This window comes from Gossypium hirsutum, chromosome A12 (assembly GCF_007990345.1).
Source record: "Gossypium hirsutum isolate 1008001.06 chromosome A12, Gossypium_hirsutum_v2.1, whole genome shotgun sequence".
In the NCBI taxonomy this organism is placed as follows: Eukaryota; Viridiplantae; Streptophyta; class Magnoliopsida; order Malvales; family Malvaceae; genus Gossypium; species Gossypium hirsutum.
In genome coordinates this window covers 104,529,605-104,796,818 of record NC_053435.1, presented here as the reverse complement: position 1 = coordinate 104,796,818, position 267,214 = coordinate 104,529,605, and the positions used below count along the sequence as shown (strand labels likewise).

At 32.8% G+C, this 267,214-nt stretch overlaps 29 protein-coding genes, 4 long non-coding RNA genes, 1 other non-coding gene and 3 pseudogenes across 70 annotated transcripts; 21 read left to right on the top strand and 16 right to left on the bottom strand.

Annotated features, from left to right (window-relative positions):
* The first annotated feature begins 12,119 nt into the window (after nt 1–12,119).
* Nucleotides 12,120–20,004, top strand: LOC107894108 (photosystem II CP47 reaction center protein-like; annotated as a pseudogene).
* Nucleotides 20,005–20,839: 835 nt separating this feature from the next.
* Nucleotides 20,840–28,642, top strand: LOC107894105 (kinesin-like protein KIN-14J). 5 transcript variants are annotated; one of them, XM_016819311.2, is made up of 22 exons: nt 20,840–21,132; nt 21,616–21,674; nt 21,877–22,024; nt 22,104–22,261; nt 22,405–22,503; nt 23,006–23,209; nt 23,310–23,393; nt 23,559–23,636; nt 23,733–23,825; nt 23,921–23,950; nt 24,704–25,045; nt 25,121–25,202; nt 25,316–25,411; nt 25,481–25,660; nt 25,790–25,896; nt 25,987–26,165; nt 26,404–26,568; nt 26,658–26,911; nt 27,049–27,212; nt 27,359–27,900; nt 28,059–28,159; nt 28,324–28,642. In XM_016819311.2, the coding sequence occupies exons 3-21, from the start codon at nt 21,937–21,939 to the stop codon at nt 28,120–28,122; spliced, it is 3,009 nt and encodes a 1,002-aa protein (XP_016674800.1). In that variant the 5' UTR covers nt 20,840–21,132; nt 21,616–21,674; nt 21,877–21,936; the 3' UTR covers nt 28,123–28,159; nt 28,324–28,642. The 5 variants fall into 5 exon arrangements, with proteins under 5 accessions (XP_016674800.1, XP_016674801.1, XP_040939495.1 ...); XM_016819312.2 differs by having other exon boundaries at nt 28,059–28,163; XM_016819314.2 differs by having other exon boundaries at nt 20,842–21,132; nt 27,097–27,212.
* Nucleotides 28,643–29,249: 607 nt separating this feature from the next.
* On the top strand, nt 29,250–29,323 carry TRNAV-CAC (transfer RNA valine (anticodon CAC)). The gene has a single exon. It is a non-coding gene; the product is annotated as a tRNA-Val (tRNA).
* A 409-nt stretch (nt 29,324–29,732) lies between these two features.
* Nucleotides 29,733–32,576, top strand: LOC107894109 (PHD finger protein MALE STERILITY 1). Of its 2 annotated transcripts, none has more exons than XM_016819322.2 (3): nt 29,733–30,287; nt 30,717–31,005; nt 31,105–32,576. In XM_016819322.2, exons 1-3 carry the CDS (start codon nt 29,825–29,827, stop codon nt 32,465–32,467), a joined length of 2,115 nt encoding a protein of 704 aa, XP_016674811.1. In that variant the 5' UTR covers nt 29,733–29,824; the 3' UTR covers nt 32,468–32,576. The 2 variants fall into 2 exon arrangements, with proteins under 2 accessions (XP_016674811.1, XP_040939497.1); XM_041083563.1 differs by having other exon boundaries at nt 29,736–30,050.
* A 134-nt stretch (nt 32,577–32,710) lies between these two features.
* Nucleotides 32,711–38,605, bottom strand: LOC107894106 (serine/threonine-protein kinase BSK7). 4 transcript variants are annotated; one of them, XM_016819315.2, is made up of 11 exons: nt 38,139–38,605; nt 37,519–37,715; nt 37,212–37,432; nt 36,693–36,828; nt 36,310–36,443; nt 36,131–36,236; nt 35,594–35,679; nt 34,770–34,958; nt 34,258–34,410; nt 33,829–33,942; nt 32,711–33,500 (listed from the first exon to the last, which is right to left on the bottom strand). In XM_016819315.2, the coding sequence occupies exons 2-11, from the start codon at nt 37,598–37,600 to the stop codon at nt 33,255–33,257; spliced, it is 1,467 nt and encodes a 488-aa protein (XP_016674804.1). In that variant the 5' UTR covers nt 37,601–37,715; nt 38,139–38,605; the 3' UTR covers nt 32,711–33,254. The 4 variants fall into 4 exon arrangements, with proteins under 4 accessions (XP_016674804.1, XP_016674807.1, XP_016674809.1 ...); XM_016819318.2 differs by having other exon boundaries at nt 37,519–37,728; nt 38,139–38,600; XM_016819320.2 differs by having other exon boundaries at nt 32,711–33,520; nt 37,519–37,728; nt 38,139–38,531.
* A 47,120-nt stretch (nt 38,606–85,725) lies between these two features.
* Nucleotides 85,726–89,411, top strand: LOC107894103 (AT-hook motif nuclear-localized protein 5). The gene is made up of 5 exons (XM_016819308.2): nt 85,726–86,920; nt 87,025–87,092; nt 87,916–88,047; nt 88,449–88,607; nt 88,841–89,411. The coding sequence occupies exons 1-5, from the start codon at nt 86,482–86,484 to the stop codon at nt 89,063–89,065; spliced, it is 1,023 nt and encodes a 340-aa protein (XP_016674797.1). The 5' UTR covers nt 85,726–86,481; the 3' UTR covers nt 89,066–89,411.
* Nucleotides 89,412–89,748: 337 nt separating this feature from the next.
* Nucleotides 89,749–92,085, bottom strand: LOC107894104 (probable glutathione peroxidase 8). 2 transcript variants are annotated; one of them, XM_016819309.2, is made up of 6 exons: nt 91,906–92,085; nt 91,178–91,254; nt 90,994–91,055; nt 90,675–90,793; nt 90,249–90,416; nt 89,749–90,124 (listed from the first exon to the last, which is right to left on the bottom strand). In XM_016819309.2, exons 1-6 carry the CDS (start codon nt 91,957–91,959, stop codon nt 90,098–90,100), a joined length of 507 nt encoding a protein of 168 aa, XP_016674798.1. In that variant the 5' UTR covers nt 91,960–92,085; the 3' UTR covers nt 89,749–90,097. The 2 variants fall into 2 exon arrangements, with proteins under 2 accessions (XP_016674798.1, XP_016674799.1); XM_016819310.2 differs by lacking the exon at nt 91,906–92,085 and adding an exon at nt 91,413–91,850.
* Nucleotides 92,086–92,650: 565 nt separating this feature from the next.
* On the bottom strand, nt 92,651–98,655 carry LOC107894671 (cysteine--tRNA ligase 2, cytoplasmic). 11 transcript variants are annotated; one of them, XM_041083539.1, is made up of 11 exons: nt 98,322–98,655; nt 97,877–98,145; nt 97,095–97,396; nt 96,946–97,009; nt 96,366–96,527; nt 95,505–95,675; nt 94,409–94,690; nt 94,173–94,298; nt 93,522–93,740; nt 93,306–93,422; nt 92,651–93,218 (listed from the first exon to the last, which is right to left on the bottom strand). In XM_041083539.1, exons 3-11 carry the CDS (start codon nt 97,322–97,324, stop codon nt 92,949–92,951), a joined length of 1,641 nt encoding a protein of 546 aa, XP_040939473.1. In that variant the 5' UTR covers nt 97,325–97,396; nt 97,877–98,145; nt 98,322–98,655; the 3' UTR covers nt 92,651–92,948. The 11 variants fall into 11 exon arrangements, with proteins under 11 accessions (XP_040939473.1, XP_040939477.1, XP_040939480.1 ...); XM_041083543.1 differs by having other exon boundaries at nt 97,095–97,331; XM_041083546.1 differs by having other exon boundaries at nt 97,877–98,142.
* A 591-nt stretch (nt 98,656–99,246) lies between these two features.
* Nucleotides 99,247–101,310, bottom strand: LOC107894097 (probable phospholipid hydroperoxide glutathione peroxidase). The gene is made up of 6 exons (XM_041083558.1): nt 100,644–101,310; nt 100,446–100,522; nt 100,240–100,301; nt 99,975–100,093; nt 99,554–99,733; nt 99,247–99,454 (listed from the first exon to the last, which is right to left on the bottom strand). Exons 1-6 carry the CDS (start codon nt 100,878–100,880, stop codon nt 99,428–99,430), a joined length of 702 nt encoding a protein of 233 aa, XP_040939492.1. The 5' UTR covers nt 100,881–101,310; the 3' UTR covers nt 99,247–99,427.
* Nucleotides 101,311–101,721: 411 nt separating this feature from the next.
* LOC107894096 (glutathione S-transferase T1) lies at nt 101,722–104,413 on the bottom strand. 4 transcript variants are annotated; one of them, XM_041083554.1, is made up of 8 exons: nt 104,277–104,413; nt 104,107–104,180; nt 103,961–104,021; nt 103,820–103,873; nt 103,358–103,437; nt 102,725–102,930; nt 102,284–102,310; nt 101,722–102,165 (listed from the first exon to the last, which is right to left on the bottom strand). In XM_041083554.1, the coding sequence occupies exons 1-8, from the start codon at nt 104,339–104,341 to the stop codon at nt 101,953–101,955; spliced, it is 780 nt and encodes a 259-aa protein (XP_040939488.1). In that variant the 5' UTR covers nt 104,342–104,413; the 3' UTR covers nt 101,722–101,952. The 4 variants fall into 4 exon arrangements, with proteins under 4 accessions (XP_040939488.1, XP_040939489.1, XP_040939490.1 ...); XM_041083555.1 differs by lacking the exon at nt 102,284–102,310; XM_041083556.1 differs by lacking the exon at nt 103,820–103,873.
* A 361-nt stretch (nt 104,414–104,774) lies between these two features.
* Nucleotides 104,775–106,606, top strand: LOC107894100 (uncharacterized). Of its 3 annotated transcripts, none has more exons than XR_005906512.1 (3): nt 104,775–105,098; nt 105,195–105,805; nt 105,900–106,606. It is a non-coding gene; the product is annotated as an uncharacterized lncRNA (long non-coding RNA). The 3 variants fall into 3 exon arrangements; XR_005906511.1 differs by having other exon boundaries at nt 104,775–105,119; XR_005906510.1 differs by having other exon boundaries at nt 104,775–105,609.
* Nucleotides 106,174–107,409, bottom strand: LOC121211148 (glutathione S-transferase T1). 2 transcript variants are annotated; one of them, XM_041083559.1, is made up of 5 exons: nt 107,273–107,409; nt 107,072–107,172; nt 106,894–106,954; nt 106,753–106,805; nt 106,174–106,383 (listed from the first exon to the last, which is right to left on the bottom strand). In XM_041083559.1, the coding sequence occupies exons 1-5, from the start codon at nt 107,320–107,322 to the stop codon at nt 106,355–106,357; spliced, it is 294 nt and encodes a 97-aa protein (XP_040939493.1). In that variant the 5' UTR covers nt 107,323–107,409; the 3' UTR covers nt 106,174–106,354. The 2 variants fall into 2 exon arrangements, with proteins under 2 accessions (XP_040939493.1, XP_040939494.1); XM_041083560.1 differs by having other exon boundaries at nt 107,099–107,172.
* Nucleotides 107,410–107,463: 54 nt separating this feature from the next.
* Nucleotides 107,464–109,607, top strand: LOC107894099 (serine racemase). Of its 5 annotated transcripts, XM_041083552.1 has the most exons (8): nt 107,563–107,682; nt 107,764–107,830; nt 107,953–108,138; nt 108,212–108,298; nt 108,396–108,626; nt 108,710–108,783; nt 108,881–109,067; nt 109,259–109,607. In XM_041083552.1, the coding sequence occupies exons 3-8, from the start codon at nt 107,975–107,977 to the stop codon at nt 109,503–109,505; spliced, it is 990 nt and encodes a 329-aa protein (XP_040939486.1). In that variant the 5' UTR covers nt 107,563–107,682; nt 107,764–107,830; nt 107,953–107,974; the 3' UTR covers nt 109,506–109,607. The 5 variants fall into 5 exon arrangements, with proteins under 5 accessions (XP_040939487.1, XP_040939482.1, XP_040939486.1 ...); XM_041083553.1 differs by lacking the exon at nt 107,764–107,830 and having other exon boundaries at nt 107,464–107,682; XM_041083548.1 differs by lacking the exon at nt 107,764–107,830 and having other exon boundaries at nt 107,554–107,682; nt 107,891–108,138.
* An 81-nt stretch (nt 109,608–109,688) lies between these two features.
* Nucleotides 109,689–112,917, bottom strand: LOC107894095 (O-glucosyltransferase rumi-like; annotated as a pseudogene).
* A 14,235-nt stretch (nt 112,918–127,152) lies between these two features.
* Nucleotides 127,153–128,046, top strand: LOC121211146 (heavy metal-associated isoprenylated plant protein 39). The gene is made up of 3 exons (XM_041083536.1): nt 127,153–127,331; nt 127,419–127,497; nt 127,579–128,046. Exons 1-3 carry the CDS (start codon nt 127,320–127,322, stop codon nt 127,782–127,784), a joined length of 297 nt encoding a protein of 98 aa, XP_040939470.1. The 5' UTR covers nt 127,153–127,319; the 3' UTR covers nt 127,785–128,046.
* Nucleotides 128,047–130,234: 2,188 nt separating this feature from the next.
* Nucleotides 130,235–136,723, bottom strand: LOC107894094 (cysteine--tRNA ligase 2, cytoplasmic). Of its 2 annotated transcripts, XM_041083534.1 has the most exons (11): nt 136,493–136,723; nt 135,241–135,534; nt 134,776–135,029; nt 134,627–134,690; nt 134,001–134,162; nt 133,140–133,310; nt 132,058–132,339; nt 131,822–131,947; nt 131,192–131,410; nt 130,974–131,090; nt 130,235–130,884 (listed from the first exon to the last, which is right to left on the bottom strand). In XM_041083534.1, exons 3-11 carry the CDS (start codon nt 135,003–135,005, stop codon nt 130,615–130,617), a joined length of 1,641 nt encoding a protein of 546 aa, XP_040939468.1. In that variant the 5' UTR covers nt 135,006–135,029; nt 135,241–135,534; nt 136,493–136,723; the 3' UTR covers nt 130,235–130,614. The 2 variants fall into 2 exon arrangements, with proteins under 2 accessions (XP_040939468.1, XP_016674789.1); XM_016819300.2 differs by lacking the exon at nt 135,241–135,534 and having other exon boundaries at nt 136,493–136,699.
* Nucleotides 136,724–136,923: 200 nt separating this feature from the next.
* Nucleotides 136,924–141,316, top strand: LOC107894098 (heavy metal-associated isoprenylated plant protein 39). Of its 2 annotated transcripts, XM_041083535.1 has the most exons (4): nt 136,924–137,061; nt 137,199–137,268; nt 140,841–140,919; nt 141,001–141,316. In XM_041083535.1, the coding sequence occupies exons 3-4, from the start codon at nt 140,859–140,861 to the stop codon at nt 141,204–141,206; spliced, it is 267 nt and encodes an 88-aa protein (XP_040939469.1). In that variant the 5' UTR covers nt 136,924–137,061; nt 137,199–137,268; nt 140,841–140,858; the 3' UTR covers nt 141,207–141,316. The 2 variants fall into 2 exon arrangements, with proteins under 2 accessions (XP_040939469.1, XP_016674795.2); XM_016819306.2 differs by lacking the exons at nt 136,924–137,061; nt 137,199–137,268 and adding an exon at nt 139,219–140,753.
* A 4,641-nt stretch (nt 141,317–145,957) lies between these two features.
* On the top strand, nt 145,958–146,971 carry LOC107894938 (protein LURP-one-related 4). The gene is made up of 3 exons (XM_016820103.2): nt 145,958–146,235; nt 146,319–146,528; nt 146,619–146,971. The coding sequence occupies exons 1-3, from the start codon at nt 146,008–146,010 to the stop codon at nt 146,751–146,753; spliced, it is 573 nt and encodes a 190-aa protein (XP_016675592.1). The 5' UTR covers nt 145,958–146,007; the 3' UTR covers nt 146,754–146,971.
* A 6,957-nt stretch (nt 146,972–153,928) lies between these two features.
* On the bottom strand, nt 153,929–158,850 carry LOC107894093 (cytadherence high molecular weight protein 2). Its single transcript, XM_016819299.2, has 8 exons — nt 158,355–158,850; nt 157,878–158,078; nt 157,681–157,803; nt 157,493–157,530; nt 157,277–157,385; nt 154,843–157,089; nt 154,492–154,647; nt 153,929–154,332 (listed from the first exon to the last, which is right to left on the bottom strand). The coding sequence occupies exons 1-8, from the start codon at nt 158,430–158,432 to the stop codon at nt 154,135–154,137; spliced, it is 3,150 nt and encodes a 1,049-aa protein (XP_016674788.1). The 5' UTR covers nt 158,433–158,850; the 3' UTR covers nt 153,929–154,134.
* Nucleotides 158,851–175,878: 17,028 nt separating this feature from the next.
* LOC121211145 (remorin 1.4) lies at nt 175,879–177,905 on the top strand. Its single transcript, XM_041083533.1, has 5 exons — nt 175,879–176,445; nt 176,955–177,011; nt 177,087–177,174; nt 177,310–177,391; nt 177,505–177,905. The coding sequence occupies exons 1-5, from the start codon at nt 176,289–176,291 to the stop codon at nt 177,703–177,705; spliced, it is 585 nt and encodes a 194-aa protein (XP_040939467.1). The 5' UTR covers nt 175,879–176,288; the 3' UTR covers nt 177,706–177,905.
* Nucleotides 177,906–178,881: 976 nt separating this feature from the next.
* On the top strand, nt 178,882–180,109 carry LOC107947011 (LIM domain-containing protein WLIM2b-like). Its single transcript, NM_001327526.1, is given in 5 exon segments — nt 178,882–179,077; nt 179,152–179,248; nt 179,332–179,360; nt 179,446–179,535; nt 179,666–180,109. Coding segments are annotated over 5 exon segments (678 nt in total). The 5' UTR covers nt 178,882–178,942; the 3' UTR covers nt 179,993–180,109.
* Nucleotides 180,110–182,099: 1,990 nt separating this feature from the next.
* On the top strand, nt 182,100–186,973 carry LOC107936424 (uncharacterized). Its single transcript, XM_016869153.2, has 14 exons — nt 182,100–182,522; nt 182,682–183,426; nt 183,575–183,668; nt 183,747–183,855; nt 183,955–184,044; nt 184,129–184,428; nt 184,508–184,615; nt 184,868–184,939; nt 185,159–185,245; nt 185,452–185,523; nt 185,630–185,719; nt 185,825–185,932; nt 186,230–186,298; nt 186,565–186,973. Exons 1-14 carry the CDS (start codon nt 182,286–182,288, stop codon nt 186,637–186,639), a joined length of 2,256 nt encoding a protein of 751 aa, XP_016724642.1. The 5' UTR covers nt 182,100–182,285; the 3' UTR covers nt 186,640–186,973.
* Nucleotides 186,974–187,369: 396 nt separating this feature from the next.
* On the top strand, nt 187,370–191,932 carry LOC107936423 (probable DEAD-box ATP-dependent RNA helicase 48). Its single transcript, XM_016869152.2, is given in 11 exon segments — nt 187,370–188,330; nt 188,333–188,546; nt 188,651–188,757; nt 189,365–189,420; nt 189,503–189,727; nt 189,847–190,053; nt 190,146–190,232; nt 190,414–190,509; nt 190,580–190,795; nt 191,060–191,242; nt 191,476–191,932. Coding segments are annotated over 11 exon segments (2,502 nt in total). The 5' UTR covers nt 187,370–187,450; the 3' UTR covers nt 191,707–191,932.
* A 6,150-nt stretch (nt 191,933–198,082) lies between these two features.
* Nucleotides 198,083–198,891, bottom strand: LOC107936391 (protein P21). Its single transcript, XM_016869116.2, has one exon. The coding sequence runs from the start codon at nt 198,849–198,851 to the stop codon at nt 198,123–198,125; it is 729 nt and encodes a 242-aa protein (XP_016724605.1). The 5' UTR covers nt 198,852–198,891; the 3' UTR covers nt 198,083–198,122.
* A 1,935-nt stretch (nt 198,892–200,826) lies between these two features.
* Nucleotides 200,827–201,727, bottom strand: LOC107936393 (thaumatin-like protein 1). Its single transcript, XM_016869118.2, has one exon. The coding sequence runs from the start codon at nt 201,697–201,699 to the stop codon at nt 200,971–200,973; it is 729 nt and encodes a 242-aa protein (XP_016724607.1). The 5' UTR covers nt 201,700–201,727; the 3' UTR covers nt 200,827–200,970.
* Nucleotides 201,728–204,496: 2,769 nt separating this feature from the next.
* On the bottom strand, nt 204,497–205,389 carry LOC107936398 (thaumatin-like protein). The gene has a single exon (XM_016869122.2). The coding sequence runs from the start codon at nt 205,355–205,357 to the stop codon at nt 204,623–204,625; it is 735 nt and encodes a 244-aa protein (XP_016724611.2). The 5' UTR covers nt 205,358–205,389; the 3' UTR covers nt 204,497–204,622.
* A 409-nt stretch (nt 205,390–205,798) lies between these two features.
* LOC107947657 (thaumatin-like protein) lies at nt 205,799–206,630 on the bottom strand. The gene has a single exon (XM_041083531.1). It carries the CDS (start codon nt 206,564–206,566, stop codon nt 205,886–205,888), a length of 681 nt encoding a protein of 226 aa, XP_040939465.1. The 5' UTR covers nt 206,567–206,630; the 3' UTR covers nt 205,799–205,885.
* Nucleotides 206,631–209,718: 3,088 nt separating this feature from the next.
* On the top strand, nt 209,719–212,416 carry LOC107936375 (bifunctional UDP-glucose 4-epimerase and UDP-xylose 4-epimerase 1). The gene is made up of 9 exons (XM_016869093.2): nt 209,719–210,238; nt 210,380–210,429; nt 210,692–210,827; nt 210,929–211,030; nt 211,121–211,348; nt 211,516–211,597; nt 211,704–211,786; nt 211,881–211,972; nt 212,098–212,416. The coding sequence occupies exons 1-9, from the start codon at nt 210,044–210,046 to the stop codon at nt 212,180–212,182; spliced, it is 1,053 nt and encodes a 350-aa protein (XP_016724582.1). The 5' UTR covers nt 209,719–210,043; the 3' UTR covers nt 212,183–212,416.
* Nucleotides 212,417–212,554: 138 nt separating this feature from the next.
* LOC107936376 (CASP-like protein 4A4) lies at nt 212,555–213,700 on the top strand. The gene is made up of 3 exons (XM_016869094.2): nt 212,555–213,071; nt 213,153–213,288; nt 213,386–213,700. The coding sequence occupies exons 1-3, from the start codon at nt 212,755–212,757 to the stop codon at nt 213,569–213,571; spliced, it is 639 nt and encodes a 212-aa protein (XP_016724583.1). The 5' UTR covers nt 212,555–212,754; the 3' UTR covers nt 213,572–213,700.
* A 1,348-nt stretch (nt 213,701–215,048) lies between these two features.
* Nucleotides 215,049–216,139, bottom strand: LOC121211144 (uncharacterized). Its single transcript, XR_005906509.1, has 2 exons — nt 215,989–216,139; nt 215,049–215,864 (listed from the first exon to the last, which is right to left on the bottom strand). It is a non-coding gene; the product is annotated as an uncharacterized lncRNA (long non-coding RNA).
* Nucleotides 215,302–217,387, top strand: LOC107936374 (heat stress transcription factor B-2b-like; annotated as a pseudogene).
* Nucleotides 217,388–219,275: 1,888 nt separating this feature from the next.
* Nucleotides 219,276–222,048, bottom strand: LOC107936426 (E3 ubiquitin-protein ligase At4g11680). The gene is made up of 5 exons (XM_016869155.2): nt 221,130–222,048; nt 220,659–220,781; nt 220,435–220,567; nt 219,904–220,068; nt 219,276–219,735 (listed from the first exon to the last, which is right to left on the bottom strand). Exons 1-5 carry the CDS (start codon nt 221,684–221,686, stop codon nt 219,568–219,570), a joined length of 1,146 nt encoding a protein of 381 aa, XP_016724644.1. The 5' UTR covers nt 221,687–222,048; the 3' UTR covers nt 219,276–219,567.
* Nucleotides 222,049–224,074: 2,026 nt separating this feature from the next.
* LOC107936399 (RHOMBOID-like protein 2) lies at nt 224,075–226,034 on the top strand. The gene is made up of 6 exons (XM_016869123.2): nt 224,075–224,608; nt 224,717–224,880; nt 224,954–225,117; nt 225,210–225,460; nt 225,548–225,673; nt 225,826–226,034. The coding sequence occupies exons 1-5, from the start codon at nt 224,346–224,348 to the stop codon at nt 225,657–225,659; spliced, it is 954 nt and encodes a 317-aa protein (XP_016724612.1). The 5' UTR covers nt 224,075–224,345; the 3' UTR covers nt 225,660–225,673; nt 225,826–226,034.
* Nucleotides 226,035–227,758: 1,724 nt separating this feature from the next.
* On the top strand, nt 227,759–230,153 carry LOC107936396 (uncharacterized). 6 transcript variants are annotated; one of them, XR_005906504.1, is made up of 4 exons: nt 227,762–228,234; nt 228,310–228,964; nt 229,041–229,793; nt 229,885–230,153. It is a non-coding gene; the product is annotated as an uncharacterized lncRNA (long non-coding RNA). The 6 variants fall into 6 exon arrangements; XR_005906506.1 differs by having other exon boundaries at nt 228,310–228,989; nt 229,090–229,793; XR_005906507.1 differs by having other exon boundaries at nt 227,766–228,234; nt 228,310–229,150; nt 229,739–229,793.
* A 14,357-nt stretch (nt 230,154–244,510) lies between these two features.
* Nucleotides 244,511–246,930, bottom strand: LOC107936409 (cytochrome P450 87A3). The gene is made up of 9 exons (XM_016869131.2): nt 246,734–246,930; nt 246,304–246,625; nt 246,063–246,212; nt 245,594–245,845; nt 245,421–245,510; nt 245,249–245,327; nt 245,041–245,147; nt 244,817–244,944; nt 244,511–244,714 (listed from the first exon to the last, which is right to left on the bottom strand). The coding sequence occupies exons 1-9, from the start codon at nt 246,928–246,930 to the stop codon at nt 244,615–244,617; spliced, it is 1,425 nt and encodes a 474-aa protein (XP_016724620.1). The 3' UTR covers nt 244,511–244,614.
* LOC121211143 (uncharacterized) lies at nt 245,835–246,930 on the top strand. Its single transcript, XR_005906508.1, has 3 exons — nt 245,835–246,283; nt 246,358–246,441; nt 246,544–246,930. It is a non-coding gene; the product is annotated as an uncharacterized lncRNA (long non-coding RNA).
* A 13,521-nt stretch (nt 246,931–260,451) lies between these two features.
* On the top strand, nt 260,452–264,686 carry LOC107936419 (plant UBX domain-containing protein 8). Its single transcript, XM_016869146.2, has 11 exons — nt 260,452–260,815; nt 261,608–261,669; nt 261,755–262,271; nt 262,381–262,467; nt 262,546–262,658; nt 262,778–262,988; nt 263,154–263,351; nt 263,455–263,619; nt 263,986–264,129; nt 264,210–264,266; nt 264,337–264,686. Exons 1-11 carry the CDS (start codon nt 260,732–260,734, stop codon nt 264,442–264,444), a joined length of 1,746 nt encoding a protein of 581 aa, XP_016724635.1. The 5' UTR covers nt 260,452–260,731; the 3' UTR covers nt 264,445–264,686.
* The last annotated feature ends 2,528 nt before the right edge of the window (nt 264,687–267,214 follow it).

The window sequence follows — 267,214 nt, the reverse complement described above, 5'->3', positions numbered from 1 at the left end:
AATCATAAGATAAAATTAGTATGCATGTATAAATATTAACTTAATAACTTTTAGTTGCTAATAGACTTACCTCGGATATCAGCAAACACGATCGACTATTCGATTACCTTCGATTTCCCCCGATCCAAATTCGTTTTCTTCGTTCCTTGATCTAAACATAGTCAAATTTAACCCTTTTATTCATCAAATCATTCAATTTTATCCAAAAACACTTAAATGGGCAAATTACCATTTTGCCCCAGACATTTTACACTTTTTGCAATTTAGTCCCTATTGCATAAAACACAAAATACACAAAATCTCACAACACTATAGTTAGGCCGAATCTTCCTTGTATTCATACAAGTCCATACATTTCATTTATTTCACATTTTAGTCCCTCAAAAATTTATTTTCACAATCTAGCCCTAAATACTCAAATTCATCAAAAATCCCAAGACAAAACATGTTAATCTAAGACATATCTTCCATTATTCATCATCAAACATCCCAAAACACAAATATTCATCAATGGCATAATTCAAAATATTCATCAATTCACAAAATTAAGACATGGGTTTTGAAGTATTCAAAGCAACGATCTCAAAAACGTAAAAATCATCAAAAACCGAAACAATTTCATACCTTAATCAAGCTAGTAAAGTGCCGAAACCCTAAATGCCATGATGTTTTCTTTCCTTGCAACATTCGGCCAACAAAAGAGATGATAATGGCTTGTTTATGTTTTGTTTTATTATACTATACATTATTTATTAATTTACTTATTTAACCTTTAATAATTAATAAACAAAACATATATAAGAAGGTCATATTAGTCCTTTGCCACCCACTATCTATGTTTTAGTCTAATTGCATCATTAATCCCCATTTTAAAAGACAACAACAATTAGGTACTTTTAGATTTAACCCCTAAATTTTTATTTTAAGCGATTTAATCCTTTTATTTAATCGGACACTCAAATGACAAAATTAAAACACGAAAATTTCACACAATTAAATTCACACATAATAAACACACAAAATAATATTAAAATATTTTTTTGACTCGGACTTGTGGTCCCGAAACCACTATGTCCGATTAGAGTCAAAACCGGGTTGTTACAACGGTGGTTTGATTCTAAATAGAGTTCGAAATCGTTGTATTACTTATTCTTATTATTTACTATTACTATAAATCTATATTGATTTACTATATTGATTGCAACAAAATCTTTCAAGATTTGGTTTTGAGTTAGCAACTTTTATTTCTTTTTTTTTTCATTCCTTTCTTCTTCGCTTTTGATCGGAAAATAGAAAAGTTGGGTGAATTAAAAACTCAAAGGAGGTTCATGGCCAAGAGTAAAGATGTCCGAGTAACGATTATTTTGGAATGTACCAGTTGTGTTTGAAACGGCGTTAATAAGGAATCAACGGGTATTTCCAGGTATATTACTCAAAAAAATCGACACAATATGCCCAGTCGATTGGAATTGAAGAAATTCTGTCCTTATTGTTACAAACATACAATTCACGGGGAGATAAAGAAATAAATCGAATCAAGTGCTCGTATGTCACCACTTCCCGAGAATATGAAAATATGACATTAGGTATATAATATATTAAGTATATAATTAGTTATATAACGCATATTTTCTTTCTATATTATTAATATTATTTATTTAAATATTATTAATATATTTAAATTTATATATATTTAAATTATATATTGAAATGATAAATAATAATAAAATAAACAATACAATAATAAAATAAACAAACCAAATCCTATTTATTATATTAATTCTATAATTTGAATTTTAAAATAGGATTTTAGAAATAGAGATAGGGATAGGATTCTTTTTAGAAATATTAGAAATAAGGAATAAAGAAATCATGGATAAATCCAAGCGACTCTTTCTTAAATCCAAGCGATCTTTTCGTAGGCGTTTGCCCCCGATCCAATCGGGGGATCGAATTGATTATAGAAACATGAGTTTAATTAGTCGATTTATTAGTGAACAAGGAAAAATATTATCTAGGCGAGTAAATAGATTGACCTTAAAACAACAACGATTAATTACTATTGCTATAAAACAAGCTCGTATTTTATCTTCGTTACCCTTTCTTAATAATGAGAAACAGTTTGAAAGAAGCGAGTCGACCACTAGAACTACTGCTCTTAGAACCAGAAATAAATAGGCTTACCCCTTCAAAAGAATCGAATCCGGTTGGGGAAGAAAAAAATCTTTTTTTTATTGAGCGTCTTTGCTCATCTTGTTTTGATGACCTTATCAGAATCAGAATTTTTTATCATATTAATTTCTACTCTACCTTCCCCGAGTTCATTCTCGAGGGAACCCCATTTCATTTAAAGCATTTCGTTGGATTCCTTCCGATCTCCTTATTTTCTAATCTCGTTGGAAATCATATAAAGACAATTCCTATTTGAGATAGCTATTTGTGCAAGTATTTTACGATTCAGAAGCAACTGTTTCTTGTACAGATTGTGTATTAATCGACTATAACTATAGGATATCCCCACTCCACGAATTACTGCATTTATTCGAGTGATCCACAAACGACGAAAATCCCTTTTTTTCCTATTTCTATCCCGATGAGCCGAAACCAAAGCTCTTATTCTTTGTTGAGTAATAGTTCGAGTAAGTCTTGAATGAGCCCCCCGAAAGCTTGATGCAAATAAACTAATTTTTTTTCGACGTCTACGAGCTATATATCCCCGTTTAATTCTGGTCATTGAATAAAAGAAATTTTGATGAATAACTAATTCTTTCTTTCAGTTATTCTTTTCTAGTCTATTAATAACAAAACGGATTCTTCCAATGTATAAAATAAAAATTCCAATGGCTTTTGCTACTCTAACCGTCCCGACCACGATTTTTCCTTTTTTCTAGGCATTTCATTTCGCCTTGAAATAAGAAATTGTATTGATACTAGGTATCAAAAAAAGCATATTAACTAAAATAAAGGAGTAAATAGAAATGGATAAATAAATAGTGGGTTCCATCGTTTCTATGGTTACTTCTTAAACGGTGAGGTCCTCTATATACACCGGAGCTCATTCCTTCATTTAATTGGTAACTTGTACAGTTCACACTCTTCGGCTCTACTCATAAATTTTCCAGTAATAGATCTTTCACAACGAGATCTATCTTATACAGTAACGGCATGTAAGGATGAGGATTAATTGGGCAGCTGACCCTGTTAGTCCGTTCTTTGCAAGAGTCGAAGCATAATCTTTTTGCTTTTTAAATAGGATTTTCCCCGCTTAATGGATAAGCATTTGCTACCAATGGAGAATTTTTTCTCATCTTAAATTCTAAGATTGGATTTGCGCCAATGGAAACCATAAATTTCATACACAATAGAAGGATATGGTAGATCTAGCTTTTTTAGATAGTGAACGGACGAACCCCATTCTATTCACTGGTACGAATCGTTGATACTGAAAAAGTTGTTTCTTTTTTCTCAGCCCATGATCTGAACAAGTCGCACATACACCCTAGTACATGTTCCTCGGCGCTGAGGACATCCCCCAAGAGCAGGGGATTTCGTGACATTTCTAATTGGCTGTCTTGCATTTCTAATAAGTTGTTTAATAGTTGGCATACTGAATTATATACATAATAGACTGGTTTAGATCGATCCTAACCAGATGATTCTGAATTACTTCTTTTTCTATTTAATAGATTAATAAAATATTAGCCCCTTAGGCTTTAGGCTTAAGTTAAGAAGGAAAGGAAGAAGAGGGATTAAATCAATCTTAATTAAATTGTGGATTGGTGTTAAATCGTTGCTATTGCTATTTGTTATTTAACTTATTTAACCGCTACAAGATCCACAATTCCATGAGCTTGGGCTTCTGTTGCTGACATAAAAACATTTCTTTCCATGTCTTCAGATACAACCCATAGGGGCTTGCCCGTTCTTTGTACATAAACCCTTGTGAGGCTTTCGCGAAGTTTCAGTAGTTCTTCCGCTTCCAGGATAAATTCTCCTGTTTGTGCCTCATAAAATGAACTAGCAGGTTGATGGATCATTACCCTGATGATATAACATAATAAAATGTTCTTCTAACTCACATAATGAGGCGAGAAGAATAGCTAAAAATAGCTAAAGAATAATAAGAAAAAAAGATAGAATTGAACAACCGTACATGCATTTTTTGTGCATTGCATACGGCTTTACAATGGAATTCTCTTTTTTCTTTCATCGAAAAAAGAAAAAGAGAAAATATAGAGAGCGTCTATTAGACCCAGATCACTAAATAATCCAATTACCACCCTTCTCTTTTTTTTCGGAAAAGTTCAAAAATACTATGCTGGCTCCGTTGCTTTATATATTTATTTCGTCTGTGATTCAGCAATCCCAAAGTTTCTTTTTTTTTCAAAAAAAAGAAAGAAAAAAATAGTCTTTTTTTTCGTACTCTTTTATTTTATAACATAAATATTGTTATAAATATTGTTAATAGCCTCTGGTGTGAAAAGAAAAAAAGTTTGTGACGCTGAGATGGGCCCACGAAAGCTAAGATAAAATTGGAAATGCTCTTTCTCTCATACTACTCTTTCGATACATAATCTAATGGTTTGAAAAAAAAAAGAAATCAAAAAAAATATCATATCGAATTCGAAGTGCCATGCTATTATTACTTACTAATTCATATTTCATATCGCGAAGGCATAGTCTTCTTTTTTCTTTCCATCAAATAAAAAAAACTCATTGGCGCCGAGCGTGAGGGAATGCTAGACGTTTGGTAATTTCTCCTCCGGCCAGGAGAAAAGATCCCATTGAAGCAGCCAATCCCATGCATATTGTATGCACATCTGGTTGCACAAATTGCATAGTATCATAAATAGCTACTCCGGGTATTACCCATCCGCCAGGAGAGTTTATAAACAAATACAGATCTTTGGTATCATTCTCTATACTGAGATATACTGTTGGAATATTTTCAAATATTTATAGTATCCCAATAACTATAAATGAATGGGTGTAATTAATCAAAAGATAAAACTTTTGGTCATTGGTCAAAAGTTATATCATTTGATTTTTTTTTAAAAAGAATTATAACTATTCAAAAAATATATTTGAATAGTTACAAAATTAAATGAATAATTATTATTATTTATTTATTCTAAAGACACCTATTGAAAAATGTCTCTATGAAGAGACATGAAAATTCCTATAAATAGGAATGAGATTTCATTTGGAAATCATATCAACAAATTCTAATATTATTTCTTCTCTTCCTTCATTTTCTAATATTATTAGATTATTCTATAAAGTATTGCTGCAGAAATCCTTTGTAGAAATTGAGTTTTTGTTATACATTACTCAGTGCATAGTGGACTATTCTCGTCAGTGCAAAACGCAAATAGTCATTGGCTTCATTGTATCCTCGAGGTTAATTTGCTTGGAACTCGTTTGCACACTGAAGATAAGTGGGGGCGAATATAACCTTAAAGATAGTGGCTTGATACACGCCTTGGAGCCTGTCCTATTTCTTCTTTTTCTTTTCGAGTTCCGATCGTGTGTTCTAGTTTTTTCCTTACCGGAGTTTTGTACTAACAATTTTAAGGTTATATTTCATGATGACTACCACAACACATGAAAGTGGAACACTAAGGGAGTTGGCTTCCAACTTTGTTAAACTTGATCGTTTTGATGGTGGCAATTTTGGACGATGGCAGAAAAAGATGCACTTTTTGTTATCAACTTTGAAGATTGCTTATGTTTTGGATACTCCAAGACCTGAAGAGAATGAAAATAAATCTGTTGCTGCAAACCGAGAAAGACAAAAATGGGACAATGCTGATTACATGTGCATGGGCCACATATTGAATGGTTTATCTGATGGTTTGTTCGACACCTACCAAAACGACATCACTGCTAAAGAATTATGGGACAAATTGGAGGCAAGATACATGACCGAAGATGTTACAAGTAAGAAATTTCTTGTCAGTCGTTTTAATAATTATCAAATGGTTGATGGTCGTTCTGTTATGGAACAATTTCGTGATATTGAAAAGATGCTGAATCAATTTAAGCAATATGATATGAAAATGGATGAAATGATTGTGGTATCCTCCATAATAGACAAACTTCCTCCATCTTGGAAAGACTTTAAAAGAAGTCTAAAACATAAGAAAGAGGAAATATCTCTTGAGGCTTTTGCAAATCATCTTCGTATTGAAGAAGAGTATCGAAAACAAGATCAGAACCTAAATTCTGAAAATGCCAAAGTAGATGTTACGGAGGAAGTACAGACTACTAAACCATTCAAGAGAAAGTTCAATCAGACTGATAGAGCACCTAAGTTCAAAAAGAAACAAAAGGGCTCATGCTATCATTGTGGAAAGCCGGGACATTTCAAGAATGAATGTCGATTTTTAAAGAAGAAATCATCTTCTAAGGCTGATAATAACGAAAAGTTCGTTGCAATGATATCTGAAATTAATATGGCACAAGATGATAATACAAGGTGGATTGATACCGGAGCAACCAAACATGTGTGCAAAGACAAAAGCATGTTCACAAAGTTCACACAATGTGAAAATGACAATGTCTTGTACATGGGAAATTCTTCCACCGCAACAATTAAAGGCAAAGGGTCTGTTGAACTACAATTCACTTCTGGAAAGGTTTTAACCTTAAATGATGTATATTATGTACTAGAAGTTAGGAAAAATTTAGTGTCTGGAAGTCTGTTGAATAAGTTTGGTTTCAAACTTGTTTTTGAGGCAGATAAGTTTATTTTGTCTAAGGGAGGAATTTTTGTGGGAAAAGGGTATATGTATGAAAGCATGTTCAAACTTAATATTATTAATAAGAATAAAAATACTATTTCTGCTTATATGGTTGAATCATTTTGTTTGTGGCATTATAGATTAGGTCATTTGAATTATAGAAAATTGAATGACATGTATAAATTAGATTTAATTCCTGTTTTTAATAATAATATTGAAAAATGCAATACCTGTATGTTGACTAAAATTACAAGAAATCCTTTCCCTAAGGTTAAAAGGAAAACAAAATTGCTTGATTTGATACATAGTGATTTATGTGACTTGCATAATACTCCTACATTAGGTGGAAAGAAATATTTTGTTACTTTTATTGATGATTGTTCTAGATATTGTTATGTATATTTATTGCATTCAAAAGATGAAGTGCTTGATAAATTTAAAGTTTATAAATCTGAAGTTGAACTTCAGTGTGAATCATTTATCAAGTGCTTAAGACCGGATAGAGGTGGAGAATACTATAATCCAAGTTATTTTGAACTCACTGGAATTGTCCATCAAGTTTCAGCCCCTTACACACCACAACAAAATGGTGTAGCTGAAAGGAAAAATAGAGTCTTGATTGAAATGGTAAATTGAATGTTATCATATTCAGGTCTTGGACAGGGTTTTTGGGGAGAAGCTGTTCTAACAGCTTGTCATATATTGAATAGAGTTCCTAATAAGGAAACTAAAATAACCCCCTATGAACAATGGAAGAAAAGGAAACCAAACCTTAATTATTTAAAGGTTTGGGGTTGTAGAGCTATTGTAAAAGTTCCAACACCTAAACGTAAAAAGTTAGGTGAAAGAGGAATTGAATGCATATTTATAGGTTATGCACATAATAGCAAGGATATAGGTTCATAGTAATTGAACCAAATGATTCAATTTCAATTAATACGGTTATTGAATCAAGAGATGCTATTTTGATGAAAATAGATTTAATTCTATATCAAGATAATTACAACCACAACAATTGATTCATTCTTCAAATGAGAATGAGATTCCATTGAAACAAATTGATAATAATGATGAATCTTGTCAAGAATTAAGAAGAAGTAAGAGGATTAAAAAGGTCAAAGATTTTGGACCAGATTTCATTATGTTTCTTGTAGAAGGAAAAAGTGAAAGTATATGCAATAAGATACCTTATTGTTATAATACCGAATCTGATCCTATTACATTTGAAGAAGCAGTGAAATCTCAAGACTCTGCTTTTTGGAAAGAAACAATAAATGATGAAATGGATTCAATAATGGGAAATCAAACTTGGATCTTAGTTGATCTTCCACCAGGTTCCAAACCAATAGGTTGTAAATGGATCTTCAAAAAGAAAATGAAGGTCGATGGAACCATTGATAAATTTAAAGCAAGGTTGGTAGCAAAAGGTTTTACACAAAGACAAGGTATTGATTACTTTGATACCTATGCTCCAGTAGCAAGAATTGCTACAATTAGACTATTAACATCACTTACCTCTATATATAATTTGGTTGTTCACCAAATGAATGTTAAAACTGCATTTTTAAATGGTGAATTGGAAGAGGAAGTGTACATGGAGCAACCGGAAGGATTTGTTGTTCCAGGACAAGAGCATAAGGTATGTAAGCTTGTTAAATCTTTATATGGGCTTAAACAAGCACCAAAACAATGGCACCAAAAGTTTGACAAGGTTGTTTTAGCTAATGGCTATAAAATAAATGAATCCGATAAGTGCATATATAGTAAATTTGATAATGGAAAGGGTGTTATAATTTGCTTAAATGTAGATGACATGCTCATTTTTGGCACGGATTTGGAACAAATAGAAAACACAAAGAAATTCTTGTCAAACAACTTTGCTATGAAGGATATGGGTGTAGCAGATGTTATTCTTGGGATTAAAATAACCCGAGATGAAAGCACTATAGCTTTATCACAATCACATTACATTGAAAATGTGCTTAAAAAGTTTGATCTTTTCAACTGTATACCAGCATCTACACCCATGGATCCTCAATTAAAATTAGTATCTAATGCTGGTAGGAAAATTGATCAATTGAAATATGCAAGTCTAATTGGTTGTCTTATGTACATAATGACTTGTACAAGACCAGATATTGCATATGCTATTGGAAAATTGAGTAGATACACAAGTAATCCAAGTAGTTTGCATTGGCAAGCTTTAAATAGAGTACTTAGGTACTTAAAGAAAACTATTAACTATGGATTGTGTTATAATGGATATCCTCCAGTTTTAGAAGGGTATTCGGATGCTAGTTGGATTACAAGTTTAGAAGATCATGCATCTACTAGTGGGTGGATCTTCATTCTTGGTGGAGGAGTCATTTCTTAGGGTTCCAAGAAACAAACATGTATTACTGATTCCACCATGGCAGCAGAATTTATTGCATTACCCGCTGCATCTAAAGAAGCAGGATGGTTAAGAAATTTGCTTTATGATGTACCTTTATGGCTTAAGCCAATTTCACCTATTTCTATCCGTTGTGATAGTGAGGCTACTCTAGCAAAGGCATATAGCCAAGTATATAATGGAAAGTCTAGACACATTGGATTAAGACATAGTTATGTCCGACAATTAATCTCTGATGGAGTGATCACTATTAATTATGTGAGGTCAAGTGAAAATTTGGCAGATCCTTTGACAAAAAGTCTTGCTAGAGATGCAGTAAAAAGGACCTCAAAAGGGATGGGACTCAAGCCTATTAATTAGAGTCACCCATGATGGAAACTCGACTCAACGCTTGGTATAACGTCAAGTCTTGAGTTCAATGAGACAAAGTACATCATTAGTATGTGACTGTTAGAACTATAAATAAATCCATCCTAAGATTAAAGTGCTAGGTACCCGTAATGATAAGGGAAGGATGAGTAATGTACTCTTAATGGACCCATAACATAAATATGTTAGAGTGTTATAATTACGGGAACACTTTTGATGGGATCTACCTATGTGAGTGGAAGTGTGGCCGCTTCTAGGAGCTTAAGGGCTTGGCTCTGACAGCACTCATGAAAAGAGGACATAGACACATGGCTATAATAGTGTCCCTAGATACTATGCATTGACTGATGTTGAAATCATTGTGTGAGATGTGTTCAGTTAATCAAATGGAATAGTTGGTTCAAAGCTTAGTCTACCATACAATTTCGATTAACTTTAACATGTTTTCACTAAGTGAAGGTTCAATCGTAAGACACCTTTATTTATGCAAATTGATTTCCAAGAATATCAAAATCTAAATATTTTGAAAATGGGGGGAGATTGTTGGAATATTTTCAAATATTTATAGTATCCCAATAACTATAAATGAATTGGTGTAATTAATCAAAAGATAAAACTTTTGGTCATTGGTCAAAAGTTATATCATTTGATTTTTTTTAAAAAAAGAATTATAACTATTCAAAAATATTATTTGAATAGTTACAAAATTAAATGAATAATTATTATTATTTATTTATTCATAAAGACACCTATTGAAAGATGTCTCTATGAAGAGACATGAAAATTCCTATAAATAGGAATGAGATTTCATTTGGAAATCATATCAACAAATTCTAATATTATTTCTTCTCTTCCTTCATTTTCTAATATTATTAGATTATTCTATAAAGTATTGCTGCAGAAATCCTTTGTAGAAATTGAGTTTTTGTTATACATTACTCAGTGCATAGTGGACTATTCTCGTCAGTGCAAAACGCAAATAGTCATTGGCTTCATTGTATCCTCGAGGTTAATTTGCTTGGAACTCGTTTGCACACTGAAGATAAGTGGGGGCGAATATAACCTTAAAGATAGTGGCTTGATACACGCCTTGGAGCCTGTCCTATTTCTTCTTTTTCTTTTCGAGTTCCGATCGTGTGTTCGAGTTTTTTCCTTACCGGAGTTTTGTACTAACATATACCATAAGACCAATAAGTTGATTCGAGATCTCGCTATCAACCTCTTGGCCTAAAAAAAGTAATCTTTCTCGATAAAGTCGGTTGATTAGGATAAAATTGTATCCCTTAGTAGCCGTACAGGCACCTTTTGATGCATACGGTTCAACAAAAATTGCGAAAAAAAAATCAATGTGTAGATTCCAGCCATCTTTCGTTTTTTCTAGTGTGCCTTTTCTAACTTCTAATTTCTAACGAATGGGCTTTTTCTTACATTTTTTAAATAAAATGAAATTAAAGAAAGATAAGTTTTGGCCCGTTTTCCTATAATCTATAATATAGAAAAATTCGCTAAACTTATCGCACAAACTTTTCATTGATCTATTTTTTTTTCATTGGGATTCAATCCAAATCACGATGTCATTTTCTTGTTCCTGAATGGGTTTCATCAATTTTTTATTCAATTTTTTTAGGTTTATGCTCTACTTCGAGTAAAGATCCGCCCGATTTTGATTTGCGCATATAGGACAAATGACCCAATACCACATCTTTTTGCTATGATTTCATTTCCTTTTTTATTTTAATTCCTTTTTCTTTCATGTTTTCCGCCAAATATTCAACGTATTTCTCATATTATTCGATTGATTAATAGTTTGAAATCGTTCTTATTTCTATTTCGAATTTGTAAATAAAAAAGATTTATGATTATGATATAGGTGGTAATCATAAATGTATTACCAATTGGGTTTTTTCTAAACGGAGCCTGGATGCTTCATTTTTTCGGTCCAACCAAGCCAACCATAAATCATTCTAATTGAAAATATTAATCTGGATACCCCCCAAAATGAAATAGATCTCTAATTGCACTTCATTACACTTCACGCTACAAATTTTTGATAATTCAATCAATCTTTTTTGGGCGAAACAAGGATATCTCGATCGGGCGAGAGAACGGGGGAATCCCATATGACCCAATATATTTGACAAGTCGCACTATACGTCAACCCAAACTGCATCTTCCTCTCCCGGATTTCGAAAAGGAACTTTTGGAACACCAATAGGCATTAAAGAAAGAAAAAGAATTAAATACTATATTTCACTTTGATCTGGAAGCGTAATAATGGTCTTAATAATATTGGCCTCATATTTTATACATAGATAGAATAAGGCCATAAAATAAAGAAAGACAGAATGAATGAAAGAGAATTCTTACCAATAGGTCCTTTGAATGATGAACAAATAGGGATACGTTCATTCATAAAAAATAGGATCAACCCCATTGCGTATTGATACTTATCGGGTATAGAATAGATCTGCTTCTCTTTTTTCTTCTGAGCCGAATTCTTCCCTTAATTACTAGTGGAATAGAACAAATATTAATCCTTTCTCCGAAAGAATCCACCCAAAAGGGGAGGTATTCCAATGCAATAAAGTTACATAGTGTCTATTTTTCGTTGATAAAGGGGTATTTCCATGGGTTTGCCTTGGTATCGTGTTCATACTGTCGTATTGAATGATCCCGGTCGCTTGCTTTCTGTTCATATAATGCATACGGCTCTGGTTGCTGGTTGGGCCGGTTCAATGGCTCTATATGAATTAGCCGTTTTTGATCCCTCCGATCTCGTTCTTGATCCAATGTGGAGACAATGTATGTTCGTTATACCCTTCATGACTCGTTTAGGAATAACCAATTCATGGGGCAGTTGGAGTATTACGGGGGGACTATAACAAATCCGGGTATTTGGAGTTACGAAGGTGTGGCCGGAGCACATATTGTGTTTTTGGCTTGTACTTCTTGGCAGCTATCTAGCATTGGGTATATTGGGATCTAGAAATTTTTTGTGATGAGCGCACAGGAAAACCTTCTTTGGATTTGCCCAAGATTTTTGGAATTCATTTATTTCTCTCAGGAGTGGCTTGCTTTGGCTTTGGCGCATTTCATGTAACAGGATTGTATGGTCCTGGAATATGGGTGTCGGACCCTTATGGACTAACTGGCAAGGTCTAACCTGTAAATCCGGCGTGGGGCGTGGAAGGTTTTGATCCTTTTGTTCCGGGAGGAATAGCCTCTCATCATATTGCAGCAGGGACATTGGGCATATTAGCGGGCTTATTCCATCTTAGTGTCCGCCCGCCCCAACGTTTATACAAAGGATTACGTATGGGAAATATTGAAACCATCCTTTCCAGTAGTATAGCTGCTGTCTTTTTTGCAGCTTTTGTTGTTGCCGGAACTATGTGGTATGGTTCAGCAACTACCCCCATCGAATTATTTGGTCCTACTCGTTATCAATGGGATCAAGTATACTTCCAGCAAGAAATATATCGAAGGGTTAGTGCTGGGTTAGCCGAAAATCAAAGTTTATCAGAAGCTTGGTCTAAAATTCCTGAAAAATTAGCTTTTTATGATTACATTGGCAATAATCCGGCAAAAGGAGGATTATTCAGAGCGGGTTCAATGGACAACGGGGATGGAATAGCCGTTGGGTGGTTAGGGCACCCTATCTTTAGAGATAAAGACGGGCGTGAACTTTTTGTACGTCGTATGCCTACTTTTTTTGAAACATTTTCGGTTGTTTTGGTAGACGGAGACGGAATTGTTAGAGCAGATGTCCCTTTTAGAAGGGCAGAATCAAAGTATAGTGTCGAACAAGTAGGTGTAACTGTTGAGTTCTATGGCGGCGAACTCAATGGAGTGAGTTATAGTGATCCTGCTACTGTGAAAAAATATGCTAGACGTGCTCAATTGGGTGAAATTTTTGAATTAGATCGTGCTACTTTGAAATCCGATGGTGTTTTTCGTAGCAGTCCGAGGGGTTGGTTTACTTTTGGGCATGCTTCGTTTGCCTTGCTTTTCTTCTTCGGACACATTTGGCATGGTGCTAGAACCCTGTTCAGAGATGTTTTTGCCGGTATTGATCCAGATTTGGATGCTCAAGTGGAATTTGGAGCATTCCAAAAACTTGGAGATCCAACTACAAGAAGACAAGTAGTCTGATGCAAGATTGCTTTGTTATTTTTTGCTTCTACTTCTATTTGTGATTTGCCATAGGCTGCTGGAAAAATCTTGATTTAAATCGCTGCCTTTTCTTTGATTCTTGTTCTTTCTTTATTCGGGAGATGATTCCAAATAAACAGGTACGTAAGCTATAATTGTAAACCACGATCGAATTTATGGAAGCATTGGTTTATACATTCCTCTTAGTATCTACTCTAGGGATAATTTTTTTCGCTATCTTTTTTCGAGAACCGCCTAAAATTCTAACTAAAAAATGAAATGATTTTTCATTATCTCAATTGAAGTAATGAGCCTCCCAATATTGGGAGGCTCATTACTTCAATTAGTCCCTGTGTTCCTCGAATGGATCTCTTAATTGTTGAGAGGGTTGCCCAAAAGCAGTATATAAGGCATACCCAGTAAAACTTACAAGTAAACCAGATATAGAGATGGCGACTAAGGTTGCTGTTTCCATTATTATATAATTTCAAGATCACAATGGGTTTATGATAAGATTGTTTATTTACAGCGGAATGATATACAAAGTCAACAGATCTCACTGAATACAAAATAAGATTTATGGCTACACAAACCGTTGAGGGTAGTTCTAGATATGGTCCAAGACGAACTGTTGTAGGGGATTTTTTGAAACCATTGAATTCGGAATATGGTAAGGTAGCCCCTGGATGGGGAACGACTCCTTTGATGGGTGTCGCAATGGCTTTATTTGCGATATTCTTATCTATTATTTTAGAGATTTATAATTATTCCATTTTACTGGATGGAATTTCAATGAATTAGATTCACAAGAATCACGAAGCCTCGCGTTTCAATAAAAAATTGAAACTTTTAGTTCTCGGATTTTTTAGCCCCATTCTATTTCGGTGGTTCGACCGCGAAATTTATTTGTTTCTGTATTTCCGGAATATGAGTGTGTGACTTGTTATAATTGATCCTATTGATAGTACAGAAAATGGGTCTGTCATCTTAATCGAGATAGTTTTATCCCGTCGGATAGTCATTCTAGTATCTGGAGCACGGAATATATGAAATGGATCACAAAGTATTTGAACTATGATTCATACTTAATATTCAAACCTCGCGGCCGGACTCAAAAAAAATTCAAAGAAAGAGTTATATTATTTATAAATCGAAAGATTTTTTATTCTTTCAAACTCTCATTTAGTTTATGCTTATTTTGATCAAAGGACAAACCTTTCTTTTCTTTGTATTTTTATTTATTATATCTATTCTATTGATTGAATAAGTGATGATCCAATGGTTCTTACTCAAAGAATCTTTGGACTTAGTTTGAAGGTTTTATTGAATCATCGCGGTTTGGTATGAATCTGAAGTTTCAATTGATTCATAGGGTCTTAACAAGAGAATTCCTATCAAAAAGAAAGAAAACAAGAATAAAGCCACATTTCATACAAAGAACAAATCAAAGCAAAGAAAAAGAAATAAGTAGGTAAATAGAAGATTCAAGAGGCCTGTAACGATCAACATAAAGACGACTGCGCCGACTTGATTTTTTGGCATTATAATTACAACTACAAAAAAAGCTTTCGGATTTTCACTCTTTTGTGTCTTCAGATAAAATTGAATGAAAAGATTAAGAAGTTTCAAACTTTCTATTCCATATCCGTTTCAGCTAATACTTGGGTGTTTTTGTTTGAGCTGTACGAGATGAAATTCTCATATACGGTTCTCGGGGGGGGGTCCTCTTGGTTTACCTATCTCAATAAAGTCTATGATTGGTTCGAAGAGCGCCTCGAAATTCAGGCGATTGTAGATGATATAACTAGTAAATATGTTCCTCCTTATGTTAACATATTTTATTGTCTAGGAGGAATTACGCTTACTTGTTTTGTGGTACAAGTAGCTACAGGATTTGCTATGACTTTTTACTATCGTCCAACCGTTACTGAGGCTTTTCCTTCTGTTCAATACATAATGACTGAAGCTAACTTTGGTTGGTTAATCCGATCAGTTCATCGATGGTCGGCAAGTATGATGGTCTTAATGATGATCCTGCACGTATTTCGTGTCTATCTCACTGGTGGTTTTAAAAAACCTCGCGAATTAACTTGGGTTACAGGCGTGGTTCTGGGTGTGTTGACCGCATCTTTTGGCGTAACAGGTTATTCCTTACCTCGGGACCAAATTGGTTATTGGGCAGTCAAAATCGTAATAGGCGTTCCGGAAGCTATTCCGGTAATAGGATCGCCTTTGGTAGAGTTATTACGTGGAAGTGCTAGTGTGGGACAATCCACTTTGACCCGTTTTTATAGTTTACACACTTTTGTATTACCCCTTCTTACTGCTGTATTTATGTTAATGCATTTCCTAATGATACGTAAGCAAGGCATTTCTGGTCCTTTATAGAGAATATAGACCATAGCTATATTGTAACCAATAATTTATCTTATTACTTGGGGGAGGAACAATAGTATTTCATTGCTACAAATATGGATTATTGAAAAAAAAAAGATATGTATTTGGATATTTCCTTTCAACTACAACAATATTCTAGTATTTATTTGATATGACATGAATAGTTGAAGGGAATTCCCCGAAGAGAAAATGGATTATGGGAGTGTGTGACTTGAACTATTGATTGGGCCGTGCAGAAATATGCCTTTATCTGCTACATTGGAATTCACAACCAAATGTGTCTTTGTTTCAACCACCGTGTAAGCCCCATACAAAGGATAGGCTGGTTCGCTTGAAGAGAATCTTTTCTATGATCAGACCTGACGATGTTGTGTATAAATAGGGCTCCGTAAGATCCAGTAGAATAAGTGATTTGGCATAATCAAAATTAGATTTTAGTTTTTTTTTTACTTTCTTATCTTAATAGTATGAAAATGCATTCATTTCTTCTGCATCGACCCGATTTAATTATACTATCGGAGTGAAACAAGGGATCTAAAGAAGAGCAAAGGCTAGACTATATTAGTAACAAGTAAATCCTCTGTATGTAAAAAATCTCGATATATTTTTGGGATAAAGGTGAATCGCAAGGCCTAAGACGACCCATAAAGCACTTGATCACGATCAATTTTGTACGCCTACTTGGGTATTGAGCATTTACCTGTAAAAATGAAATTCCTTGGAATGTATAATTGCAACTCCGTAAAATGGAATCGGGTAACTTTTTTCTTACATATGGAACCATTCATATATGTGGGGATAACATATAGATTTATTTTAAACATATAGAATATAGATTTATTTTATAGGTATCCATTTGTATCCATTTGATTCGATTGACTTTTGCTTGAGCCGAATGATGAAAAATTATCATGTCCGGTTCCTTTGGGGGATGGATCTAGAAAAATTCACCTATCCTAATAACAAAAAAACCTGACTTGAACGATCCTGTATTAAGAGCTAAATTAGCTAAAGGTATGGGTCATAATTATTATGGGGAACCCGCATGGCCCAATGATCTTTTATATATTTTTCCAGTAGTAATTCTCGGTACTATTGCTTGTAACGTGGGCTTAGCGGTTCTAGAACCTTCAATGATTGGTGAACCCGCGGATCCATTTGCAACTCATTTGGAAATATTACCTGAATGGTATTTCTTTCCTGTATTTCAAATACTTCGTACAGTACCCAACAAGTTATTGGGTGTTCTTTTAATGGTTTCAGTACCCGCGGGATTATTAACAGTACCGTTTTTGGAAAATGTTAATAAATTCCAAAATCCATTTCGTCGTCCAGTAGCGACAACCGTTTTTTTGATTGGTACTGCAGTAGCCCTTTGGTTGGGTATTGGAGCAACATTACCGATTGATAAATCCCTAACTTTAGGTCTTTTTTAAATTGAATCAATTAAAAAAATATCATGATGTGCGTATCTAGGGAGTAGTCACTTCAAAGGCAAAGTGAATTCTCCCTAGATACATTTATTCAATTCTGGTCCGAATCTATGGATTGTGCTGAAGGTTCAAAATCCATTGGATTAAAAATTTTGATAAATCAATTTCGAAATGCTTTTTCTACTTCTTTTCTAGAATGCCCAATATTTGTTTTACATCTTCTATGCGAAAGTGTTCAATTTTCATAAGGTCTTCTCGACTGTTATTCAAAAGGTCCAATAATGTATGTATATTGGACTTTTTGAGACAATTATAGATCCTGGGAGGCAATTCTGATTGGTCAATAAAAATATATTTCAATGCTATTTCTTTTTTCTTTTTTGTTAGTTTAACTAATCTATCATGAAACGGAAAAAAAGGTAAAGTAACATCGTGTTGATTGTTTTCTAAATGTAAGTTTTCTTCTTCCGTATGTAGAAAAGGAATAAATAAATCAATCAAATTGCGAGAAGCTTCATGAAGTGCTTCTTTCGGAGTTAAACTTCCATTTGTCCATATTTCTAGAAAAAGTATCTCCTGTTTTTCATTATCATTCCCATAACAATGAATACTATGATTCGCATTTCGAACAGGCATGAATACAGCATCTATAGGATAACTTCCGTCGTGAAAGTTCTTTGGCGTTTTTATACCGTATCCTCTATTTCTCTCGATTTGTAATCCAATACACAAATCAATCGGTTCGGTTAGGCTGGCTACATGCTGTGTATTATCAACGATTTCCACAGAAGGTGGTAAGATGATGTCTTGAGCAGTTACATATCCGGGACCCTTGGCACAAATAAAGGCGTTACGAGTTCCATACAAATTCCCTCTCAATACAATTTCTTTCAAATTCATTAAAATTTCATGGACTGATTCTTGAATACCTACTATGGTAGAATATTCGTGGGGTATTTTCTCAGATTTTGCACGTGTAATGCATGTTCCTTCTAGTTCTCCAAGCAAAGCTCTTCGCATCGCAATGCCTATTGTGTCGGCTTGGCCTTTCATAAGTGGAGACAGAATAAAGCGTCCATAATAAAGGCGCTTACTATTTGTTCTTGATTCAACACACTTCCACTGTCGTGTTCGAGTCGAAGTAGAGACTTTTACTTTCTCTCGAACCATAGTAATATTATTTTATTTAATCAGATCATTGAATCATTTATTTCTCTTGAAATCTCTTTAGTGTTTATTTCTACACACGCCTTTTTTTAGGAGGTCTACAGCCATTATGTGGCATAGGGGTTACATCCCGTACGAAACTTAATAGTATACCACTTCTACGAATAGCTCGTAATGCTGCATCTCTTCCGAGACTAGGACCCTTTATCATAACTTCCGCTCGTTGCATACCTTGGTCTACTACTGCTCGAATAGCATTTCCCGCTGCGGTTTGAGCAGCAAAAGGGGTCCCCCTTCTTGTACCCTTGAATCCACAAGTGCCGGCGGAGGATCAAGAGATTACCCGACCCCGTACATCTGTAACAGTAACAATGGTATTGTTGAAACTTGCTTGAACATGAATAACTCCTTTTGGTATTCTATGTGCACTTTTCCGTGCACTACTGTGCCCATTCTTACGTGAACCAACTTTTGGTATAGGTTTTGCCATATTTTATCATTTCATAAAGATAAGTCAGAGATATATGGATATATCCATTTCATGTCAAAACAGATCTTCTATTTTTATTTGTTTATCGCTTTCTTTAAGATTAGTTTCTTTTCTTTCAGGAGTTCTTTTTAGAATAGAAAGATTATCCTTGTCTTTGTTTATGTCTCGGGTTAAAACAAATTATGATAATTTGTCCCCTCCTACGGATTAGGCGACATTTTTCACAAATTTTACGAACGGAAGCCCTTATTTTCATAGTTGTTATTCCTTAAATTTTTCCGAATTCGCTTATTGGAAGAAAATAAGTTTCTTGAAATTTGAATTGGATCCCCCCGAAAGAAATCTTGAAGTTGAAAAAACTACCTAATCGTTCGAATCCTTGTTGCGAAGTCTATAAATTATACGCCCCCCTGGTTGAATCATAAGCACTTACTTCACTTTTGTTGACTCTATCCCACGTTGGTAAAACTCTCCCGAAACATAACCTAAAATCAGATTTTCATTATCTAAAGGAATCCAGAGTGGGAGTGATTTACTAATTAAATTAAACCTTCATGAATCCATTTTTTTGTTCTTTTATTCCAGGTAAAACTTCCTTGACGTATCAACTACCGTAGGGCAGGAGGAGTTCTATTAGACAACCCGTGCTTTTTTCTTTTTTTTTTGCACAAATGGAGAGTTTCGGATACAATTCGTATACCGGACAGATTACCATATAGAACACAAAATTTCTCCACCGATTCCTTCTAGTCGAGCCTCCCGGTCTGTCATTATACCCCGAGAAGTAGAAAGAATTACAATCCCCATCCCGCCTAAAATCCTAGGAATTTGTTGATAGTTAGAATAGATTCGTAGACCTGGTCGACTGATCCGTCGTAAATTTAAAATAGTTCTATGTGGTCCTTTTCTATTCCGTCTATGTCGTAGGGTTAAAACCAAAAAATATTTGTTGCGTTCCCGATGTTTCCTTACGTTATCGATAAAACCTAAATCAGGCTTTCTAGGAGCAGACAAACCAATCAAAAAACCACAATTTTAAGTTATTAAATTTTTTTTTCTTTAAATAAAAAATCTTATTATAAAGATAATTATGACATTAAATATTTTTTATAGAATATGTATGAAAAAAATAATATGCATGAAATAACAATCTACTTTGCACATAAAAAATTTATGTAATAAATTTATCTTCCAGTTAATTAAGTTAAAATATGTCATAAGTTCTACTTTTCGTAAATTTTGGAATTTAGTTCGTATATTCTTTTAGGAACTATTTCTTCTATTTTTCAGAAATTAAAATCCAAATCAATTGTTAACATTGATAAAATAATTTTGTTAAATTCACATTTATCACAATGCTATTCTTTTAGTTACATAATTATTAAGTGAGTTTTTTTTTTTATTTCAAAATGCCACGCCAACAAATTTAACAAAAAATATTTTAACAATTTGAAATCTGGAAAATAAAATACTAATTTCTAGAAAATAAAAACACAAGGACTAAATTCTAGACTTGTAAAGTGTTCAAGGACCTATGAAAGATTTTAATCAAATTATTAAGAAAGTCACAAGAGCAGAAACCAAACGTATGAAGGCGGGAACTTTACTCCAAAGTCACTCAATTAAAACAAAAAGACAAATAAATTTAAAAACGTTCGTTATTATTATTAAAAACAAAAACACACAAAATCAAGCCAAAGAGAAAATTTAGAATTACACTCTCGAACACTTAGCCTTCCACTTTCCAACGCAACAAAAAGTTTCCTGCCTTACCATTATTTTCTATTTGTTCCTTTGCCGAGTACAAAAGTAAATACAAAAAGCTTGGGCGGTTCGAGATTTCGAAATCCGCTTTGGTTTTCATTTTAATTCTGTGTTTAATGTTGGAAAACAGTTTTTCTTTTCTTTTTTTTTTTCTTCTGAGCTGTCAAATGCGTAGATCAGTTGGATCTTCAAGACCTTGCTCCAGGCTTATGTTAGAATCCTCAGGTTCGTGCTTTACCTTACTTTCTGTTAATACATGTTATTTTTCTGTAGAATTTTTTTTAATCTGAATGGGTTTCAATTCTTTTCTATATAGTTTTTCTCAGTTTTTTTTTTAAATAATTGGTTAAGAAACTATACTGAGCATCGATAATTCAACATGATGTTTGGAAATTATGTTTGGTTGCTAAGAAAACGGTGAAGAGTTTTTCCTTTTCTTTTTTCCTGAATTTTATTGTTTGTTCGAGAACTATTACTCTTAAGGCTAGTTTAGCTTTTGTTGTTGGAGTTGAAGATTGCTTTGAAAAAATGACGTTGATTTGGCTTCAAAGCACTTTCTAGAAACATTTTGGATAGCAAAAAGAATTGTTAGCATTGCTTTTGGCTGCTTAGTAGAGTGGTTTTATGACGTTCACTTTATTCAGATGAAGTGTGAGAAAAAAAAAGAATCTCTATCCTAATATTTTTTTCTTTTAAAATTTTGAACAGCTTCGTTCCTTCACATTCCGCCAGACCGCCACAAAACAAAGGCTTGATATTGAAAATGAGTAATATTTTTTTCTTTCTCTTAGTTTCCATCTTAATGCGAGCTAAATTTGTTGAAAACTAAAATTTCATTTACAGTTATCATAAAGTTCCAAAGTACTATTACATAATGTGTCTTTGCCTTTTGCATTTAACTGTGAATAAATTAGTAATGCAATATATATCTACCTTTTCACTAAGATAAATGTTATTATTCCCTTTTAGGACTGGTTCCTGTGGTAAGAGATCTTTGAGAAGTCACTGGACTTTAAACTAATAAGCAAGATGAGGGGAAATAGTACAGCTAACGGCTCAAATGGAACTCATGATGTAGATATTGAACAAATGGAAAGTTTTGAAGGCCTAATTAGTGGTAAACAATAAAATGTCATAGCCCTTTCAATATTTTTACTTATCTTCCTATATTAAACTTTGAGTCTTGATTTTGCTAGGTGACTGGCTGTCTTCATTGGTGAACTGGTTAAATGGCATGCTTCCTGATTTAAGGTTGCCTTTGGATGCAACTGAAGAGGAGCTCAGACAGTATTTGATTGATGGAACCATCTTTTGTACTATTTTGAACAAGCTGCGTCCCAGTTCTGCTGAAATGGTTCGATCACTCTTTTTTAATACTTTGTTTTGTGTTTTCTTCAATTTAATTCACTTTTTTCTTTTAGAGTTAATTTTGCTTGTTTGCATCTTTTTCTGGATGTTGTACTTCACTATCTAAGCATGTTTCTTCTCCAATTTCAGGATGGTGGTTCCAAATGTGGCTCTGTAAATGTCAAGAGGTTTCTGATGGCTATGGATGAAATGGGGCTGCCCAGCTTTGAATTATCCGACATAGAGCAGGTACCAATAGAATTGGAGGTAGTCTTTTCTGTAAACGATCATAGAAAACGGGTTGCCTACAAATTGATCTTAGCTTGTGCACTGTAAGGAGTAAGCTAAGGTTGGGTCAGGTCTGGGTGAATTTTGGTACAATTCTGTTTGGTATGTACCTAGTAAAAGTGAATCTTGGTACTCTTCGTTTTGGTGATACATCAATTGCTGTGAAAAGTATGAGTGAGTTAGCATGTAATCTTCCTATTTCAAAGTTCAGACCCTTGATCTCAATTCTGGACTGTTTCTTGGTTGGAGCAAATCTTCTTTTAAAATTTTAGATGGATCTGGTCATTTTATCATGGAACGAAAACCTCTATCTGGTTTAAGGTGTATGATGTACCACTCTTTTTCCCCAGAATGAACTATCCTAGTTGACTGGCCTTGGCTATGAACATAGTCAAAGTTTAAGTTACAGAGTCTGCTGCCATTTTCTTTTTACCTTCCTGTTAATATTTTGGAATATACACAGGGCCATATGATGCCAGTTTTACAGTGCCTTAAGACACTTAGAGTATGTGTCAATTCTAATGGTGAGGCCAATAACATCCAAAATCCTTCAAGGAAGACATGGAATCTTTCCGGTGAATTTGAAAGCATCCAATTGAAGCAAGGATATAATGCTGATCTTTCTGATGCAACAATTTTGGAATTAATGAAACCAAGCAGTTTGGAAGTAAGACCCTGGACTCCTTCCATGCATGTATCTGTATTGAATTAGATTCTTGATATGAACTCTTAGTTTAATGCATGCTCTTGCTTTTACTGTTGCACAGAATGCCTCGACTCAGTCACTATTCAGTATGTTGTACCAGATTATGGATGGAAGTATTGAAAGAAATAAGAGAGATTTGCCTCATGTATGGCATTCAGATTATATGCATATTCTGTATTTCCTTATCATGCATGGATACTTTTCCGCTTGTTTTCGTTTTCTGACACTGCTCTTCATTAACTGTATTTCATTTCTTCCTAGTACCCTTTTTTTCTTTTTTTTTGATTTCCTAATGTTGCTTTTTTCTCAGTATGTGGCATGTCTGTTGAGAAAGATTGTAGAAGAGATAGAGTGGCGAGTTTCAACTCGTGCAGAAAACTTGAAAAATGTAAATTGCGTTGGAACTTTTTCCCTCTTACAGAATGTTTTCTAATATACTGTGCATGAATAATGGATATTTATATTCTTGAAAAACTCCCTACAGCAAAACAACCTCTATAGGGCTCGGGAGGAAAAGTACCAGTCAAGAATAAGAGAATTTGAGACCCTAGTAAAGGGAACTCTGGAGGAAAATAAGGTATTTGACAATTAGTTTAGGTTATGTGTGTTATTTTTTTTCGCCTTTTGTTGTTTCCCATCTAAATAATTCTGGAACTGTTCTGTTTGCCGCAGGTTGCTTTAAACAAGCTACAGCATATAAAGGTGTGATTCTTATGTCTCTTTTACTTAATTTATGGCTTACTGTTATTCTTAATTTCTTCTAGTTATGTGCATTTAATTTTCTAAAGACTCCCATTGACATAATATTCTATCGGTTTCATGTATTTTCATCTTTCATATACCAGAAACTCAAAATTGCACCTAATTCTTCGAATTGCTCAACTTATATTTACTATTGTTTAAATTTCCTAGAAGGACAACATACTTTTTCTTTGCATGTTATTTCCACTTATATCTTGTATGAAATTCAACTAGTGATCAGGAGTGATTCATTGATACTAGGGAACTTGATAGTTAAAACTTTCTTGTGAAGGAATAGCACTTCAGTTTAAAAAGAAAATTTGATGGATGATTTAGTTTGTATTATTTAATTTAGAAAATTTATAATAGGTTTGTTCTAATCTATCTAAAAAGAAATGATTTTGGGTCTTTTGCTTAAGTACTTGCCTTGAGCTGTGATACTTTTATGTTAGCTTAAATGCTTAATAAGGCAGGCTTTTGGAACTCCAGACTACAATTTAGAGAAGCCTAAATTTGTTCCGTTTGGTTGAAGTCAAGCTAAGATTGACATGGCCAAAATTTGACTAAATAGTTTATTTTTAATTTTCATTGACAGCCTGAATACCATACCACTTTGTGGTGCTTTGCAAGGAATTGTTGTTTTTATACCAAAAGACAGATTTTTTCCATAGGCATTTTTATATAATTGCTTTGCATGTTTCTTGAGAATTGCAGATTGAAAAGAGCAAAGTGGAGGAGATGGGTAACGTTGAAAAGCAGAACTTGCTTCAGCTTAAGAAGAACAATATTCAGAATGACCTTGAGATTTCTAGGCTAAGAAAGGAACTAGAAAGCAGCAAAGAGATGCATGAAAGGCATTGTCTACAACTGGAAGCTCAGGCTGAGGGTACCAAAGCGGTGTTAGAAGTGAAGTTAAAAGAACTTGAGAGTCTTCTAACTGATTCAAAGAAAAAAGCAGATGATCTTCAGTCATTTTCTGAATCCACACAAAAGAGATGGAAAAGTAGGGAGTGCAGTTATCAGAGCTTCATTGATCAACAATTCGGGGCTTTAAAAGTTTGTTCTGTTGCCATGTTCCTTCAATCTGATGTTCATGGATGGCCCTCTAACACGAAGTTTTACACTGTTTAGGGATTGAGGGAAATATCTAAGTTCATCAAGCGTGAAGCGCTAAAGACAAAAAAGAGCCACTCAGAGGAACTTAATCACTTAGGTAGTGTTGGTTTTTCTGGCTGTTCTTTTGGCTTGGTATGCCATCTAGATTTCATGTTCTTTTTATGTTGGGTTTGAACCATTTCTCATTGTGTGAACCCTTTCCTCAAGTAGGAAAAAAGCTTAAAGGACTTGTAGATGCTGCCAGGAATTATCATTTGACTCTTGCTGAAAACAGAATATTGTACAATGAGATTCAGGATCTGAAAGGTATATTGTATATCTTAGTTGTTTGGGCTTTGTTGCCAAGCAGCTGAATTAATTTCTTGTTTTGTATAGGAAATATTAGAGTCTATTGTAGGATAAGGCCATTTCTTCCAGGGCAAAGCAAGAAACAAACAACAATAGAATATATTGGCGAGAATGGTGAACTGGTTGTTTCAAATCCCTTAAAGCAAAGAAAGGATGCTCATAGACTCTTCAGGTTTAACAAGGTCTTCAGTCCAGCAACTAATCAAGGTTTTAAATTTTTGTAACTTTCTTCCTTGTCAATAATCAATTTCATTGCTTAATTGCTACATTGTCTTAGCCATGATATTCAATACTGCACCTTATATGTGTACACTCTTCAATTTGGTACGTCTTCAGAGGAGGTATATTTAGACACCCAACCATTGATTCGATCTGTTCTCGACGGGTACAATGTTTGCATATTTGCTTATGGTCAAACTGGCTCAGGAAAAACTTATACAATGGTTAGTTACTTATTAACATCTTTCCATTTGAAATATGTAGTCTATTTTAAACTTATATGCTAAATCTTATACATTTTTTTCTCTTTCCAGAGTGGACCCAATGTGTCTTCTAAAGAAGATTGGGGAGTCAATTATAGAGCACTGAATGATCTTTTCCAAACCTCTCAAAGCAGGAAAAGTTCCATTATATATGAAGTTGGTGTTCAAATGATTGAGATATATAATGAACAAGTTCGTGATCTACTTGTCAATGACAGTTCTCAAAGAAGATATCCTTTAGTTTAATCTTTTGGATCTCATTTGTTCTTTAATTTCTCAGTTCTGGTCTGAAAATTTGGTTTCATAACTTATCTTTTACCAAAATTTATCATTATGTTACCTTCCTGATTTACAAACCAGCCATCCTCATTCTTAATTTTATGTATTTGGTCTCATAGTTACGCGTTATTCTTTTTCACTTTTTTCCTGTTTTAAATATATATTTTTTGTTTCCTTTGACTTGCACACACTTGGGATTTGGAGCACCAGCCAACCAAATGGGTTAGCTGTCCCTGAAGCAAGCATGCATTCTGTAAAATCAACCACTGAAGTTTTGGAATTGATGAATATTGGTTTAAGGAATAGGGCTGTTGGCTCTACAGCACTAAATGAGAGGAGTAGCAGATCCCATAGGTTATAGTTTCACTTACTATTTTGTATCTAATATGTCTTGTTATTTGGAGTTCTGTGCCTAATGGGTTTCAGTAAATTACTATGTGCAGTGTTCTCACAGTTCATGTCTGTGGCACGGAAATAAAGACTAATGCTGTTTTGCATGGTAGTTTACATTTGGTGGATCTTGCTGGCAGTGAGTGGGTAGATCGTTCTGAAGCAACTGGAGATAGGCTTAGGGAGGCACAACATATAAACAAATCTCTTTCTGCTCTTGGAGACGTTATCTTTGCTCTGGCACAAAAGAATGCTCACGTACCATATAGAAATAGCAAACTGACTCAAGTTCTCCAGAGTTCTCTGGGTAATTTCATTTCTCAAATTTTAATTTCGCTAGTGTGGCTTCACAGATCATTCTGCCCAATAATATTTTACATATTTTAAATGATCTTTTATTTTATCTTGCTGACATTGTCCTTGTTTCATAATATCAAACTTTAGGTGGTAAGGCAAAAACACTTACGTTTGTGCACCTTAATCCTGATGCAGATTCGTATTCTGAAACCATAAGTACCTTGAAATTTGCTCAGAGGGTTTCTGGCGTTGAGTTAGGTACTCCACAGACACACAGAGAAGGGAGAGATATCAAAGAACTTATGGAACAAGTAACCGTCTTTTCTCATTGCCCCCTTTTCCCAGAAGTTAATGTAGCATATGTGTTGGAACCAAGTAGCAATTGTTAGTACACAATGGAAATATTCTCTGTTTAATAATCTGCCATTTCATTTCTGAACTACTATTTATCTTGTAGGTTGCATTCCTCAAAGAAACCATCACTAAGAAAGATCAGGAGATTGAGCGTTTGCAGTTACTTAAGGGTAATGGCAATGGTATTAAGCATGGTATGAGCTCACTTAGGGGACACTCTAGGGGGAATCCTCAACAAAGCCAGAGCCTCTCTAGACAGCAAAGCTTGGAAAATTATGAGAAAACAGCCTCTGATGTGGACAAGTGCTCAGTTAACGGTGATAAGCATTCTGAAGCTGGCTCTCATTGGTCGGTAGATGACTCAAAGCTTAATAATGAATCTTCTGCTCAGACAAACCTTGCAGGAACAGATTTGGGTCAAAATACCAATGATGATATTGAACTCTTGGCCTTTAGAGATGGAAATTCGGAGGAGAGATTATGTGATACATCTGATGGTGATCTACCAATGGGTGGTAACCAAACTGATGGCTCAATCTGTAGTGCTGTACAGTTGACTCTTTTCCCAGAACCATCCAAATCTTCTGATAAACAGGAGAAGGTTGGCAAATCAGACAAAGCTGAAAAATCGGATAATACAAGGAAGTGAGTATCCTTCAATTCCTTCAGCTTTTATTGAGTAGGATTTTTGTTCTGGATTGAGTTCTAGGATTTAGTTTGTAATCAACTATTTTCTGGATCCTGGAAACTAAAAGTGCTTATAATTTCCTGAAAGTAGTATCTAATAAGTTGCTTGAAAATAGGTCCACCATCCCACCAAAGCTTCCACAGCTGTCCCAGAAGGTGGTGCAAACACACGCCACTTGATTGTCGATGTTAATAAACTCCTCAAAGGTTTTACCAAGTAGGTAAAATTTAAATGGTATTCTATATTTGAACTGTTTTATTTGCCATTTTCTCATTATGTTAATTATTTGGCCTTGGTGCTTGAGCACCATCGGCACCAGCTAGCCTTGGTCCTCTTCTTTTCATGTTCTTACTGTTTGGCTTTCTTGCAATGCCAATTAGGTGCTAAGGAAATTACTGCTGCAAGCACTGGCAGTTCTTTGACTAAGCCCCTGAAACGACGATAGTGATTCAAATGTATGATTATAACTTAGATGGTAGTAGAAATCTGAGTCAGCCTAATCTATAATTATAGTTACAGCTTTACTATGTTTTTATTGCCTGGAGGTTGTTAGTAGCTTCCATTTACGTTATTGGAAGGTAAATTTAGAGAATTAACAGTTCACTTGTAACACAATACAGATGTAAGGGGTCATCTTCACTTGGATTCGCATCATCTTGTTTGTATATGTGTCTAAATAGGCCAAGAATTCTTAGTTAATATTTTAATTTTAAAATTTTAAGAATTATCTATGCATTTTAGGCTAATACCATATATATTAGTTGAGAAGAAAACGCCAACCATTTATTTCATTTGATATTTTTCTCAACTATTTTCTTCTCAACTCAAATGCAGTGGCTTTTCTGGAAAATTATTTAATACATTATCAGTAAAGTTTTTTAGATTTCATAAACAGATTGAATGTATGACAAATATATTATAAGTGTAGTAAAAAATAAAAAAATTAATTATATAAATAAATGTGACTTGTTACACTCTCAATCCACTTGTGAACCAAAAAATTTCACTAGCAGTATATTAAATAATTATCATTTTATTTTATTGCTTTTCATAGTAGTATGAAAATATATTTTAAACTAGTTTAGGGATTATTACCCATCATATTATTTTTATTAATTAGACTTTTTATATGTTAGCCGATTATTATGTTATTTGCTAATCTCATTTGCAATTTATAATAATTTATTGTTGTATCAAAGAAAGCAAAATGAATAACTATAAAAATATCAGAAAGGATCGGGAACACTAATATGAGAAGATCAAATGAAGTTGAAAAGCTCAACTGCTCGATCACGTCATCAAAGAAGTCTGGATGGTGTAGTTGGTTATCATGCTAGTCTCACACACTAGAGGTCCCCAGTTCGAACCCGGGCTCAGACATTTTTCCCCCGTTCTGTAAAAAAAAAGGACAAATTAATTACAACATGACAAAACCTTCAAAATCCCATTTCCTTTCAGAATTGATATAATATCAACTATATAACAATAAATCATTTGTCTGAAAAGAAACATCTTCCTATCTACTTCCAACAACAAAAAAATGAGATTCTAGAACAAGGGGTATTTCTATTATAATATATACATATATATTTGTCTCTCAAACAACTTTGAATATTATCGATAAATGGAAAGGTGTAGCAATTTCTTAATTACATAAAGTAGTACAAAATTCCAACCTCTATTTCTGTTGAGAAAAAACTCAAAACTGGAAAGGGTAGTTAGCGAAGTAATATGGTGTTTATGTTATGGGAATCCTTAAAAGATAGAATCAACAACTTAACATGTTCCAGCTGAACCATAAAATTTGTCGGAACAAACAGAGCTGCAATTACATGATTCAAGCGTGGCACCATTTTAAAATCCCTTTGGCGATTGATTTGCATGGAGGGTTTTATGTTTTTCAAACAATTCATGCAGATAGTGAATCATCTCCAAATTTATTTCCCCAGCACAACCTGTGTGAACCCAAGCAGCTGTATATCAAAGGATGTAACCCCATACCTTTGCTTTCCCACAAGCTTCAAAAAAATGTCATCATATTTGGATTTGGGTGGTTGTAGGAAGAGAAGAAGAGGAGGAGAAAGGGTTTTCAAGTTCAAAACCTTTGGTGAGAATGGTTGTCCAGTTGAGTTTGATGGGTCATTTAGGGATAATGTCAAAGCAATTGTTGAATATGGGCATTTAGAGATTAATCTCTGCAGCAATGGGGTTTTTAGCTGGTCTTTTCAGCTTGAAGTCCATCGTCATCCTCCTTTGCATGTAGTGTTGTTTATTGTTGAAGAACAAATCCAGGCATCTTCATTATCATCTATCAACCTTCATTGCAAGCATTGTCAATATGTTGGTGAAGTCTAAACTCCCATTTCCATCATGTTTGCCGGGAAAATTACCATAGAGTTAGCTTGCATTTTGCTTCTTTTATTTAAAAGATTGGTAAATTTCCTATGCATTAGATTAAAGAGTAAATTGGTCATTTTTGTTAAAAATTTCATTTATTTGTGTTGTTCGAAACTAGTATAATTGACGAAATAATCCGATAGTGACACATGGCATACCATGTGTACCAATTTTTAATAATAGAGATGAATGATATTTTTAACATAAAGATCAATTTGCTCTTTAATCTAACGTACAATAACTAGTTTATACATTTTTGAGTAAAAAAAAACCTAAAATACAATCTGACTCTTACTACAAAAAATTCTATGATACTTTTACCCATGTTTGCTTTATTTGTTTGTTAGTGATTTTTTTTTTTGTTGATATAGCACAGGCTGGGGGCACCATATGATGTGCAATAAGAAGTATCATTTTCTGCTACCATCTAAAGACACTGTAGCTGCTTGTTTCAACTGTGATGAAACCAGCTTTGATGACCCAAATCCAGAGAAGGGTAAGTTCAATTTAGTGGAATTAAAAGGCCATATAATGCACGGTGTGTTTCATTCTAATGGATTTGGGCATTTACTATGTGTCAATGGCATGGAGATGGGTTCGGATCAATTGGCTGGATATCAGATTATGGAATTCTGGGATCGTTTATGTACTGGTTTGCAAGCCAGGTTAGCTTGTTTCTTGATTTACAAGTTATAATTCAAATCCCCCCCCCATTTGATTAGAGCATATTCCAACATTTTTTTTACCATGCATGATTTTCTTAGGAAAGTGAGTTTAAATGATACCTCAAAGAAACGAGGTATGGAATTGAGGCTGCTTTATGGAGTAGCATATGGTCATCCCTGGTTCGGTCGTTGGGGATACAAATTCGGACGAGGATGTTATGGCGTAAACCAACCGATTTATCAAAAAGCCATTGAAGCAATCCAGGGGATACCTTTGTGCTTGCTAAATCATCATCTCAGCATTTCAAATAATGACATTTCTGTCATTTTCTCTAGGTATCAAGCATTGTCTGACCATTCCATGGTGACCCTCGGTGACCTGTTTCATTTCATGTTGGAGTTGAGGTCAAGACTTCCAAAAGAAAATTCGATTGATTCATGTAACCCTTCAACAGTAGAGACTAACTGCAGATGGTCACCGAAGAGAGTTGAAGCGGCCACTCGGGTGATCGTTGAAGCTCTAAAAAAGGCCGAGTTCAGGTGGGTTTCGAGGCAAGAAGTAAGGGATGCTGCAAGAGCTTATATTGGTGACACAGGGTTGCTAGATTTCGTTCTCAAATCACTTGGGAATCACATAGTGGGGAACTACTTGGTTCGTCGTTGCTTAAATCCAGTAACTAAAGTGCTAGAATATTGCTTGGAAGATATTTCCACTGTGTTTCCCAACTCTGAAGCCCTCATTATAAACAATTCAAAAGCAAAGCCTAGATGTAAGATCACAAAGGTTCAACTAATGAAGGACATTGCATATTTATACAGGCATATCCTGAAAGATCAAAAGGCAACATTGAGTACAGGGGTTTTTTCAGCAATACCGATGGCAACCCGGATAATTCTCGACACTAAATTCCTTGTTAAAGAATATACGGAAGAGCTTTCCATGAAGGGCAACTCGAACTGCTCGAATGGGAAAACATTCAAGCTCTTGTGTACAGTTATATCGAGAAGCGATGAGATAGATGAAGCGTTGATGAAGCCGTTGCCCCCATACGAGTGTGTATGTTTAAAAGAAAACGCTACGTTTGATGAGCTCAAACAAGAGGTGGAGAAGAATTTCAGGGAAGTGTATTGGAGGCTGAGGAATTTCGTTGTGGAAACAATAGTGAATTTGAGTGTGAAGGGATCGGATTTGGTAATGGGGTCAGTCGAAATGGGTCAGAAACTTGTTTTCATTGGCAGCAACGAAGATCAGATAGGGATGGACGACGGTGGTGGGTCAGGGATTGTGGATTGCCTTTGTGGAGCTAAAGAGGATGATGGTGAAAGGTTGATATCGTGTGATATTTGTGAAGTTTGGCAACATACAAGGTGTGTTAGGATTCCAAATAATGAAGAAATCCCACATGTTTTCCTCTGCAAACAATGTGAGGAAAAGATTGTGTTCTTGTCTTCTTTACCCTAAAATCAACCATACGGATACATGTTCCTTAAGAATAGTTTATATAAGCTTTGTTATCATGCTTGGCTAATGCCAATGCCCCTTTAAATAATATAAAAAATGGGTTGTAATAGTGATGAACCATCACATTATTTTCAAACATGTGAACCACAATAAACAAAGCTTGCACACAAATTGCATTAGGTAAGTGAAGATTTCTAATTAAAAATATGAACCTGTTTGGGGGGGGGGACATTGAATAAGTTGTTGGTAGTGACAAAAATTCCTTCCTCTTCCATGTAATGTCATACAAACAATAAGCTAACAACAACATACCAAAAAAGAGCAGCCAATTTCATCTCAAGTGAGCAGCCAGAATCAGAACTATACATAAATTACAAACATGAAATCTTCCTATTCACCCTTTAAAAAATGCAACTTTAAACAACTAAACCCTTCTCTACAAATATATATATTCTGTTCCCTAATTATTCCCCCTCAGGATCATCATTGTGTTGAGATATGTCTGTAAGAGCGAAAACAACAGTAGATATAATGGATTTGTCCCAATACCTGTCAAACTGACAAAATCCAACCCACTTCCAGTGTCATGTAACCATGAACCAAACCAATCTTGCAGTCGAGGAGCAACGTTGTATGTGCTCTTTATGTTCGAGGTTTCTTTTGAAGTTTAAAAGCTGTTCTTTATCTTACCCGAAAACTGAGAGCGAGAGGCTTTTTTTTTTTTTTTTGCCAATGGATGGGTCATCTGGGTTGATTGGAGAGTGACTTATTTTAGCTTAGATCACTGTCAAGAAGTTGCATTCTTTTTATTTTCGAGCTCAGTAGCCTCCCTAAGAGCAGCTTGTGCCTCATCCTCCTTTCCTAGAGCAAGTAGAGCAGACGCTTGCAAGTAGGATGCAATATGCCAAATAGGAGATATTACTTGTGCTTGCACTGCATCATTGAGGGCTTCTTGAGGCATGTTGCTCATGAGGTAAGACAAACTACGCCGAGCATAAACCGTTGGGGAAACCACGGTTCCAACATCAATGAACTGGGACATGAATTTAGTAACTGTCAGCTCAAAAATGTATTATCAGTATCATAATTTACACCCTTTTAGATCCAACCATGACACCAAAAGTACCAAAATTACTGTTCTCTATAATTTTCTAATGGCATTAACTCAACCCTAGTAGGATGATGATAAATATCACAATAGATAATATAAAGCACTGGAAAAAGGAGCATTGATCTAAAAAAATGATATGCAAAAGCAATTCTGGCTATTTCAATCTGCCTCCAATAAGTTCTACTTAGCAAGAAGACATTGATAGGTAAAGCCTTTGACATTGAGAGAAGAATCATAAACTAATTCTAACCTGGGTATAGCATTCAAGAGCAGCTCTAAAATCCTTATGCCTAAAAGCAACATCACCCTTTTTCTTTGATGTCAGTGTTTCCTGCATCTGGTTTGTCCACATCTGGAAGGAAAGCTGCAAACCATAAATATAGCAGTGAGAAAAGCACTCACTATACAGCTGAGAGAAGCAACACAACCAGTAGTCATTATACATGAAAAATTTGAAATCGATACAATATTGACAAAATAGCATGGTACAAGATGTAAATAAGAATTCTGTCATGTCCATGCATTATAATGAACAAGTCCAAGGGTGAAACCGGAATTTGAATCTTGGACCTTATACCTCCCAAGGAGAGGTAAGAACAACTATGTCAAACCTTGATTTGTCAATTTTGAATGTCAATAATCCACAAAAAATGTTCACTTCTAAGACAAGAAAACAAACCTCAGTAGCAGCACCCTCATCATCTTTATATCCAAGCTTTTCTAGGACATCATGAATGGCAGTCAAATCCATTCTTAAGCAGGCTTCCCCAAGTGGTGACAAAGGAACAGCATCAGTTCCATGAAGTATGCCCATTAATTCATGAGAAGGAACCTTCAAAATTAATTGAAAAAGGAAAATTCTCATTAAAGGCAAAGTATTATTCAACTTTATTATAGAAAAGACCTAATAACTTGGCATATAAAATAAACATCTACATCTATTTGGAGTTCAGTAAGATTATATATGTAGGATGACGAGATGCACGCCTGCCCCCCCCCCTTCTCTCTATCTCTCTCTCTCTGACTGAACAAGAAAATCAAAAGAAACTATAATTCCTATTTTCAAATAAATGTAAAGGCTTGAGAACAGAATATGACTTCCGATGGCAGCCATAATGTCCAAATGATTTTAGAAGTGTAAATTTTGGAAATTATAAAATGAATTTACTTGAGAAAGAGAAGACAAACAACCTCAGTGTCCCTCTGAAGAGGAATTAATGCAGTAACCAATGACTTTGGATTTGGACGCTCACGGGGCTCATATTGTAAACATCGTGATGCTAGACGCACTAACTCAGTGCCATCATCATTTGAAAATTGCCCTTCCAAACAAGAATCTGTCAGCATCTGAATGTTCCTGTCACGGATAAGGTCCAGTGCCTAAACAAAGTAATAAAACTAAATGTTAGGGCTACAGCAGTTAGTGTAACTACCGTGTCCTAGAATGGAAATACGAGCAACAAAATTATATTATAACATTCCTGGGCTACAGCAGTTAGTGTAACTACACCGTCCTAGAATGGAAATACAAGCAACAAAATTATATTATAACATTCTTGGCGAGCATAAAGTGGCAGTCCCATACGAACAAACTCTGAATAACCAGAAGAAAAACTACTTAAAAAGTTTCATTCCATCACCAGCATATCTAGAGAAAAAACCAACCTAAGTGGTATCATTCACAGGTTTCAGCCTGAATCTTAACAACAGTCCAGAAATAAACTTATGATTTAGTATTAGTTCAAGAAAATTATCTCCAGAACCATTATTCAAAGTTTAGTTGTCTGTCTCACATTCTAAGGATCTCGAAACAGAAAATCTAAAATATCAATTTAGAATCCTAAGATTGACAAGCACTATCCTAAATCACAAATCATGTTTTGAACAGATAATAAATAAAAAACTTGATACCTCTCTTCATGTTGGACTAATGAAAACGCCATGGAAAGATAATATAAAGAAACATATATTCTGCAGGAAGTCTGTTGCATCAGAGTGGTTCCTAATATACTTACATGACTTGGAGGAATATGTTTTCCACTGAGAAGATCAAGCAGAAGGGTTCCAAAACTATACATTACACTTTCTGGTGTTACTCTTCCTGCATAAAGAACAAAACACAAGAATAATTTGGAATACTGAACTATCCAGAAAAGGTGAACGATAGTACGCAGTACATCAGCTTAAGAACAGATACCTTCTTCAGCATAGTCTACTTCTCATATAAATCAACAGATAACAATATAAAAGAAAAGTACTTGCATGAACAGAGGAAAACGATAGTGATCTATAGGTAGTCCACTAACGTATAACATATTCCATAAGGTAACGTAGAACATCAATAACTAAAAGAATCAAATAAAGGGAAGAGAAAAAAGGTCACAGGGAAAAATCCTATTTTAACAGCCTGATTCATTCTAACTAGGTTTACTTCATGGGCATTCAACAGCTGAGCCCATAAATATAACCATCAAATTTCCAAATATGATGCTAGTCAATAAAGATTGGCATGCATTTAAAGAACCTTATTGCTTGTTTAAGAAGATAAGCACCTGTCCTCAAATACTCAGGAGGAGTAAATGCCAGGTTTGTGCTGTAACTTTTCCCATCTCTACTGTTCTTCATCAGACCAAAGCATGAAAGTCTAGGATTCCCCTCCTGAAATTAATATGCTTAAGTAATGAACTCTACTAATTTCTATGGATAAAAAACAAGTAAATAACATACTTACATCATCAAAAACTATTCTATAAGCATTTAGATCATGATACAAGGCACGTCCCTTGCTGGTGCAGTATTCTAGAGCTTCTGCAAGATGCAAAGCAACCCTTAGTCGCATTACCCACTTCATTGGTTGTGCTTCCCCTGAAAACCCATAAGTGCAACAATAAGGTAAGTATGAACTAACATTTCTTTTTATAATAATCCAGTCCAGGCATAGGGAATGAAAGAATCAAAACTAATTGAAAAAAAGGAAAGAACCATAATTGAACAGATATTAACGAGTTCAAATTTTATTTGACCCATATATGGCAGCTGTTCAAAAGAGAGGGAAAAATGAAAAATATAAACCAAGTGCTGAAGCTGAAGCAAGGGAACCAAGAATGTACATACAATGGAATAGGTGCTTTGCCAATGTCTCATTGAGCATAAATTCTGCAACAAGTAACCTCTCATCACCTTCACAGCAACAACCAAGTAAGTTTGCCAACCTGTGATTTCGGAGCTGACCAACAGCTTTTGCTTCTTCCTAAAGTTATAGAAGCTAAAGTTAGAAGGCACAAGTTCTACAAAGCAAACTTAAATTGCAGCCATTTACACAAAATGAATGACAGTAGGAAGAGAGAGATTCTAGTTAGAACAAGTCTTCTTGAAGGTTACAATTACAATTAAGAGACATTCGATATATGCATGCATATACAACCTATCAGCATCTTAACTGAAAGAGACAAATCCCTCTAAGAAGATAATAACCCTCAAAAAACCTAACTTAATGAGTCCAATGTCTAATGCAAATAGAAATAGAGAGGCTTCTCCTTTTCCTCTGTTATTGTACTTTTCAGAGATGAGCAATTAAGGGATGACTAATAGGAAACCTTGAAATAACTGACTACATGTTCAGCATTTGCTTACCAAGAATTGTCGGGCATCAGGCCATGCAGACCTATTAAAACGTTTAACAGCAATACGCCTTTGATTTTCCAACTTGCCCTTGTAAACTACATTAGGAGCCTTCTCACCATGTTCTGAAACTATATTCTCCATGGCAAATCCAGATGTAGCCATCTGGAGTGTTTCAATTGAGTATTCACGGAATGCAGGCAAATCATCTTCTTCACCCTTGTCTTCGTTTTCTAGAAAACAACATAATTTTAGTATTAAAACCACTCTCTGTTAGAATAACCAATAACCATAATCCATTACTCACAGTCACACTTACCAACATTATCAGCTTCAGGAATTGATCTATTCTGATCCAAACTCCAACAACATGCAGATAGGTTTGAACACCCACACCCCATCCCAATACTTCGACGGGTCTCCTCCAACACTAACAAACCGAATGAGGGTCTAAAGTTTACCAAACTTTTTCTATGGTTTCAATGTGTATGCTCAGCTTCACAAACACTCTTCATCCTAGCAATTTCCACTGAATCAATGTAAATCAAAAATCCTTATTTTTCCAAAATGTTGTTAAAAGCAAACTCCCAATTCACTTGCAACAGTAACAAATTGGATTACAATATTCCATTTCGGCAATCCATTAGAAAGAATAAAGAAACTGAAGATAAGGATTCGAATCTCATATGTCGCATTCAATTCTATTTTTCCACTACGAATCTAAAACCTATAATCAAATAAAAAAAATATTGATTCTAGTTAAAACCATGCCCGTTTCACTCAGCTCAATTTTCCACTTCAATCCACCGAAAAAATAAAACCAAAAAATATATTTATTTGATTTAATTAAAAATTATTTTCAAAACATTTATCTTCAGCTTAACTTTCTCAACAATGAAACAACCAAACGAAATAGGAGAAACAGAATATTAACGTTACCTTTAGCAGCAGCGAGTTCTCCACCGAGTCAACTCACTTTCTCCCCTTCTAGTCAGTGAAAGCTTATCTTCGTAAAGACTTCAACTTCTCTGTAATCTCGACACAATTCCTCTAATCATTCAAAGCTAAGTAATACAAACAAGAAAAAAGAAGGGGCAAAGAAACATTTTTTTAAGAAGAACCTGAATCAGTTAAAGAGAATCTCGATTCTTTCAAAGGGAATTAAGTAAAAAAAAAAGTTTTATTTTCTTTGTTAATTTGTTCCTTTAAGATTCACTTATCTTTGAATCTGGAATCCTTTGAGCCGTTTTATCAGTGTTCAGCTCTCTCTCTCTCCATTTCTCTGAACTTTGCGAATGATTTTTTTTTTTTACAGAGCACCGAGATTTGGATTAGAAAAAAGAAAATATGGATATAAAAACTTATTCAATTTTAAAATTAAATATTTTTTATCGGTTTTTAAAATTAAATTAAAATTAAAGAAATGTTGTTTTTATTTTCATTTTTATTGTTTCCACCGACATGACCTCTTCTCGACCACGCCTATAAAGTCCCCACAATCAATAGCCTACCCATTTTCTCCTTTGAAAATTAAAATAAAAACTCTTTTTTATACTTTTTTTTTCCTATTAAAAGACAAATGATAGCAAAACCTTTTTTCATGAACCATTGAAAATGTATATGATTTAAATTTAAATTTAAATTTTAATCATTTTATTTTTTAACTTTAAAAATATAAATTTAATTATTGATATTAATAAAAAAATTATAGTTCACTATAATATTATTTTCTTTATTTATAATAATTTAATGTTTATTTTTATTTTAAAATGCCATATTAATGAATTTAACAATATTAATAATTAAAATTTTTAATTTTTAAATTAAAAAATAAATAATTTGAAATTTAAAATAAAAATAAAAATCAAATATTAAATATTAAATATTAAATATTAAATATAAAAAATACAAAATACAAAAAATTGAAGCAATTTTAATTTAAAATTTATTGCTCCTAGTTGAAAATTCAGGTAGGCAGCCATGCTGGATTTCAACAATTCACACCCCATTTTAGAAAAGTTTAAAAAGAAAATTGTTTTAAAATTAAATGATGAGATAAAGATTAAGACCAAGATGCTAAAGTCAGATAAAAGTTATTTTTTTTAATATTAATTTTTATCATACTTATTTTTTTATATAATGTTTAAAACTATTCATAATCCCTCCTTAACTTTTAAATAGGAATTTACATCTTCCTACACTGAAAATAATTTCGATACCAACAATATTCATGCCAATTGAGTTAACAATATAATTTTTATTTTTATTTGAAAATTTATATTATTTTACCCTTTTTTCTTTTAATTTTAGATTTTAATGATACGATGAGTATATACATATTAATTTCTTTTAACCATGAAAATAAATCATGTGATTATCAACGTACAGAACCAAACTTGGTGATTAAGGTTGATTCATATCATGACTTTAAGCAGAATGTCTAGATTCCATGTCTTGTGTGGCATTTTTGTGGTTGCTTATTTGTCTTGACTTGCTTGCTATACCCTTTGTGACTTGAATATGGGATCCTTAATCAAATGAAAGTTCATGTGATGATTTTTTATTTTAATGCATTTAATTATTAGTGTTTATTTTATGTTTAAACAACAAATAAATCATATTAAATCTACTTTATTGGAGGTAACTTTGCTGGATTTCATAATACATGTTTCATAAGTGTAAATATTATATTGTTGTTAATTTGTTTTGTGTTATGGTTTTTGATTAGCGCGTCCTTTAACAGTTGAAAAGGAAAAGCACCAATGAACTGAAGTTGATGCGAGTGATGTTCTAATGTTAAAAGAGGTGAAGCTGATAACGAAAGGTGAAAATAAATAGCAATAAATTTCAGCAAATGGATTACACACTTATATTTATTAATAAATTTTGCAATCCTCAAAACACACCGCCAATTATAGCAATGCTAATTGGTCTTACATTCATATTATAAAAGTTGCCTCCACGCATCACGGATGTATTTGTTTTTATTGAAATTATATATTTTTTTTTATGTTTAAATCATTCTATGTTATAGTTTTCTCTAAAACAAATACATTTATATTAAAATTGAAAGTAAAGTTTTTAGAATTGAATTATTAGTTGAATCGGTTGGATCGTCAATTCAATTAAATAAATTATTAAAAATTTTATAAAAAAATAAAAAAATTAAAAAAATCAGTTCAACCGTCCAATTCAATTGGTCCATACTAGTTATCAAGTCAATCAATCTAAGACTCTTCTTCAAATTAGTACCCTGGTTGGTTCCAATCTAACTAGTCCAACTAATCAGCCCGGCTCGATACAAACAACTATTGTTGAAAGAGATCAACGACGTTAAGTAGGATTTTAAAAAAATGTATATTTATAGGATTAGTATTTGGTATGCTAAAAGTGTACTATTTTTATTCCACAAGCAACTTTAGAAAATTACCACATCTCTATTTTTTAAAATATTTAATTTTTAATAATTTACTATATTTGTAATGTCCCCCTACCCGAGACCGTTGCCAGAGTCAAGCAGGAGACATTACAAAACTTATCTTAGCACTTAAACAGTTTTCGTAGTAAACTATCCATCTGCGTCACGGTCGCTAAAAAAATCATATCTCGAGTTACGAAACTCAAAATCCAATTCCGTAAATTTTCCCTGAAACTAGACTCATATATCTACTTACTAATTTTTTTCTAGAATTTTTGGTCAGGCCAATTAGTACAGTTTATTAGAAAAAGTCTCCCCTGTTTCAGGGTTCAGCTACTCTGACCCTTGTGCACTACGAATCAAATTTCTTCCTGTACAGAAATCCAATGACTATTCCATTTGTTTCAATTAAAAATAGACTCAATAAGGAATCCATACATATAAATTTTGAGTTTTAATTCTTAATACACAATTTATGGTGAATTTCTAAAATCAGAATAGGGAATCCAGAAATTGTTCTAACCCTGTTTCACCAAAACGTAAATATCTCATAAAATACAACTCTTTTACCTATTTTGTTTCTTCCATATAAAAATAGATTCATTAAGCTTCAATTACATATTTTATTCATCATCTAATTCACTTTATACTATTTTTGGTATATTTTCAAAGTTGGACTACTGTTACTGTCCAAATTTGTTTTAGTATAAAATGTTGATAACTAAGTTTAAAACATCTTCATTTCTTCTCTCTACAACATTTCCCAACAATTCCTCTTATTACTCTTCACTAACATATCAAAACATACCATACTTAAGGTTTTGGTAACATTTACAAAACATACCAAAATATCACTTAACAACTTAGATACTTTCAAAATGACCAAAAGACATCCTAGGTACAATGCCATTTTCCAAAAAGATAGAAACTTCACCAATTTGAGTTCGGGGATCGGCTTGTATGCTGAGTCCTTATACTTTCGTACCTAGCCTGCGCACGGAAACAAACCGTACGCTGAGAATACTCTCAGTGGTATTTCTATAAACAATAGCTTAATCAACTTTAAAACATGGTAATTCAAACACATTATTGCTATTATTCAATATCAATCAGTACTTTAATAACCTTTACTTTATTTACCCTTATTAACATAACTCGGACACTGACGGATACACGGATCCAACCCACACTCCAGGATAAGCACATAGTGCTTCAACGGAATAAATCCGGAACTTTAACATTATAGTACACAAAGTACTTCATCGGAACAAATCCGGAACTTTAACAGTAGTCGACACATAGTGTCTCATCGACTCAATGTCGGAATATCCCAATACTTCCAATTCCTATGACATGTCAACTATATCCGACTAGCCCGACACTGTTAATAGGGTATTCAAAATCACATTCATTTCAATATGGTAAAATACTTACCTCATTCACATTTTCATACAATATAAATATCAAATATAGCAATAACGATTAAGCTCGGTTTATAGAAATACAAACCACTATTTATCGAATTTAATCGATATCTTCGTTCACTTTCTCTTTTCCCTTCTTTGATGACGTATCCGGTGCTACGTTTGCTACTAACAATCATACAATTAAAAAGCATCAATATACTAATTCATAAAACACATTTTTCACTTTCTATAAAACTTTTACAAAAATTCCAATTTCGTCCTTTTTCCATTACTAATCTTTTTTTCTTTAACTTAAGCTTCATATTCTCTTTTAATCAACTCATTAACAATTTCTAACTCATAAAATTCATTATAAAACATAAATTTTGAGCTCTATTCAACTTAATCCCTATTTAAACCTAACTTAGAATTCTTTTAATAAATCACTCAATTTTCACTTCTAACTTCAATTCCTATCAATTTAACCCATAAAACCTCAATTTATTCAACTAAATCAATATCTAAAAATTTTCTATTTTTCTTCATTTTAACCTCATACATGTAGAACTTTGAATTAGGCATCCATAAACATAAAAATCATAAGAAAATGAGCTAAAACAACTTACCAATTAAACTTTAGGGCCTTAATCCTCAAATTTCCCTTTTCTATTTCTTTCTTTCTTTCTTTCTCACGTTTGCTCTCTGTAACTCTTTCTATGTTTCTTTACTCATTATTCTTTATTCATTATACTATATTATATTATTATTAACCTATAATAAATATAAAATTAACATGTGTAATAGCTATAACATAAAATATCTTATAGCTATTACACATATATACCAACTATTACACATGTTATATCATACATTCACACACATGGCACTTAGGGTCTAATTGCTAGATTAGTCCCTTTTACTAATCTTTAATCTATAATTAAACTTTTATACCGTATGCAATTTAGTCATTATTTTAAATTCAAGCTACTTAACTTAATCAAACATTAAATAACCATTCAACTATAATTCATAAATATTTCTAATAAATATTCATGAATAAATTTCACGGAAACAGTACTCAAGACTCAATTTCCGATACCGTAACTTTCGGTTCATTACAATTCTCTCCCCCTTAATAAATTTCGTCCTCGAAATTTACCTGAAAAGAGATGGGGGTATTGAGATCTTATCGTTTCTTCTGGTTCCCATGTAGCTTCTTCAACACTGTGACTTCGCCATAGCACTTTTACTAAAGGAATACGTTTATTACGTAATTCTTTTACCTCTCGTGCTAGAATCTCAACTGGTTCTTCTTCATACGATAAGTCAGGTCAAATCTCTACATTCTCGGTAGTAATAACATGTGAAGGATCCGATCGATATCTTCTTAGCATAGAAACATGGAAGACATCGTGCATTTTCTGTAGTTCAGGAGGTAAGGCCAATCGATACGCTACTGGTCCAATTCTCTCAATAACTTCGTAAGGCCCAATAAAACGAGGACTTAATTTTCCTTTTTGACCAAATCTTAGAATTTTCTTCCAAGGTGAAACCTTTAAAAATACTTTATCCCCGACTGAGTATTCAATATCCTGTCGTTTCAAATCTGCATACGATTTCTGTCTATCAAAAGCAGTTTTCAATCTTTCCCAAATTTTCTTAACTGTACTTTCTGTTTCTTGAACCAATTCAGGTCCAATCATCTTCTTCTCATTCAGTTATGTCCAACATACGGGTGATCGGCATCTTCGCCCATACAAAGCCTCATACGGTGCCATCTGTATACTTGACTGGAAACTATTATTATACACAAATTCGGCTAATGACAAATAATATTCCCAGTTAGACTCAAAATCAATCATACAGGCTCGAAACGTATCTTCTAAAATTTGTATTACCCATTCAGATTGACCATCAGTCTGTGGATGAAAAACTGTACTAAAATAAAGTCGAGTACCGAAAGATTCATGTAATTGCTTCCAAAACCTTGACGTAAACCTTGGATCTCTGTTAGAAATTATTGATTTTGGAATACCATGTAATCTAATGATTTCCCGAACATAAACCTCAGCAAGTTTCTTTAACGACCAATCGGTTCTCACAGCTAAGAAATGAGCTGACTTCGTAAGTCGATCAACTATTACCCAAATAGCATTCTTTTTACTTGTAGACATCGGTAATCCTGTCACAAAGTCCATTGTTATTCGGTCCCATTTCCATTCAGGAATATTGATGGGTTGAAGTAATCCCGATGGAACTTGATGTTCTGCCTTCACTCGTTGACAAGTTAAACACTTTGCCACATATTCAGTTATATCCTTTTTCATTCCTGACCACCAATACAATTCACGCAAATCACGATACATTTTTATACCTCCAGGATGAAATGCAAATGGACTATTATGAGCTTCTCGAAGAATTAACTCTTTCAACTCAGAATTATTCGGAATGCAAAGTCGATTCTGAAATCTTAGACAGCCATTTCCATCAATGCTAAAATTTTCTGTTGTACCATTCCGAATCATCTTTCTTTTCTTCAACAATTTATCATCTTCTAACTGTGCTGATCTGATTCGATCAAACATTACTGGCTTTATTCTTAATTCAGTCAAAAGGATTCCATCTTCAGTGATACTAAGTTGTGCAAACATTGCTCGTAATTCAATCGCAGCTTTTCTACTCAGTGCGTCGGCTACTACATTAGCCTTCCCTGGATGATAGTCTATGACACAATCATAGTCTTTTAGAAGCTCTATCCAACGCCTTTGTCTCAGATTCAATTCTTTTTGCAAAAGCAGATACTTCAAACTTTTATGATCCGTATAAACATAGCACTTTTCACCATAAAGATAGTGCCTCCAAATCTTTAAGGCAAAAATTACAGCTGCTAATTCTAAATCATGAGTTGGATAGTTGCGTTCATGCGGTTTCAGTTGCCGTGAAGCATAAGCAATGACTTTCCCGTTCTGCATCAGTACACATCCCAGTCCACTCAATGAAGCATCACTGTACACTACAAAATCTCTTTCTGATTCTGGTAAAGTCAATACCGGTGCCTCTGTTAACATTCGTTTCAATACTTCAAAACTTTTCTGACATTGCTCATTCCAAACAAATGGAATATTCTTCTGTAGTAGCTTGGTCATCGGTAAGGCTATCTTTGAAAATCCGTTGACGAATCTTCGATAGTAACCAGCCAATCCAAGAAAACTTCGTACCTCTGATACATTCTTAGGAACTTTCCACTGAATAACTGCTTCAATCTTCTTTGGATCCACTCTAATTCCATCCGCTGATACGATATGACCAAGAAACACAACTTCTGATAACCAGAATTCACACTTGCTCAATTTTCCGTACAATTGCTTTTCTCGTAGTATTTGTAAAATAATCCGGAGATGTTGCTCATGGTCTTTTTCTGACTTGGAATACACCAAAATATCGTCGATAAAAACTATTACAAACTGATCAAAGTATGGCTGAAAAATCTGATTCATAAGATCCATAAAAGCAGCAGGGGCATTTGTCAGTGCAAATGGCATCACTAAAAATTCATAATGCCCATATCTCGTATGGAATGCCGTCTTCAATATGTCGCTCTCTTTTACTTTCAACTGATAGTATCCCGACCTCAGATCAATCTTTGAAAATACGGAAGCTCCTTTCAGTTGATCAAACAAATCATCTATTCGGGGAAGTGGATACTTGTTCTTGACAGTCAATTTGTTGAGTTGTCGATAATCAATGCACAACCGCATCGACCCATCTTTCTTCTTAACAAATAACATTGGAGCTCCCCATGGTGATGTACTAGGTCGTATAAAACCTCTGTCCAATAAGTCTTGCAACTGTACTTTTAATTCCTTTAGCTCAGTAGGTGCCATACGGTACGGAGGTATCGATACCGGATCTGTACCTGGGTAGACTTCAATCACAAATTCTACCTCTCGATCAGGGGGCAATCCAGGTAATTCCTCATGGAATACATCAGAAAATTCACATACAGCCCGAATTTTACTACACTGACTTTCAACTGAATCCGAATTAATCACATATGCTAAGAAAGCATTACAACCTCGATGAAGAAGCTTGCTAGCTTTAATGGCTGAAACAATACGAATTGATCCACTAGTCCGAATACCATTTACTTCAATTCTATCTTCACTTTCATTCTGAACAATAAACTTCTTCTTATAACAGTCTAAAATCACTCCATGTTCTGATAACCAGTCCATTCCTAAAATAACATCAAAGTCGCCAAATGGCATAATCAACAGATCAACAGGGAATATTCTATCTTGAATCATTAACGAACATCTTCGACATATATGGTTCACTAAAGTAGTTTGTCCCAGTGGACTAGACACTTCTATCATAACTTTAGACAATTCAAACTCTAATTTTTTTTGTCTCACCTACTTTCGCATTAACATATGAATGTGATGACCCAGGGTCTATTAAAGCATAAACGGGTGTTGAATTCAATAAGAATATACCTGTCACCACATCGTGAGCATCTTTCTCTTCTCGAGTCCTCACAACATACGCTCGAGCTGGAGCTCTAGCTTCAGATTGTTGTGTAGCACTCTCACTAGTTCTTCTAGCACCACCTCTAGCAAACGAACTGCTTCGGCCTGATCCCCGGCCTCTGGAAGCAAATTCAGATCTTTGCACTACTGTCGGTGTTGTTCCAGATATCTTTGGGCAATCTTTAATAAAATGATCGGTAGCTCCACAACGGAAACAACCTCCAGTCAACTTTCTACACTCCTCTTTGTGTCGGTTTCCACAATGCTCACATATTGGAATTTCAGTATTCTGAACTGGACTTCAGATACTGCCAGTAGACACAGTAGTCTGTCTTTTCCGACCTTGATCACTCCTTTCCGATCGAGAACTAAATCTCCAATTACCTCGTGATTCCTTTGACCGCTTAAGCTGTGGACTTGAACTAACCATTCCGGGACGTTTTTCAGTCGAACGAGCAACTTCAGACTTTTTATCCCTTCCAAGAATTTGTTCAATCATCTTAGCTCTTTCCATTAAATCCGCAAACTCAGTGATTCTAAGAGGCATCAACTGTAGTCTAAATTCATCACGTAATCCTCTTAAAAATCTTTTACATCGGTCGGCTTCAGTCGGTACAAACTTAGTGGCATATCTGCTCAATCTCAGAAATTCTCATTCATAATCCACTATAAGCATCTCACCTTGTTTCAGTGTTAAGAACTCTTGTCTTTTGTCCTCTATGTACATTTCTCCCAAATACTTATTTTGAAACTCTTTTTGAAAGAAGTCCCAACTTATCTGTTCCTCAAGTACATTCCGAATCACTGATTCCCACCATACTAAAGCTTCCTCTTGCAGTAATGAGACAACACACACTAAGCTTTCTTGTGGTGTACATTCAAGTTGCTTCAGAACTCTCTTTGTAGTCTTTAACCAATTTTCAACAGTAGTCGAATCAATTCCCTTTGCACCCAAAAATTCTGTAGCTCTATATTTTCTCAATTCTTTAATTGGAGCTCTTCGGGTAGTAGGGATAGAGGACGTAGCAAGCATAGTCCCTACCGCTTTTTGAAGGGCATCGGCGATTATTCTAAATACTTCAGTATTATCACTTCCAACATTCGGTTGATTTCCTACTGGATTCACACTTGGAGTTGTAGACTCCGATTCATTCACATTATATGGTTCATCATCCTCACTATACATCTCTTGATCAGTATCCTCAATGCTTTTATCAGACATTCTTAATGCTATAAAACGAAAATATTCAATAAACATATCAGCATCCAATCCCAACTCAAATTTGACTCAGTAATGGCATGTACCTCTAGATTCACATTGACATTCGATTTAGTCCTAGAACCGACTAAACCTAATTAGCTCTGATACCATTCAATATTGTAACGTCCCCCTACCCGAGACCGTTGCTGGAGTCAAGCAGGAGACATTACAAAACTTATCTTAGCACTTAAACAGTTTTCGTAGTAAACTATCCATCTCCGTCACGGTCGCTAAAAAAATCATATCTTGAGTTACGAAACTAAAAATTCAATTCCGTAAATTTTCCCTGAAACTAGACTCATATATCTACTTACTAATTTTTTTCTATAATTTTTGGTCAGGCCAATTAGTACAGTTTATTAGAAAAAGTCTCTCCTGTTTTAGGGTTCAGCTACTCTGACCCTTGTGCACTACGAATCAAATTTCTTCCTGTACAGAAATTCAATGACTACTCAATTTATTTCAATTAAAAATAGACTCAATAAGGAATCCATACATATAAATTTTGAGTTCTAATTCTTAATACACAATTTATGGTGAATTTATAAATTCAGAACAGGGAATCCAGAAATTGTTCTAACCCTGTTTCACCAAAACGTAAATATCTCATAAAATACAATTCTTTTACCTATTTTGTTTCTTCCATATAAAAATAGATTCATTAAGCTTCAATTAAATATTTTATTCATCATCTAATTCACTTTATACTATTTTTGGTATATTTTCAAAGTTGGACTACTGTTACTGTCCAAATCTGTTTTAGTATAAAATGTTGATAACTAAGTTTAAAACATCTTCATTTCTTCTCTCTACAACATTTACCAACAATTTCTCTTATTACTCTTCACTAACATATCAAAACATACCATACTTAAGGTTTTGGTAACTGTAACGCCCCTTACCCTAGACCTTTTCCGGAGTCGAGCGCAAGGCACTACTAAACTTATTTGAGCACTTAACCAAATTCAGATAATTTATATCATACTTTTCAGACAAGCTGTCCAACTGCGTCATAGTTGCTAAATAATTCATATCTCGAGTTATAAAACTCGAAGACCCAAATCCGTAAATTTTCCCCGAATTTATACTCATATATCTACTTACCAATTTTTTTATATAATTTTTGGTTCGTCCAATTAGTACAGTTTATTAGTTAAATCCTCCCCTGTTTTAGGGTTTGGCTACTTTGACCCCTGTGCACTACGAACCAAATTTCTCCCTGTACAAAATTCAAATAACCATGACATTTGTTTCTCTTAAAAATAGACCCAATAAGGAATCCATACATATACAGTATGACTCATAATTATTTTTGTGCAATGTTTAATGATTTTCTAAAATTAGAACAGGGGAACTCGAAGTCATTCAGACTCTGTCTCACCACAATTTAAATATCTCATAACATAAAATCCAATTGCATGCGCCGTTTCCTCTATATGAAACTAGACTCATTAGGCTTTGATCTCATTTTTTTTCAGCCCTTAACTCAATTTCCACAATTTATGGTGAATTTTCAAAGTCAAACTACTGCTACTTACCAAAAACTGTTTTAGTACAAATATTGTTAACTAGTTCATAACATCTTTACTTCAATTCATTCAAACTCTATACATGCCATATAAATCTTTAAACATAAAACAAAAACTACCAGAATTGATCTGAATAGTGTGCCCTGTTGTGTTGATCCGATCTACCCACTTCACTTCAAGTCAATCTACATAAAAATATTAAACACACACAAGTAAGCTTATTGAAGCTTAGTAAGCTCATAGGCATATAAACACAAATCATATCAAATATCGTACACAATCATATATCTATTAGTTTAACTATTTCATCCTCCAAATCACAATTTCATTAATAACTCATTGGAATAATTTCCATATGGCTACTCACAAGTTAACTCCCTTAGGCCCATTTCTCATTTACTTCATTGTCAAATTAGGGAACAATAAGGGAATTGAGTGCTTCATTATTACATTGCCATAGTAAACTATGGACTTTCACATTGTTACGCATCACACACCGAAGCCATAGCCTTGCCATGGTCTTACACGGTTCACATATCATACCGAAGCCATATCCCAGACATGGTCTTATACGGAATCACATTATCACATTATACCGATGCCATAGCCCAACTATGGTCTTATACGGAGTCACATTATCACATTGCACCGATGCCATAGCCCAGCTATGGTCTTAAACGGGCACACTTATCACATATTTTTCGTCAATTCATCAGGGTCACAGAATAGAAGCACTCAAATCCATTGTTCCTACTAATTTGTACTTTTAGTTACACATTATTCATTGGTTAATGCAAATTGATAGTATTCATCAACAATAAAATACTTTAACAATCATAAGATTTTCATATCAAAACATTGAATTTTTCCATATGAACTTACCTGGACTAATTTACAAAAGTCGTAGAAATTCAGGGACTATTCTTGAATTTTCTCCTTTCCACGATTCAGTTCATTTTCTTGATCTATAATTATAAAATCATTCCTTCATTAGCATCCATTTCAATTCTATTTCACTTCACAATTTATGCTGTTCAAATTTCGAAATTGCACTTTTACCCCAAAATTTACAATTTTCACAATTTAGTCCCTGCTCAATTCACCCATCAATTGAACTAATTTTTCTCAATTAACACTTTATTTTATCATTATAAACTATTTCAAAACCTTTTATATTCTTAATTTCAACAGAAACCTTCAATTCACAACTTTTTCACAATTAGGTCCTAAATATCATTTCCTATCAAAATCACTTAATAAAACCACCTTAATATGAAATTAGAACTTAAATTTCGTAATAATTCATCATAAAATTTCCCTATCCATCCAGGGTAACTTCCAATTTCACCCATAAAATCAAAAACTAATGAATTCTACAAGTGGACCTAATTGTAAAAGTCATAAAACATAAAAATTATTAAGAAAAGTAAGAATTAAACTCACATGATGTAAAAATATGAAAAAACAGCTTTCTCCAGACCTTCTATGGCGTTTTGGCTGAGAAAATATGAAGAAATGTCTAGATTTTTCAATTACATCATTATTTAACTATTAACTTTTATGCTATTTCCAATTTTGCCCCTTGTTCACATTGTTTTCTTGCTTATTTCATACCCAAACCGTCCAGCCATTAACCTTTGGGTCTAATTGCTCCTTAAATCTATCTTTTTAAATACTTAAGCTATTTACTCACAATTTAACAAATTTTGCGCTATTTTCAATTTAGTCCTTTTTAATTAATTAGCCATCCAAACATTAAAATTTTCTAACGAAACTTTAATACTAACTCAATGACACTCCATAAATATTTATAAAAATATTTATAGCTCGATTTTCAACTTTGAGGCCTTGATACCTCATTTTTGACCCGTTTGACCTAATAAATTCTTTTAATTCACTAATTTCACCATTTCACAAATTCTTCTAAATTCTTACTTGACTCATAAATATTAAATTACTATCTTGTTCAATCTTATTTGTCGAATTTAGTGATCTCAAATCACCATTTCCGACACCACTGAAAATTAGGCCATTACAACTCTCCCCCCCCTTTACAAATTTCGTCCTCGAAATTTGTTACTTGAAAACAGATTTGGATACTGTGATCTCATTGACTCCTCTGTTTCCCAGGTTGCCTCCTCCAATCCATGTCGATGCCATAACACTTTTACTAACGGTACTCATTTATTCCGTAGTTCTTTAACTTCCCGAGCTAGTATTTTCACTGGTTCCTCCGAATAAGTCATATCTGATTGTAGCTCTATCTCAGTATGAGGAATCACATGTGAAGGGTCTGATCTATATCGTCTCAACATAGATACATGAAATACATTATGGATCTTCTCAAGTTCTGGAGGCAAGGCCAATCTATAAGCTACCGGACCGATCCTCTCAATGATTTCGTATGGTTCGATAAATCGTGGACTAAGCTTTCCTTTTCTACCAAACCGTAAAACTTTCTTCCACGGAGAAACTTTCAAGAACACACGATCACCCACATTGAACTCTATATTTCTTCTTTTCAAATCTGCATACGACTTTTGACGATCGGAAGCAGCTTTCAAACTTTCCCGAATAATCTGAACTTTCTCTTCAGTTTCCCGAATTAAATCCACTCCGACTAATTTCGATTCACTTAATTCTGACCAATACAATGGGGTTCTGCACTTCCTTCCATACAGAGCTTCAAACGGTGCCATTTTGATACTAGCTTGATAACTGTTATTATAAGCAAATTCAGCTAAAGGTAAGTACCTTTCCCAGCTGCCACTGAACTCGAGTATACAGCACCTTAACATATCTTCCAAAATCTGAATCACTCGCTCTGATTGTCCATCTGTCTGAGGGTGAAAAGCTGTACTAAATTTTAACTTAGTACCTAAAGCTTCCTGTAGTTTATTCCAAAATCTCGAAGTAAACCTCGGATCTCGATCAGAAATAATTGATGTTGGCACCCCATGTAATCTTACAATTTCTGACACATATAATCCAGCTAACTTATCAAGTGAAAAATCTGTTCTGACCGGAATAAAATGCGCCGATTTAGTGAATCTGTCTACTATCACCCAAATCGAATCTTTTTTCTTCGGAGTCACTGGCAATCCAGATACAAACTCCATCATCACATGTTCCCACTTCCATTCTGGAATCATTACGGGTTGTAACAAACCTGTAGGCACTTGATGTTCAGCTTTTACCTGTTGACAGATTAAACATTTTGCCACAAATTCACAAATTTCTCATTTCATACCAGGCCACCAATACATTTTTTTCAAATCACAATACATCTACGTACTACCCGGATGAATCGAGTACATACTACTATGAGCCTCTGATAAGATATCCTTCTTCAATTCTAGATTATTCGGGACACAAATTCTATTACGATGGTATAACATACCACTATTATCAATAGAGTAATCTAAGTTCAAATTGTCCCGAACCATTTGTCGTTTCAACACCAACTTCGGATCTTCATCTTGCAATTCCCGAATTCGTTGAAAGAATACTGGTTTTGTCTTTAATTCAGCTAATATAGAACCATTTTCATTAACAGACAAATGAGCATTTAACGCCCGAAGAGCAAATAATGATGATTTCCGACTAAGTGCATCTGCCACTACATTTGCCTTACTCGGATGATAATCAATGATAAGATCGTAATCTTTCAACAGCTCTAACCATCGCCTCTGTCTCAAATTCAGCTCTTTCTGCGACATTAAATACTTCAAACTTTTATGGTCTGTATACACATAACATTTCTCTCCATATAGGTAGTGTCTCCAAATTTTTAAAGCAAATACTATGGCAGCTAATTCAAGATCATGTGTAGGGTAGTTCCTCTCATGTGGTTTCAACTGTCGAGAAGCATATGCTACAACTTTTCCTGACTGCATCAATACACAACCTAAACCGTTCAGAGACGCATCACTATATACTACATATGGCACACCTGATTCAGGCTGAGTTAACACCGGAGCCTCTGTCAACATTTTCTTTAATTGATCAAAATTTTGTTGGCACTCATCAGACCATACAAACTCAACATTCTTCTGTAATAATTTAGTTATCGGTGAAGCAATCAGTGAAAAATCTTTCACAAATCGACGATAGTAACCAGCTAATCCAAGGAAACTTCGCACTTTCGTAACATTCTTTGGAGTTTTCCAATTAATCACCGCTGACACCTTACTCGGATCTACCCGTATACCATCAACTAACACAATGTGACCCAAGAATCTCACTTCATGAAGCCAAAATTCACATTTACTAAATTTTGCATATAACTGTTTTTCCCTTAATATCTGTAGTACAATTCTCAAGTGCTGAGCATGCTCGGATTCTGTCTTTGAATAGATCAGTATATCGTCAATAAACACAACCACAAATCTATCCAGGTAAGACTGGAAAATTTGATTCATTAAATCCATAAAAGTAGCAGGAGCATTTGTCAAACCGAATGGCATAACTAAGAACTCATAATGACCATACCGAGTTCTAAAAGCTGTTTTCGGTACATCACATTCCTTTACCTTTAACTGATAATACCCAGATCTGAGATCTATTTTTGAAAACACTGTAGCATCCTTAAGCTGATCGAATAAATCATCAATACGAGGCAAACGATATTTATTTTTAATTGTTACCTTATTCAGCTGCCTGTAATCTATGCACAGCCTCAATGAACCATCATTCTTTTTCACAAATAAGACAAGTGCACCCCATGGTGACATACTCGGTCTGATAAACCCTTTGTCTAACAGTTCTTGCAACTGCACTTTTGACTCTCTTAATTCTGCTGGAGCCATTCTATACGGTGTCACTGATATGGGAGCTGTTCCTGGAAGCACATCTATCACGAACTCAACTTCTCTATCGGGCGGTAAACCTGGTAATTCTTCAGGAAATACATCCATGAATTCATTTACAACAGATAGTTGCTCTAACTTTGATTTAGAACTTCGAGTATCAAGAATATAGGCTAAATAAGTCTCATTTCCTTTACGCAACAATTTCTGAGCAGACATAAAGGAAATCATTCTAACAATGTCATCCAAATTCCCAGACTCAACCAAAACAATATCTCCTGTTTGACATTTCAAGCTAATTCGTTTTTCTCGACAATTCACTACCGCGTCATGTTTCATTAACCAGTCCATGCCCAAGATAATATCAAATTCACGAAAGGGTAGCAGCATCAAATCAGCGGGGAAATCACAGCCCTTAACTTTCAGTGGACAGTTATGACATATTAAATTAACTACCACACTTTGACCTAACGGATTTGTAACTTGTACATCATAATCAGTAGGCTCAACAAATAAATTCTTTTCAGATGCTAACATAGTGCAAATATATGAATGAGTAGACCCAGGGTCTATTAAAGCATACACAGGAACATCATAAAGATAGAAAGTATCAGCAATTACATCTGGAGCTGTTGCTTCTTCTCTCGCTCGAATGGCATAAGTACGAGCAGGAGCCCTAACTTCTGATCGGCTAGCAGTATCTTTCATACCCGAACGAGTAGCCCCTGTAGCACTGCTCTGACCAGGGCGTCTTCCTTTTTGAGGAAGAATTTTCTGTTTCTCCCTCTGTTCCACTTCTTCTACTTGTAATTGGGGACAATCACGAATAAAGTGATCAGTGGCCCCACATTTATAACAAGCCCCTAACTTACTTCTACATTCACCGGGGTGACTTCTTCCACAATGTTGACACTTAGGCCTTTGGGTATTTTGTACACTACCCACACTAACAGCAAGTCTGTCAGATGCTTTGTAATCAGATTGTTTTGGCCTACTTTTTCCTGATCTTTCCGGTACTAAAGTGGCTCGACTGAATTCCTCTTTAGATTTCTTCACTGGTAAAGCCGAAAATGACTTAGATGCACTTCTTTTGAAAGATTCTTTACTTCTTCTATCTCGTTGCATCTTTTTATTATATACTTCTTCAAGCTTCTGAGCACGATCTGATAGAACAACAAATTCTCGTATCTCAATGCCCCTATCATCATTTTAATCTCATCATTAAGCCCTTCTTCAAATCTGATACACATTTCTTCTTCTGTGGGTACTATATCTCGAGCATATTTGCTCAGATAAACAAATTCTCTTTTCTTCTTATCCAGATATCTTCTATCGACATATTTCTTCTTAAATTCATTTTGAAAAAATTCCCAAGTGATCTTCTCAGCCGGTACAACAGCTTCTATTGTTTCCCACCAGTTATAAGCTTCTTCTTTCAATAATGACACGGCACATATTAAGTAATCATCTGGTGAGCACGCCATTTGCTTAAAAACCCTCATTATACTTTGTAACCAATATTCAGCTTTAACGGGGTCATCATCTGTTCTTCCCCGAAATTCTTCAGCCCCATGTTTTCTGAGCTTTTCAAATGGAGAACGTTTGCCAGATTCAGTTGCCGGAGGAGGTGGAGGAGCAACCGGGGGTACTACAGATGTTGAGATAGGGGGAGGAGGTTGCGGAGTCTGATTTCTTTCTTGTACATTCTCATTATACCACTGATTCATGAATCCATAAATCATATTTTTGAGTTCTTGTTCTCGCATCAATGAAATCGGAACTTCACTACTTGTTCCTTGTTCAGAGGTTTGTACTCTGCTATTAACTTTTTCTTGCTCAGTTTGTTCTGGTCTATCTGGCATCTTTTCAAATCGAAGATAATCTATAATAAAAACAAGGATTAGATCGGATCATACACAACACACTATCACAGATTTATATGGCATGTAATTCTAGACACTTTTCACATCATACATATTCCGAGAATCGGCTAAACCGAAGCTCTAATACCAATAAATGTAACGCCCCTTACCCGAGACCGTTTCCGGAGTCGAGCGCAAGGCACTACTAAACTTATTTGAGCACTTAACCAAATTCAGATAATTTATATCATACTTTTCAGACAAGCTGTCCAACTGCGTCATAGTTGCTAAATAATTCATATCTCGAGTTATAAAACTCGAAACCCCAAATCCGTAAATTTTCCCAGAATTTATACTCATATATCTACTTACCAATTTTTTTATATAATTTTTGGTTCGTCCAATTAGTACAGTTTATTAGTTAAATCCTCCCCTGTTTCAGGGTTTAGCTACTTTGACCCCTGTGCACTACGAACCAAATTTCTCTCTGTACAAAATTCAAATAACCATGCCGTTTGTTTCTCTTAAAAATAGACCCAATGAGGAATCCATACATATATAGTATGACTCATAATTATTTTTGTGCAATTTTTAATGATTTTCTAAAATCAGAATAGGGGAACTCGAAGTCATTCAGACTCTATCTCACCACAATTTAAATATCTCATAACATAAAATCCAATTGCATGCGTCGTTTCCTCTATATGAAACTAGACTCATTAGGCTTTGATCTCATTTTTTTTTCAGCCCTTAACTCAATTTCCACAATTTATGGTGAATTTTCAAAGTCAAACTACTGCTACTTACCAAAAACTGTTTTAGTACAAATATTGTTAACTAGTTCATAACATCTTTACTTCAATTCATTCAAACTCTATACATGCCATATAAATCTTTAAACATAAAACAAAAACTACCAGAATTGATCTGAATAGTGTGCCCTGTTGTGTTGATCCGATCTACCCACTTCACTTCAAGTCAATCTACATAAAAATATTAAACACACACAAGTAAGCTTATTGAAGCTTAGTAAGCTCATAGGCATATAAACACAAATCATATCAAATATCGTACACAATCATATATCTATTAGGTTAACTATTTCATCCTCCAAATCACAATTTATTAATAACTCATTGGAATAATTTCCATATGGCTACTCACAATTTAACTCCCTTAGGCCCATTTCTCATTTACTTCATTGTCAAATTAGGGAACAATAAGGGAATTGAGTGCTTCATTATTACATTGCCATAGTAAACTATGGACTTTCACATTGTTACGCATCACACACCGAAGCCATAGCCTTGCCATGGTCTTACACGGTTCACATATCATACCGAAGCCATATCCCAGACATGGTCTTATACGGAATCACATTATCACATTATACCGATGCCATAGCCCAGCTATGGTCTTAAACGGGCACACTTATCACATATTTTTCGTCAATTCATCAGGGTCACAGAATAGAAGCACTCAAATCCATTGTTCCTACTAATTTGTACTTTTAGTTACACATTATTCATTAGTTAATGCAAATTGATAGTATTCATCAACAATAAAATACTTTAACAATCATAAGATTTTCATATCAAAACATTGAACTTTGCCATATGAACTTACCTGGACTAATTTGCAAAAGTCGTAGAAATTCAAGGACTATTCTTGAATTTTCTCATTTCCACGATTCAGTTCGTTTTCTTGATCTATAATTATAAAATCATTCCTTCATTAGCATCCATTTCAATTCTATTTCACTTCACAATTTATGCTGTTCAAATTTCGAAATTGCACTTTTACCCCAAAATTTATAGTTTTCACAATTTAGTCCCTGCTCAATTCACCCATCAGTTGAACTAATTTTTCTCAATTAACACTTTATTTTATCATTATAAACTATTTCAAAACCTTTTATATTCTTAATTTCAACAGAAACCTTCAATTCACAACTTTTTCACAACTAGGTCCTAAATATCATTTCCTATCAAAATCACTTAATAAAACCACCTTAATATGAAATTAGAACTTAAATTTCATAATAATTCATCATAAAATTTCCCTATCCATCCAGGGTAACTTCCAATTTCACCCATAAAATCAAAAACTAATGAATTCTACAAGTGGACCTAATTGTAAAAGTCATAAAAACATAAGAATTATTAAGAAAAGTAAGAATTAAACTCACATGATGTAAAAATATGAAAAAACAGCTTTCTCCAGACCTTCTATGGCGTTTTGGCTGAGAAAATATGAAGAAATGTCTAGATTTTTCAATTACATCATTATTTAACTATTAACTTTTATGCTATTTCCAATTTTGCCCCTTGTTCACATTGTTTTCTTGCTTATTTCATACCCAAACCGTCCAGCCATTAACCTTTGGGTATAATTGCTCCTTAAATCCATCTTTTTAAATACTTAAGCTATTTACTCACAATTTAACAAATTTTGCGCTATTTTCAATTTAGTCCTTTTTAATTAATTAGCCATCCAAACGTTAAAATTTTCTAATGAAACTTTAATACTAACTCAATGACACTCCATAAATATTTATAAAAATATTTATAGCTCGATTTTCAACTGTGAGGTCTCGATACCTCATTTTTGACCCGTTTGACCTAATACATTCTTTTAATTCACTAATTTCACCATTTCACAAATTCTTCTAAATTCTTCCTTGACTCATAAATATTAAATTACTATCTTGTTCAATCTTATTTGTCGAATTTAGTGATCTCAAATTACCATTTCCGACACCACTGAAAATTAGGCCGTTATAGTAACATTTACAAAACATACCAAAATATCACTTAACAACTTTGATACTTTCAAAATGACCAAAAGACATCCTAGGTACAATGCCATTTTCCAAAAAGATAGAAACTTCACCAATTTGAGTTCGGGGATCGGCTTGTATGCTGAGTCCTTATACTTTCGTACCTAGCCTGCGCACGGAAACAAACCGTACGCTGAGAATACTCTCAGTGGTATTTCTATAAACAATAGCTTAATCAACTTTAAAACATGGTAATTCAAACACATTATTGCTATTATTCAATATCAATCAGTACTTTAATAACCTTTACTTTATTTACCCTTATTAACATAACTCGGACACTGACGGATACACGGATCCAACCCACACTCCGGGATAAGCACATAATGCTTCATCGGAATAAATCCGGAACTTTAACATTATAGTACACAAAGTACTTCATTGGGACAAATCCGGAACTTTAACAGTAGTCGACACATAGTGTCTCATCGACTCAATGTCGGAATATCCCAATACTTCCAATTCCTATGGCATGTCAACTATATCCGACTAGCCCGACACTGTTAATAGGGTATTCAAAATCACATTCATTTCAATATGGTAAAAATACTTACCTCATTCACATCTTCATACAATATAAATATCAAATATAGCAATAACGATTAAGCTCGGTTTATAGAAATACAAACCACTATTTATCGAATTTAATCGATATCTTCGTTCACTTTCTCTTTTCCCTTCTTTGATGACTTATCCGGTGCTACGTTTGCTACTAACAATCATACAATTAAAAAGCATCAATATACTAATTCATAAAACACATTTTTCACTTTCTATAAAACTTTTACAAAAATTCCAATTTCGTCCTTTTTCCATTACTAATCTTTTTTTCTTTAACTTAAGCTTCATATTCTCTTTTAATCAACTCATTAACAATTTCTAACTCATAAAATTCATTATAAAACATAAATTTTGAGCTCTATTCAACTTAATCCCTATTTAAACCTAACTTAGAATTCTTTTAATAAATCACTCAATTTTCACTTCTAACTTCAATTCCTATCAATTTAACCCATAAAACCTCAATTTATTCAACTAAATCAATATCTAAAAATTTTCTATTTTTCTTCATTTTAACCTCATACATGTAGAACTTTGAATTAGGCATCCATAAACATAAAAATCATAAGAAAATGAGCTAAAACAACTTACCAATTAAACTTTAGGGCCTTAATCCTCAAATTTTCCTTTTCTATTTCTTTCTTTCTTTCTTTCTCACGTTTGCTCTCTGTAACTCTTTCTATGTTTCTTTACTCATTATTCTTTATTCATTATACTATATTACATTATTATTAACCTATAATAAATATAAAATTAACATGTGTAATAGCTATAACATAAAATATCTTATAGCTATTACACATATATACCAACTATTACACATGTTATATCATACATTCACACACATGGCACTTAGGGTCTAATTGCTAGATTAGTCCCTTTTACTAATCTTTAATCTATAATTAAACTTTTATACCGTATGCAATTTAGTCATTATTCTAAATTCAAGCTACTTAACTTAATCAAACATTAAATAACCATTCAACTATAATTCATAAATATTTCTAATAAATATTCATGAATAGATTTCACGGAAACAGTACTCAAGACTCAATTTCCGATACCGTAACTTTCGGTTCATTACAATATTCTTATAAAATATTTGTTAATCCTTGATCCTGCTTATAGAATCTAAAAACTCTATAAACACTATGCTAACTATTTTGTCATAGATAATAACAATTGAACTTATATTTTTAAATCCAAAAAATAAAATGATTAAATTCCTTAAAATAAAAATAAAGAAACTAAATTTTAAATATATAAAGAGTACAAAAACTTAAAATATTATTGAGAGATTTTCGACTCCTTAAAAGAAAAGACTTTGAAGTATCATTTATTCACTGCTAATGAGTACCTCGACACATTTGTGTTATTATGTTTTAAAGCTAATTCGTTATTTATTAGCATTGTTGAATAACACAACTCAAAAAATAATAATTAGTAGTATTAGCATTGGTATTATTACACACCACATTATTGGAAGAGATAAATAAAGATAAAATGAGGTTTGACAATTACTGATCTGTTATTGCATTGTCTTTGTGGGTAGATAATGACAAATAACCCAATCACGCAAGGGGGGCTTTACAAATTAAACCTCCATGAATCCTTGTCTTCACTCTTCGTCTCTTTTCTCTTTCAATCCCGTTACAATGTTAACGGATGTCTTGTCGGTCTTCGGTCTTTTTTTTGAAGGGTTAAGGTCATAAATAGTATTTATATTTTATCAATTTTTTTAAATATTTATTTTTAGTACAGAATTTGAATAATTTATTTCGATATTTAAAGTATCAATTATTGTAAATAGTCTGAGCCAACGCCAATACTAAACTGCAAGTCAACCGATTAAATTTCAAATTTCGGTATACATTTTTTATCCATCTCGCCAATTTTATGTGACAAAAATAATAACACGTGGCATTTATGATCAATTTTTTAGAAAACGAGTTACTTTTTTTTTTAATGGTATTACAGCCCCCAGCTACCGATAGGGAATGCATATAAGGCGGTTAAATGGACTTTACTGATAAATTCGAGTAACTTAATTTCGGTTTAAATAGTTGTGTAGATTAAATCAAATGTAGGGAGAGTTGGTTAATTTAGTTATGTTGGTTGATTATCAATTATTTAATTTCAAAATTAAAATAATTTGATTTAATTTTTAATTTTTAATTTTTAAATTTATTTTAAATATATTTATATTTACATTATTTTGAATATATGTATTTTGAAAGAACAATAATCAATCTATCAGGCGGGTAGAGCCGTAGAAGCTTTGACCCTTAAATTGTAAAATTGCTTTTAAATCCCTTAAAAATATTGCAAAATTGCTCTTAATAAATTAAAAATATATAAAGTAATATAAGAGTCAAATTACTTTCGACCCCAAAAAGTTATAATTAAAATTTGACCCTAATTTTTTTACAGGCCTTCGTCTGTGCCGGCAAGTCTCGCATTTTGAACCCATTAGATTTGCATTGAATATACTATGGAGGCCATTAAAAGAATTTAGGAAGCCATTAAAGCATAATATTTATATATAAGATGAGGCTTGAGGCTGAGCCTTATAGGATTTGCAAGATTGTTCCCTCTAAAAGTTGAAAATCCTCAATTTGCATTGAATGTGGGTTGCTTTTACTTTTCCTCCAATAACACAACCCATTAATCTGTGTGTTTATGCTGATATGCTCAGCTCCTTGTAATAAAAGGACGATTTAAATGCTTTTTTTATTTATAATTATTTACAATAAAAGGGCATGGAAATTCATTAGATCTATTTGGACCATGAGAGGTATAGAATATGTTCTTTATTGCATCTTGATCGGGAAAGTTTAAATGTATATTAAGAACTCATTGTTTTAGATCAGAACTATCCTTTTAAAAACATATCCATAATGTCTCAAGTTTACTACATAACTGCTAATTTTTTAATGCTTTTGACGGATGTACATTCTCTAAATTTGTGAAACCAAACCAAGAATGGGACCACGATCCGCTTACATTAATTGCTTTAACACAGATTAATCATTTCATTCATTCAATTGGTTTTTGTAGCTTAAGCTATTTTTTTTTTGGCTAAATAATCAATAATGGGCAAAAATTTTAAGCTCATGATGGTTCAACAACTTAGTGTTGTTGTTGGGCAAAAATCTTACAACTTTAATAATTAAAATAAGGTGACAAAGATTAAGACACGAATTAAATTGTTATTTTGAGACGATAGTTCCTTCTCAAATAAGTTTTCTTATACATTTTCTGTAACGCCCCATACCCGAGACCGTCGCCGGAGTCGAACACGAGGTGTTAATAGACTTAATTCATTACTTAAACAGCTCAAACAATTTATTTTTAAAATTTTCAGTCAAGCTAACAATCTGCGTCATAGTCGCTTAAAAATTCATATCTCGAGTTACAAAACTCGAAATCCAATTCCGTAAATTTTCTCTGAAACTAGACTCATATATCTATTTAATAATTTTTTTATAGAATTTTTGGTCGAGCAAATTAGTACAGTTTATTAGTTAAATTATCCCCTGTTTCAGAGTTTGACTGCTCTGACCTCTGTGTATTACGAATCAAATATCTCCCTGTACAGAGTTTCAATGACTATACCGTTTGCTTCTAATAAAACTAGAATCAATAAGGAATCTGTAAATATAAATTATGACTTCTAATTATCTTTGAACAATTTATGGTGAATTTCCAAAATCAGAACAGGAGATCCAGAAATTTCTCTGGCCCTGTTTCACAAAAATTTAAACATCTCATAAAATATAACTCATATACCTGTTTTGTTCCATCCATATGAAAATAGACTCATAATTCTTCAATTCCATATATTATTTATCATCTAATTGTATCTCTACTATTTTTAATGATTTTTCAAACTCACGTCACTGCTGCTGTCTGAATCTATTTTATGGTAAATTTTACCTATTTCATGGTTTCCATGAATTAGCTAGCAATTTAGCATACATAACACCAATATGATCATGATTAGCCATTCTAATGGCTAATCATTACCAAGCATTTCCATACCACTCAATAACCATATCATAAGACCATATATACAAAATGATTATAATGTTATACATGCCATACTCAAAATATACAAGCCATTATGCCAAGATGGTATTCTGATAGTGTGAGCATGCCTCCGATCGTTCCCGATTTCCGAGCTGGCTTGTCAACACTCGTATGCAAAAATGGCTACTTTTACCATTTCGTCCACAACTTGGTATTTTCCCCATTTTAGTCCGAATTTCAGTTTTCCTTGCTAATCAAGCTTGGAAGCTTGAAAAACCCTAGTCATGGTTTCTCCTTGCTATATTCGGCCATCGGGTTGAAGATGAGCAAAATTGGCTTTTAATTTTGTATTTTAATTCATTTTACCCCTAAATGACAAAAATGCCCTTACTACTAAACTTTCTAAAAATTCCATCCATGTCCAATTTTTGTCCATAGACTTAGAAATTGGTAAAATTGCTATTTAAGACCTACTAATTAATATTTCAAAACAATTTCATACTAGAAACTTCTAGAATGCAAGTTTTACAAATTATTCGATTTAGTCCCTAATTTCAATTTAAGCACTTTATGCATAAAATTTCTTCACGAAATTTTCACACAATCATGCAATCATATCATAGACCTCAAAATAATCATAAAATAATTATTTCTATCTCGTATTTTGTGGTCACAAAACCACTATTCCGACTAGGCCCAAAATCAAGATATTACAACTCTCCCCCCCTTTAAAGATTTTCGTCCCCGAAAATCTTACCAGAAAAGTGGTCTTCACTTTTAATCTCATATTCGATGTCGAAGAACTTTCACTTAGGCTGTACCTCTAATACATCTCTTTAATTTCTCATATGATCTGAAAGCTTACAGTCTCAACTCTCAACTGTTCTTAAATTTTCAACCCTTCTCAGTTTCCCATGATATCATGACATAAAACCCGGATCTCAACTTGATTTAATGGAGACCAGAATTCCAAGAAATCCAACAATCAAAGAGACCTAAAATTCCATAAATCTGATGAGTAGAAATTCATTCAATACCTATATGATTTATAGATCTCGCCAAACATTTAACAATAGTATACATCACATTTTCCTCTTTCCGCCATAGAAATAATTCTGATATGGCCTCAAGAATAATCCTTCTCATTTCCATCCCAATATCAACACTGACAAGGATAATTTTGATAGATCCCAATGCTCGGCTTTAACCCCTTTAACAACTCCGATTTTATGTAACATCGGATGCTCTAAACTATCACATTACCTCACTGTCTTGAAATATAGCACAATTCATACAACAGTACATTACTGAAAGTCAGGAAGTCTTTACTCAATGTAGACTAGTCTAGTTCAGACGCTTCGGTTACCAATATTCTCATCTATCCAAACTCTGTCAACATGTAATAAAATTTTCAGCTTTCACAAGACGAAAGCCTTATCATTCGTAGTGACTTTAACTAATATCCAACTCTTTCTAATAAATATACACTTCTCATTCAGACTATTTACTCTTTTATCTGTACAAAATGAAATTATATTATCAGACTCGAAAAAAAATAATCCTGACATAATTGTCACATGAAATCTTTCAAATAAATAATTCACCATACCGACTGAAACTCGGGCTTTTATCACCTATGCCTTTACTGATGTCAAATCCTTATATAGAAATTAGAAAAAATCTCAATACTAAAATCACCACATTACCAAGATCAAATTAGAAGTATAGTCATATTTGACATGATTATCACGAGCTGAAGAACGTACTTCGAACATGAGTCATAATTGACAAATTATGGAACAAAGATAACAAGAAAACCGAATAAAGAAATCCAGAATAAAGAGATCCAGGATAAAGAAACCCAAGATACAATACTATGCCGGAGAATCGAAAACCAAACTCATAGAGAAAGTACAGAATACCCCGATAATTCTTCAAAGAAAGAAAGTCCAAAAGAAAACATCATTTAATCCCACTGGAATCAAATATAACAAGAACAATATATCTTCCCATACATATATATCAGATGAAGCATCAAGTAGAAGAAACAAAAACATAATATCTTACGTATTCTCTCATCAATTCTTATCAGACGAAATGAAATAGAATACCCGATGAAATAGAGCAATATAAATTATAAACTAGTTAGACTACCAATGCTTTCATCCAACACCAGAATTAGAAGACATTCCCATATAACAAGAATTTCTGCAGAAGATCAATAGCCATAGAAATATTTCTGCGAACGGGTAAACACATAGAACATCTCAAAAAAGACTGCTAAATCTATCCAGTCATAACTGTCACACTCAGATAGTTCACATTTCAAATATCATTTCCCCAACTAGTTCTGCCATCACAAATTTCATATTAAACCATTCACTAAAGAAGGCCAGTTCTGAATAAATTTTGATTTACACTTTTCTCGACCTTGCACCTGAGTAATTCGATTTACCAAAGAAAATTCCTTCTCTAATTGGGATAGTCATAACTCCAATAATCTTTACGTCAATCCGATACTTTATTGGCTCTGACTTTACTTGTCAACTCATTTTCAATCTCTGATCATACTTATAATTATTCTATCACTAAACTCTTTGGGTTCTCAACCGGAAACTTATTCAATACAAATCTCATGAAATTCCATTATAAGTACCACTTCGGTAAGGGGGAGGGGTTGTAGGACCTCTGACTCGACTTTCTTATACATACACATATGACATAACTCCCATCATCATAGCAACATCATCAAAATCATGTCATTCATTCAGGCAATGCAACATTCATGTTGGCTTACACAAATTTTCCTATTGTCCATTTAGACAATATACTTATGCATACATTCTATGTTTTCTAGATAGCTTTACTTATCCATTCATTTAATTAAATTAAGTCATGCTCATGACATCATATAAGACCAAACAAACATATATTTGCATCACAATCACAACTTTCATTTCGTGCATCATCATGTACATATCATTACAATCATATAATTCAATCCAACAATTTAATTAACATAGATAAGTTCATTTCATTATAATCCTTTATCTCATAAAAATTATATATCATTAGCATTCATCAACATTAGACGTCTAAATCAAGACAATGACATTTTCATTCGTATCATAATATTATGACTTTTATTCATACCTCTACTACTTTCTATTTATTCCGTTCAACTTATCAAGTAAGCCACATACATTACATCATATGAGCATTAAGCAAATATGAATATTTATCACATATGTATCATAAACTTTTATTCATACTTTTCTGAACCGAGACTTATCATAATCATAATTTTACTCAAATAGCTTCACATAACATTGAACATGGTCGGCTCAGCTCGGTTGGAGAGTACCCTGTCTAAATAAGACGGTACTCATACGCGTCGGAAGACATCACACTATCACAGATCAGTGACATGTATAGCTAAACTTTTACACATGCTAAGTTAGTCCGAGAACCGACTAAACCTGCTCTGACACCACCAAATGTAACGCCCCGTACCCGAGACCGTCGCCGGAGTCGAACACGAGGTGTTAATAGACTTAATTCATTACTTAAACAGCTCAAACAATTTATTTTTAAAATTCAGTCAAGCTAACAATCTGCGTCATAGTCGCTTAAAAATTCATATCTCGAGTTACGAAACTCGAAATCCAATTCCATAAATTTTCCATGAAACTATACTCATATATCTATTTAATAATTTTTTTATAGAATTTTTGGTCGAGCAAATTAGTACAGTTTATTAGTTAAAGTCTCCCCTATTTCAGAGTTTAACTGCTCTGACCTCTGTGTATTACGAATCAAATATCTCCTTGTACAGAGTTTCAATGAATATACCGTTTGCTTATAATAAAACTAGACTCAATAAGGAATCTGTACATATAAATTATGACTTCTAATTATCTTTGAACAATTTATGGTGAATTTCCAAAGTTAGAACAGGGGATCCAGAAATTGCTCTAGCCCTGTTTCACAAAAATTTAAACATCTCATAAAATATAACTCATATACCTGTTTTGTTCCATCCATATGAAAATAGACTCATAATTCTTCAATTCCATATATTATTTATCATCTAATTGTATCTCTACTATTTTTAATGATTTTTCAAACTCACGTCACTGCTGCTGTCTGAATCTATTTTATGGTAAATTTTACCTATTTCATGGTTTCCATGAATTAGCTAGCAATTTAGCATACATAACACCAAATATGATCATGATTAGCCATTCTAATGGCTAATCATTACCAAGCATTTCCATACCACTCAATAACCATATCATAAGACCATATATACAAAATGATTATAATGCTATACATGCCATACTCAAAATATACAAGCCATTATGCCAAGATGGTATACTGATAGTGTGAGCATGCCTCCGATCGTTCCCGATTTTCGAGCTGGCTTGTCAACACTCGTATGCGAAAATGGCTACTTTTACCATTTCGTCCACAACTTGGTATTTTCCCCATTTTAGTCCGAATTTCAGTTCTCCTTGCTAATCAAGCTTGGAAGCTTGAAAAACCCTAGCCATGGTTTCTCCTTGCTATATTCGGCCATCGGGTTGAAGATGAGCAAAATTGGCTTTTAATTTTGTATTTTAATTCATTTTACCCCTAAATGACCAAAATGCCCTTACTACTAAACTTTCCAAAAATTCCATCCATGTCCAATTTTTGTCCATAGACTTAGAAATTGGTAAAATTGCTATTTAAGACCTCCTAATTAATATTTCAAAACAATTTCATACTAGAAACTTCTAGAATGCAAGTTTTACAAATTATTCGATTTAGTCCCTAATTTCAATTTAAGCACTTTATGCATAAAATTTCTTCACGAAATTTTCACACAATCATGCAATCATATCATAGACCTCAAAATAATCATAAAATAAATATTTCTATCTCGAATTTTGTGGTCACGAAACCACTATTCCGACTAGGCCTAAAATCAGGATATTACATTGTCTCTTAAGATATAATAAGTCCAGTCATCCATTAAACACTTTGCGAACTTGCAAAAGTTAAAAGTTAGAAGCTCCACCAAATGGCACCTAATATTCAGTAACCTCTACTATGGAGCTAATAGTGAACTGACTCTTGAGCTAAGGCTACTTTGAGAAATATAGTATTGTGTCACATACATAAGTTTCTAGTACCATACAATGAGCTTTGTAAGCTAGCACATTTGGCCATGTACTTGGCTATAATGAGTGCTCTAGAGAATAGAGAATAGAGAGTGAGCTCACGTTCACACTCATATAAGCAAGGCTACAATGAACTTTGTAAACTAGCACATTTTGGCTATGTACTTTTTTTCCGAAGATCAAAATTAGGATAAGATAAAACATTATATAAAGTTTTAAGATCTTCTTAAACAATAAACACATAATAATCAAGGTCAAAATCTTTTACTGTTGTTTTACCTCTTCTAGGTTCACTTATAAATTCTTTTCTTTTATTGGGTTCAGAAGTAAATTGTTCAAGAGTTTGTTTATTAACTTCAAATTCAAAGATAATTGTCAATCTAGATTCAACTCTCCACTACTTTTAGTTTGAAAGAAAAACGTGTTTTCATGAAATATGATATCTAAGGATTCAACTATAACATTGTTATTTAAGTCTAAAAAACTTGTATATCTTACTTGCCAAAGCATAACCTAAAAATGTACATCTAGACGTTGTAATCTCAAAGTTTAATCTTTTAGGATTTAAAAGTCTAACAAAAAAAAAAGATAACACACTAAAATAATTCACGTTTGGCTTGTAACTTTTCCAATGTTAATAAAATATTTTTAATGAGTGATTTCGTAGTACCTTATTAAAGACATAATTAATATTAAAACTGCTTCTCACATGGCATTAGTCAAATCTAGTGAAGTTTTTTTTTTTTGTATGTTTTGTCACTCGATTTGATGTAGGCGAGTGGGGGAATAATTTCATGAACAATCAAAGGATTGCATGAAAACATTTAATATGAGGTTATCATACTCACCTCTTTTGTCACTCTTGAATATTTTGATTTTCATTCTCAAAAAATTTTCTTTTTTTATAAAAGTGAAAATTTTCTCTAAAGCTTCACTTTAATTTTTCAATAAGTAAACATATATATATAAATTTAAAAAATCATCAATTAAGGTCAAAAATAACTTTTCCCACTCCATGTTAGAATCCATTCAAATTCACAAATATCAGTGTGAATCAATTTTAACAATTCTGGATTTCTTGCCACACTTCTGAAAGGTGTTGTGATTAGTAATTCTACATGATTCACATTTTTCAATTTCATTATTTAGTTTAGGAAGAAAACTAAATTACTCGCATTTTTCACATACTGTTATAGTAATCAACCTCCCAGCCTTTGCAATTGTCTTTTGCGCTTCTTTAGTCTTCAAATCCTGCAACTTGGTTAGTAAACAACACCCCAAAACGCTAGCTTGCACCCAAGCAAGATGATGGTGTTATGATGTCCTTAATCACAAATTAAGAGAATGCAATCAACAACTAATCCTTAATAACTTAGTTATGTTCTGTTGGAAATTTTGGTGTAGAAAGCAATTTTGTCGCACATTGAAAAATTATATATTTTTTTAAAATGGAGTTTTTATGCTATTTATAACAATAAATATTTATCAAATCAATACTTATCTTTTAGGCTAGGCAAACTTAGACATTTTAGGACTTTTTACCAACATTATATTTTATGCTATTCTCGAACTTTTAGTTTGCATAAAGTGTGGACTTTAAATTCATGAACTGATAACATGTAATGCCCCGTACCCGAGACCGTCGCCGGAGTCGAATACGAGGTGTTAATGGACTTAATTCATTACTTATACAGCTCAAACAATTTATTTTTAAAACTTTCAGACAAGCTGGCAATCTGCGTTATAGTCGCTTAAAAATTCATATCTCGAGTTCCAAAACTCGAAATCCAATTCCATAAATTTTTCCTAAAACTAGACTCATATATCTATCTACTAATTTTTTTTCTAGAATTTTTGGTCAGGCCAATTAGTACAATTTATTAGTTAAAGTCTCCCCTGTTTCAGGGTTCGACTTCACTGACCTCTGTGTATTACGAATCAATTTTCTCTCTGTAAAGAATTTCAATGACTATGCCGTTTGTTTCTCTTAAAACTAGACTCAATAAGGAATCTTTACATATAAATAATGACTTCTAATTATTTTTTTACAATTTATGGTGAATTCTTAAAGTCAGAACAGGGGATCCAGAAATCACTCTGGCCCTGTTTCACAAAAATTCAAATATCTCATAAAATATAATTTATATACCTGTTTTGTTCAATCCATATGAAAATAGACTTATTAAGCTTCGATTCCTTAACTTATTCATCATTTAAGTCAATTTCTACTATTTTTAGTGATTTTTCAAATTCACATCATTGCTACAGCAATATTCTGTTTTATAACAAATTTCACTTTACTATAGATTTCCATGGATTAAATAGCATTTTAAACATACATGGCATCAAATATGATTTAGATTGGCCACTCCAATGGCTAATCATTCACAAACCCTTTTCTTACCAAACCATAACCATGTCATAAAATCATTTACACAAAGTGAGTATTTTGTCATACATGCCACATTCAAAATACACAAGCCATTTTACCAATTTAGGCCTTCGGATAGTGTGAACGAGTCTTCGACCTATCCCGATTCTCAAGCCGGCTTGTCAACAACTACAATGAATGAAAAGGAGGGAGTAAACATAAATGCTTAGTAAGTTCACATGCAAATAGCAAGTAACATAATCATGCAATTCCACATAAAACATCATTTGCATAAACAACATCAAGACATTCGTGTTTCGTTTGCATTTAATATCTTTCTACGATTTCATCATACCAAGTTCTCAACCCGAGGATTTAAGCATATACCTGTCAAATTTTCTCATTCACCACACTTACCAATATATCAGCTTCGTTTTAGGCATTCTTCTCATTCACTTAAGATTCACCCGTTGAACACATCAGAATATAATTTGAATACGCGGATTTCATGAACGTAAGTGCCATACCCGCAGCTAGACAAACTCAATAGCCTGCAGAACTTATGTAGCCAAGCTACCATGTAACCCGCCCATAAGTGAACTTGGACTCAACTCAACGTGTAACACCCCCATGCCCGAAACCGTCACCTGAGTCAAGCTTGAGGTGTTACTAAACTTATCTTACCTTTTAAACAACTCTAAACCACTTATTTTAATTTTCGAAATAAACTGTTTTTCTGCGTCATGGTTGCTTAAAAATTCATTTCTCGAGTTTCAAAACTCAAAATTAAGATCCGTAAATTTTTCCTGAAACTAGACTCATATATCTATCTAATAAATTTTTTCTAGAATTTTTGACTTGGCCAATTAGTACAGTTTATTAGTTAAAGTTTCCCCTGTTTCAAAACTCGACTGCACTGACCTCTTCTTACTACGAACCATGTTTCTTCCTATAAAAAAAATTCATATGACTAAGCCGTTTAATTCTATTAAAACTAGATTCAACAAGGATTCTAACCATATAAAGTACACCTTCTAATTAGTTTTTTACAATTTATGGTGAATTTCCAAACTTGAAAAAGGGGATCCAGAAATCGCTCTGACCCTATTTCACTAAAACTCAGATATCTCATAAAATATAATACCTTTACCTGTTTTGCTTATTCCATAAGAAAATATACATAATAAGCTTTAATTTCATATATTATTCATCTTCAAAATATGTTTCTACAATTTTTAGTGATTTTTCAAAGTTACGTCATTTCTATTACTTGAATCTGTTTTTAGGTTACTTTCACATTTTTCATAATTTTCATGTGATAATCACCATTCAATCATACATATTAATAAACATGTATATCATCGGCTATTTTATTAGCTAATCACTAGCAAGTATTAACACATCATTCATTGTTCATATTATACCAAAAGTAGCTAAGTTTCTATACATGCCATACCCAAAACAAAACGTCTAATTATACCGAGTTATTTCTTTGATAGTGTGATCGGCTTCCGACGTTTCCTTCGATCCCCGAGTGACTAGATAAGTACTATAAGAAGAAGAAAATAAAGAGATTAAGCACTAGGCTTAGTAAGCTTACAAGCAAATAAATCACAACATTCAACATAATGGATAATTATGCATAATATCATCTAACATCATAAATTTCTTTACTTCTCAATTTCTATCTTCTTCTTTATTCCCTTACCTTCTTTCTTACCTGACCTTTCCTTTTTCATAAGTATAATCTACTTTTCCTTTGCTGTTAATTCACTGTAATTTAACTCGTATCCTGACCCGTTGAACCACTCGGAATACTAAGGATATTTGGGTCGTTCCTGTCTATCAATATCCTGTGAATGCCATGTCTTTGACATGGACTTACATGAATTATTCATGTCTCCAATGCCATATATAATATGGACTTACATGGCCCAATCCTGCCTCCAAAGCCATATTTCTAATATGGACTTACATGGCTCATTTCTGTTCTGTCCTGTCAACCCTAATATCCTAACATTCCTAGGGTTCAACTGGGGCTTTCTAACACTTTTCCTCTGTCACTTCACCTTAAATTCGAATTTAAATATTTTCATAACATAAATATATAAATTGTAACGCCCCTAACCCGAATCCGTCACCGGAATATAGTTACGGAGCATTACCGGAGTTACCGATTCATTTATCAGATATTTCATTAATCCGATATCTTTTCTTTTCTACGTTCAAGTCTCGTATTCAAGTCATCCGGATCTTTATAAAGAAATTTGATCGTTGTTTTCATTTATTTCATGTTATAATACATTCAACTAATGCTCTAAACAAAATTATCATTTTACCCCTAAACTTTTAATTAATGACGATTTCATCCTTAGGTTAAATTGTAACACCCCCTAACCCCGAACCATCGCCAGAACAAAGTTACGAGGCATTACCAGACGTATCAGACAACTTATGAATAATTCACTAATAAAATAACATTCATAGCATAATTTAAATTACTAAATCCCTATATTGAACTATTCAAATCTAAATCTTACATTTAAGTGAAACGGGACTCGTTGAAGTATTCCAATTTTATTATTATTATTATTTTTTATTTTTTTTATAAATTTCGACAGCATTTCTGCTTATTTTTACATAAACCCCCTGCAATTAAACCATATTCATTTCAAACATAACCAATTCAACCAATTTATTTCACACATTTATTTTCTATTCTAAATACCTTCTAATCAACTTAATTAATATAATATCAATTTAAAATTATCATTGTACTAATTAAATTGAAATGAATAAACTTTTTTCATTATAATTCTTAAACTTGTAATACTAACATTTTAAACCATTTATATTCAAAACATAATAACATTTATACACATCCTATATACATGCCACATTACCAAAAGAAAATATACATCACCAAAAGTTTGCTGAAGTCGGGTCTGGCTTTGGATGCTGGTTCAGAACTTGACTTCTACAACCTGCGCATGGAAACAACCGTACGCTGAGTATGCATATACTCAGTGGTATCACTATAATTCAGTTTATAATTAAATACATTAAATCACACACATACTTTTACAATTACAATCATCATCACCTAATGAACAATTCAATCTTTTTATTTTATCATTCGATTATATATATATCATTCTTATTTCTTTATTTCAATTCTCAACTTTCACATATGCCATATCATTCAAAATTTAGTCTTATCAGTAGATTTATTTCATTTGCCCCTATTAATTTGACTCGGACACGGCGGATACACGGATTCCAACTAACACACCAGTACGGCACATAGTGCCTCATCGGTCGAAGCCGGAACAGTAACAGTAACAGTAACAGTAACAGTACGGTACACAGAGTACCTCATCGGAACAAATTCGAAACAGTAACAGTAACAGTAACGGTAACAGTATTCGACGCACAAAGTGTCGAATCGGTAACAGTAACAGTAACAGTAACAGTAGTCGGCACATAAGTGCCTGATCAGTAAGCCGGCAAAAACCCGTACTCTTCCATATCCTATGGCATGCCAACTATATCCGACTAGCCCGACTAGTTAATAGGGTATTTAATTCATTTTCCAATACAATTTCAATTTCGATTCAATATTAATTATGTATTATTATTTCGATCAATTTTCACGGTAATACAATATTTCGTTTTCATCAGAAATTTTACAGTTCAATACAGTATACGTAATATTATTCAATAATTTTCACAATTTAATTCGATATTCAAAACAATATTCAGTATCCCATAATTCAGTTCAGTATCAATCTCAAATTTTAATACTCAATCACAAATTTATCAGTTCATTAAATACTTACCTTAAGATACTTACCACACATACATATTAAATTACACACGTATTAATTATAAAGCTTGAGTTATAGTGATACAAACCAGAATTCTCTTCGGATTTAATCCTCGACGATCTTTCCTTTTCCTTTTTGGGCCGATGCTTCAGGCTTGATATTAGCTACGAACAATTAAAATAATTTCACAATTATTAGCATAACACAATTTAAATGCTGAAATTTTCATCTAACTTTTACTTTAATTCCAATTTAATCTCAACTAAACCTATATATTTTCCTTTCTCAATTCATACCTTTTTTACTACTCAATTTCTTACCAAACTCACATCTAACTACTTAATTTTTATCATATTTTCATAATTTCGAATTTATTTCAATTTAATCCCTAAAAGTCAAAACTTATAGCTTAGTTTACAATTCAATCCTTTATTCAATTCTAATTAAAATTTCTATCAAATAAACCCCCAATTCCATCATTTGTTCAACATAACTCATGTTTAGAAATCTACTATCTTTCAAAATTTCAATATAAATCATGACATATTTTGTCCTAGAACTCCAAAAACTTAAAAATTACAAGAAAAAGGATTAAATTGACTTACCAATTTAATTTTGAACCTTGAAACCTAAATTTTCCTTCCTTTTTTTTTTCTTCTTTCTCCCCTGTTTCTTCTCTGTTTTCGTTTTCATTTCTGTTTCTTTTAACTTATTTGTTTCTTTTATATATAATATAATATAATATAATATAATATAATATAATATAATATAATATACTTAATTATTAAATATATATATTTTAATCAATAAAATCTTTGATATTTTTTCACGTTAAACCGCCTCAGCTATAGGAAATGGTTTAATTTCCTCTTAAGTCCTTCTAGTTTTTCTTTAATCTATAATTAAACTTTTACCCTTATTCAATTTAATCCCTTTTTACTAATTACTCTAAATTAAGCTAAATTTACTTAATTAAAACCTAATTAAACACTCTACTAGACTCATAAATATTTTTAATAATTATTTTCAAACTTATTTCACTAAGACGGAGGCCCGATAACACACTTTTCCGGTGCCCACGGATTTTGGGTCGTTACAAAAATAAAATAAAATTATTGCAATTTAATCCTTATTTCCAGCCGTTATTCTCACACAAATTGATAACAACCTATGAATTCTATAAAATGTCAGAATTTTCCATAATTTCAACACTTTTCAATTTAATCCTTAAAACATGTTTTTCCCTGATCTTGAGCTAAATTAATAATTTCATTCAATTTTGTAATTTAAATAATAAAATAATCCATTTCATGCAAATTGGTCATTTCTAACTTTTTTTACAAAATTGCCCATAAAATTTTACTTTTATTCAATTTAGTCCATGAGTCTAAAACATACAATTAGCCATGCTAGCTGAATATTCATACATATTTTCCTCCTCCTCCTCTCCATTCCACATCCTTAATTTATATAACATGCAACAAGTAATATTATCAATAATTTCACTATTTACTTATGTATATTCAAAATTGTCCATTTGCGTCATAGTCACTAAATTATTTATATCTTAAGCTACGGAACTCGAAATTAAGATCTGCAAATTTTCCCTGAAACTAGACTTACTTATCTTATTACCATAAAATTTTCAGAATTTTTGGTTTATCCAATAAGTACAGTTTATTCTTTAAATTTTCCCCTGTTCTGCTGTCTGACAGTTCTGACCCTTCTTCACTAAGAATTAATTATCTCATCGTACGAGATTCGGATGATGTTCCCGCTTATTTATATTGAAAATAGACTCTTTAAGGATTTTAAACATATAAATTTAATCCCTTAATTATTTTTATCCAATTTTTTATGATTTTCCAAAGTCAGAACAGGGGAACCCGAAATCATTCTGACATTGTCTCACAAAACTTATTATATCTCATGATTTACAATTCCATTGCTTACACCGTTTCTTCTATAAGAAACTAGACTCAATAAGCTTTAATTTAATATTTTATTCATCCTCTAATTAGATTTATAAAATTTTTGGAGATTTTTCAAAGTTAGACTATTGCTGCTGTCCAAAACTGTTTTAGTGCAAAATGTTGATTTTCATTTTGCCCCAAATTTCACAGTTCATACAATTCAGTCCTTACTTAATTAACCCCTCAATTAAACTAATTTTCTCAATTAATACTTTTCCTAGACATTATAAGTTATTTCATAACTATTAAAATTCAGAATTTCCACATAAAACTCTAACCTCAAACTCTTTTACAATTTAGGTCCCAAACATTCACTTTCTATTCAATTCTAATAAAATCAGCATATAAAAAATTTAAATCTCTAATTCTATGTCAAATCATCATATACTTCCAGCATATATTCATATAAACTTTCAATTTCTTTCATAGAATCAAGAACTAATGAATTCAACAAATGGACCTAGTTGTAAAAGTCACAAAAACACAAAAATTTAAAGAAATAATCAAGAATTGAACTTAATTGCAGTAAAAATATGAAAAACCAGCTTAAGGGAACTCTTCCATGGTGTTTTTGCTGATGAGAATGCAGAAAAATAAAGAGAAATCTAGATAAATCCACTTTAGTCCTAGCTTTATTAAGTAAATTTTGCAATTTTCTAATTTTTCCCTTAATTCCCCTTATTTTCTTGGTGATTTCATGCTCTTGCCGTCCAGCCCAAATAGACCTTGGGTCTATTTTCCTTTTAAACCCTCTTTCTTTTATCATTTAAGCTATTTAATCATTTCCCACAATTTTACATTTGATACAATTTAGTTCTTTTTGTTCAATTAGCTATCAGTACTTTAAAATTTCTTGACGAAACTTTAATACTAACTTATTAACAAGCCATAAATATTTATAAAAATATTTATGGCTCGATTTAAAATTCCCGAGGTCTCGATACCTCGTTTTCAATTTTAATTATTTTAATATATATATTTTAGTATATTTCACTATTTCAAATTTTTTCCTAACTTCACATTTAACTTATACTCACTAAATTAATAATATTTCCTACTCATTTTTCGGATTTAGTGATCTCGAATCACTGTTCCGACACCACTGAAAATTAGGTTGTTACATAAATGCTGGAAATTGACAATAATAATGTAAAATAAAAGATTTTTGCATTTATTTACTGTAACTTACCTTGATACAAAATGTGACTAAACTTTACAATTTAGTCCTTTACTTTTTCTTTTCCCCGATCTACTCCCGAATTTCGTTCTTCTTGATCTATAATAGCAAATTTAACTTATTTAATACTCACATTTATTAAAACAGTCCTTGACCCAAGAATAAGTTGTTTACACTTTTTACCCCTAAACTTTCACATATTTACACTTTTTCCCCAAGGCTCGTAAATTAAACTTCATCCTATTTTCTTATGTTTTATGACATGCTGATCATTTTTCCCTTCTATGGCAATATCAAAATCACACTCTGACATATACTTATGACTATTGGTATTTTTTTCCAATTTAAGCCCTTTTACTCGTTTTCACTTTAAACCGAGTAGCATAAGTTGTTTAACATAATTTAAAACCTCATATTCTATCATAAAACACCAAAATACACAAATTTCAGCCATGGGTATTTTTCCAAATATGAACCCTAGGTTGAATTATTACTAGAATAAGCTTAATCAAGTTACCGGGACTCCAAAAACGTAAAGATCATTAAAAACGGGGCCTGGAATCACTTACTATGAAGCTTGAAAGTTGAAGAAACCCCAGCTATGGAGGAGAGCAAAAATCGGCAGAAACTAATTGAGAAGATGACCAATTCTTGTGTTATTTTTCCCTTTTTAATTCATTAAATATCCAAATGACCAAATTACCCCTCCTTACTAAACTTTAAAAAATTCCTTCCATGTCCTAATTTTTGTCCATGAACTTAAAATTGGTCAAATTGTTATTTAAACCCTCCCAATTAATATTCCAAAGTAATTTCATACTAAAAACTTCTAGAATGCAAGTTTTGCAAATTATTCGATTTAGTCCCTAACCTCAACTTAAGCACTTTATGCATAGAATTTCATCACGAAATTTTCACACAATCATGCAATCATACCATGAACCTCAAAATAATAATAAAATAAATTTTTCTACCCCGGATTTATGGTTTCGCAACCACTATTCCGTTTAGGCCCTATTTCGGGATGTTACACAACGAGCTCGGGCGTTCGCATCCATAAGTGAACTCGGACTCAACTCAACGAGTTCGGATGCCTAGTTACATCTCACGAACTCGGACTCAACTCAACGAGTTCGGAACTCAAATATCCTAGTGACATGTCACTTGTATTCTAATCTATTCCCAAGGTTCAAATGGGCTTTTTCCTCGATTACACATCTTTGTCATCTTCCACGAAATATCGAAATCGATACTTCGATGATAGTTCATACTTATCAAGTAATTCACATAATTACATATTATTCAACAATAACCACAAAACATAACATTTCATGATAATAATAAGCATCATGTCATTTAAATTGCTTAAAATGACAATTATGTTACTACATTTACACATGAACTTTCCTCGATACAAAATATTAGCAATCGAGCCTATTCTTCGTAAACTTTGTTTTTCTCTCGATCGCGACTTGAATCTCGTTTCTCTTGATCTATAATGCCAAATTAATCTTATTTAATACATACATTCACCAAAATAGTCTTTAATGCGAACTTTGGCAAAATTACACTTTTGCCCTTAGGCTCGGGAATTAAACTTCATCACTTATTATTATGTTTTATGACATGCTGATCATTTTTCCCTTCTATAGCAACATCAAATTCACACTCTAACATGCACTTATGACTATTAGGTATTTTTACCGATTAAGCCATTTTACTCGTTTTCACTTAAAACCGAGTAGTACAAGTTGTCAACATAATTTAAAACCTCATATTCTATCATAGAACACCAAAATACACAAATTTCACCTATGGGTATTTTTCCAAATATGAACCCTAGGTATAATTATTGCTAGCATAAGCTTAATCGAGCTACCGGGATTCCAAAAACGTAAAGAACATTAAAAACGGGGCTTGGAATCACTTACTATGGAGCTTGGAAGCTTGAAACAAACCCTAGCTATGGAGAACCTTGAAATTTCGGCCTAATGAAGAAGATGGACAAAAATTGGCTTTTAATTTTGTTTTTAATTCATTTTAATAACTAAATGACCAAAATGCCCTTCCTACTAAACTTTCAAAAAAATTTCATCCATGTCCAATTTTTGTCCATAGACTTAGAAATTTGTCAAATTGCTATTTAAGACCTCCTCATTAATATTCCAAAGCAATTTCATACTAAAAACTCCTAGAATGCAAGTTTTGCAAATTATTCGATTTAGTCCCTAATTTCAATTTAAGCACTTTAGGCATAGGATTTCATTACGAAATTTTCACACAATCATGCAATCATATCATAAACATCAAAATAATTATAAAATAGTCATTTCTATCTCAAATTTGTGGTCACGAAACACTATTCTGTTTAGGCCCTAATTCGAGATATTACATAACACAATAGAAATTTATTGATATTCCAGTGGAGAAAATCAATTACTCATTATAAGTTATAAATCAAAGCTAAACTCTCTCAAAAAATAGATTTTATTAGTAAAATAAATCTCACCATAAAATGACAGAACGATGACGTTTATTGCATTCTACTTTTGACCTAATTCATAGTCTCTATTTATAAATAAAAACATAAAGAGTTCTAGTTGAATAAGAGAACACAAAATAATAATATTTTAATAGAAAATACTAAGTCCTTTTGAGGCTACATAGAGTGGGTGGCGACAAGCCCCTTTGGGACTAAGGTTTGCCGCCCAACACTCCCTAGATGGGCCAATGGGCTTATCTTATGTGTTGGGTATAATTATATATGTTATTTGGATATTTAATCAACCAATATAATTTACCTAACCCAATAAATAATTTTTTGTTCCTAAAGTATTAATTATTTAATTAAAATAAACTCAATTAATTCACTCAATTTTAATTTTTTTTGTAACGACCCGATAGTCACGGGTGTCGAAAAGTGCATTTATGAGACTTCATTACTGTAAATCAGACAATAAATATTTACGAAGTTTGTTGCGTAGGTAATTAGGTTTTGGTATGGTGAATTTGCATGGATTAAGAATAATTGGTATAAGGACTAAATTGCATAAAGAGTGAAAGTTGAATTATAGATTAAAGAAAAATATTAAAATGACTAAAGAAGCAATTGCATAATTGTCCTTTAAATGAGGTGCATAAGGTGTAATATTATTATAAAATTTAAGTTAAAATATATATTATAATATAAAACCTTAAGAATTAAGTATATATATATTGTAAAATTATAATAAAACAAAATAAGAAAAAGAGAAAGAAATAAGTTAAAACGAAATAGAAAGGATAGAAAAGAAAAAGGGAAAGAAAGAAAGGAGAAAGACAAGGTTAGAGTTTCAAAGTTTCAAGTTCAATTGGTTAGTCAATTTAGTCCTTTTTTCTTATAATTTTTATATTTTTGAAATCTGGGTGTTAAGTCCTACTCGACCTATGTCGAAATTTTAGCAATTATTGAGTTTTTAAATTTTTTTAATGTTGAATAATTTTAATATTAGAGATTGAATTGATAGATTTTTAAGCTAGGAGTGAAAAAAGAAATAAATTGTAGAATAAATTGTAAATTTTGAGTAATAGGGACTAAATTGTGAAAAAATTGAAATTTAGGGATTTAAGTGAAAATAGGGAGGTTAATTTATTTTAAATTGGAATTTATATGAAAATATAGGATTAATTGTCAAGAAATAAAATTAGTCTCGGTTTAGAGACTAAATTGAAAATTAGGCAAATATTGAGCCAAAATTTAAATATGCAATATGAAATTGAATTGTGTTGTATTGATAAATTTTAATTGTTTTAATTCCGTAGCTAACATCGTACCGGAATCCTCGACTAAAAAGGGAAAAGATAAAGTCAACTGGAATAGCTTGAAGTTCCTGGTTTGTATTTCTATAATTCAACTTAGTTACTAATTGTTGTATTTTGATTTAATGTTTATGGTAAGTGGTTGAAGTGAGTATTTAGCATTTTGATATTGAATTGAATTAAAGTTGATGGGAATTGATTGAATTGATATATATATTATGATTGTATTGATTATTTGAATTGAATTGAATTCATGTGTATAAGTGATTATGTGAAGAAAAAAATTGATACTGGATATTGGTTGTTTTTTGAAATGTGAAATTAAACCCTAATAATTGTATCGGGTTGAGCCGAATATAGATGACATGCCATAGGAATGGAAAAGTTTAGGGATTTCTTCGACTTCAAGTCGATGAGGCATTGGGTGCCAATTTACTTTGGTTTACTGATGAGACACTTCGAATTATCCTATGAGGCATTGGGTGTCAATTTACTACGTCGAATTATCCTATGAGACACTGGGTGTCAATTTACTATGTCGAATTATCCTATGAGGCATTGGGTGCCAAACTAGTGTGTTGGTTGGATCCGTGTATCCTTCCGAGTCCAAGTCATGTTAATAGAGATAAATAAATAATAAAGTTCTATAATTGATATTGAAATAGGATAGTGTGAGAAATGTAAGTGATATAGTGAATTGAAAATCGAATATGAAATATGTTGGCAATACATGGAATATATGAGTTATATACTCATGAATTGAGTATGGTATGAAATGATGTATTCATGAATTGAGTATTGCATGACTAATGCCATTGTACGAATAAATATGATTTAATATGTGCATAACCATTTATATAGCAATTGTGTAAATTGGGATATTGTTTAACAAATGAAAAATGATAGTTATGATACTAGACATTAATATGTCCTTATAATTCAATTAAACATATTATATTGTTTTGTCTTTAAATATTCAGATTATAGAAATACCACTGAGTTTTATTCAGCGTACGGTTTTGTTTTCCGTGTGCAGGTTAGGTACTTAACTTTTGATCGCCGATTCAGTATCCAACAACGATCCCAAACTCAAATGTGGTGATGTCTATTTTTTGTGTCGGCATGTACCTAGGGTGTCTAAATAATAATTATTTTGTGAATTGTTTGTAAATGAGGTTATAAATATAATGTTAGTTTAGTATATATAGAAACATGTGAAATTAAGTTAATGTCTAAGTGTTCATGAATTAGGCAAAATAAATTGAATTAGGCATGATTTAAAATGATGATTTGAATGATATTTGAATGATATGAAATGATAATATAATTGTGGTACCTATGAGGGTACATTGGTTAGGCACCTAGGATGTTTGTTTGATATGATTAGGATGTGTTTGATTGTGTTTTGAATTGGTTAAACGAATGATTTTTGAGTTGCTTATTGTCCAAGCTTGCAGGGAATGGTAAACTTGTTGTTTAAGCTACATTTTGAGTCCATATGGCTAGACACACATGCGTGCAATGCCATTTCAAAAGGGCACACGGGCGTGTGGTTCGGCCGTGTGACCCAATTTAGAGAGTTGCAAGGGTACAGACACGAACTAGGACACGGCTGTGTGTCCCTACTTCGAATGCCCACATGGTATAAGACAAGGGCGTGTCTCTTGGCTGTGTGAGTCACACGGCCTAGCCACATGGCCGTGTGAACCCTGTAGGTTTGAAAATTTTTAATATTTTTCAAAAAATTCTCTATGTTTTCGAATTAGTCCTGATTTATTTTTAACGCGTATTTTGGGCCTCGAGGGCTTGATTAAGGGATAGTATGTATGAGTTTAATTGGTTTTTGACCTGAATATAATATGATGGGAAATGTTTGTAATTTATGTCTGTTTGATCGATAAGCTTCAGTAATGCTTCGAAATCCTATTCTGGAGACGGATGTGGGTTAAGGGTGTTACATTTTTTAAGTCGTGACAACTTTATCGCAGTAGAATTTGTAAGTAAATATATTTAATTTTCTCATTCAACAAAACTACAATGACTAATTAACTTAATTTCCACTTCAAACTTCAATTATTTAATTACATTCAATTAAATAACAATTCAAATAAATTAATTTAATAATTAAGTCATCTATTGCTTAAAAAAAAAACGCATTCACTATAGATAGTGATACATGCATTCTATTTTTCTAGATCGTCGCTTTCATTTATTGATAATAGCGATTCAAATGCAATCCATGCAGAGTTGTGCCAAGCTAGCGAAAAAACTAATTGAACATATATAATTAGGGCTCAAATAATTGTAATTAAGTTCCAATTCTTCATCTATTAATTACAACATTATTTAATCATTGAATCAATCCACTAAAAGTATTATGATTCAACTCTTCACATTATATACTATTTCTACATAAACTAGAATTTATAATATAAGCCTTTACATGGATTCAATTCCTTTACATGATTTATAATTTTTTTATTTTAGAGATATTGGTTAGCTTTTAATATGAAAAGAGAAGTAAAACTAAAATTTATAAGATAAGCCTTTAAATATTTTATTCTATTTAACATGATTTGGGAGTTTCCAACAAGTCTATGAAAATTGGTTTCTTTATTTTTCATAGTTGTTAATGTTTATAACAATGAAATTTGTTTGATAATGTGAGCTGTTACAGTTTTTTTGTAATTTTTTATAAGGTAAAGAAAAAAAATGAAACTTTTATTTAAAACCATATAAAAAAATTAGTTTCTAAGATTAATCAAACAAATTCAGGTTTATGGCTTAGAGCAACATCAAAATTTATAAAAAAATCATTTTATTATAGTATTCTAGATTCTACAAACAACTTTTTATAAAAAAATAATTATAAATTTTTAACAACCAATTCAATAAATTATAAAGTAGTACTGAGATAATTGATAAATTTATCTTATATTTTAGAATTTATCCAAAACTTTAGATTACTAAGAAAAATGATATCCTATAGTACGGTATTTTCATATTATTCAAGAGTGTAAAAATATGAGATAGTCAAAATGTTATGAATCTAAATATCGTATCTTATTCAAGAAAATAACATTACAAACCGTAATAAATCAAACACTAAAAAAAATTGCAATTCAAGTTAATCTTTGAAAATGAATAGAAAAAAGAAAACAAAAAAAGAAGAAATAGATATAATAAAAGTAAGAAAAGAATAAGTCAAATAATTTGTCAAATCAGTTTAACTTCACACTTTTTAACAGAAATTAACTGCTAAATGACTATAATGTAATAAACCAATAACATTAATTAATATACAATAATATTTTAAAATTCGATAATCAATGTAAATTTATTTCCTTCAAAAAAAAAAGTAAATTTATTGGCACAACCTAAGATAATAGATTGAAAATTGCTAGGGGAAATCAAAGGACTGTTGTCTAGCTTCGGGCATTCCAGAATTAGATGAGGGTGTTCAGAAAGTGGTAATGATGGCCAATGAAACTAGTCAAACATCTAAAACGACATCACTCAGGGAATCTGAAAGAACCAAAACAAAGACCAACGTCATTTTTCCCTGTCGTGATTCGTGAAGCAAAAAATAGTACCTTGGTAACATCACATCACATCAAAATAAATATTTAAAAAATTATTTCCTCCCCTACTCTCTGTTAGAGCCATTGTTTAGATTCCTTGACCATCTCGACTCTATCTTGCTCCTTGACTCTGTTTTTAATCAGTGTAATAAAGACTCAGTTGTACTACAGTGCGGGAAAACCCCGAAAGCAAACAAACTGCAGACAGACACTCATTGAAACAGACTAATATAAAAACAAAATAAAATACAGCTGCTAAATGCTCATTCTTTGATTCAATGGAAAAATAAAAATGAACGAAAAGGAAAATAAAGAGCTTACTGCACTTGGGAAAATGGCAATTTGATACGGACATATACACTGTAAGAGAGGGTCTTTTTATTTTTTGAGGGGTACTTTTTGTGGGTCACTTACTGTCCCTCCCCAATACCATCACTCAACTCTTTTCTAAAAATGGTTTTTAGTCAGAATACTAGTAACACTCTCCCACTTGACTCTTCACTAAACAATAAGGGATCTCTCCAATAATTTTTATTTATTTTACAGAAAAATGATAAAGTTTTCTACTACTTCATGCATTTTGATTCAAGAAGCTCCTCATTTTTTCAAATAAATTTTCCTGTCTTTTATTTACTGTCACTTTTGTTTTCCCTTTTTTCTTCTTCTTGGATTTCTGATTTCTTTTTACAAAACCCTAGGTTTTTCAAGTCTAGGGTTTTGTTTTCCTTGATGAATTCATGGCCCTGTGTGCTACAATTTCCTAAAAGCTTTTACTTTGTTTGGGTTTTTGAGCTTTTCATAGTTCATCTTATTTTCCTGGGTTTCTGTTGAAGCTCCTTGGGGTACTTAAATTTTATTTATTTATCTTTGAACTTCATTATGTTTGCTTTATAACATTTATGGTTAAAAAGGGGATTCCTTTGAAGCAGATATTTCAAATTCTGTAGTTGTTTTTGTTGGTATATTTTTCTCCACTTCTCGAAAAACCATGGTAAAACCCTTTTCTCAAAACGTCTTCTTTGTTTCAAAATTGAATCAGTTTAGTTCTGGGGTTAAAAGGCTTTAATAAATACACAAATTTTTGGTAAAAAAAAAGAGGTTCTTTTTTTCTTTCCTTAAATTGTGTTTAATTCCTCACTAGTAAATGCATGGCTGGGAGAGAAGCTATGGCATTATCAGGCGGGTCATCTCCTTATTATATTCATAGAGGGGTTGGTGGGCCTAGTTCTGGATCTGTGACACCCACTGGCATATCTGCATTTTATTCTCAACAAGGGTTCAGGCCCCCATCTAACCCCCAGGTTCAGCTTCAGTCAAATATTGGATCAACATTTACAGGGGAGCCTAAAAATGTCAGTTTCCCTCATGGCATTGAAATGGGTGTCTCCTCTGGGATGCCACCGGGGGAGCCGGTGAAGAAAAAGAGAGGGAGGCCCCGGAAATATGCTCTTGGTGGGCAGGTTTCATTGGGACTTTTGCCATTGCCTTCTAAGCCTAAGTCTTCATCAGGCTCAGATGCTTCTGGCCAAAAAAGAAAGAAAGGCCGTCCTCCTGGGACTGGGAGGAAGCAGCAATTAGCAACTCTAGGTTAGATTTTTGTTGCATTTTGATGCTTAGATAACTACCTGTATTGCGAATATATGCTGCTTGTTTTCAGGATATGTCTTTAAAAGTTCAGTTGTTTCTGATAGGTGAATGGATGAACAGTTCGGCGGGGCTGGCCTTTGCTCCCCATGTTGTCACTGTTGGAATTGGAGAAGTAAATGACTTCCTTCTAGTTTATCTCACATTTAATACACAATACAAGTGATGTTGAATTTATATCTTTTGTAGTTAAATAGGTGCATGAGAATATCTTTAATATAGCATAGCTTTTGAGCTAGATGATTTGGAAACAGGTCCTTTCCATTGCATTATTGGTGCGTAATGTTTTCTAGGGTTTTGTTGGAGCTTGTAATTCTTGTGACTTTAACGTGGATGGAATTGTGATCTCCTCCATGTAAATTATGAGAATAAGAAGACGTTGATGGATGGGAAGTATTCTTGACTAACCCTATGATCATACGCTCAAATACAGATCAGACTAAACATGCATGGGGATTACAAGCATGCCCATATCCAACAGATGTGTTGTTAAGGTGGTACGAGTTAGAAAAGTATAGGAGGAGACCGTTATACTTACCACATTTGCATGCTAGTTCTCTGCTCCATCTTTGTTTCTTGTGATAAATATTGAATTTCTCTTCTGAACCAGCTTTTAATGATTAATTTGTTTAGTGGAGTTAACCTTAGAGATGACAGTGTTCAACTTGTTCAAAAGGGCACTGATCTATGCATAATGGTAACTTTGGCACAGCCACTTCACTCTTTGAACTGTCTGTGAGTATGAGTTACCGTCCAACTTTAAAGACACATGTGCCTTTATGAATTGGCATACAAGGGACATGGGAAATCATATCTGTTTCAAATAAACTTAATGTGTTTTACCTGTATGATTCAGTTGCAAATAGCATCAGCAATTTCCTAACCATGTAGATTGTATATCTTTAATTTGACAAGGAATATGCAATCTTGTTTTCCAGGACATTGTAGCGAAAATGTTGTCCTTTTCACAACAAAGGCCAAGAGCTGTCTGCATCTTATCAGGCAGTGGTACAGTTTCCTCTGTAACCCTACGTCAACCTGCATCTTCTACTCCTACTGTGACATATGAGGTTGTGGCACTTGCCCTTCTTTTGGCATTTCCTTCTCTTAAAAAAAGAAGTCGTCTTTATGCCATGACTCTTCTAATGCCCAAATGTCTTACTAGCTTCTTTATTTGAGTTCTTAGAATGGCAGTTTGAAATGTAGAACATGAAACCAATGTGCTTCTTTCCTCCGGATGAAAATGCATTTTGTGAAACCATAGTATGGTGGCCTGAATTATGTACTAGTTCGGTCAGGGATTTTTGTTGTCGTCATTGTCTCTGTGCTTTGTCTGTACAGGCTTTCTGCCAATGAAACTGTCATGTAATGTTTAATTTTGTTTATAATCATGTAATATTTGATCCTTCCATTTTACATATTTATCCTTAGCTAGGTGGGAACTTATTTGATCTGTTTTAGCTTTTGTTAGGGCCAGTTTGAGATATTATGCTTGTCCGGTTCTTACTTACTTGCCGAGGATGGTGGACCACGCAGTCGAACAGGGGGCATAAGTGCTTCACTTTCTACTCCCGACGGTCATGTCATAGGTGGTGGCATTGCAACATTGATTGCATCAAGCCTAGTTCAGGTATCCTTTTCATTTCTCCAAATTTAACTTCTTTTGATGCTTATAAAATCAGACGAGTCTGACTAGGGTCTTATTTGCATGCGCATAAGACGTGCTGGTTGGAATGAGTGGGTTTGAATAAGAGTGTGATATGTCATTGAATTGTATGTCTGCAACCCGGATAGTGTTTTCGGTGGGTTAAAAAAATGAGAAGCTTATGCATATGATTTTAAGGTATTATACACTTGCTGCAGCTGGTGGTTTGCAGCTTTGTTTATGGGGGATCTAAAACAAAGAACAAGCAACTGGCAAGCCCAAAAGCAGAGGAGGCTGTGCCCCAGCGCTGCAGTGACTCAACTATGCCAACAACTGCACCTTCAACTCAACATTTCATTCCCCCTTCTATGAGTGCTTGGCCCGGTTCACGGCCAATTGGTCTGAGAAACCCTCACGCAGATATTGACTTGATGCGAGGATGAGCACCGCATTCACGTACATACTTGTTGTACATGTACTGAATCTTCGAGAAGTATGAAAAAATTTAAAACCTTCCCCATCCGCCCAATAGGTGCAACAGGGTTGCTAACTTAGATTGTAACAAAGTCACTGTTTGTCTAGTATGTAGGGCGAAGATATATTGTCTGTGGTAACTGTGAAATCCATCTACTATTATCTGCAACATTTCAAAGTTGGATGAAAAACAAGAAAACCGTCAACAAACAGCAATGAAGCTATTCTACTTGGCTGTCAGGCATGATAAAAGGGTCTAAAATCCGGAATCCATTTGTAACTCTAAGCTTCTGTTAATGGTATTTTTTTCTTTCATTTTAAGTATGAAAGGAGGCAGTGCAGGAATAAGGACTGGAAAAGCAAATTTGTGACGGTCTATTACAAATGGAGGATTAATCAATATAAAACTGCAAGGACAAACCTGAAAATTCATTCAGATTTCCATTAACTTTTCATCAATTTGCTTAAGTAATTTAAATAATAAGTCAACACAATCATTAAGTTCATAACTGGTAAAAAAGAAATGTAAAGGAGAATATGAATTCAGTTCATCCATGTCCTTTGAGCATGAAGCTTCCACTCTTCGTAGTTTCCAATGAATAAAACTTCTACATTATGTTGTTCAAATTCGGTTCAGTGGGTGCATTCAACATAGATGAATTCGGTTTTTTATAAAAAGTTATTTTATCTCATCTGGACACGCATCAAATACAGATTAAGCGGGTTTTGGGACTTGACTATTAAGCTCAAGCTCCTTGAGCTTGATCTTAAACTAAGGCAACTCTTACACCCAACATATAAACATACATACATACATTGTGATAAAGTCCAACATTGTTCTAACACAGTATTTTGCAATACAAATTTTACAAACCTGAACTAAACACCCGTGGATGAGAACAAATATTTTATGCTCACATTCTGATCAGTTGATCAGTCTTAGCCTTTACCTCTCAGCACTAACTGGCCAGGTTTTCATCTTACCTCCTCTTTGTCACTAATTATTCCAGTAACTTCTTTATATCATACTGCAATAACACCATATAAATCCAAAGATCAAATTCACTTCATAATAACACCACCTCAATATAAAATGCCAAAATCAAACTTTTAAGCATAAGAATTGGGAAGGCAGAAGAAAAGGTGGTTCACCTCAAGACTAAGTGGAGAAGTGGTGGGGTAATAACGATGAACAACTTGGCCATCCTTACTGACCAAGAACTTGGCGAAGTTCCATTGGATATCATCTCTGAAAATTCCCCATTTCCCCAACTTTAAGTACTTGTACAGTGGAGAGGCATTATCACCATTTACTTCAATCTAATATCACAACAGCAAGAAGAGATGCTTCAATAAAAATTTACACATTATATTCATACGGTTCATGAGCGGTGTTCTTAATGCAATCATGTTAGCAAAATTGTGCCTAAAGTATGCCCATCGTGGTAGATCCTCAACTATATGAATCCTGGTTAAAAAAACCTGTAAAGTTCAGAACTGCGAACAATGATTGTGGCAAAATTACCCAAGTTTTACTAAGCTTCAACAGTAAAACAAGTACAGCATGGTTCTAGTTACCTTATCAAAGATAGGAAATTCCGATCTAAAGCGGGTGCAAACAAATTCAGAAATCTCAACATTTGATCCTGGTTCCTCCTCCCCAAATTGATTGCACGGAAAAGCCAGAATCTCCAAGCCTTTTACAGAAACAAAAGCAGATTTTAGTTCATGCGAGCAATGTAATGTCAATGTATCTTTCAAAGTGGAAGTCATCCCGATAAAAGTTCAACAAATATATGCACACATAAGGAAACAGTAGAGTCTGTTGTATTACATTGTTCTTCTAAACACATCGATAATGAAGGTTAAGGCAAACTCAAAGGTTCAAAATGCAAACCTTGATCTTTATACTTCTCGTATAATTGGTTCAGTTCTGTGTAGTTGGAATTTGTCATTCCACTGTCATAAAATAACCGAAGAGATAGTCATAAAAATAAATTCATGGCAATAAACAGTCGTCAATTGGCTCAGTTGCAAATATAACACATTAAATATTGATCACAGAAACAGAAAGAAGGTACCATTTGGAAGCAACATTAACAATCAACATCACTTTTCCTCGGTAAATATTGAGATCCACATCGTTTCCCTTAGCATCCTATCAACAGAAGCAGAGGATCATATGCATAAAAGAGAAAATATATACACAAAATGCCCCTTTTAAATCCTTTTCTGTAAAAGAAACCAGGACAATACCATTTACAACCATTTGATTGGTTAGCAATGAAATAGAATATTACAATTTAATTTCACTACCTTCTTCTCCTCCATCTGATGCTCAATAAAATCTCATCAGATTAAAAACCATTAAGAACCCTTGTTAAGCATTAAGAAACTAAGAAAGTTTCTGCATTTGGCGTTATTTTCATACAAAAAAAAGATCATTTCTCCACTGATATCTCAGGTCAGCATCTCTGTATCAAGTTAATTTAGTTTCCTTTCTATTGCCCCATCAAAAGTAATTAACTAAACAACCTTAGCAAAATGAGTAATCTGCAAACAGAAGTCTTACTAGTGATAAGTTTAGAACCCAAAAAATACTGAAAAGGTGTCAAGCAACCATCTTACCAAATTTGCTATTTTATAACAAGATATGATGAGTTTAAAGAACAAAACAACATAGCCTAGCAAGATTTTACTTTAAAAAGGGTAAGTAAGTGAACTTAAAGCTCTTAAGTGGACTTAAAACTTACTGAAGAGCTTAAACAGTGATAAAAAAAAGGATTAGAGAAAAGAACGACAGACCAACCTTAACAGTAAAAGCATAGATGGAGTCTGGGTTATTTGGAGCTAGGGTCGTCATTGAGTAATACTAATCGTTGTCTTGTTTGTCCCAGACTGGAAAACCATTCAGGCTTTTAGATTCCCCTATTCCATCTCCATGGCATGAACCATGCTGTCTCCACATCTGATACTTTAATCTGCTTACACGTGTACAAGTTTTTCACCCTCTGATCGTAGACCGACATTAACAGCTTATCATAAACTCGTGTTCATGGGTCGAATTAAGACGGCCTTAAATACAATAGTAACATATTTCATACTTTCTCAGTTTAATCTGCTTTAGAACCCTCTTATATTTACAAAAATTAATTAAATTTCATTTTAAATCCGTTCATATTATTTTCTATTTTTTTTAAAAATTATATTATATTATTTTAATTTTTAATAATTTTATATATTTTTTATTTATTAAAAATAATTATATATTCATCTTGATATTTTTTTTAACTGCTACATTAAAATAATATTCTATATTTAGTATAAGTTTATTTTTTTCATTTACTCTAAATTATATAAAAATAACATAATATATAATATGATAACTTAAAACAGATCAAACGAGACTCAGCTCAAACCTTAAATGCTTAAACCCAAGTCTGAAGGGCCTAATCTTTTACCCGAATAATTTGGGAGACCTTTGGGTTGGGCATAAGTGGGTAGCGTGACCCATAATCATTGCTAATCTGAACCAAACTTTAAAAAGGACAATATAACCACCATATTCATGCCTGTTATTAAAGTACTGTAATCAGAAGAGAAAAAATCTGGCTGGCTGTCTGTGCAGCTGAAGGCCAAATAGAAGCAAGGCAATCAATCCAATCGTTAGAGAACTTGGTTCATTACACAAGTTTACTAGGTCAGAAAGGGAAAGACATTTTATAAATTATGAATCAAAACCGTCTAGAAATGGTCTTGATCCCACTAAATTGTTTTGACAATAAAAACCACCATACGAAGCAAATTCAATATGTTTTTTTTTTTGGTGAACTTGAATCAAGATCTGCATTCTTATGCACTTTCAGGCTTGGGAGGGACCTTCTGGCCCTCTGATGGCACTATTTCCGAGTCTTGTTGAACAGGAACACAAGGTCTCCAAATTGTTTCCGTGCCTACATCCATGAGTGCAATGCCCTTTGCTTGCAAATGAGCTCTCATCTGATCACTTTTCAAGAAGTCTTTGTTTCTCCTCACTTCAGCTCGCTCGTTAATTAGACGAATCACATCATCCTCCACCAACCCGGCTCTCGTCAATGCTTTCTCCTTTAATTGCAGCAAAACCTGTTTAGTAGAAATTCATCATCTTAAGTGTTAACTTTTACAGAAGGCATGAATCTGTAACATTATTTAATAAATAAATCCAATCACCTCGTTATAAGACCAAGGTGGCTGCAATCCAAGAACATCCAAAACTTTTGTAACTTCGTTCTCAATCTCTTTAAGGGATTTAATTACCAATAATCTTTGTTGCTTTTGCTGCTTCTTCTGTCAAATTACAAGAGAAAATATATTTTTATCTTCCTTGGCATAGACTTATATATATATAAAAGAGAGTTACTAGCATTCGGAAAGATAAACAGATACCTTTAGCATGGTCAACAAATTGTTTACCAACTTCAATGCTTCTAGAAAGGCTCCAGTCAGTATAAGTGAAGTGCTCAAGTCATCTGACATTTTCACCTGGAACTCATTGCGGAGCTTGCTAATGCATTCCTTGGCGTCCGGACTAATCCGAGCTGGTTTGCCATCGTTGGGCATTTCTTCTTGTAGTTGCAATAGAGCATCTTGACAATCTTTCAAAGTCTGTACAACAAAGCAGGTAAGGATACTTTTCCGAAGGACTTGAATCTAAACTAACTCCAGGTACATTTGCCTGGAGTCTGTAATTCAGAAAAAAAAACTTGGGATCTCAGGTTGACTCAACAAATAATCTGGTCAGACTTTTTGAGTAACTTTTAACCTGGAAGAAACTCTACTGGTAGCGCAAATCTAATCAATTATAGAAGAATATTAAGTGGTAAAAGGAGGCCAATATTAAAATATAGCTGAACTCCAAGAAATGGAATGAGGCACGCTCCTGCATCCATGACACCTCAAAAGAATACAAGCCCTAGACAATTCATATAAACAAATTTTAAGCCTAAAAGGCCAGATCACTGTCCGTACTAAGACATCTGAATTCTGACCAACATATGCCTATTGTAAAGTAAAATAGAAGTGAAATAAGCTTTAAACCTGATATATGTAAAAAACAGCGTCTGATGCACCTTCCAACTGAACAACGGAGTAATTGAGAGGAGAACGATAGTGTGCATTTATCAAGAAGTATCGCAAAGCCAGTGGATGATATCTCTCAGTAATCTAGAAGAAAACAAATAATTTAACACAAAAAAGGAAGCTTGTATGAGAATACTTCTGCAACTAGAACCAGGTGGGAGGAAAATCACATAAATAATAAGCCCCAACTTCACCTGGCGAATTGTGAAAAAGTTACCCAAAGATTTTGACATCTTCTCATTGTTATTAGTAACATGCCCATTGTGCATCCAATAACTTACGTCACTCTCTTCGCATGCAGCACAACTTTGAGCAATTTCATTTTCATGGTGAGGAAAAATCAAATCAAGCCCACCACCATGAATGTCAAATTTGAAGCTTAAATAATGTGCACTCATTGCACTACATTCTATGTGCCACCCAGGTCGTCCAGGTCCCCAAGGGCTGTCCCAAGATGGCTCACCTGGCTTTGCAGCCTGAAACAATTATTCAACATCAGAATTTGGAGTTGATGCCAACATTATAAATGGTAGGTAACTGATGCAAATAGAATGGATGAAGAAATTTTGACATTAGAATTTGTGCAACAATAGTTTCAATGAAATGTGTCATTATTATTGAAGGGGGAGGGGTATCTTTTATTGCAAGTCTTAAATTTTGGTTATCTTGTAATTAGGGTTTGTCATCCTTGTACTCTATGTAATCTAGAGTTCAGATGAATGTTGGATAATGAGATGTGTCTTATGCAGATAGCTCACCGTTTTTTAAGTTTCCATATAATTTGAGGATAAGACCTCCACATCTAAATGTGTCGGACATAGATGTCGAACACAAGTACTTTAGAGAAAATAAAAATTTCTGGTAACTTAGCTCGTACTTTAAATATAGTTGCCTATTAGAGTCCCATCCATAGAGTTTACGTGGTAGTTGTTTCAATCAACAGCTAGACATTAGAAAGCAATGGTAATTTGAATAATTTTTTTTATAGCTTGACCAGATTAAGCACAGTACAGCAACTCTAGAAGGGGCAAATTTTAGAATTTAGATGAAAAGTCGCAAGCATGAACACACTATAAATACCTACTCCTTAAATAAATTTAATAATAACTGAACCTAATTGAAGGGAGCTCAAGTAGCTTTATTTTTTTCAAAACAAGCTCAAGCACATAAATTAAAGCTCCCCCATGATCAAGCCTCAAGATTTTAAAAGGAAAGAATCTTGGGCCCCTATAGGCTAGACTCAGCTTGATTACAAACCTAAAATCACTAGTAAGTTAGTAGGTTTTGCACCTTCCATAATGCAAAGTCGGAAGGATTACGCTTCCTTGAGTCAACAGCAACACGTTCACCTGCTCTATTGTTTTCCAGCTTCTGCCCAGATAACTTGCCATAATTTGGGAATTTATCAACAGCAAAAAACACATCGCCATCAACAACATATCCAAAGTCTTTGTTTATAATCTGCAAGATGAAATTATAGAGAAAGTTATGAGAGGAGTTAAAAAACGGCATATGAAGTAATTTCCTTCAGCCCTTCACACGTTATACTAATGCAATATATGTAATAGACTTCATGTTTAGCAGTTCAACAACTCTTAACAATTAAAATTGGCAACTTCAGCTCAATATGAATTGGTGCAAGTTAAAAACTGCTCTTCTACTTCTTCATGATCAATATTAGAAAGAAACATCTTAAACGCCTTCTAAGACCAGAGCTTGGGTCCTTGCTACATCATTGATTATCATTGGGGAGATGTAGATAAATTACAAGTATACAATACATGACAATGACATGCCCAATAATAGCTTTTTATCACAATGATAAGGTAACGATCTGAAAATATAACTACCAGATATAACCCATTTAAATGAATCATACTTTTGTTAATGCAAATACATACATATGCACATTATGCATGCATACATAAAAACATAGTGCTATCATGAGTTTTAAATGTGCATAAACCTAATTATACTAGGAAAATTCCCCTAAAGTAGCAATAGAGATGCAACAGTGAACTCGACCATAAATATGTGCACTACATTTTCCACAAGGGGGGAGAGAGAGATGCACGATTGCTTAAGGGAGAGAGGAATCATGGTATTCATATTTCTACAAAATAAAACTGGCATATTAAATAGGAAGGAAACCTGAGTTATCATATCTTTGATCTGCTCCATGTGATCAGAAACACGTGGCTCATGTGTTGGAGAAAGGCACTGTAGATCACTCATATCTATATTATATTCTTTACAGTACCGGTCACTCAAACTTATTGGATCTTCTCCAGTCTCATTGGCTCGACGAATTATCTGAAAAAGTCCAATCAGTAGCTCTCATAATATGAGAAAGACATAATTGTTATTGAGATATGAGAGATGGACTATCAGTCAGAAAGTAAAAGTGGCAAACCATAAGCAACAAGAGAACGCATTCTGTCTATAACATCTCCAGAAAGAATGCTCATAAACAAGTTCAAAACAGATATACAAATCAAATAGACGACAACTGTTGACATAATTATTCAATAAACTCAAAAGGAGAAAACAACTATTAAGTTGAAGTTTCAACTCCCCACCCCAATATTAGAAATACATAAGTTGAATGCATCAGATTCAAATGATAAGTATCATTTCAACATCATAAAAAAAAAAAAAAAAAAACGGTCATTGCTCTCAACTAAATCACCAAAAACCGAAAGCAAAGAGCTGCTCAGATAGAAATTCAAACCTTATCATCAACATCAGTAAAATTCCTGACATAAGTAACCTCATAACCCAAATGCTTAAGGTACCTGTATAATTCCAATAGTCAGCAACCAATTTTAAAAATAAAGGGGGAAAAAAGTACAAGGGGTTTCTCTAAGACAAATTATGCACCTGTAAAGGACATCAAAGGAAACGGCAGCACGAGCATGGCCAAGGTGACTGAAATCATAGGCAGTGACACCGCAGACATACATGCGAACTTTTCCAGGGATTTTGGGCTTGAAAACCTCTTTTTGCTGAGTCATGGTATTGTAAACAACAAATTGGAATTCTTGGGTTTCCTTCTTAGCCATCGGTTTAGAAGCTTTTTTTTGGTTTGTTTCTTGCTTTGAGGGATCCATTCTGACCCTAAACAATTACCCATTTTTCTAAAAACTTAAATCACATGTAAATTAGTAAGAATCTCCAACACCCTACATCAATGGCAAAAAAAGATTTCATTTTGAGATGCTTTAACAATGAATTCATGCTTTAATAACTGGGAACCTTTAAACAGTGAATTCCAACACCCTACATCAATGGCCAAAAATAAAAAGTTCAAGCTTCAAAAAAAAATGTTAACTCCAGTAAAGTTAAAAGAAATAACTGGAAATTCAAGCTTTTGAGACACTTTAACAGTGAATTCAAAATTTAAAATCCATGTATCTCTCATTCAAAGAATAGACCAAAGAAACAATCTTTAACAACGAATTCAATATAACATTAAACATTAAAGAAACAAAACGATGCATTAAGTGATTGAAGAACGAAAAGAACTCACCGATTAATCAAGAAATTAAAGATGCAAAAACCCAAAAAGAAAATTTGATTTACTGGCAACTTCGAGGACAAGTAGGATTGAATATAAAAGGGATTGAAAAAGAACATAGTTTCTCTTGAAGCCATGGATATACCTGGAATTGGATGAAATTGACCAGCAACACAGCGGGACGGCAACGGCTGAAGGCTGGAGCAGAGAAGGAGAAGACAGTAGTGAAAGCCGGCGACAGAGGAAGCAGCAGCTTCACCTGCTGGTAAGCGGCACAACAACACCTAGGGATTTTTGGTGAAAATAGGAACTGATTTGGGGGATTTGGGAATAATGTTAAAGGCAAAGGTATAGGGCTGCTGTCTTAAATTTGTTCTGTCACGTCCTTTTTATAAGTAAAATTCTTTAAAGCTGCTACAATGAACACAAAAAAAGCTATGTCACTACTAAGTACTTCCCCGTGATTAGGGGAAAAACTAAAAATTTTGTGAAAGGTTTTCAATAAAATTAAAAGAATTTTGGCATAAACCCAATCCTAAACTAATCCCCAACACTGTCCATTTATCAAAAAACAAGGCAACTAATTACACCTTGAAAAACCAAGAACCCAGCAAGAACCTGAAGGTAAAAGGGGTTCCAGCAATGATGAGCGACGACAACGGAGAACCCAGAAGAGTGCAAGCTGCTTGAGCCTTGAAATATTGGACGGTGGTTAGTGAAGTGACCAGAAAGTGAAGGTGCGTCACTGCGTTGGGTTACGGTGGTCGGTGGTGACTGGTGGCTGTCGGCACTCGGTGGTAGGGATATTTTCAGAGGAAGCAAGATATTTGGGGAGATAAGAACATTAGATTACTGATTCGGGTTAGTGGATTGGGGATTTTTGTGTTATTTTTTGTTTTAGATTAGGGATTTTCGGGTTGGGTTAAGGCTACCGGGTTAGTATCAGTGGGTTATGGATTTTTAATATTGGATTGGTTTATTGGGTGGGTCGGTGGTTGGGGGCTTGGGCGGGCAATACATATAATATAATATTAATTTTTAAAAATTCGATTAATTACCCTATTCTAAACAGAATTAAAATTTAAAAAGATGTATAAATTTAAAAAAATCTCAATTCAACAAATTGATTAAAAATTTTCCACACTCAAAAAATGGTAAAAATATACTTTAAAAATTGATAATTGTTTTAAAGGGTAATTTATTTTATTTTATAAAATATTGGAATAATTTTGTTATTTTTTTAAAAATCTTATGATATTTCTAAGATTCCTAATTTAACTGCCATATTTTATTCCAAAGGATTTTATTAAAATTGCGAGGCTAATTGGCCAAACTTTCATGTACAATCAGTGATGCATGGAACGCAGAGATCTGCATGCGTATCATTTTACTGATGAAAGAATTACAATTCTCAAGGACATGAGCTTTGAGCATGAAATTCTTGTAATTTGTCGCTAAGTTCTAAAATTATTTCTATTATTGATAAATTCTAAAATTTGTAAATATTATATAATATATATAATATGTATAAATATATTAAGTTATAGGGTTCAACTTGCAAATTCTGGTACAGTCTAACCCATCTTAACAGATGGAAGGAAAAAAGAAGAAGAGAGAAACACCATCGTAATAGATTTTATTGGTAAAAACATTTAACTTTATTCACTCAAAGCCTGAGGTGACGAAGCCCAAAACATCAGCCAAGCAGTTTCTTTATATCCTTCTGCAAATATCAACTGAAATCGATTAGGAGCTTTGATCATTGAATGGTGTGATGGGTATAAATGAAGCAAAAGAAAAGGCAAAAATGGAGGTGTGTTACCTCGATGCTAATAGGGGAAGTAGTGGGGGCATAACGATCCACAACATGTCCCTCTTTATCCACCAGGAACTTGGCAAAATTCCACTTGATGTCGTCCCCCAGAAGTCCACCCAAAGCTCCACCTTTGCTAGCCTTTAGGAATTTGTATATCGGAGCTGCGTTCTCGCCATTCACATCCACCTGCAATCCATTGAAATGAAGTCAACTCCAACATGCCTAAAACCATGTGGACATGAGGAAAAGAGCTCGTTATCTTAATGTCATTGAAGCCTTTACAAAGGCTTGCACACCATATTATCACGTAGGCAACCGGAATAAGGAGTTTTGCAGACCCAAAAAGACTAGTTATTAAGCTAAGAAACATTAACTATATAAAGTACAATTAGCAACATCAATCATATAAAGTCAAAAGGATATATACCTTATCAAATATGGGGTATTCAGCTTTAAAGCGAGTGCAAGCAAACTCCAAGATTTCTTCATTGTTCCCTGGCTCCTGACCCCCAAACTGGTTACATGGAAATGCCAGAATCTCGAAACCTGACCCGACACACCAGCAAATCAAATAATCAAATGGCAGTTCCATGATACTTCAAGTGCTGTCTACACCTCAACTTCACTGAAAACAACTAAAGGCTTATGAATGGTCCTCAGAAACAAGAAGCTACAAGGATGCTAAAACAAACCTTGATCTTTATATTTCTCGTACAATTTACTCAGCTCAGTGTAGTTGGAGTTGGTCAAGCCACTGCATCAACATTTTAAGCACCAAATTCAAAACAGTCCAGAAATTAAAGCTAAAAATCCAACAAGTAGGCCAAAGAAAAGTATCATCTAAATGTGCAATCAATCCACTATATCCTTGTTACACAAAATTGATATTTAGAGGTACCATTGTGATGCAACATTGACAATCAAGAGGACCTTGCCCTTGTAAATGCTTAAATCGACGTCATTTCCTTTTGCATCCTGAAGAACCAAACCCATATCTTAAGGAGGGGAGGGACATTGAAAATTGAATCAAAGACAAAACTAAATTTGAATCAAATAAACTTCGTTTGTCGGGGTAAAATTTATACCCAAAACCAACCTTAACAGTGAAGTCATGAACTGACCCCTTGGAGGACTGAGCAGCCATAGTATGATCAAATCTCAAACTACCCACGAGAGACCTTGGAGACCCTGTTTTGATCGAGTGAGATACCAGATAAACTCGTGAAATCTGTGGAAAACTCAAAAGGGTTTGGTTGAAACTCGGTGAGGAACGCTTTCCTAAAAGTAGAGAAGCAGACACAGCAAGTGCACTTAGATTTCGTCGAACGAGCATATTTCAAGTAAAACAGGAATCTTTTGGAGCCTTGTGAAAAATCTTGGCCCGGGGGTGGGGGTTAGTAGGATTGTGAAGATGGTGTCTACGTGGACTTTTCATCTCTTAACACGTATGATAAATCAGGGCCATCTGTCGAGTCGTTGAATACGGAGAGGTGAGTAAGGATCAGGATCTCTTGCAGCAGAGAATACGTAATGGAGGCAGCCAATTTAGCAACTTTCTGTGGTTCTCCAGAAGCGATTTTAGATACAAGGAAGCTATGTGTGGATGAAAACACTATTCGATCTTGTTAAGCAATTTAGATTCTTAAATGTGACATTTATGATATAAATGGAAAGTGCTATATGCTCAAATACGTGTAGAACTAGATAAATAGTCGAAAAGATGACATAAAACCCAGTCCTAGAATTCATTCGATTCCATTCACTGATTACATTGTTAAGGAAAATGCGTCTTTGAAACTTTTCAAGCTGGGCATTTGAGCCCCCATAGACCAGAATAGTTAATGGTTTTTCACTATAGAGCATTTTATCAAATAACTGTAAAACATTCGCTTGTAATAAGGTCAATGACATGAACACGACAGCTCTGAATGTTGATACAGTTGAGCTTCAGGAGCCAGCTAGTTCATATATCTGTATAAGTCAAATAGCTAGAATTTGGTTATTTCTAGTTTTTGTTTAAAGTAAAAACTTCTTTATGACAAGCGACCATATGGGATTTTTGTAGCCTTTTTAATGATTAAGGTACAGTTTTTTCAGCAGGCATTTTGGCTGCTTGGTGTACCCTATAGAGATCTGCTAGTGGTAGGGTAGGGGAACCAAAATACGATGCAAAATTGCAAAACCCTTAGAGCAAGGGCAACAAATAATATCCATTAGTGATACTGATCAAGCAACACAGCTTTTGAGAATGAAAATTTGCAACAATAGATACTAGAGTTAGGACAACAGTATAAATCTAACCATAGGACTTGCAGTATAAACCATAGGTAAAACATGTATCGTGTTTATACAAGCTAATAATTGCTTATCATCTGGAAATAAGTACTTGGTAATACGGTTTTCCCTCACATTCTAGAAACCAACGGCCTTTTCATGTTGGATCCGCCTTCATTTTTTGCTGCCTTTAACCGCTGATGTTGTTGTCTTTCTTTGGCCAGCATGATGACTCTATGTACTTCATCAAAGTGAGGACTTGTGGCATTTCTTGTGTTCTCAATCCATTGCTGCACTTTCTTGTGCGGACCCAATAACCTAGTGCGATCCTTCTCATCCAAAACCTACATCCAATAAACTTTTATCAAATTTCAATATCTTTCCAAAGATTCTGAGATTAGCAATCGATCTTGAAGAGGTAATTTATAGAAACAAAAACTTTTGTCACCGAATAACATATACCGGAGTGGTGTAGGTCAGGGGGAAGCACTGCAAGCAATAAAATATATGTAGGTTTTAGCAGAAAGGTAAATCTCAGGACTAGTCTTGAGCTCTGTTTTAAAACAGATGAAACATGACAATCTTTTTTGCTGAAATGTAGGCAGACAAGTCCATAACTAAAACTTGCGCTAGTGCGACCCCATTTTATGATGCTTATAAAGGATGCGGTCCTAAAAAGTACACAACGGGGAGATCCAAGAAACGATCTATGTAGTGGGAAAAAGGCTCAGGTTGTTGTGGAGATGATTATGGTGATGAGTGGTAGCACATGAGTGTCTTGAAGGAAAAAGGTAACCTAAGGAGGACAATCCTGAACCTATATCACAATACATTATGTTCCACCAGAGAAGGGAACAACAAAAGATTGAAATTTGGACAAAAAATCAAGTCACAAAAAGGTACCTCAAGTTGCATTAACTCGCAAACAAGGCTAAGATCTGCTATGGATGGTTGGTTCCTGCCTAGCAAAAAACGCCCATTACCCTTGAGCCAAAAGGACTCTAGCTTTGAAAGAGATGAGGACAGAATTATCTCAGCTTCAGCAGCTACTTGTGGATTCAATGGACGGCCAAGTATAGGTGCTATTGTAGTATTGAAAACATATGGGGCTGAAAAGAGAATCATCGAGTTCAAAAGCCTATCTTACCCAAGGAAGGGAACATTTATATGCATAACAAAATAGCCAAGCATATGTCATAGGAGATGATGAAACCACATAGACGACAAAAAGTGAATTTGAGTTGCACACACAGTCAAGCACAATCATTTATTGATGTGAAGATGCCAAAACTAAAGAATGGAAGGAATTTAGCATCCTGATAGTCTAATATTGTAGTTAAGGGAAAAGAAGTGCACAAATCTGATGCTTGAAATGCCAATCCAGAGAAAATGTTGTTATAGTAATGGGATTGATCCAGAAGGGGTAACAACATTCATAAAGCAAGAATTGTGATAAAAGCAATATTGTCCTACACTATCAATCACCATTCATCAATCATTTAAATAGTTTGAATCTTTTCAGTGTTAATTATACACCTGCACCACGACGTAAGTTGGAGTGATGCCAATCCAACACCGAATGTATCTTACTTCTCTTGAAAACGTCAGCTGGATACCTTAAAACACGGATGAGTAAATTTGTTAAGAATTGAGTTGCAGATCAAACTGAACGTGGAATGTACCAAAAATACATTTGAAAATCATGTGGTTAGAATTAGAAACCACATAAGTTCAAGTAAAACAATAATCCAGAGCACATAGATATCAGCAAGTAAGTCAGATGTCATAAGATCCTTCTAGCATTAACACCGTGCCATTGATATACCACTTATGTTATTCAACTATCCATGTGAAAATAGTGATATAGCACTGTATGTAAGTAATAGTATAAAGAAGCTTAGCAAGGAACTCCAAAAAGTAAGTATGGAAGAAATTGTATCAACAGACACTATCCCTATCCATAGAATGTAAGCTGAAAGAGAAAGCAACCGCACTTACCAATGGTCTGCAACTCCAGGAAATGCGCAAGCAAGATAGATAAGAATGGCATGACTGCAAAAATTTATATATACTGAATATGTAGGAAACCTTTGAAATGAGGGGAAAAAGCAAGGGGTAAACTAAATACTCTTCAAATACCTCTCAAACAACTTAAATCTTCCATCAGCAATGGCAGGCAGCTGTTTCATGGGATTTATTTCTGCAACAAAATCATTGGAATAATTTCATGACACTAATAATTAATTATAACTCGAATGGTGAATTAATTAAGAATGAAACAATACCTGCGAATTCAGGAGTTAAATGCTGACCCTTCGATATGTGTACTTTGATCTCCTCATAGTCTATACCATTTACCCTAAATATACAAAAAAGAAAAAAAGAACAATTTTGAAGAAAGAGAAAAACACCCAGAATCAGATAGTTGAAAATCAGTAAAAGAAATTAAATTTACTTGCAGAAGATGATGACAGCACGACATGGCTGAGACATTCGATCTGCATATACTTTGAGCTTCATTTCCACCCCCCCCCCCTTTTTCTTTTTTTATCTATTTTGGGTTTCTGCCTTTGTTTCTTTACCCTCCTCTCCCCCTCTCACCTGCTGCCTTATTGGGATTGGTTATGGATAAGAGTTGGTCTTTGGGCTTTAGCCATTTCAGTACATTTCCTTCACGAGGACAAAAACATGGTATACGCTTTTGTCCTTTACTAACAAGCTTAGTCCAAAGCGTCGTCGTATGATCCCTACCGAATTACATTATGGTATCTCTAAGCTGATCTAATCTCATTAACATTTCCGTCTCAGGCTTTCGGCATTTGCTTACTCTGTCAAAGTTATATTTTATAAGTCGTTAAAGTTTTAATCTTTATCTTCCTTCTTAAAGTTTATGGCTTCATTCTCCACCTTTTCTTTCATTATACATTAGACCCAGTTTACAGTAGCCAAATTCGAAGTGTTTGCATCAATAATTTTGCATCCTTTTAGTTTGGATAGTTGACAATGGGGCTTCCGTATTTACAGTTATATTTCTTAATTGGATGTTGCTTTAGCCAGATTATAGCTTCTGAAATTGTTTGGTTTGTTCCTGTTTCTCCCAAATTTGGAATTGAAGTGTTGGATTCAGTGGCTTAAAGATGGAAGTAAACAAGGAGAAGTATGCTGCTGATCTCTCTATCCAAGAAGCACGGGCGCGCTCGGTTCTTTCATACACAAAACTCCACTTATGACCTCAAGAGTCTCTGCATGCTATTTCTGGAAGGAGGCTGTTCTTCAAGTATGAATGTTTTCAAAAGGGGTAAAGGGAATCATCTCTTACTTGTTTTCATCTTATTCTCCAAATTAACACACTCTTCTATGTGTTGCTTAACAGGGAAGTATCCATATTCAGAGGTGCTCGCAATGCTATATTTTCACTTGATGATCAACAGGCTGCTGAGGGAGTTGTAACTCATAGCAGGTTTACTTAAAGTTAAAACCCATCTATGATCCATGTATACCCTTCATTATGTTTCCTTCCCCGGCTATTTAATTGGGTTAGACCTGATCACATCCTCCAAAATTAGTGGTAACCATGCTGCAGAATTGGCATTGGCTGCAAAGTTAGGATCGTTGCATATGTAGTTAATACCGAAGACTGCTCCACAGTGCAAAGTTCAGAGTGTGGTACGGTGGTCAGGTTATATAGAGTGAGCCAACATGCAGTCAAGGGAGGAAACTGCAGCCAATGTGTTGCAAGAAACTGGGGCAGCTCTAACACATGCACATGATGATGGGCGCATTATAAGGTAGTACATTGAACACTTCTAAGCTGTGAATGCTGTAATTTAAGGTTATAACGGGGAATTAGTTGATATGGAAATCTTTTTTCAGTGGGCAGGGTACCATATCCTTGGAGCTTTTAGAGCAAGCTCCTCATATAGACACTATAAGAGTTCCCATCAGTGGTTTGCGTTGCAGAGTTTTTTTTCTGTCAATTTTATGGTTATTATTCTTGCATGATTGATCACCTTTTTGTCGTTTTTTTTTTTTTTGAGTTTTTTCTTCTCAAGTACAAATGGTTTCTGAAAATCTGCAGGAGGTGGCTTGAAATCAGGGGTGGCATTGGCTGCCAAGTCTATCAATCCTGCCATTTGAATTTTGGCTGCTGAACCAAAGGGAGCAAATGATGCAACTCAAACAAAAGTGGCGGTAGAATTGTAACCTTACCTGAAACAAATACGGTTGCTGATGGCCTGAGAGCTTTCCTTGGTGAATTCACCTGGTAAATTCATTCCCATGGTGTCTTATTGATGTGTGAAGGATATATTCACTGTATGTAGATGTTCTCTTTTATCAGTTAGTGCACTAGCTATCAGCAAACAGCACTGTGTCTTAGCTTTCAGTAAGTCTCATTCTATGCCTTATGATTAATTAGGCCCATAGAACGTAATAACAGTGGACGATACAGAAAAAATCAAAGCGATGAGACTCTGCTATGAAATCCTTAAAGTTGCAGTTGAACCAAGTGGAGCCATAGGGCTTGCAGGTGTATTATCTGATAGCTTCAGGAACAACCCTGCCTGGAAGGAATGAAACCAAATAGGATTATACTTTCAGGAGGTAATGTAGATCTTGGAAGTGCTGTGGAATTCATTTAGCAAATGAAATTTACCATTGTTATTGCTACTCCTATTTAAAACTTTTTTTTCCCTTTTAAATTTAAGTTTGATCTCTAAATGCTGATATGTAAACCAATTACTTTGGTGGCAACTATTAATCCTAGTATGATGATATGTCATTCAACCATTCGTGCAAATATAGATGTAGCACTGTAAATTAGTATAAAGAAGCTGAGCAAGGAACTCCAACAAATAAGCATGGAAAATATTCAATATCAACAGACGCTATCGCTGTCAATACTCTCCAAAAGAGAAAGAAACTGCACTTACCAATAGTCGCAACTCCAGGAAACGCATAAGCAAGATAGATATGAATGGCATGGCTGCAAAAATTTATATATACTGAATATGTAGGAAACCTTTGAAATGGGGGGAAAAAAGCAAGGGGTATATGAAATACTTTTTAAATACCTCTCAAACAACTTAAATCTTCCATCAGCAATGGCAGGCAGCTTTTGCATGAGATTTATTGCTGCAACAAAATCATAGGAATAAAAACTGAACATGTCCAGTTTCCTACAAATAATTTCATAACAATAATTAATTGATTATAATTTGAAAGGTGAAATAATTAAGAATGAAAGAATACCTTCGTCGAACAAACAAAAAAAAAAACCTTCGAATTCAGGAGTTAGATGCTGACCCTTTGGGATATGGACTTTGATCTCCTCATATTCTATACCATTTACCCTAAATATACAAAAAAGAAAAAAGGAACAATTTTGAAGAAAGGGAAAAAACACCCAGAATGAAATAGTAGTTGAAAATAAGTAAAAGAGTTGAAATTTACTTGCAGAAGAAGATGACAGCACGAGATGGCTGAGACATTCGATCTGGCATATACTTTGAGCTTCAATTTTTTTTTTCCTTTTTGTTCTAACGATTCTGGGTTTCTGCCTTTGTGTTTTTAGTTTGTTTCCGCCCCTCCTATTTTGGATGGACTGTGGATAGGAGTTGGTCTTTAGGCTTTAGCCATTTTACATTTCCCACGAGTACAGAAAAAACATGATTTAATCCTCGTCCAAAGCGTCGTCGTATGATCCCTAGCTAATTACATTGATATCATCTCTAATTTAATCTCTTATTGATATTTCCGTTTCTGGCTTTGGGCATTTGCTTACTCTCTCTCACCAGTTTTATAAAATCCGAACAAATAAGAGAACAGCACTCAAGTTTGTATCTTTCTCCAAGTCATATTCTGTAAGTTGTTAATGTTTTAATCTTTATCCTCCATTCTTAATGTTTATGGATTCATCCTCCTCCTTTCCTTTCATTTTACAGTAGACCCATTATACAGTTGCTAAAATCCAAGTGTTTTCATCAATAAATTTGCATCCTTTTTAGTTTGGTTAGTTGACAATGGGACTTCTGTATTTACAGTTATATTTGTTATTTGAGGTTGCTTTAGCCAGATTGTAGCTTCTGAAATTGTTTGGTTTGTTCCTGTTTCTCCCAAATTTGGAATTGAAGTGTTGGATTCAGTGGCTTAAAGATGGAAGTAAACAAGGAGAAGTATGCTGCTGATCTCTCCTCTATCAAACAAGCACGGGCGCGCATCAGTTCTTTCATACACAAAACTCCACTTATGACCTCAGAATCCCTGGATGCTATTTCTGGAAGGAGGCTGTTCTTCAAGTGTGAATGTTTCCAAAAGGGGTAAAAGGAATCATTATTTACTTGTTTTCATCTTATTCTCCAAATTAAGACTGTTCTATGTGTTGCTTAACAGGGGAGCATTCAAATTCAGAGGTGCTTGTAATGCTATATTTTCACTTGATGATCAGCAGGCTGCTAAGGGAGTTGTAACTCATAGCAGGTTTACTTGAAACCCATCCATGATCTATACCCTTCATTCTGTTTCCTTTCCCTTGCTATTTAATTGGGTTATACCTGATCACATCCTTCAAAATTAGTGGTAACCATGCTGCAGCATTGGCTTTGGCTGCAAAGTTACGCGGGATCACTTCATATATAGTTATACCGAAGAATGCTCCGCAGTGCAAAGTTCAGAATGTTGTGCGTTATGGTGGTCAGGTTATATGGAGTGAGACAACAATCAAGTCGAGGGAGGAAACTGCAACCAAGGTGCAGCAAGAAACTGGGGCTGCTCTTATACATCCATATAATGATGGACGCATTATAAGGTAATCCATGAACATTTCTAAGCCGAGAATACTGTAATTTAATGTTATATCGGTGAATTAATTGATATGGAAATCTGTTTCAGTGGGCAGGGTACCATATCCTTGGAGCTTTTAGAGCAAGCCCCTCATATAGACACTATAGTAGTTCCCATCAGTGGTTTGTGTTGCAGCCTTTTTTCTGTGATCGATCACCTTTTTTTGTTTTTTTGCGAGTTTTTTCTTCTCAAGTACAAATGGTTTTTGAAAATCTGCAGGAGGTGGCTTGATATCAGGGGTGGCATTGGCTGCCAAGTCAATCAATCCTGCCATTCGAGTTTTGGCTGCTGAACCAAAGGGAGCAAATGATGCAGCTCAATCAAAAGCAGCCGGTAGAATTGTAACCTTACCTGAAACAAATACGGTTGCTGATGGCCTGAGAGCTTTCCTTGGTGAATTCACCTGGTAAATTCATTTTCATGGTGCCTTATTGATGTGTGAAGGATATATTCCCTGTTTGTAGATGTTTTCTTTTATCAGTTAGTGCACTAGTTATCTGCACACAGCACTGTGTCTTAGCTTTCAGGAACTACACATATCTACTTGTTAGTTCACAAATTTCAGTAAGTCTCATTCTATGCCTTATGATTAATCAGGCCCATAGTACGTGACCTCGTCGACGACGTAATTACAGTAGACGATACTGAAATAATCAAAGCAATGAGACTCTGCTATGAGATCCTTAAAGTTGCAGTTGAACCAAGTGGAGCCATAGGTCTAGCAGCTGTCTTATCTGATAGCTTCAGGACCAACCCTGCCTGGAAGGACTGCAACCAAATAGGAATTATACTTTCAGGAGGTAATGTAGATCTTGAAGTGCTGTGGAATTCATTTAGCAAATGAAATTTACCATTGTGATTGCTACTCCTATTTAAACCCTTTTTCCCTTTAAACTTCGCTTTGATCTCTAAATGCTAATATGAAATCCAATTACTTTGGTTGCAACTATTATTAATCCTAGTACTCACAATCTTTACATGGACAATCAAATGTGAGATTAGCGTTAACAGAGAAAACTGAGAATTGTGGTCAAGACTGAAATTTGTATGAGAATATTTGTGGAGACAGTAAAGAATCAAGGGAAAATTAACAATAAAGTGATCCAAAACACCAGAGACAGGCCATTTATTGGGAGGTAGAATCAACAGAGTTCCACATACCCAAAAATACCCCTACAGGCTGCAAGAACCCAAGGGTGCAACCGTGCAAGCTTGTTCCATCTATTTTAGGCTTCTTCCTCTTTCTCTTACTCCTCCATCCCCATTTGATAGCATCGCTGAAGGTACTATTATTTAAGGATTCTACAACTGATCCACCTTAATCTGTCTGAATGATTCGGCCGATTCAATGGAAGCCAGAGCTGTCTGAAATCACCACTTTATTTATCTATAGTTCCCTTTATAAATTGATGGATCTTGGTCTTATTCTTGGTTTCAATCGAACCACAGTCGACTCAACAAATTCACTCGATCCAAGTTTATTTGATTGATCGGGAGTATTCTTCCATGTTGCTGTAAAGGGTTCAGTCATGTATTTCTTAAGAGTGGACATAAACCAAAAGTATAGTTGTCTAGATTCATCATGACAAAAAGAAAAAGAGAAAAAACCAGGCATCAACTACTGCTTGTTGAGACTTTCCCAATAACCTTTCTCCCATTTCTTCACTTGCAATATTGAGTTATTTTTTCTTCTGAGAAATGCTGCAAGAGCTCGAGTGTCATAAGGAGGTGGCAAGGTGCACGGATTTGTGATTGAAGGACCTTTCACCAATGATTCCATCATGAACTTCTTTTTTCGCCCTTCGAGCCCTTCTGCTTGACAAGCCATTACCTCTGAGCACAACTCCATGGCTCCTTCAGGTATTCTTGGCTTAAATTTCAACAACTTGGCATACTCATTTAACAAATGATACATGTAATCATAAATGTAGTCCATTTTTAGCTGCTCCTGCATAAAGCTACTGGCTGCTTTTCCTAATTTCATGTGCCTGCCAAATCCATTAATATTCTATCAGGTTTAACAAAGACAATGCCAAAATACAACATCACATAATTCAAATATTAAGGACAATTGGTACCTTCTTTTTGTGATTGTTGCCCCAGTCCACAGCAAACTTGAGGGATCTGCATTTGTCATCATTCCTTATAGGCCAGTAATGCTCCACAGGCTGCATGCTTCTCATGAAGAAGTCATAGAACTGAGGCTGTACAATCAATGTAACAGAATCACAGGCCAGAATGTATTTTTCACTAACAGACCATGCATACCCTTCAATGTAGATCTTGTACCTGCACAAACACCAAGGAAAAAGATTTACAAATTGATAGCTAAAGAGTTTACAAGAATGTTGTTCTCGGTCCAGCATTATACCTATATGTGCATTGATCTGCAACGTTGGATTGTTTAAAACCTTGCTGGCTTTCAAGGATCCAGTCCTGCAAACCAGGCCTGTTAATTTAAAAATTGTTTGAACAGAAGATCAAGGCTTTATGCTGAGAAATATTAACAATGATAGCATTTTGATTTCCACCTGGATAAACAGGCGAGCATTCCACTCCTGTTGATCAGTGACATTACATTTAAGAAGGTCCTGCCTTTTCTCGTCCACAAATGGATTCCCTTTCCAGTAGGCATATGGTTCCCTATCTATCCATTTCCTCTTCTTTCCCTCTTTAATATCTTTCAATATGCTGTCCCATGGTTTTATATTTATCTCAGCCCTGAAGTAAAAAAAAAATACCCTTTAGTTAATTAATACAAAATTGTCTTAAAAACACATGCAGAAAAAAAAAGGTTTATTTTGGTTTAATTTTAAACTGACATGGAAATTTATTGAGTGCGTAACTGACATATTCTTTTCTGTTCTGTATGTACAAATGAATAAAAAATAACTAATGAAGTTGAGGCGAAAGCAGGCTCAGCGAATAGTTAAATTCCAAAGCATTTCAAAACTTTACAGGTGTTGTCAGGTGCCTAAAAATGGCAGACCACTTGTCAATAAAAATGGCAGACCAAAACTACCTTTAATACCATTTGGCATTCGAATTACATGTAGAACTGACGAGTGTGATTTTCTGTATTATACCATGCAAATGGCAACAAAGAGGAAAAACAGGACGGAAAAAAACGACTGGAGATGAGGTTGTAAATTGTAAAAAAAGGGAAGCGTTACCATCCCCAGAAGGACCAATCAGGAAAGACTATATCCAACGTTTCTTTATCTCCACAGTAGCGAAACAATGGTGGTGGGGCTGTTGCATTTGGTCATTTGTAGTCCCTTGATTTAATCACCGGCCTATCTTCAGTGTCGAACATGATTTCAAGGTCCGGTAGCTTTCCGGGGTACTTCCTGAGGAGTTGTAAGATGCCCCAGATGGTGAAAACATCTCTTGTTTGAATGGCTTTTCTGAAGTTTTTAACGTAGGCTTTTCCTCCTTTGATTACGAGGTGAAATGTTGCTGTTCTGTTAGCTCTTTCCACCATGTCCCGGGTGATCCCGGAGGTTTTCCAGGGCCGTAAATCTTCGTGGATCCATCTGAAATAATCAGGGCAAATAGGGTTTAACGAAGGGTCAATGTCTTCCGTTTGGAATGTCTTGGGGTTATAATTCTTTGGACATGTTTGTGTCTGGTTTTTATTTTTGGTGCATTTCAGTGGGATTTCAATCCTCCGTACTGCAACTTTTGGTTTCTCTGATATTACCACGGTCTTGTCCGTTGAATGCTCGAGAAAATCCCCAGACTGCAAAAAACAGAAAAAAAAAAAACTCAACTAAACATGAAGTAAAAACATTTGCAGAACCTAACATGAACTTACAGTGTCAATCCATGAGGAATATGTAACAAAAGCAGCCATGAGAAAAACGGTTAAGACAAGAAGAGCAGTGGTAGTAGGAGTTTTTCTTTTCAATGGAGGAGGCCGCCATGAAGGTTTCTCAAAGAAATGTCTAGCCAGTCCAGATCTCTGCAACATGGATTCCTTACTGAACATTAAAAAGAAAAAACCAAAGAAAATGCTGCTTCTTTCTCCAATTTGTGTGTGATTATTAGTAGAGTAATCTCTTGTTGGTGAAGGCAAAGAGGAAGGGTAATGAACAAGTTCCAAGTGAACTGTGGTAAAGATCAATGTGAGTTAAGCTAATGGACAAAAGAAATGCGCAGGAGATAACTGAGAGCGTGAGATAAGAATGAATTTCCTAGATCCCTCCATAAAAAACCCATGGTATCTTCTAGTGGGGGTTTTGCTTAAACGTTAAAATTGTCATAATGGCATTCCACATTGACAATTGCCCGACGGCTGAAAGTAATTGGAGGGGAGCAGGGGACCATTGGAATTTTTCTATGCACATAATGGCAAATGCTTCCCCATTACTTTTAATTTAAATAATTGGTAAATTTTGGTTTTGGTCTTTTTACCATGCTCAAATATGGAATATAGTCTTGTATTTTAATATGCTCAAATATGTAGTATAGCCTTTGCGTTAAATTCTGCTATTAGTCCCTTACTTTATGAAAGTTGCAGATTTAATCATTATATTTTAATTTGGTTAATGTCAATTTATGTACTTTTTAAATTGATCAATTTTAATCGTTGTACTTTTCAATCTTGATCTAAATAGTAGTCGCTAACATATTTGGTTAAATTCAAGTACTAACCTTGTAGTATGCGAACAATTATAGGTTTTTTAGTCTATATTCTCCAATAAAATCATTCCAAGTCATTACACTTTTCAAATTTTGAAATTTCAGTTTTGATGTAAATAATAGTTGTTAATTCATTAATTAGATTTTTATTGAGTACTAAGTAATGTGTAGACACATATGATAATATGTTTAACGTATAAGATATTCCAGAAATAGTAAAACTTAATGAATTTAATAGTTATTGTTTGGTGATGGTTGAAATTTTAAAATTTGAAAAGTATAAAAGGTAAAAGTGATCAATTTAAAGTATATAGATTAAATTCACAACTTTTGCAAAATATAGGGACTAATAATAAAATTTAACCTAACATTTGTATTTTAATTTGGTATAATTTAGTACTTTATTTTTATAATACCCTTAATTATTCAAGTTAAACTTTGTGATAAACTTTTTTTTTCAGTAAAAGTATTATTTCCAACTATGGTGTGTTTGAAATGTAGATATTTTATAGTGTCATTAGCTCTATTTTCATAATTGAACTAACCGATTGGATTAATAATTGATTTGGGTATCGGTCTGGAACAATGGATCGTACCGATTGATACACCAACCAATTGAACAAGACAATTGGACCAATATTTTTTTTATTTTTTAAATAAATTATTTAATTGAATTGACTAAATCGATTAGACTAAAAATTGATGATCTAACCAATACAATCACCAATCTAATTTTAAAAATCTTGATTACAAATTAAAAATATTTTAATAAAAAATTGACATAAATATTTTATTAAAATAATTAATCATACTAATTATTTATATACAATAGAAGGAGGACAACTATAATTTAACCCAAATAATTTGAGCAACCAATTCAACTGAACTTCCTATTCCGTCTACCTAGTGTCTATGCCTCGAACACTGTGTATACCTAGTGGCAGAGCCATGTTGGAGATTTTAAGACCAATTGACCCCATTATAAAACATTGTTAAAAAAGTTACTTAAAAATTAGTAATTATTGTGAATCTATATTACAATATTGTGGCTAGTCGCATAAAATATATCAGTAGAGCTGATCATGGGCCTGGCGGTCCGGCCCGGCCTAAAGGCCCGCTCGAAAAATGGGAGGGTTTTAGTAAAAATATAGGCCCGAAAAATGAGTTTGGACAAAAAACGAGGCCCGTTTAGAAAACGGGTCGGGCCTCGGGTAAGAGTTTTTTTACTCGGGCCCAGCCCGGCCCGGCCCGACTTATATATTAATATATTTTTTTATTTTTTTAATTATTTTAAATTTTTAATATAACTATTTTTTATTATATTGTTAATTTGTGTATTGTTTTAAGAATTGTTTTAGTATTATTTTTATTTGTTTTAATATTTGTTTTTATGTTTTTAAATATATTTGATTTATTATATTTTTAAATTTTTTTATTTAATTTTTTTATTTAATGAAATAAAAAAATTTAATATGGGTCGGGCCCAGACCTAATAAATAGGCCTAAAATTTTGTCTAAACCCAGCCCGAACCCGACCCGATCCGGCCCATGATCACCTCTAAATATATGCAACTTTCTTTTTATTTTTATTTTTATGTTTTAAAAACTTTTTATTTTTATTTTTATGTTTTAAAAATCAATTGAAATGATTATCAGCAGTGGCAAAATCAGAAAAGTCACCCATTAATCATGCCACTTTGAAATCTACAATACATTTGATATTATTTTGGTAATTGACACCTATACTATTTGGATAAATATTTTTATTTTATTTTATTAATAAAGATTGAATTATTATTTTTTAAATAATATTATGCATTTATTTCTCAATAGAAAAATAATCTTAAATAACACTAGCAGTAAATTATTCTCTTGTGACTCATCAAAATTCAACTACAGTTGTTTGTGGGATTTTTCAAAACCGCCATTATTTCTTGATATCTAAACTAACGTCACCATCCTCTGCCAGTGGTTGCCTCAAAATTTCACCACAAATTGATTTTTTTTTTAAAATTTTAAATAATATCTAATATAAAATTAGAATGGTAAATTAGGATCTATCATATCAAATCATTAATAATAAATAAATAACAGAACTATATGCGGAAGCGTACCTGAATTCATGGATTCTTTGAAACTTTCTGAATCTTGGAGATTTGATTTTTCAAATTACCACACCAAAAATTTAAAAAATATTTGCTCTCTTTTTCATAATGATGAGATATTAGAAAAGATATCTTGTGTGTAATTTGGGGACCATAACCCTAATATTTATAACCTTGGCATATTAGTTCTAATCAAATTCTAATTAGCTCATCATTAATTAGAATTTGATTAGAACTTAATTACTAGAGTATCTACACATATTTGACCCATACTTTATTTAATAATTAAAACTCAATAAAATTTTAACCAAATTAAATCACTTTTAATTTAGGCTAACCTATTATGATAGTAAATAATAATATGTAATTACCCTTATTATATATGTGATGTCTATATTTTCCAACAATCTCCCACTTGAACCACATATATATACTAATTAATGTATAATTACATGTCATTATATAACCTTATGAGCTCAAAATTTTACTATCATATCCAAAAGGTATTTCGAACAATTTCGTCAATTAATTATGTTAACATAGAACCAAGGCGACTTTCATTACATATATCGTAACTAAATCCATCCATGATCACGTATATTAACACAACCAAATGACATAGATCAAGTATGGATGTGTAGCATGGAAATTACATGCAATATGATCTAAACATGTCTAATTCCAACTGGTCCTCATTAGTGAGATCAAACCTTACCAAAATCAGAGTGTGAATAAACCAAATAAATTTTATTTTTGCAGAAAATGAATTTAATATCTTTAAATTGAAAATGTGTCTGTAACATAAAAGCATTTAAAAAATATAAACTCCCCCTAAAACCAAATATCCTTTAAATGACATTACACCCATATGAGCAGTGTGCTCTTATAAAACCTTAGGTGTAGTTTCTTAGTAAGCGGATCCTCAATCATGGAGTTTGTCCTAATATGCTTTATAGGCACCTAACCACTCTGAACTTTTACTTTAACAACAAGGAACTTAAAGTCTACGTGTTTTGACTTTGATGTGCTCTTGTTGCTATTGGAATAAAAGACTGCAATTTGTTTTCACAATTTGCACCTTAGTGACAAAATCTTGTATTCATATTCCATCAAAATCGGAGTCTGTATACCTGATGATCTCTAACTGATTAGACCTCCGATATGTGAGCATATAATCTTTTGTTATCTAAAAATACCTTATAACCTTCTTGGATGTTATCCAATGGGCCAAACCAGGGTTGCTTAAAATATCTGCCTAACATCCCAATAGTGTACACAATATTCCAATGTATACAAACCTGAACATACATTAGACTTTCTACTGCTAAAATGTAAAAAATCTAATGCATTTTTTTTTGTAATCTCAAAATCATTCTTAGGACATTGATTGAGGCTATACTTATTATTGACAAGTAGTATGCCATTAACATATAAAATCAAATATAGAACCTTACTCTTAGTAAACTTATGGTATATACGATTATCAATAAAATTCATCTCAAAACCGAATAAGATAATCATTTGGTAAAACTTGTAATATTATTGACGAGAAATTTGCTTAAGCCCATAGATGAAGTTCTTTGCAAATCATTAACTTTGCATCATTAGACACAAAGCTTTCTAATTGCACCATATAAATGTATGATCAATGTTACCATTGAGAAACCATTAACTTAATATTCATCTGATATAGCTTAATGTCAAAATATTCCACTAAAGCCATTATAAACATTTCTCTAGTGGACCTTTTTAATGACATTCATTCTTCAGGTTGTTTAGTTTGTTCTTCTGGAACAGTTATCTCATCTTGAATAAGGAGTTGTTCAACATTGTCTTATTGAGATTCTAGATTCACTTCTTAATCAATAATAGGTATGAGAACCTAAACATCATCAAAAGTGATAATAGGAACTGAGTTAGAATCCAATTCTTCCTCAAAAGCAATGCCTCTAACCTTATTTCTCCCCCCAAACTCAACATCCTCAAAGAATGTTGCAATTCTCGTCTAAAAATATTCCTAATTGTGGGATCAGAATTTCTTGACCTTTATACTTTATAGACATCAAAGAAGTCAGAAGTGACGTCATTTCAACAATATCGTTTTTAGCAAAACGTTTCTCAATTTCGTCAAGGAAACTTTGGCTGAGTAATCTTTTTAGATTATTTGCCCCTAAAGGCTTTTGAAATGTTGTACTTAATGATCATTAAACTCATGCAATTTGAACGATCCCACCTCAAAATCCTTTTTAACAAAGGAGGTGTTTTCCGCAACGAGAGGTATGAGTAGTTCTTCCCTTAGTGTAAGGTCTATGTTCATACAGCCAAACACTATAAGTAAGTGCCTTTTCTATTCATTGAAATTAGTCTCATTAAGCATGTGTATAGAACTTATATTAGCAGATATTGTGGCAGTTGAAGATGAATTAACTGAATATAGAACAAAACATAAGCTCACATCAATATTCATAAGTAAACAATAAATTCAAGATAATGGCTAATCCCATCTCAATATACCAAACACTACATTAATATCGAGTCTTTGGATAATAATATTAACAGTAAGCAGTACTCTTGTTGTAGCAATCAAACATTGACAATAAACTATGTCAAACAATGAATTAATCTTTGGACTAACTTATTGCTCACAAAAAATCCCTTATAATTGTCACACATTTATCACCACAAATGTCATTATAATTCTGCCAAATATTAACTTACTTTTGGGTCAATTAATAAACGCATGAATCACAAAAACATATAATGATCTTGATATTTTAAATAAACTAATCTACACAAAAGAGGTCACTTTGGTGGCATGTTGTTTCAACTAATTTATTTAAAAATATTAGACATCCTTAATTAAAATCTAAAGCCAAAATCTGAATTCAAAATATTTCTTTTAATTTCATCTTTCAATCAAATTAAAAGATAATAGTATATATATGTATATATATGTATATATATGTATATATATATCCCAAAACAACATACAATGATGCTGGCAAATATAATAATAGTTAAATAAATCTTAAACCATAAACAACCTTACATAAGACTTCAAATTTAAACCAAAATAATTTGAATAAAGGTAAACCTCATCTTAAGATATCAGACACTCCATTAATATTTCATCTTTGGAAAAAAATATTAACTTGTAAGTGATATCTTGGTGTAATAATCAAACATTGACAATAAGAACATGTCGAATAATAAATCTTCCTTTGGGCCAATTTATTACTCACATGTAAAACCGAATAATCGTCACATGTTTATCACCATAGTTGTACGTGTAATATTATTAACCTTCATTCGGGCCGATCAATATCAACATAACTTAAGTTACATGCACACAAACTTTTATATTTTAAAACAAAATAATTTATACAAAGAAATCACTTTGGTGACTTTTTTCTTCAATTAAGTTATTTTAAAATATATATAAACATACCAATATTCAAATTTAAATTTTCCTAATAGTCAAATGTCAAAACTATTTTTTTATTGCTTTATAGACTCTGAAATAAACCAAAATAAGGTTGTCTTAATAATGCAATAAAAAATCGAAAACCTTAATTTTTGACTATTTCTTTTTTTTTTCCAAAATCATATATATCAAAACCAAACAGAAATAATGTAGTGGTTCAAAGCTAAATAATTAACAAGCACATGTATTCATAATTTTGGCATGGATAAAAACACTAAAGCAATTCACGCATATACATATATTTGTAAGCACTAAATTTTTGTCCGACTAGAATTTGTGTTTAATTTTCAAAATTTCAAAAAAAAAATTAAAAAATAAAAATTGCATTTTGACCCCTAAACTTTTCCTAAATTTTATTTTGACCCTTAAACTTTCTTTAAATTTCACTTAGACCCCTAAACTTTCATTAAATTTCATTTTAATCCTAAATTTTCTAAAAATTACATTTAGCCCCAGAAGTTTTGCTGCATTTGTGATTTGGTCCTTCAGACAGGTTACGTGATTTGAGGCACCCACTTCCCAGATTTTCAGGCCACAAACATGGGTGGCTGCTCCTTCTTCACCTACCACCTGCAAAAAGGAAGCAAATATCAACTATAAAATGGGTTTAAAACCCCAAAATCAAACCCCCACATCCACGAAAAAAATCAAAAAAACTTGCAAAAAGAGAGAGAAAAAGCTTCGAAAAAAAGAAAAGAAGAGAGAAAGAAAAGAGGAAGGAGAAGAAGGAGGAGTCGGCGGCGGCACCGTGGCGTCGGCGGCAGCAGTCGACGGCGGAGCAAGCAACGGTGGAGGCTAGACTTTGAAGAAGAAGAAGGAAGAAGAAGGAAGAAGAAAAGAGGAAGAAGAAAGAAAAAAAATCCTTTTTTTAAAATCAGGTTGACCCGACCCGAACCGGTCGACCCGACTGACGCCCGACCCGACCCACCTACGACCCGATCCGACCCAGCAGCCCAAGAAAAAAACAACAAAAACAAAAATAAAAAAAAAAGAAACAAGCCCAAAAGAAAAAAGAAGAGCAGGCCATTTCTTAGCAGACCAGCAGCAGCCCAAGCCCAGGCCCAGCGCAGCCTAGCAGGCCAGCACCAGCAGGCCAGGCCCGCACGCACCAGCCCAGCAGAAGCAGGTCCAACGGGTTGGCCCAGCAGAGAAAAAAAAAAGAAAAGAAAAAGAAGAAAAAGAGAAGGAAAAAAGAAGGAAAAAAAGAAAAAAAAAAGAGGTTCAATTCGTGTAACCCGTTCGACGAAGCTCGTGTTTCGGTAGCTTTTCGGTAATTTCGTTTATTTTATTTTAATGCTCGTATTTTTATGTTATTTCGTTTTAATATTATTAGCATTTTATGCATATTTATATTTATATTTATATTTTTAATTTAATTTGATTTGATTTTTATTTTATTTTATTTTAAATAATTTTAACAAATAAGGCAACGAATCGATTTAACATAAAATCGTTGATTTCATCGCTATGTTGGGTGAATATCACCGGTTTGCGTTAAACTCGATACGCCCTTTTAAAAATAAAAAAATATTCAAAAAAATTGTAATTTCAATAATCCTCGTGCTTTTAAAAATTCTCATGTTTCAAAAATCTTCGTGTTTTCAAAATTCTAGTGTTTCAAAAATTTTCTTGTTTTCAGAAAAAATTTTCGTGTTTTATAAATTTTCGTATTTTCAAAAAAATCATGCCTTTCAAAAATTTTCGTGTTTTCAAAAAAATGACCGTGTTTCAAAAATTTCCGTGTTAAAAAAATCTTCGTATTTTCAAAAAATTTTCGTGTTTCAAAAATCTTCGTGTTTTCAAAAATTTTGGTGTTTCAAAGATTTTCGTGTTTTCAAAAACTCCGGTGATTTAAAAAAAATCGTTTTCTAAAAAATTTCCGTGTTTCAAAAATTTTCGTGTTTTAAAAATTTTCGTGTTTTAAAAATTCTCGTATTTTAAATTTTTTTTAAGAAAAAAATTGTGTTTCAAAAAATGTCTTGTTTTAAAAATTCTCGTGTTTCAAAAAATGTCGTGTTTTAAAAATTTTCGTGTTTCTGAAATTTCCGTGTTTAAAAATTCTCGTGTTTTAAAAAAAAAACTTTCATTTTTTAAAAAAAATTTCGTGCTTCAAAATTCTCGTGTCTTAAAAAAAGTTTTCATATTTCAATCGGATCACGACTAAATATTAAATGGAACTTGTATTTTTGAAAATTAAGACAACATGCGTTTAACAAGATACCAATTTTGGGCGTCGCGAGGGTGCTAATACCTTCCTCGCGCGTAACCGACTCCCGAACTCGAATTTTCTCTGGATTCTTACGTAGACCTAAAATTACCTCTTTTTTAGAAAATTTAAAAATAAAATTTTCTTCTAAAAAGAGAATTTATTAGGTGTCCGATCACACCTAGAAAAAAAAGATCGGTGGCGACTCCCTTTGTTAATAAAATCGAAAGTTGGTTTTCAAATGTTTAATAAATCGCCACAATTAGCGACCAAGCGAAACTAAATTTTTTTTTACGTCGCTACAATATTCATAATCAAATAGAAAAACTTACCCTGAATTTACCATGTAAATCTAAAGTTGTATTTATTATTAAACAAATATTCGCATAAATACTTAAAAAATATTTTCAAGCCAATAAATCTCAAAAAACAAAATCATAATAGTTGGCATATCCCACAATTCATACAATAAATCATATCATCATAATTTAACCAAATATTTGGAACCATAAAATGCCAAAACCTAAGATTATATAACCAAACTTAAAACCAAAATATTTAAATATGTATATAGTTGACATGAATTTGCACCAAAGCACCCATAAAATTGAATATATAACCATAACAAAAAAATAATAATAACTTCAATGATATCTATCAAAACTTAATTTCACCAATTAAACTATAAAAGATATCTTATTGAATAATGGTTATAAACACCTGTTCACACAAACTATAATCATACATTAATCCTCAAAATCATTGATATGCATATAATATATATACACACACAAATATAAAAATAATACTGGCTTACCTTACATATTTCATGTAAACTCAAATTTATATTCATGACTAAACACATTATCATAAAACTTCTTTATACGCATAAATACTTAAAAAAATTCATAACCACAAAATATAAAAAGAATCTCAAATTATATAAAAGTCTCTATATGCGCAACTACATATGAAAATTCATAGCCATCATATTTTAAAAAAAATAATTCCAAATATTTTAATTTTAGTCAGATTCCATAAAGACTAAAACTTACATAAAATAATTATAAAAGAAACCAAAAGTAATTATATGAATTGAATTCAATGGTGAATATAATTCATCATAAATAAAGACAAAGGATGATGATTCCATATATATTCAACTACAAACAGAAAATTTAAAACAAATAGTGCGAAAAAAATAATCTTACCAACATTCATTTATTCGATTATCAAGTGAATTAACTTTCAAAACCAATTATACAACCCAATTGGAATTCTTCAATTGCAAAAAAAGTTGCAAGTCTGTAATTTTAATTTAATAATGACTTTAACCAAAATTTATAAAATAATTGTGTGAAAAGAAGAGAAAGAAATCTCACAAATAAATTTTTATCAATTGATTATAAATAAATAAATAAACATTTATCTTTCGAATAGCATATACAAATATTAAACTAGATTATATTTATAAAACCTTAAAACTTTATTTAAAGAATCAAAACCCAAAAATTTATCAAGAATCTCAAAGATTCAACATAATATATAATTAAAATATAAAATCCATAAAATTAAAAAAGAAAAACGAATCAATCCAAAATTAATAAAGAATCAATTCATTCTCAATGATTCAATATGACAAAGCTCTAATACCACTTGTTAGAATTTTAAATAATATCCAATATAAAATTAGAACTATAAATCAGGATCTATCATGTCAAATCATCAAGAATAAATAAATAACAGAACTATATGCGGAAGCGTACCTGAATCTATGGATTCCTTGAAACTTTCTGGATCTTAGGAATTTCATCTTCCAAATTAGCACACAATAAATTCAAATAATATCTGCTCTCTCTTTCCTAATGATGGGATATTAGAAAAGATATCTTGTGTGTAATTTGGGGACCATAACCCTAATATTTATAACATTGGCATTTTAGTTCTAATCAAATTCTAATTAGCCCATCATTAATTAGAATTTGATTAGAACTTAATTACTAGAGTATCTACACATATTTGACACATACTTTATTTAATAATTAAAGCCCAATAAAATTTTAACCAAATTAGATCACTTTTAATTTGGACGAACCTATCATGATAGTAAATAATAACATGTAATTACCCTTATTGATGTCTATATTTTCCAACAACTTTTCAACTATCCACTCATCTTTTGCTAAATCAAACTCTAAAAACCTAAATCTAAGCCTAAAGTTTGTAATAACCCGAAATTCACGGGCACCGAAAAAGTGAGTTATAGGGCCTCCGTCTTAGTGAAATAAGTTCGAAAATAATTATTAAAAATATTTATGAGCCTAGTGGTGTGTCTAATTAGGATCTAATTAGGTGAATTTAGCTTAATTTAGAGTAAGTAATAAAAAGGATTAAATTGAATAAAGGGTAAAAGTTTAATTATAAAGCAATAGAAAATAAAAAGGATTAAAATGGCAATTAAGCCATTGACTACAAATGAGGCGGCATATTGGTGAAATAAAATCAAAGATTTTTTTTAGGTTTTATATATTATAATGATTATTATTATGGTTTTATATTAAATTATTATAATTATTAATTAACATTATGGTTTTATATTAGATTATTATTATTAGCATTATTATTAAATAAATTAAATAGTAGATAATTGTATGGTAATAAAAATATACATGTGTAAAAATTATATTGGTACATTTGTAATCTAAATACTTAATTACTTATAATTTAAGTAAAAAGATATTTGTTAATTAAATAATTAAATTATTAAATTATGAGATTTTTGTTTGAGAAACAAATTAAATAATGACAAATGTAATAAAATTATTGGTACAAATGTAGAATTAAATATGTGTACAATTGTAAAATATGTAAATGATGTTAAAATAGATATTTAAAATAAATATATTATAATATATGCTAATTAAATAAGTAAAACAAATAAATATAAAAGAGAAATAAAGAAACAAAAGGGAATAGAAACAGAATTGAAAACGGGAAGCAGGGGAGAAAAAGAGAAAGAAAAATGGATAGAAAAATAAAAGAGAAAACTAAGGATTTAAAGCTTGGAGTTAATTTGGTAAGTCAATTAAGTCCTTTTTAGTTAATTTTGATGTTTTAGAAGCTTTAAAACAAGATTTTGATGAAATTAAGTTGATAGTTCAAGAGTTCATATGTTTCCAAATATGGTTCATGTTGGATAAATTATGGAATTAGGGATTTAATTGAATGAATTCTAAGTTGGAATTGATTAAGGGATTAAATTGTAAACTAGGCTATAAGTTTTATGTTGTAAGGACTAAATTGAAGAAATTTTGAAATTAGGGAAATATGCTGGAAATTTTATAGTTAAATATAAGTTTAGACAAAATTTGAATATAAAAAGAAAGTGAATTGGATTAAGAAAATAATTAAGTTTAGTTAGGATTAAATTGGGAATAAGGTAGGAATTGTTTAGAAATTTAATTATTTATTATAATTAATGCTGTAAATAATAATATAAATTACTATTATTTTCGTAGCCAACAAAAAACCTGAAACGTCAGCATCGAAAGGAAAGGAGAAAGTCATCGAGGACTAAAACGGGAGAATTACGGTGTGTATTACTATAATTCAAATTTTAATTATTATTGATTGCTGAAATTTTAATTGTTATGTATGGTACGTAAGACTTGAGGTAAGTATATGATTATTTGAAAAGTGTATTGATTGAAAAATAAATAAATGGTGACAATTGTATGGTGTTGATGGTATACACTTGTGTGAAAATTAATTTGTATATGGATTAAGATAATAGATATTTGAATTGAATGATTATTGAAAATTTTTGTGTAAATGAAATTGAAATTAGAAAAAGTAAAATAATACCCTATTAACTTGTCGGACTAGATTTGATACAAATGGCATGCCATTGGATTTGTGATGTGATGAGGAGATTGTAGTTCGGCCAAGAAGATGTTTCTGTTATTATATACTTCGATTTATCCGAAGATGCTCTTAATGCCTTACTGGTGTGTTATGGAGGATTTAAAATATTCTGGGTGTGTTTGGGTTGGACATTCTGGTGTGTTTGGGTGGAAATCCGCGTATCTGTCATAGTCCGAGCTTTGTTAATAGGGTAAATAATTGAAATGAAATTTTGAAAAAGAGATTATTTGTTTTAGCACTATTGAAAAGTACGAGAAAGAATGTATGAACTAAATTATGAATTGAGTTAGTATGAGAAAAATGAATTATGAATTTAAGATTTATGAAGTAAAATAATTATATATAAAAGTAGTTTAAATAATTATAAAATTTATGGTTGATGTTTGTAATTTATTAATGTTAAATAGTCTTGATTTATAGTAATACCACTGAGTATATCCATACTCAGCGTACGGTTGTTTCCGTGCGCAGGTTAGTAGAAGTCAAGTGTCCAGGCTCAGCATCCAGAACAATCCCGACTCCAACACAAACTTGGTGATGTATATTTTTCTTTTGGGTAAAGGTGGCATGTACATAGGTGTTGTTTAATCACTTGAATATGTATATTACTTTGAGTAGTGAAGGATGAATTATAAGATTTAGATGGTTAAATGAAATGGTAAGGAAAGTACATGATATTTTGATACATGAACATTAAGTTGTTAAATGAATGAAGTTTATAATCAATTTTGAATGATGCTATGATAGTTATTAAGTTAAAATTATGTTAATGATATAAATATTAGTTATATGAATGTGAAACATTGGTGTTGGTGATTTTGGTTTGAATTTGCAGGAGGTTTAGGTAAAAATAAGCAGAAATGCTGCCGAAATTTTTTTATAAAAAAAAAATTTAAAATACTCGAAGATGTCCCGTTCTACTTTTAATACGTGTTTGAACTTCGAGAGTCCAAGATAGGGACTTAATTATTATATTATACTATGAAAGTTATATTAATTGTAAATTATTCGTAAGTTGTCTGATATGTCCGGTAATGCCTCATAATCTCGTCCCGGCGACGGTTTGGGGTTAGGGGGTGTTACAAAGTTTGCTACCAAAAATCCCAAAAAAGCTCTCCTTGTATCTTTTGGTTGCTATTGGTTTTTGGGTGGTATTCTTTGTGTTGCCACCTTTTGTCATCTTTGCCATTGTTCACTATTTCGATGACGATGACTGGAACTCTTCGTGGCAACAAGGTAAGCAATGGTCATTCAAGAGTATTTTGGAGAAATAGTTTTTTTTATTCATTATCTATTCCTTATGAGTAGGAAACAACCGTTTTAGGGAATGCTCAAATTTATTATCACGTACATTTAACCGAATAGATTGTTCTTTTAATCGAACTAAAAAATCACCGTCGAAAAGTCCAACCAACCATATTGTATCACGAATCTAACATAATCTAAAGGGCCTAATTATTAATCTTTGCAAATAAAGTTGCCCCAAAATAGAAAAATTGTTATATGGTTAAGCTCTTTAGAAAATTTATAATTTAAATTCGCAGGAGCAAAAATTTACTCGGCCCCTACTTACAAAAGAGTACGTTTGGTTACCATAAGTTTGGGGGGTCCTGCGGAACGGAGAAGAGCCCAAGTTGGCTAAAAATATTAGTAAGGTAACAACAACTTGAAGACATAAGGTGGCCCTGATTTTTTTAAATAATAAGAGAGAGAAAATTAAAATTTCAGGTGGGTCCATACCATCTGTAATGCAAGTCTGATAAGTCAAGCACCTACATTGTTTTCTAGATTAAAATTAATTCATTTCCAATAACAATCTCATTACTTCATCTTCACGGTTCAGTGTGAATACTTCGACTCATTCGACCTGTGGCTACAAAGAGTCAGCAAATGACTGCAGCATATTTGTTGTCATGTTCGGTGCAATCTTGTTTCTATGATTCATTTTGTCAAAGCGCTGTGTTTTTAGAGGCTAAGCTTACTAAGCTTCCAATAACGGTTCAATGGATGTCGGTTTGGACTACAGCTAGCAACACAGAACCTAAGCCAAAATAAAAATAATATAAAACAGTTCTAATTATTAGTATGATGGCAGCTATGGCTTGAACAGCAACAAATACTATAGAGAAAATAAGTGGGATGTTTTAAATTCACGCATCACTTGATGAATAGGATCAATATTTGTAAGAAAAGGGCGAAAAAGTCCAGTCATTGTTCATAATGGCTGATGTAAGCCATTGTTCATAACTTAGTTTTGTCTTGCAAATCCTTGAATTCCTGGTTCAGTATTCTCACATGGCGGCGCAGGTACTTTGGTTTCCCTTTAGAATTAGTTTTCTCATCAGAAATGTATTTCTTTTTTTGGTTAAATGCTTTTAGTCATTGAATTTGCAGAAGGCGATATTGAAAATCATGACCATGAACGATGAAAAGACAAAAAAGAAAGCAATAGAGGCTGTTGCCGACATATATGGTAATAATAATCAAGAAAACACCCCCTTTTTTTGGGTCTAAATTGATTTGATGAAACATCATGTGTTTGGGCGATGAAGAGGGGTTGATTCAATCGCGGCAGATGTGAAGGAGCAAAAGTTGACAGTCATAGGGGAGATGGACACGGTTGCCATTGCCAAAAAACTCACGAAAATAGGGAAAGTAGACATTGTTACAGTGGGACCTGCAAAAGAAGAGAAGAAAGATGACAAAAAAGACAAGAAAGATGAAAAGAAAGACAAAAAGAAGGGTGAAAAAAAGAAATGATTATAAAGTTTGAAGCTTGTATTGTTGCCTTTTTTTATAAAAATAACTTTAAAAGTTTCATTATTTATAAAAATGTCTCACCTTCAAAATAAAATACGAGAATAATTTGTTTTAAGCAGTAAATGGGCGGTGGTGCTAATGAGATTAGCACCAATCCATTGCATCATGCCGATGATTAGCATTTTGAATTAAAATATATATTTTTAGGTGGTGTCAATAAAATTAGTCGCCCGTATTGATACATGTATTTACTCGTGTAAAATTTTTGTATTTTTAAAGAAAAAGATTAAAAAATTATTATTTTATTAGATCACGCCAATCCAATATTTTTTGTCCCCTCCTCCAACTTTTTTTCTAAACCCAAAATATTTGATTTTTTTTGCAGTATCTATTTTCTCCATTTTTGTTGGTGCCACCAGTATTTTTTTCCCTAATATCATTATCTCTCCCTAATCTTTATTTTTTTACCCACTCACCCCAATTATTTCTTTCTCAAAATAATTTATTTTTTAAAAAAGTAATTAAAAAAATTTTAAACCCAAAATAAATCTTTATGTTTAAAAAAATAAATTTTAAACCCAAAATATTTGAATTTTTGGAAAATAATTTTAAAAATAATTTTTAAACCCAATTTTTTCTTTCTCAAAATAATTTATTTTTTATGAAAATAATTCAAAGTTTTTTATTTGAAGTTAATCTTTTTATTGAAAAATATTTAAACCCAAAATAATTATTTTAATGATGTTAATTAAATGTTTAATTACACATAAGAAAATCGAGATTCTAAATAGAATAGATAGTATAAAAAAATTGAGAAAGTTTTTTTTTTTTAAATCTCACCCTAATTTTTATTTTTCCAGCCACTCACCCCAATTCTTTCTGACATTAGGGGCCAAAATCTACTGGTGGCGCCAATCATAGTGATACCACCAGAAAAAATCAATCCTTGTGGGTTTAAAATAAAAAAAGCTGACACTAGGAGGGGAAATATTGATTGGCACTAAAAAAATCAGATATTTTGGGTTAAAAAAAAAGCTGGAGGAGGGGGCAAACCTAATAAAATAATAAATTTTCAAAAAAAAATTATTGGGAAAAATATGAGTATTTTAAACGAATGGATATGAGTATCAATACGGATGACATCAATTTCTTTGGCATCATCCAAAAATATATATTTTTTAATTCAAAATGTCAATCATTGGCATGATGTGATGGACTGACGTCAATTTCATTGGTATTATCTCATTTATAATTCAAAACAAACTATTCTTGTATTTTATTTTGAAGATGGGTTATTTTAATAAATAATGAAATTTTTAGAGTTATTTTTATATAAGAAAACATGTATTGTTTTTGAATACTTTACCTTCCGAATAAACATGCCAATAATATTACCCGCTTTCATTTTGCTTGAATTTACTGTAGCTTTTTTTGGTAATTGATTGATTGTTGATTGTTGATTACAATAACTAGTTTGATTAATTGATTCTATTAACTGATTTACCAACTGGTTCTATTAACTGTTTATTTAAAAGTGTTTAGTAGACCTTAGTTAATAGTTGAAAATTGATGCGTAAAATGACAAATAAAAGCATGGTACCTATTTGTTTATTATACTTGGTCTTTATTGGGTAAAATTATTCAAAAGTTTTTATTTAAGTAATTGTATTGTTAAAATTGCTACTAAATGGGGCTTTTTTTTGTGCCGTTTGTATCAATTGAAAGTTTTATTTCCTTTAATATTCTCTAATTCAATTTTTTATATAAAATAATTTTAGATGTCACAAATATGCAAATCAAAATTCAAATAACTTTCTTCTCCAATATATTAATCGTCAAATTAACTTGGATCTAAGGTATTGCTCTCTATTTGTTGATGAGTATTGATCAACTGCATCAGTTGTTGGATCATCGCTTAAAACTCACTAGACAGACTTAAAAAAGAACACTCAACAATCCAATAACTTAAATAAAAACTATCGAACAGTTCATTGACTTAAATAAAATTTTTTAAATAATTTAATGACTATTTTGTATTCGATCTAAAAAAAAGACAAATTTTAACATTTCATTTAATAATAATACGAACAGTTTGGGCAAGAGAAGCGAGAAGAATTCTGAAAGATAAATTGCTTAAGCGTAGTAATATAACCACTACATTTCTGCAAGAATTTGTCTGAGTTGAGGGTCTCCACATCCTGGGGTAATTCCATCTGTACCAAATTTTTAAAACGACAACATAGCCCACCATATTCGCGCCTGTTATGCACCAATATACAACACTATTAAAAGTACTGTTTTCAGAAAAGAAAAAAAAATCTGGCTCACTGTCTGTGCAGCTAAAGTCCAACTAGAAACAAGGCAACCAATCCAATCGTGAGGGAAGAAACAGAAGAAGATAATTGAGAAGAAAATAAAGAAGCAGAGAAACAGAAGAGAGAAGGGAGAAATGAGACGAAACAGATTCAATTCACCAAATATTCAAAGGAATGCAATGTATACACTGCCTTCTTTACGTATCTCAAAAGAAAACTATCAGCTAATTAGTTGTTACAGCTGTTAGTATACAGCTGTCAAAACTGATCCTAGAGCACCGTTTCACCTTGCTGCTAACTCTCTTTGCTAACCTACTTCGCTGTTAACCACCTTCAGTAGCAAAAAATTTCTCCCGTAACAATTAGGTCAGAAACGGAAAGACATTTTATAACTTATGAATCAAAACTGTCTAGAAATGGCCTTGATCCGACCAACTTGTTTTGACAACAAAAACCACCTTACGAAGCAACTTCAATATGTTTTTTTTGGTGAACATGAATCAAGATCTGCATTCTTATGCAGTTTCAGGCTTGGGAGGGACCTTCTGGCCCTCTGATGGCACTATTCCCGATTCTTGTTGAACAGGAACACAAGGTCTCCAAATTGTTTCCGTGCCTACATCCATGAGTGCAATGCCCTTAGCTTGCAAATGAGCTCTCATCTGATCACTTTTCAAGAAGTCTTTGTTTCTCCTCACTTCAGCTCGTTGGTTAATTAGACGAATCACATCATCTTCCACCAACCCCGCTCTCGTTAATGCTTTCTCCTTTAATTGCAGCAAAACCTGTTTAGTAGAAATTCATCATCTCTAGTGTTCAAACTTTTACAGAAGGCACGAATCTGTAACATCATATAATAAGTGAATCCCGTCACCTCGTTATAAGAGCAAGGTGGCTGCAATCCAAGAACATCCAAAATTTTCGTAACTTCTTTCTCAATCTCTTTAAGGGATTGAATTACCAATAATCTTTGTTGCTTTTGCTGCTTCTTCTGTCAAATTACAAGAGAAAATATATTTCCATCTTCCTTGGCATAGACTTGTATATATATATAAAAGAGAGTTACTAGCATTCAGAAAGATAAACAAATACCTTTAGCATGGTCAACAAATTGTTTACCAACTTCAACGCTTCTAGAAAGGCACCAGTCAGTATAAGTGAAGTGCTCAAGTCATCTGACATTTTCACCTGGAACTCATTGCGGAGCTTGCTAATGCATTCCTTGGCATCCGGACTAATCCGAGCTGGTTTTCCATCATTGGGCATTTCTTCTTGTAGTTGCAATAGAGCATCTTGACAATCTTTCAAAGTCTGTACAACAAAGCAGGTAAGGATACTTTCCCGAATGACTTGAATCTAAACTAACTCCAGGTACATTTGCCTAGAGTCTGTAATTTAGGAAAAAAACTTGGGATCACAGGTCAACTCAGCAAATAATTCGGCACACTTTTGAGGAATTTTTAACCTGGAGGCAAATCTACCGGTAGCGCAAATCTAATCAATTATAGAAGAATATTAAGTGGTAAAAGGAGGCCAATATTAAAATATAGCTGAACTCCAAGAAATGGAATGAGGACACCTCGCAAAGTATACAAGCCCTAGACAGTTCATACAAACAAATTTTAAGCCTAAAAGGCCAGATCACTGTCCGTACTAAGACATCTGATTCTGGCCTGTATATGCCTATTGCAAAGTAAAATAGCAGTGAAATAAGCTTTAAACCTGATATATGTAAAAAACAGCATCTGATGCACCTTCCAACTGAACAATGGAGTAATTGAGAGGAGAACGATAGTGTGCATTTATCAAGAAGTATCGCAAAGCCAGTGGATGATATCTCTCAGTAATCTAGAAGAAAACAAATAATTTAACACAAAAAAGGAAGCTCGTATGAGAATACTTCTGCAACTAAAATCAGAGGGGAGGAAAATCAAATAAATAATAAGCCCCAACTTTACCTGGCGAATTGTGAAAAAGTTACCCAAAGATTTTGACATCTTCTCATTGTTATTAGTAACATGCCCATTGTGCATCCAATAACTTACATCACTCTCTTCGCATGCGGCACAACTTTGAGCAATTTCATTTTCATGGTGAGGAAAAATCAAATCAAGCCCACCACCATGAATGTCAAATTTGAAGCTTAAATAATGCGCACTCATTGCACTACATTCTATGTGCCACCCAGGTCGTCCAGGTCCCCATGAGCTGTCCCAAGATGGCTCACCTGGCTTTGCAGCCTGAAAAAATTATTAAACATCAGAATTTGGAAATTATGCCAACATTATAAATGGCAGGTAACTGATGCAAATAGAATGGATGAAGAAATTTTGACATTAGAATTTGTGCAACAATAGTTTCAATGAAATGTTTCTTTATTATTGAAGGGGGAAGGGTATCTAAATTACAAGTCTTAAATTTTGGTTATCTGGTAATTAGGGTTTGTCATCCTTGTACTCTATGTAACCTAGAGTTCAGATGAATGTTGGACAATGAGACGCATCTCATGCAGATATGCCCACTGTTTTTTTTAAGCTTCCATATAATTTGAGGATAAGACCTCCTTATCTAAATGTGTTGGACATAGGTGTCGAACACAAGTACTTTAGAGAAAATGAAAAGTTCAGGTAACTTAGCTTGTCCTTTATATATAGTTTCCTATTTAAAGTCCCATCCATAGAGTTTATGCAGTAGTTTTTTCAGTCAACAGCTAGACATTAGAAAGCAATGGTAATTTGAGTAATTTTTTTTATAGCTTGACCAGATTACGCACAGTACAGCAACTCTGGGAGGGGCAAATTTTAGAACTTAGATGAAAAGTCACAAGCATGAACACACTAAAAATACCTACTCCTTAAATAAATTTAATAATAACTGAGCCTAATTGAACGGAGCTCAAGCACATAAACTAAAGCTCCACCATGATCAAGCCTCAAGCTTCAAGCCTCAAGATTTCAATAGGAAAGAATCTTGAGCCTATAGGCTAGACTCAGCTTGATTACATCCCTAAAGTTTACTAGTAAGTTAGTAGGTTTTGCACCTTCCATAATGCAAAGTCGGAAGGATTACGCTTCCTTGAGTCAACAGCAACACGTTCACCCGCTCTATTGTTTTCCAGCTTCTGCCCAGATAACTTGCCATAATTTGGGAATTTATCAACAGCGAAAAACACATCGCCGTCAACAACATATCCAAAGTCTTTGTTTATAATCTGCAAGGTGAAATTATAGAGAAAGTTATGAGAGGAGTTAAAAAACAGCATATGAGGTATTTGGCTTCAGCCCTTCACACGTTATAATAATGCAATATATGTAATAAACTTCATGTTCAGCAGTTCAACAACTCTTAACGATTAAATTGGGCAACTTCAGTTCAATATGAATTGGTGCAAGTTAAAAACTGCTCTTCTACTTCTTCATGATCAATATTAAAGGGAAGCATCTTAAATGCCTTCTAAGGCCAGAGCATGGGTCCCTGCTACATCATTGATTATCATTGGGCAGATGTAGATAAATTACAAGTATACAGTACATGACAATGACATGCCCAATAATAGCTTTTTATCACAATGATAAGGTAACGATCTGAAAATATAACTACCAGATATAACCCATTTAAATGAATCATACTTTTGTTAATGCAAATACATACATATGCACATTATGCATGCATACATAAAAACATAGTGCTATCATGGATTTTAAATGTGCATAAACCTAATTATACAAGGAAAATTCCCCTAAAGTAGCAATAGAGATGCAACAGTGAACTCGACCATAAATATGTGCACTACATTTTCCACAAGGGGGGAGAGAGATATTCAAGATTGCTAAAGGCAGAGAGGAATCATGGTATTCATATTTCTACAAAATAAAACTAGCATATTCAGTAGGAAGGAAACCTGAGTTATCATATCTTTGATCTGCTCCATGTGATCAGAAACACGTGGCTCATGTGTTGGAGAAAGGCACTGTAGATCACTCATATCTATATTATATTCTTTACAGTACCGGTCACTCAAACTTATTGGATCTTCTCCAGTCTCATTGGCTCGACGGATTATCTGCAAAAGTCCAATCAGTAGCTCTAATAATATGAGAAAGACATAATTGTTGTTGAGATAAGAGAGATGGACTATTAGTCAGAAAGTAAAAGTGGTAAACCATTAGCAACAAGAGAACGCATTAAAGTGGTAAACCATTAGCAACAAGAGAACGCATTCTGTCTATAACATCTCCAGAAAGAATACTCTTAAACAAGTTCAAAACAGATTAACATATCAAATAGAAGTCTTTAAGCTCTTGTAACATCAACTGTTGACATAATTATTCAATAAGCTCAAAAGGAGAAAACAACTATTAAGTTGAGGTTTCAACTCCCCACCTCCATATTAGAAATACATAAGTTGAATGCATCAGATTCAAATGATAAGTATCATTTCAACATCAAAAAAACAAAATACGCCATTGCTCTCAACTAAAACACCAAAAAGCAAAAGCAAAGAGCCGCTCAAATAGAAATTCAAACCTTATCATCAACATCAGTAAAATTCCTGACATAAGTAACCTCATAACCCAAATGCTTAAGGTACCTGTATAATTCCAATAGTCAGCAACTAATTTTTAAAATAAAGGGGGGAAAAAGCATAAGAGGTGTCTCCAAGATAAATTATACACCTGTAAAGGACATCAAAGGAAACGGCAGCACGAGCATGGCCAAGGTGACTGAAATCATAGGCAGTGACACCGCAGACATACATGCAAACTTTTCCAGGGGTTTTGGGCTTGAAAACCTCTTTTTGCTGAGTCATGGTATTGTAAACAACAAATTGGAATTCTTGGGTTTCCTTCTTAGCCATTGTTTTAGAAGCTTTTTTTTGGTTTGTTTCTTGCTTTGAGGGATCCATGGCTTGATGCAAAAAGACCTAACCCTAAACAGAATTTGCACAAGCGTTATGTCAGATTTAAACTCCGTCCGACACCCCAAATAACAGTGTAACATAAATTAGCAGCAATAACAGTTCGCCATTTCCGCTAAACCGAAGCCTTTTAAAATATTAGGATAAGAGAGAGTAAGATAAGATACAGAAAATCAAATATAGCAGAGTGATGCAGAAGCAGACAACACAAACTGAGCCATACCTCAAAATCTCATGACTCATTAAGTTAGGGTTGAGGTGATCATGGGCCGGGCCAGGCCTTGATAGAATTTTGGGCCCGCATGTTAGGCATGGGTCTGGCCCGGCCCAAAAAAGGGCCTAATTTTCTGCCTAAACCCACCCCAGAATATACATGCCAAGCCCGGGCCCAACCCGGCCCGTATTAAGTTTTTTCTTCACTTTGTTGGGACGGGAATGCTGTATTGGCTCTATGTTGTAACTCAGTCAGGTGATTGCAGCTACTAGTGGCCTTGTATTGCTGGTACGGTAAATGAGCCTGACAATGGCAGTTAGATTTAATGTGTGGGATTTGTATGTTGTAATGTTAAAAGACTTGCATAATGAGGTAAAAGAAATTGTTTTGGAGGGGAATTTTTGGTTAAATTTGCTTTGCCATGATGTTTGGTTTCATGTTTAAAAAGGAAATAATCAGACAAAGATTAAAATGAACATAAATAACAAATTTCTTCCCTTTCAATTTTCATTTCTGTTGCCATTCATAAAACAAACGAAAACAAATTGAAACGGTGAAACAAACAAAAGATCACCAAAAGATAGTAAAATGTAATCAACCAACCAAAAGATCACCAAAAGATAGTTGAACAAAGCATAAAATATTTAAGCATTCCCTAAATCCATGATTGATTCAGCATTTCCATATGGGAGGCATTTCCATGATTGATTCAGCATTCCCTAAATCCATTTAGCCCCAATCAACAATTTTTTAGCTTAAAATACAACATAGATATGTCTTTTCTGAGCATATGGGAGGCATTTCACAGAATAAATAACAAACTACTAAATAAATAGAGACACATTTTCCCCTAACAACTATGAATATTCCTCTTAGCTATCCCACTGGGGTACCCGTATCTTTGAAATTTCATACTAATTTTATTTATCCAATTAAACTTCATTTTCATCTCAATTACATCTGCTCCATTTTCTTCTCAATTAAACAATTTCGAAAACTTGGGAATGCATACAGAAAAGAAGGGTCGATGAAGGAACATGGGGCTTTTGAGTTTTTCAAATTGGAAACTGTGCTATTTTGCCTATTTACTATTTCTAATCACTTTTACAGGGATTTTCTCTCTTTTCCTTTTACTATTTCAGTTAGTGGTCTAAGATTGTAATTATGAAAAGCTAAAGCTTAAATAAAGAGTTTCTGCAGATCTGAAATGCATGTGGGTTACATGAAAAAAGACGATTAGAGGGAAAGGGAGATTTCTTACCTGCTGCAACAGTGGAAGAAAATGGCAGAGGAAACAGGCGACTGGGATTAGGGCTGATGAAATTTGGGGGAGACGAAGTGGCCGCCGGAGTGGAGACGGCTGTCAACGGCAGCGGCGCTGGACAGGTGGAGGTGGTGAGCGGCAGGCACTTAGGGTTAGGGATTTTCTGTGGGAATAAGGGGGAAGGGAGTATAGTACCTAAACTTTCTTTTTGGGCTTACCTTCTGGTTTTGGTTGAGTTGGGTGCCTTAAGTAAAGGGGCTTTATTTATGTAAGGTTTTAAGGCTAAAATATCCCAAGTTAAAATTTTTGCTTTGACCGAACATCCTTGAGTTGGCTCAAACTTAAATTTACCGCTTCATTTTATAGGGTTCCCACCGAGCGGAAGAAACAAGAAGCAGGAGAGACGTAAAGGAAAAGAGGAGATTCCATCGCCGCCGTCCGAAGAGGAGGACGATCTCCGTCACGACCATGAGCAGGGTCAGAGTCAGAATAAGGACACATCGTCGGTGATTGTCGCGCTAGCTGACGATCTTAAAGACCAGTTCATCAAGCAGATAAGAGCACAAGTTTTTCTCTTTTGCTTTGAAATCTGAACCCTAGATTGCTGCTTTCTGCCCATTTTGTTATCGTATTTTTTTCATTGTTTTTATGTTCTTTTAGATTACCGTTCTTTGTATCTTTAATTCTTTATTTGTATGTTCAGGTTCTTGTAGCTGGAATATTACTGTGGCGATGAAAACGTGCGTAAGTATATCAACAAAAAAGGTTTTAGGGTAAGTAATTACAGTTCTCGCTTGATTTGAGGTTTTCTCTTATTTATTTGTTTGTTAGCATTAAGAATGTAGTCAGTGGGGGAGCTTGGGGTGAAAGGGCTGCACTCAAAAATAGAAAATTTTACATTTTGGTTGTTAAAATTTTTTGAAATTTTAAATTAATAAAATCCTTGATGTTTTCTTGGTGCAGCCAGTTTGTGCTGTGCCGAACATCTGAGAGGTTGTTTGACTGAATGAATAGGCAATCTACTACTTTCTTATTCATTCTCCATTCTTATAACTCCAACATAACATCAACAAATGATTGTCGAAAATTTCATCAACTAGACCTAGTATTTTGAGCTTATACTTTGTCTTTTGTTCTCTTTCCCAATGTTATCAAGGGACAGGAAATCCATGTCCCTAGCACCAGCATAATGTGGCTTTCTTTCAGATGAAGATTTTAAGCACCTATGTCAAAACTTATTTAGTTAGAACTTACCTTTCTATAATCAATAGTATTGAAAGAAACGTTTTCCTTTTCTTTCTTGGTGAATTAGAACGGCATAGCTAGTACAGTTGAGCATGACATTCATCATATTTTATAATGTTTGATAGTTCTTTGAATACTTTGAAAGCTGCAGTCGGTGCTGTTTTTGGCCGTCAATAACAGCATCCGCCTTGATATTCGAATTTCTGAAACTTGTAGCTATACTTTATTGTCGTCTGAATATATTTATATGATTTAAAATAATTTCCCTTTACTTTCTTTTCTCTTGTAGCTATTGTCCGGATTTATTTTGAAAAGAAAATCAAATTTTAATCATTAAATTTTTATCATTATTATCAAATGTATTTATTAATTTAGTATAAATATCTTTCCTCTTTATCATGAACTATAATTAAGGCATATTCTTTTATCTATTCTTTTTTCAAATTAAAAATATAGTTTACTTTTCTATTCCGATCACAAATTGTATATTATTTAAAAAATAATAGAAATTATTATTAGATAACAATAATTAAAAATACATAATTTAGCATCTGTGACATTAAAAATTAGTATATATAAAAGTATGAGTTTAGAAAAATGTTTGAATCGACAAGAATACTCTTTATTTTTTTATCATATTACTAAATTAATATTTATGAACATTAACAAAATAAAAAAAATTGAATAGTAAAAGGTGAAGAGTACGTTGGAAATGGTACAAATATTTTAATTATGATTTAAAATTTATAAATATTTTTAAAAAATTATTGATCTACAATATATCAATCTTTTAATAAGATATTCAAAAAATTCTTTTTATTATATTTGAGTTATTAAATAAATTAATATATTTTAGTTACATTTAATAATTTGAATAACAAATTAAAAATTAATTATAATAATTAAAAATATATTATTTAAAAAATTAAAGTATAAAGTCGCATGCAACACATGTAACACTAGAAATTAGTATTTACAAAAAAAAACTCAACACATTACTCTAAAAGACCTCCTTTGCTAAAAATTTAACTTGTATAATATTTAAAAATAAACTTTAGTATTGTTTTAATAACTTCGATAAAAATAACTCTATTTACTGATCTTAGTATTTTTAAAACAATAATAAAGACAAGGATATAAGCTACATAATTTAAACTCGTATTAAACAATTACTTCTTTCGAGATTGAAATTCAATTATTTGTCATTTTTTAAAACTACAATCATTTCTTAGGGTTAGTTTAGCATTGTTTTTGAAAATTACTTTTAAAATGTATTTTAGAAATGTGATTTTGAGAAGTACTTTTGAAAAGTTTAGTTTAAAATTTAAGTGTTTAGTAAGAAATTAAATATCCATTTTAAACATGGTGTTATTATAAAGTAACAAGTAAGTATTTAAATAATGTTCAAATTAATTAATATTATGATATTTTAATAAGAATATAGAAAATAATTTATTAAAATTTGTTGTTAATATTTTAATATATAAAAAATGAATTTTTAAATGTTTTTTAAGCAATTAATCAAAGAATGGAAACTATCATGTGTTGGAGAGATGAAAACGTAATTAAATTATCAAAAGTGCTTTTAGGAGAGAAAAACTAAAAATTTTAACTTCTTCTTTTAGAGAAAATATTTTTCATATAAAACTACTTTTGAAAAACACTACTAAATACAACCTTAATATCTAACATTAACCTCAATAGCTACATCTACCAAAAATCCCAAAAAAGCTCTCCTTTTGTCATAAATTTAAGCCACGTACTTTTTAAGTAGTTGTTGCTTTCCTTTGTTGTATCTTTTGGTTGCTAATTGCTATTGGTTTTTGGGTGTTATTCTTTGTGTTGCCACCTTTTGACATATTTGCCATTGTTCACCATTCGATGATGGTGAATGGAACTATTCGTGGCAACAAGATGAGCAATGGCCATCCTAGAGTATTTTGGAGAAATAGTATTCTTTATGGGTAGAAAATAACCATTTTAGGGAATACTCAAAATTATTACCACATGTATTTAAGGAATAGAGGTCGAATTGATAGTTGAACTTGTTGTCTCACAAATCTAACAGAATCTAAAAGGCCCTAATTATCAATATTTGCAAATAAGGTTGCCCCAAAATAGTAAAATTGCTATGTAGTTTAAGTCTTTAGAAAAATTATAATTTAAATTCGCAGGAGCAAAAATTTACTCGAACCCTATTTACAAAAGAGTACGTTTGGTTACTGTAAGTTTGTGGGTCCTCAGGGCTGAGGGCTGAGGGACGAGGAAGAGCCCAAGTTGGGTAAAAATATTAATAAGGTGACAACTTGAAGACATAAGGTGTCCAGATTATTTTTTCATATTATAAGAGAGAGAAAATTGAAATTTCAGGTGGGTCCATACCATATGTAATGCAAGTCTGATAAGTCAAGCACCTACATTGTTTTCTAAATTAAAATTAATTCATTTCCAAATCACATTAATCCAATCTAATAACAATCCCATTACTTCATCTTCCCTATTTAGTGTGAATACTTCGACTCATTCGGCCCGTGGCTACAAAGAGTCAGCAAATGACAGCAACATATTTGTTGTCTTGTTCGCGGCAATGTTGTTTCCATGATTCATTTTGTCAAAGCGTTGTGTGTTTTTAGAGAGCTTACTAAGCTTCCAATAATTGCTTCAATGGATGTCGGTTTGGACAGCTAGCAACACAGAACCCAAGCCAAAATAAAATTAATATAAAACAGTACTGATTATTAGTACGATGGCAGCTATGGCTTGAACAACAACAAATACTATAGAGAAAATAAGTGGGATGTTTTAAATTCATACATCATTGGATGAATAGGATCAACATTTGTAATAAAAGGACGAAAAAGTCCAGTCATTGTTCATAATGGCTGATGTAAGCCATTGTTACAGCAGTCCTACATATAAACATGCAACGGGCTTAGTTTCATTAAAACCGTAACTTAGTTTTGTCTTGCATATCCTTGAATTCCTGGTTCAATATTCTCACATGGCGGCGCAGGTACTTTGGTTTCCCTTTAGAATTAGTTTTCTCATCAGAAATGTATTTCTTTTATTGGTTAAATGCTTTTAGTCATTGAATTTGCAGAAGGTGGTAGTGAAAATCATGACCATGAATGATGAAAAGACAAAAAAGAAAGCTATAGAGGCTGTTGCCGACATATATGGTAATAGTAATCAAGAAAACACCCCCTTTTTCTGGGTCTAAATTGATTTGATGAAACATTACGTGTTTGGGTGATGAACAGGGGTTGATTCAATCGCGGCAGATGTGAAGGAGCAAAAGTTGACAGTCATAGGGGAGATGGACACGGTTGCCATTGCCAAAAAACTCAAGAAAATAGGGAAAGTAGACATTGTTACAGTGGGACCTGCTAAAGAAGAGAAGAAAGATGACAAAAAAGACGATAAGAAAGGTGAAAAGAAAGACGAAAAGAAGGATGAAAAGAAATGATTATCAAAATTTGAAGTTTGTATAGCTATACCAATAAACATGCCAAAAATACGCTACTCAAATTATACCACCTTTCATTTTGCTTGAATCTACTATGTTTTTTTGGGGTTTTTCACCTGCTGTTTTTTTTTTTTTCTTATAGTACAGATGTTGATGAAATGCAGAAATCTATGCTTTGAGTTTATGAAATCATGTAGAGGTTTAATGTTTAAACTCAGTTAATATCAGGTTCAAATCTGTCTTAAAAATTACTTCCCTGTTTGATTTCAATAATAATAATAAGCAAAGACAATGTTGAGCAATAAAATAATTGTAAAGCCCATGCTCGATAATGCTTCATTACATCTGCAATATTCCAGCATTACCTAAGCTAAGAACACAATGACAATAAACAGCAGCCTTATTCTGGCCATTATAAGAGGAAACTTTTTGTTTAAGGAAGAACCAATCATGTATCATGATTTACATTAAAAAATAATTATGTGAAAGCTAACAAGTTGATGGTAGCCGATACAAAACAATTAAATAATTAGGATGACGATAAAGATGAAGATGATTATGAACCTAACTTAGTTCCATGGTCAGCCATAGCTGCAAAACTTCAGTTGCAGACAAATTTTCTGGCATCAGCTTATACAAAGCTTTCGAATTAGGAGAATTTTAAAATGGTAGTATATGCCTGGGATCCATTTTACATATTGCTCTGCATTCCACTCATTTTTTGTTTGAATCTCAACCTTCAAACTTGTCTGTTTCGGAGGTAAGCATTAAATTCATTGTAACTTTTTCTAGGTTTCCGCAACAATTTTATAATTAAAAATAATTATCTATTATTTAATTAATGGGCCTATAATCTATATGTACTAATTAAAATATATTTTATTTATTAATTAATATAATTACAAAATTTTGTAATCATTCAAAATATTATCATTAAAAAATAAAAATAAAAATAAAAATAATATAATAATATAATGTTTAACTTTTAATATCTTGGTAGTTAATCCTATCAATTTGTATCAATTTTAATTTAATTAAAAAATTTTAGGATGAAAATAAAAAATATAAATGTATTTGCAAATCCTATGTAAGTTCACTATTTATAGATGGAAGGATATGAAGTTATTTAAATTTTCTTAAATTATTAATTTTTTAATACAAAAATCAAAAGAATGATATTCAAAGAGATTTATTTTTTTTATAATTATTATATATAATAGTCAAATATTCTAACATATAATTTTTTTTCTATTTTTACATTAAACCATTACATTTAATGAGACATATAAAAAATATTACTACATTAAATGTTTATGTGCTATGGTACGTACCTAAGTTTATTTCCATTTTATCTCTAAAACAGTATATATATCAGATAGCCAAATGTACCTTAAAAATAATGGTACAAAACACAAAAGAAAGTGAAAAAGAAACTTTGACTAGTCAGAACTCAGGAGGGGCGTAGCGGGTGAATATGGAAAAATTTTTATTAAGGTTTTTTAAAATTTTAAAATTTTAAATTAATAAAAATAAAATTATATTTTAATCCCCTTACAAATGATAAAAATTTAATTTAATATTTTAAAAAGTATCAAAATATAAACTACTAAAATAGTGAAATTACCATTTTTATTGTCATAAAAATTACAATTTAATTTCAATCTCTTAATTTTTTTTTTAAATTTTGCCCCTACCAATCAGGTTAGCTAAAATGTAGTGTGCAATTTGTGATTAACAGACAAAGCATAAAACACGGTCCATAAATATCGAATTAAAAGTTAGGGATGAATTTCAAGACTTTAAATCAACAACATTAAACATTTTGAGAAATAGGCAAAAACAAGTGCATTTTATTACTTCTCGAATTATGTGTTTAATAATGAATAAAAATGTTATTATTAGGCAAAAACATTTTATAAAAAAGTATTATATGCTTTTTAATTTCCATCAATAACCGAGCTGCTTAATTGACACCACCGAATGAAGGATTAGTTTAGGTTGCTATTTGCGTTAAAAAAAAATAACAACCTCATTTCCCTTTTGTGGCATTCTTGTTGGAATTCATATGTCTCACATAACAATGCTTCGCATCATTGTCATCAACATAAAATCCTCTCTTTTTTTTCTTTTTTTTTTTTTAAGAAAAGGGGAAAATATTGAAATTTATAGTGAAGATCCAATCTCTGAACCATCTTTCTCTTTAATAAAATAAAAAATAATAATTAAAGCCCAGAAAAGTTTGGCCCGTTTGTAAATGTATTGGACTGTCATGGGCTTTTTATACTGGGGCATTTTCTATATCTGTCATCATTACTCCATTAGCTTCTTTTTATACATGTATACTCTATTAGCAATTAAACAAACAAATGTTTGGTTTTAGGTATATTAGGAGGTTGTATTTTATCTTTTGGGTAAATTAGATATTGTATGATTGAAAGAAAAAAAAAGTGTAAATTGATTATCCCTTAAAGTTTTTATTCATATGCGCTGATTTGGATTTTTCAAATTTTCTTTTACATAAACAGATGTGGAATTAAAATATGGGTAAGATTAAATAAAAGTACTATAAAAACTTCTGTACTAAGAGTTGGGGTATACTTTACTCTCTACTAAAATTTATCAATTTCTACATTTAGGTGATGACAAGATTGACAAAACGACTAGATAATGACACGTAATGTGTTACATGTATCTCATGATGACGTGGCAAAATATATCACATAAGCAAATATTTAAATTTTAAAAAAACTCAAAAATAAATAAAGTTTTTAATAACTATATAAAAACTCACTTTCAAGATGAACTTACACAAATGTTGTCCATTTCAAATGAACTTGGACAAACAGTTATTTAAATTCATTTTGGACATGATTCTTCAAATAATTCTAAAAGTTATAAAATTTTATTTAAAATTTATAAGAAATTATTTAAAAATTATTAAAAATAATATCCATTACGAACTTGGACATATGATTGTCAATGTTTAAATAAACTTAAACAACCATTTATCTAAGTTGATTTTAGAGTTATTTTTTGTTTTCTACATGACTTTTAAGACAAGTTTGAGCAAACACTTTAAACCAAATATATACACATATACATGTGGAGTCTCTTGAGCATACACTAGAGATATTAAAAAATATATAATTTATTTATCTTTAATTATTTAAGAAAGAAGTCGATTGAGTCTAAACTCAATTGGTATGAATATTACTGTCAGTGTAGGAGTATACAAGTTTAAATGTGCTAAAGTGCATTATTCTCATATTTGAAAGTCGAAAAAAGAATAACAATAACAATATGATAAAAAAAAAGGAATTATTCAAAAAAGCTATTCATATTCCTTCTCATTTAATTTGAAAGGTACCTTTGCCACGTTGGATATGATTTAGGTATACGTATATGGAACAAACATGTATTAAAAAAATTATTATTAAATTAATCAGAATATATTGATTATCACGTTTTTTTATCTTCTTCTCGAATTAAGTTAACTATACCTCCATTAGCCCAACCCCTATGTATTAATTAATACACCTAATTAATTAAAAATATCCCTAGATTCTTAATTAAAGTATAAAGGTCAATTCTCTGATTATTAAAATCCTAAATATATTCTTCAAAAAGAAAAAGAAAATCCTATATATACATAACAAATTAACATTGTAATTCATGGATAATTAAACTCAATTTCAATGAAAAATAAAATAAAATTTAAAAAATAGCATAGTTGAATGGAATTGAATGGATAAGAATATGGCTGAAGATAAAAATTTGAAACAAAAATATAATGTAAAGTCTCATTAATTTTATTTTTTTAAAAAAATTCATGACATCAACCAGTATATTAATCAAATAATAGAGTTTGAAGAAACTTGAAATTATAAATAAAGATATGGTCAAAACAGCTGAGATCTTTCCCCTGTAAACAAACCCTATTTTTTATTCAAACACCCATGCTTTAAACGTGCTTTCACTCGCATACATACATATTCCCTACATCCGTAGCTCTTCCTTGAACCTTCAACTGCTCATATAGTTTCATAAATACCTTTTTTAAGAACCATTTAAAGTACCTTTTCCTTGAGAAGCTTATATCTTTTTTTTTTCCTTACAATTATTTTATGTGAACCCATGGCTGTCACATTGCATTGATTTTTTAAATACGGATTATATAAATTTTTACTACTTAAATTTGATAAATAAATTCATTTTGATACATAAACTTAATACGTAGATCTATTTTACTTTTTTAAATTTGGATTCTATCAAGGTTTGATGATATGACTAATGTTTTTGGAACATGATTGGATTAGTCAGTTGAACCGAATGAATCAAGAATCGATTGGTATATTAATTCAAACAAAATTGATTAAAAAAATTGGACAAAAATCAATAGTTGAACTGGTTTAATAAAATTATTAATTTTTAAAAAAAATTATGAATTTTATTTATTTGTTGTTGGTCTAGTAGTTGAATCGAGAACCAATGGCCTGACATGTTTAACTACTGGTCAGATTATTAGAACATTATATTTAATACTTTAAACTTGTACCACATCATTAACTAAAATTATATCTATATATTTTTAAATTTTCAAGTGATGACATTATAAAAGTATCACATTATCAAATTTTTATAATTTTAAAGTTCAGAGTTAAAAATAAATTTAAATGGGGCAAAAATTGATATTATCCCAAACTTACAAGTTGGATGGAGTATATATATAACCTCTGGCTGGTGTTTCTCTCAATATATCATCTTTAAAGTTTTACATCAAATTTAAGTTTCTTCTCCATTGATGGCTAATAAGGTTCATCCTCGAGCATCCGTTTCAGATCCATCTCCAGCTGGAAGACAAACATTCACCGTTTGGATGAAATCACTGGTATGCCACACCAATGGTTGCACCGTTTTCGATTCCAAAGGTGACATCGTATATCGTGTCGAAAACTACGACAGCAAAGGTGGCTGTGAGGTTCAACTCATGGACCTGCAAGGCAATATCCTATTTTCTATACTAAGCAAGGTACTACTGCATATAAAGAAACTTGAGATTTCAATTTACTGTATTGCTCTTGTTTTTATTAAATGAAAATAATAATATTGCAGAAGCTTCAAATCTTTGGATGTTGGAACGGGTATAGAGCGGGCACAAACAAGGAACAGCCATGCTTTACAGTTAAGAAGTGCTACAGTATTGTCCGGAGAGAAATAGCCTGTCAGGTTACTGTGGGGTTAAACACGTACTGGGTAGTGAGGTTGGGTCGCAAGAACCAAGGGTTTAAGATACTCAACATAACTGGAGATATTGTAGCAGAGGTAAGCACCAACAACGAAAGCTATTTATTTTCACAGAAAAAATATTCAATAAAAACGATTTAAGGATTGTGAATGGTAAATGAAATGCAGGTGATGCAAAAGCAGGTATCAAGTGGGGTGGTGTTAGGAGAGGATGTATTAGCTTTGGAGGTGGAACCCTATATGGATCATTCCCTGATCGTTGCTCTTGTCACCGTTTATGGATTGATCAGTCGGAGATTGTAGATAAACCCAACCATGATTAAATCAAACAGTGCAGTATAGGGAAATATTTCAACAAGTGAAGATAATCCCTTCTTTTTTTCTGTATTTCAGATTTGTATTGATTTTCTTTTTTTGGGAAAACCAATCTTATTAGAATTTTCTTTTGCAATATGTATATTGTTTATTACTTTAATTTGTAAAACATTTTGGAAATTATGGAAAAAGTTTTTTTTTGTCTGAATTTCTTATTAGTTTAAATTTTGGATTTAATTTTTGAAAAATTTTAACCATTACTCAAATGGTAGTAATTAAATCAGTTGGGTTAAATTTTACTATTAATTTTGTATTATGTGTGAAGTTGTAAATTCCAATTTGATAATTTTTAGTACCTATAAGTCTTTCTTAAAAAAACAAATACCCTACCAATAAGCTACTAACTCGGAGTTATTTCTTTTCTCTTAACTTTTCACTCAAACAATAATGAAAATTTAAAAGTATAATTAATATAAATTTAATTTTAATACTTATTTTTCTGTAAATATATCAATAAAGTTTTGATTTAATGATAAAAAAATCCAAATTTACTCTAAGTAAATTTAATCTGAATTAAATTAATTGTTGATAATAATTAAATTTAATTATAACAATCAATATAGTTATAAATGATAATTCAAAAGAATACTCTTCTCTCTCAAGTGAATAAAAAAGAAATTTGGAAGTCTTTCACTAAAAAAAAAAAAAGAAATTTGGAAGTCAAACAAATATTAGGTGTCATAATTGGAGAAATTTAATTGTGCAAAATTATATCCTCGTTGAAAGTGACAAAGCAATTTGAATTGTTTTATTTATCAATTAAATGAAAATACGAAGAAAAAAATATAGAATGCAATAGCTCATATATTTATGAAAAAATTTTTAATCAAATAAAAGAAAATAATTTGTAATTGGCTATAAATTTAGGTGTAGTAGGAGTGTGGTGAGACAAGCTCACCAAGGTGGATTGTGGTGTGGGACGCCGTCGTTTCCCTTCACACTTTGACATCACACATTAAGAACTCCAAAAATATTTAACATGCATTTCTTATTTTAATAATTTCAAATTTTCCACCTTTGTTTTTTTTCTTTATTATTAATTTCAACAATGGTTTAATATATATACTAGTTTTTTTTCCATTATATGCATTAATTATATTTAAATTTTTTAAAAATTCATAAATTTTGTACGATATTTTTAATAATATGATTACAAAATTAAAACATAACGATATAAAAAACATAATAATTGATATTAAATTGAATTTAAATAAAAAACATTTTAAAAATATAAATATTAAAACAGTAGATTGTATGAAATTCTATTTTTATATATAGCTTCTAACTTAATTTTAATTTTTAATTATTCAACGTAAATTTTTAATTAAATTTAAATATTATGATCACTAAATAATTTGTATAATTTGTTGCAACATTGTATCTATTTTTATTTTAATAATGTATTTAATTTGTAAAAAAGTGTGATAAGCTTAAAAAGATTTTAAAAATTTATAGTGGTTTATTATATAAAATTATAAGTTGAATTATTGAATATAAGTAAATTGAAAGGACTTATTATGAAAATATAATTTGCAATAACTAAAAATTATTTAAAAAAGGTGAAGGGGTTTATATTGCAATGCCCCCTCTACAAATGATTACTTTTTTTTGCTACATATCAAATTTTTATAATAACCAACAAACGTTGGATGCAATATTAAGACACATTGTACTCTCAACATAGAACACATGTTTGAACCTTAGAAATGTTAATAAGATATGTTGTTATCTTTGTTTCTAGGCATGTAGTTGTTGCACATCAGGAATTTAGTGGTTGCAGATCATGGGTTTATTTGGTTTATATTTTTCCTTAGTTGTTAAAGGTCCTATTATGAGTCTTATTCTGTTAGTGCCTAATTTTTTTTCTTTTTTTGTTAAGTAATTGCCTATATAATAGGTCTTGAGGTTATGAGTAAATTATGTGATCATCTTATTTTCCCTTTCCTTTATTGTTTTCATCTTACTGTTATCTTTTTTAGTAAGTTAATAGCGGCATCATAACCAGGCAAAAGAAGAGTATTTTAGGTGAGAGAAAAAAGTTTGTGGTCCTTTTATGGCTTTTGAAAATTTTTTACAGCCGGCTATTCCATATTTTGATGGCCACTATGATCATTAGAGCATGCTGATAGAGAACTTCTTGCGGTCCAACGAATATTGGGAGGTCATTGAGCACGGTGTAACAACACCAACAAATGGAGAAAGGCTTACAAAAGCACATCAAAAGGACATAAAGGGTTGAAGCTGAAAGATTTGAAAACAAATAATTACTTACTTCAAGTTATTGATCGTTCGATACTGGAAATCATTCTTTGCAAAGAAACTTCCAAGGATATTTAGGACTCCATGAAGACAAAATATCAAGGTTCTTCCAGAGTGAAATGTGCATAACTCCAAGCTTTGTGGAGGGACTTTGAGGTTCTTCAGATGAAGGCTAGTGAGTCTGTTACAAACTATTGTGCATGAACCTTGGGAATCGTGAATAATATGCAATTTCATGGTGAGAAAATGGATGACATAGCCATTATTGAGAAGATATTGCGATCATTGACACCAAAATATGATTAGGTTGTTTGCTCAATTGAAAAATCCAATGACATTGATGCACTCACCCTTGATGAACTCTAGAGTTCCTTATTGGTCCATGAATAGAATATGAACAGAACTTTTGCCCCAACAGAGTAGGCTTTGAAGGCTTCAACTCATTCTTCTAGAGGAAGAGGTAGAAGTTGAGGAAGGGGAAGAGGTAGAGGAGACAGTTGGAATAAATATGGTGGTAAGCATGCCAGACCAGATGATAAAGGCAAAAAACGGGATTAACAATTTGACAAGTCAAAGGTAGAAAGTTTCAGATGTAATAAGTTTTGTCACTATCGTTCTAAATGTCGTACTAATCTGTCTAATGGCAAGGAAAAGGGAGAAAAGTTAAATTTTACAGAAAAAGAAGAACTTGAAACCTTGTTGATAAATTCATAACAAGTAGGAAGAGCCGCAGAACTCATGTTTATGGTATGTGGATACAAGATGTAGTAACCACATGTACAGTAATAAGTCTTCTTTCTTTTATCTAAATGAAGACTTTCACACTAATATGTCTTTTGGAGATAAAATTATTGTAGATGTAGTGGGAAAGGGTGATATTAGTATAAGAACCAAGAATGGTTTTGTAGAAACAATTTCCAATGTTTTCTTTATAAATGCTTTGAAAAGTAACTTGTTAAGTGCTAGTCAATTGCAAGAAAAAGAATATGTGATTATGATATCAAAAGGTGCTTATGAAATTTATGATTTTTCTAGAGGTGCTATTGCAGTGGTTCCAATGAGTTCTAACAGGTTGTTTCCATTGGTTATTGATTGTGTTCAACCTTGCTTGACGGCTAAAGTGAAGGATGAGCCATGGCTTTGTCATTTTTGTTATAGTCATTTTCATTTTAGGGGTTTAAAGACTCTTAGACAGAAAAAGATGGTTAGCGGCCTTCCTCAAATTGTCATTCCATCCTAGGTGCTTAAAGATTGTGTTGTTGGCAAACAACATCGTGAATAATTTCCCAAATGAAAGTCTTGGAGAGCAAAAAGTGTGTTGGAATTAGTTCATTCGGATATATGTGGACCAATAAAACCATTATCTAATGGAGGTAAAAATTATTTCTCATCTTTCATTGATGATTATTCTCGAAAAACATAAGTTTACTTTTTATAGCAGAAATCAAAAGCATTTAGTGCATTTACTAGCTTCAAGGCACTTGTTGAGAATGAAATCGAGAAAACCACTCAAGCTCTTCGCACTAACCGTGGTGGAGAATATTGCTCTAAGGAATTTGGAGCATTTTGTGATAGTCATGGCATCTCCAAGGAATTTGGACCATTTTGTGATAGTCATGGCATTTGGAAAGAGCTTACCACTGCACATACCCTTAACAAAATGACGTATTAGAGAGGAAAAATAGAACCATACTTAATATGGTGAGGAGCATGCTTGTTGGTGGAAGGGTCTCAAAATAATTTTGGCCAAAAAGAATAAATTAGAGCATCTATGTCTTGAACAGAAACCCAACTTTTTATGTTCAAAACATGTCACCTGAAGAAGCTTGGAGTGGAAGAAGACCAGTTGTAGATCACTTCAGAATTTTTGGTTGCATTGCTTATGCACATGTTCTAGATGCAAAAAGAAGCTTAATGACAATGGAGATAAGTGTGCCTTTTTATGTGTAAGTGAAACATCTAAAGCATATAAACTGTTTAATCCTTTAATGGAGAAAATTGTGATTAGCAAGGATGTAATTTTTTATGAGGAGAACACTTGGAATTGGAATGACCAGTAACCTTCTTAAACCTTTGTTGACACTAAAATTGAAGATAAAAGGCAACAACCTTTAGATTAGCAGATCCAAGCAACACTTGAGCTTGAGAGTTCACCAAAATGAAGCTCCAACAGCCACCGACGTGAAACAATTGAACCTAGTCCTAGCTGTTTTTGATGAAGACCAGCTTGGATGGGAGATTTTGAGGTAATCAACATTGGTTAGATTGAAGATCCAATCATCCACTTTTTTCTTATTTGTAAAGTGTGATCCAACAACTTTTGAAAGCGTTGTAAAGGAGTCGAAATGGCGAAAGGCAATGAATGAAGAAATTAAAACTATAGAGATGAATGATACATGAGAGTTGACTGAGCTTCCAGAAGGGCACAAGACAATTGGTGTCAAATGGGTGTATAAGAAAAAGTTAAAGGAGAATGGAGAAGTTGATAAGTATAATGCGCTCTTGGTGGCCAAAGGTTATAATAAGTTTAGGGTAGATTACAAAAAAGTCTTTGCTCTTGTTGCAAGGCATGATATAATTAGATTGGCGATTTTGCTTGCAGCCCAACACTCTTGGTCTATCTTCTAGTTAGATGTGAAGTCAGCATTTTTACATGATGAGCTCCAAGAACATGTATTTATTGAACAACCAGCTGGTTATGTTAAACATGTAAGTGGAAATAAGGTTTATAAATTAAAAAAAAGGTTTTATATGGGTTGAAACAAACCCCACTTGCTTGGTATAGTCAAATTAAAGCTTATTTCTTGAAAGTTGGTTTTACCAAGTGTCATTATGAGTCTACTCTTCTCATTAAAACTGGTGATGAAGGGAAAATGCTTATTGTGAGTTTATATGTTGATGATCTTATTTTCAGTGGAAATTGTAGTTCTATGTTTAATGAATCCAATAAGTTTATGATGGTTGAGTTTGAAATGCCAGATCTTGGTATGATGCATTATTTTCTAGGCATAAAAGTAGTACAATTAGCTGATGGAATATTTATTTCTCAAAGGAAATATGTTCAAGATATTCTGAGCAAGTTTGATATGAAAGATTGCAATCTAGCAAACACCCTCATTGAGTTTGGTTTGAAGTTGAATAGAGAAGGAAAGAAAGTGGACAACACTTTTTATAAGCAGATTGTTGGCAACTTAATGTACTTGACTAGTACAAGACCTGACATAATGTATTCTGTGAGTTTGATCAGTAGGTTTATGGTGAATCCTTTAGAGATTCATTTATTGGTTGCCAAAAGAATCTTTCATTACTTGCAATGAACCAATGATATTTGGCTATTTTACACAAAGGAAGAATTTTTCAAATTTATTGATAGTGACTTTGCAGGAGATCCATATGATAGAAAAAACACTTCAGGTTATGTTTTCATGATGGGAATCGGAGTTGTTTCATGGTCATTCAATAAGTAATCCATTATTACTTTCTTAACAACTGAAGTTGAATTTGTTGTTGCAACAACCTATGCTTGCCAAACTATTTGGTTGAGAAAAATCTTGGAAAAGCTGAAGTTCAAGAGAATGGGAGCTACAGCAATTTTATGTGACAACAACTCAGCTATAAGACTCTCAAAAAATCCAGTATTACATGGTAGAAGCAAACATATTGATTGAAGTACTATTTTTTTTGAGATCCAACAATGATAGGGTAATTGATCTGAAGTACTGCAAGAGTAAAGATCAGCTGGTTGACATATTCATCAGACCTCTCAAATTGTTTCCCTTCCAAAATTTGGGGAGGTTAATTGGAGTTTGCACTTTGGAGGATCCTGTTTAAAGAATGGCACCAGTAAACTAAAGTTTAATGAGTTTTCAGTTTAAGGGAGGGATTGTTAACAAAATATGTTTGTTATCCTTATTTCTAGGCATGTAGTTGCTGCACATCAGGGATTTGGTGGTTGCAGATCGTGCGTTTATTTGGTTTAGATTTTTCCCTAGTTATTAAGAGTCCTATTATGAGTCTTATTCTGTTAGTGTCCAAGTTCTTATTTTTTTTCTGTTATGTAATTGCCTATATAATAAGCTCTTGAGGTTATGAATAAATTATTTGATCATTTTATTTTTGCTTTCCTTTATTGTTTTCATGTTACTGTTATCACTTTTAATAAGTTAAGCTCTTGAGGTTATGAATAAATTATTTGATCATTTTATTTTTGCTTTCCTTTATTGTTTTCATGTTACTGTTATCACTTTTAATAAGTTAACAGGAAATGACATTGGAAGGAAAATAACCATGAACCCTAATCGTGAATTGTAAAAATGGCATAAATAATATATATATATATATATATGGTGGATGATTTTCTGACATACAATGTATTTGATATTATTTTATCTATTTGTCGCTATATAATCTAATATTAATATTCATTCAAATTACAAATATGGGCAACTTCATGTTTATCATTTTTATTTTGTTTATTTTTTTGGCATTTATAAATCGGGAAAACGAACTATCAATTTTGAGGATTTACCCATCGTCCTAAAAAAAGACCCCGTGCTTTGCAAAATTCACGTGCCCACGGAATCCAACCAGGATCTTATTCGAAAATTCAGAATTTCCACAAATTAAAAAGAAATTAAGTGTCGGTGTTATTTTTTATTATAATTATATTTAAACAAATCTTACTAAAATATATCTGAAAAAAAAAAATCAAATACCTATTCAAGCATGGAAATTGAAACCTTGCTAATAAAGAGTAAAAGAAGAGCTAGTTTATGCTTTGTCAATATATATATATTTGTGGAAATGTTCATGACAATCTTTAATATAAGAACAAGAATCAAACATGCAAAGTAATTTTTTTTATAAAAAATAAACTATATATGGAAACTACTAGGTGAGGTGAATGCGTTTTTGATTTTTTTGTACAACTTAATTTCTTTTTCATTCTAAAGAGGAAACTGTCTCACCTGCAATTTCCGTGTGGGTACAAATCCAGCTGCTACTTCAACTATACATTGTAGTAACTTGTATACGAAGAAATGAATACCTTTCAGCTCTTCTTGGCATTCTTTATTTTACGTACCGTCATCAGAAGCCGTTGTCGTTCACCTTCCACCTCTGCGAATTTGAGGCTTATCTCGGAATACCGATCTTGCATATACTTCAATTCATCTTCGATGGACTTGTTTCTTTCTTTCAATGCTGCTAGTTCAGCTATCAATTCATCCTGGTTATCGTCTTTAGCTACCTGCATTTGTTTTACCATTTTGGAAACAAAGTATAAGCCCAAGCAAGCAATACACTTAAAAATGTTGTTCATTGATATAATAGAATTTCATTTAAAATTATTCCCTTTTTTTTTTTTTGGTTTCCTTTTTCTTCTAAATCATAGTATAATGTTTCTGACCTTTTGAAGTTGGTACCCGTAGAAGCTGGCGCTGTGCTTGTTGAATTCTTCTACTCTGCTTTCTAATTCATCGATTTTCTTCTGAAGATCCTTTTCCTTTTCCAGGAAAACATTTGTGGATGTTTCTAAAGCTGTTTCCTTTAACTTTATATGTCCCTGCCATGAGAAAAAATGTTCACTGAGAATACAAATTTTCCTTTTCATAACTGTACCATTAAGGAAGAAACAAACTATAAAGTAAAATTTTGGATAATTGTTGTTTGATCATGAATTCCCATATTGCTGTTAAACCATTTGCATCAAAGTTTAGAGGAACTTTTGTTTATATAGAACATGGAAGTGTAAATTTACCTCAAGCAACTTTACTTTTTCCCTCAGGCTCGCAACATCTTTAGAATTGCCAGGAACCAAGGCAGATTTATTGCTTCTTAATGGTGTTCTTGTTCCATGAGAAACTGCTCCTCTTCCATTGCTCTCTTTCAGCTTCTTTTCCATGCCAGTAAATGCATCTTCCTTCTTCTTAAGGTCACCCTTTAGTTGAACTACTTGCTTTTTGAGTTTTTCTTTCTCCAATTCATCCTCGGACAGAGAATGCTTCAATTTATTGTACTGATTTTTGAGGATATTAAGCTCTGATTGTAGAGATTCAACTGCCGCTTGTTTCTCGTCCTTCAGATGCTTCATTCTTTGCAATTCTTCCAGTGCCTTAGCCGCTTCCTCTTTCATCAAAGCAACTGTACTCTCCAGTTCATTTCTTTCTAGATATGCTCTTTGCATCTGCATTTCGTATTCTTTAGCTAATGCTTTTGTGTGTTCCAACTCAAGTCTCAAGTCTTCGGCCTTCTGAGCTTGTTCAAGGAGGCAATTCTTTTCTATAGTCAGCTTTTCAATCTCAGCTTTTAGGCTGAAGATATCCTGGGAAAAAGCCCCACTTACTTCTTCCTCAAGCTTCTTTTGTTGTTCAAGCTTCTTAGATTTATCATCAATTTCCTCCAACATCAGTTCTATTTGATTTGATTTAGAACTTACTTGATTGGAAAGGTTAGAGAGTTTAGCCTCATAATCCTTTCTAACTGATTGGAGCTCTTCTTTAGCTTTCTCGAGCTGTTCTTCCAGCTGATTTTTCTGCGAGCGTAATTCACTAGCTTCAGTCAGAGCTTTTGCAGCCAACTTCTCATTTGCATCAAATGTAGAGGCCATCTGGATAGAGAGCCTTTTAAATTCCTCCTGCAGCCTTTCAGCTGTATTTGCATTCTTCCATCTTGTCATTCGCAGGGCTTGCTCAGCTCGTATAGCTCTTTGCTCCTGCTCAACTTTGGCTCGTGTGATGGATTCTATATCCATTTCAGATTGTTGTGCCAGTTTCTCTAACTCTTCCTCCAAGCTTTTGACATTGGCTTCTAGTTCATTTATAGTGGCTACAGAGTCGGAGAATTCTTTTGACTGCTTGTCAAGTTCACTTTCCAAGAATTCAATTTGGGTCTCAAGTTCATTTATGTTGGCAATGGAGGACGAGCACTCATACTGCATCTTCAGTTGTTCTTGAAGCTGGCTTTGCTCTAATTTGTATGAGATGTCGTGATTTTCCTGTTTCAGTATCTCATAGTCAAGTGCTAGCTGCTCCATCTGTGCTTCAAGCTCATCTTTATCTCTCTTGTAGATCTCTATCTCACTGTAGAGGTCCATGATCTTTTGCTCTAGTAGAGAGGTTTCCTTGGGGCCCCTGTGTTCTTTAACAAGCTGTTCCAGTGCCCTCTGCTCTTCATCCTCATCTGAGTCATTTCTTGAGATGATGGCTCTCACTTCTTCAGCATTTCCATTGGATTCAGATTTGTTGGGAGGATTGGAAATCTCCATAGTCTTTGCCTCCAAAATTTCTTCTAGTTCTTGCACAGCAAGTATTAACTCAGCATTTGATTCCTGTGTCTTCTGCAGTTGTAACCGAAGATTGTAATTCATGTCTTTCTCATAATTCAGCTCTTGTCTCATTTCTTCAACGAGAACCCAAGGGTCCCCACCCTCAAACTGCAGCCTGCTTTTAACTTTTGCATCATCAGTTCGCTTCTGAAAGGACTTAAGTTTCTCACAGTCTAACTTGAGTGCATCTCTCTCTTCTTTCAGAGTAACAACTTCCCGTGATAGATCCTGCCCCCTTTTACACTCCTTTACAATTTGCTTTCGGAGAGTCTGCAATTCCAAATCCGACACATCCACTTGCCTGGACAAGGCAATGACCTCATTCTTGAGCTTTTCCATCTCATTATCTGAACCATGTTGGGAACTTTCTCTCGGAAACGTATCCTGAGAACTGTTGGAGTCATCAGTACTCATTCCATGATCAGAACCTGCCGACCAAGCCTCGTAGATCGTTGTTGAGGCAACTGATGTTGGTTTTGGAGTAGATGAGGTGTTACTCATAGGTGGCAGATAAGGAGGGTCCTGATGGATGCTGTCATTCTTTATTCTATTTCCAAGTTCCCGTGGAGTATCAAGTCCAGAGCTACTATCAGAACTTGAAATGGTAGTATCAGATCCATTAGATCCTCTATGGTTCTCATGCATTTCATCATTGTGGGGGGTTTTGCTGAAAGGCACATCCTATCAGATAGATAACAAACAAACAAATAAGTAAAACTTGCATATCCATTCTCAATCACCAATTATATTAAGCACATATTAGGATACAAAAAATGTTAAGAGAAGAAGAAAATGGTCTGAATATTGAACAAAATAGCAAGAAGCAAACCCAAAATGAACACTTTCACTAAATGGAATAGGAACATACTTCAATTGAAGCGTTCTTAATGCTTTCATCTGCTTCACCATTACTCAAGTGGGCCTTCAAGCTTCTACCTTGTGATTTAATACTTGCATCTTCAATATCTTCCACTTCTCTGAAAAAACAATCCCAATAAAATCAAAGTCACAAGCAAACACTACAGCATTCCAGAAACAAACTCCAATTACAAGAAGAATTCAATAAAAAGTGACCATTCTTTACCTTTGATCAGCATTTTCCTGCACCCTCTGTATTGAAACCTGTTCAAAACCAACACAGCTTGAATTCATATTTTAAAAAATGAATCACCATATTTATGAGGAAAGATTTAAAGAAAAAGCCTACCAGAGGAAGTATACGTGACACATATAAATATGAGAGAGAAACAGAGAGACTGAAACTATACTAACATGTAAAATTGCTTTTGAATTTGAATTCTTCAGTGGAAGAGAAACGATTGAAGTTTTAATTGCCTCTGCATAAGCAGAAAAATCAATTGAAGCTTCCCCAATCAAACCTCCTTTTCCCAATCCCTACAACAAACATATAAAATATTAATTATATAACAATTAAAGAAAAAAAAACACATCCATCAAAAATATCTTACTGATGATAAAATAAAATGATAGATTCTTTCGTTGATCTTCCCAGTTTTTGGCTCTCGAACAAATTTAACGGACTCGTACACTGGTTTTTCCCATCGACAGATATCGTCCAGAATCGTCGCCTTTTCTAATTTTGTTGTCGGTTTTCCTCCGTCGCCGGGAACCACCGATATCATCAGTGTTTGTACACTTAACTCCGTGACCTAAATTATACAGAACATAATTAATATTTCAACATTTTCTCAAATTATGCAATCACATTACGAAACAAAGTAATTATTAATTGTTTTAAAAGAAACTTTTAAAAGATGATCATTTTTAGCCAATCAAACTAGCTAAAGCAGTTTCAGAAACAATCCAATCAAACTCTGTTCGCCGTTTGAGCTGCATTTGCTGAGCGATGGAGCTAATAAATAAACAAAAGTAAATAGAACTTGCAGAAATTATTCAATTAATTGAATTTGAAAGAATGAGATTACTTGAGTTGCATGGAACTGCAACTTGAAGACCGCTTTTATCTTGTTCCTGTCGCTCCTCCATCTCGCCGACTTAAACATCTCTTTCACAAAAACCTCCGAAAACCGCGAACTCTCACCGGAGCTCCGGAATAATTCGCCGGAAACACACCATTTATTCGATCACTAGACCAAATGCATAAAAAAACAGGTCAAAATGTGCTGACACGCGCGGGAAAACAAGCCTATTGTACCAGTCTAGACGTTGAGTTCAACTAATGGAAAGGAGCTGGTAATGCGGCAAGGACTGAGTCAGAGACCGAGTCAAGAACTCAGAAACAAGGAAGCATTGTAAGCGAGTGGATCTGAAGTAGAAGAGTTCTTTCACTTTTTTTTATTTTTATTTTTTCACGTTCTATATGTAAGTTGTAACAGTGTTTGGTGGAAAGAGATTTCACATTTTATTTTAAAGAAAAATGAACAATAAATAATTCAAAAAAAATGTAAGGACGAGCTCTTTTAAATTTAATTCATGCTTAATTTAAATAATCAATGCATTAGCGAGAACAAATGTGTTTGTTTTGACTTCCAGTCAAGAGAACAGTAAATAAAAAATCATTGTTATGACATAAATACCCCTTTCCAATTTTAGTTTTGGCGAAAATTCTAGCTTCTAGCGTGGGTCAAACTGCCAGAATTCAAAATATAAGATTATTTTCAAAAAAAAATTAATTAATGGCTGAGGGCTTATAGGCCAAAAAGTTAGAATACGGTTAAAAGAACAAAAAAAATTGTAACATGCATTTTTATTTTACATTCATAAATCCACAAATTCATTGGGTCAAAAAACATTAATTGTAATAAAATTTTCAAAAAAAAATAAAAAAGAAAAGGAAATAACGAAAACATAATGCTGGTTTGAGTTTGAAATGAAAAATGCATTTCAACATTTTTGAGTTATTGGATATTAGGTGTTACGTTGTGTCATTTTCATTTTGATGGCTTATATTATTATTTTCTTTTTCTCGATAATATCTTTTTTTACCCAATTATTTCTTAACTTTCCAATTATAACATATATTCGACATCCTTTTTCTTTGAAGTCTATTTGAAGAAATGTTGAAATCAATGTGAAATATATGCCTCTCAAAAAATATTAAATTTGGTATGATCCTTTACTTTCTTTTTTTTGGTAAACTATTAAAATAGTCATTTTTATTTTCCTCGAGTTACATTTTAATAACTTATATTTGAAATGTTATGTTTTAGTTACTTACGTTATCGTGTTGTAATATTTTAGTCACTAAGTACTAATTGTCATTAACGGTATAATGTTAAGCTGATGTGACAGTTAAATCATCATTTCAAATGAAAATTTTAGGTTAAATTATATATAATTAGTCCTTATATTTTTTTCTTTTTTAGAATTTTTGTTTCTTTAATGTTAAAAGAGATGGAGAAGGGAAGTAAATAGAGGGAGAAACAAAAGAGAATAAAACATATATAAATTGTTCAAAATAAAAAAAAATATGAGGATCAATTGTATAATTTAATAAAAAAATTTGTTTGAAATGATGATTTAACGTGCCACGTCTACTTACCGTTACACCGTTAATAGCAATTAATGGCTCAATAACTAAAATGTTACAACACATTAACATAAGTGACTAAAACATAACATTTCAAATATAAATGACTAAAATATAACTTGAAGGAAACAAAAGTGATTATTTTGATAATTTACTTTTTTTTTTTTAACTGCATAAAACAAAGTTACCGAAAACAATTAATTTTAGGTATTACATTTTCATCAAAGTTTGTTGGCATTTATGCCATTATTGTAAATATTATCACTTAATATTTGGGGCAGCCATAAAGTTTCGGAGTATAGGGGTACGATCGGTAAATTATAAAAACTGAAAGGTATAACGGTCATTTCTTCTCATAGTGGATAGTGCCCGTTGCTGCCGACGCAAAACTAAGAAGTCCGAATCCAATGATAAAAAGAGAAGCAAACGCCAATGCTTATGCCAACGGTCAGCTCCCACTAATTACAATTATAATTAATTTTATTAATTGTTAATCTTTTTTCTAAATTATATGTTAATCGCTAGAAAATGACATTTTAACCAAAAAGAAATTCTGCTTTATATGGTGAAATTTTCTACCCATTTACGTAAGCTAAAATGAATGGCTTTTGCAGTCTACGTCAATCTATCACTTCTCTTTTATTATCAAATATTAACAAAATTATACAAGACTTTATATTTATATAAATTTTAAGAAATTCATATATTTGCATCAAACTCATTTTATTTTTGGAACATCGTATGATTTTTATTTTATAAAATTAATAAATTAGTCCTTTCAATTTGTCAAAATTTTGGTTCTTGTATTCAATAAAAATTGACAAATTGATCTAATTGTTTAATTCTGTTAAACCTTGTTAAATTGTTTACTGAAATGAAAAGTTGGACAATTTATACGCAAGAAATTAACAAAAAATCAATTGTTAATATGATTATCAAGAATTGGACTAACTTGTAATTTTTCATAAAACATTAACAGGTTTACTCTGATTACATATACCAATATACTCTTGTTCTCTTGGTTGCCAAGCTAGATTCAAATAAAGGAGTTTTGGTATATTTGATAGTGCTGTTAATGGCAATTTTTTTATATGGAAATTAATTTTGCTTTGTAATTAAGATTAGATTTTTTTTCCCTCAATTTATATGTTAAATGTTGAATCATTTTATTTTGGATTGATTTGACTTAGTAATTACTAGACTTTGAATTTTAGATAAAAATAGTCCCTCCCTTTTTTAATACGTAACATAAAGTAGATTAAACTTTATACACTAAAACTTGATATGCAACCCCTAATCTTTGCTAAATTACACGAGACATTAACATAGTTATAACAATTGAATAGAGTATTTTTTAGCTGAAATTGCATTAAGATCTTTTTTAAATAATTTATTATAGGTTTTGAATTATTTATACTCCTTCATCAACTCATAAATGAGAGAATAATGCACTCCAACGCATTCGAATTCACGTCTCCCTGCATTAATAATAATACTTATATATAAGATTTAAAAACGAGAATGATAGTTATTTAACAATAGAATTTATTTTAACCAAAATCTATAAACACTCATTAAATTATTAAAAAAATATTAATACATTACTTTAATTGGCGTTACTAAACATTGATTAATATTTTTCCTTTAATAGTAAACTTCTTTTAATGCTACATACAAATTAAAATAAGAATAAAAAGGCAAAAAGGGTTTTAGGTGGAGAATTAAAGGAGATGTATTGTGTAAGATGCTACGTGGAGAGAGACAAAAATGAAGTTTATCAACAGACAAAATAAATGAAAAGAAAACCCCCAAATATATGAAAAAAAAAATAAGCTTCAATTGCTTTGCATAAATATCTTTTTCTTTTCTTTTTATTACTTTGCTTTAAAGCTGGCCATGTCATGTGTTGGACGTGAGATATATTAAATGTATAAGCGCTTAACCACAGACCAGAAAAAAAAAACCCAAGGCCAAAGCTAAGGCTATAGCACCTTAAATTAATGAGTCCCACATGGGATAAAAACGGAAAGTATGTTCAGTACCATATTCTACTGATTCCTATGTTTATTTACATTTACTTAAGTTATTTGTATTTATACCATATAAATATTTATATTAAGCTTATTTCAACTATGAATAACATAAATATCTATGGACTACAAATACATAGAAATTTGTTGAGATTAGATGTCTTTGAAGAGTCACAAGAGTTCATAATGTAGGGCCTGGCTGGAAATGCCACGGCAACCTCTTCTAAAATTACTCTATTTGCATATATTGATGTAAATCTTTGATCAACATATATATGACTGAAGTAAATCTTTGATCAACATATATATGACTGAAAATAGTTATTCCTTACGAGATTATTTTATTTGTCTTTGATTTCGTGAGTTATGTATATTCATTTTTTAAATATGACAATGTAGACATTAACTATTTTCACCTACAACTAACTTGCAAGCAGTTTAATAATTTATGCTGAAAAAAGTTAATAAATCAACTAACTTGCAAGCAGTTTAGAACCAATTTGAGGACATACGATACTTAGGGAACTATTAGAAAAAAACCCCTCCTTAAAAACTTTCAAACCCCATGCAAATAGATCAAGACACCTTCTCTCCTAATTAGATCTTCAACCCCTTTTTTACGCTTGTTCTCTCTCTAATCTTCTCTTGACACCAACATTCCAATTCTTTAATTCACCTACAACTCTTTGCCCTATGAATAAACTGTCACAAACTGCTACAACCAATATCAATATATATATTAATATATCCTTGCCTTGTTTCTTATATTTTGCTTGGGTGCAATTGAATGAGCTAAGGCAAATGCTAGGACCACGAGTGTACTGTATGTTTACACAAGCAAAATTAGTACTCTTTGAGTGTTATATATAGCCTATAGGATTAGTGGCCAACTTGATAAGCTGCAGCAGAAAAGCTGGAAGCTCTCAAAATTAGCCACCAACACTGATTCCTAGGGTCCATGCATGCCTTTCACTGCAAAGGACCACTGAACTGAACTTGCACTATCACTACGCAATTCCTTTTTATCATTGTAATGTATTAAATATACAATCTATATACATACACTTTGCTTGTTCTTACATTATGCTTGTTGGACTTGTTATGTTTTCTTTCTTTTTTTCTTATATTGTATATATTAAACATGTCATGTTCATATCGATTATTTTCCCTTTTGTTTTGGATGCATGCAATAATATCCAACATTGCCCAACATTTGCCACCCATAAATAAAAAGCAAATCACATGCATGCAACCTTTACATTTGCAATTGTACGGGGGGGGGGGGAAGAAAAAAGAAAAAAGCTAAGTTGGTGATAAGATAATTAATTTTTATTATTATTACTAAATTTGCAATAGAAGAGATCATGAGATGGGATCATTATCAGCATAATAAATAAAGACAGTGTCGTCTCACCTTTTAAACTAGGTTTGGAGAGAGACACATAAGCCACTTAACTTGGTTTGCTTTGGTTTCATTATTACTTAGCTTTACAGTGAATTAATTTACACATATATATAATTAAGTTGCAATGTCGTCCGTGAAATAAAAAAGGGTCAAACATTTTTGGGGCTTATTATTAAGCTATCATCAATGGTATATATCACAAGAAAGTTAAGGGACATTGCAACCTTTTTTATTTCAATAAGCTATTTGCACTTATGGAAGTTGAGAAAACATGTCAATCATATCATAGATGACCAAAAAAAAAATCATAAAAATCTAAAGCCATTGATACTAGTTTTGGAGTAATCAAAAAGTGAATGATGAAACTTCTAAATTAAGCTAAAACCTTTGGGACACATGATTTGCCAAATGAAATCAAAGTACATTTATTAATAAGTTTCTATTAGTTTTTTTGGGTTAATTTATAAATTTATTTAAGGTCAAATTTTGCTATTAGACCCTATACTTTGTGTAAGTTGTATATTTAGTACATGTACTTTAATTTGATCAATTTTAGTCCTAACCCAATGGTAACTGTTAAATTTGTTTGGTTAAATTATGTCATTAGTCTTGTATTATGTGTGAAGTTATATATTTAATTAGTTCATGTTCACCAATTGGATCATTTTAGTGGCTATATTTTTTAAATTTCAAAATTTCAGTCTTAATACAAATTATAGTCGTTAAATCTATTAACTGATTTTCTTGTCAAGAATATGTGAAAATAACAATACAAACATAGCATTACATATGCGAAAATATCTTTGACACATCAAATTTTAAAAATAACAAAACTCAACTTAATAAATTTAATAACTATCATTTGATTAAGATTAAAATATTCTAATTCTAAAAGTACAAGAATTGAAAATGACCAAATTAAAATACATATATTAAATCTACAATTTACAATTTACGCAAAGTACAAGTGTAATAGCAGAACTTGACCTTTATTTAATATTTAGGAGAGTCTAAATACTACCTTTAAATTTAGAAATGAATTTAGATAAAGAAAGTTATATTTTTATTAATTTTTAATTACCGTAAGTAGGGGTGTTCAATCTGTTAATAGACCCAAACTACCATTAATCGAATTAACCAGCCCTTTTGAACCTTTAATCGTTAACCAAACCGAACTTTTTCGGGTTGATTTGGTCGGTTAATCGAATTAACTGAAATTTAAAGTTTTTTAGTTAAAACAAGTATAAAACATATAAAAAAGTAACTGAATTAACCAAACTAACTAAATTAGCTTAATTTAATATATGTAAAATGAATATAAAATTTTTTTATAAAAAAGTATATAAAAAATATAAATTTTCCGTTAATTCGATTAATTAATCGGTTTCGAATCAAATTAACTGTTAACTGAACTTCCAAAAAATTATTAACTGACCCCTGACCAAATTAATTTTGGTTAATCAACCGATTAACCAAATTCGGTCAGTTAATCGAATTAATTCGGTTTTACTCAAAATTTACACACCCCTAACTGTAAATATTTTTATCGATTGTGAGAGTATCATTATTTAATATATAAAGTATTAAAATTAAACATGTTTGTAGAAATTTTATTAAATTTAGTATGAGTTTTGTATTTGTAAAAACTTAGAAATGATTTTTTTTAATAATCTCATTATAGGTTCTGATCATATCCACTTTATTCGACAAAATGTCTAAAACTACCCATAATCCCTCTCTAACTCATAAATAGGAGGATAATGTGCTTGAGCGCATTCGAACTCACATCCTCCTACATAGGCAACAATATCCATGCCAATGGAATTAAGACTCAATCAAGAAACCTAAAAAATATTTTGATGGGCTAATAATTGAAGTGGTAACTTAATTATCTAGTCTCGTGGTTTTTAAGTCAAAATGCAAGTTTTTTTTACAAGGTTCTCAATTTTAGCCTACACGAGTTTTCTTATCCCTTTGCTCAATCGAGCATGTATTTGACCTTACTTTAATAATTTATCTGTTTTGCCAAAAATTATGTCAATTTTTGTTCATCAAGGTCAATCCATTGGATTTCTTTTATCACCGACCAATCAACTCATATCTACTAGTTTAAAGTGATAAGGATCATACCTGACTATCTTGATAGTAGTTTGAGGGGTCTTGCCTAATTGATATCAAACCACAACTTTGTAACTCATAATACTATGTTACAATCCAATAATCTTCAAAATTACAATATTCTTGATTCATTTCTTCACTCTTGTAATTCAAAATGAGAGCATGCTATTACATTGCTCTAAGTGACAAAATCCACATTTTTTCCCATGAATTGTTTGCATTTTTTTGTTATCATCAATTCGTCGTTTCCCATTAGTTGTTCGCAATTTTTTGTCATCATCAATCCAAGATTACTACTCTAACCACCAATCTTGCAAGAAACTAAAAATATAGTCTTAAGATTTGAAATATTCAAATAAATTTGTTATTATCATTATCCTAGTTTTGAATTATTGTTTTATCTTATTTTTAAATTATCTATTTGAATTCCTATTTTAAATGTAGCTATCTTCTTTCTTTTTCTTTTTTTGTTGGAAAGGGAACATGATTTATTAATAAAACACTAGCAGAAGGTTCGATACATAACTACCCCTGAGCATCACCTGAAAGGAGGTGAAGTAAACAATCAGGGATAAGAACAAACATAAAACAAACCAAAAGGAGAGAGTTCATCTATAGACAAAGAAGATTGAAAATTACTAGCCAAACGGGCTAAAGCATCCACACACTTGTTCCCTTCCAAAAAGATATGTCTCCAATGGCTAGAAATCATAGAACGGAGGAGCGCCCTGCATTCATCAACCAAAGGAGATGACACAAAATTTCAATTAATAGAGTTCTACATAAAATAAAGCACAAAAGTTGCATCTACTTCAATCTCAATGTTTAAAATATTATGGTCACGAGCAAGAGTCGGTCCATCACGCAAGGCCTAAAGCTCTTCTTCAATGTTGGTAGTTCTTGGAATATGTCAATAGACACCAATCACTCAATTACCTAAATGATCCTGAATAAGAACACCGACACCAACTTTCCCTAGATTGCCCATAGAAGAGCCATCCGTGTTAAGTTTAAACCATTCTACATGAGGGGGCCTCCAGGATAAAAGGATGAAATCAGAGAGTCCTTGTTGTTTTTTAGGAGAGGAGGGTAGAGAACTCGCAGGCATAAGGAACCCCTGAACAAACCTAGCAACATGCCTATATTAATTAAAGATTAAGGCATTCTAACATAACCATAGCTCCCATGGGGAGAAACAAAACACAACAAACCAAGGAATTTGAGGAGATCAAGCCCACGTTTTAGTTGAAATGTTATCCTCAAGCCAATCTTCCCAACAGTTAAGATGTGGAGGGGTGTATTGGACCTAGTGACAGATAGACTCCTATAATGCAACTGTGAAAGGGCAATCTTGGAGTAAGTGATGGTTATTTTCTTGATCCGAAGAGTAAAAGGAATACCGATCGATGATAGCCCAACCTCTTCGGGCTAAGAAATGATTTGTAGGAAGAGCTTTATGACCACACTTCCAGAGAGAATTTTAATTTATGAGGTAGTTTAACTTTCTAGATCGAACTCCAAAGGTTACTACTTGAGCAAGGGGTTACCCGAGTATTTACTGGCAAGCGCAAAGAAACCTGTTCCCATCCTATAAAGTTTAGAGCCATTCTAGACGACAAATACTTCGATAAATAGAAGTTTTTATCAATAAATTTATAAAATCATTTCATAAACCTCCTATTACTTCAATTCTTTTCTCATGTGATGGGATAAAATAAAAAAAATAAAAAAAAATCAATAACATTTCAATTAGATTAAAATAAGTAGTCTACTACACATTATTGAAATCTTGGGTTAATAGTTGTGGGATACATATTTCTAAAATCCCATCAATCTATAGTTTTACTATAAAATATTTCTCATAGTTTTTTTTTTCTCGTCTTTTTATTCACGTGAATACACTTTATCTTTTTTTCTTTCTCGTAGGAGATTTTCGCTTTTGCTTTTTTTTTCTTCTTCTTTAGCATATGAGAGCATAGCGAAATTAAAAGCAGAAAGCGTGATAAAATTGGAGACGAAAACTAAAAAAGATGAAGAAAATAATAATAATAAATGAGTAACAAGTTAGAAAAGGGGTGAAATCATAATGAGCCTAATAAGTGCACACATGAGAGACCATAGTTGTAGAAGGGTGCTCACTCACGTGAAGGTGGTCGATATTTCTCTAGAGCTTAACCGGTCCCATACATCTTTTTAATACAATATTTCCATAGGGCTTGTTTTGCTCCATTTGTATCCTCATTTAATTTCGTTTCATACATTTTATGTATATATGTTCTCAAAATAAGAATTATTTTTATTTTTAAAAAAATAAGCTGGATAATTTTGATAAATACTTAATAATTATTGTGATCTTTGAAGACATATGCATTGTTGAACACATGGTACATTTACGATTTATCTTGTTATAAACAGGTGTTGAGTAACTCTTTTATATAAAGTATACATAAAGCCCATGTGAGGTCTCACCAGCTTCACTTCAATCACATCTTGACCTATCTAGAAGCGCTATCATGTTCCTTAAGAGACCAACCATGACGAGACCAATGTGAACATGTGCTAAGTGTAATGCTAAGGAGTGACAATTCTTAACTATATACGCCTCCTTAGCCTTGATGGAAATTGTTGTCTTTTTTTCCTTCATGTTATATACTTCTCTATCTTTTCATCTAGTATCTTTGAACACCTCATCACTGTGTGAACAGCCATATCTCTCCACCTTGTTCTTTGATCATAAATTTTTTTTAATACATATACACTTATTAGTATGTACATTTACATCTGGATTGTGTTTAGGACTCCATTACTACACCTATTTGAAATTTCTAAAAAGGTGAATCCTCTTAAAAGTCGATCCATTTAAATTGGACTTTGTTCAGCGGTGATATCACTATTGAGCCCATTTGACTCTTTTATTCAACCCAAATCCCTATAAATTACAAATTCAACCAATAGGCCCAACTCATATCAATGAAAAGAAAACTGATTCTCCACTTGTATTCTATTAATATAAGATTTAATATTGCTATGAAATATTACATCGAAAAAGAAAGAAAGAAAAAAGGTCATTAATTCTAATTAAAACACGTTACAAACAACTTAACCATACGTTTTACTTTTACCTCAAAATTGGACATCAAATTAGGCTGACAAGCAACTGCGAACTACGGTTTCTCTAATCCCATCAGCGACCAACAACTCATTGTTGTCTTGTCGAAATGGCGGCGGGCCGGTGGCAGCCATAACTTTCTTACCGCTTTTTCCGTTTTCTTGATTTCCTCCGCCACCATATATGGAGTCATGTTCCCACCAATGCCGGTTGCTTTCTTTTTTTTTTTCCGGTTCTTCTTCCTATTACATACTCATCTGGAATAATAAACATATCATTTTATAACTAATATACCCGAAATCGTATGGATTGCCTAAAATTATGGTTTGAAGAAACTTTGGTGAATTCAAAGTGCAGTGATTTTTTTTGAATACTATATTTATGGGAGAAGGGAATCCAGTCCACCAACATATGTTTTTTTTTTCATTTTAATTTTTTAATAAATTTATTAGAGTGAGTTCAATGATTAAATTTTTTTTTATTTTATGTAAGTTTATTAAGAGAATAAACGTTGATAACGAGTTTTAAAGTTATTCCACACTTAAGATAAAGATTAAATTCTCAACCACTAGTTAAGATAAGAAAAATTTTTATCATTTCTCTTAATCCCTGTGATTGAAGGCCATATTTTTTACAGTAGTTAACGCTTGAAAAGAAAGAGCAAGTGACAATGGCATGCGTTTGGACAATTATTAAGTGAACTGAAATTTTGATGGAGCCTATATTGGCTTTTGTCACAAACTTTTTCAACTCCCCTCCCCCCCCCCCCCCGTTTGTATTTCCCTGTTTCAGTTTCTGTTTGTTTTAAAGAGATAAGTGGTTCTCCAGGGAGTGATTGTTTTACATGAATGCAGGCTTCCATGCTCAAATTTTGTTATTAATCCATTATTTAGTAATAGATTTACTCTTTATATTTTAATTTGGTCAAATTTAATTCATGTACTTATTGAATTTTAAAATTTTAATCCTAATCCAAATGATAACAACAGTTAAATTTATTTGGTTAAATTTTATTATTAATTCTATATTATGTGTAAAGTTGTAAATTTAATTCATGTTTTCTAATTTGATTATTTTTAGTCCCTATACTTTTTGAAATTTGAATTTTAGTCTTGACATAAATGTCATATGTTTAATCCATTTATTGGCTTTTTTTATAAGCAATGTGTGGAAATAAAAAGCTAACATGATATTATACATGTGATAATATATTTGTCGCATATGATTTTAAAAATAACAAAACTTAATGAATTAACAATTAGCTTTTGGTAAGGACTAAAATTTCAAATTTTAAAAAGTATAGGGACTAAAAATGACCAAATTAAAATATAGAGATTAAAATTTCATAACTTACACATAGTGCAGGAACTAATAATAGAATTTAACTTTGTTGAGGGAGGTCGACACTTTTCAGAGAAGTCTTCAATGTGTCATCTGTTTAAAGTTGACAAACGCCTTAATGAATCAGTCTTACCCTCGGGATGACTGAGGTTTTATCCCTCGACCCTGTAGAAAATTCGAGCTGGACGCAGAATTCATAGAGCGAAAATGCCTAGTTCAATCAACTGTAACTAAGTCACACGTAACGTACAATCATCTACCAAAAGAAAGTGAATGTCAAGCACTTGATAAGGTTTGAGCGATTTGCCTTTATAGAATCTTAGGGCATATACACTACCACTTGCTTGTGAATTATGATGCAGCGTTTCCTCTTCTAACCTCGCACAAACAGGTCTTGCTTGCGAATCTAAGGGCATATACACTCCAATCATAGTGTGAAGTGTATTTTACACTAAATGTGAAGAGTAAGTAGTTTTTACCCTTATATATATTATCTTGAAGAAAGAGGAAGATTTTAATTATTTTTTAAGTGAATTAGATTCGAGTCTTGAATATTGAAATATAAGTGTAGTTCATGTTCTAAATGGATTTATTTTTTTTTTGCCCAAACTCAAATATCAAATCAATATTTTTACTTAAACTATCTTAAATATTGAGCTAGCCTTCAAGCTCAGACTAAAAACCCGACTTTTAAACAAATCTAAAATACACAAATTATACTTTATTAAAAATATGCTAAAAATTATATTTTAACCTTCCAAAAAATTGTAATTTAAATTTCATCATAACATAATTTTTTTTTCCTTTTCACCCAAGGACATAGCTAGGGGGTTAGCAGGAGTCTCGGCTCCTCCTAAAATGGAAAATTTTAATTTAAACTCTTTACAATTTTTAAAATTTTAAACTAATAAAAATAAAATTATACTTTACCCCATAAAAATAATAAAAATTTAATTTAATTCATTAAATGTATAAAAATATAAACTATTAAAATAAAAAAATTATATTTTTACTATTATAAAAATTACAATTTAATTTTTATCTTCCTCGAAAAGTATCTGATTTTCGCGTACACTATATAAATGCATTGTTTTCTTCACACACGATGCACGTTCATGAATTTTCGTAGTTGTTCAAATACATTTGCCGATTCTGTTTTAACGGTAAGAAGCAACTGTTAAAATCTTTGGACGTGTGGATTTAATCCCATATATCTTAATTTATGTTTTATTTAATTGTTTGATTGAGATTCGGTTTGACCAATGAGAGATAAAGGTGCGAAATGGCGGTGTGCCTAGGCCCTGCTTGTTTTATCTATTAATTTTTCTTGTTTCCACTAATATTATATTTGACGAATATGTTTTTTAATATTTATTTTATTTTAACCACAATTATTTAGTTATGTGAGATATGATCCTACTACATTTGTATCAAATCTATAAGTCAGATGCATTCCGTGGTCGGTTTCTTTGATTTCTTTAGGATAATTAATAAAATAATAACAGCTGTTTTAGTAGATAATAATAACATTTACAATCATCCAAAACCATAAAGTCCTACACTTATCCCAAAAACAACCGTAATAATAATATTTTAGTCGATTGTATTTTAATTCAATTGATATGAATATTATTATCATTACAGGAAGGCGCGAGTTTGAGTACGCTGAACTATATTATTTTTTTATTTATCAGTTGAAGAGGGTCTATAGGTAGTTCTTAACATTATGTCAAATAGAACAAATATAATCAGAATTTATAATAAAATTGTTTAAAAAAAATTTAATTGTATATTATTTTAAAAATATTTATATTTTTTATTTTTATAAATTTTAAAATTTATATATACACAATTTAAATCCGACGATTTCTTTTATTTCAATTTTACTATTTTAATTAAAATCATATTTAATTTTTATAAATTAATTTTTTATAAGTTCGAAACCTTGGTGAGAAGTTGTAAATTTGGTGTTTGGTTTTTCTAAAAATTATAAAATTTTAATTTAATATATTCTTCATTTTCATCATTTTGTAAATTTATTTAAATTAATACAAAAATAAAATTATATTCTAACCTTTTAAAAATTTATAATATAATTTTAGCCCAAATTTTTTTTGGCTTTGTTATTGTAATTATTAAGGATGTGTTTTCAAAATTTTCATTTCATTGAAAGTGAAAATTTTCAACATTTAATATTTTAAATGTGTTTGGTAGTCATTTTATTTTTTTTACTTAATATAAAATTTTTTAACAAAAAAGTGTTGAATAAGATAAATGGATAGATAACTACTTATCACTTAACTTAAAAAATATTATGTTGATTTTATTTTATTAAAAAATTAAAAAAATTTAAAAAAAAATAAAATTAACATATTTATCTTTCATCCAAAATTACTCAAAAAATATACAATATTATATAAATAAGATTAAAATTAAAAAGTAAATAATATTTTAAAAATCAATATTTATTTTTATCAAACAACCTAAATTATATTCAGTACCTATACTTACTAATTTATCAAAAAAATTATATAAATTCTGCATTTATAAGTTGTATTTAATTTTTAAAATAAATAAATAAAACATGTTAAACTCGAATAATTACATATATAACAGAGGTTAGTAGTTTTGTGAGAGTCTAAAAAGACAAAAGGTGTTCCAATATTTAAGTTAACAAGGAGAAGGGAAATAAAAAAGGAGTGAAAATTTTTGAGACGTATTTCAATGGTAAGTGAATTAAAGAAAATAGGAAATAATTAGTAATATAATATTATTATTGCCATAACTATTTCCCCAATTGCTAGTGATATCAAGGTCCATCTACTTCTAATTTGCAGTGAAGTAGGGGCATTGATAATAATGTCACAACTCACAGGTAATACTGTTCAAACTCTCTATCACACCATAAAATTTGAAGCTACGTTTTAATGAAATTAAAAGATTTTAGGCGAACTTGGATTATTTTTTGCCACAATTAATCTATTAGACCAAACATGGAGACCTGTACAAATGGAGACAGACAAGAAGTTTGGCAAGTCGGCTGTCAAAAGATTTATATAAAGAAGCAAATCTACCTCCATGAAATGTTCATCAATTAATAATTTAAATAGGGTTTAACCAGCTTGATTGGGAGATTCTTTATCAAAGATATAATTGTTGTATTTTGGGTTTAACCAATTGGTGGACATTTGTTCAATTTTAAATGTTGAAATATAGGACATATTTAAAGGCTTGGTGATTGTTATAGAAAAAGGATTTAACAGAATATTTATCTTTTTAAACAGCCATACATATTTTATAAAGAGTGCTATTAAGGTGTCGAACTCCACTTTAGTTAAAAGAATTAATTCACAATTAACTAAATTGTTATAATGATTGATTCAATATGTTTCCAGATATCATAATAAAGAGGTAGATAGTCGAGCTAAAATATCTATTAATAATAATGATAGTACTCAACTTTTTGAAATGTTCCCATGAGAACTTAAGATGTATCTCTAAATAATTTCTTTTGTAACATGTTTCATTAAAAAAAACATATAACATTTTGCTAAATTTGTTAATGAAATTTTTGACACAAACACCTTTACAGTGCAAAGTTAAGTCTGTTTTTGTTGATGAAGGTTCAAGGAAATTTACTTAACAGAAGCCACAAAAGGGGAGAAGAGAGATTCAGGCAGCATAAGCCATTGTTGTACATTTGCTCCTATGTGTTGGAGCATGGTCACATTTGGATCCCACAACCTCATAATGAATACTGGACTTTAAGTTTTATTATACATTTTTGATGTCTTAATCAATAATGTTGGAAAAGGTTTCTCTTAAAAGAGAAACGAGAATGGTTTTTTTTTGGACGAAAAATTAATTTTTCTAAACATGTAACAATATATTTATAATATGGAAAATAACATTACAAAATTGAACCTACAATTTTTTTTTGTGACACGTAATTTTGTGTTAATTCTTTTTGTCAATAGTCAAAGTCATATATACATAAAAAAATCTTTTATCAATTTTAAAAAATATAATTATTTATATGATTTTTGTATCATTTCATATTTTGATTATTTTTCATATTGAATTTGTGTTATATAATTATAATGCGTTGGAAATTGTAAAGTCGAATAAATCATATTTAAATAGCTGTAAATTTGGTTTCATATATTATATAACAAATAAATTTATATTAAACATCCAAATTACCTCATTTTTAAATTTATTATATGATAGTATAGTGGTAGGGAAAAGCGGACATTTTATTTAATAGAAACGTAAAATAGTGGACACTAGTTATTTATACAGAAAAATTAAGGCAATAACGCTACTTGTCCCCAAAACTGTGTTTGGATAGTTGGCATAAATAAAATTATATAAACATATTATTCAATGTAGCGTCCATTTTCAGCAGCTGTATATTTGTTACACATATCGTGATCGTGAAGGACCATAAGAACTAATAACAACTTTTAAAGATCCTTACATTTTTCAGAATTTCGTACCATTAATTAATAAGTTTAATAGTAAATTTCAGTTTTGAGGAATTAATTCGTTTGTTTTAATTTATTAAAATTTGATATTTACACTTTACGAAAATGAAAAAAAAATAAATTATGCCCTATTAAATTAGGAGGACGGGGTTTATAATTAAATAATAAAAAAGTTAATAATTAAAAAATTATTTTATGAATTATTCTCACCACATTATTTATGGTCATTTTTTAATTATTTAATAATATTTCTGTAATTTTTTCATGCCATTAACTCATAGTTTTGGTGATTTTTTTACCTTGAACTTTGAATTTTGACTTTGAAGCTAAATCCAATCGCGGAGTCTGGAATATTTTTTGGGGAGAGGGTGGAATTAAATTGTATATTTTTATGATAGTAAAAATGTAATTTCACAATTTTAGTAGTTTATATATTTATTATTTTTAAAAGATTAAATCAAATTTTTATTATTTTAGGGGGCAAAGTGTAATTTTATCATTACTAATTTAAAATTTTGTAAATTATAAAAGGCTCCACTTTAGGGAGTCGAGGCCCCTGCCAGCTAGACCTGTCCATGGGTGGCCCGGTCCAAAAGTGGGAAGGTTTGAGTGAAAATATAAACCCAAAAAATAGGTTTGAGTACAAAATAAAACCCATTTAGAAAACGGGTCAAGCCTTGAGTAAGACTTTTTTTGCTCAAGCCTAATCCGAATATGCAAAAAAGAAACTGTCTTTTTTTTACTGTTTTTTTTTTCTTGCTATTTTTTTATTGTTTTTTCACTTTTTTATTACCATTTCACAATTATGTTGTTATTATTTGGATATTGTATAACTCTTGTTATATTGTTAATTTTGTTACTATTTTATAGGCATTTGCTTATTAAATTACATATATCTTAAGTATACATATTTTTTAATTTATTTTTAATTTGTTGGGAAATATTTATTTTAATATTTTTAGTATTTTTAATGTATTATATATATTTTAAAAAATATATAAAAAAATTAACATGGAAGGGCTGCTCTCGAGTTTTAATATTTTTATCTAGGCCAGGTTCGAGGCCTAACAAACATGTCTTAAATTTTTGTTGGGCCTAACTCAGCCCATAAACACCTCTGCTATCAGCTTTCTTGGCTCCATCATTGCACAAATCCCGAACTTGAATCCAAACTCGAACTTGACCCGAAACCCTTCAAGGGGTTTTGATTTAAGTTTAGGGTTTGAAGTTTTGAGTTTAGGGTTTAGGATTAAAAAAAATTATTAAAATTATATGTTAATTGTATGAAAAAATTATTGAAATATTATTAAATAATTGAGAAAAGACCATGAATGAAATGTTATTAAATAATTAGAAAACAACAGGTGGGATAGATTTTATGTAGGATGTTTGTTTTCAGAATCCAGATTGAAAAATTCACTTCCGAAAGCAACGAAATAGGGATAACATACATACAGTTTTGACAAGGTTTGTTCACTTATATTTTGCTTGCTTCTTGTTTCCGCAAGTGATGACATAAAAAGCTATACAGAATATCTTTTATTTCCTAAACTGTCGTGAGAACCATATCTTTATTTTAAGAAAGCTACTTTCATATAATACATATTTTATGTATAAACTTTATAATAAAAAAATAAAAGATGCAAAATTAAGCACCTTTCTCTTTAAATTTTCTATTTGTACCTACCACAACCACCCTTTGTAGTTTCCACCTGACACTTCCAAACACCTTCTTTCTCTCTTTCTTTCTGCTTTATCTGTTGTTTCTCTGTTAGTTTTTGTTTTTTTGGGTGTTTGTTAAAATCTGTATACAATTTTACCTTAGAAATTTGAGAGGGAAAGTGATATTGTATCAGTGGCTAAGTTAAAGGAATACGTGATGGGAGAGGAGGAAGCCAATAAAATGGAAGCCTCTGAACCCAAGGAGGACATGCAGCAGCAGCAGCAACAGCCACAGCCTGTTAAGGAAGAAGAGATGGAGAATGAAGATGAAGCAGGTGCAGAGAAGAAGAGTGTGATCATCCCTCTTCCTCAAAGTATGAATTTTTTCCCTTCCTTATTTCTCACAAACTTCTAATTTGGTCATGGCAATCATTAAAAAAAAAAAGAGTGTGTTTTTTTTTTCTGAAGATGTTGTTTGCACATATTTTGGAAGATAATATTGATTGCATGCGGTGTTGAAAAGAAAAAAAAGAAGAGGATTAAGCCCTCAACCTAGTTAAAATAATGGGTCGATAGATGTGGAACCAGTTTTGTTTAATCAAAGTGTTACTCTGTTGTTTCCCCTGCTTTCTGTGCCAAGATACTGCATCTGCTAGACGAATTTGGTCATAAACATGCTATGGATTGCATGTCCTACCAAATTACTTGTAATTACTTTTATGTGATTTATTTCCAGAAACACAACCCATCATGTTTGTTTGTTGAACTTAATAAGTCTGTTTTGGGATGGGAAAAATTTTCAGCCATTTTTTAGTTCCGAATCATAAAGTCTATCCCATGATTTTACATTATCTGACATGTTTTACATGGTTGAAAATGGCAGAAGTTGCAGCAGCAGAAACACCACCATCAGTTACAGAGAAAAGTCCAAACAACAGAGGTATATATGTATGTTGATTTAATTTCAATTTATTTGCAAAAATAATTGACTTTTATCATATCAATTATTTTTCAGATTCCGTGCTTGCTCAAGTTGAGACAGAAAAAAGACTAGCTTTAGTTAAAGCATGGGAGGAAAATGAGAAGGCAAAAATAGACAACAAGTAAGAGCCAGCCATACCCATCTCTAAAACTTTGTTCAAATCCTTGTTTTTCAGGTTTAAAAAAGTAGGCAAAGGGACTAAATCAAAAGGTTACTTAAATCATCTGATAAAATGCCATACTTGATGCTAAATCAGGGCATATAAGAAGATATCTGCTATTGGATCATGGGAGAATACCAAGAAATCTGCTGTAGAAGCGCAGCTAAAGAGCATTGAGGTAAAAAAAAACATTACCCACATTGTTAACCCCAATGCACAAACAAGCTTGGATTACAAGTTCTATAGATTGTTGGTACTTTTATTTAACCAAAGGGCTTTGTTATTTGATAGGAAAAACTGGAAAAGAAGAAGGAAGAATATGCAGAGAAAATGAAAAACAAAGTGGCTCAACTCCATAAACAAGCTGAAGAAAGAAGAGCGATGATCGAAGCCAAGAAAGGTGAAGATTTTCTTAAGATAGAGGAAACAGCAGCCAAGTTTCGTTCAACTGGATATACACCAAAGAAATTTCTTGGCTGTTTCGGTAGTTAACATCCTCAACTAATGTTTCATATATAGGACACATTTTTCTTCCTCGAATTTAGTTTGATTCTTTGCCTATGTTTTCTTATTACTTTTCCTCTTGTTGGTTTGTAATTGTCAAAGACATTCTAATATTGGTTTTTAATCATTATCTATGTGTGTATATATACAAATATATATTGTGAAATACATTAATTCCTATTTGAATATCACATCGCCATACACTTCAGTGTTAGAGTTATGATCCTGTTATAAAGGCAGTTCCAACTTGAGCTATAGCTCTAGTTTGATAACCATAACATGCTTGATTTCGTGTTGGCAATCTTTGATGTTGATCTATTGAAAAAAAATAAAAAACTCAAAAATCCGTGGGAAAACTCTTAGATATGACAGGCTTGACTTATGTAGTTCATGCAAGGGTGAGCTCTCATATTTTTGTTTAGTAAGAAACTATTTGAGAGCACATTTTTTTTAAATGAGTCACCTGATTTTATAGTTAAGGGTATAACTTAGTAGAGAGTGATGTAGATTTTAGTATGAATATGAAGTTGCTACATGAGGAGTTGTACGACTTAAATTTTCTCTTGTATGAGTTTATAAGATAGTGAATTAGCTCAAGGTTGGATTGAGAACTAACTGGTACATTAGTCTTGGAGTAAGGAAAAAATTGATGGACCCACGAAACATTATGAATTGGTTGAATTGGACTAACGTTCTAAATAAACTCACAAATATAAATAAAAACTGAATTGTCTAACCAATTTATTTATATTAGTTCTGTTTGATGTTCCTCACCAATTACTTGTCACAATTGCAACTGAATCAATATCAGCAAACGTGACAAGTCATGTATACATATACATATATTATATCATGCTGGCACGTACAAAGGAGTGGATTATGTTAGATAACGTTGTGAACTTAAAATTAATATCTGGATCCATCAATGAAAAACTTGGTCAGGAAATGGTTGCATCTCTGTCACTCAACATGAAACGTGGGCCTATTCTTAGAGCAATAGAAGTCTATATATTGCCAAAGGAGTTAGGGAAGGACCATTGATTGCGTATCCTTAATAAGCGTTGGGTCATGTATATTATTATATCCTCCACCATTTTTAAGGAGGAAAACAGTAGACAATTCTTTCTGAGTTCCTTCCCTATCTCACCTTTCTTCTGAGATAGCGACTGGAACTCGGTGTTTGTCTTCCCTTGAATCTTCTCATCCTTTCTTTTCTAAAAGGAAGATGGCATTTAGTGGGACGACAGATAAATGCACGATTTGTGATAAGACTGTTCATTTCATTGATTTATTAACTGCTGATGGGATTCCTTATCATAAGACCTGCTTCAAATGCACCCATTGCAATGGCTTACTCGTGGTATGTTTTGTAGTAGTTTTTACATTGTCATAGGATTGCTGAATATGTCAGTGATGAACTTTTTGTTCTTACAGATGAGCAACTATTGTTCAATGGAAGGAGTGCTCTATTGCAAGCCTCACTTTGAACAGCTCTTCAAAGAAACTGGCACTTATACCAAGAATTTCCAATGTGAGATAGCTCCTTTTCCTTATAAACTATTTCTCTCTTGATCTTGACTAACAATTATTATTCTTGTTTGTTTGTTTTTTCAGCCAAAAAATCCGACAGGCCAAATGGGCAGGTACTCGAATTGTCTCCCACCATTGCCTAAAAAACTTTTGTCATTTGCCATGTCAAGACTGATGTTCATTTTATTTTACTTGCAGACAAAGACTCCGAACAGACTTGCAGCCTTCTTCTCAGGCACACAAGATAAATGCGGAGTCTGTAACAAAACCGCGTACCCCTTAGAGAAGGTTTGCTTTTAGATTCTTGATCTGCCACCTTGAACAAAATTTTCATGTACAAGGATGATAACTACAATATTATAGATTGTGTATTGAAGATGAAAACAAGTGAAGAATATTTGTGTTAAAACAATAACAGGTGACAGTGGAGGGAGAAAACTACCACAAATCCTGCTTCAGGTGTTCACCAGGGGGTTGCTTGCTTACACCATCAACATATGCTGCAATGGATGGTATCCTTTACTGCAAACATCACTTTGCTCAGCTGTTCATGGAGAAGGGATGCTACAGTCACCTTGCCAAGCAAGCCTGCATGAAGAAAAACTTGGCAGGATCTTCACCGGAGCAAAAGCCCGAAGATGCAGTCGAATCGGAAGATGATGCGAAACCAGAAGCAGAAGCAGAAACAGAAGCAGAAGCAGAAGAAACAGAAGAAAAATCTGAAGAAGCTGGTGCAGAAACCTAATAGTGGAATGCTCACTGAACGTTGAGGGGATTTATCCGAATTGCGGTGCTTGACCTTGTTCTATTGAAGTTCTTCCTATGGCTCCAAGGGTCTCCCCAGTTCTCCACCTTGCAAGCAAATTCAAGGTGTTGGTCCAAATTTATTATGTCATTTGTCATTGGAAATGAGACGGGAAAAGGGAATCAAATTTGATTATTTGTTGTCCTTTCATCATTGGAAAAACTGTAATGGGACTAAGGGCAGGGGGGTTGTGTTCAGACTTTCACCATTGCTTTGCTTTTGAAATCAGATTCCTATAGTTTTCCATTGCTTGAAATGTTTGTCTCAAATCTTTTGTAACACCTTTTTTGTTTTTGGTTTTTCTAAAAGAAAAACACTAAATAAAACTTTTTGCTTCAAAATTTTAAAAATGTTTTTTATATGAAAATTAAAATATAAAATTATTTTCCTTGTTTTTGTTAAACACTATTTGTAGATGAAACTTATATAAATACAAAAAATTCATTCTTTTAAAAACATATAAAATCTATTATCCTTATTCAAATCCATTTAAACTTTTTATTTTATTTCTCATATTTAGTAATATAAGCACAGAACTTGTTTTCATATTTGACATATATTTATTTTATTTGCCTTTTTTTTATTTTTAAAAGATATAAATATTTTTTTAATAAAAAATAAAAACAAAAATATTTTAAAAAACTCAACTGAGCTTAAATGATTTTATTTTTGCCATTATAAGTAAAATATCAGTTTTGATCATTTTATTATAATAACATTTGATATTTAATTTTTATATTTTAATTTGACATAATTTGATTCTCAAATTTTAGTTAGTTCAAATAATTAACATCTTTATTTATTTTAATTAAAAGTTGAGTTGATTTTTTTAAATATTATTTTAATAAAAATTAATTTAACATATAAGTTTTTTTTTTAAATTCACATGGGCTACCAAAATATTAAGGATGATAATACTAACTAATGGCTCAACTTGTTTTTTTAGTCATTATAATATGATGGTAAGATTGCAATTTTGATCACTCTGCTATGTTTACATTTGGGATTTAGTAATTATATTTTAATTTGACATAATTTAGTTATCTACTTTTGCAATGACATTAGTTAATCCAAATAGTTAGAATCTTTACCTATATCGGTTAAAATGATAACATGAATTTCTCTTAAAAATATTTTTTTAACACGGTATGTGTGTGCACGCGCATAAAGTTGGAATGGATATTTTTAAAAAAAAAATTGAACTCAAATTTTTTACCAGAATAATTAATGACATCATGCAGAGAAACTAAATTATATCAAATTAAAGAATAAATACTAAACTCTAAATTTAATTATAATAGAGAGACCATAACCATTATTTGATTTAAAATCTAGCACAATCATTTGTTATTTGCTTTAATAAAAAATGATAATTTTTTATAAAAAAAAATTGTTAATTTAATTGTAATAAATGATTATATGCTTATTAGATATAAATTGAGGATAGAAAATTACTAAATATATATATATTACAAATGATAAAAAATATGTTTAAATGAAATTTATTAATATTTTATGATTGATATTAATTACTTTTGGTACATTTATTGTCTATAAAATTTTAAGAAAAAATAAAAAAAAATCATACAATGTTTAAAATTATTTATAATTTTTTTCTAAATTTTGAATAAAAAAATAAAAACGTCTCTTGATATGATTCAACCAACTAAAAAAACTTATATTTAAACCTTCAGTTAACATTCGTTTTGTTTTGATCTATTGATAACATCTAATTATACTTTTTATGTAAAATAAAAAATAAAAAATTATGGAAGCAGATCCCAAATTGAATTTGAGACCCTGCTAAAAAGTCTTTCAGGCTTATTTGTTAGCATCCATGGCAGCCCCTGAATCTGGGTTGGGTTGCTCTTGCTCCATTGAGTTCAGGCCTCAAAATTAAATGGAGTTTCATTCTAAAAATTTACATGGCCTCTAAACATGCCACGTGTTAGTGCCATTTCTCTTACGAACCTCCAGCAGAGTTGATCACACGTGGCGAAATACTAGGGGATGTCAAATTGAACTGCCATGTGGGCATTATTACCTTAGTGATAGATAATGTTGCTCATATCATATCTTCTGCTTGCTTCATCCCACAGTTCAAAGTGCTTTTTTTTTTAAAATTATCCCTTCCACCAAGCCTCAAATTTCAATTCCAGGCTTCAAGGTTCAACAATTTTGGCAATGCTAGACGACGCCGTTTGATGAGCTTGCTTTCACTTTGGCCCAACAAATGGACTCTTTATCTTGCGTCGCCGCAACCACCGCCGTCGGTGCTTCCTTCTCTGTCTACAAGTTTTCGTTGTTCCCTTCTGTATCATTGTCAAGAGTACGAGTGAAAAGAAGCTCGAAAAGGGTTTCTTTTACGGTTTTTGCGCAGAAAGAAGAGCCAAAGCTTGACAAATGGGACCAAATGGAGCTCAAGTTTGGTCGCTTGCTTGGGGAAGACCCCAAACTCACCCTTGCGAAAGTACCCTTTTTCTCTTTCTCTTTTATTTTTATGTTTTTATGCTTAATTTAGAGAAAATTTACTTTTTTCTTTCTTTTTTGAAACACCCATATTTCTTATTGTTTGAATTTTCCTTTTTTATGACTTTTTTCAATGTTATTGCATTTTGGTTTTTTTCAGATAATGGGTAGAAAAGCAAATCCTGAAGCATCTTATATTGAAATTGAGAAATCATTTTATAAAAACAAGGGTCAAATGGTGGAAGTAGAAGAGGTCCCTTTTGATGTTGAAAAGAAATCAACTTCCACATCTTCTGATGGTTTAAATTTAGTTCGTCCTGTTCCAAAGAAGGGAATCAAGTTTGAAACTGATGTTAAGCCACCTGCATCTGAAATAAAGAGGCCAACTGTATCAGGTGAGAAGGCTATGGATAGTGCGAGAAAGAGTAAGCTTCCAAATGTTATACTGAGAAAACCAACTGTGGTTAATGAAGATGATGTAGAAGATAGGCCATCCAGGTTTAGGATGAAATCAAATTTGTCATTAAGAATGAGGAATGAAAAGGCAAAGGAACAATTTACTGATATGACTTTGTTGAGAAAGCCGGAACCGATGAGCGTTGATACAAGCATTGATGAGAAACAAGATTCTGATGATATTGTTGGGGTGGAGAAAGAGAAAGAAGTGGAGGACGGAATTGGTGATTTTACATTATTGAAAAAGCCTGAACAGTTAAGTGTCACTACAAAGATAGGTGAAGAAGTAGAGCAATTTGAGGATTTAGAAGTTGAGGCGGAAAGGTTTGAGGCAGAGATAGAAGCTCACATGCTGGCTAGTGCAAGAAAGAGTAGTGTTGAAGAAGCATTAGAAGCGGGGCATGGTTCGATCCCCAAGAAACCAGAGATAGAGGATCGCTCCTTAATTGGTAATGCACCATGTTATTTCATGAAGTTCCTTTTTTTTTTTTCAGTGTCAAGTTTTACTTTGGTGGATTCTTAACTACCCCTTATCTAGGAGATTAGAAACCCTTTAATGTGAAGTATTGAAGATTGTGTTTTTCTGCGTTTTTCAAGGAATGCAGTCAGCTGAGCGAAGTAATAGGGTGTCTACTGAGGAATCTGGCATCGGTCTCTCTATGGAAGCTGCACTACAGGGGAAGCCAAAAAGGTGCCAAATTTATTCTTAATGTTGGGACATTTCTTCTTTAGCTGGTGAAGTTGTGATTAACAAATACCTTTCTTATAGATTAGATCAAACTGTGAAAGAAACATCAGACTCTGGTAAAGTAGAAACTGCTCCTGTTCCCACCAATCTTGAAGATTATGGTCATCTCCCTTCTGTATCACCTCAGGAGGTCAGCTTACCGTAGTGTTTTCTCCCCAAGTTTTTACTCCACATTTTTGTAGCATCACTTTAGATGTCTGATCATTCCTGACATCTCGTACAATTGTAGGATGGTGATTGGAACAGGGTGGAAGATTTGCTTAAGACCGGACGAAAGGCAGAAGTGGAGTTAATAAGCTCTAGTACGAGAGGTTTTGCTGTAAGTGAAACTCTTCCTTCTATCATGTCTATTTGCAAAACATGCACTTTGTTTGTGGCTTGTGATTTTATTGCATCATTATAGGTATCTTTTGGTTCTTTAATTGGATTTTTGCCTTACCGAAACCTGGCTGCTAAATGGAAGTTCTTAGCTTTCGAATCATGGTTGAGACAGAGGGGTTTAGACCCATCTGCTTATAAGCAGAACTTAGGAGTCATTGGAAGTTCTGATGTAATGAGCAAGAACTCTTCTCTAGATTCAACCTCAGATTCAGAAAACAAGCAACAGTTTGAGGGAAAATTTTCACCGGATATGAAATTGGAAGATCTTTTGAGGATTTATGATCAAGAGAAGCTTAAATTCTTGACCTCATTTGTCGGTCAGGTTCGAAGATATTGATATATATTTTTTAAATTGTTGTCTTTATTTCCATTTTGTATACTGATATGCTTAACATTTACAGAGAGTCAAAGTAAATGTTCTAATGGCTGACAGAAAGTTCAGAAAACTTATAGTTTCTCTGAGGCCAAAAGAAAAGGAAGAGTTAATAGAGAAAAAGAGAAATGTTATGGTGAGTAGGTATATTGTTTTAAAATATTTCCTTAAATACTTTACTTATATTGCTCATCTTCTATGTCTTGTAATAAATTTCTGCGAGTGTTGTCACTTTCTGCAGTAATAAGTTCCAGAAAATTATATTTAAATCTTTTGTCTTTTCATATAGATGAGAACTTGAACAAATGTTGGCAAACTAAAATCTTGACTGTGCTTAACTTGACAAAACAAGAAACTCTTCAAGCTCTTATGCCATTTTTTGTTGCAGGCCAAGCTTCGTGTTGGGGATGTTGTAAAATGCTGCATCAAGAAAATAACTTATTTTGGTATATTTGTGGAGGTAAACAATTTCTCAGCATTGTTACAATATGTTAACAATTAGTATACTAAATGCTCTTTCAGAAGAGAAGTGGCGGTTATTTGCTCCTTTCTGTTGGTTTTTCCTTTGAACATACACTTCCTTAGCATGAAGCCACAACATCCATGCCAGTTAGACTAGAAATCATTAAATGTATTCTTTTTTCCCCCCCTCAAATTGTGATTTAGTTGTACTGTATAGGTTGAAGGTGTGCCTGCTTTGATTCACCAGACGGAAGTATCATGGGATGCCACCTTGGATCCTTTGTCACATTTCAAAATTGGTCAGGTATTTGAGTTTACTGGCATATTAGTCCTATTTTTTTAGGGAATGAATGATAAATAAGCAGGACCTGGAAGGGTTAAAAACCTTATGATCTTTCATGTCTTGCTTTTTCTTGTGTTTCACCATGATGCTTTGTTTATCTGAAACTCCATGAAGCTCTTTATTTGTAGGCCATGAATATAACTTTCAAGTGATCTTCATGATTTCAGATTGTCGAGGCAAAAGTCCACCAATTGGATTTCACACTTGACCGTATATTTTTATCATTGAAGGAGATAACGGTAATCAACAAGCAACTGGGTACTTGAATTTTAAAATTTTCTCAGTTGTTTTAGGCCACGATTTTCAATATGTTGTGATCCTCTTTTTTCTCTTTTCACACGACAGCCAGATCCACTGGTTGAGGCCTTGGAGTCTGTGGTTGGTGATCATGATAACTTAGATGGAAGATTACAAGCAGCACAAGCAGACACTGAGGTTTTTGTTTAGACCCTGTGACAAATGTTTCTTATCTTCTATGTTGTCCTTTTTGTACTCGCATTTGGCATGGTATCCTCACACACTGATGTTAAATGTTGACAGTGGCCTGATGTGGAATCACTTATCAAAGAATTGGAACAGATTGAAGGAATTCAGTCAGTTTCAAAGGGCCGATTTTTCTTGAGCCCTGGTTTGGCACCAACATTCCAGGTATGATAGCTTCAACATGTCAACTACATGCAGTAGGCTAAAGTTGGTGAAAATTGAATAGAACTGTTAGAAAAAATCTCATACATGACTGTGCCATCTTTTAGGTGCCAAAAGTTTTGCTATATTTCAATTCTAGGCGTATGCACTTCATAATATAATCCTCAATTGGTTAGGTTATGGAAATGAAACTATTTACTTGAAACTTTTCTTACAAGTATTTAAGAAATTGGTCAGTTTCTTTCTTTATTCGGATTTGATTCGAGAATTATCTGCTTTCCGATCTATCTTCTGGTGCAGGTTTATATGGCATCCATGTTTGAGAATCAATACAAGTTACTTGCTCGATCTGGAAACAAAGTACAGGAGGTAAGGTTGATATTACAGTTCTGTCACACGCTCAACCCTCATTTTTTACGACGCACTTACACTTACACTGGGTAAGGAAAAAAAAAAGAAAATTTCCAAAAGGGAAATATGAATGTAAAAAGGCTTTTGAGGATCTTCTGTGAAATTTTTCCTCCCATTCCATTAGATGTCTATTATCTTAAGACAACCTATATACAACCTTATTATCATGTCTGAAATGCAGTAAACAAGGCAGACATGGATGACAAATCTTGTATTTTTGGCAGGTGATTGTTGAAACGACATTGGATAAGGAAGAGATTAAATCCACAATACAATCATGCACAAATAGAGTGGTGTAGGGTTCTTTTTCGTCTTATCAGGATATTCTTGACCTAATTTGGAACTCCTTTGATCCCGAAAGTCGCTTTCAAAGGGTGATAAAGAGAGCGAAGTGAAAGTCTGAAACCATGGGGAGACTTAGTGTTGGGGGGATTGGATTCTCTTCTCTTGTGCACCCCACTTACAGTGGCAACTATTATAATCATGCTGCATCAACAAATGTATAAGCAATGTATCTTCCTTTCAAAAGAATTTTATATGTTTCATATACCAACTTTCATAAACATTGGATTAATGATAGAATTTATCACTGTAAACTGCCACTTCTAATGTTTATATAGTTTTTTTTTTAAAGACTTCGCAAGTTAAATTTTAGTTTATTGCGATAAACATTTTCTTTTATGTAGGATCCGTTAGTGGGGCTAGGCTGACAGCCAGCCACAAATAAGCCTACAAATCACGTAAGATACAACTTGACAATGAATGACTAATTCTATTATACAAAGAAAAGATTATTTATTTTTTGTTTGTACTCTTTTCTTGTAATGAATGACGGATTTCATTAGTGAGTTAGAATATACTGAATCATAATATCTTTTTATTTATGAATTGTGGGAGGTAGGAGTATGCCTAACTCATTTAAAATTTTCAGAAACAAATGTTATTTAAATGATCGATGAGATTACTACATGGTCCACAAATTCTTTGGAGCAATTTCCATTCGGGTTTACGTTAATCAGCAAACGCCGTCGTTTCCTCATGCAAGATATTGAAATGAACCAATATTTAAACCCAAAATTCCCATTTCTGTCTTAAACCCTAAACCCAGCCATGTTCTCAGCGGTGCTCCTCCTACGCTCCAAAACCCATTCGATTCTCCGAACCCAAATTTTCACCCGAGCCATGGGAGGCGGTCCTCGGACCTTCCCCGGCGGCTTGAACAAGTGGCAATGGAAGCGCCTCCACGAGAAAAAAGCCAAGGAGAAAGAGAAAAGACTCCTCGACCAAGAGAAGCAACTTTACCAAGCCAGAATCCGATCCCAAATCCGCGCCAAACTAGCCGGGAGACCCGACCCGAGTTGCGATCCAACACAATATAGCCCCATGAGCCCCAACGACCACATCAAAGCCCTGGCTGATCGGTTCATGAAAGAAGGGGCGGAGGACTTGTGGAACGAAAAGGACGGTCCGTTGAACTCAGAGGAACAGGAACGGCCACGATCCGTTGAAACGGCTAGAAATCCACGGTCAGGATTAATTCATTCGCCGCTTAATATAAAGAAACTGCTATCTGATAGTCGAAGAGAAAATGAGAAACCAAGCGGTGTAAGTAATAGTCAATTTATTAAGAGTAGGAGCTATTCAGTTCAGGCTAACGGGAAATTCAAGGTAAACGAGAGTTCTTTTGCTGGGATTCAGTCATACTTCGGTTCAAAGGATGAGTCTTTGAAGCGTTCAGGGCGTAATAATATATCTCAGGTGAGGCTTGGGAAGAATGAGACTTCTTCTAATCAACATGAATCTGATTCCGTGTCGGATAATAATTCATTGAAGCGTTTTGGGCCTGGTGGTAAAGGCGAGAAGGTGAGTTTTCAGAATAATGTGAAGTTTATAAAGAGTAGGAACCGTATGGAGAGGAGGAGGTTTAGGAGGAACGAGAGCTCATCGAGTGATGATGAATCGGATTTGGAATTGGAAGATGAAGTGGAAGGTGTTGGGGTTGGAGGGATGTTAAGAAGTCAGGGAGTAGTGCATCGTTGGGAAAGTATGATGTGAAGATAAAACGGAGAGTGCCGTTGAAGGAACTAGAGAAGGAGATGGATTTTTCGGAGCAAGTGCAGTTGCTTAGGCAGGAGTTGGAAAAGAAGAAGTTGGCTGAAATTGAAAAGAAAATGGGGGAGGGAGAACCAATTTATAGTAAAAAAAGGTAAGCTAAGATGTTGGACTGCTTTAGCTATAGCTGTATTTATGGTTTGTTTTGGTGATTAGAAAATTGGTAAATCTTTGTTTTTTTTTTTTTTGGTTTTACAGATTTGATGAATGTGGTATATCCCCATGGATAGTCAAGGCACTTTCTGCAGCGGGATATTTTCAGATGACTCGAGTACAGGAGGCAACACTTTCTGTTTGTCTTGAGGGTGTGTTATTGCATTTTGGCTTTTCTGTGATTTTGTATCATTTTCATTGGACTTATTGTGTTATTCCATGAATCCTTTACAAGCTTGCTCTGCTTTTCAGTTTTACGTTTGTTATAGAGTTATAGTAAGTTGTTCATTCTCTGTGCCTTGGTAGCCTTTAATGCAGCTAGTTACATCTGCTGTGTTAGTAAAATTGATGTAGAAGTTTCTAAATTGTCAAGAACATATCACATTTTGGAAGCTCAACTTATGACATGATATATTAGAGTCACTAGATGTGTAGAAGATGTGAAATTAGGTATTATATAAATGTCATTTGCTGAAGGCAGACAAACCATAGGAATTTGAAGATAAGGGAAACAAAAATTTAACATTACAAGTTATCACCGTTGCTTATATGCCTCGGTAGACTGTTCTATTCTTGCATGAGATGTCACTCTCCTTTGCATATAAAAATTCTCTGTGTGGGTAGGGCTCTCCCTATAGTTCCAGTGAATTGTTTTCTTTAAATCTGTTGCTAGTCATATTGTATTGCTTTAAACATGTTCTGACTTGTTTGAGATTAGTCAAACATTCTAAATACAATTCTCATTCTAATGTGAAGCAGGCAAAGATGCTTTGGTCAAAGCTAAAACTGGCACAGGAAAAACTGCAGCTTTTCTGGTACACTACCAGTCCTTAGTTGTAATTCGTGAACTTGTAGATTATTGTTGCTCCTTCAAATTCTTCTGTTAAAGACAAACAGCTTCCTGCAATTGAAACAGTTTTGAAGGCCGCTAGTACTAGTACCGTTCAGCGGGTGCCTCCGGTTTTTGTTCTCATTCTTTGCCCCACAAGAGAACTTGCAAGTCAGCTAGCTGCAGAAGCAAATGCTCTGCTGAAGTATCATAATGGCATAGGAGTCCAGACTCTAGTTGGAGGTACGCGTTTCAAAGTTGATCAGAAACGTCTCGAATCGGAACCATGCCAGGTTAGCCTATGTTTTAGGTTTGGCAATTCTTTGAGCATTGTAAATGTTTCTAGAATCTTCTGCATCCTAATATTAGAAGATAAGCCTTTTCCAATTATCCGGGTTAAAACTTTCCTCAGATAATTGTTGCAACACCTGGGAGATTGCTGGATCATGTTGAGAACAAGTCTACCTTGTCTGTGCGATTGATGGGATTGAAAATGCTTATACTTGATGAAGCTGACCACTTATTAGACTTGGGATTTCGGAAAGATGTTGAGAAAATTGTTGATTGTTTGCCCCGTCAAAGGCAGTCATTGTTGTTTTCTGCAACAATTCCAAAAGAGGTTGGATTGCTCATCAACCTTATTTTTGTTGTAGACAAGGTTGATTTCGTTGTATGAATCAACTCAGATCTAAACTGTGCTGGATTATGCAGGTTCGTCGTATATCTCAGCTTGTTTTGAAGAGGGAACATGCTTTCATTGATACAGTGGGTCTAGGCTGTGTAGAAACTCATGACAAGGTATGAATGGGAATAATTGCACACATTTGCTTTAAGGAAATATAATCAGCTTAATGCTTCTTTCTAAACAACGAATTTAGAATTTAAGTTCTTCAAACAATTTCATTTATTAAATGAAAATTTGTATTAAATGTATAGGCAACAGTGACCTTATCTGCAGAATTTTCCTTAATGACTGCAGGTTAAGCAATCTATTCTTGTTGCACCACATGAATTGCATTTTCAGATAGTTCATCAGCTTTTAAAGAAGCATATATCTGTAGCACCCGAGTACAAGGTAAAATGTTTTACATCTGGATTTTGGTACTTGCAGAAATTTCTTGAGAGCTAACTATTCTAGCACTCAGGTCATTGTTTTCTGTACAACTGGGATGGTAACATCACTGATGTATTTGCATCTTCGAGAAATGAAAATGAATGTCAGGGAGATCCATTCCAGAAAACCTCAAATTTACCGAACTCGTATCTCTGATGAATTCAGGGACTCTAAGAGGCTAATTCTTGTTACATCTGATGTTTCGGCTCAAGGAATGGATTATCCTGATGTCACTTTGGTTATTCAGGTACCTTTGAACCTAAAACTCAAGCATGTCATTGGCTTATTAAGCAGTTCAGCACATATGCCTGCATTAATAGTTTAATACATTGAACCATGATGAAAAACCCTGTAAACGATAAGATCTCTTGCAGCTGTTGAGCTACCTATACGGTTTATGATAACTGCTGAGAGTTGAGAAACTTGCTGGTTGTCAAATACATATCTTGTTTTGTATCCCTCTATTTTTTTTTTTAATAGTGATATGTATAAATTTTTTTATTACTACCAGATGGGAATTCCTTCCGACCGAGAGCAATATATACACCGACTAGGAAGGACAGGACGGGAAGGCAAGGATGGAGAAGGTATCTTATTGATAGCTCCATGGGAAGAGTATTTCTTGGATGAAATTAAGGACTTGCCTCTTGAGAAAATCTCTTTACCAGATATGGATCCAGATGTCAAACAGAAGGTCTGCATCTAAACTCATAAAGTATTACTCTTCATGCTTCTATCAGAAGGATTTTCTTTATAGGTTGATGCCATGGTTTTTGAAAATATATTGGTTTTTTAATCTACCAGTTTCGGTGAATATTGCATTGATATCTCAATTTCATTTAAAAAAATGGGATGTGTGTGTGTCTAATGATTCTTTCATTAGTGTCTGTTACAAAAAGTTTGTAATGCATTGGAATATTGTTGCAGTTGGAGTTTTCAATGGCAAAGATTGATGGGAATGTCAAAGAAGCAGCATATCATGCTTGGCTTGGTTATTATAACTCGATCAGAGAAATTGGGCGGGATAAAACTACACTTGTTGAGCTGGCCAACCAGTTTTCCCAATCAATTGGCTTGCAAAGACCTCCATCTCTCTTCAGGAAGACCGCTTTAAAAATGGGTTTGAAAGATATACCTGGAATTCGAATCAGAAAATAGCAGTAATCAAACTAGATTTATGCAAATGGTTAAGGGTGAAGATTGCAGACCAAGAACACGGACAACAGTTACTGTCTGGATACTGGTACAGGGAACATACGAGACTAGCTCTTGCCTCTTTTCCCTCTTGGTACGACTTTCTTCTCACATTTGTACTTGCACTGAACACTCATTCCATTGGATTCTTTATTTTGTGCATCAAAAAGTTCATTTCTGCTTATAACTAGTCATAGTGAGTCTTTAAAATTTAATAAGTCATTAGCCTTGGGAGATAATAGTATTTGATAATATAATTGATAACCCTAATCTGAAGCTTAAACAAGGATTTAAACTGTACAGTTGTAGATTCTTCAAAATGTAATTTCTAAAACAAGAGTTGCTACGTTGTTCCTCTTAAGATCATCATCAACCTTAATAGGTACTCACAGGATCATTTGGGAAGTCAATGTCTTACTGAGAGTCAAAATTTGATAGTAGCCAAATATTAACTTACCGGCAATGTTTATATAAACTTTGTGGTTGCTGTAATATACCATTTAAGAGCTCAAATTCAGCAGCACGTAATAAGTAGACATTGTGTGTAAAAGATTCAAAATGATTAAATATATATATAACTAGAAAATAATACAAATACATTCAAAATTTATGTAACATGGAACTTATAAAAAAATTATATTGAGTTTATAATATCTTCATCAGTTCATTATTACGCGTTGTATGTTGGATCCATGACAAATTTTTGGCATGAATTTCGTGAAGGGGAATGGGAATGGGAATGGGAATGGGAAAGTAGAATTTCCGACCAATTATTTTTATGGAAAGACTTAAGACTTCCCTTTACCTCTCGATTTAAAATATATATATTCGTTAGCTGTCTTTAAACGCAACCTATCAATGTTGTTTGTAATCCCACATGAGATTGGCATAATCCAAGTGGATCTGATCTAATAATGGGTCTGTTGTTGGTGTTGACATTTTCATAAGCCATGTGCTTTACACTCAAGAGGTTCCGCTTTTAATTTTCTGCCGCTACCCGCCGCCTATATCTCTTTATTAATATCTATTTGGTTCAAAAGTCAAAGTTACATCTGACTTTATTAAAAACAAAAAAATATAGCAATATAATTATATAAGTAATTTATTTAAAAATATATATATCTGACTTCTTTTGTGTTGTTACTTAAACATTTATATATATTCTCTAAGGTAAATTATACTTAAAGTTATTAAATTATCAGTGGTCACTTAAATTTAAAAAGTTATAAAATAATTATTAAATTATTCAAAAAAATTTATTTAAGTAATTGTATTTTTAAAAATGTTGTTGAATAGTTTTTTTTCTCACATTGATGCATCAATTAAAGTTTTTTTTCCTCTCCTCTTTTATGGTTCAATTTTTTTTATGAAATAATTTTGAATGTTGCAAATATGTAAATCAAAATTAAAATAACTTTCTTCTCTAATCTTTGACATTAATCATCAGATCAACGTAGATCTTGATGCTTTGTGAAACTAACTAAAAATTTAACGAGGGTAAATTCACCCATCAATTAATAGTATAGCTATGATGAGTAAAGATATAGCTTTCACGAAAACTAAAAGTACTGATAATTATTGTCTTTTTATTATTTAACCTAATAATTCTAGTGATTGATTAAAAACTTTAAGTAACTAAATTAATTAACTAATAAACACGACAAAGAATAAATCACGAAAGTAATTGAGTAACAACCAACAAGCGAAACAATATCAATGAAAGATTTTACTTAGATTTCATCTGTCACTATCAATATAAACTATGCTAATATTTCTTTCGAGTAGAGCAATTGATTTTAGGTTATTAATTGAATTTTTTAATTAAAATCTCTATTATCGCATTAATTTGTGCTATTGATTCCCTATTAGATTTAACTCTAATCTAGTAGATTTATATTGTATTTCTAGAATTGTATACAATTCTATTCAATTATACAAGATCTACTCTTAAATAGAGTCTATTCAACTACCGATTTAAGTACATCAAATATGAATTAATAATCTAGAAATATCATACCAAGAATTAAGCACACTTAGTTGAGAACAAGAAACTAAATATTTATTGCTTAAAATAAAAATCAAACGACAGAATCTATCCTAGTATTCATTTCCCTAGTTAATTAGAAAATTAGTTCACACTTGAAAATAAAAACATCGAAAGACACTATAACTGAAAAAAAATAAAGAAATTCATGATAACTTCCTACGAAATCAACCAAGAATATTCAATCTTAACAAAAATCTGCTTCAAAGTAGGCTTCAATGGTGCTTTTTAAGTTGTTTTCTTGAATATCTTCTTATTTTTTGTCATATATACGTCTTAGGATGTTCGAAAAACTTAAAAATCATGATTTTCTGTTGTTCGGTGCGTAATCCCATGAAATTGACATGGCCTATCACACGCCCGTATGGCATCAGCCTGTATGGCTCTTGCAACTTCTCTCTTTTTGCTCTTAAGTGCTTTATTAAGTATTAAAACATGAATTTAAAGGATTAAAAGTATAAAATTCATAATTAACATCGAACAATCACCTAAAAACTTGTTAAGAATGAGGTTAAAACATGTTAGTTTTAGCATTTATCAGATCTAAGATATGTTCTACTTGTTGATGGGTATTGATCAACTATATCGATTGTCGAATCATAGCTTGGAGCTCGCTAGACATATTTTAAAAAAAAATTTAACAATTTAGTAACTTAAATAAAATTTTGGGTAATCTACAAAAATAGTCACTTTTGTTTGTCTCAGATTACATTTTAGTCACTTATGTTTGAAATGTTACGTTTTAGTCACTTATGTTATTATTTTGTTACGAAGTGATCACTCTACCGTTAAGTTTCGTTATCTCTCTAACGATAATCCTACGTGGCAGTCCAACTAGATTTTAAGTGCCAATTTAGATTTTTAAATGGGATTAAAATAGATTTTTAATTAAAAATTTTAATTAATTAAAATTTTTAAACCTAAACCTTAACTAAAAAAACTGTTCATCTCCTCTTTTTAATTTTTCTTCCACCTCTTCTTTTTTTCAATGGTTTTTTTTCTCATTTGACTGGAAAAACTATTATTAAGATCAAAATAGTTGAAATCAAATTGACTGCTTCATAAAGATGGATTCAATGAAGGGTTCAGGTATGTCTTCTTTGCATTCCTCTATCTCTTTTATTCAATGCTGAAAAACAAAAGATTAGATTTTTTATTGTTTAATGAAAACCCTAAATTAAAATTCTTGATATTTTCTTCTACTTTTTGAAATTATTTGTAAACATGTATTTTATTTTGCGTCAGTAGACATCTCATAAAATACAACCAGAAACATGTTTCATTCAAGCTAATTTTAAAATTTTCAGAAAAAGGCTATTACTTTCACTGTTATTGTTCTTAATTATTATATTTTCTAGTTCTTTCATAGTTCTTGAATAATTGGTTGCTCAATTAATTTTTTTCTAATCTGAATCAATTTGTATGTTCACAATCTCTTTGTAGGTATTTCAGGTTATTCTTTCTTATTGTTGATTTTAACTATTTTGATCTTAATAATAATTTTTTCAGTCAAACGAAAAAAAAAATCCATTGAAAAAAAAAAGAGATAGAAGGAAAATTAAAAAGAGGAGATGAACTGTTTTTTTAGTTAAGGTTTCGGTTTAAAAATTTTAATTAATTAAATTTTTAATTAAAAATCTATTTTTATCCCATTTAGAAATCCAAGTTGGCACTTAAAATATAGTTGAACTGCCACGTAGGATTACTTTTAGAGAGATAACGGAACTTAACGGTAGAGTGATCACTTCGTAACAAAATAATAATATAAGTGACTAAAACGTAACATTTTAAACATCAGTGACTAAAATGTAACCTGAGGCAAACAAAAGTGACTTTTTTTATAGATTACCTTAAATTTTTTTGAAAAGTTTTTAATCATCATTTTGTAATTTTTCAAAGTTAAATGATTAAAATATTAATTAACTAATAAATTAATAAATATATATATATTTTTGGGAGGCGGTGTTAAGGTAACGTCAAAATTGATAAGTAAGATGGTACATTTGACAAGGTTTTCGTAAAGGCAGTAAGCTGTTATTTTCTTGATAATGCATCAGAAATGATTGAAATATAAATGGTAGGTAGCTCGCAAAGATGCGTGGAAAAGTCCGAATACGTACATTTGGAAATTGAAGTCGTGATTATCGTTTTAGGACGAGTTGATTCTTACAAGTATTTTTGAGATAAAAATATTTTAAAATAAATTATTTATTGAGAAAAAAATAATTCTTTCAAATTAAAAATTGATTCAAAAGTTTTTCTTTTAAGAAATTAAAAATTTTAAATTTTTTTTTTAAAAATATTTTTTCTCGAAATTATTTTTGAGAAGCATTTCTAAAGTAGGTTTTAATTCACCAGTTTTAAATTATTCTAAATATATGACAAATTAAGGGCTTGTTTGGTAATGCTTAAAAAAATGTTTTTGGCTCAAAAAATTTTTTGAAAGAAAAGTTGTGCTAAACAAATTATTTTTGGCTGAATTTTTTGACTATTTAAAAGTGCTTTTAAAAAGCACTTAAAATGAGAAGCTAAAATTTTTAACTTTTCCTCCCTCAATAGCACTTGGTGCTTAATTGCTTTTTCACCCCTCCAATAATATAATATTTTCTCTTTGTTTTTCTTAGTGCTTAATTACAAATGTGTTAAAATTATTAATTAAAAATAAAAAAAATCTTTTTTTAAAATACTAATTTCAAATATTTAATTGTTATATCTAAATATTTAAAATATATTTTATATATTCTAATTAAATTTTATAAATAATTAATATTTATTGCTTAAAATTATTTAAAATTTATATTTCATATATTAAAATATTAACAAGAAGTTATAAAAAAAAATTTATATTCTTATTAAAATATAATAATAGTAACTAATTTAAATATTATTTAAATGCATATCTGTTACTTGATAATAACATGTTTGAAATAGACATTTTATTTCTCATAAATATTTTTTTGACAGTAATACTAAACACTTAAATTTTTTCAAAAATAATTTTTTACAATACTTTTCAAAAATATTTTTTAAAAGCATTGTTAAACTAATTTTAAGTAATATTTATAATACTGCTGCCAGTAGATTGTACGATACCACACAAGTACTGTTCCAAAGAAGTACTGTTGAGAAGCAATTTCTTTTTGAGTAACGAAACAAGATGAAGACTTGCGTGATAAAAGTCTAAAAACTTCATAGCACGTGATTAAAGGTTAGGTTTGATTATTCTATAAGAAAAAAGAAAAAGTTTGTTTTGATTAGGACAGGTCTCTTATCACGAAAGACGACCAAAGCCAAGACTATATGCGCAACTTTGGCTTTGCTGTCATAAATTTGCATCTAATCATAAATTTTACTTTGAAGTAACAACTAATCCATCATTTTCTTACAAAATAATCCAAAAAAACTATATAAACAAGATATATCCAGTTTAATTAGTTCCATCGTTTAATTTAATTGATTTACGAATCAATTAATCTGATCTTTTATTTTGAATAAATATCTCGATCGAATTTTAAATTAATCATCCAATTTAATTCTAAATATTGTAATTATTAAATTGAATAATTAAGTTAAGAATTAATTAAACCCTAATTGTAACCATGATATGTTTGAAAGAAAAAAACCGTACATATTTATATAGGGTGAGACAAAAACATGAAATCTCAATTTTCTTGGACCTCAACTTACTATTTACCTAAGGTCTCATTGGCAATTAGTGTAAAATTGAAGCAGACATTTCCATAACCTACATTAATGGATCTTTTATATATATATATAATATTTTTATAATGATTAATATTTTAATAATCTGATCGTCATATTTAATGTTTTAATCACATGGACTATGTATAGATTTGGAATAAAATAAAAAATGTATAACTATTTATTTTATGTAAAAAACTTTTAAATTAGTAAATATATATTAATAAAGATAATATTTTAAATTAATATAATAAAAATATTAAATTGAAAATTTAATTACGGTACATGAATAAATACATTTATATTGATAAATTCAATAATAATTTATCTAATTAAAGAAATAATATAAGTTCATATAACTTTTTATATGGGTATTTATGAGTTGGAAAATTTGATGAAAGGTGATAGCAACTTGTGACGTTTTATGCTGTTGAAAGTGCACAATATTATTAATACAGTAGCGCTATCTGAGTAATATAAAGACAACTGTTATTTGTTTTTGCTCTTCTATTAAACAAAACATAAGTAAGATAAACCAAATAGAACCACATGTTTGATATCATTTGGGAAGACCAAATGACATTTTATTTTTTGGTTCCAAGGCGCAGATTAACTATACCAAGAGATGATCCCTTTATTTTTCTTGGCTCTTACTTCCGACCATCTCTATATGAGGTGAGCCTCTAGGGCAAAACACGACCCTGTAATTGGAACCAGCAGGGCAAGTAAAGGTGCTCGAAGGATCATCTTGAGGATAACTGTATGAATCACCGCACCGGTTCTTGAAAAACCTTGAATAACGGGTCGGACCACAGGTTCCGTACCCTTGAGTGCAACAATATTCATTGGTCTTAAACACTGTGCATGGGTTATTGCACCCACCAGGAGCTCTTAACTCATTCGGGCATTGTCCGTTGATGTCTGCAGTGCACCGAATGTTGTGACACCCGCCATTAGTTGGACCAAACACCATGGGGATATTAAACCCATCAACTAAGGAAATGTCGTAGAAATCCATGTTTCCAAATTGGTTAAGTGCATATTCAGCCAGGGTGTTTGGAGGTACACCCCAACCTTTGCATTGAAGGAGTCCACCACAATCACCGGTTTGGCAATGACCCCTACCACTGGCATCGAAATTGCAATTGGTTCGACCCCAAATACGAGCCATAGCAGTGCCAGCAGGCACATCGATGGTCCAACTTTGCTGAGGGTCTAGGCGACGGCCACCACCAGGAGAGGCTGCTGCCCAGACGGTGTAGGAGCACTCATTGCGGATTTCAAAGCGCGCTGCATGAGCGGAAATGAAAAGGACGCTAAAGAAGAGGAGGGAGGAGATTTGGGAAATGGTTAAGTAGCTCATGGTTAGCTCTTGCTTTGAAGGTTTATATACAAGTAAGGCGGCTTTTTGGTACCATAGATATCATGGGCAAGTGCCATAATATTGTTTTAATAAAGGTAGAGGCGGCTAATCGAACACTTTCAAATCATAATGAAGATAAGGCCAAGCGTATTTGGATTTTGGGAGAACCATAAGATATTCCTTATTTTAATATCTACCATTTGACTTTCTTTCCACTTAGCTAGTCACTCTACGTTGCAGAATACTATATATCTTTTTAACATAACCGATTTTACGTATTTATCCTATCCGTTTTATAATTCGTTAATAAAATTTGTAATTATCTAAAATTACCATTTTTAAAATTCAAATTTATATTTCTCTTTAAAAATATAACCTAATATTTGTTAGTAACATAACTGTTTTAATACCATATATTAAACTATTCACATATTATTGTTTGAATAAATTATCTAAGTAGTAACTAAATTTTTAATGTTTCTTTTATCCTCATCATTAAATTTTAAGAAATTGTTTTAATAGCAACCATGAGATTAAGTATCAAACGGCACAGTGACATGAGATTAATTTTCGTTAGTAGATCCCACCATATTATTATCTTTTCTGTCTGTTTGTCCTTTTCTTTCATTCTTTTTTTTTTCTTTCTTTTCCTTAATTGGTGTGCCGATGATCTGGCAAAACCAAGTAAACCTACCTACTAAAAACCAATACCATGACACCATTAATCACCCTCAGGATCACCACCGTCCCACTAGTAATCTCATCACTCCGGGCTCGCTCTTTCGATTGAAATCAAGCCTCCAACTACACTCTAGCACAACTCTCTCTGTTCTCAATCCCCACGCATCATCTTCACCATCCTTGCCAAAAACCACCATCTTCAACCCGAAACCAAGCATATTCATTTTCATCATCCGAGTTAGAATTGCAGAACGGACAATATCCAAAATATGATGATAAAAAAATTCACTACACGACCCTTCCCCACCGTCAAAATCCTCGACTAGGAATTGTTAAACTATCAGGCGGATAACTTTTCAACCCTCGACTTTAACTGCAATGCACATTGCAGCCCGTCCCGTTGACTGCCTTATGGCCCTTCGCCGCTACCTCTCGTTGAACGATCTCGAGCCCGACACCCTTAGTGACGACTCTGACGTACCCACCGTCGATTCATGCGACCATTTTCGTATGTATGAGTTCAAGGTGAAGAGGTGTGCGCGTGGAAGGTCACATGACTGACAGACTGCCCGTACGCCCACCCGAGCGAGAAGGCTAAATGGAGGGATTCGAGGAAGTTCCGTTACTCTCAATCCGCTTGCCCGGACTTCCGCAAGGGGAACTGTAGAAAAGACGATTCGTGTGCGTTCGCTCATGGTGTTTTTGAGTGCTGGCTCCACCCGAATCGTTTCAGGTTGGAGATGGTGGTTTTTGGCAAGGATGGTGAAGATGATGTGTGTGGCTTGAAAACCGAGAGAGTTGTGATAGAGTGTAGTTGGAGGCTTGGTTTCGATCGAGGGAGCCAGCCGAGAGTGATGAGATAACTGGGGGGACGGTGGTGGTCTTGAAGATGGTCAATGATGTTATGGTATTGGTTTTCATCAGGTAGGTTTACCTGGTTTTGCCAGATCATCGACGCACCAATGAAGGGCATGAACAACTTTTTGATAATTGCATGGATAAGATTTTTTTTTTCGGGTTTTATAATAAGTTCATCAGGAATTCAAGTTGACGAGGAAAGGCTAAAAGCATTAAAAAATGAAATTACCTTAAATTCGTTATTTTTGAGGTAATGTTATTGAGTTTAGTTGGTTTCTACCACAGAATGTTTCATTCTACTTACAACCAGTTGAAACCATGTGATGGCATGATTAGGCTGTTCATCATCCAAAATGTGATCTAAATTAGAATCAGGAAAATAGTTTATTATTCAAATATTTTTTTTGTTATTATAATTCACTAAGAAAAAATAGTATTTACTTGTTTTTGCTCTTCCATTAAACAAAACATATGCAAAATAAAACAAATACATCCATAGGTTCAGTATCATTTGGAAAGACCAAATGATCTTTATTTTTTATTCCCAAATGCAAAGCAACTACTCCAAGAGATCATCCCTTTACTTTTCTTGGTTCTTGCTTCCGACCATCTCTATACGGGGTGAGCCTCTTGGGCAAAACACGACCCTGTAATTGGAACCAGCAGGGCAAGTAAAGGTGCTTGAAGGATCATCTTGAGGATAACTGTATGAATCACCGCAGCGGTCCTTGAAAAACCTTGAATAACTGGTCGGACCACAGGTTCCGTACCCTTGAGTGCAACAATATTCATTGGTCTTAAACACTGCGCATGGGTTATTGCACCCACCAGGAGCTCTTAACTCATTCGGGCATTGTCCGTTGATGTCTGCAGTGCACCGAATGTTGTGACAACCGCCATTAGTTGGACCAAACACCATGGGGATGTTAAACCCATCAACTAAGGAAATGTCGTAGAAATCCATGTTTCCAAATTGGTTAAGTGCATATTCAGCCAGGGTGTTTGGAGGTACACCCCAACCTTGACATTGAAGGAGTCCACCACAATCGCCGGTCTGGCAATGACCCCTACCACTGGCATCGAAATTGCAATTGGTTCGACCCCAAATACGAGCCATAGCAGTGCCAGCAGGCACATCGATGGTCCAACTTTGCCAAGGGTCTAGGCGACGACCACCACCAGGAGAGGCTGCCGCCCAAACAGTGTAGGGGCACTCATTGCGGATTTCAAAGCGCGCTGCATGGGCGGAAATGAAAAGAACGCTGAAGAAGAGAATGGAAGAGATCTGGGAAATGGTTAAGTAGCTCATGGTTGGTTTTTACTTGGTGATTTGTTCATAGGAGTGGAGGGTTTATATACAAGCAAGGCGGCTTTTGGGAAATCCGAGGCATGTGCCATAATATTGTTTTAATAAACGCTGAGGCGGCTACTTCGTTTCTCCGAAATCATAATGAAGATAAAGTCAGAATTTTTAATGTGTACAATTGTAAATTTATTTTATTTTGAACTTGTTAAACCTACATCAACCGGCAACGATCTATTATATAATCTAATGATAAATAGAGTTTTTATTTGTTTTCTAAATTAGATATTCATGATTTTAATATAAATTATTTTACTAATAGTTAAAGTTATTATAAGTTATGATTATATCTGTTTTTATATAATATTTAAAATTATTCATAATCTCTCCTCAACTTATAAATAAGAGAATAATGTGTTTCAGTGCAATCAGACCCACATTTTTCTGTATTGATAACAATATTCATATTAATTGAACTAATACTTAACAAAATAAATACATTTTTAAAAATAATTGTAGACGTAGATCCATCTCTAAACCTCTAATAATGAGCAAAGAAATGGATTTTTTTTTGTGTGTTAAACCTTGATTGGATTGTAATTTTAAAATCCCCATAATCTGTCATTTATTTAATAATTTTCCTTAATAAATATTTCATTAATTTAGCTAATAGGACACCATCCATCACATAATCATGTATGTCCATGGCATTCTCGAAACCAAAAGAAGATCCCACCGGTTCACTAAGCAGCTCGGAGTATGCGCTACTCTGTTACCTTAACCCACTACATATTGAAAACCAACCTTATAAATAACTAAACAAGTTGTGGTAAATCAATGCAAAGTATTAAAATAAATTAGTAATCTTATATTTGAGATTAAAAGAAAAAATCAAGCCAAACCCCATTTATTGTTATAATAATTAAGGTATTCATCGTCTCAAGTGTGGTCTGATAATATGTTAATATCATAAATTGATTTTAAATATGAACACATTTATATATGAAGAAACTAGCATACTGTTTATTATGATCAATATTGATTTTTCCTTTTTTTTAATTCATGAACAATATTGAATTATTAATAAGGATTATATTTGATGTATTATCAATGCATGAGCTTGATGTATTATCAATGTATGAGCTTCATGAATTACACTATCAATGCACCAGGGGCGTATGCCAGCCCCGGCCCTTTTAAAATGTAAAATTATATTTTAGACCCTTAAATTTTTTTAAAAATTTTAAATTGATAAAGGTAAAATTTCATTTTGGCCCCCCTAAAATTATAAAAATTTAATTTAATCTTTTATAAATTATAAAGATATAAACTATAAAAAATTAAAATTTCATTCGGCCCCTCCTAAAAGAAATTTCTGGCTTCGCCCCTGCAATGCACCACAAATTCATGACATCATTATGAACAAAATAAAAAAAATTAGAAAACTTTCTAATAAATATTTAAAATTTTATTTAAATCTCAATAAAATTAATTATAATTTCTCATATTTTATCTCCTAATAAAATTGAACTTTTTTAATTAATTATTTAGATTTAAATAAATTTTTAAATATTTATTAGAAAGTCTTTGAACCTTTTCTTATTTTGTTCATTAATGATGTGACAAATTATAGTCATAAAATTCATGCAGCATCAAATATGATCTTATTAATAAGCTAACTAAAGAAATTAAAATGTTAATTATAATACTGCATATACATTAACTTCTCCATATCTCAAGTAATAGCTTGAAATCATTTTCATTTTTTTATTAAAAATTCTGTAAAATTCATATATTGAAAATTTGTAACATTTTATAACAAAATTATTTTAAAAAGATTTTATAGTAAAATTCATATTCAACTTTTAAAAATATGTTTTTTTTAACAATTTAATTATAAGTTCTGATTATATATATATATTTACACAATGTCTAGAATACCCATAAATAAGAGAATACACTTCAATGCATTTGAACTCACATCCTCTTACATTAGTAATAATATCTTTACTAATTGAGCTAAGACTCAATCAACCGAAAAATGCGACTTTTTCTAGGAAAAAATTGTAGGTACGACTTTTTTCTTACATTTGTATTTGCACTGAAGATTCATTTTATTAGATTCTTTATTTCATACATTAAAATGTTAATTTCTGTGAACTGTCAAAAAGTATTTTAGTTTTTAAAAATTTTATGTCATTACATTTGGAGATATTAGGTTATCCATTATAACCTAAACTAAATTGAAACTAGTAGGGCCCCAAAATTTCATTTATTTTTATTTTGTTTTTTATTAAACATAAAAAATAAGAAGGAAAAGGATGAGGAGGTTTAAATATAAAATTATATTAAATAAAAATAAAATTATCGAATATCAAATAATAATGAAAATCATACTTTTTTGTGTCTGAAAACAGAATCTAAAATATGATTTTTTTCCATAATTATTTAGATATCATTTGAATAAAATTACCAATAAATGTAACAAATTGAGCATTTAACTTATTTTATTTTTCCTAAATTTGATGATTAAAATTATTTTGCTTTTAATTAATACCAATAAATACCAGTTGAAGCTTTGTGTTGTGAAACCCAAATTCATGGTACAATTGCTTTATTTGACTAATAGCTGAAAGGATACTCTTTATATGTTTTTGCTGGTGCATCAAGCAAAACACGTCAAGTATAAAACAAGTACGTACAAACACAACAACTCCAACTTCAATATTTGATCTATTGATTATGGATGTTCATTTCACATATCAAGTTATGAGTTTAAGTCGTAGGAATTATTTACTTGTGATTTATGCATAGCAATGATTTGATTCTCTTGATATCACACGATGATTATCATTTGAAAAGGCTAAAAAATAACTTTTTATTTTTATAATTCCCAGGCGCAGATCAACTATTCCAAGAGATCATCCCTTTACTCTTCTTGGCTCATGCTTGCAACCATCTCTAGATGAGGAGAGCCTATGGGGCAGAACACAACCTTGTAATTGGTTCCACCAGGGCAAGTGACTGTGCTTGAAGGATCATCTCGTGGATAAGTATAAGCACTGGGGCATCTTGCCTTGAAGAACTTGGAAAAATCCGTTGGGCCACACTTCCCGTAATAGCAACAATATTTTTGAGTCTTGAAAACGGTGCAAGGATCATTGCACCCACCTGGGGCTTCCAATTCCTTAGGGCACTGCCTTACTATATCAGCTGTGCATTGAATGCCCTTCTTGCACAACCCAGAGGTTGGGCTAAACTCCATAGGAACATTAAATCCATCAACCAGAGAGATATGGAAGAAATCCAAGTTTTTGTACTGGTTTAGTGCGAATTCAGCCAAGGTGTTTGGGGGATTACCATAGGCTTTGCACTTAAGTCGCCCCCCACAATCACCGGTTTTGCATCTGCCTTGTCCGGCTTCATCGAATTGGCAATTGGTTCGAGCCCAGATACGTGCTCCTCTAGTGCCGGGCTTCACATTTAGATTCCAAGTTGCACCGCTCTCTAGCCTCTTACCACCACCACCACCGGAGGCGGCCACGGCTGCTGCCCAGACCGTGTAGGAGCAGTTGTTTCGAATGGTAAAAGTGGCAGCAGTGGCCACCGTGAAGCAAAGAGCAACGAAAGGGAAGAAAAACGGAGAGAGGCTTTCCAACTTCATTTTTGCTAGCTTTGTATTACATGGAGTTTATGAGGGAGAAGGTGGATTTATGTTAGATGTTATTGACAGACCAAGTAAAGAGTGGCTCTTGATTGTAATCAAATGTTTGTTGAAAATTGGTTTGGATGACCAGTCAAGATCGTATCATGGAAATTAATATGGTTATCTTCCAATTTGTTGTTTTTATTTATTTAACATGAATTAATCATTGATGCTAAAAATAAGTTAACCATTCAGATCTGTTTCATGCTTCAACTTTCTTTTGTTTTAACAAACCAACATAATTTGTACATTTTTTACTCAATTGAATCTCGAAATTTTTTTTAAAACACCACATTTAGGATGGACGTCGACAATTATAAAAAATTATAAAAAGTAAAATATATATATATATATTTATATATTATGAAATAAATGATAAAGAATGTAAAAAAAGAACTATGACAGCAAAAGAAAATCAAATAATCTATTAATATTGAAGGTCATAGCTCTCTTATGAGTACATATATATATTGATATGAAACATTTTCAAGGACAAAAAACTACCTTATAATTAGTAGCAGTAGGACAAGTAAATGTACTTGTTTCATCGTCTTTAGGGTAACTGTAAGCATCGGGACATCTTTCTTTAAAAAAACTTGAGAAATTTGTCGGACCACATTTCCCAGAATTGCAACAATATTCATCAGTTTTGAACACAGTACAAGGATTGTTACACCCACCAGGGGCTTGAAGTTCACTAGGGCACTGCCCTACAATCTGTGAAGTGCATTTTATGCCTCTGTTGCACCCACCAGAAGTTGGGCTAAATTCCATGGGAACGTTGAACCCATCAACAAGAGATATATCAAAGAAATCCATACCATCGAACTGGTTCAATGTGTATTCAGCCAAGGTATTTGGGGGTAAACCATGGCCTTGGCATTGAAGGAGCCCCCCACAGTCACCTGTCTGGCATTTACCTTGTCCACTTTCATTGAATTCGCAACCCGTTCGAGCCCAGATACGGGCACCTCCTACTCCAGAGCTCACGTTGAGGTCCCACACTTGGCCGTGGTCAAGTTGCCTGCCGCCACCAGGCGCTGCGGCGGCCCAAACTGTGTAGGGGCAATTGTTTTGGATGCTGAAAGTGGCTGCATTGGCTAATGTAATACCGTGAACCGCAACACAAACGAAGTAATACATTGAAATGTTTCTGAAGCTCATCATCTTCGCAATGCAAGGGAAATTATTATAAGGCTTAAGTTTGATTTTATGATCGAAGGTATATGATATTTATGACCAAAAATAGAACAAATTTATAATGTTCTGCATAAATGTAATTCACTTAACTTACCAATAAAGAGAAAAGGGAACTTTCGGTTTTTGATTTTTATGGAACAGTGAGGTCTCAGTTTTGAAGTAACGTAACATAAAAGAGATGTCCCAAACTTAATTAAAAAGAGGGCTTGTTTCATAAATTTCATGTCAATTCTCATGAACTAGGCTAAGGAACATGGGTTATCATAGATTGGTCCGTCATATATTTGTATTACATCCATTAAATCATTTCCAATCCTTCATGCATAAGTGAGAGCTAATTTTACGTCATGTTAAATTTGAGCTTAATTAATTAAATAAAATTTTATTTATTTGATTTTTACAGTTTTCTTATATAGGTAACACTGTCCATATTAATTGAAAGTAAATTAAAAATAAAACAACCTTAAATAATATAAATTGAACCGAAAACTTAATAATAAAATGTAAAAAAAATAGCATAAATAAAACTTTACATGGATATAAAACAAACATGACACATAAAATAAATGAGAAAAATAATAAACACAACAAAATAATATGATGCATTCTCAAAATGGAAAACTCGAATTTAAATATTGTTGGAAAGATAATCATATATTTTTAAAAATATTTTTATATATTATAAAATAACATAAATGAAGTCAACTTAAAAAATAATAAATTAAAAACATAATTTTATATTTATATTATATATTAATATAACTAAATTCTAAACAAAATATATTTTTAAGATTATTTAATTTAAATTTAATTGGTCCGAAATTAGAAATCTTTATCCATAATCGGACCAGCCTATCAGGCTAGACAAGCCTTCAATTCGTGGACAGATTTATTCATATTATAAAATTATACAAATTGTTGGGGGTACATAATTGATTTGGACATGATCGAAATAGGAAAACTATAGTAGGCCAGCAATAAAGACTACTTAAAGCAGTAGAAACTGACCCAAGTCACCGATAGGCCCAGACCCGAGTTAAGTGGGCTTTTATAGAAGCCATAATTTCTTTTCTATCATCAATTGTCGTTAAAAGCCTTTCGAGTGAGATTATATTTTGTCTCATTTATTTAAAAAATATTTTTTATGTTCTAGATTAAGGAGTAAATTAATTTTTCTTATTAAAATTTTTACTCATTTTTACGGTTAAAAATTGGTGTGATTAATAAAATAATTGACAGTTACACGTGACATGTCAAGTATATCTTGTGTTGACAAGAAAATGATCAATTTACTTTTTTATCTAATCATATAGAAAATAATTTATCTATTTTTTAAGTAGAAAAAATAAAATAAAATTCCACTTTTTAATATAAGAATATCAATGTATGCTTAGAAATTTCATACTGATTGTTGGACCCCAGCATGAATTGCTATATGTAGAGAAGAAGCTTGTAGCTTTTAGTGGAGATCAAATCTCTGTTTTTTGGCTTTGTGACGAGAATGGGATACATAATGTAATCTCTCTTTATTCTTTGCTTTTTGCTTTTGAGACATTAGAGTAATCAACGGATGGGATGATTTGTAAGTGATTTGATATGCATGATGATGTCTTGGAGTGACTAAACAGCACAAGGAGAATGAAAAATGGTAGCCAACTTCCCAAAGAAGCTCAACCCTTTTTTCAGATCTCAGCTTTTACTTTTGGGACTCATTCCATATGCTCAGCTTCATGAAACCAAAATTTCTTAATTCAAACTATATATTCAGCATCTTTGCTTTTTGCTTGTAATAAAAGGCCTTCCATAAATGAACAGCTTCAATCCATGCCACTGTTAAACGTTTGTGAATTTGTTCTTCAAAGCCACTTGCATATTAAAAGCATAAATTTTTTGAGGTTTTAGTTTCAAATGTGTGGGTTTAATTTATGGAAAATTATTTCATACATGTTAGAATTATTTTTGGATTATACAAGTAAATTGAGGGTTTGATAAGTATTTTATAAGGTATAGTAAAAAAAATAAAAAGAATTAATTGTATAAATAAATGCGACAGATATCTCACTCTCAATTTGTTTGTGACTCTAAAAAACTAGAGTTAGTAGTTTGAATAAAGTTTATTATTATTATTTTTAATATCAATCGAGTTAAAACTCCGTCGGCTGAATAAAATTAATTATTCAATTAACTATTTGCAATAATTAATTTTAATAGTATCGGGTAATATTGTTATAAATCATATATATGGATAGGGTTAAACAATTATACTTATTTTTAACTCTAAAAATATAATTCAAAAATTATAACACTGACTCTTTTTATATAATTTTTTTTGTTTTAATTATATTTTGTGTTATTTTAATAATTTTACTTGTAAAATTTAAAGATATTCTTAATAATGTGATAGGGATTTAATCTCTACTCATACAAGTGGAACACATTTTGTGGTCAATTTTTTTACTTTTTTGAAAAGTATCAACAAGGAGATTACAATTAGCGATAGTGAATATCTTGATTTATATTTTTATTAATAATTAAATATTTAATTAAAGGGTGAGTATTTAGTTACATTAACAGTGTATTTTTTTTTCATTTCACAAGTTATGTTAAAAAATTATTATATGTCCTTTTTTTATATGTTTATTTTTTGATATTTTATTATATCTATATAAAATATTTATTACGATTTTGATCTTATTTGTAAAGTCTAAAAATTTTACTGATAATATACGAAATATTTTCTCTTAAAATTTATTAACTCCTCCTTGGGACTTAATTCGTCAGCTAAGCAATTACGCCATGTGATGCTAATCCCGTAGATGAGAGAAATTCTTGGATTTAGATTTGTTAATCAAAGAAACAGGAAGATCTACAGACATCCCTTTATATTTGCTAAAATCTATAAAATATTAGAGATAAGGGATCTTTAAGAAAAATCCATAACTACATTGGAATCATAAATACGGCATGGTTGGATTATTTGATGTTGAAATTGATCGATTCAATCAATCATCATCCATTAAATAATAATTCATAATGATGCCAACTTTTTTTTTTGCACCGAAACTACGAAAAGCGCGCCAAAATAGTAAAGACAGATAACTACCGAGTGAAATTGAGTTATGGCTGTCTCAGCCATCTCTTTTTCTGATAAGGACTGCCTCTGTGATGCTTATAACACTTTCCACTATTTCAAAGCTTTCACAACTATTTTTGGGATTATTACACAATCATTGCCATTACATATTCTAGGCATTCTCATCCCATTGATTTGGCTAAAAGATAGTTTCCTTGATTTTCTCAAACTCCTCCTCTTCCATACTTCCAAAACTGTCTTCTTCTTCCCACTATCTTGTCATAAAAAAAACAAAAGGTTTCTTTATAAACCCAATCTCCCTCTCTCTCTGAATTCAATATAGAAATATTCTCTTTATAATCTTTTCAAAAATGGGTTCTTCAGAAAAAACTATTCTTGTTACTGGTGGAGCTGGGTTCATTGGCACCCACACTGTCGTGCAGCTTCTCAATGATGGATACAGAGTGTCAATTATTGACAATCTTGATAATTCTGTTATTGAAGCTGTTCATAGGGTTAAGGACTTGGTGGGTCCTGAGCTTTCCCAGAAACTTGACTTCAATTTGGTAAGAAATTCACAAAAAAAAACATCTTTTCTCTGTTTCTTTGTTATTTTTCTGATAAACCATATATTGGGTTTTCTGGTTTTAATACCTAACGATAAAGGTTTTATTTATAGCTTTGATTTTGGCTTTGTTTGGTTGCAGGGTGATCTGAGGAATAGGGATGACTTGGAGAAGCTTTTCTCTAAGACTAAGTATGTTTACCAGGATCTGGTAACTTCATTGGTTTTCATTATTTGTGGTTTGTTATGAGTTTTCGTGATTTACATTTGAGTTGAACTTATGTTATTCTACTGTTTGCATTTTTGTCTAAATTATTTTTTATCTAAGTACACGGGTTAATTGAAAGGTGAATATTGTAATTTGATTTTTGTTTTGCTTTAGGATTATGCTGAAATGGCTTGAAATGAATGTTATGAGAAATTGATTTCTACTCGTAATTACTAAACTCCATAGGTTTGACGCTGTCATCCACTTCGCTGGCCTTAAGGCCGTTGCTGAAAGTGTCGGTAACCCTCGTCGTTATTTCGATAACAATTTGATTGGAACTATCAATCTGTATGAGGTCATGGCCAAATATAATTGTAAAAAGGTATGACAATATTTTAAATTCTTCACCATGCTTCAGCCACTGCTAATAGAAGATAATGCTTCTTTATTTATTTATTTATTTATTTTGGTGGGGGGGAACAGATGGTATTCTCTTCCTCTGCAACAGTCTATGGCCAACCTGAAAAAATACCATGTGTTGAGGATTTTGAGCTGAAGGCCATGAATCCTTATGGAAGGACCAAGGTAAATAGTTGTACATTACTTGGATTTAAACCGGATAAATTCTCATGAATTGTTATCGCTAAACTTTGTTTTAACTGAAAACTTTACCAGCTTTTCCTAGAAGAAATTGCACGAGACATACAGAAGGCAGAACCAGATTGGAGTATTATTTTACTGCGGTACTTCAATCCTGTGGGTGCTCATGAGAGTGGTAAAATCGGCGAAGATCCAAAGGGTATCCCCAACAATCTCATGCCTTACATACAGCAAGTAGCTGTCGGCAGATTGCCTGAACTTAATGTATATGGTCATGATTATCCAACAAAGGACGGCAGTGCGGTATGTGTTTTAAAAGCTAAAGTTGCTTCTTGAAGAAAGAACAATTTTTTGTAGGATAAGAAGTTTTTGTTTGTTGATTGCAGTCAACATTATCAACTGTATCTGTTTCATGTGTGCATATAAATTAACTGTCTTTCTCCTAAAAGAGATTGCTCATTTATTGACAGGTTCGAGATTACATCCATGTTATGGACTTAGCTGATGGTCATATTGCTGCAGTTAGGAAGCTTTTTTCCTCTGAGAATATAGGTGATCAATTTGTTTCATTCAAGTTTTTTCATATCATTAATTTAAGTTCATTTATTGTACCGTTCGGCAAATATACTGTTTGTATTAAACTCGTATGCTGTTCTAGGCTGTATTGCCTATAACCTCGGAACCGGCAGTGGTACATCTGTGCTTGAAATGGTTGCTGCTTTTGAGGAAGCTTCTGGAAAGGTAAATGCTATTTGTCAATTCCCATTCAACATTCTCTCTCAGCCTCGCTCTCATATATGCTAATATAAAACTGTTGCTGCTGAAAATATTGCAGAAAATCCCCATTAAACTATGCCCCAGAAGGCCAGGAGATGCTACAGCTGTTTATGCTTCCACTAAAAAAGCTCAAAAAGAACTTGGTTGGAAGTATGTTTACAATCCCATCTTTTTCCTAATAGCTTATTCAGCTAACATGGATAATCTTTTAAAAAGAATTTCCAATTACAATACAAGATAGGTCCTTTTAATCTTAAGAGTTTGCTATATTGCAGAGCAAAATATGGTATAGCAGAGATGTGCAGAGATCAATGGAAGTGGGCAAGCAACAATCCATGGGGATACCAGTCAAAGCCTTAGGCTTCAACTAAATACTAATTTTCTTCCCCAGTCTTTTAAGAATGTCTCATAGGGAGAATTAAATGTACAAATACTTGTTTAATTTAAACAAAACTGATCCTTGATGATCAAAAGTTAGGATTTATCAAATGTTCGAAGATCTTATAAAATTCCTTTGTGTTACATTTATAAATCTTTGTAAGAGTGATATTTTTATCATTTATGGAGTTTAAAAAACAAATGGTTTTAAATTGACCATGAGGAGTTGACCTAAACAAAATCCCTTTCAGCTTTGATCTTCAATCTTATCCATTGATTGTCTCACCAACCATGCTCAGCTCACTGATAGGAGGACTTCAAAGCTCATTCGAAAGAACAAACGTCAGCTCTGAAATTTTCTAGTAATTCAGTATTGTCCAATTGCCAACCATGACTAAGAGGAAATTTCCCTTGAAAGTCCCATGAATTATCAACTATTTTTTTTTATTTGAAGGATCTCTATATTCACAAAAGTCCCAACTTAAAGAAATAAGTCGAATTTCAGTTTAATTGAAACAAGCAGAGGCTTCAGAGGAAGAAGTTTGAACTAAAGAATGGAGCAGGTAGATGAAGCAGTGAAAGATGAAAGAGAACATGTCTTGGCTATTGGTTTTAGGATCATGCCTGGTGTTTCCCCTGTGGCATCTATTTCTCAGTCTCAGCACCAGCCATTTCCAACCCCTTCACCGTTCTCTTTCTCGGTGGCTTCGACAAGGTGGAGCTCAAGACCTTTGATACATCGTCACTCGAATCTCTTCCTTCGGTTCTTGGTGCTTCTCTTCTCCTTTATCTCAGCTCTCACACTGGTTACCCCATCCACAAACAATAGACACCATCCATCTCCTAGCTTCACCGATTACCCAGAATTGATGTAAGCACAACTGTAATTTTGCATTTACTAGTTGCCTTAATCTGAGAGAAAACCTCAGAGATTTGTATTGTCTTGGTGTAGATACTGCTTCATTGTAGCCATTATAGCTTTGGTGTACACAGCTTTCCAATTGTTTAAAGGCATTAGTGACATTGCTCATAGAGGCATTCTGATCTCGGATTTAACCTCAGACTACCTAAGCTTTGTCCTTGACCAGGCAAGTCCACTCGCCGTTGTAAACACACTATTTGTATCGCTGCTATTTATAATTCTTGTGTGTAAAAGCTAATTCATGGGGTTGCTCTGAAAAACAGTTGTTGGTTTATCTTCTCGTCTCATCTGCTTCGGCAGCAGTGCCAACCATTGGACAGGTTGAGCGAGGCACAGCACTTAGGAAGGGAACCATCGCATCAACCAGCATGGCCTTTGCAACATTTCTAGTTATGACAATTTGTGCTATCTTGTCTGGCTACAAGCTTTGTAAGAGAATTGGCTGGTGAATTTGCTGTGTGGTTGCTTCCTTCTGCAAGTAATTGTTTCAGTGTTTAAATAAATAAACTGCATAATCTCGTTTGTGTGCATATATTATTATCTACAAAATTGGTCTTCATATAACATGGGGACTTATATGACTGATTGCTGGTTTCTTAGGTGGTTCGATTTTCCTTACCTTTGGGTTGAGGGTCTCATAGCCTTAAAAGTAACTCCAAAGTTCACTGTAAGAAAAGAAAACCCAGTTTCTTCACAGAATTAAATAAATAAACCCAGTTATATATATTTTTTTTGGGATGGGCCAAAATTAGCACTCAATATCAAAAGGTCGGATTATATATATTTTTTGAAAAGAATCAAATATTATCGTGTATGAATGAATGGAAATCGAGTAAATTAAGTTGATTTTTAAGTTCGTTTTATGATTTTTTTTTTCTCTTAGCATTGCTCCTCATTAAAAATAATTTATATTATTATTGCAATTTCTAAATATTAAGTTTAATAAATTCTAAATTTAATATTTAAGACAAACTTTTCTCTTTAAAAAATAAATTTGTATTTAAATTAAAATTAAGATAAATTTAGATAAAATTATACTCGAAGACAAATTTCAGTTGCTCCTACTCTGTTGCAATCCTAATTTCCTTTGAAAGCTATTGACCATAAACAATGACTAATTGTCACTAAAGATACCATTATGGTTTATTCGGTAAAGTCCAAGTCCCATATAAATGTTGTGTGATATTTATATATTATCTTTTCCATATGAAATCCAACCACTGTTATTTTACGTCCTCCACGTGTCTTAATTGCAAACCCCTTAATCTCCACCAGGTTATCCAATCATATCGCCAACTTCCCATCCATTCCACTCAAAAATCTCTCATCATCCGTTAAAACAGACGCTACTTTATAAACACAACCTGCGGTCACGCTGTAATAAATAAGTAAATCCTTAAAACCTTTTAAAATTTTAATCACTTTACCAAAGAATTATATTATCCAAAAATGAAAGAGAAGCTTCTGAAAAGAGATGGTATACATCGTAACGTATAATAAATACTACGCCCTTCTTCTGGCACCTTCCTTTCCTTTCTTTCTTACAGTACAATTTTCCCCTTTCTTTCTCCAACTCACAATTTCTAAATTTTCTATTTTCTTCTCTTTTCACTTACTCCACCCAGAAGAACCTTCTAGAAATATGATGAAACCTAACCTCCCATCCTCCGCTCTTAACGTCCCGGCTTTCAACTCTGTTATGGTGTTTGAAACTTGACATTTGAAAACTTTTGATTCAACGGTCACTGCATGAGCCGTGTTTCTTGCTTTTTGTTTGGTTGGTAGGAAAAATTTTCCAGGTATGAATATTTATTTTAGTTTTCTTATATCCACTTTTTCTTCTCCCTGTTAGATTTCAACATTTTGATATTTCTTTTTAATGTATTTCTCAATTAATTAGATAAAAATGATCACATTTGAAATTGCTTTTGTTTCTTTGAATCTGAATTTCGCCGACTAAACTAAATATTTTTTTCTAGAAACATTGAAGATATTTTTTTCTTCATTTATTTATTTGATCTTTTAGTAACTTTCTCGGCTAACGAACGTACATTCTTACTTTACCCGATTAGAGTTTAATATAATCAACGAGTTCAGAGAGCTAAAGGCACGGCAGAGGTATCCCTCTTTTATCTGGAGAGTTCTGGTTGTTTAGGATTCGGATCAAGGACTGAACCGCATGGCCTGCGGATCCACAGCCAGTGCCACCGCTGACTCGCAACGACCTTTGCCAACTCCGTTCCTTGCCAAAACCTATCACCTCGTCGATGATCCCGCTGTCGATGACTTGATTTCGTGGAACGAAGACGGATCAGCTTTCATCGTTTGGCATCCCGCCGAATTCGCCCGCGATTTGCTCCCTAGATACTTCAAACATAACAACTTCTCTAGCTTCGTACGCCAACTCAACACATATGTAAATGCTAAAAATAAGGCAGTAGCAAATACAATTAGCCTATTAGAGAAATTAGATGAGTTTTTAATTATAATATTACTATTATTTTAGGGATTTAGAAAGATGGTGCCGGATCGGTGGGAGTTCGCTAACGCTTGTTTTCGAAGAGGCGAGAAGAAACTTCTCCGAGACATACATCGCCGTAAAATATCTCCTCCTGCAGCTACTCCGGCGACTGTGACCGTAGCAGTTGTTCCTTGTGAAGTATCCCCCTCTAATTCGGGTGATGAGCAGGTGATTTCGTCACACTCGCCCCCTGTAGCCACGATTTTGAATGGAATGACGAGCTGCACTACAACATCGGAGCTTTTAGAGGAGAACGAGAGGCTTAGAAAAGAAAACATGCAGCTGAGACAAGAGTTGACTCAGTTGAAGGGATTGTGTAACAATATATTAACTTTGATGACGAACCATGCTTCCGGTCAGTTGGAGAGTCATTCAATTTTGGCCGAAGGGAAGGCGTTGGATCTTTTGTCAGCGAGGGATTTGGCGAGAAGTACGGAGGACAGTGGTTCGAAGGAGGTGGCTGAGGAGGAGGATGTGACACCTAAGTTGTTCGGAGTTTCCATTGGGGTGAAGCGCGTAAGGAGAGAAGGTGAGGACAAGATGCGGAATAGTTGTCAAGTACGGCAGCAGGATACTGAGCCTGCGTCTAAGATGAAAGAAGAGCCGTGGATGGGGAATGTGATGATCAAGAATCGTGGCAGTTGGAGCTTGGGTAATGATCAAACGATATATAATGCTATTTAATTATGAAGCATTAGAATGGACGGTATTGATGAGATGATGAGGATGGAGGAAGAACGTGGTCTTACGGGAGCGTTCTTCGAGGATCACGTGGGGGGAGCGAAGATGCATTTGTTCTGGTTGCTTCTGAAATGCGAAGACCCCAATTTTCCTTGTCATCAGGAATCGAGGAGCGCGATGTTGTAAAAGTGAAAAGCCATTTACATATGAATCAAACGACACCGCCTCAACAACCATTGTTTGCCAGCGAAAAGGAAAGGTAGTATATTTCTACCAAATGCTCAAATAATTAGGTAAAAGATCTGTCCAGCCCTTATCAATTTCAAATTTAATCAAATTGGTTTCTTTAACAAAAAAAAATCGTTAATTTTAAAATATTTAAAAATAGACAATTAAGAATAATTAATTATGGTATTAATATTTTTCATCTATTGTACATGATTTTAATTTGTATGATAACAAATTTATCTATTAAAGTTACACATTCTGTCATATTGATCTTAATTTAATAAATTTATTCTACAACATTTATGTAAATGTTGAGATTGAATTTATTTAACATTTTAAAATTAAGATCAAATTGATAAAATATGTAAACATTGAAGATTAAATATATTATTATATCAATTAAAATTATGTGTAATTGAAGAAAGATATTAATGTCATGATTAATTATTTTTAGTTGATCGTTTTTAAATTTGTAAAAGATTATTTTTAAAGACTAATTTTGAAATTAAAAAGCGTAAAAAGTTTACCCAAAAAAATATTAATGTAGATATGAAACCAACCCCGTGATTCAATTCGAATTGGAAGAAGCAAAAAGAAGTTTCCATTTTCCAAATTCCCTTCCCGACACTTTCATCACTTTTAGATAACACATTCCCACTCAAAATGAGAATGGTGGTGCATGCATGGCCTGTCATTTTTAGCTTAAATTTTCCGCTCTAATGAAAGGTTTTGTATTCGTCTAGACTTTTGAGTTATATAAATAGACATTTTACTTAGCATTTGAATATTTATTTACATAATTATTATTTATTAAAGAATTATAATTTTATCTTCTTCTTGTTGAATTATTAAAATTCAGATCAACTGAATTGAGTTTAATTTTATTAATTTATACTTTTTTCAATTTTAATTTTACAAACTTAATGAACATCCCGAGCAGATCAAAAAATCGGAAGTTACGGACTTTGTTTAGAGAATAAAAATAAAATAATAAAATTGAGGGGGTAAAAAAATTGTGTTGAAAAAAAAAATTAAATTAAATTATTGAAAATGTAATTAATTTTTGGAGGAGCTGAAGAAAAAAATTATTCATTTAATTGAAGAGACCAACCTAACAAGAATAAGGGGATCATAGTATTAAGTCACTTTCATTAAATTTAATTTCATAAATAGAAGTCTCATTAACTAAAATTTTATGCATGACTAAACCTTATGTGATAGTTTGATGGTCAAAAATGTTCATCGCTTCGATGTGTGATCTGAGTTTGAGTCATGCTAGTCGCGTTAGTTGTTTAGACTTTATCCTGTTATTATAATTTACCAAAAAAATATATGCATGACTCTGTTTCTTGTATTGTATTCTCTTCCAATTCATATATAATATACACATGTTTTAGGGATATTATATTATATTATACTATATTATATTTATGTAAGTAAAAGAGAAAACAGTTATATAGAAATATATAAATCAGTATCAAATGAAAGCATATTAAAATTTTGGGATAAATCTTAAAATTATACATTAAATTTGATTTAATGTGCAAATTGATACATAAACTTTAATTTGATATAATTATACACATGAAACTTTGTTTATCATTTAAATGTATGCATGAAACTTTGATTTTTGATTTCTTGATGAGAGTATCAATAAGGGAAGAGACAAGAAGGACAATGTGGCGAGAAAGTGAGGAAGGAAATTGAGGATGTAAAGGAGAATGTTGAGGACAAGAGGATGGCTAAAATGCTTAAGAGTTGATTCATTCTTCATTTGAGTCGAGAATAAGAGCAAGGGATCGTCCGCAAGTGCCTCTTCGGTAATTTCTCATGTTGCCATGTGTCCAAAATTGGAGGGGGTATAACATGATTCAATCATACACATTTTAAGAAATAAATATATCAATTTATTTTAATATTAGATAAATAAATTATTTTTTAGCAATATATAATAAAATGATGTTATATCATTAAATATGTTAATAATTTGAGAAATTTGGATCAAATCATAATTTCATGTATAAAATCGTGCAAAATCAAAGGTCATTTGTACAACTGCACATCGAACCAATGTCTATGTACAACTTTGAAATTTATCCTCAATTTTTTTAATTTAATCAATCCATTTTAATATCTATACTATTATTTAAGTACTTTACAGACCAACTCCGTTAAATAAAAATATGTGCATAGTGAATTTGAATTCACGTCAATTAGATTAATAAAATCTTAAATTAACACTCAACCAAGGCTTCATTTTAATATTTTTCAAACGTTTTTATTTTAATAAACCTACACCAATTAGATTAATATAATCTTAAATTTACCACTTAAGCAAATCTATCATTTTAATGTTTTTTTTATATGTTTTATTTTAATATCCACAATTTATTATCTTCACCATTTGCATATATATATTTATTACAACATCATGATTTCTATCTTAATATCATACATATTTTATGTATTATTATTTTATTATTTATTGTAATTATTTTTTAACACACTTGTGTATTCTAAATATATAATTTTCAATGAAAAATATTCTACTTTACTTTAATGTTGTAGCTTAGGCAATTTATTTTAAAAATCAAATATAAAATTATTGAATTTTTTAATTTTACTCAATTTGTGGTTTCAGTTTGTTCATGACACTAAAAGCTTATATATATATATATATTCTCAGAACAACCCAAATCAATTCAGAATGCAGAGAAAAAGCCTTAAACAAGAGTAGACATGACATATTATTATCAAATGATGGAATAATAGAGGAGAAAGAAATGAGTACTTCAACTCAGTCAGTGCATATAGATGCCCCGGCAAAATGTAAAACATTGAATATACACAAGACTCCATGAAGGCCAGAGCTAAAACAAGCACATCATGATTATCACCAGCACTATGATAAGACCACCACAAAGGCCAAAATTGAATGCTGTGCATATATTCTGTCGAGCTAAAATCGCAATCAGAGGTTGCAGATGTGACCCTAAATAATTGTTTCCCTTCTTACTACACTTCCTCGTGGCTACTACTCTTTAAAATGTTGTATTTGCAGAGTGGACAGGTAGCATTGATGTGTAGCCACTTATCTACACAGGCACAATGAAAATGGTGACCGCAAGGAAGTTCCCGTAGCTCAACTCCGTCATCGTAAGCCGAAAGGCAAATGCAACATTCCTACAAATTAACCCAAGAATCGATATCAGTTCGGTACTTGACTTAAAACTCCTTTCAACTTGCACAACAACAAAATGAATTATCTTATAATTTCCAAGGGGCAAATCATAGAGGAAGGAGAAAGGAAATAAACAGAATAAAAACAAAAAACAAAAGATTTCAGCTCACCGCATCATCCGGGGAAAGCACATGTTCCCTAGGGGAATCGGTTCCACATTCGGTCATTATTCCCCCAACAGGTTCTTGGACATTAACAGCAGATTTCCCATCATCGTCAGTTTTACGGAACTTGAATTTTGATAACTGCTCGATGTCTTCCTTGGAAGCTCCCTCCTGATCCAAGAGGTCATACGAAGCAAGTAAAAGAAAAGTGCATCAAAAAGCTGAAAAGAGTTTAAACGTCCAATATGTGTCTCACACAAAAGCCGCCTTGATATTTTATAAACTTTCTAGAAACAAACAATTATTTAGTCCACTGTGACTAAAACAATTACCTGAGTTGAACCAGATCCATGTAGGAAGTTAGAAGTTCACAAAACAGCACAAGGATCCATACTAAATAAATTTGCAAAGCATGTTACCTCCATTAACAGAACTATATATATTCAAGCACAAAAATCAAGCATCAAAAGCACACAGACAACCAATGGTGCATGTGCAGTGATGATAATCTTGCAAGCAGGAAGATGAGACAGTTACCTGATCTGCCACAGCATATAGGATTGCAATAATACATGGAAGACAGCAGCAGACAGCAATACCAATGATGCATGCCAGTGCAACGCAAAAAACAACAAAGAAGACATCAAAACCGAGAAAAATTATACAAAGCCTGCAGAAAAATAGCATTACATTAGGGTCCGGTTATAGGGGAAAACCTTCAAAGACCCAAAAATGCGGATGGAAGAACAACACCAACTAACCAATAAAGTTGAGGCGAGGTGCGTGCTAATGCTTGGCCACCTATAGATACCCAGTAGAATCCGACGATCCACCAGATGAATGACAACATAGTATTTGTAGATTCAAGATGCTTTGCAAAACCGCTGAAAACATCAAAATTTAAAATGATTTTAGCCATTAAAATGAGTTTGCAGTAACATCATACACAACTTAAACCCTATAACAGATGAGGCTAACAATATCCAAGAACATAGTTTAACTAATTTCAAATGCATAGGGCAGGTTTTACATACATGAAAATCCCCAACCCACATTAAACGCATTTCCTACTGAAACCATAATTTCACTTTATACTGCAGAAAGTAATGTTCATCTCAACTTAACAATTAACATATAAGAGGGAACACTCAAAACAAATAAAAGAATAATCATTTTAGCTTCTCAAATTCATCAACTACAAATATGGGTCTGAATCAATAAGAACAGTATACCTTCCACTATCCTCTTCCAGCTGAGCCAATGTCACGTACTGCTCCGAATCCACCCTCGATCCCGGGCTGAGAATCCCTTCCTCTCCGGCATTAAATGGTCTGTACTCCATGCTCTGCTGCCTCCTCCGCCGCCTGTACTCCACACAAACACAAACCATATGCAACAAGCACTGCAAAGCGTACCCTATTATCCACAACCTCAACGGCGTATCAGGCCTCTCTTCCCTGCTCGAGAGCAAAACCCCAACCGATACCGCGACGAACGCGAAATTCCAGATAATGTCGAGGACCACGACGGGCTTCGAATACGCCCAATCGCTCTGGCGCTCCTCGAGCTGCTCGGCGGCGGTTTCTCGAACCAGCATGGACGGTTCACGCATCATTCTTCGGCTGCTGGCTCGGCGCAGGAACCGAGCCGCTTCACGAAGGCTCTGGCGACGAACGGATCGACGCGGGTTGGACTCGTCCCGTGACGCGTTGCTTGTTGATGAGAGAAGCGGCGTCACATCGATGATGTCATCCGATGAGGATCGGTTCGTTGGACTCGTTGAAGCCATCTTCGATAACCTCTCTCTCTCTCCCAGAAAAGAAATCCTATAATAATTTTAATATAAACAAAAACAAGTAGATTTCAAATGATTCTGAAACTTTTTTATACCATGAAAGCAAACAGGGGATTTACGGGTTTTATTAGTATGATTAGTATAGGGAATTCGGAGAGTTAGGGTTCTGAGGAATGCTGGAGATGGATAGATGACGATGATGAATTAATGGTGACGATGATGCTGGTGAAACCAAATCGAATGGAAACTTTTGTTTTATTTTCCATTTTGGGGGATTCGTTGTCAGGTAATGTTTGGTGCGATTCTTACAGTTACCATTTTGCAGACTTGTCTTAAAATATTTTTTTGGAAGGTTTGTCTTAATTTCTTAGGTATTCTTATTATTTTTGGATTACTAATAACAAAGCTCCAACTTTTCAGTTTTAACCCATTTGTTTGTATTATACTTCTCCCAACAAAAAAACAAGAAGAGTAATTATTCTTCCCTTTTTTTAAAAAAAAAAACTGCATTCAATTATTAATAAATTTATATTTTAATTATTTAATTTTGAAAAATTATAAAATGATCTCTGAACTATTTAAAAGTTTTTATTTATGTCACAGGGTTGTTAACGTTTTATTTTTTAAAGTCTAGCTAACAAGCTTCAAACAATAATTTGACGATCGATACAAGAATCAATAAGTATTGACTAATAGAAGAACATTCTTTAGATCCAAATCGAGCTGATTGTTAGTGTCAAAGATTAGAGAATAAAGATGTTTAGATTTTAGTTTACAGATTCGTAATATTCAAAATTATTTTTATAAAAAAAAACTGAATTGTAGAAGAGAAGAATAATGAGAACTTTCAATTTGTGCGGTGTAAGTAGTACAAATAAGAAGATTATACAATAGTCATTTTAATAATCTAATAACTTAAACAAAAATTTTCGAATAATTCAATGATATTTTTGTAACTTTTTAAAATTAAATAATTAAAATATAAATTTTCTAATAATTTAGTTATCTAGGTATAGTTTACCCTTATTCCTTTTCCAATTAAATTTCATTCGTTTTTTTGGCTATTTGATTTTTACCTGGCTCATTTATACAAATCAATATATGGTATTTATATTATTATTAATTAATTGTATTTGATTTCAAAAATCAGACATCCATAAAATCGGTAAAAGTATACCAAACACAAACAAAATTGTAAAAGCAGAATATAAGAAGACAATCAACTATATCCACTAAAAACAATAAACTTTTCTAAAACGCTGTACGTTAAAAACTATCAATTCCTTTTCTTTAGAGTAGAGGTGCTCGGCCCGGTCGAGCTGAATTTAGGTCGAGTTTAAGCATAATATTAACATATTTTATACTTATTAAGCTTGGTCTAATAAAAAATATGGACCTAAAATTTTATCTAAACCGACCAATATTTACAAAAGATTAACCAAAACTCATTTTCAGCCTACTCATATTATTTTTTATTTTTTTAAAAGCATTTATTTTATTTTAGTATTAAATAATATTAAATATTTTTTATTTATTGAAATTAAAGTCATCTTAACATTATTTTATTTTTTACATTAGAATAGTATAATATATTTAATATATATTTATTTTTTAATATGTTCTAAATTATATAATATATAAAAATAACATAATATAAAATATTATAAACTTAAAACCGGGTCGGACTCGGGTCTTGAAAATCTAAGCCCAAGCCCAACCCATATTTTAAACGGACTTAATTTTTTACTCAAATACTCTCAAATTTCGAACAAATCTCAAATCTAAATAAATATTACAACCCATAAAAAGGTATACTTTTACGGCCAACTTCCCCATTTTGGCTTCAAGTGCCTCGTTTCTTTATTTGCTTCATTAGATCAGCTATTGAACTAAAGGGTATATATCTTTTATTTAACATGCAATGTGACATGCATACATATATTTTACGTATAAAAGTAGAATATATATATATAAGTGGCCAACAGCTGAATGTAACGGGTATTTTTGTTAGTACCAAAATTCAATATTCAAACTTCGTGTAAATCTTTTTCTTTAAAAAAAAATATAATTTTAGCTTATTTCATTACCTATGGGAGTTCTTCAAACAAATAAGAAAAATACGAATATAGATATTGAAATCTTGAGTTTCACATTTACTTAAAGTTTATAATAATACAAAGCCAAATCTAATAAAACTGTTGGAATGCTTAACGCTTTTCTAGATTTCTATGTTTAATCGTTTGACTTAGACTTCAACAATAGAAGAAGGAATGGGTGGATGGAGGTCTGTCACCATCCTTAAAATGAGCCGACTCTGATTTCTTAATGATATAATTAAGGACTATCTCATGAACTGAGAAAAAAAGGTTGTGTTTTCAGCTTCTAAGATTTAAAAAAGAACTAAGTTTCATTCTTTTTCTCTGTACTTGATGAAGCTCTCTCTTTTCCCATTAATTTATTCTTTTTGTATAATTAAATCACTCTCAACCCTCACATTCCATAGTAAAAATCGTGTAGTCCAATCCTAGTAATTTTGCTTCATTTTTTTAACAAGCAAAACAAATACTATTATTTTAACTTCAACTACGAAAAGATCACAAATTTATACATTTAAAGAGTGTAAAGGAAGGACTTTTTTTGGTTTTGAAGGAGAATGGGAAGTTGGGATCCAGAGAAAGGGAGTAAAGGTAAGAAGAAGAAAACTGATAGCAGTTACGAATGTGAAAAGCCATGGATTCCATGGCTTCTTCCGACGATTGTGTTGGCTAATATTATTATATTTGTTTTGATGATGTATACCAATAATTGTCCTAAGAACAATAAGAGATCCAAAGGAAAGTGTGTGGCTAGGTATCTTGGCAGGTTTTCTTTTCAGCCTTCCAAAGAAAATCCTCTCTTTGGTCCTTCGTCTAATACGTAATTTTCATCTATTCCATCTCTCTATCTGTTTTCTATTTACAACCAACTTTCGTAGAGGCTTTGGTATTGACTTTTCTAATATCCCTTCACCTCATTTTTCTTTAGAATGGATAAGTGGGGAGCACTACAGTGGAGCAAGGTAGTACATGGCAAACAAGGATGGAGGTTCATCACTTGCCTCTGGCTGCATGGAGGTCTTATTCATCTGTTTGCAAACGTGTTGAGCTTTTTCTTTATTGGAATACGCCATGAACAGCAATTTGGATATGGTATGTTTTGTGTTATATTATATTTTTTGGTAACGTTTCAAGTGTTATAGCTCATGTATTCTTCACCTGGCAGTGCGTGTTGGGGTTATCTATCTATTATCCGGTTTTGGTGGGAGCATACTGTCTTCCTTGTTCATGCAACATACTACAACTGTGGGTGCCTCTGGTGCTTTATTTGGCCTTATTGGGGCAATTTGTTCAGAGTTTCTAACTAACTGGACCATCTACACCTACAAGGCATGTTTGTCATGGTTGTATCATTTGACAATTTATTTCCTACTTGTTGCTTGAAAACTGATCTATGGGATTTTTTTTTAAATGTATAACAGGTTACGGCTGTGATCACATTCATAGCCATCATTGTCCTTAACTTAGCAGTAGGGGTTCTTCCTCATATTGACAACTTTGCAAATATAGGAGGCTTCTTCACTGGCTTTCTACTCGGATTCGTTTTGCTGTTTCGTCCCCAATCCGGGTGGATAAAACCCCAGCATCGTCCTGCTGGTGCTGCTGTAATACCAAAGCACAAGCCATACCAATACGTTTTTTGTGTCATTGCTGTGCTTTTACTCATTGTTGGGTAAGCTCTAACCCCGAGTCTTGGTTTAGCTTTTGCCTGTCATGTAGTGAAAACGAAAGACTTAAATTATGGTTTGGAATGATGCAGTTTCGGGATGGGTTTATTCCTGGTGTTTAAAGGAGAGAATGGAAACAAGCATTGCAGCTGGTGCCATCACCTGACCTGTGCGCCTACATCAAAATGGCCTTGTGGATACTAATGAAAACATTACCAGTACTATCAACACCCTTCACTTACATCTGCCTTTTCATTCATTCATTTTCTTTGTTGTATTTTATATACTTTCACTTATTAATTTCTTCTTAGTTGGTCTCTCCTATATAAATGCATATTTGAATAGGAAATTCATTATTATCATATTGCAGGAAATTTATACAAGATCTTGTACGGTTGTACCTGCTGGGATCAGATCTACTCCAAATTCTCGTATATAATTTCTCATTTTGTCACCGTTAATAATATATGCATTTTATTAAGGGAATTATATATTATCAACAACAATACTATTATACATTATCATTGTGTAAAAAAATTTAAAATTTATAAATACATACTTACTGATATTAAAATTAAATTGTGGTTGAAATAAAGTATCAACTAATTCTGAAAAGATAAAAAAACCGTCATGAGAAAAAGAGATAGAGAGAAAGAAAGAAAAAGAGTGTCATCATCCTTTCTACCAAAAAAAAAAAAAAGAGTGTCATCCTCTTGTATATATATGAGGAGTTAGAACTGCCACGTGGGAACATCCATTGGTGGAAGATCATCTCGTTCTTTATTAGTGAAAGCTACAATGCGATCTCATATGTTTATAATGTGACACCTGTCATAGAGTGAGTTATTGATGGGTGATGATTATCCTATTCATTACAAAGTTTATGAGAGATGGTGAGTGGACCATACCTTTAACAAGGGTGTGTAGAACAATAGAAAGTGCTATCAGGTGAGGGACTAATTCCGTGGAAATGCTTACTAATAAAGGTGGTATAACAATACTAATAATTTTATTTAAATATAATTAAATGTTAATTATAATTATTACAATTTTTTTTCTCTTATTATTACAACTAAAACCTAATTCCTAAACCTGCTAAAACTTCAAACTTGTAAATTATAATAAATATTAGCCTATGACACACGATGTAGGTAAAAAAAAATTTGTAGCAATTATATTTAAGAAAAAATTATATTAAAAATAAATAAAGATTTAGTTGACTGGTAATTAAAATTGAGATTTATCAGTTATAATAACTTATGCTCAAATCTCTTTATACGTTGATTTAAATTGATATTTATATATTTTATATAGCGTATAGAAAGAGAAAAATATTCAAAAAGATTCATTATTTTATAAGGACAGATTTTTAATCATTTCTCAATTAAGCTAGCTTTCAGTTAACTTGTAACACAAACTCGGTAAAATAAATTTACAATACTATAGATTAATTTATGACACATCCACATAAATTAAGACAGATGCTAGCATTATTTAAAAAAGATATCTAAAAATATATGTGTGAGAATTTAATACACTAATTGTACACTTTTTTTACTCCACGAACGGAGTTATAAATTTGTCACGTGTCCATTATATATATTACTATGCTCTATATATATTTCTCATCAATTCAACGTTGTATCAAATATTTTCTCAAAATATTTTTAAAAGTATATAAATTTATATGCAAAATATTAAAAAAAACTAAAAATCTAAAAAGCTAGAAAATCCAAAAACTAAAATTTTTCTAAAATTACCTAAAAATATTAACTTTTTATGTTATTATTTATTTCGAAAACTATTTATATAAATTCATTATACATGGAGTAAACCAATTGGTTCGGGTGTAGTTATCCCTGGTCTGGTTTTTCTTCTATCTTATCAATTTTTTTCTGTCAACTTAAAAAAGTGTTAACTTGGTTAATGATTTTAAGTTTAGTATTAATTAAGTTAAAACATGTTTAAATACTAATTAAATACAAGCTATCAAATTTAAGTGTTAAAAAAATATATTAACCCAATATAATTATCATACAAACTCAAATAAAATCATGATGAAGCAACATTTATCTTCTAAATTTGACAATTTTTTCCATGTTGGTCCTTAAACTTTATTTGGTTCACATTAATTTTAAAATTTGAAACTTTTTTTAATTTGATCCTTGAACCTGTATTCAATAAGATGTGATAAGGTAACACTTTGAGATTTATCATGTCATCATTGAATTTTAAATATATATAATTTCTTTATATTTTCTATGTATTTTTTATTTTATATAATTTCTAAAAAATTTTGACACATATGCAAAGTGCATGCCGTTATGCTTTAACGGATCCAAGTTCTGGAGCTAATGTGAAAAAAAAAAAAATAGGACCAATTTGTATAAAGTTGCCAAGTTCATGGACTAAAAGGTGAATTGGGCCTATTGATAAAACCATAAAACGACGTGGTGTCAAGGAAACAAATATAAGTGATAAGTGGGTTAATGGCAGTTGAAAACACCGCCCAACTCCCTCTATAACCGCATTCAGGAATCAGGGATTCCCAATTGTCCAACACCAACGGCCAACGGAATAAGAATCAACAATGAGAATGAAACCATGGGCGGGATTTCTCATCTACATTTTCAGTCTCCTCTCCCTTCAGAGCGATGTCGTTTCAATCCAGATCCTCTCAAAATCTAAGCTCGAAAAGTGCGTGAAGAGTACGGACTCCCACCACGAACTGAATTGCACCATCAAGATTGTCATCAACATGGCCGTCCCCAGTGGTTCAGTGAGTGAACTTCCTTTTTATGGTAATAATTTAGGAGTTATTTTCTTCTCTTTTATTAATTACTTTTTAGAGTAGCGATGACGCATCGATCGTGGCGGAAATGGTGGAGGCGGAGGAGAATTCAACGAACAAGATGCAGACATTACGGATTCCGCCAGTGTTAACGGTCAACAAATCCTCTGCCAATGCTGTCTACGAATTAACATTTATGAGGAAAAAGCAAACAATTGCACCTTATTTTTTTCAGTTTATTTATTCAGCAATTTATTTATTCAGGATGTTTCTTTTAAACCTCAAGGAGTTCTTTGTTTAGACCCACAAATGCCAGCCAGATGCTGGTGTTAACGTTCTTAAGATATGTGAGAGGCAAGTAACTCTTTTCATATTTCGAGTAATGTTAGAATTTTTCTTAATTTACACACGAACATGATAATTTAAGAGACCGTCAGGTTTCTGGTTATCTGGAATGGCTGTGTAGGTTGCGGGATGAGGGCGGTCACATCATCGAGCATACTCAGATTGCTTTTTAACTGTTGACATCGTATTCTATCTTAATAGAATTTCATATTATGTGAACTTAACTGTTGCTTCGTCTTTCATGTTGTAGTCACTAACTGCCTAGATAGTTACCTTTGCCTTTTTCCACGGTGGCTATAGGTGGATGTTCTCATATTTCTTGATATAAAGTGAAAGTTTTTGCTTAGTGATTCCTTGTGGTCCTCGAAGGCAGGTAACTTCATCTTGTGGAAACATCTGTGAGTGCTCCCTGTGTTTTCAGCATCACCAAAATTTACTTTTGAATGCAGGGTTTAGTCAAATCTTATTATTCTCGCCTCTATGTTTACATTTGAGCAGTTGACAAATTGGTGAAAAGGAAGGCCAACACTGTGCACTGTCTCCGTTTTCCAGGTGATTGGTACTGCCTCTCACTTACCTTATATTCCCTTTTTTATTACTTCTCTAGTTGTTATATTGTTATTGTCTTGCTGGACCAATCCCTATACCAAAGGTTTAGAAGACCTCTGTCCCATCCATTAGATAATGGATGCTTTTCATTAGAATTTTTTACATTTTGACTTTTTTTTTCTCTCATTCAGTTTAAAATTGTATATGTACTGATGATTTTCTTTCTGTAGGTTTATTTTTGAAAATGAGATTGCTCATATAAGTTAAAACAAAACATCCTACTGTGATATCCAAAAATAATAATATATCCTACTGTGAAGTTTTTGACAATTGTATATTTACTCATCTGAATCTGAAAATGAAAGCGGAACTAAGAGCTTCACTTTCTTTCACAATTCAAAATGGAAGAACTCTTGCCTCTTGTTATTTCATGCTAGATAACAGTTTTCAACTTTGTACAAGAACTTAAGTGCAATATATTGAGGTATACTGTGAAGGAAACACATATGTTTAAGTGGACAAACAAGCTTGATAAATATATATATAGTTGTTTCTGTTTTCTATGATCTCTTGTTGCAACAACTTGTTCTAATTTCAGCTGTATGAGCTTTTTCATTCAGTTTGACTGCTCAAAGGGTGTCGCCCTCATGGAGGTATTTTGTCTATTTTTGCACATGATGTGTGTACGTTATTTCCATTCATGATTCTTGACAAATAATGTCATCAAAGTTGTGAATGTTGCAGGAACAATTCTTCATTATGAAGCCCGACATTTCATCTCGATCTTTAAACTCTATCCAACAACTGATCAAGCAGCAAAATACTTTTGTTCTTGTAAAAGATTAACAGGAGGCTTTTAGCATCTTACATGATGTGCCACATGGGGTTCATCATTACCTCTTTTTATATTTCCAACAATTCTAAGATCAGTGAGATTGATTTATTTCACTCAAAATGCTTTTGCTTGATATATTGAATGCACAGCTGTTCTCAAGGACTCTGAATTTAACAAAGTTGACAGGGCAAAGTGCGAATTTAGTACTACAGCTACTACTTTTGACAATGGATCACAGGTATTAGTTTTAAGTTTGAAAACTGCGTACATGTGGTCACTTCCTTGAGATGGAAATTTATGCTAACAAATGTTAGCTCTAAATGGTGTCTGAGTTTGCTACAATGATGCACTATATGTGCATTTCTTCTCTTTAATTTATTGACTGGATGATGAAAAGAAAACTTAAGATTTTAAGAATAATGCAAGAAGTTGAAGCATTCTCAGGGATACTCTAAAGTGCTGCAGTTTTAAAAATAATTGTTACGTCCTCATTAGGCATTTTCTTCCTTTACTTGAGTACCGAAGGGAATAAATATAAAGGTTCCAAACAAATTGCATACTTCCTTTTTACCATTTTTTAACTTCATTCATTAGGCATACGTGTCAACCTTTTATGAGCATATGATAATTACTACTGTGGAAGATGGAGTTGTTTTACACAAACTTAAGATTTATGGAACAAATGTCATCAGTTTTACATTTTGTTTCAGATTACTCCTTTTCAACCGCTAAAGGCCAGCATAAGTGGTTGCCTTGAGTATCTAGAATAAATATGAAAAAAAATGTGGAGACGTTTGGTAGACTCCATCACTGGAGAAACTTGCCGGTCATTTTGGCAATTATACATGTTTTTATTTCTTCTATATATATGTTTAAATTTTATTTAGGCAGTGTTTGGAAAGCCACTTAGTAAATAGATTTAGGTATAATTACTATAATTACACAAAAATAGCATGTTTAGGTAATTATTTTGATTGGTGAGTCCTACTGAATTGGATGTAATTGGAACACCCAGTTACACTTTTCAATATCTATTACTAGGGGTAAGAATTGGGGTAATTATACACATAATTACACTCAAAATTATATTATAAGTATGAACACATATTAGTGTTTGGGATGGTTATGGCAAACAAATTATATTATAAATTTTAAAAAATTATATTATAAAAATAATTTGTATATTTTATAAAATTATAACAAAAATATCATATTATTTAAATCTTAAAAAAATCCTAAAAATATTCTAAAGTTATGGAAAAAAAGTTTAATATAAAAAATAATTTACATGTTATAAAAGTGTTATAGTATATTTATTTAAAAACTTTATTGCGAACAAGTATTGACATAACTTGTGTCCATGCTATTTATTATACAAATAACATATTTATTCATAAAAAAATATTTATAATTTTTTATTTTAATTTATTTATAAAAAATAACTTTCAAAAGTTCAAAAAAAAATTATATTATTTACAAGTGTTATGAAATGTTATATATAATATAAATTTTATATTATTTTTTACTTAATTTACACATTACAAAATATATATAACCTGCATTAATTTTTCTTCAAAGTAAGTTTATATAAGTTTTTATAATTAAAGGTACGAATTATTTGAATTGTGAAGTCAAATATCATAAGTTCGATGCTGACTACGCAAATAGAAATTTTCTTTGCACCATATAGCTTGCGAACTTTTTAATTTGAGACATTTTAGGTTTTGAAATGTGGTTGAAAAGATATTTGCTATTCTAAAAAAAATATTCATAACTTCAATCATAGGTAAAATGAAATGATCCATACTTCAAATAGTATTTGGAAAAAAGAGATCTTAATAATTTTAATGATGCGGATTCAAATTTACATGATGATGAACTTAGTCAAAATCTAACAGATGATGATAATGAATTTATGTTAAATATTAAAGAGGGAATAACTCAGCTAACATGTATTAAAACAATTAGATAAAATTACATATGTTTATTTTTCTTATTATTTTTATTAGTAATAGTATAATTAAGTATTTTTTTAGACTAAGAGAGTAATTTCGTTGACTTACTTTGTGTTATCCAAACATACCCTTACTTAAAGAAGCCATTGTGTCATAATGTACTTCCTATCCTGGGCAATTTACAAGAAAAAACCTTTTTTTTAATAATTACAGAAATGGGCCAACTTTTTGATTATTTACTGGAAAGGGTCGAATTCCCCAAAAGTGCTTCCACGTTAGCGCGATGTCAGGTGACATGTCAGCAAAATGCTCCTCCAAGGTTGCGTTTTGCCCTTTTTTATGGTTAGAATTTTTTTGCATTTAGGGTTAGTGTTTGGGGTTAGGGTTTTAAGGTTTAGGGGTTATGGTTTTTAAGAAAAATAAATAAATAAATTAGGGTTTGGGGTTTTGGATTACTTAATTAAATTAATTATTAATTAAAAAAATAAATTAGATTAGGGTTTAGGGTTATTAATTAAATTATGAATTAGTTTTTTAAAATAATTTTGTGTTTAGGGTTACGAAAAAAATACATTAGAAATAAAAAAATTTCTACAGTAATTTTTGAAAAAATAAATTAGAGAAGATGTATCTGAAAAAATAATTTTGAGAAGACGTTTCTGAACAAATTGTGTCAAAAACGCTTCAAGCAGGATGCATGTCAGCAAAAGTACTGAAAAAAGCTCCCACGTGGGCGCTTTTTTTTTACAGTAGTTTATGAAAAAATAATTTTGAGAAGATGTTTCTGAACAAATAGTGTCAAAAACGCTTCAAGCAGGATGCACTGTCAGCAAAAGTACTAAAAAAAGCTCCCATGTGGACGCTCTTTTTCTACAGTAGTTCCTATTTGGCCTAAGGCTATATATGAGCCAAATTTTATTCTCAGGATGCGTAAGTTACAGCAAAAAAAATTAGAGACGCTAAGCAGAATAGAAATTGAAGATGAGTGAACGTATTAATGATGTTATTTACTATAGTGGTGAGGTCCGTCACACCGAGAACGACGTTGTTTTTTTTATCGAAGAATACAGTGCTACTGGTTTTTAACCAGAACATAGATTTGACAAAACTTCGTAAAAGAATTAGGCGTAAAATATTCGGAACGACGCCAATGAAAGTTTTGTCTATTAGGTATTGATTTTGTGCTTTTGTTGATCCCGTGACATATAACTCGTTCGACATCAAAAGTGCTCGTAGTTTGGAGGCAATGGTGTCGACTCATCTCGCTATTGGATCACCCTATATTGAGTTATATGTACAATTTTTATTGCTAAATGATGTATTTGCGACTTTGACATCTACTGCTATTAGAAAGGAATACACGACCCCTGCCCAACACTCCGTTAGTGGGTTGCAAAACACAAAAGCACCCGTGTTTGGTAGCAGTATGGAATACACAACCCCTACACAACATGTAATACCCCAAAAATTTTTACAGTGAAATATTATCCGTGATATAGTAAAATAAGGAAATAAAGTGAAAAAAAAGGAAATTTTGAGTTATGTCAATATTGGAAAATATATTATAATATATTAATTCAAGAAAGGACTAAATTGCAAAGATGAGAAAAGTTTTGTTGCACAAGAGTAAATATTCAAAATTTAATAGGTTGAAGTGTAAATATAAAAAAGTTGAAGGACTAATGGTGCAAATATTTTAAGGGTGGAATGATCTAGAAACCAAGGAAAATTGATGAATTAAGACCAAATTGAATAGGTGAAAAATTATTAGGGACTAAATTGTAATTTTACCAAATTAAGTGATGACTCAAGGATGGAATTCTACAAGATCATGAAGGGCGAAATGGTCAATTAGTAAGAGAGAGAATTCTAGAATGTAATGATTATGTTGATGATATTTTAAATTAATTAGTTAGATAAATATTATTTTATTAATATTTTTATGAGATATTTATTATTATTATATTATTATTTATTTAGTATAAAAGGAAGGAAAGATGAAGAATTATCATCATCTTTACTTTCCCATGCAAACCAACGTAAGAGAAGAAGAAGAAAAGAAGTTTTTTTTACAATTTAGTCCTTCCACCAAAAATTCATTATTTTCACCTAAAAATTGAAAGAATTTCCATAGCCATCAAGAGATAAAGATAGCAAGGAGATGATGGGGAGCAAGAATATCAAGTTGGATTCAAGAAATAGAAGCTGGAGGAGAGAAAAAAATCAAGTTAAAGATTGAAGTCAATAAGAAAAAGTAAGAATATCAAGATTTCAATATATTTTTAAGTTTAATATTGTTGAAAAAACATGGAATTGATGTTGATTTAGAGTTTTATTATACATGGTCCTATGTTCTTGTCATGTTAGTGAAGAGAAAATAAGAGAAAGTGATGAGAAATAGCGTAGAAAAAGAAAATAAGGGTGTTATAAACATGGTAATTAATATCTTGCACTAAAACAGTTCTGGACAGCAGCAGTAGTCTAACTTTAAAAAATCACCAAAAATTGTAGAAATTGAATTATAGAATGAATAAATATTAAATTAAATATTATTGAGTCTAGTTTCTTATAGAAGAAATTATGTAAGAAATGGAATTGTAAATCATGAGATATAATAAATTTTGTGAGACAAGGTCAGAATGATTTCGGGTTCCCCTGTTATAACTTTGTAAAATCATAAAAAAAATTGATAAAAATAATTATGGGCTTAAATTTATATTTTTAGAATCATAAATGAGTCTATTTTCAATAAAAACAAACAGGAACATCATTCAAATCCTGTACTAGGAGATAATTAACTTTTATTGAAAAATGGTCAGAACTGTCAGATAGCAGAACATGGGTAAATTTAAAGAATAAACTGTACTTATTGGCTAAACCAGAAATTCTAAAAATTTTATGGTAAGAAGATATATGAGTCTAGTTTTATGGAAATTTATATTATCTTAATTTGGAGTTCTTTAGCTCCATATATAAATAATTTAGTGACTATGACACAGATGGACAGCTTGAATATTCATAAAAGTAAATAATAAAGATTATAAATAATGTTACTTACAAGTGTGTTATATACATTAAGGATGTGGAATGGAGAGGAGGAGAAGGAAAATATATATGAATATTCAGCTAGCATGACTAATTTGCATGTTTTAGGCTTAAGGACTAAATTGAATAAAAGTAAAACTTCAGGGGTAATTTTGTAAAAATATCAAAAATGACCAAATTGAAGGGAATGAATTGTTTTATTATCTAAATTAATAAATTGAATGAAATTATCAATTTAAGATCAGGTGAAATTTTGGAAAATGGTAAATTACCAAAATACCCCTGAATCTTGATATTTCTGCAATTTCGCCAAGTAAGTTCGTATAACTTAAATTATATTTTTAAATACTTAAAATGTATGTTATTGATGTGATTATGATTTAAATATTCCTTGTATGAAAATTGATGAAACATTGATATATTTGATAATAAAGGGAAGAAATCCTGGTTAAACGAAAAGGAATTGACGGTAAAAAGGATCTAGCCCGGACGAATGATCCTATCCTGATATAGCCCTCCTGAAGAATATGTGTAAAATGGATTTAGCCCGGAAGGGTAATCCGAATTAGGGTCTGAATTTAGCCTGGACTGGTAATTCAGATTCAAGCTCATTAGAGTAATTGTCGTTGCAGGGGATTTAACCTGGACTGGTAATCCCGACAATGCTCTATGAGTTTATATTACAGGGGATTTAGCGTGGACTGGTAATCCCACTGTAAGGATGAGGTTCGCGGGAGTGTGCTCATTGATATGAAATGTGTAAGACCATGGTTGAAAGATACCATGGCAACCTGATATGAAATGTGTAAGACCATGGTTGAAAGATACCATGGCAACCTGATATGAAATGAATAAGACCATGTTTGAAAGATACCATGGCAACATGATAGAAAATGAGTAAGACCATAGTTGAAAGACACTATGGCATCATGTCAAAGATAAATAAAACTGTGGATGGGAGACGTTATGCCATCTATTGAACAATTGATTTTCAGGTAATATGTATCAGATGACGAATGGTTATATGAAATGGTTGTGTGAAATGTTTACAAGAACTGGTTATATGGAAACATATGTACAACATAGTTGTATGAAATAATTATGAAAATAGATAAACCTAATAAATATAAGTACATGGAATATAATTCATGTTAAGTTTGATATAAACTATTACCGGAATAAATATACATAAAATATATGGAAATGGTGGAGCATGAAATATTGATATAACGAAATGAATGATATATGCTTATAAAGAAACGGTAAGAGCATGATATGTTTCATGACATGTACATATATGATTATCTTTGATATGTTGATACAAGAAAATTATGTAAGTTAAGACTATTATTAAACTCAAGTGCGATATGTCCAGAAAATAGGTATATCAATGTTGAAGTTATATGAAATATGTGCAAATATACTAACAATGTTGTTGTTTGATGCTTAGACAAGTGCCAAGCTATTGATTGAATGGTAACATGTTTAATTATAAGGAGCATTGAAATGGTAAGTACTTAGATGAAAATATAATTTAAGATTTTGTGAATTTTTTTCTATGATCCTGATTTAATTTCGGTTGGTTTTTAATGTGTGTTTTGGGTTTCAAGGGCCCAATAGAGAGGTGTTATGATTATTTTCAAAATATGAATAATAAATGACTTAGAATTGTCTGAAAATGTTCAGTAAACTCCGATAATGCCTCGTACCCTATTCCAACAATGGATACGGGTAGGGGTGTTACACAACACTTCGTCAGTGGATGGGACATACACCTTGGTGGGTCGATGTTTGATGCTAGAAATACGTACTGGGGAATAACATTAACTTCTAGTGGTTAACAATCTACATCTAATTGGGAACGTTATGAAACGCCTAGAAGAAGGGATGATGTACTCCCTACAAAGTCCACCGGTGAGGGGACCTCGTACGTTGCAGATGGTGGTGGGTTAGATAATAAGTCTAATGTTGTTCCACCTCGAGAGCCCAGTCCCGATGGTGCAGAAGTTGTATTATTTTCTGAACCAGAGCCTATTCCAACCGAACCTGAAGACATTGAAGGGGGTTCAGATCAAGAAGAAGATCCACATTCAGGGCATATTCGCCTCCAGCCCACATGCATAATGTCGATCTTTCTGTAGATGATGCGTTAAAGTTTCTAGATCTACCACACAGAATGCGTGATCATACAAGTTCATTATTGGATTCAGGTGAATTGGAAATTGGTAATGAGTTTTCCAATAAGGATAGTTTTCTTGGTGCATTGAAACAATATAGCATCATGAATGGGGTTAACTACCACGTGGTTAAATTCAAATCTAATAAGTTTGATGCGAAGTGTGCAGTGCAAGAAGGTACATGTTCATGGAAAATCTACGTCTCATTGAGAAAGAACAAGGTTGTGACATATAAATAAGTACAAACGTTTACATGTGCTGGAAATACAGTATTTAGGGTTTTTGAATAATATTGTTATTATGTAATGTTGCATTATTTAATGTACTTCGTTGACAGGTGTTTCACAAGATCATCCCAAGATGGATTCAGATATGTTAGCTAGCTTATTACTACCGACGATGAAGGCAGATCCCAGGACCTCAGTACCTGTCTTAATTGCCAATATTCGTAGCCAAATGAGGTATACGCCCTCTTACCGCAAGGCTTGGATAGCTAAGTAGAAGGCGTTGGAAAATATGCATAGTGGGTGAGATGCTTCATATAATGAAATGTGGCAGTGGTATCAAGTGCTAAAGAGATACGTCTCGGGTTGCATAATAGACCTTGAAATGACACCTACGTACTATAATACGTGATATTAGTGACAGGTTTTAAAAATTTATAATTAATCGTTCTTGAAACTAACTATTATCACGATAAAGGCAAGTGTACCTATCGAATAATAATATAGCTTTAGCAAGACCGGATTGTCGAACCCAAAGGAACCAAGAGTACTAGTAATTACTTTCTTTTTATTATCTAGTCTAAAAATTAAAGGATTTGTTTATCTAAACTAATTAATTAAACTAAGGGTGCACAGAGAAAATTGGGGAAAATCATTTGGGAAAACTCGACTAATTAAGGCAATATCCAAGGAAAAATCCACCTAGACTTCACTTATTATTTGACTCTGAATCAAAGGATTTATTCATTTGACTTGATCTGTAGAAATCCCTAAGTTATATTATTATCTCTCTTGAGAGTAATAACGTCTAACCCTAGGTTGATTAATTGAAATCTCTTTCTAATTAACACCCTAGTGTTGCATTAACTCGATCTATGGACTCCCTTATTAGGTTTCACCCTAATCCGGCAAAATCTTGTCACCTTATCTCTAGGCGTGCAAACAACTTCGCTTAATTACGACAAATGTACTCTTAGATAGGGACTTTTGCTCCTCTGAATAAGCGTATTAACTTGAATCAATATCCTAAAATATTAAAACAAGAATTAAGAACACATAATTAAGAACAAGTCAAATATTTATCATACAATTCAGATAATAATAACAAGATCCGTCTTAGGTTTCATTCCTCTTAGGTATTTAGGAGGTTTAGTTCATAACTAAATAAGAAAACATTTGAAAAGAATAAAGATAACAAAACATAAAAAAAACCCAAAACTCCTGAAGGAAATTGAAGGGAGATCTTCAGTTTTGACGATGAATCCGGCTTCTGAGTGGATTAATCGACTTTCCTTGAGTAATTCCTTGCCTCCTACTCCGTGTCCTCCTTTCTAAGTGCCTCATCAGGTGTTTAAATAAGGTTTAGAATGCCTAAGAGCCCTCAAAAGTGACCTTTTCCGAATAGGACTATACTTGGGCTCGATAGGGACATGCCCGTGTGCGATTGCTTCAGACCGTGATCAAGGCTGTTAAATAGGCATAGTCGTGTGGTCTACCCACGTGAGAAAGTCCAGGCCGTGTTAATTTCCCATGTTGACCCATTTTCTTCTTTTTTGGCCCGTTTCTCGCTCTTTTTACTTTCCTACGCTCACCTAAGTATAAAATATGAAATTAAAGGATTAGGAGCATCGAATTCACCAAATCTAAAGAGAAATCATCCATAAATGTGCTAAGCATGGGATAAAAATATGTATAAATTACGATTTATCATACTACAAAGACCGATTGCTCCGTGAATGCGAAGTGTTTAAACGTCTATTTTAGAGCTTTAAGCAATGTCGAGACGCATTTCTATACTGCAAGCCATTGGTACAAATTAACGATACCTTTATATTTGGTAGATATACCCATCGGCTATTGCTAGCTGTGGCACAATATAGTAGTGGGAGAATCCTTCCAATTGCGTTTGCAATAACACCGGGAGAATCAGCTGACGATTGAGATTTCTTTCTTTTTAGGTTTAGGAGGCATGTCTGCCCTCAACCTGATATCTGCGTTATATCGGATCGGGGCACTGGAATACTAGCCAGAATTGAGCGACAGGGAAGCCTATGGTATCGCACACACCATCGGTATTGCCTAAGGCACGTTGCGTCTAACTACTATGGGCAATTTTGATCTACAAGTGAAAAACGACAAGTGACCAACATAGGTATTTAATCTCTATTAATATAATTTTGTTTGTAATATTGAATTTATTCTAAATGGAATAGTGGTATGTAATTTTCGCTATGAACTTATTTTGGCAGGGTATGAGATAAGTAAGGATCGTTTTCATGAGATGTTGGAAGTTTTGCGTTCAGTTAACGAAGAAGGCGCAGACTACCTCTGTAACATACCTTTCGAACAGTGGACACAAGCATACGACGGCGACTACGATATGGTCATATAACCTCAAACCTGGCTAAATGCATAAATTCTATTCTAAAAGGAACGCGTCATTTGCCGATAACATCGGTTGTGTGAGATACATATTTTTGTTTAGTAGCACTATTTCCAAAACGAACAGCGAGTTATGAATGCTAAATACAGAGAGGCCATGTATGGTGCAGGAATGTATTGCAAAAAATTAACAAGGCGAAGGCGCGGGCGAACACCATGCACATAATATGTCACGATCGAGACAACCTATAGTTTCGTGTGACGGAGTTTGATAGACTGCACCAAGGTATTACTGGCGGGCAATATCGTGTACGCTTGAGAAATAGGACTTGCGAGTATGGGAGGTTTGACGCATTTCATTATCCATGCGCTCATGTAATTGCAGCTTGTCAGTATTTCCGTCTGGATCCCATGAGCTATGTCGATGAAGTGTAAAAAATAAAATACATGTACAACGTGTGGAAACATGTATTCTCACCGGTCTCAGATAAACGTAAATGGCCATCTGTATCACTTGCTCCGTTTAAGTTGTTATCGGATAAAAAATTACATCTCAAATCAAAGGGTCGACCTTACTCAAATAAAATACGTAATAATATAGATATCTGAGAAACAGCCAACCAACAGAAGTTGTGCGGATGGTGTAGGAACCCATGCCATACAAGTTGATAATGTCCAAATCGAAATAACTGATAGTTGTTGTAATAAAACTATGTTGCATTATTTATATTTTATTAAAAATATAAAAATATTCAAAATATTGCTTTATCTAAAAGAACTTCTATTTTATTAAAAATATAAAAGTAAATTATAATTAATTTCTTCAAAATAACTTTTATTTTATTAAATGAAACAATATAAAAAAATTTGTACAAATATATTAAAAAAATCAATGTTGGTGCTGGCCAGATTCAGTGCCACATGGGGGTTGTCGACGGCTGCGCATTGAATTCCTCCTTTGTCCAGCATCCGGCGGGGGTTGTAGTTGCTCCAGCTGGGATTTTGGTTCTTCCAGCAGGAAATCTGGTTGTGGGTGTTAGGAGGATGACCCACCTTGATAGAACAATGAATGTGGAGGTGTTTGCATCACCCATGGCGAAGGTGTTTGAATCCCATAAGGCAATGGGGATTGGTAAAAGGAAGAGCTCCCTGACTGGGCCTCGTACTATCCCTCATGCGACGGTGGCCTATAAATCGACGGCCCACTCTGAGAATCGAGAATAAAGATGAACCGGGCCATGCATTCCAACCTGCCATAGGACTGGAAAAAGGAAACATATAAGAGTTATGATACATAAAAGGGCTAGGATACGCACCTGGCATATTCTGAAAAGAATGTGATGTGGGTGTCGTCGGTTGAAGTGTTGGGCTCGGTGATTATGTGGGCGCTGTTGATGGGCCTAGTGATTTTTATGGGCGCTGTTGATGGGCTTCGTAATTGTGTGGGCGCTATTGATGAGCTTGCGTTGTCATCCATTCTTCTTGGATTTAAAAGGTCCCGTCGTTCCCTTTCAACACGAATTTGCCGTCGCTTCTCATCTTCCGACAATAAATATGGCTTGTCATGGATCCTAAACCATGGCATATATTCTGGTACGCACGCTAACTCTGGAACGATGTTCGGTTCCCAAGTAGGTATGTAATCATACCGATTTTCCCATATTTCGATATATGTTGACTAATATCTCAGCCAATTCGTATGCAACTACCGTAAGTTGATTTCGTACTCATCATCGAGCACTTCAGGTGCCACGAGAATCGGTTGTCGGAATTCAAATTGCTGCAATACTCTATCTGACTGGTGCATCTCCACGATGGCATAGTTGACCAATGGGACATTCACATGTCAAATGTTTGAATTTTGAAAGTATTCATCCAGAATTACTGCCCGAATTGCCGTATCCTCGTATGGTGTCCATTGAAACTATATAAACATGATAAAAATATTAGTTATATACATAATACTAAATACTAAATACTAAATACTAAATATGAATCGACTATTTTATTATGTATATCTATTTTATTTAATACTTACTTGTGCTTCCGACCGTTGGTTTAATAGAAGCCGTATATCTTTAAGAGATGTAGGTAATCCAACATAACTTGTCGAATGGTTCCACCTAATTAAATAAATTTTTAGCATACGATTATATTGTAAATCTACTTAATAATTGTAAAATTTAATTTAAAATTTACCTCGTTATGAGTGGGAATGTATATGGGTAATCTACTCGATGACGTAAAAATAGAGAGCGAAATCGTGACCATGATTGCAGTAGTGATAGGCAACCTCCGATTTTGGCTTTATTCGGTCGCGTCGCCTCACACATCTCCCGGTACAATATTACCAACACGGCAGACTTTCAACTAAATTCACTAGCTACTCTAAAATTAACGAGTTTTAGCAGTCGTCTTAGATGTACGAGGTTTCGTGACAAGTCCTGTATCAGATAACCTCTAATTATCTCAAAAATGTATGTCCGAACATATCGTATTCTTTCTAGTTCAGTCAAATCATTATCTGGTTCAGAGAATTTTTCTCGTAACCAGCACATCTCGATCCGACCTCTGTTAATATTATCCGGACTAGCACCCAAAAGCTCGTAGCATACGACTCCCCAATCAATAGATTAAGTGAACCCGGTGACTGCGTACCCATCCACCGGCAATCCCAATTGCAAATGCACGTCTTCCAGAGTGATAGTACACTCTCATTATAGAAGATGGAATGTGTGCGTCTCGGGTCTCCACCTATCCCAATTGTAAATGCACGTCTTCCAGAGTGATAGTCCTTTTGTTCTTTTCATATTTTCTTTCAATAAAAATTTCATTCCCATTATATTTATTTGCTTTTCCTCAAAAACCATGAGCCACTGAATCTATTTAGCCGAAAGTTGTCAAAATTCCCCAAAAAATGTTCTTGAGACTTAGAATCCGTACTTAGTCTTGTCGATGAATATTCATCGTTTCTCCGAATTATAGGGTTGACGCTTCCGTCCATGTCCCTTAAAAAGTGATCTTTTTAACATGTGCAAAGGCTGCCGCTTTGTATGTTTTGGAAAGATTGCACAGTCGGTTCGTTAGCTTACTGCGTCAGAGGTTGGCGAGCCCAAGAGACAAAATGGCGTGAGATTCGCCATTGAGAAGTAATGATTTAGCATAAGATGATCCCACAAAAGCGATTGTTGGCTAGAGTCAGGTTCCGCTAAAATTGTAAGTCTAAATTCTTAGAGCTGGTGGTCGTAAGCGTTCTCTTTCACTATAACTGGCTTATTCTGTTAGACAATGATCACCTAAAAGCCGAGGATTAAACCCAAGGCAGATCGAGACAACCGAAGGTTGAAATCTCTCCATAAGAACACATTTTCCTTAACTTTATTTATTTCTATTATTTTTAATTTTCGAAATTCCAATCAAAACTTTTAATTCTGTTTTTTTTCTTTTCCAGTTACGCAGGTTTTTTTTGGCACGATTTTAACCAAGATTTTGAGGAACAAGCAATTGTGCAAATCCGGTCCCTGAGGATTTGACCCTACTTCCCTTATACTATTATTTTTATTATTTTCAATATTTTATAGGGATAGGATATTTTTAGTGCTCTTGACGACCGCATCGTGTCCCTTGGGGAGCGTTTTGCTGACATGTCACCTGACATCGTGTTGGCGTAGACACGCTTTCGGAGAATTCGAACCTTTTCGGTAAATAATCAAAAAGTTGGTCCATTTACGTAAATATTAAAAAAAAGGCTTTATCTTGTAAATTGCCCTCCTATCCTTTTTCAGAAGGAATTGCTCTGTATGAGTTGGATTGTACTGTTTGGTTTAATTTTGGTTATATTTCAAACAGTTAAAACCTTCTCTTATCAAGACAAGGTAGGGAGAATGCAAGAACATATGCTTATGTTACATTTTGTTTGGAATTACAGTGCTCGTGTTACTATGGCTTTTACATCTAAAGGGACTTTTTGATCTGTTTATGATTGGCTGGAAGATAATTTTGGGTTTGATGATCAGAAAGCCAGAGATATATACAGGCACACTTTGGTATTGGCCAATCCCACATGCTTGCCAGAAAACACATTAAAGCCAAGCACCACAAACATGATTCTCGACATGAACGAAATGGCATTCACCAAGAGCACCAGCACAACCATTCAGAAAAGGACACCGATTATTATCATTATTATCTGCATCATATTAGCAAGGACAAGCACAAACTTAGACGTGTTAAAAGTTCTAGCATTGTTTGGCAGGTCCATCTGGAAAGGAGAAAAATGACGATGTTGGGAAAAACAAGCATAGAAGGGCAATAGGGACTACAGAAGAACCATTGAAGATAAGATAGTGGACACCTAGATGAAGTCTGAGTTCAGATTTGGGAAGTTCGATCATAGTTGCGTGGCTGAAAATTTGCCTGGCTTTTTCCTCATTCATTAGAGGGAATTGTGAAGTTCCTTATGGTTCCTTAAGTAGAATTCTTAGAAAAAACTAATATTTAGGAGGGAAAAGATAGGACAGGCTTTAAACATGTACAATATTACAAGTTAGACCTGTTACCCCAAATTCTCGTTCTTTTTTCTCTTTTTTTTTTCTCAAGTGTATGATGCGATTAAGAAATTCTTATAGGAGGCATTGGTAAAACCATGATTTAGTCTGTTGGAAAAGTGAAAAATATAATGAACTCTCTATTTTCTAAAATTTCTACAACATATCGATAACTGTTATCCTCTTCTGTAGTCCAAGGAAAAAGCAACAGTGAATGGTAAAATGCAAAGTTGTAATATTTTGTTGTTTGCTTCTTAGCCAGGTATTTTGACTTGGCTTGACATTGGTTTCTGCTTTGTTTCAGTGAAGTTACTCCATTCTAGTTTTCTCCAGGAGCTGAATGTGAAAGCCATCTGGAAACTGTAAACCTGGAGTTCGGAGTACATTTCCCCCTTTGATTGGTTTCCACCTGAAAGGATGAGGATCTAGATGAGTTTCTTTCTCTTGATCTTCACAAAAGTGTACTGAGCAGGTATAAAACATTTTGTAGTTTGTAGCAGCATTCTTTTACCTGTATTTTGTAACCAGGCAATGGAGAAACACAGCCATCTGTACTTTAGTGAAGTCTGTTCCGACACAAAATCTCATGCCACCACCAAATGCCATGAAATTCTTTGAGGCTCCATTTATTTCTGTTCCCTGCAGTTATGTGGTTCAAAGTAAAATTTCTGTGGATTTTGTTTTAGAAATTAATCTTGCAGGTTAATAAGGATACAGTTTCCAGTATTCACCCACCTCCCATCTTGATGGATTGAAGGTGAGCGGATTTTGGTATTTTGCTGGATTCAGATGCACAGCTGGGGGACAGACCATTACTGCCCAACCTGCTGGAATGGTATATCCTGCATTATTATCAAATTTTATTTGTTAATTTTCATATTTATTGAATGGCTAAAACTTGTTTATAACAATTGGAGAGTGGGTGAATCATTTTAATGTCCACCTTTGAACTGGATTTCCCTTAGTGTTTTTCTGAAGATTCCTGGAACTATATTTGCCAGTCTAACTGTTTCATTGATGAACTGCATGCAAGTTGCACTTTTCAGATGGAAATAAACACCCTTATGAAAATTGATAAATGCTATTAGAAGTATGAAGTAGTACAACTCTCTCACCTGGAAGGTATATCTCATTGACTTGTATTCTTTCCATGTAAGTCCAGAGTTGGTATTTTCCCGGTTTCGTAGAATTGCCTCGTGCTCATCCTGGAAGGTGAAAACACTTAAGTCTGTTTGGTAGGAAGAGGATTTTGCAGATAAAGGATTTTAGCTAAAATAATTTCACATACTGTTAATGTGTTCAGCACTGAAGGGTTGTCCGAAAGGAATTTAACAGCTAAAGTTAGAGCTAGGGACGTTGTTTCAAAGCTGGCAAATAGTAGCACAAACATCAAATCCAGAGCTATTGCCTCTGTGAGTATTGTTCCCTCTTTCTGAAGTTCTTCAAGGACGAAATCGAAAAAGTCACTTTGGTGTTTCCTCGGCATAGACCGCCTTTCATTTAGCAAGTCCTTCAGCATTTTCATTGCATTTTTTCTTCCCTGTATAGAAAAACCTTCAAGAGTTAACACAAAAAGAAGACAGGATCATGGAGGCATATTTTCTAACTCAGGGGAGCCTGATTTGCTTCATGAATAAAAGAATTTCCATGCCAACTTGTGTTTTGGAGATTAGTCTTTAAAGTTACAGACATTGATTTTTACCATGATGGTTAACTGATGCTAGTGATAAATTGGTACATATAAAACATTGTTGTACCTGTAAACATTTGTGATAAGCTGTTCCAGGAATATTTAACGGAAAGGAGATTAAACCCTGGATGAATGCAACAAAGTTCTCCCTTAGATTCTCCGGGGAATTGTCTTGGTCATAACTTATCAGCTTTTTGGCTGTCAGATCAAATATCATCTGCAAAAGAGACCAAGTTATCATTTTAGACTTGACCAGAAACTTTAGACGGATGATGAACCATGAATGAGGTAATATAAACGTGAATTACACTAGCAGTTGCTTCTTTTAATTCAATAGTTTCTTGACTTGACCAGCTTTGCAGCCTTCTGCAAGCTGTGTTCTCAACTTCAGGTAGCATCTTTTTGAGGCTTTCAGGACCGAAGAGGTTAAGCACCATATTCTTCAGGTACTTATACATGAAACCATGTAATGAACCTACATTCTGACGTCCAAATATCTCTGTGAATGTATCAGGATACCAGCTCTGAAACAGTTGTCCCTCTTGCAGGAAGATGAAATGGTTGAGATCCGGGTCAGTCGACACAATTACCGGTCGCCCCACTAAGCTAGTCTTGAATATTGGCCCATACCTGTAAGTAACACCAACAATCAACATGTTAAGAATGGAAGGAGATCTACAAAACATCTTCTAGCAATAAAAGCAAAGAGTGACGGAGATTGATATAATTTTTTTTTACCTTTTCATCCTCACTTTGACAAAGGGAGGAATATCGAAAGTAGTGTTGGAGGTGAAGAACTGAAGAGTCTCGCCAACAAGTGGGAACCCCATTGAACCTGGTGGAAGTTTACCATTACATCTAGGATTTCTCCATTTGTTAACCCAATGTGTGATGCAGATAAGGAGCAAAGTTACAATGCACATTAACACCAACATCTCTTACACAAAAAGAAATATATAATATCCTTTGATTGATCGAGGAAAGCAGGCTATAAACGCAGGTACTGGTTTTTATAAAGAAAATAGATGTTGAAGTAAGAAACGTGGGAAGATAGAATCGACAGATAAGAGAAGAAAATGCCGAAATGTATGTATGTATTGCATGTATCTCCTGCTTCTCATCAACTATGAGAAAAGCTCATGCTTATATAGGAAGGCAATGCATTGCATACAACTGTACTCAAAATGAATTTAATTAATTAATTATAGTTTCCTCATCACTTTTATTTTTATTTTTTTTTTGAACTTTAAAGATAGCATAAAATGGAATATAATATATGAGTTAACTCTGTGTGTCTGTCTGTCTAGGAACTGTTCATTACTATTTTGTCAACGGTCTCACCAGTTGAAAGATAAAGAGAGAGAAAGCCTAGCATGATTTTAGACCCTTAGAAGCTAACACGATGCTTCCCTATATTTCTTTCTATTTCTTCATCTAGTGGTTGGATTTTCATTATTTTTTTCCTCCCCCTTCAATGGTCAAAGGAGCTTTAACATGAAAAACTGAAGGAGCACAAGGCTGAATTTTAGCCTTTTTTAAGGAAGATATTGGAACAACAGAAAGGGAAACTGTAGGTTTGAGAGGATCGATGGAAGTTCAAAGGAATATGTCTGACCAAACCAAGTATCTTATCACCAATCTACATTAAATCATTAAATATCAAAAAGAACAAACAAAAAGAATCTAATGGCTTCTTTGAAATAGTCTTAAAATCTAAGCTAAATTTTCCCAAATTTACAGCAACATCTAAATTTGAGATCTCCTGTAAATCCTAATCTCATATTATTAGATCCCAATGTAAAAGACCCAATCTTAATGCATACATCACTAAGATTTCGAATGAAGTATCTATGGATATGCATGCAACTACTGTGATCTTTTTGTCTAACTCTAAACCATTTCATGCTTACCAAAACCAAAAAAGAAAAAGAAAAAAAGGCAAAAATTGAGACTAGTTAAAGCTAAGGTAATTATTCAGGTAAACCAATTATCAATACATAGAGCACCGGCCCACATGGCCATTGAGCCACGGACTGAACCCCCCCATGCAAACTAAAATGACTACTACTACAATGTAGGTAGGTTACTGTGAGAGTTTGTTTGACCATTCATTATATGCGTTTTGTCATAATGATGTAGGACAAAATTCCGTTTATAGGCCACAGGGGGAATGGAATTCATGATGTGTTTTACTAATTAAAACAATTGTATAGGCACGCTTGCTCGAAACATGGACTTTTGTTTACAGCTGATTTTGAGATGAAATATTCATTTCTCTTATTTTCAACTTGGGATATATCATGTTATTTAAGATTTATCCATGAGAGATTCTCCATTTCTTTCATTAATTAAAACAGGAAAGGGGAAAGCCTACTGCTACTGCACTGCCGATCAAGCATTGTGAAATACTCCCATTTCAGTTAACTCAATCTAGTATTGTACAACTCAATTAGGGACTTTTGGAACATCTGGCATGCGGAAACTTTCTTCTTCTTACCAATAAAATCTTCTACCATTTTGCATACATTTAAAGCATCATATCAAGTTGAGGGATCTTAAGTTGCACCGCATAGTTTCATTGTTTCTTTTTTCCAAGTCAAGTTACAAATTGGGATAATTAGTGTCCTCATCTTTTTTATGGTCTGAGTTTAGTCTTATTTTGATTTTATTTGAGTAAAAAATGATATTTGGTGGTGGAGTATAGGCAAAGAGAAAGGACCAAATCTTTTTGGTGGGTAACTGCACAAATAAACAAAACCAAACAGGATCTTCATTTCTTTCCTTCTAAATTTCCATCTGATTACAATCTTTTTTCTTTTTTCTTTCTGGTCTTATCATTGGACGGCTATGATTATTTTATCTGAAGCTATTTGACTCCTTGATTAGTTGGTGGCTCAACTCAACCATTGTCTAAGAGAAAGACGGTTATGATGCTTCTAATTACAGCAGGCTTGTATCCTATAGGATCCCTGGAAGATTTTTTTTTTCTTTTAGAAAATGAATTCAAATGCTGCTTTGCTTAAAAAAATTTGTATGAAGTTAATTCAATCAATCACTCGAATGCAACGTTAAGGAAACTATTTATCTTGCCAAACATAACACACAATGTGTATTTATTTATATTTAAAAATAAAAAAGAAACACTATATTGCGAAATTAGTTTTAGGTTTGTGGGATGTTTTTTTTATGCAATTACTTAAATAATTCAGTTATAATATTATTATAAACTAAGCATTCAAAATGCTGCATTTGGGCATTCAAAACACAATATATTTGCATGTAAAAGTTTTAGCTAATATGTATATAGCAATAATTAATTTAATTAAATTAGTAATATGTGTTTGTTTATCAACTTAGAGGTGCTCATGAATCAGGTTGGGCTAGGTTTGGACTGGGTTTATGCATGATATTGACATATTTTATGCTATCTCAAACTCGGCTTGACCCGAAATATGGGCTTAAATTTTTCTCAAATTTGCTCATATTTGCAAAAGACTAATCCAAACCCATTTTAAACCCACCTATATTATTTTTAAATTTTTTAAAATGTATATTTATATTATATTATTTTAATATTTAATAATTTTATATATTTTTTATTTATTGAAATATTTTATATAGTTATCTTAACATTATTTTAATGTTTACATTAAAGTAGTATTTTATTTTTAGTACAAGTTTATTTTTTTTTAATGTTTCTAAATTACATTATATAAAGTATTATAAACTTTAAAATGACTCGGACCTGGCCAAGTCAGGCTCAAACCTTAAATATTCAAACTCAAACCAAAATTTTTTTTACTCAAATCCATTTTTCAAATCTTATATTTTTATAAAAATCCTTTCAAATTTTGAACATAACTTCGTACCTAAATAAGTACTGTAGCCCATTAACAAAGTGTATATCAAACCTGTAAACCCTTAAGCTCAAAATCAATAATGTTGCATAACCCATAAAATCTTAGAGGGCAAAACACTAATCGATGTACAATACGTCACTATCAATACTCGACAAATGCCACTTTGGGCTAAGGACACTAATATAATCAACCGTCACTTATAAGAAGAAGGATCTTCAATATTAAATATGAGATAATCACAAAAAGAGGGTAAGTTGATTTGGAAATCCATTTTGGTCATCCTTTAGTTTTTTATGTAAATAATTATTGACAGTAGAAGCAACTAACAAGGTAGGTTTTGCTTAGTGATGATAGATGTCCTAAACTTCTAATAATTATGTAATTAAATGTCTGTAGTAATTTATTTTTATTCTAGATTGATTTAAAATTTTAATTTAATCTTTTATAAACACAGTGATTAGATATTAAATAAAATAAAATAATTTTTTAGAAAAAAAGTATTTATTACAAAAATAAAACATTAATGACTTTAAATATAATTTAAGTATAACGATATTAAATCAAAATAAATTTAAACATAACCCAAATAATTTCTACAAAATAAAACTAAAATATAAACGCTTAAAATCCTAAAAGCCTTACAAATATACTTGTTTTATACAAAGAAAGTAGTTAGTTAATCAAAGCAAGAAGGTGTGGAAAAGTGATCGATGGCGTGCGAGAAACCCCATATTGATGCCCTAGCAAGCAGCAGGAGCACATGACCATGGCTTGCCTTCTCAATTATGGAGCCTTCAACACCAATCAAATTCCACGTTCTCCTTTCTCATGGTCTATCTCTTCGCTTTGCTTACGCCGTAAATTTTAGTTTTGGGGGTTTTATGTTATTTAAATTCCATTTACGTACTTAAAATAAAATTTAATATTATGATGATTCGTATTTTAATTATTTTTCATATCATATTTATCTTACATTTATAGTTTTTTTAATGTATATATATTCCATTTAATTACTTTAATTAAGTTTGAATTCGATTTATTTAAGAATTACATTTTTAAGTTTAATTCTAAAAATTTATTTAATATTTTCAAGAGTTTAGATAAAAGTATTAAGCTTAAAAAATAAACTTGAGCACTAAAATCAAGCTCCTTTAAAATACAGACCTAATCCAATATTTCATGCTAGAGGTCAGCTTGACTTAACTCTGTTTTAAGTTTGTAATATATTTTTTTATGTATTATTTTATATCATATAAAAATTCAACACATTATGTCATAATGTAAATATTAAAAAATATATTACAACAATTAAGAAGATGTTGGTTCGAGTGCACTTAAAATTATATTATCTTTCAACTTAAAATTTGATGTTTACACGAAATTTAATAAAAAAATATAATGGTGGTAAAAATGATGTTTGTATGTAGAATTACTAAATACTAAATAAATAAAAATTTAAAATATAAATATGTGTGGACTTAAATAGGTTGGAGTTAATAATTTACAAATATAAGTAAATTTTGATAAAATTTCAGGCTCCATTTGTTTCATATAAAAGTTTTTACGGAAAATATTTTTCAACTTTTTTTTATGTTTGTTTCATATAAAATAAGATGATTAATGTAAAACATTTTTTAGTCAACGTAAATTTACCTCCTTATTTCAGTAAAATGTTTTACCAAATTTTTTTCGATAAGACATGTTCCAAATTGATAAGATTCTATTCGCTATCTTCACTGTAGAAGAAACAAAAATGGGAAGCTTTCAGAGCAGCAAAAGTGAAGCTCTCTTCACTGTCGAAGAAACAACCCATTCGACACCTCTCCCTCTCCGACGACAATAACTCAAGTAAGGATACCATCTTTTCTTCAACCTCTCTGCAGTAAAAGAAGCATTTTTCATATATCTAAGCCCCTTTCTACTATTCTGCATTTTTAAGCTTGTCTCTGCTTCATGATCTGCATTTCTATTTTTCTTCAAAGTTGTTGTATTTTACCATTTTTCGTTCTTCATGTTTTACGATTTTGGTTGTTTTCAATTTATATATTCTAGCTTAATAATTGAGTAATATTATATATTTAATTTGATGTATTTATTTATAAATAAATCATTACAATATATACAAAAATAATGTCAAATATAAAATTATTGATATAAAAATAAATTCAATTAAACAATGAAAAATAAGAAAATCTAAAATGTATGTTTTTTTAATTAAAAACAACTTTTATGAAATATTTTTAAAAAATCTGTCAAATAACAGAAAATATTTTACATAAATTCATCCAAATAAAAAAAAATATTTTACATATTATTCATTGGACTAAATTTGGGCTTGATCTATATCAATCAATTTGGGTCAACGTACAGCCCCAATACATGTTTCCTGTTTAAATCCAGGTCGTTGCAGCCTGCGGGCCTTCATAATTTATTTTCTTTTTTATTAAATATATTAGTTCAAACACATGTATTATGTAGGTGAAAAATAATTTTTTAAAATAATTAATAATAAAATTCATAAAAACATTTAACAAACTTTTTGAATGCAATTTAAAGAAAAATATTGAAAATTTTTGTTGAGTTGTTCAATTTGTGACTCTTTTTGAATTTGGTTTTATTAAAAAAATATTTAAGAAATATCCAATTATTTTTTATGCAGTTGATTTTTTTTCATCGTTTATCTAATTAAATTGTTACCTCATTAACTCGGATAGGTAAATTTTTTTAACACTTTTTGAACTTTATTTTATTAAAAATTATCTATTATTTTTCAAAAAATTAATGCGGAATTAACCAGCCACATTAATTCTATCACAAATTTTACCTTGAAAGTACGAAAAGCATAAAGCTCAAAGGATTCCTAACTTATCCTTTAATTATCGGATATGACTTTATTGCCGACCATTTTTACAAACATATACACATAAATACAATAATAGAGTTAATGCAGTTTTTTTTCCCCAATTGCTTTATTACTTCAATGATGATCATCATGTTCAATACAAGCTAAGCTATATTTTGAGTAAAGAAATTATAATTCATTTATAAGGACAAATACACCAAATTAATTATTGATTAGATTTGTAATCAATAATTGTCTCTACAAACACCAATCCTTTGAGTTTAATTCGATGGAATATTAGTTCAATTGATGTTAATGCTAGAGGACGTGAATTCAAATCCTTTTATTTATGGATTACGAAGAGACTATGAATAATTTTAAACATTATATTAAAAAAGAATAGATTTTTAACATGAAATCTAATGAAAAATAGATTAGCGAAAAAAATTATAATAGTGACTAATTCATAAATTGGGCAAATTACCAATAAAAGCCCTTTTTTTTAAAATTTACCGAAATGGACGAGGTCAGAAATTATTTACCGGAATGGGCCAGTTTTTACAAAACGCGTCCACGTCAGCGCGTTGTCAGGGGAAAAAGCAGGAAAATGCTTCCTTAAAGAAGCGTTTTCCCCGTGTTTGAACAGTAGCAACGACTACTTTTTTGACCGTTGGTAACCCCCCCAACAGTCCAAAAAAAAACTATAAACCCCCCCACCCATTTCATTTTTTTCACACTTAAATCCTTTCAATCTTCAATCTTTCAATATTCTCTCAAATTTCTCTCAAATCTCTCAAATTTCTCTTAAATTCCTCTCAAAACTCTCGTTAATTTTTTTCAAAAAAGCTCTAATTTTATTTTTTTTAAATTTATTTTTTAAAATAAAAAAATTTGATCGTGTCAGCAATGGCCGAAGAATTAATTCGCTTCAATGATAAACACATATCCGTCGAACAAATACAAATGATAAGTGTTAAATTTAATATTTAAATATTATTTAAGATTTCTGTCATTTATGCAAATTTAAATAATTTTTATTTTATTATTTCTTATAAAAGTCTGTAGATCGGATATTGCAATGCTATATCCGTAACATGACTAGTCTTCCATCACCGTTGATAGAGGATTACCTACGGGAAGTTGGTTTTTAGCACGTGGCGATGATAGGCTGGGGGTGCAAGTTGGACCCGAACTTATTAGTGCATTGATAGAAAGGTGGAGCCCCGAGACGCACACATTTCATCTTCCATGTGGAGAGTGCACTATCACTTTAGAAGACGTGCATTTGTAATTAGGATTGCCGGTGGACGGGGACGCAGTCACTGGGTCCGTTCATTCTGCTGATTGGGGAGCGGTATGCTACGAGCTTTTGGGTGCTATTTCGGATAATATTAACGAAAGTCGGATCGAGATGGGCTGGTTACGAGACACATTTCCAGAGCCGGATGATGATTCTACCGAACTAGAAAAAATTAGATATGCTCGAGCATACATTCTTCAGGTAATTGGAGGTTATCTGATGCCGGACTTGTCATGAAACCTTGTACATCTGAGATGGCTGCTGAAACTCATTGATTTTAGAGCAGCTGGTGAATTTAGTTGGGGGTCTGCCGTGTTGGCAACACTGTACCGGGAGATGTGCGGGGCTACGCGACTGAATAAAGCGAAAATCGGAGGTTGCCTATCACTACTGCAATCATGGGCACGGTTTCGCTTTCCATTTTTATGTCCTCGAGTGGCCACCCATATACATTCCTACTCATAACGAGGTAAATTTTATATTAGATTTTACAATTATTACGTAGATTTAAAATATAATTGTATGCTAAAAATTTATTTAATTAGGTGGAACCATTCGGCAAGTTATGCTCGATTACCTACCTATCTTGAAGATATACGGCTTCTATTAGAGCAACGGTCAGAAGCACAAGTAAGTATTAAAAATATATATACATACATAATAAAATAGTGGATTCGTATTTAGTATTTAGTATTTTTTATTTAACTAATATTTCCATCATTTTTATATAGTTTCAATGGACACCATACGATGATCCAGCAATTTGGGCAGTAATTCCGGATGAATACTTGCAAAATCCGAACACTTGGCACGTGAAGGTCCCATTAGTCAACTTTGCTATTGTGGAGATGCACCAATCAGACAGAGTATTACGGCAATTTGGATTCCGACAACTAATTCCTGTTGCACCTGAGGTGTTGGATGATCATCACAAAATCGACTTACGGCAATTGCATACAGATTGACCGAGATTCTGGTCATACTATAACCAAATGTGGGAAGATCGGTATGATTATATACCTACTCGGGAACCGATCATCGTTCCAGAGTTGGCGTGCGTGCCGGAATACATGCCATGGTTTAGGATCCATGGCAAGCCATATTTACTGTCAGAAGAGGAGAGGCAGCGGAAATTGCGTGGCCCTTTAAATCCTAGAAGAAGGGATGACGAAGCAGGCCCATCAACAGTGCCCACACAATCACCCGGCCCAGCAACAGGACCTACACAGTCACCGGGCCCAACAGTTCAACCGTCGACACCCACAGCACAGCCTCTTCAGATGATGCCAAGTACGTATCCTAGCCCTTTTATGTATCTTAGCCCTTATATGTTTCCTTTTTCTAGTCCTATGGCAGGTTGGAATGCATGACTCGATTCATCTTCATTTCTGATTACTCCGAGTGGACCGCTGATCTATAGGCAGCCGTCGCACGAGGGATTGTAGGAGGGGCCGTTGGGGAGCTCTTCTTTTTACCAATCCCCATCACCTTATGAGTTTCAAACACCTCCGCCATTAATGATGCAAACACCTCCACAGTCACTATTCTATCAAGGCGGGTCATCCTCCCAACACCCACAACTAGAATCCTCGCCGGAGCAAGCACAACCCCCGCCGGAAGCTGGACAAAGGAGGAATCCAACGCGTAACCGTCGACGACCTCCATGTGGCACTGAATCCGACCGGCACGGACATTGATTTTTATTTTAATATATTTGTACAAACATTTTGAATCTTTTTATATTATTTCATGTAATTAGATAAAATGTTGTTTTAAATAAAGTAATTGTAATTTACTTTTATATTTTTAATAAAATGGAAATTATTTTAAGTAAGGCAACATTTTGAATATTTTTATATTATTTCATGTAATTTAATTTACTTTTATATTTTTAATAAAATGGAAATATTTTAAATAAGGTAACATTTTGAATATTTTTATATTATTTCATTTAATTAGATAAAAGGTTGTTTTAAATAAAGTAATTGTAATTTACTTTTATATTTTTAATAAAATGGAAATTATTTTAAATAAGGCAACATTTTGAATATTTTTAAATTATTTCATGTAACTAGATAAAAGGTTGTTTTAAATAAAGTAATTGTAATTTAATTTTATATTTTTAATAAAATGGAAATTATTTTAAATAAGGCAACATTTTGAATATTTTTATATTATTCCATGTAATTAGATAAAAGGTTGTTTTAAATAAAGTAACTGTAATTTACTTTTATATTTTTAATAAAATGGAAATTATTTTAAATAAGGCAACATTTTGAATATTTTTATATTATTTCATATGATAATATAAAAGGTTGTTTTAAATAAAGTAATTATAATTTACTTTTATATTTTTAATAAAATGAAAATTATTTTAAATAAAGCAATATTTTGAATATTTTTATATTATTTCATGTAATAAAATATAAAAAATACAATATATTGACAATTACAACAACTATCAACTATTGCGATTTGGACATGATCTACTTGTATGGCCTGGGTTCCTACACCATTCACATAACTTCTGTTGATTGGTTGTTTCTCGGATATCCATATTGTTGCGTATTCTAGTCGAGCAAGGTCGACCCTTTGGCTTACGTCGCAACTCTCTATCCGGTAACAGCTTAAATGGAGCAAGCGATACAGAGAGCCACTTACGCTTATCTGGGACCGGTGGGAATATGTGTCTCCACACGTTGTACATGTATTCCAATTTGTACACGTTGTCGACATAGCTCATGGGATCCAGACGAAGATTTTGACAAGCTGCAATTACATGAGCGCATGGATAACGAAGTGCGTCAAACCTCCCACAATCGCAAGTCCTATTTCTTAAGTGTACACGATATTGCCCACCAGTAATACCTTGGTGCGGTTTTTCAAACTCTATCACACGAAACTATAAATTGTCTCAATCGTGACACCACTGTGTGCATAGTGTTCGCCCGTGCCTTCACCTTGTTAATTTCTTGCAATACCTTTGCGCACCATACATGACCTCCCTGCATTTGGCCTGCATAACTCACTGCTCATTTCAAAAATAGTGTCGCTAAACGAAATATGTCTCTCGCACAACTGATGTTATCGGTAAATGACGTGTTCCTTTCAAAACAGAATTTATACATTCGGCCAGGTTTGAGGTCATGTGACCATATTGTAAGCCGTCGTTGTATGCTTGTGTCCACTGTTTGAAGGGTATATTACATAGGTAGTCATGGCCCTCTTCGTTAACTGAATAGAAAACTGCCAACATCTCATGAAAACAGTCCTTACTTATCTCATACCCTGCCAATATAAGTTGATAGCGAAAATTACATACCACTTTTCCATTTAAAATAAATTCAATATTCCAAAAGAAATTATATTTATAGAGATAAAGTTAAATACCAATATTGGCCACTTGCCGTCGTTCACCTTTAGATGGATATTGCCTGTAGTAGTTGGAAGCAATGTGCCTTAGGCAATATCGATGGTGCGTGCGATGCCATAGGCTTCCCTGTCGCTCAATTGCAACTAGTATCCCGATGCCTCGATCCGATATAACGCATATATCAGATTGGGGGCAAACATGCATCCTTAACCTAGAAAGAAATCCAGTCATCAGCTGACTCCCCTGGTGTTATTGTAAACGCAATTGGAAAGATTCTTCCACTTCTATCCTGTGCGACTGCTAGCAATAGCCGATGGGTATATCTACAGTATATAAATGTATCGCTAATTTGTACCAATGGCTTACAATATGCAAATACGTCTCGGTATTGCTTAAAGCTCCAGAAGAGACGCTTAAATACTTGGCATCCACGGAGCAATCGGTTGTTGTAGTATGCAGGTTCTGTTTGAAGGTCTGTTATGCAACCTGGGACGTATCTCTCTAGCACTTAACACCACTGCCATATTTCATTATATGAAGCGTCCCACCCACTATGCATCTTCTCCAAAGCCTTCTGCTTAGCTATCCAAGCCTTGCGGTAAGAGGGCGTGTACCCCATTTGGTTACGAATATTGGCAATTAAGGCTGGCACTGAAGTCCTAGGATCTGCCTTCACCGTGGGTAGTATTAAGTTAGCTAACATAGCTAAATCCATCTTGGGATGATCTTGTGAAATACCTGTCAACGAAGTACGTTAAATAATGTAACATTACATAATAACAGTATTATACAAAAACCTTAAAACTGTACCTGCAGCACATGTTTGTGGACCTTTATACTTTTTTATCTCCCACAACCCTGTCCTTTTCCTCAACGAGGCGTAGATTTTCCATGAACAACTTCCGTCTTGCACTGCACACTTCGACTCAAACTTATCGGATTTAGATTTAACCACGTGGTAGTTAACACCGTTATTGATGCTATGTTGTTTCAATACACCATGAAGACTATCCTTATTGGAAAACTTCTTACCAACTTCAAATTCACTCGAATCCAATAACAAACTTGTATGATCACGCGTTCTGTGTGGTAGATCTGGAAACTCCAATACATCATCTGCAGATAGATCAACATTATGCATGTGGGCTAGAGGCGAGTATGCCTTGAATCGTGGATCTTCTTTTGTACCATCGCGGCTAGGCTCTCGAGGTGGATCCACATCGGACTCATCATCTAACCCACCATCATCTGCCACGTATGAGGTCCCTTCACCGGTGGACGTCATGGGGAGTACATCATCCCTTTTTCTGGGCGTTTCATAACGTCCCCAATTGGATGTAGATTGCCAAGCACTATAAGTTGATGTCGTTCTCCAGTACGTATTTCCAGCATCAAACATCGACCCACTTAGGTGCATGTCCCATCTACTAACAAAGTGTCGTGCAGGGGTTGTGTATTCCATACCACTACCAAAATCCGGCGGTTCCGTGTTATGTAACCCACTAACAGAGTGTCGAGCAGGGGTCGTGTATTCCTCTCGAACAGCAGCCGCAAATGTATCATTTGGCGATGCAAATTGTACATATAACTTAATATATGGTGCTCCATTAGCAAGATGAGTCTGCACCATTGCCTCCGAGCTACGAGCACATTTGATGTCGAACGAGTCATATATTACTGGATCAATAGAAGCACAAAATCGATACCTAATAGACAACACTTTCATTGGCGTCGTTCCGAATATTTTACGCCTAATCCTTTTACGAAGTTCTGCCAAATCTATGTTCTGGTTAAAAACCAGTCGTAATGTATTCTCAAAAAAAAAACAACACCGTTCTCGGTGCGACGAACCTCATCATCATAGTAAATAATAGCACTAATACGTTCACTCATCTTTAATTTTTATCCTTCTTAGCCTCTCTATTTTTTTTATTGTAAGTTATGTAACCTGAGAACAAAATTTGGCTCATTTATAGCCCAAGTTATTTCAGAAACCACTGTAGCAAAAGAGCGTCTACGTGGGAGCTTCTTTCAGTACTTTTGCTGAAAATGCATCCTGCTTGAAGCGTTTTTGACACTATTTATGTAGACACGTCTTCTCAAAATTATTTTTTCAGAGACCACTGTAGCAAAAGAGCATCCACGTGGGAGCTTCTTCCAGTAATTTTGCTGAAAATGCATCCTGCTTGAAGTGTTTTTACCACTATTTGCGCAGACACGTCTTCTTAAAATTATTTTTTCAGAGACTACTGTAGCAAAAGAGCGTCCACGTGGAAGCTTCTTTCAGTAATTTTGCTGACAATGCATCCTGCTTGAAGCGTTTTTGACACTATTTACGCAGACACGTCTTCTCAGATTTATTTTTTCAGAGACTACTGTAGCAAAAGAGCGTCCACGTAGAAACTTTTTTAGATTAACAAATAATTTAATTAAGTTACCCTAAACCCCAAACCCTAATTTATTTGATTTTTTTCTTAAATACCCTAAAACCCTAAACTCTAAAATCCTAATCTATTTTTTTTAAATTTATAATTAATTTACTCAAGTAACCCTGAACTCAAATTTATTTGATTTTTTCCTTAAAAACCATAAACACTAAACCATAATCTAATTTTTTAAAATTAGTAATTAATTTAATTAACAAACACTAAACCCTAATTTATTTAATTTTTTCCTTAAAACCCTAAAATTTAAAAAACCCAAAATTTCCAAAACCCTAACCCTAATTGCAGAAAACCCTAATAAAAACACGGAGAAAACGCTTCCTCAAGGAAGCGCTTTGCCTACGTGGACAGAAAGCGCACCCTCAAGGAAGCGTTTTCTGTCCACATAGGCAAAGCGCTTCCTTGAGTAAGCGTTTTCCTGCTTTTTCTCCTGACAACGCGCTGACGTGGACGCGTTTTGTAAAAACTAGCCTATTCCGGTAAATAATTTCTGACCTGATCCATTTCGGTAAATTTAAAAAAAGGGGGCTTTTATTGGTAATTTGCCCACATAAATGAAACCTATTTTTTGTGAGTATTTTTTATTTTTATTTTTTCACTTTATAATGGCCATTGGCTTTTCGGCTACTTCACCTTAAAAACGTTTTATTGCAGCTTCAACTGATTCAATAAGCATAGAAGACTGGAGAAACTCCTATATATCCCAAATAAATAAAAATAAAATTTTCATTAGAAAAAATAAATAATAAAAAAAAATGACCGAGCAAGTCCTCAGATAAAAGCTCCTGCCCCCAAACAAACTTTCCACAAAAATCATCTTTCATATTTTCTTTTTCTCTACTTATATACATAAAAAGGGCCCTGCAATTACAAGCTGCAAAAAATTAAATTAAAAAAGGAAAACCCTAATTTCGGCAATGGCCAGAACTGATCAAGAAGCAATCGAGACTTTCATCAACATCACCGGGGCATCAGAAGCTGTTGCCATTGAAAAGCTTGAGGTATTTTTTGGAAATATTTTCTTTAAATTTGAGTTTAGTTTTTATTTTGCTTCTTTTTAACTTGATTGTCTAATTGGTTTCTCGTTATAGGTTAAGAACTGATGGGATGATTGATTAGTTTGTTAAAAATTTGGGTTTCTGTTGCTTCGCATTGTTGATTTAGTTTGCTGATTATCGTATGGTTCATTTCTTGATGGTAATTGAAGTTTCATTGCTTGCGTTTGGATAAGGGTTTCAGTCAGTGACTATAATCAATGGGTTATTTTAAGGGTTAGATGGATTTTACATGATTTTCCCTTTTCAATTAGGCTTTATATGTGTATGTAACTTGTATGTCAAATGAACAAGCCTTTCTTTTTTAATAAGAAATGGAGAAAGAATTCGGATGGTTGACTGGTATCCAGCAGGGGGAAAATTGAAAGAAAAGATGAGGGTGCACTCGTTTGAAATTTGACGTTGTATTCTTTTCATGCTTTCGCTAAAATGAATTAGATGTTGATTAGTATTATTCTAAGGTTTTCTGAACCTCCAATAGTTTGTCCCAAAGCTCTTAGAAAGGCCATAGATACACGGGGCAACTAAGGTCGACTGGTGCCCCTCGAATGTGATTAATAATTTTAGAAGTCTTTCAGTTTGTGTGTCTTTAGAACTCTTACTTTTGGACTCCTTAGTGAGGTTTCTTGAGTTCCATTATTTACTTGGGTTAATTTGGATTCTTTGCTTCTGCTCCTAGAACCAAGTTAGATATGTGCATCTCTCACTTTGTCTGTTATTTATTTTGCTTGGAATCAGGAGCATGGTGGTGATCTCAATGCAGCTGTAAATGCACATTTCAGTGAAGGAGATAGAAACACGTTTGTGAATTGTGCTATCCTTTCTTTTGATTACTAATTCTCTGTTCATTGCTTTATTAATTTCTTTATTTTTCCCTATTTACAGCACAAGGTCAACGTCAACTGTAGTTCCTGTAGATGACGCCATGGATATAGATGATCCAATAGAAGCTGTACCAAGCAGGCCAGCCTTTCCACTTCTTCCACCATCTAGAACAATGAATGCATTCTCATTGCTTGATCCAAACTTTCGTAGAAGCTTCTTTGATGGTGTTTCCGATTTTACAACTCGTGAACCATTGGTTACACATCCAAGAGAGGTGAGGGAGGTACCAATAGAGGTTAAGGATAGCAGTGAGCCATCACGTCGTTCTGGTCATGCTCCTTTGATTGAGGATGTCTCTGAAACTGCACCAGGACATGAACCAATTACCAATGAGACTATTATAGTGGATGAAGTGGATGAGGATTCTACCATGCTGCCAAGTCAGCAGAATGATCCCTCTCGAGACCAACATGTTACACCCAGTGCTCCTGTCTTTGATAATTTGCCAGACTATGGCAATGACATTGAAGAACAAATGATTCGAGCTGCCATTGAGGCTTCCAAATGGGAAGTTGAGGTAAGTTTTTACAAATGAGTGGTTCCAGTGTCATGCTGTTTTGGTGCACTTCCTTCTTGTAGATGGTGTAAATGTTTGCCTCACAAATTGCCTTTTAATTTTTGTGCAGGATTTAAGTGATCCTGGCCCTCCACCTAATCAGCCTCATGTGGCAGAGGATGCTCAACTTGCAGAAGCAGTTTCTTTGTCCTTGAAGGTTTGTTGTGCTGTATTTCGTTAAAATCGTGTTCTGATGTAATAATCTCTTCATTGTGTTTAATGTGAACAAATTCAGACAGCGGAGCAAGAGAAGGCATTGCATGAGCAGGGTTGGTCCGGAACATCAGAACCCGAAGCTTCTAAACCAGCTGAGGTGCAACATGGGCACTTGGAAGTCTCAAATGGGAGGTACATCTCAGGGTCACTGGTTAAGCATTATGCTTTATGTTTTTTGTTTTATGATTATAAACCTGTAACTCTATTTTGCCTTTTCATCATTTTATGGTCTACTTTTTGAGTTGGTTTAGGTTAATGAGAGGAAGCTCTTCCATTCATGATGATGCCGAAGATGTGGAGGAGCAGCCTCTAGTTAGGCGCAGGACCAGACAGGCATCATCTGGCTCAGGGGAATCTGAGAAAGAAATTGGAGTTGTTGAGGCTAGCTCACCATCAAATCCTGGACAGCAAGATGCAGGCAATCTCCCACGGAACAATGGAAATGCCTTTCCTTCTGATGAGGTTAAATCTTGCATGATTTCCACTGATGCCCAATGAGAACTTAAATATACATATTATACATTGCATTCCAATATTCATGCAGGAGTTTCTCTTCTAACTAATGCTTTTCACTTATGTGCATTACATAAAAATAATATTTGGCTTCTGCTCTCTACTAAATTGTAGTGGGGAGGCATCTCCTCTGAGGAGCATGATGAGGCAGTCATGCTTGAGGCTGCAATGTTTGGGGGAATCCCTGAAAGTAGATATCACTTTGCATATGCACCTCATCAGTTCATGCGACCTGAGGGATCCAATACCTGGCGTAGCCCTCGTCCTCCATCACCCTCTTTGGCAGCTCAACGCTTGATACGGGAACAGCAAGTTAGTTTTATTTATTGATTTCTCATTGACCGGAAGTTGCAGGTCTCAAGTTTTGGTCTATGAGTAATGGTTTAACAGTTGCCTACTATCGTGATACATTCAGGATGATGAGTATTATGCATCATTGCAAGCTGACAGAGAAAAAGAGTTGAAAGCAATTGAAGAAGCCAAAGCTCGCCGTTTAGAGGAAGAAGCAGCTAGAAAAGCTGCTCTTGAAGAAGAACAGCGAAAAGAGGAAGAGCTTCGCAGGAAAGTGGAGGAGGAGCAGGTATTAAATTAGTTATTGTTCAGGATAATGTCAGTCCACGTAGCGAGGAAAATGATATGTTCTATCTTGTATCTTCATTTCGTGTATAAAGAATTAACATTCTAGCAATAATTCAAAGGCAAATTATCATATAGATGCTTGTTTTTAAATTAGTGTGGGTTGATTAAATTTTACCAGCAAATTGGTTTCTGTAGTTAAACAAACTTGTTTTAGTGGAGATGTGATATAAAATGCATTTTATTATTCTGATAATTTAGGTTTTTATGTAAACGAACTTGATTTAGTCTGTTGTAAATATAGTTTCACTCGCTGTAGATATATTTTATTCTTGGTTCTGAATTGTATCATGTGTGATTTTACTTGCAGGAATGTGAGAGACAATTAGCTGCTAAAGAAGCTTCTCTGCCTCAAGAGCCAGCAGCCAATGAGCAAAACGCAGTAACCCTTCTTGTGCGAATGCCAGATGGCAGTCGCAGGGGCCGCCGGTTTCTCAAGTCTGATAGACTGCAGGTAAATTTGCAAAAAAGAGTTGTTTCTATCACTTGTCCTTGTGCGTGCTTATAAGACCTGACTTTGGTTTTGGTTTGCAGTCTCTATATGACTTCATCGATATTGGTAGAGGAGTGAAGCCAGGCACTTATAGACTGGTAAATTCTCATCCCAAGTCTTTTGCCAAAGCTATTTCTCATCCCGTGCTAATATGCAATGATTGCACAGGTGAGGCCATACCCAAGGCGTGCTTTTAATGATGAAGAGAGCAGTTTGACACTAAATGAACTTGGGTTAACAAGCAAACAAGAAGCCCTATTCCTGGAGTTGATCTGATCTTAATAACATCTCATTCCTACACGAATATTTGTAGAAATTTACTCTGAAATTTATTTAGTTTTATTGAAATATGAAGTGCTACATGGAGTAGTGGAATTTCCTAAGGGTTGCTTGGTTGCATTTGGTTGATGAAATTTCAGGAGAGAGTACAATTAATATGACTTGACGATGGTCAGTATTCTGCATTTTGTTGGTGGTTTTCGATTTGATTTAAAGAGAAAGCATTGTATGTGCGGTTATTTATGGTTCACCTAGGGTAAAAGTACCATGTAGTACTAGTATTAAGAATTGAATTGCATTTTGTTTATATTATTTTAAAACATAGATAAATTAATTCTGTATGTTAGGAAAAGAAAGTGGAAACTGACCCATTTGTTAAAAATTTTAGTTGTTAAGTGATGATTTGGATTTTTCAAAGTTTTTTATTTTATTTTATTTATGTGACGTGTAGTTAAATGATGAGTAGGATTAGGTAAAAATATTATTTATGTCTTTGTATTAAGAATTAGATTGTATTTTTTTATTCAAAAAATAGATAAATTAATTCATAAATTTTAGATCAAAAAGCATTTTAGTCTTTCTATTAACAATTTTATTCTAATCTATTTTTAATTGATTATGTTACGAACGTGGAGTAATCAAATAATGACACTTAAAATATATCTCATGTTGATGTGGTATATGTTACTGTATTAATAAATATTTAAAAATTAAAAAATATCAAAAATAAATAATTTTTTAAATAATTGTTTTAATCAAGATAAATCTAAATAAATGGTTGCATAGGTTTATTATGGGAGTGGTTTTTTAAATAATTATAGAAATATAGAAATTTATCTAAATTTTATTATAAACGTCTAGAATGAATATAGACAAGTAAGTTTAGATTAAAAGGAGTTAGAAAAATGAAGTTTAGATTAAAAGGAGCTAGAAAATCATTTTTCTAAGTTCGTTATGGAATTGTTTTTTTAAATAATTATACAAACTATATATAATTATTAAAATTTATTTAAAAATTATTAATAATTATAAGAATTAATAAAATAGGATTTATCAACTTGATTAATTAAGAATATCAAGTCGAATAAGAAGATATATATATATATATATATGTGTGTGTGTGTGTATATATGGATATATTTGAATTCTTTAAACATGTTATTTTCTAAATAATTTTTAGATTTTTTAAAATAATCATTATTTATAATTATTAATAATTTTTAAATACATTTATATATTTTATAATTATTTAAGAAACCACTCTAGAATGAAAGAAGATAAATGGTTGTCCAAGTTCATTTGAGCCTAGACAACCATTTGTTGAAGATCATTCTAGATGTTATTTTTAATAATGATGTAAGCACGTCCAAGAGCTCATCAAGCATGAGCCAAGAATCCCTAGAGCTGCCTAAAGAACCCATAACTCGAACTCGTGCTAAGCATCTTCAAGAAGCTGTTTCGACATTGTTAGCTCAATTTTGGAGTGACATTGAGCTCTATGACAAAGGAGAAGTCCGGGCCAATTTGTTAAAGGCTCCTTGCACCTTAGTGCAAGTTGATCTCAGCTCGTCTCCAACTTCCCGAGCTCCAATCAGCTCAAATCAGTTCACTTGAGCTTAATTAAGCTCATTTGAGCTCAATTTAGTTTCTTTCCAGCTCATTTCTTTTTCCATTTTAACAAACTAAGTATTAGTTTTATTTAAATTCAATTTGATACAACTTATGCCGAATTTCCTAGCTCAAATCAATTCATTAATTGTTTTCACATGTTTGAGCTAGCTGAATTTAATATGTTAGCTAAGTTCATATTAATTGAGTTTTAATTTAATTATTATATTTTTTAATATGTCTAAATTATGTTTTATCTTGGTGCAGCCGAATGTTAGCTTGATTTAATGTGTTCATTGCTTGTTTAGGTTCAGTCCAATGCATGAATGGAGATTAAATGCAAGGTGCAACGCATGGAAGAATTCATGCATGGCCGGCTACAATGCATGGTGTTCTGATTATTGGTTTCCCCAAGCACCCATTCTGCGAAGGAGTAGCTGCCAATTAATTCCAAAGTTGACTGATTAGCTCCCAAGCCAGCCTTGAACATGTTCCCACTTTGTTTTGACCAATCAGCTTCTATACATGCATGGATGAATTCAAGAACGTCCAATGGGGGAATTAATAACACATAAATTCAGCCTATTAAATTAACAACATGCATGCACAATGGGGAGGACAAATTTACAAGATACATGCTACTGTTCATGAACCTACATGCCATTAAAGTGCCTATTTATGAGAATACATGTTCCATGCAAGTGCATGAATGTCCCAAGGAGATGAATGAAACTTTTTGGTGCTTATACAAGGCACTTGAAGCTTTCTTCTATGCTAAGAATTCATGCACAGCCGAATATGGACTTAGTCTTTTAATGATTTGTTCTAGAATATTCAACTGCATTCATAGCCGAATTACTTAGCCTTTAAGCTAGTTATTTTGTCCATTCGGTTATCATATTTTAGGCTATAAATACTTAGCATTTTTCAATTGTAAAAAAGACTTTTGCCATTTTATTTGAATGAACATTTGTTCTTGTGAGGTTAATTTCCTCTCCAATTTCATACGAGTCTCGAGTGACTTATCTAGCTCGCTAGTGGCGTCAACCCAAACTTGTTTCTGAACTTATCACCAAGCATTGGTGTGGCGTTCAACTATCCTTCTACCATCCATCTTTATCACCTTAAATAATATAGAAACCGGGGTGACACTCTTCAT

Bases quoted from the DNA above. Each gene is read 5' to 3' on its own strand.
- LOC107894105 (XM_041083561.1), top strand. From the start codon at position 21,937: ATGAGGGGAAATAGTACAGCTAACGGCTCAAATGGAACTCATGATGTA. The intron at 23,394-23,558 runs GTATGGCATTCA...CTTTTTTCTCAG, and splicing joins ATAAGAGAGATTTGCCTCAT to TATGTGGCATGTCTGTTGAG. The intron at 23,951-24,703 runs GTGTGATTCTTA...TGAGAATTGCAG, and splicing joins ACAAGCTACAGCATATAAAG to ATTGAAAAGAGCAAAGTGGA.
- LOC107894109 (XM_016819322.2), top strand. From the start codon at position 29,825: ATGGAGGGTTTTATGTTTTTCAAACAATTCATGCAGATAGTGAATCAT. The intron at 30,288-30,716 runs GTGAAGTCTAAA...GATATAGCACAG, and splicing joins CAAGCATTGTCAATATGTTG to GCTGGGGGCACCATATGATG. The intron at 31,006-31,104 runs GTTAGCTTGTTT...TGATTTTCTTAG, and splicing joins TGTACTGGTTTGCAAGCCAG to GAAAGTGAGTTTAAATGATA.
- LOC107894106 (XM_016819315.2), bottom strand. From the start codon at position 37,600: ATGGGGTGTGGGTGTTCAAACCTATCTGCATGTTGTTGGAGTTTGGAT. The intron at 36,237-36,309 runs GTAAGTATGTTA...TATTAATTTCAG, and splicing joins ATAGAATAGTTTTTGATGAT to GAGGGGAATCCTAGACTTTC. The intron at 33,943-34,257 runs GTTTGTTTTCTT...TATGGTTTGCAG, and splicing joins ATGAGGGTGCTGCTACTGAG to CTTTCCTTCCAGATGTGGAC.
- LOC107894103 (XM_016819308.2), top strand. From the start codon at position 86,482: ATGGCTGGGAGAGAAGCTATGGCATTATCAGGCGGGTCATCTCCTTAT. The intron at 87,093-87,915 runs GTAAATGACTTC...CTTGTTTTCCAG, and splicing joins TCACTGTTGGAATTGGAGAA to GACATTGTAGCGAAAATGTT. The intron at 88,048-88,448 runs GTTGTGGCACTT...AGCTTTTGTTAG, and splicing joins CTCCTACTGTGACATATGAG to GGCCAGTTTGAGATATTATG.
- LOC107894104 (XM_016819309.2), bottom strand. From the start codon at position 91,959: ATGACGACCCTAGCTCCAAATAACCCAGACTCCATCTATGCTTTTACT. The intron at 91,056-91,177 runs GTACCTTCTTTC...ATTTTATGACAG, and splicing joins GTTAATGTTGCTTCCAAATG to TGGAATGACAAATTCCAACT. The intron at 90,417-90,674 runs GTAACTAGAACC...TTGTGATATTAG, and splicing joins AATTTCCTATCTTTGATAAG to ATTGAAGTAAATGGTGATAA.
- LOC107894671 (XM_041083537.1), bottom strand. From the start codon at position 97,324: ATGGATCCCTCAAAGCAAGAAACAAACCAAAAAAAAGCTTCTAAACCG. The intron at 95,676-96,365 runs GTTTCCTTCCTA...TTCATCTTGCAG, and splicing joins TCAAAGATATGATAACTCAG to ATTATAAACAAAGACTTTGG. The intron at 93,741-94,172 runs GTTTAAAGCTTA...TTTGTTGTACAG, and splicing joins CTGTTTTTTACATATATCAG to ACTTTGAAAGATTGTCAAGA.
- LOC107894097 (XM_041083558.1), bottom strand. From the start codon at position 100,880: ATGCTCGTTCGACGAAATCTAAGTGCACTTGCTGTGTCTGCTTCTCTA. The intron at 100,523-100,643 runs GTTGGTTTTGGG...TTGGTTCTTCAG, and splicing joins TTCATGACTTCACTGTTAAG to GATGCAAAAGGAAATGACGT. The intron at 99,734-99,974 runs GTATATATCCTT...AATGGATTGCAG, and splicing joins AATACCCCATATTTGATAAG to GTGGATGTGAATGGCGAGAA.
- LOC107894096 (XM_041083554.1), bottom strand. From the start codon at position 104,341: ATGAAGCTCAAAGTATATGCAGATCGAATGTCTCAGCCATGTCGTGCT. The intron at 103,438-103,819 runs GTAAGTGCGGTT...CCGTGTTTTAAG, and splicing joins CCTGGAGTTGCAGACCATTG to GTATCCAGCTGACGTTTTCA. The intron at 102,166-102,283 runs GTATATGTTATT...TATTGGATGTAG, and splicing joins CCCTGACCTACACCACTCCG to GTTTTGGATGAGAAGGATCG.
- LOC121211148 (XM_041083559.1), bottom strand. From the start codon at position 107,322: ATGCCAGATCGAATGTCTCAGCCATCTCGTGCTGTCATCTTCTTCTGC. The intron at 106,806-106,893 runs GTATTTAAAAAG...AAATTTTTGCAG, and splicing joins AGATTTAAGTTGTTTGAGAG to CCATGCCATTCATATCTATC. The intron at 106,384-106,752 runs GTAAGTGCAGTT...CATTCCTTCCAG, and splicing joins TCCTGGAGTTGCGACTATTG to GCAGGGTTGTTCCTGAAGCT.
- LOC107894099 (XM_041083553.1), top strand. From the start codon at position 107,975: ATGGAAGTAAACAAGGAGAAGTATGCTGCTGATCTCTCCTCTATCAAA. The intron at 108,299-108,395 runs GTTTACTTGAAA...CTTCAAAATTAG, and splicing joins GGAGTTGTAACTCATAGCAG to TGGTAACCATGCTGCAGCAT. The intron at 108,784-108,880 runs GTTTGTGTTGCA...GAAAATCTGCAG, and splicing joins TATAGTAGTTCCCATCAGTG to GAGGTGGCTTGATATCAGGG.
- LOC121211146 (XM_041083536.1), top strand. The intron at 127,498-127,578 runs GTAATAATAATC...GGCGATGAAGAG, and splicing joins GGCTGTTGCCGACATATATG to GGGTTGATTCAATCGCGGCA.
- LOC107894094 (XM_041083534.1), bottom strand. From the start codon at position 135,005: ATGGATCCCTCAAAGCAAGAAACAAACCAAAAAAAAGCTTCTAAAACA. The intron at 133,311-134,000 runs GTTTCCTTCCTA...TTCACCTTGCAG, and splicing joins TCAAAGATATGATAACTCAG to ATTATAAACAAAGACTTTGG. The intron at 132,340-133,139 runs GTGCAAAACCTA...TAATTTTTTCAG, and splicing joins CCGACTTTGCATTATGGAAG to GCTGCAAAGCCAGGTGAGCC.
- LOC107894098 (XM_016819306.2), top strand. The intron at 140,920-141,000 runs GTAATAGTAATC...GGTGATGAACAG, and splicing joins GGCTGTTGCCGACATATATG to GGGTTGATTCAATCGCGGCA.
- LOC107894938 (XM_016820103.2), top strand. From the start codon at position 146,008: ATGGCTAATAAGGTTCATCCTCGAGCATCCGTTTCAGATCCATCTCCA. The intron at 146,236-146,318 runs GTACTACTGCAT...ATAATATTGCAG, and splicing joins TATTTTCTATACTAAGCAAG to AAGCTTCAAATCTTTGGATG. The intron at 146,529-146,618 runs GTAAGCACCAAC...AATGAAATGCAG, and splicing joins CTGGAGATATTGTAGCAGAG to GTGATGCAAAAGCAGGTATC.
- LOC107894093 (XM_016819299.2), bottom strand. From the start codon at position 158,432: ATGTTTAAGTCGGCGAGATGGAGGAGCGACAGGAACAAGATAAAAGCG. The intron at 157,804-157,877 runs GTAAGATATTTT...TGTTTGTTGTAG, and splicing joins ATCATTTTATTTTATCATCA to GGATTGGGAAAAGGAGGTTT. The intron at 154,648-154,842 runs GTAAATTTACAC...TTCTCATGGCAG, and splicing joins AAAAAGTAAAGTTGCTTGAG to GGACATATAAAGTTAAAGGA.
- LOC121211145 (XM_041083533.1), top strand. From the start codon at position 176,289: ATGGGAGAGGAGGAAGCCAATAAAATGGAAGCCTCTGAACCCAAGGAG. The intron at 177,012-177,086 runs GTATATATGTAT...ATTATTTTTCAG, and splicing joins GAAAAGTCCAAACAACAGAG to ATTCCGTGCTTGCTCAAGTT. The intron at 177,392-177,504 runs GTAAAAAAAAAC...GTTATTTGATAG, and splicing joins CGCAGCTAAAGAGCATTGAG to GAAAAACTGGAAAAGAAGAA.
- LOC107936424 (XM_016869153.2), top strand. From the start codon at position 182,286: ATGGACTCTTTATCTTGCGTCGCCGCAACCACCGCCGTCGGTGCTTCC. The intron at 182,523-182,681 runs GTACCCTTTTTC...GGTTTTTTTCAG, and splicing joins CCAAACTCACCCTTGCGAAA to ATAATGGGTAGAAAAGCAAA. The intron at 184,940-185,158 runs GTAAACAATTTC...TGTACTGTATAG, and splicing joins ATTTTGGTATATTTGTGGAG to GTTGAAGGTGTGCCTGCTTT.
- LOC107936391 (XM_016869116.2), bottom strand. From the start codon at position 198,851: ATGAGCTACTTAACCATTTCCCAAATCTCCTCCCTCCTCTTCTTTAGC.
- LOC107936393 (XM_016869118.2), bottom strand. From the start codon at position 201,699: ATGAGCTACTTAACCATTTCCCAGATCTCTTCCATTCTCTTCTTCAGC.
- LOC107936398 (XM_016869122.2), bottom strand. From the start codon at position 205,357: ATGAAGTTGGAAAGCCTCTCTCCGTTTTTCTTCCCTTTCGTTGCTCTT.
- LOC107947657 (XM_041083531.1), bottom strand. From the start codon at position 206,566: ATGATGAGCTTCAGAAACATTTCAATGTATTACTTCGTTTGTGTTGCG.
- LOC107936375 (XM_016869093.2), top strand. From the start codon at position 210,044: ATGGGTTCTTCAGAAAAAACTATTCTTGTTACTGGTGGAGCTGGGTTC. The intron at 210,239-210,379 runs GTAAGAAATTCA...GTTTGGTTGCAG, and splicing joins AGAAACTTGACTTCAATTTG to GGTGATCTGAGGAATAGGGA. The intron at 210,828-210,928 runs GTATGACAATAT...GGGGGGGAACAG, and splicing joins CCAAATATAATTGTAAAAAG to ATGGTATTCTCTTCCTCTGC.
- LOC107936376 (XM_016869094.2), top strand. From the start codon at position 212,755: ATGGAGCAGGTAGATGAAGCAGTGAAAGATGAAAGAGAACATGTCTTG. The intron at 213,072-213,152 runs GTAAGCACAACT...GTCTTGGTGTAG, and splicing joins ACCGATTACCCAGAATTGAT to ATACTGCTTCATTGTAGCCA. The intron at 213,289-213,385 runs GCAAGTCCACTC...TCTGAAAAACAG, and splicing joins TAAGCTTTGTCCTTGACCAG to TTGTTGGTTTATCTTCTCGT.
- LOC107936426 (XM_016869155.2), bottom strand. From the start codon at position 221,686: ATGGCTTCAACGAGTCCAACGAACCGATCCTCATCGGATGACATCATC. The intron at 220,568-220,658 runs GTTAGTTGGTGT...ATTTTTCTGCAG, and splicing joins ACCTCGCCTCAACTTTATTG to GCTTTGTATAATTTTTCTCG. The intron at 219,736-219,903 runs GTGAGCTGAAAT...GTTAATTTGTAG, and splicing joins TGCTTTCCCCGGATGATGCG to GAATGTTGCATTTGCCTTTC.
- LOC107936399 (XM_016869123.2), top strand. From the start codon at position 224,346: ATGGGAAGTTGGGATCCAGAGAAAGGGAGTAAAGGTAAGAAGAAGAAA. The intron at 224,881-224,953 runs GTATGTTTTGTG...TTCACCTGGCAG, and splicing joins TGAACAGCAATTTGGATATG to TGCGTGTTGGGGTTATCTAT. The intron at 225,118-225,209 runs GCATGTTTGTCA...AATGTATAACAG, and splicing joins GGACCATCTACACCTACAAG to GTTACGGCTGTGATCACATT.
- LOC107936409 (XM_016869131.2), bottom strand. From the start codon at position 246,930: ATGTTGGTGTTAATGTGCATTGTAACTTTGCTCCTTATCTGCATCACA. The intron at 245,328-245,420 runs GTGAGAGAGTTG...ACTTGCATGCAG, and splicing joins CAATGAGATATACCTTCCAG to TTCATCAATGAAACAGTTAG. The intron at 245,148-245,248 runs GTGGACATTAAA...ATAATAATGCAG, and splicing joins AAGGGAAATCCAGTTCAAAG to GATATACCATTCCAGCAGGT.
- LOC107936419 (XM_016869146.2), top strand. From the start codon at position 260,732: ATGGCCAGAACTGATCAAGAAGCAATCGAGACTTTCATCAACATCACC. The intron at 262,989-263,153 runs GTTAAATCTTGC...ACTAAATTGTAG, and splicing joins ATGCCTTTCCTTCTGATGAG to TGGGGAGGCATCTCCTCTGA. The intron at 264,267-264,336 runs GTAAATTCTCAT...ATGATTGCACAG, and splicing joins AGCCAGGCACTTATAGACTG to GTGAGGCCATACCCAAGGCG.